The sequence below is a fragment of the Taudactylus pleione genome, unplaced genomic scaffold (assembly GCF_031769625.1).
Source record: "Taudactylus pleione unplaced genomic scaffold, aTauple2 ptg000113l, whole genome shotgun sequence".
NCBI lineage: Eukaryota > Metazoa > Chordata > Amphibia > Anura > Myobatrachidae > Taudactylus > Taudactylus pleione.
The window spans coordinates 7528329-7816686 of NW_028284515.1; the positions used below are offsets into that span (position 1 = coordinate 7528329).

A 288358-nucleotide genomic window follows, 5' to 3' on the forward strand; every position below is an offset into this window, starting at 1 on the left:
GTATTTCAAATATGGCGTTGGCCGCGAGCCAATCACAGCTCGCGCACCAGCAGCCAATCAGGAGCAGCCATTGAGGCCACTCCTGATTGGCCGCCGGTCCGCGAGCTGTAATGCTCGCGGATTGTGACATTTTTCAAATCCCGCCGGCAGCGCTGCGCTGTCTCTCCCAGGCTGCCGAAGCCTGATTCATATTATCTGCCCTGCTGTCACCAGGCCCCCGCTCTGTCCGGGCCCGGGACTCCAGGCCCGGCAGACCCCCCCTGATGGCGGCCCTGCCTCCCAGTATCAGTCAGTGAGGAGAGATGGAGACGTAGCTGACCGGGAGTGAAGATGTGCCTGCCCTGCACAGCACACTGCTGAAGAAGGATGCGACCACGGCTGGTCTGGCAGTGTAGGTGAAGGGGGAGGGCGGGCACCCAAGGTGGTCCGGGCCCCAAAGCAGCCGCACCCCCTGCACCTACACTAGCATCCATCTCTGAATCAGGCATTAGTTTTTAAGTGATAAAACTGGAAAATCTTCAATACATTGACTACAGGGACATATAAAGAAACTACACAGGAGTGGTCTCTATCACTCCAAACAATAATGTACAAGTAAAAAAGGTATAGTTCTTGCGCCAATAAGTCAGGCACTCCCAAAGCAATCCAGAGAGCATATAAAAGAGAAAAACATATAGCCCCACATAGTGAAACATTTAAAGATTATTTTATTTAATTCCAAAGTAAAAACAACTTAATCACAATCCACTTTATTTAAAAGGCAAATAAGGCTCCATCGTGCGCATGCGCGAGACCCGGATAGCGATGGGCAAACCATCGCTCCGGGTCTCGTACCAAAGGGGGCGTGCTGTTGATGTTGAGTGACAGCACGCCCCCTTTGGTGGGCGGGCCAGGGGCGTGGCTGCCCAGACGGAGGCGTTCCGATGGAAACGCCTACCGTCTGGGGCCGGCCTCACTGACATCACAAGTGATGTCAGTGGGAGTGCTTTCGGCTCTGGTAGAGCCGAAAACACTCTTGGGCTTGCGGCAACGAGACCCTACCACAAGGGTCTCGTCGCAGGCACGATGGTCGCGATGGCCGGTCGCTATAGCTGTGGGTGGTCACCCACAGCTATGCGAGCGGCCAGGAGGCCGTTCTGGAAAACCAGAGGGCTGGCCCTGATTCAGAGCGGGTTATGCTGTGTGTATACCTGCGTCTTACACATGGAACACAGAGAGGGGTCCATGTGTAAGACGCAGGTATACACACAGGTATATGCTGTGTGTGTACCTTCGTCTAAACATGGAACACAGGCCCTCATTCAGAGCCACTCGCAAACAGCAATACGCTCGTTGCGTTCCGATGTTGACTAACCGCGCATGCGTCGGTGTAACACTGCGCATGTGCGACCGGCAGATTGCGAGTTTTTTTGGTCTCGTTCGTCAAATAGCGTACAGGAAGTGACATGTCAAATGTGATTGACAGAACAGGGCGTTTTTGGGTGTTGACGGGGGTGGAGATGGAAAAACGCAGGCGTGGCGAGGCGTTTTTGGGGCGTACATACATTAGCAGATGCGAGCGTAAAATGTGTTCGGACCGACTCATACGTCACTGATGATCCTCTTTCCCTTCAAAATGCTCGCACAGCTTAGGGTCTGGATTATTCAACCACATTGGCGATGGCCTTCTCCTCCGTCCCGGGACTCCACGATGTTGTTGCGATTAATCGCGGGTGGTCAGAAAAGCAATTAGTGTTGGATTGAAAACCGGCTTGGTATGTGTTTTGAAATCAGTTTTTGGGGATAGCACAAAAGCGTACGCAGGTGGAAATCATAGCTGCTAATGTCAGGATGACACAATCAATTTGCGTACATTTGTGGGGGTTTATTTTGGCCTCAATTTGGTGGTTAGGGCCTATTGTAACAATAATGTCATCATGTTTTAATTTTCTCACCTTTTTATTTTTGCCTGTTGAATTTGCCTCGTTATGTGATTTTTTAAACGTTCCTTAAAGAGCCCTTTTTTTAAAAAAATTGTTTTGTTTTTTTTTGCAAGTTTTTGCCTTTTGGGCCAGGATTAAATGTAACCCATTTGTACAATAATGTCACAATACAATGTCAGATTTTTGGCGTAAATTTATTGGTCAAACCAAAACTAAAATAATAAAAAATTTGGGGACATCTTTTTTTGGCAAAGATCATTTCCAAAATCAAACAAATTGGCCCAACATAACTGTAGACATAAACGTACAACAAAAAATTAAAAACATTTCACAAGAAAGGAGAGGGAAGTTTTGACCAGAAAGGAATATGAGCCAAGCACAGAAGGAGTGTGGGAAAAGTCGCCATTGCTGTCACCGTTTTTTCACCCGTTTGGATGGGGGAGGGAGGGCGCCAGACCGGGTCCGGGATGTCATCGGGCTGGCCTGTCCAGAGGCAGATGTTGTGGCCTCTGGACTAGGCACAGGGCTAGACACATTTGGAGGATTGGCTGATGTTGTGCCAGAGGTGGAGGATCCTGATGTTCCGGCAGGAAGGGAGGTCGGCTCCACCATGTGCTGGCGAACGAGCTGCTCCAGGGCATTGGCGATGCGGATGTTGGCCCTGGTATTTTCCGCCAGGGCCTGACCAATGGTCACGTTGGCCGCAGCATTTTGCTCCAGGGCCTCAGCCACCCGTAGCAGACTGGCGTCAATCCTCTGCAGAATCTCCGTATGGAAATCCGATTTGAAATTGAGTTCTGTGAGGAGGGCCACTGCCTGCGAGGGGGATTGCCCTGGACTGGCTTCTGCAGGGTCCTCAGCCGGATGTACTGGTTCCTCCCCTGCAGAGCCAGCAGAAATTCGGCGGCCAAGGCTCCCCTCTGGAGCAGACTCATCCGCCTGTGTCTCTGTTAGGAAAAATGAGAAAAGACTCACATTAGAATCTACATATTGGCCCACTAACATTTCAGAGTTGGTGACATCAAAAGATTTACCTGGGACAACATGAGGAGCCGCAAAGTCTGGCATGTCCATATCCATGTTGGACACGCCAAACACCTCCACAGGCTGCACACACCCCTGTGCCAGCTCTTCTAAATCCGTCAACTCCAATGACACAGGGGTGGGACCCCCACCTGTCCCCCTTGCATGCCTAGCCCTGTCCGCGAGTTTTTGCTTTAGGCGATATTTGAAGTCGGCCCATCTGTGGGAAAAAATGGAAGCCATTATCCTTTTGTTTAAAATGGTGTTTGTTTTTAGGGGGGGCAAGTGTTTACTTACCGCCATTTGACATCCTTGGCTAGACGGACATAATCACCCACCCTATTGACAGCAACGGCTACCTCTTCCCACATTCTCCACTTCTGGCTTATACTCATATTCCTGTCTGCCTGTGGCAGGATGTCCACACACTTCTGAATCAAAACCTCCATCTCCTTTCTTGTGAAATGTGGCTGCCTTTTTTTTTTGGCAGCTTTGGCTGGAATACTGGGCCCAGCAGCCTCTTCCATGTCAGCCTCCTCACCTATTTGTGTAAATATTCAGATTTCTCAAATTCACAACTTGCCCAATCTTATGTTTCAAATTAATCATTGATACAAAATGCATGAAAGACTTACCGCCTGACTCTTGGCCATTGTTTCCCTGGTCTGTAGCCATGTCTGAGGTCCAAACAAGAAATACACCAGAATTTAAATGTGTTTTGGTGACGTATTTATACATGCGTCCTTATTTTGCGGCCGCATCATTGATTGTGCGTTCCTATGATCCCTCCTTAATTTGTGCGGGAAACGAAACACTATTTATGGCTTGGTGTGTCTCGAGTCGAGGTGGCGTTTTTGGATTGTTGGAGGTTACCTTGGTTGGAGTTTCTTGTTTGCGGATAAAGGAGTTGGCGTTTGGAGTTTATTTTGTTTGCTAGATTTGCGTTTTTATTTTCCGTTCTCTGTTTTGGTATATTTTTTTTTGGCCTCGTTTCTTGATTTGGTAAGTTTTGTGAAGTCTAACTTTGGTTCAATTGGTGTCTCATTGTGTTTCTTCTTGTTTTTAATTTTTGGATCCATAATTTCATATCTTTTAGCTTTTTTTTAATTTCTGACCCAAAGACCTTTTGATTTGGAATCTGATATATTTGCTCAAGGTAAGTCCATTTTTTATCTTGTATTTGCGAACTAATTAGCGCATTTTTACTACTTACTATTGTGACTTGTATTTGCTAACTAATTAGCGCATTTTTCTCAGTTTGTTTATTAACTTGTATTTGCGAACTAATTAGCGCATTTTTAAATGCTTATTAATCCTGTTAAATTTTTGGTGGTTGCCCATTGGCTTTTTTGGCTTACATTTCAACCCATTTTGATGTACTGTGTGCAATGTCGTTTTGCTCTTTGGCCAAATGTGTGTTTCGCATATTTTAAGTTTTGTCTATCACAAAATTTAGAAACATAAATGCACACACTAAAATTTTTCAAATTATTTTTTGGATTAATTTCAGTTTGGCCGTATCATGACAATACCCCGGCATGTAAGCAGCAATGGATGGTATCATCAAGCTAAGTTGTTCTTAATTTTCTTTTGGGGTGGGTCCAAAGCCTTACATTCCAATCTTGCCATTTCAGGTTGATCTTGGGCGGATTGTTCTGGCCATGCTCCCGGAAGCCGACCAACCTCAATCTCGTCCCAGGCGTAGGCATCGTAGGCGTGCAAGGCCCCAGATATTTCGAACACGTGTCACCCTTTTTGGAATGCCCGATGATGAGGTTTTAAGACGCTACCGTCTTCCTCCCAAAATCATCATAGACATTCTCTCATTAATAGAGAGTGATCTTGAGCGGCAAATTGACAGTCCAACAGCAATACCACCACTTACGCAATTTATGGCGGTGTTACATTTCTGTGCCTCAGGATCGTTTCAAACAACGGTGGGAATAGTGGCGGGCATCTCACAATCCTCCTTTTCCAGGATCCTGAGGGCAGTGATGGAGGCACTTTTCAAGCACCTCCATCATTTTATTAAAATGCCTTTGGATATGGGTGCCCTTAGTGTGGCCAAGGCCAATTTTTACCAAATAGCTGGCTTCCCACACATCATAGGGGTTGTGGATGGTACTCACATACCACTTCAGCCTCCAGCACGGCTGGAGGCAATATTTCGCAACCAAAAACACTATCACTCCCTGAATGTAATGGTGGTATGTGATGCCTCCCTCCAGATCCTGTCCCTGAATGCAAAATTACCAGGAAGTGCACATGACTCCTTCGTCATCCGGCAATCAGGGATATGGCACAAATTAACCAACCTACAAGCTGGTGATGCGTGGCTTCTGGGTAAGTGTAGACCTTTAGTACATAACAATGTTAAGCTTGATACACAGTGATCCTGATGTTGTCTATTCTTTTTCACAGGAGACAGTGGATACCCTTGCATGCCCTGGCTGCTCACTCCTTATTTGGCTCCCACACCAGGTCCACAAAGTGAGTTTAATACCGCACTTACAGCCACCAGGCAAGTGGTGGAGTGCTGTATCGGCCTTTTAAAAGGCCGATTCAGATGCCTCCACCGCTCTGGTGGCGAGCTCATGTATTTGCCGGATATGGTTTCGAAAATTGTGGTCCTGTGTGGGATCTTTCACAACATCGCCATAAGGAGTGGTGTTCCAATGCAACCAGAGGATGCCTTACCTGAGGATGGCCCCCCCGAGGTTGGTCGGAGGACAGTATGTGGGGGGGCCATACGCGATGATGTGGTGGCCCGATATTTTAGGTAATTATTGACCAAACAACAGTGTGTATACCCAATGTGTTACGGTTTTTTAGCGTTCATCTTTTTTTATATTAATTCTTGCACCATCTTCTGTTTGTTTGCATAATCTTTGGCACTCCCACGATGACTACTTCCTGCTACCCTTCAAAAACCTTTATGTGGAAACTTCGGGAATATATTCTGACACCAATATTGCAACGCCATATTTTTTAAATCATGTGGGCATGGACCTTCGTCAACCAGTTCTTGATTTGTTGTGTGTTTGTTTCGTGTTTTTGGTATGTGGTGTATTTCTGATTATCACTGTGTGTTTTGTTTGTGAGTGACCACTTTGTATTTTGATTTCTGTTGTGAATAAATATTTGGAGAGTGTAATTTGTTTCCTTTTTGGGCACGTTAGAAGCAAGTGTAAACAAACTCCCAAACGTTAATTTTACCTAAGGGGTAACCCAGTAATGAAGCAAGTGGAGCTAAAATGTAATATGTTTTCGGGGTACTAACCAACACAACAAGGAATCCTGTACAATCAGTTGCCTTCGTAAGATTGTCCTAAGCAGTTTGGCCACCAAATAGGAACCTGAAAAATGATGTAAACTATCATGTTGACCACCACAAAAAAGGAAAATGACATTGGTACTGGGAGGTGTTTCTTGTGCCTGTTTGCATTCAAAATACAACACACAATCTGTAGTGAGATTCTGTGGCAATCCTTGCTTGAAGAGTCTACTTATGTCAGTGTAAAGAATCTTGGATTTACTCCAAACGCATGAGACAGAGCTTGATTTAAAACTGATTTATTATGAAACAATTAGAAAATAAAAAAATAAAAAAACTAATTCCTAAGGAGGACCAACAGATGGTCAAGGCCCTGCATAAGCCCGGTGACCTGCTCCCGCATACGGCCCACACAATTAAATATTTGTTGCCGACGCCTCTGTTCCTCTGTGGGTGACAAAAGTTTGGGGATTAATAAATCGATAATGAAGCAACATTCTAAAAAAACACAAAACAAGAAAACCAAAACTTAAAAGCTTGTGGGCCAAAAAAACATTACACGGATAAAACCCAGAACCCCAAAATGTGTTAGGCCAAAAATACAAGGGCCCTAAAAAAAGGCACACAGGTGTGATATGTGTATGGTGACATCAGCAGGAACAGGTAAAGACAACCCCCAAAAATACCCTAAGGCGACAGAAAGCCAAAAAAAATGGGGACGACACATGATTACATACAAACAGTTTGTGGTGTCCAAAATAAAATTTCAAAACATACCGTTCTCCAAAACGCCAGAGCCAGAAGCCACTCCCTGGACCACCTCTGAGGTGGCTACATTCCCCAAACCTAGGGGCAAGGTGTTTGAGGAATCCTGGGAGGGGGTATTTGGAGGAGGGACGGATGGAGGAGAGGGGGAATTGGGCTGGAGGGGAAGTAGGCCTGAAATTTCGGCCACAGGGTCTGGGGAGGAGGGGGTAATTGACGAATTGGGGGTTGGAGAGAGGGGCCGGGACCGGCGTCTTGTCTGGCGATACCGCCGTAGTGTTTGCTGTGCCCCTAAAAAATGAAAAAAAAATTGTGGTTAGTTTCAACAGGAATCCAAAAAAAAAACAACAACAAAAAATGACTAAATAGGACAGACATGAAAACATGCACATGCAGATATGACTACAATGACTCAATAGGACAGACATGAAAACATGCACATGCAGATATGACTACAATGACTCAATAGGACAGACATGAAAACATGCACACGCAGTTAGGGCCCACAAGATAAACTTGAAAACCACAGTCCAGAACACTTACTTTCCGCAATCTGCATGCGAAAGCATCCCAGCAAGCGGGGCGTCCGCTGGTGCAGGTCCGACCATCTGCGCTCCAGCTGGCCAATATGTCGGCGTGAGCCGAAGGAGCGCAGGCGTCGACGTACCTCCGCATATGCGGAACGCTTTCGCCTATTGGAGATGGGTGGAGGCTGACTGGTGATCCGCCTGTCCATCACCTCCGTCAGCACCAGCAGTTCGCGCCTGGTGAATGCGGCGGATCTCATGATGGCAATGGTGTTTTTTTGGCAAAATATTTTTAATAAAGCACCCCAAAAAAATTTGATTGGCTAATGTATTTGGGAAATTAACAGGACAAATTCTATTGGTTAGTGTATGAGTCATGTGTTCGACAGGGCCACAAATCTCTTGAGAGTTATGATAGGCTTGATGCAGTGACATGCGTAAGCAAATTTAAATAAAGAAATGAACCACAGAAAAATTGTGGGGAGACAAACAAATAGAACAATTGTTTAATTGGGGCTAACATGTCTTTTGAACAATAAAAGCAAAGGTTTCAGCCGTTTCTGCGAGCAAATACAAAAACGGACAAGATTAAAGTTTATTGCATTGTGTTGAAAAAAAACAAACAATTAAGCTAATTGATACATTGATTGACATGATATGATTGAGGGAGGTAGGCAGAAAAAACGAGCAGGTCATCGGAATCTGACAGTCCCACTTCCGGTTTGTACTTGTGCGTGCGTTCCCTTCAAGCCATTTCGGGGATGTACGCTCGCTATTTGGCACGCTCGTTAGTTAGAGGAGTGGTCACCTGAGTTTGGAGCGGATTTTTAGCTGCGTACGAAAATACGAGCGAGTGCTTGAATTTAAATATTTTTTTACGTACGCCGAACGTACGTGCGCCCACTTGCGAGTGGGTCTGAATCAGGGCCACAGAGCGGGTACTGCTGTGTGTGTACCTGCATCTTACACATGGAACACAGGGCCTGATTCAGACCTGGTCGCAAGCGCTGAGCACTCGCAACCGGGTCGATGGTGGCCCAGAGCGCATGCGCACGACGGAGCCGGCCCCATCGTGCGTATGCGCGAGACCCAGATAGCGACGGGCAATCCGTTGCTCCGGGTCTCGTACCAAAGGGGGCGTGCTGTCGATGTTGAGTGACAGCACGCCCCCTTTGGTGGGAAGGCCGGGGGTGGTTGCCTAGATGGAGGCGTTCCCATGAGAACGCCTACCGTCTGGGGGCAGCCCCACTGACAAGTGATGTCAGTGGGAGAGCTTTCGGCTCTGTTAGAGCCGAAAGCTCTCTGGGGCTTGCGGCCACGAGACCCTACCACAAGGTCACCCACAGCTATGCGAGCGGCCAGAAGGCCGTTCTTGAAAAAAAAAAGACCGGCCCTGATTCAGAGCGAGCACTCTGTCAGAGCGTCCGGCACTGAATCAGGGCCACAGAGTGGATTATGCTGTGTGTGTACCTGCGTCTTACACATGGAACACAGAGCGGGTTATGCTGTGTGTGTACCTGCGTCTTACAGAGCGGGTTATGCTGTGTGTGTACCTGCGTCTTACACATGGAACACTGGGCCTGATTCAGAGCAGCTCGTTCGCTATGAGCGATGTTCGCACAACTGCGCATGCATATGGGTCGTAATGCGCATGCCCAAACCAGTCATTGCGGTCGGAAATCGAGCGCTCGCAAAACAGCGAGGGGCTGCTAATTTGATTGACAGAGTGTACCGTTTGTGGGTGGTAACAGGGGAAGGTGCTTGAAAACGGGGGAGTGGAGATCCGAACGCAGGCGTGCCTAACAGTAAAAAGGGTGTTTACTGGGAGTGCATAATTAGTAAAGGAGCGTCATCGACCACATCACTTGGTTGTCTTTTAGCCTGAACTGCTCGCAGTGATTGCGGTAGGAAAAACCTACCACAAGCACTGCGAGCAGTTCAGATGCCTTTCGATGTACCCGATTAATCTAATAAATACCGGAGATGACATGTGATTCGAACGGCAAAGGGGCGTCTTTACAAAATAGCGAGCGCATTTTTCGTTCGCTCGCTCAGACATAGAGGCGTCAACAAACTGCAAAGAGCGAGCGCTCAATTTAAATAGCCGGCCCCTTTTTTGGAACGACCGTCCGCAAATAGCGTCCGGCTCTAAATCAGGCCCACAGAGCGGGTTATGCTATGTGTGTACCTGCGTCTTACACATGGAACACAGAGAGGGTTATGCTGTGTATGTACCTTCGTCTTACACATGGAACACAGAGAGGGTTATGCTGTGTGTGTACCTGCGTCTTACACATGGAACACAGAGAGGGTTATGCTGTGTGTGTACCTGCGTCTTAGACATGGAACACAGGCCCTGATTCAGAGCCGGACGCTCTGACAGAGCACTCGCTCTGAATCAGGCCCGCCCCTCTTACTATTTGGAGCGGCCTCCTGGCCGCTCGCATAGCTGTGGGTGACCACCCACAGCTATAGCAAGCGGCCAAAAAGATGGTCACGATGGTCAAGACCATTGCGACCATCGGGCTTGCGATGAGACCCTTCGGTAGGGTCTCGCTGCCGCAAGCCCTAGAGTGCTTTTGGCTCTATCAGAGCCAAAAGCACTCCCACTGACATCACTAGTGATGTCAGTGGGGCCGGCCTCAGACGGTAGGCGTTCCCATCGGAACGCCTCCGTCTGGGCAGCCATGCTCCCGGCACGCCCACCTAAGGGGGCGTGCTGTCAATCAACATCGACAGCACGCCCCCTTTGGTGCGAGACCCATAACGACGGCTTGGCCGGCTCCCTCGTGCGCATGTGCTCTGGGCCAACATCGACCCGCTTGCGAGCACTCAGCGCTCGCGAGCGGGTCTGAATCAGGCCCACAGAGCGGGTTATGCTGTGTGTGTACCTGCGTCTTGCCCTCTGTTTTCTCAGGCAAGATCAGTCCTAGTTTCCCAGTGTTCCAGACTTTGTGGTGTGTAAAAGGGCCCCAGCACATGCAGGCCACATCAGTCATTGTGATGGCACAAATGGAGTAGTGCTGTAAAAAGACAAATGTTAGAACAGTGGACATCAGACCATCTCTTAATAAAATCTCACTCCTTTAGGTATTTGTAAGGTTGCGGCCTAGGATCGTCCGATACTCACCCCAGCGCCGGCTTCCCCTGATCACCCGTGTGGTCAGACGTCAGGTGCGGCAGAGGGTAACGCGCTGAGTATTATTCTTAGAGCCATGTAGACTTCATTGTGTTGCGCTGTGCCTTGGTTACTGTGGTTGCCGTCATGAACACAGCCATGACAGGTTACATCAGCTGACTACTTTGTACCATGGTAGCATGGTGGTGGTCAGCTGACACTGTCCACCAATAATCTGCTACTGCAGGGTATAAAGCCAGGCTCTGGACAACAGGAGTGTATTCTTGTAGTTACCCTGTTCCAGGTTCCCTCGTGATTACTGGTGATCCAAGTGCCGAATTTCTCTGCAAAAGTGCGACCCACATCTAGCGTGTGTGCAAACACAAAACAAGTACCAACTTTCTCTGCAACAGTGTGACCAACATCTAGCCTGTGTGCAAAACAAGTACCAACTTTCTCTGCAACAGTGCATCCAACATCTAGCCTGTGTGCAAAACAAGTGCCAACTTTCTGTACAACAGTGCGTCTAATATCTTGCCTGTGTGCGTTACAGTACCATCTCTCGACGCAGTATTGCGTCAAGGACCCCTCTGTGTATTAATTTCAAGTGCCTATCTCGACACAAGTTTGCATCCAGGATACCTTCCTGGTGTATATATTTTCGAGTGCCTGTCTCAATGCAGGTTTGCATCCAAAACCCCTTTCTGGAGAACAAGTTTACAAGAACCTTCCTTTGTCACAACAGTGCGTCCAGCATTCCAGTACAAGTATCTATCTTCCGTACTAGTACTTCTTCTAGAAGTATATTCCCCGGGCCATTGTTAATTTTACTCTATTCCCACGGTATCAGACACCAGTTCAAAGGACCGCGATCTGCCAGTTGGGTGCAGCTTAAACCCATATCCCGATTGGAGGGATCACTGGTGAACATCTCCCAGCTGGTTAGACTCCGCACCTTTGGACTGGTCTCGTTAACTTCTGACATCCGTGGATGTGAGATCTTATATTCAGGCCCCACGCCTCCGGTTTCTCCCTCAGCTTTCACCTCATCAACAGGGGAATTCTCCACAGCGACCGTGACAGTATTCCTCCAGCCCTCCACTTTTTTGCAATAAATAAATAAAGTTAGAAAAGGTTCACTGGCATGTGCACTGATTCTCTCCCTGTCACCTTGTCTCTCCCCTGTCCTGGAGTGCAACACAATTTATAGGCTCCTGGGCTGTTGTCACTCAATCCATCAGTGGCCTACCGTACTTGGTGCACTGTCTGTCCCAGGATGCTCACTATTACTTGTCACAATGCAGTTCATTGCACTTAGTGGTGACCACTACTAATGACTACAGTGTGGCTTTCCTACGCTCTGACCAATCAGAGTGAAGCTTCCCTGACAAGCAGCACAATCTGTGAGTTGCATTATGGTTCCATAAGGAGCATGATCTCTTTGCTTATTAGAGCTTTTGTGTTACCCGTGTATTTCAAGCAGAAAGCAAAGAGAAGATCATCCCACAGATTTAGGTGAGCCATAAAGTGGAGAATCATGGTGTGTGGTGAAGTTTTTATTTTTAACATAGTTTTTTTTTTTTGCAATTATACAGTATTATTTTATAGGCGCATTCTAGGTCCTGGTGGGCCCTGTATGCCAGGGCATGCTGGTGGTTGTAATTGTACAAGCACCAGCATACCCAAACAGTGTAGGCATGAAGGAACCTACTGGAACCTCTAGTTCATCAGCATAAAAACAATCACCTTTGTGCTTCAACATTTGTATTACCCCACCTGCACCGAACTACGAGTGTGTTATGAGACCTCGTGCAGGCTCGATTTATTCAGGTATTTCATCCGCATTCTAAACACACAAGGCTAGGGGACATGATGGCACTGCTATTTGTCCCCCCCAATTGTTCTGCTACTAGTCTAGGCTAACAGGTTTTTGAGGGTAAGGGGGCCTTTTTATTTTAATTTATTTATTTAATTCTTAAATCACTACAAAGATCTGTGTTGATGATCATCATTAACAACACCGGTTCAGTAAACTTCAGTTCACTTTGATTGGCTCATGGCGTCTATATTTGAAACAGCACTGTCTTTTGTTGCACTGCCTTCTCCTCCTGAATGTAATTTGTCCCTTCCATGTTGCGCTGTGTGCTGGTCATCCTCCCACCAGTTGAAAGGAAACAAGTACAATCGTAAGAGTAATGGGGAACATATATCTGGCAGCTATCGGGCAATTCGCTGTCCTGCCAATGCCTGGTTCGGGGGATCCAGAAAATCCAACATGTTGGATAATCTCGATTAGCCAATTATGACCCAAAAATGATCTGAACTGGCGTGTCGGGATTGTTAACATGTAATATATAGCTGATCCTCGGCGGATCAGATCGGCATCGGCAGAACAGGGAACAGTAGATGTGTATGGCCTGCATTAGATATCATTTTAGATGGTTTTAGGGCTTGGCATGGACTACAGAGGGAGTATATGAAATACATAATGGACATCAATGGTCGTGGAGGGCAGTGCATTTTGAATACTCGTCACTGCTTGGGGCTAGCTATGCACTGTGTAATAGACATGACAACTGCTCTGTATAGTATAATTAGACTTGTCATCTCATCCCTTTAATTCGGGACACATATGAATTACACAGATTCTGTGGCTGACTGACTTCAAGTCTCCATTTAGCCTGTTTTAATCATCCACAGAAACTGTGCAATTCAAGGGATGAATTAAAGGGATGAGATGGCAAGCCTAACTATAATGGACATCAGGAGGAGACAATTCATTACATAATTTAAGTCAGAGGGAGACTCTGCATATATAAACGGATATCAACAGAGGGATATCAAGTTTTATAATGTTCAGAGGGTTCTGCAAGATATGCATCCACTTCCACTATGACTTTTTCCACATTGTAGTTGCTACATTACTGATCCCTGTCCTTGCCTTTGTTTTATTTAAAACTGTCTCTATACGCAAAACACTTTTGTGCTGTGCACAAGGGAAACACAAACAACTCTAATCTGCTCCATTACTCGCAAAGTATAATAGTTCTCAGCTACATATTGCGCAGTGTAAAAATGTGTTGCACGTATGTAGATTAGCGTGATTCTGCTTCTTGTCCCTGCTTGAGCCTGGATAGGTGAGACAGGGTATAATGGGAAGGGGATCTACAGTAGGCTGAGTACAGTAAGGGCAAATACAAGCAGACCAGGACACACACACATATGCCTGGGAGATCCCCCATTATTCTTGTGTGGACTGAGGCAGATGCAAATAGCTTTAAAAAAATTAAACCATCTATAGCATTGCCAGCCTAGGGGACCAAAAATACATGAGGTCACCCTGGAAATGCCAATACTAGCACTAGACTGATGCAGTGGCGTCCCTCCCTCTGGTGACACCGGGTGTGGGTAGGGGGTCGGACGGGCTTGTAGTGCGTGTGGAAGGGGCGTGGCCCTGAGGGTTGGGGCGTGTCCTCGTGACCAGAACCCCTGTTTCAGTCATTCCGGAGGTCCCGGAGATGCGGACTTCCCCTGTGGAACCGTCTGTTTGCAGTGCCGGGTCCCTCAATGTGCCAGGAGCAGAGTGCAGCACGTAATCAGGGCCGGTGCAAGGTTCAGGGCGCCCTTTAGGCAAAGGTTCACAATGCCGCCTCTTTTCCCCCAAACCCTCCGCCCAGCTCACAGACACATACACAGTGCCCTAATAGTATTCTCATGATCTGAATTAAAGGGATAATTCCCCCTGCAGTCCCCCCAGTAGTAATGCCCTCGTAGTGCCCCCAGTTGTAATGCTCCCTGCAGTGCCCCCAGTAGTATTGCTCCCTGCAGTCCCCCCAGTAGTAATGCCCTCGTAGTGCCCCCAGTTGTAATGCTCCCTGCAGTGCTCCCAGTAGTATTGCTCCCTGCAGTCCCCCCAGTAGTAATGCCCTCGTAGTGCCCCCAGTAGTAATGCTCCCTGCAGTGGCCCCAGTAGTAATGCCCTTGTAGTGCCCCCAATAGTAATGCTCTGTGCAGTACCCCAGTAGTAATGCCCCTTGAAGTGCCCCCAGTAGTAAGGGCCCCTGTAGTGCCCCCAGTTGTAGTGCTCCCAATAGTGCCCCTATATGATGCCCCCAGTAGTAAGGCCCCTGCAGTGCCCCCTGTAGTAGCCCCCCCCCTCCCCACATACACACACAAAAATACTTACCTTAAACCTCGCTCCAGTGCCTGCTGCCGTTCCGCGCCCGCTCCTCGGAACTATGGGAGTGACGTCATGACGCCACTCCCACAGTGCACTGCGGGACCCGGAAGCTGGAGCCTGAGGAGGAGTCGGCACTTTGGTGTCACCCCTCGGCGGGTGACACCCGGGAACGGCCTGCACCCCCCTTGTGAAGCTGTACTGATGCCACAGTAGCAGAGAAACGCATGGCATGCAATAGTGCAAACCAGCCCATGGCTGTTCAGCACAGGACTGTTATGCATTTCTTTAAACAATAACAAAAGGACACATACTTTTCAGTCCACATCAAGACTCACAAACAGTATAGAATATATTTTGGAAAGTTTATTTGCAGCTGGAATAAATGTACAGGCTGAGTGTTAAAGCTTCTTGTTGGCAAACCCAAATTTCCTACCAACAAGACTCTATTTCATCAGCATGTGTGCAGTGCCAGTTAACACGGCTGTTGACGTACAAACCATTCAGATTGGCTCATAAAGCCACGCTGTCAGCACCAGCTTACAATAATAGCCTGAGCTGGCTTAGCAGACAAAAGGCACCATTTGCACTTATTAAGAACAAAAAATATATTTGCTGAAATTACATGAGCTCAATAAATACATAAAAAACAAGTGTACAGTTATGAGTTCTATCATCTAGAAAGCTTTGCACTTTTCTGGATTAAATGATTTTCTGTAATTGAAACACCATGTCTAAAATATATAAAGTTAATGCTATTAGCTGCATGCTTTCATCTCAAGGTATGACCACATAGCGGACCTGATTATGAGTTGGATGCATCAAAGGCCACCTACCTGTCTGGCCGCAGCAGCCTACTCACTGGGATATGCTAATGTGAATATCAGCCCATCTATTGGCCTGATTCTAAGTCAGATGCAAGGCCTCTCAGATTTCAGAATACTGCGCATGCGCCAAGGTAAGAAATCTATGACTGCGCATACTCTGGATAAGGCATCCGCACACGGATGACGTTCGCTAGTGCATATGGATTGAAATGGGCGTTTCCTGGCAGCAACCATGAAAATGCACAAAACTGTTCCATCTTGTGGGAGTGTCGTGGGAGTCAGATCTTTTGCAATGGGTGGGTGCAAATCCAAATAAAGATATGTTCTCATACACCTAGACTTAATACGCTACGTGGTGCGAGACGCCTGGCGCGAGTGAGCTGCGCAGAGCAGTGTTGCATGTTTTTCACTAGAAACCATATCAGCATGTCTCATCACCTTGATACATACAATACAAATTGACACATTAATAACAAGTGCTGATTAACTGCTACACCCTAAAGCTGGGTACACATCATACGATATATTGCCCTGATGCGGAACGTTACCATATATTGTACACATCGTACTGTATAGTGTATACGCTTGATTCATCATTCCCAGCCATTGTTCATTGAATCGTCCTATTGCATGTGCTGCATGTCAAGCGGGACAATTCACTGAACAGCTCAGTGTAGTTACATACAGCATGTAACGATACATTGCTCCGTCGTATGATGTATCGTAACATTGCTCGCCACATCACTGGGCTGCAATATCTGTATCCAGCTTTAAAACTAAGATATAGGGAACTAGATATAGGTACAGCACAAAAGACCTGCAGAATATATGTATACTATGAAGTACAAGCGGAATTATGATATACAGTCAGGTGCATAAATATTAGGACATTGACAGAATTTTCATATTTTGGCCTCTATTCACCACCACAATGGCTTTGAAATGAAACAAACAATATGTGCTTTAACTGCAGACTTTCAGATTTAATTTGAGGGTAATTACATCCAAATCAGGTGAACGGTGTAGGAATTACAACGGTTTCTATGTGTGCCTCCCACTTTTGAAGGGGCCAAAAGTAATGGGACTATCAACTCAAAAGCTATTTCATGGACAGGTGTGGGCTATTCCCTTGTTATTTCATTATCAATTAAGCAGGTAAAAGGTCTGGAGTTGATTCTAGGTGTGACATTTGCATTTGGAATCAGTTGCTGTCGACTCTCAATATGAGATCCAAAGAGCTGTCACTATCAGTGAAGCAAGCCATCATTAGGCTGAAAAATCAAAACAAACCCATTAGAGAGATAGCAAAAACATTAGGTGTGTCCAAATCAACTGTTTGGAACCTTCTTAAAAAGAAAGAACGCATCGGAGAGTTCAGCAACACCAAAAGACCTGGAAGACCACGGAAAACAACTGTGGTGGATGACAGAATAATTATTTCCCTGGTGAAGAAAAACCCCTTCACAACAGTTGGCCAAATCAAGAACATTCTCCAGGAGGTAGGTGTATATGTGTCAAAGTCAACAATCAAGTGAAGACTTCACAAGAGTGAATATAGAGGGTTCACCACAAGATGTAAACCATTGGTGAGCCTCAAAAACAGGAAGACCAGATTAGAGTTTGCCATACAACATCTAAAAAAGCCATTACAGTTCTGGAACAACATCCTATGGACAGATGAGACAAAGATCAATCTGTACCAGAGTGATGGGAAGAGAAGAGTATGGAGAAGGAAAGGAACTGCTCTTGATCCAAAACATACCACCTCATCAGTGAAGCTTGATGTTGGTAGTGTCATGGTGTGGGCATGTATGGCTGCCAATGGAACTGGTTTCCTTGTATTTATTGATGATGTGACTGCTGACAAATTCTAAGGATGACGCTATTTTACGTACGCAGTCATACAGTAAATAAAGACTCCAGACCTTGAACCTGTGGTTCCAAAGCACAAAGTATTATTCAAGTAAAAGTACAGTCAGTTACACGCTATGATCTAAGTACAATTTGGCACAAAGAAATTATACAGACCCAAGTACAGTTATACATACGCAAGCGCTCTGGACCAGATCCCGGCATCAGCAAGATAACCTCCATCAATCAGCAGTCAGCAAGAAGACTAGAAACCCAGGGTCAGAGCACACATATTTATACTCCCCCAGAAATAGACAACACAATAGAGGAGTTTGTTGCTGATCCCATTGGTTCCCAGTGCGGGTGCATTTGTTACAGGGCATTTAACAGGTTGGTTCAAATGGACACAGAACAGCCTCTAACAGCTTGTTGCCTCCTCTATTTCCCCTGCATGCACAAAAATAAATTTTGGTTCTTTATGTCTTTACGGTCCATAAGTTGCGAACGCATGTTCCGATCTTCACACCGTTGATACCGGGTAGCTGTGGATAAAGTGCGGATCGGTATAATATCAAACACGGCTTACTTATCATGTATTAAACCTTAGATACCAAAATAGTCTTTATTTCACAGCATTTGTAATAAATGAATAAAACTTGGGTCTTTTACTTTATAGCTATAGAACCTTTTGTGTAAGTGTGCATTATGTAAGTATTAGGGATATGGGAAAATACGCTAGTTAGGTTTATCTGACTTGGGGCAGATGTGCATGCATGCAGCTAATAAACAGCGTTCACATGCAGGATATTGTGCATTCGCTACTGAGCGTCATGTTAGCAGCTCAACTGTGCGTAATGTGCGGTGTTTATGCATGAGATTCTATCTATGATGGACTTAACATATACATATATATATATACATGTATATACATATATATACATATATATATATATATATACACATATATACATACACACACATATCTCATTCCTCACTCACAGTTTCAAACTGCAATGCAAATGTGTTACCCCCAGCTGTGAAGCCGGGGCCATTCTATCTGGGTGTGGGACTAAAACCTATTTAGGCTTCAGACAAATTCAATTGTGTAGATCAATGTCTGGGTTATATTACAATTGCCACAACTATACTTGTCTATATACAGGGATTCCCAATTTGTATGTAAAACACTCACAGTATTCTGGTGTATTGTCTATTCTATTTACATTTCTCAGGGGCTGTTTTTCTAGTTGTTTTTGGTAGATTATCAAAAACATTGCCATCTGTACTTAGCTTGTGAGTTGTAACTTAAAATGGCGCTGGTCGCAAAATGGCGTCTTGCAGATTCTTGTTTCTAAAATGGAGTCTAGCTGCCATTCGCAAGATGGCATCGCGCACGCTTATTTTTATGCTGATTCCGTCTCAGCCACTAATCCAGCTTCGACAGCTGTAATCCATGGACTTTGGAAAAAACAAAACGAGTTTACCGATTCACGCACTCAGTACACATACTGATACATCCCGAATGCCAGCTGATGGGACTGCACAGAGTTTGCAGTCCCGCCAGCCAATCAGTGGCCGCGCTAACTGTAGAGCGGCCGCTGATTGGCTCCGGCTACTGACAGTTCCCACGTGGAGACCAGCGCCAGGATATAGGTGAGTATGAAATCTTTTTTGCAGGGCCAGTCATTACGGATTCTACTGGAGAAGAGAACAGAAGCATCTGGTATAGGTAAGTATGTGTAAGTGGGTAGGTGTATGTAATAAAGTTATACTTGGCACGGTGTGTGTGTTTTGTCTTTATTTACCTATTTATTTTACAGTGGGGGTACAGGTGCCACCCGTCTGCTGGCACTTGTAGTTCCACAAGTGCCAAAGGGCAGGTATGCTGGCACCTGTAGTCCCACTGTAAAATACAATAGTTTACTTATATTTCCCCACTTTACTACCCCCGTACCCAACGATCCAGGGGTGCAGGGAAGAGCCCCGGGCTTCAGACCAAGCCTGGTGTCTCCGGGGGGGGGCTTTTTGGGGGGTCCCCACCTCCCCTGAGATCCCTGGCTTGGCCTGACCGGCTTGGGCTTATAATGCTTTGGCCCCGGAGCCCCAGTGAAAGGGTCTCCGGGTTGTGGCATTACAGCCTGGCCGTTTTGGGTCTGGTGCTGGTTTTAAATATAGGGGGGACCCTGCGCAATTTTTTCTTCCCTATATTTAAAACCAGGACTGGCCCTGCAGCCTGGTGTTGGTTTTTAAATTACAGTGGAACCCTACACATTTTGTTCCCCGTAATTTTAGAAACCAGGACTGGCTGGCAAGCCTGGGGCTGGTTAGGCTTTTTTGGGGGGACCCTATGTAATTTTGTTTCTGATATTTACATTTTTTTTCTATATTTACAGGCAGAAACATACATGGATCACAGGCAGGTGTATTTTTTTCACAAGTTTTAACAGGAAAGTTTGCCCATCTCATGAGAGTTTAGAAACTCTCTGCTTGGCAAATTCCAGAATGCTATCTTCACTAGTGAAAAGGTTCTCAAGTTTTGCAGATGATAAATTGAAAAGAGTTTACTAACTCTCCAGTATTTTCCCGTAGCAAAGGAGATCTCTCTCCAGAGTTTGACATTAGTAAATTTGAGAGTGGGAAAAAATGCCCAAACTCTCAGCTTAGTAAATTTACCCTTAGTCTGTACTGGAAGACTAGGACTCAAGTGATTTCCAAACAAAAACAAGTTTATTAAACTTCAACAGATATCTCTTGGAAACCCCCCAGAGAGTGTGAGACTGTAGATAGATGTAGAAACCACCTTTGGATAGTTCTCATGAGCCAACTAATAAAGATTGGCGAGTGATGTTAAGGGCCTGTCTACCACGCAATATCGACGTGACAAAATTTATCACCAATTGTGTATTGGATGGTGAAGTTCCCTTAGCAGACCAAGTAAACCAAGGTAACATTTCCCGCATTGTAACTCAATTGAGTATATATTTTCCAGTAGTAGTTAACTGGAACAAAATTTTCACCATAAAGCAAAAGGAGAGTGAATCTGCAGAAGATTATTGCGATCGGGCTCTACAGGCTATCACCCAGTACACTGGGTTAGAGGATATTAAAGATAGGACTCACCTCAGGGGAATGATAGTCACCATACTCATGGACGGTCTTAAAGAGAACCTAAAGACACGGGTTCAGACCTCACAGCCTGGCTGGAGGGAAGTCACAATAGATACCCTCATAGAATCTGCCATAGAACATGATAAAAACATCTCAAAGAAGAGAGAGACCCAGAGCGAAAAACTAATGGCTGTCAGTATTCAAGCTCTGGAAGGAGTGACGGTAACATCACAGCCAGCAGACACACCTGCACCCATACCCACACCTGCACCTGAACAGTTATACGTCCTCACTAATCCTACACCACAGCAAACACAGCCTTATCCCACTTATCCTACACAACCACAAGTCCCATAATACCCACAAGCTCTATACCTCCCACAATATCCTTTTCCTCAATACCCTTACCCATACCCACCACCTTTCTCTCCTGCTCAACCCACACAACAATCCTTCCCACGAAAGTGTTTTAATTGCAACCAGCCAGGACACATAAGTAAGAACTGCATGACAAAGAGGGTAGGACCCCCAAACCAGGCAGTACCTGGATATCCCCATAAGGGATATGCACAGAGACCAGCATATGTCCAACAGGCACCAGCTCCAATTGTGGCTGTTAATGCTCTATTGGAGAGTGAGAGCCAATGCTGGGAGTCGGGTCACACTTGTGATCTGCAGATAGACAGGTTGACGGGAAGTACTAGGGAAAAACTGGTAATGGTAATTGATGTAACTGATACCCAATCTCTGTTTTGCTTTCTGCCCTGTGCCCTAACACCCTGACTGTCAGTATTTTTCTTTTCCCACATAGGGGGAGGTGTACACTACACATGGACACGAGTGTCCCATGGGTTCATAGACAACCCCAGTATCTTCTCCCAGGCCTTATATGACTGTTTACAATCTTTTCAACCTGCCAATGGATCTGTTCTAATGTAAAATGTGGATGATTTATTGTTGTATTTAGGTCATGTTTAAATTATATTAAACTGTTGTGCTTTATCTCTCACACACAGGACACAAGGTTGCTAAGGACAAACGGCAGCCATACCAGGCTAAGGTCAAATACTCGGAATACTGCCCAACCCAGGGGCCCAGGCAATATTTAGAGGAGTAGATATTGATAACAGAATTTAAATTGCAGGAATTTGTGTACAAATACAGTATCCCTAGAATAATTGAATATAGGAGGGATACTCATTTCACAAGTAATGTCTTCTATAACCTGTGTAAGGTGATGGGTATTAATATCAAGATCATCCCAGACCATCTGTCTACCTGTCCCCCTTTGAGATACTGTTTAACAGGCAGCCTCATGTGAAAATATGATAATGAGGCTACTGTGCAGTGTCTCACAAAGATGAGTAAGAACAACTGAAATTGAAAATGTTATTAACTAACATGACTGAAGCAAACTCTCATGATGTTAAACCTGGAGAATTTGTTATGATCAGAATTTTTTTTAGCTCAGGTTGTTTGACTGATTGGTGGAAAGGTCCGTATCTGACGTTGTTGACAAAGTACCACATTCTCAAAGGGTGGCCGGGGAAGATACGTGGGTCCATTCCACTCACTACAGGGAGGTTAACCAACCGGTGGAGATACAAGGCAGAGACTAGGCCATTAACGTAGACCTGTCGATTGCGAGCTTGTGCCGGAAGGATTAAAAAGGTGACAGTGAGAAACCTGAGCTAAAAGTAAACTGTAGATCAGTGTCGCAGCAAGGGATTGTTCTGCTGTGTTCATTTTTGTATTCTTCTTCCAGAGTTTCCGTCATCTTGGTTTGTTTGGGGATACCCAGTTTCTGTGATGGAGGACCGATAGAGGAGATGGGAGCTGATGGCAGTGCCGATGGAGTGGAGTCAGGAGGAGTGCAATGCCAATTAGGGGAGTGTCAGACCAATCTTACTACTGTTATTGTTTAGAGAGCTATAATTCCGGATACTCAGGGACGGTGTGGAGGTTTATCGTCTGAAGATTCCTGTATTTGTGAGCTTTGTGGGTCCCTAGTTGATGAGAACTGTATTCAACGGTGCCAGCCTAAATATAAGCCGTACTGGGGTGGGTATCCTTTAGAGGATTATCATAGCATGGTAGGCAAAGTGTTAAATCAAACTGATTGCTGGGTGTGTTCACATGTGCCACAGGGACAGCATAACGTAGGGTTGGTGCCATTTCCGCTGAATATCACGGAAATTTTAGAATTACAAAAAGGGAAAACATTGGATGGAAAATTCCTCTCATCCAAACCACCTCATTTCAAACTCTATCAATTCCAAGTAGATAGATCACTTTTGTGTTTAAACATAACCAACCCCAATAAACCCGGGATTTGGGAAGTGACGGGGAATAATCAGACGATGACCTTCTCACAGAGAGCTGATAATGAGTCCATAAACCATGATCTGTTACGCTCAATTAAATCTAGTGGGAAACATTCTAGGTACCGGTACACATTGAGTTCCACCAAAGAAATTATTGGTAATGTACCAGATGGTTATTGTGCTAAAATAATACAACCAGAGACTTGCATGTACCAGATGGAAGACCCTGATATAGGATTGTTTGCAAGGGAAATGTGTTTAATGATAATGAAGCATACCATTCCTTATGTTCTCCCCGATAATGTATATTTTATATGTGGAAGAAAAGCGTATAAGTGGCTCTCCCCGAGTTCCGAAGGTTTGTGTTACCTGAGAAGAATAGTCCCAGAAGTTATGACCCTCACACATGTTGAAATGCTCGGTATCCATAAAAACACACCATCACCATATCTTCACACACAGTATGAACACAGAGGCAAACGAAATATGATACCTGGTGACGTGCATAAAGCCACTCAGTTCATTAGTGAGACAACTGGCTTCCAAGTTTTAGTTGCACTGGATCCCACCAGAATCACTTGGGGTACATTAAATTTTAGATATATTCAGGAACTTGCTAATTTAATAGATAATATCACCGAGATATATGATGACACATTCAGGTATACATGGAGAGAATTGCAAGCATACAAGAAAGAACTGGTGCAACACAGACTAGTGTTAAATTATTTAACTGCTGTAACTGGAAGGTATTGCGAAACTTTGGCCACCCAATTTGGAGTGAAGTGTTGCACCTATGTCACCAATGATACCAGCGACCCCAAAGAGGTGATAGACCGGAAGATGGACGAAATTCTGCAGCTAAAATGGGAGTTTCGTAAGAACCATAATGCTTCAGTGGCTGAAGTATGGGAGAAAATAGAAGGATGGGTCTCATGGTTGAACCCAGTGAAATGGTTCTCAGGCCTAGGGGAATGGGTCCAGGAAGTGATCACCAACATAGGCAAATTCTTGATCCTTATACTGATTGTCATCATAATAATTAGCCTAGGTGTCCGGTGTGTTCCTATTGTGTTGAAGTGTGGAAATTGTAAAAATAGAGTAAGACGAAAGAATGACATTATGATGGTGGTCAGTAATGGTAATATGAATACTGAGGTAAATATAGAACTGCATTACAACCCTGAACTAGGAAATACCATCATCTAATGAATTATATTTAGACGTGCATAGAATGTATTATTGAAATGTTACTTTTGAAACACCTCAGATAATGTAAAGTCTCAATTCCCTTCAAGACTGCCTTTATAGGACTGGTGCATCCCCACATCTTTCACATGACCTCCCAAGGTCCACAGTGTGCGTATAATCATTTTATGTTCCCTCCTAGAGACACATTATTGATGGATTAAGAACCACCTTGTGCCATCCCCTAATAACATTAAGTAATATATGTATGTATGCCTAAAATTAATTTTAACATCAGGATGTGATAGCATGTTGTTTGCTATCAAAGGGTGGACTGTCGAAGCTGGATTAGTGGCTGAGACGGAATCAGCGTAAAAATAAGCGTGCGCGATGCCATCTTGCGAATGGCAGCTAGACTCCATTTTAGAAACAAGAATCTGCAAGACGCCATTTTGCGACCAGTGCCATTTTAAATTACAACTCACAAGCTAAGTACAGATGGCAATGTTTTTGATAATCTACCAAAAACAACTAGAAAAACAGCCCCTGAGAAATGTAAATAGAATAGACAATACACCAGAATACTGTGAGTGTTTTACATACAAATTGGGAATCCCTGTATATAGACAAGTATAGTTGTGGCAATTGTAATATAACCCAGATATTCATCTACACAATTGAATTTGTCTGAATCCTAAACAGGTTTTAGTCCCACACCCAGATAGAATGGCCCCGGCTTCACAGCTGGGGGTAACACATTTGCATTGCAGTTTGAAACTGTGAGTGAGGAATGGGATATGTGTGTGTATGTATATATGTATATATATATATATATATATGTGTATATATATGTATATACATGTATATATATATATGTATATGTTAAGTCCATCATAGATAGAATCTCATGCATAAACACCGCACATTACACACAGTTGAGCTGCTAACATGACGCTCAGTAGCGAATGCACAATATCCTGTATGCGAACGCTGTTTATTAGCTGCATGCATGCACATCTGCCCCAAATCAGATAAACCTAACTAGCGTCTTTTTCCATATCCCTAATACTTACATAATGCACACTTACACAAAAGGTTCCATAGCTATAAAGTAAAAGACCCAAGTTTTATTCATTTATTACAAATGCTGTGAAATAAAGACTATTTTGGTATCTAAGGTTTAATACATGATAAGTAAGCCGTGTTTGATATTATACTGATCCGCACTTTATCCACAGCTTCCCAGTATCAACGGTGTTAAGATCGGAACATGCGTTCGCAACTTATGGACCGTAAAGACATAAAGAACCAAAATTTATTTTTGTGCATGCAGGGGAAATAGAGGAGGCAACAAGCTGTTAGAGGCTGTTCTGTGTCCATTTGAACCAACCTGTTAAAAGCCCTGTAACAAATGCACCCGCACTGGGAACCAATGGGATCAGCAACAAACTCCTCTATTGTGTTGTCTATTTCTGGGGGGGTATAAATATGTGTGCTCTGACCCTGGGTTTCTAGTCTTCTTGCTGATTGTTGATTGACGGAGGTTATCTTGCTGATGCCGGGATCTGGTCCAGAGCGCTTGCGTATGTATAACTGTACTTGGGTCTGTATAATTTCTTTGCGCTAAATTGTACTTAGATCATAGCATGTAACTGACTGTACTTTTACTTGAATAATACTTTGTGCTTTGGAACCACAGGTTCAAGGTCTGGAGTCTTTATTTACTGTATGACTGCGTATGCAAAATAGCGTCATCCTTAGATGTTTATAGGAAGGATATTAGAAGGTATAGGCAGGAGTGTATAGAGGTTAGAATCTAGAATCCTTACTGCAGAGACCAGCGCCAGGATATAGGTGAGTATGCAATCTTTTTTGCAGGGCCAGACGGTGTCTTTCCCACTATCCCTTCTAGGGCTGGATTGCCACCAGCAAGCTTCTGAAAAATCTGACCAGTGGTGCCTGCGCATGTGCGCATGACCCGCTCGCTCACTGCTCAGCATTCAGGGCAGAGGGAGTGAAAATTCTTTAACTTTTTTCTCTACCCCAGTGTATTTGGTTGGCTTGCTGCCTAACCCACCTGCTGTTTCTAGGTGGCAATCAAGTTTGCAGGTAATAGATACCTGCAAATTAGTGTTTTTGTATATACTGTATATTTCACACTGGTCGGAAACACTTTAAAATATATGGGCAATAAAAGTAGGGGTGTGCACCGGCCACTTTTCGTGTATTGTGTTTTGGTTTTGGATCTGGATCTTTCTTCGTGTTTTGGATCTGGATTGGTTTTGCCAAAACCATCCTTCCGTGTTTTGGGTTCTGGGTTTTGTGTTTTGGATCTGGATTTTTTTTAATAAAAACCATAAAAACAGCTAAAATCACAGAATTTGTGGGTTTTTCTGCTCCTATGCTATTATTAACCTCAATAACCTTAATTTCCACTCATTTCCAGTCTATTCTGAACACCTCACACCTCACAATAGTGTTTTTATGTCCAAAAGGTTGCACCGAGGTAGCTGGATGACTATGCTAAGCGACACGAGTGGGCGGCACAACCACATGGCCCATCTAGGAGTGACACTGGAGTGGCAGACAGGATGGCAGTTTGAAAAACTAGGCCCCAAACAATACATAATGCAAAGAAAAAAATGAGGTGCAAGAATGGAATTGTCCTTGGGCCCTCCCACCCACTCTTATGTTGTATAAACAGGACATGCACACTTTAACAAACCAATCATTTCAGCGCCAGGGTCTGCCACACGACTGTGGCTGAAATGATTGGTTCATTTGGGCCCCCACAAAACAAGCTGGCAATTAATCTGTCCCTGCACAAACTGGCTCTACGGAGGCAAGATGTCGTCCTCATCCTCCTCATCCACCGATTCCTCACCCTCTTCAGTATTGTGTACATCCTCATCCTCACAGAGTATTAATTTGTTCCCGCTGGAATCCACCACCACAGGTCCCTCTGTACGTTCTGGAGGCTGGTCTCCCTGGAAGAGTTGATAATTCATTTTTATGAACATCACCTTCTCCACATTTTGTGGAAGCAACCTCCTACGCCTTTCGCTGACAAGGTTTCCGGCTGCACTAAACACTCTTTCGGAGTACACACTGGAGGGGGGCAACTCAGGTAAAATAGAGCCAGTTTGTACAGGGGCCTCCAAATTGCCTCTTTTTTGCCAGTACAGGTACGGACTGTCTGACATGCCTACTTGGATGCTGTCACCGATGTAATATTTTAACAGACAGACGCATGCTTGTCGCTGCTGCTTTGAGGATGCAGGTGCGGCTACAGCCCACACAATTCACAAAGACAGAAAAAAAAGAAGAATTTTTTTATTGTTTGTGGTGCGCACTTTGAGGGTTACACCACCCTTTAACAGACAGACGCACGCTTGTCGCTGCTGCTTTGAGGATGCAGGTGTGGCTACTGCGCATACATTTCACACACAAACAGAAAAAAAGAAGATTATTTTATTTTGGTTGGAGCACACTTTGGGGTTCACCACCCTTTAACAGACAGACTCACGCTTGGCGCTGCTGCTTTGAGGATGCAGGTGCGGTTACTGCGCATACATTTCACACACAAACACAGAAAAAAAGAAGATTATTTTATTTTGTTGGAGCGCACTTTGGGGGTAACACCACCCTTTAACAGACAGACGCACGTTTGTCGCTGCTGCTTTGAGGACAGTATCATATGCAGTGACAGTAGATTTGTCTGAAATTGTTGGCACGTTCTTCAGTCTGGAGCAGATGTCCAAACCGGCCCTTGACTTATGACACAGGCGCACGGTTGGCGCTGCTCCTTTGTTGATGCACGTGCAGCCACAGTGCACACAAGTCACAAACACAGAAAATATTTTTTTATTTTGTTTGGAGTGTACTTTGGGGGTTACAGCACCCTTTAACGGACAAGCCAGCCGGCCCTTTACTTATGGGACACAGGCGCACGCTTGGCGCTGCTGCTTTGTTGATGCACGTGCAGCCACAGTGCACACAATTCACAAACACAGAAAATATTTTTTTATTTTGTTTGGAGTGCACTTTGGGGGTTACAGCACCCTTTAATGGTCAAGCCAGCCGGCCCTTTACTTATGACACAGGCGCACGCTTGGCGCTACTTTGTCGATGCACGTGCGGCTACAGCGCACACAATTCACAAACACAGAAAAATATTTATGTTTTTTGCACTTGGGGAGAGCACCCCTGATGGACAGAGCACCCCCTGGACAACACTACAGCACCCCTTTAGGACTGGGACACTACACAGGACTTTGGAGTGGACACAGCCCCTATGGACAACTGACTGCACAACACAGTCCAGCCAGCCCCTATGGACTTTGGAGGAGTGGACACAGCCCCTATGGACAACAGCAGCACAGCACAACACAGCCAGCCCCTATGGACTTTGGAGGAGTGGACACAGCCCCTATGGACAACAGCAGCACAGCACAACACAGCCAGCCCCTATGGACTTTGGAGGAGTGGACACAGCCCCTATGGACAACAGCAGCACAGCGCAGCACAGCACTGCACTACACTACACTACACAGCCAGCCCTAACTCCCACCCTCCCTATTCACTGTCCGAGTGAGAAAATGACGCCGACGCGGGTACCTTATATAGAATCCAAAACCGTGATGACGTTTTGCCTCGATTTCAGATCCGAGTCAGGCGGGAAAAGTCGTGCCTGACTCGGATCGGCCTCGGATCGGGGGGGCTCGGGGGGGTTCGGATTTCAGAAATCCGAACCCGCTCACCCCTACTATAAAGGCACAGAGGAAGTGATTCAGTAGTGGACGGAACTGCAAAGTTGCACGCAAGCAGCTCTGCAATTCCATCCTTGCAAATGTACAAATGCAGCAAGGGGTGTTTGAGATCTCCTGCTGCATTTGCACTTGAGATGGACAGAAATGCATGTGTGCGGCTAAGCAATTCCGCCCATGGCCAATATTCAATTAGAGGTAAAAAGCTGCTTCAGCGAAAAGTTTTCGCCAGTTTACTAACTAATACCCCCTAAAAAAAGCATGAAATTTTTGGGGTGAAAATGTAAAAAGTGTTTGAAAATGGGTTTTAAGTATTGGGTTGTGTATTTTGGGGTGCTGTATGGATGGGTCAGGTGTTTGTAGGATTGCAGGGGGCTGCAGCAGCAGTTTTTTTATAAAGTTTTTAAAAATGCACTTTAGTAACTCCAAAATATACTAGTACTCATTTAAACGGAATCGGTATGAAATACCGCCGGCCGCATGGCCGGCGGATTTGATTCCCGGCAGCGCCTGGCCGACCAAAGCAGAGTTCCCGGCAGCGGAAGCCGGACAGCGCTGGAAATACCGATTGTCGATATGTAAGTACTGCCTAAACTAACCTAACCCTCCTTAGGGGTGCCTAACCCTAACCTCCCCCCCAAGTGCCTAATCCTAATCCTCCCTCTAAGTGCCTAACCCTAAGTCCCCCCCGGGGGTGCCTAACTCTAACCCTCCCTCCCCCTAGCCTAACCCTAACCCTCCTGGGGGGTGCCTAACCCTAAGTTCCCCCCGGGTGCCCTAAACCTAACCCTCCCACCCGCGGCTGTCCACTCGCGGCGCCCGGCATCCCTTCGATCGGGATGCCGGGCGCCGGTCTCCCGGCGTCGGGGAAATGTCAGGTGTTTACATCTAGACGCCCGGCATTTCACCCTCGCCGGGATATGACAGTCAGGAAGTCAGCTGCCGGTATTAAGGCAGCCGACTTCCCGATTGTATACCATTTAAACGTACCCCCAATTTAACTACAGCAATTATTTTTCACCAAAGAAATTGCTTTATATAATTTTTTCAAACTAATGTAAAAGTGCACATAACAGCCATTTGACTCAATTTAGGAACCCAAAATACTTTTATTACAGCTATTAATACACTTCTAAATTGATTACCAGGGTCACTTATGCTTTTTTTGGGGTACAGACTGATTTCCCCCAAAAAATAAGTCCTTTTCGCTAGTTTCGCACATTCGCGTCTTCGCCTGTTTGAATAGCACGAAAAGCGGGAGCGTGCATTGTGAAAGTACACGATAACTTTACCTCAAAACAGGCGAATGAGGTGAAAACATCGCACTTATCGCGGATCTCGGCTTTTCGACGCTATTTGAGTCCGGCTCCATCTCTGAATCAGGCCCATAGTACAGAGCATTAGAGCCATGTTTTCAAAATGTTTGCAGGTGACACCCAAATTAACTAAAACAATGACATGCACAAAAAAAAAGGTATAATGTTACACACTGGTTTATAGATGCCAGTTATGTCAGGGGAAGTATTTTTCAGATCTGGAACATTATATTTTGTGGGACAACTATAATATTAATTGAAGATGCACAGTCATTTCAGCTACCGAAAGAATAGTTTATAGGTAGGGTGTGTTTAATTATAGTTTCATGCACAACAAACAGATACTAAACAGGAAAAACTAAAAGGGAGAGGGCAGTCGGAGAGGGTGTACCCAAAAACAAACACACTGCACAATACTATAGTATACAGTTTCAGATGTCACATCACCAACATGCCACATAATGACAAACCACAAAATTAGTGACAGTTACCAGCTGTCACTGGCCCTCATTCAGAGCCGCACGTTAACAACAGTACGCTCGTTGCGTTCCGATGTTGACTAACCGCGCATGCGTCGGTGTTACACTGCGCATGTACGTACGGCAGATTGCGTGCTTTTTTTCTCTCGTTCCTAAAATAGCGTACAGGAAGTGACATGTCAAATGTGATTGACAGAACAGGGCGTTTTTGGGTGTTGACGGGGGTGGAGATGAAAAAACGCAGGCGTGGCGAGGCGTTTTTGGGGCGTACATACATTAGCAGATGCGAACGTCAAATGTGTTCGGACCGTCTCATACGTCACTGGAACATCCGCTTTCCCTTCAAAATGCTCGCACAGCTTAGGGTCAGGATTACTCGACCACATTGGCGATGGCCTTCTCCTCCGTCCCGGGACTCCACGATGGTGCTGCGATTAATCGCGGCTGGTCAGTAAAGTAATTAGTGTTGGATTGAAAACCGGCTTGGTATGTGTTTGGAAAGCAGTTTATTGGGATAGCACAAAAGCGTACGCAGGTGGAAATCAGAGCTGCTAATGTCATGATTACACAATCAATTAGCGTACATTTTTGGTGTTTTATTTTGGCCACAATTTGTTGGTTATGGCCTATTGTAACAATAATGTCATCATGTTTTAATTAGCTCCCCTTTTTTTTGGTTTACTGTGGAATTTGCATCGCTATGTGATTTTTTAAACGTTCCTTAAAGAGGCCTTTTTTTTTTTTAAAGAGGGTCAGTTTTTGCCTTTAGGGCCAGGATTAAATGTAACCCATTTGGACAATAATGTCACAATACAATGTCAGTTTTTTGTTTTAAATTTATTGTTTAAACACAAACAAATTGGCCTAATATTTTGTTGCCTTTTTTTTGTGGCAAAGATATTTGTTAAAAAAACAAACAAACCCATAACTGGTAACATAAACGTAAATACCAAAATTAAAAACATTTCACAAGAAAGGAGAGGGAAGTTTTGACCAGAAAGGAATATGAGCCAAGCACAGAAGGAGTGTGGGAAAAGTCGCCATTGCTGTCACCGTTTTCTCGCCCGTTTGGCTGGGTGAGGGTGGGCGCCAGACCGGGTCCGGGATGCCATCGGGCTGGCCTGTCCAGAGGCAGATGTTGTGGCCTCTGGACTAGGCACAGGGCTAGGCACATTTGGAGGATTGGCTGATGTTGTGCCAGAGGTGGAGGATCCGGATGTTCCGGCAGGAAGGGAGGTCGGCTCCACCATGTGCTGGCGAACGAGCTGCTCCAGGGCATCGGCGATGCGGATGTTGGCCCTGGTATTTTCCGCCAGGGCCTGAGCAATGGTCACGTTGGCCGCAGCATTTTGCTCCAGGGCCTCAGCCACCCGTATAAGACTGGCGTCCATCCTCTGCAGAATCTCCGTATGGAAATCCGATTTAAAATTGAGTTCTGTGAGGAGGCCCACTGCCTGCGAGGGGGCACGCCCTGGACTGGCTTCTGCAGGGTCCTCAGCCGGATGTACTGGTTCCTCCCCTGCAGAGCCAGCAGAAATTCTGCGGCCAAGGCTCCCCTCTGGAGCAGACTCATCCGCCTCTGTCTCTGTTAGGAAAAATGCCAAAAGACTCACATTAGAATCTACATATTGGCACAATAGCATTTCAGAGTTGGTGACATCACAAGACTTACCTTGGCCAACATGAGGAGCCGCAAAGTCTGGCATGTCCGTATCCATGTTGGACACGCCAAACACCTCCACAGCCTGCACACACCCCTGTGCCAGCTCTTCTAAGTCTGTCAACTCCAATGACACAGGGGTGGGACCCCCACCTGTCCCCCTTGCATGCCTAGCCCTGTCGGCAAGTTTTTGCTTGAGACGATATTTGAAGTCTGCCCATCTGTGGAATGAAATTGGAACCATTATCCTTTTTTTTACAATGGGGTTTGTTTATAGGATGGGAAAGTGTTTACTTACCGCCGTTTGACATCCCGGGCTAGACGGACATAATCACCCACCCTATTGACAGCAACGGCGACCTCCTCCCACATTCTCCACTTCTGGCTTTGGCTCATATTCCTGGCTGCCTGGGGCAGGATGTCAACGCACTTCTGTATCAAAACCTCCATCTCCTTGCTTGTGAAATGTGGCTGCCTTTTTTTTTTGGCAGCTTTGGCGGGTTGACTGGGGCCAGCAGTCTCTTCCATGTCATCCTCCTCACCTATTTGGGTAAATATGCAGATTTAGCCACTTCACAACTTGCACAATATTATGTTTTAAAAGAATCATTGAGACAAAATGCATGAAGGCCTTACCGCCGGAATTTTGGCCATTGTTTCCCTGGTCTGAAGCCATGTCTCTGCTTCCAGAATGAAATCAACCAGAAATTAAATGTGATTTCGTGACGTATTTATACATGCGTCCTTAGTTTGCGGCCGCATCATTGATTGTGCGTCCCTATGATTCATCCTTAATTTGTGCGGGAAAATAAACACTATTTATGGCTTGGTGTGTGTGGAGTCGAGGTTGCGTTGTTGGATTGTTGGCGGTTAAGTTGGTTGGATTTTGTTGTTTGCGGTTGGAGGATTTGGCGGTGTTTGGATTTTTTTTGGTTTGCTACAGTTGTTTTGGTTTTCCGTTCGCATTTTTTTGGTTTATTTTTTGCCATCGTTTCCTGATTTGGTAAGTTTTGTGCAGTCTAATTTGTGGCCAATTGGTGTCTACTTCTGGTTTTTTGTTTGATATTTTTTTTTAACACTAATTTCATCTATTTTAGTTTGTTTTGGCTTTCGGACCCAAAGACCTTTTTGAGGGAAATCTTATATATTCGATTTTGGTAAGTCCATTATTTTTCTTGCATTTGCGAACTAATTAACGCATTTTTGACTGTTGGTGTAGTGACTTGCATTTGCGAACTAATGAACGCATTTTGGACTGTTGGTGTAGTGACTTGCATTTGCGAAATAATTAACGCATTTTTGACTGTTGGTGTAGTGACTTGCATTTGCGAACTAATTAACGCATTTTTGACTGTTGGTGTAGTGACTTGCATTTGCGAAATAATTAACGCATTTTTCGAGGCTTATTCATCATGTAAACCAGTTTTGCTTTTCCCTTTTCCATTTTTGGGGTCCATTTGACCCCTATTTGACGTACGGTGTGCAATGTCGTTTTCATCGATGGCCAAATGTGTGTTTCGCCTATTTTATGTGTTGGCTTGCACCAATTTGACAAACATAAAATCACCCTCTAAATTTTTGATGTCTCATTTTTGGCTTTTTTACAGTTTATACGTATCATGACAATACCCCGGCATGTAAGCAGCTATGGATGGTATCATAAAGCTAAGTTGTTTTATGTTACTTTTGGGGTGGCTCAAAAGCCTTACATTGTAAACTTTGAATTTCAGGTAGATCTGGGGCGAATTGTTCTGGCCCTGCTCCCGGAAGACGACCAACCTCAAACTCGTCCCAGGCGTAGGCATCGTAGGCATGCAAGGCCCCAGATATTTCGAACACGTGTCACCCTTTTTGGAATGCCCGATGATGAGGTTTTAAGACGCTACCGTCTACCTCCCAAAATCATCATAGACACTCTCTCATTAATAGAAAGTGATCTTGAGCGGCAAATTGACAGTCCAACAGCAATACCACCACTGACGCAATTTATGGCGGTGTTACATTTCTGTGCCTCAGGATCGTTTCAAACAACGGTGGGAATAGTGGCGGGCATCTCCCAATCCTCCTTTTCCCGGATCCTGAGGGCAGTGATGGAGGCACTTTTCAAGCACCTCCATCATTTTATTAAAATGCCTTTGGATATGGGTGCCCTTAGTGTGGGCAAGGCCAATTTTTACCAAATAGCTGGCTTCCCACACATCATAGGGGTTGTGGATGGTACTCACATACCACTTCAGCCTCCAGCACGGCTGGAGGCAATATTTAGAAACCGTAAACACTATCACTCCCTGAATGTAATGGTGGTATGTGATGCCTCCCTCCAGATCCTGTCCCTGAATGCTAAATTACCAGGAAGTGCTCATGACTCCTTCGTCATCCGGCAATCAGGGATATGGCAGAAATTAACCAACCTACAAGCTGGTGATGCGTGGCTTTTGGGTAAGTGGAGACCTTTAGTACATAACAATGTTAAGCTTGATACACAGTGTTCCTGATGTTGTCTATTTTTTTTCACAGGAGACAGTGGATACCCTTGCATGTCCTGGCTGCTCACTCCTTATTTGGCTCCCACACCAGGGCCACAAAGTGCATATAATTCCGCACTTACAGCCACCAGGCAAGTGGTGGAGCGCTGTATCGGCCTTTTAAAAGGCCGATTCAGATGCCTCCACCGCTCTGGTGGCGAGCTCATGTATGTGCCGGATATGGTGTCTAAAATTGTGGTCCTGTGTGGGATATTTCACAACATTGCCATAAGGAGTGGTGTCCCAATGCAGCCAGAGGATGCCTTACCTGAGGATGGCCCCCCCGAGGTTGGTCGGAGGTCAGTATGTGGGGGGGCCATACGCGATGATGTTGTTGCCAGATTTTTTAGGTAAGTTGTAACAAAACTACAGTGTTTATACCTAATGTGTTTGTGTTTGTTTGCGAACATCTAATTTTGTGTTTTTTTTCTCACCATCTTCTGTTTGTTCACATAATCTTTGGCACTCCAACGCTCACTACTTCCTGCTACCCTTACCAAACCTGGATCTGGTCCTTTTGGGCATATATTCTGGAACCCATATCGCAACGCCATGTTTGTGGAATCATGTTGGCATGGTCCTTCTTCAACCAGTTCTTGATTTTTTGTTTTTATTTAATTATTTCTGGGTATGTGTTGTATTTGAATTTATCACTGTGTTCTTTTTTTGGGAGTGACCACTTTGTTTTCTCTGTTATGTTGCGAATAAATGTTTGGAGAGTGAAATGGTCTTCCTTTTTTGGGACGTTAACAGCAAGTGTAACCAGGTTAACACAAGTTACATTTGACTAAGGGGTAATCCAGTACTGACGCCAGTTGAGCTAAACTGAAATGTTTTCAGCTTCCCAACCCACACCAAAAGGAAGCCTGGCCCAACCTTGGGATTTGTAAGATTGGCCTAAGCAGCTTGCGCACCAACTAGGAACCTGTAAAATGTAGAAATATGTAATTGACACTACACCCAAAAAGGGAAATGACATTGTTACTGTTATGTGTTTCTTGTGTCTGTTTGACATACAAAGACAAAACCCAATCTAACTTTTAAAAAAGGGAAATCCTTGCAGGAACAGTCTACTTATGTCAGGCTAAACTATCTTGGTTTTGGATTTAAAAAATGAGCCAGAACGTATATTTGTATGATAAAATTTATTTTGAAAAGTTAACAAAACTAAAAAAACTACTGGCGAAGGAGGCCAGACAGCCGGTCGAGGGCCACAAGAATGCCAATTACATGTTGGCGCATCTGGCCAACACTATCCGCCACCTCTTGCCGACGCCTCTGTTCCTCTGTGGGTGAGAAAAGTGTGTGGGTTAATACAACAATAGGGAATCCACATTAAAAAAACAAAAACACAACGAAATCACTCCTAAACCTAAAAAAAAATAAAAAAAGGGGGTGCTGCCAAAAATACAAGGCCTATGTACAAATTCCCACAGGTGTGATATGTGTATGTTGAAATCACCAGGAAGAGGTAAAGGCAAACTGCGAAATCACCAAAAGTCAAGCCACAAAAACACAAAGAAAGGCACGACACATGATTACATACAAACAGTTTGTGCTTTAAAAAAAAACAAAATAAAAACATACCGGGAGCCAAAACGGGAGCTCCGGAAATGCCTCCATGATCCTCCTCGGAGGATCCGTCATTCCCCAAAGAATGGGGAGGAGTTATGATGGACTCCGGGGAGGGGGTAATTGGAAGAGGGGTGGGTGGAGGAGAGGGGGAAGTGGGACGGAGGGGAAGGAGGCCCGACATTTCCGGGAGAGGGTCTGGGAAGGAGGGGGAGGAGTGGGGAATAGGGGAAAGATTTGGGGTGGAGTGTTGGCTGGGGGTTGGGGATAGTGGCCGGGAACGCCGTCTGGACGGACGGTGACGGCGGAGTCTTGGCTGTCCCCCTAAAATATGTCAAAGAAATTGCGGTTAGTTTATGGACAAATCCGGGGACCAAAACTAAAAAAAAAACACAACCCAAAAAATAAGCCAAATAGGAGTAGAATGAATAAATCAGAAATAGAGGGAAAACATGCACACGCAGATATGAGTACAAATAATAAATAGGACAGACAGGAAAACATGCACACGCAGATATGAGTACAAATAATAAATAGGACAGACAGGAAAACATGCACACGCAGATATGAGTACAAATAATAAATAGGACAGACAGGAAAACATGCACACGCAGTTTGCCCCACAAACACAAACATGAAAACCACAATACATAACACTTACTTTCCAGTATCTGCATGCGAAAGCATGCCAGCAAGCGGGGCGTTCGCCGTTGCAGGTCGGACCACCTGCGCTCCAGCTGCCCGATGTTGCGGCGTGAGCCGAAGGACCGCAGGCGGGACCGTGCCTCCGCATACGCGGAGCGCTTCTGCCGGTTGCTGATGGGTGGAGGCTGGCTGGTGATCCGGCGATCCATGACCTCCGTAAGCACCAGCAGCTCGCGCCTGGTGAATGCGGAGGCTCTCATGATGGCAATGGTGTTTTTCTTAAAAATCATTTTTGATAAAGTGTGTAAAAATTTTCTGATTGGCTAATGTATTTTGGAAATTAACAGGAGCAATTTTATTGGTTAGTGTATGAGTCATGTGTTCGACAGGGCCAGAAATCTCTGGAGAGTTATGATAGGCTTGATGCAGTGACATGCGTAAGCAAATTTAAATAAAGAAATGAACCCAGGGAAATATGCGGGGATCCACAGCAATAGAACAATTGTTTAATTGTGGTTCACATGTTTTTTGAACAATAAAAGCGAATGTTTCATCCGTACGTATTCTGCGGGTAAACACAAACACGGACAAGAGTAAAGTTTCTTGCATTGTGTTGAAAAAAAAAAAACAATTAAGCTAATTGATACATTGATTGGCATGATACGATTGATGGAGGTAGGCAGAATAAAGGAGCAGGTAATCGACATCTGACAAGGCCACTTCCTGTTTATACTTGTGCGTGCGTTCCTTTCAAGCCATTTCGGGGATGTACGCTCGCTATTTCGTACGCTCGTTAGTTAGAGGAGGGGTCGTCAGAGTTTAGGGAGGAATTTTAGATGCGAACGAAAATACGAGCGAGCCATTGAATTTAAATATTTTTGTACGTACGCCTAACGTACGTGCGCCCGCTTGCGAGTGGGTCTGAATGAGGGCCTCTAATTCCTGCTCCCTAGGCAACAGAAACAAAGGAGGTCCATGACCACACAGGGTAAACAGCAGATAGTAAAGTTAGGTACGGCTGTAACTATTGAACTATTGAACTAGTAGTAAATATCAATATATGATCAACTAAAGGGGTCCTTATATATGATATTCAATAGGGAAATTTTTAGCCTACTAGTGGTGCACCCCAGAGTTAAATATAGTTATCAAAACGTTATCCAAAAGAAGAGAAGGATCAAACAACTCTATTTGGGGGCACACTTAAAATAGAAACAGCAAAAACAGATATCAGTAGAAAAGAGAAATAGAGGTCAAAATTGTACATTTGCAGTACCAGTATAGATTCACATGATATCAGAGTATTCACGGTAAGAAAATATAAAACTTAACTTTTATTATAAATGCTAAAATATACATATATATGATACCTAGCAATATTAAATGACATACAAAATAATAATAAAGGAAACACTCATTTAGTGAAATGCTGTTAAGGACTGGTATTTCGCATTTGTCACCAGAGAAAATACTTATTGTAAACATCCACGCTCATATGGGCATTCAACAAGTATGGTGGACATAGTGAATGACAGGACTATTGCGTATTTTTATGCTCATGTAAGTATTCAATGCATAATGTGGACATTGCAAATCACAGAAAAATATTGATTCAACATTTTGTTATAATATCTGAAAAACCATCATGCACCATCAAAATAAATACATATCACTGATGATTATCATCACAAAAGGGTACACAAATCATCTGGATTCATCTTGTATCCACATTTCAGAGCCTGCCACCCAGATCAAAGGTGGTTTACCAAATAGTCGTTAATTTTTAACTGTGAATGATTATTTGGTAAACCACCTTTGATCTGGGTGGCAGGCTCTGAAATTGGATACAAGATGAATCCAGATGATTTGTGTACCCCTTTGTGATGATACTCTTGCAGCAGAGGCCGCGAGGAGGGGGGCGCAACATGCCCCCTGGCCAGATGACAGATGATGGTTGTTCAGTGTGTATGAACAACCATTATCTGCAGATACCGTATATACTCGAGTATAAGCCAAGTTTTTCAGCACATTTTTTGTGCTGAAAAAGCACCCCCTCGGCTTATACTCGAGTGATGCCCGCATGGTACGCAGCTGAGTAGCGTACCATGCGGGCCGCGGTGCAGACTGTGTCTCTGTGACACAGCTGCACTGCGGGAGCCATCTTCCGGCACCCGCAGTGGGTAATGGGAGAGACGTCGTCATAACGACGTCTCTCCCATAAGGCAAAGCGGCCTGAGGATCCAGTAGCAGCGTCGGGACCAGGAGCGGGGTTTCAGGTAAGTGTTTTTTATTTTTATTTTACATCTGTCTACTGGGGGCAGTACCAGGGGGGGGATTACTACTGGGGGCACTACCAGGGGAGGGTTAATACTACTGGGGGCACTACCAGGGGGGTATTACTACTGGGGGCACTACCAGGGGGTATTACTACTGGGGGCAGTACCAGGGGGGGATTACTACTGGGGCAGTACCAGGGGGGATTAATACTGGGGGCACTACCAGGGGGGTATTACTACTGGGGGCACTACCAGGGGGGGTATTACTACTGGGGGCACTGCCAGGGGGGTATTACTACTGGGGGCAGTACCAGGGGGGGATTAGTACTGGGGGCAGTACCAGGGGGGGGGATACTACTGTGGCAATACCGGGGGGGATTAATACTGGGGGCACTACCAGGGGGTGTATTACTACTGGGGGCACTACCAGGTGGGGTATTACTACTGGGGGCACTACCAAAGGGGGAATATTACTACTGGGGGCACTACCAGGGGCGTATTACTACTGGGGGCACTACCAGAGGGGGAGTATTATTACTGGGGGCAGTACCAGGGGAGGGATTACTACCAGTAGCTGCTGCATTTCCCACCCTAGGCTTATACTCGAGTCAATACGTTTTCCCAGTTTTTTGTGGAAAAATTAGGTACCTCGGCTTATATTCGGGTCGACTTATACTCGAGTATATACGGTATATCTGTAAGGTGTGTACCTGTCAGGATTCAGTCTGGGATCGGCTGTTACTTACCGCAGCGCCGGCTTCCTCTCACTAGCGTGTGCGGTGAAACGTCAGGTGCGGTGGGTGACATGCTGAATATTCTCCCCAGAACCCAGATGACTTCCATGCAATCCTCCATACCGGAGTTCCTGCGGTGGTAGTCATGGGCGCAGCAATGTAGTTTGAATCGCATGACAGTATCTCATCCAACAGTAGCCTTGTCTGTTCTCAGCTGACTTCCTCCTCCAATGCAATGGACAGCTACTTGGGGGTATAAAACAGGACTCCAGGTAACAGGAAGTTGCCTGATCAACTTTATATTTCCTTGATGGTTGCTGTTGCATCATTCCAGGTTCCACGAGCAATCTTCCAGTGATTATTCACAGTGTAAATTCACCAGTGTGTACTCAGTACCTCACCTGAGTACTGAATCCATGTGTCTCTTTCCAGTGTTCATCCTGCACTTGGATCTCCAGTCTGTTCTCAGAACGTCATCCAGAACAGATTTCTGGAGCACTACTCCGATGCTCGCCCTGCGTCAGGATCACCAGAGTGTACTCCGTACATCATCTGAGTACTGGATCCTAGTGTCTCATTTCAGTGTTCGTCCTGCACTTGGATCTCCAGTCTGTTCTCAGAACGTCATCCAGTACAGACTTCTGAAGCGCAACTCCAGCGCTCGTCCTGTATTTAGACCATCATAAGTGTACTCAGTACAACATCCGAGTACTGAATCCTAGTGACCTATTTCAGTGATTATTCTGCACTAGACCATCAGTTTGTACTCAGTGTGTCATCCTGTACTGTTTTCCAGTGCACTGCTCCAGAACTTATGCTGCGTCTCCATGACCATTGGGTACTCAGTACATCATCCTGCATCTAGATCTTCATTGTGTACTCAGTACATCATCCTGCGTCTAGATCTTCATTGTGCACTCAGTACATCATCCTGCATCTGGATCTCCATTGTACACTCCATACATCTTCCTGCGTCTGGATCACCACTATGTACTTACAGTAGTTCATCATCCTGTGTCTGGATCTCTATTGTTTACTTAGTACTTCATCCAAGTACTGGTTCCAGGTTAACTACTCCAAAGCTCATCCTGTGTCTGGTCCACCATTGTGTATTTAGTACATCATTACAGTACTGATTCATAGTATGTTCCTCCAGTGTTTTTCCTGTGTTGGGATCTCCCAGCTAGGCCCCCGATGCTTCTCTGCAACCAGATCTCCAGGGTATTATCAGAGCCTAATAGTACACCAACACTCAGTGATATTCTAAATGATCACTCCTGTGTTTTCCTTCCCTATTGTTTTTTTGTTTTCTGCTGGTAACGGATACCTGAACAAAGGGCTGCAACCTGCTTACTGGGTGCAGCTGAAGCCCACATCCCAATTGGAGGGGTCACTAGCGAAGACCCCCCAGTAGGTTAGACTCTGTGCCTTTGGTCAGGTCTAGTCAACATCCGGTACTAACTGTTTTCGAAGATTTATTCCCAGTCTCCTCAGTAGCTGCTCTCCACACCCTAGTTCTCCGACTTCTAACCCTCTGGGTGAGGGCCTCCAGTGTCTCACCGTGACAGTAACCAGCTTTTACAGTCCTTCCCCACCTGAGAACACAAGAAAGTTATCTCAGACTGAAAAGAATTGTAACTAAACCCATGCACCAGAGAAATGATGGTCTTGACAAAGTTTTCATCTATTTGGATCAAGCTGAGAACAAGTGAACAGCAAAATGCGCCTCAGTGGAGGTTGGGGTCTCGCCCAGTGCATGGACAAGACCTGGGATTGACAGAGGTTAAGTTTACTGCATGTTTCTTCTGTTGTTATCACCCACCTTTCACACACAGGTATCTCTCCATCCTTCACACTCTCGTCACGCGGCTACCTACGGTGACCCTGCCCTGTCGCCACACTTCCCAGATCTGCCAACTGACAGCAGATGTGAAACCTACAGATTTGACCTCATACACTGTGGCTTCAGTTGCGCCAAGCAGCACCTCTCTGCACCAGGACCCGGGCGAGTTGGCCGTGTTGAGCGTCTGTCTTGCTCAAATTGTGCATCTTATTCATAGAAATAAAACAACTAGAAATGACAAAACTGCTTTGCTAGATTGCACTAATAAATTTGATGTGTGACGTGCAACATTTGTACATCTGTGAAGGAATGAGTCTGAATCTATATAGGACGTGCTACGCTGCAGCTGCTGCGGATTTTTCTTACTCCAACTTCTGTTGTGCCGCCAAATTCTGTTGTGCTTTATCTGCAACGTTGTACGTGTTTAAAATGAATTTTTATTTCATTTAAAACTAATTCCTGTGTGGTTAAAGTCGCAACCCGGTATCCCAGTACCCTTTGAGTGGTGTTTCGCTGTCTGCAATGCGAATAATATACAACATCTAAAGAAAAAGATGGTACACTACACCTCTCAGGTCAGTTCAGTTGTGCCAGGCATCTCATGCCATATAACATGTGTGGGCACATCTGTATCTTCCTTTTGGTTTAGCTGCCCTGTTTCTTACCTCACCATTCACTGCAGAGGACAGTGGGGAAGCAGAAACAGGTCTGTTTTCTAAACCCTGAACTGTCTTTATACATTTATGTTATACATGTTGACATCTGTTACATATACTCACCTTACATGTTTGAGATCCAGTTACATATGCTCTCTCTAAAATTGAACCATTACAAGCTAATATTATTGAACTACTTGGATTAATATCAGATATTTATGCATGTATACAGGATGATTTGCAGAAAGGTTTACTATAACCTATAGGTGACCCCACCTGTCTTTTCTAAATCAATTGGTATCTACTAACCTGCATATGTGGATACTATACTGTTGGATACTTCCTCTTGAAATTGCAATATTGAGACTTTATATCACAATATGATTGTTTCAAATATACTTTCTTCCATTTCTGGAATGTAAAATGTTTTATTATCTGTATACTCTGAGGGGTAAATTTACTAAAATGAGAGTTTTTAGAAGCGGAGATGTGGCCCATAGCAACCAATCAGATTCTAGCTATTGTCTTCTAGAAGGTGCTAGTCAGATGTTAAGTAGAATCTGATTGGTTGCTATGGGCAACATCTCCACTTCTAAAAACTCTCACTTTAGTAAATTTACCCCTGAGAGTGATCTTCTTTATATACTTAATGATGGGTGTGACTAACCAATTGGTTATTACCTGTACTTATTGTATTTGGAACATGCATCCCTTTGATAACTTATTAATAAGGAATTAAAGGGTATATTTACTAAGGTGTGGGTTTATAGAAGTGGAGGTGTTGCCCATAGCAACCAATCTAGTGATGACATTTATTTTCTGCTATAATTGTTGAATATTACCGTACTATTTGATCATTACATTTCACTAATTTAACTTGTCATCCTTAGTACTGCTAATTTGAAAAGGTCAATTCCTGCTTACCTATAACATACACTATGTAGACAAAAGTGATTGGACACTGACAGCAATAGATCAATGAGATTTTATTGACGTCAGTACTTTGTAGGTCCACCACGTGTAGTGATTATTGCAGACATTCTTGTTGGCAAACTGTCCACAAGTTCCAGCAGGCGGTATGTTTTGCCATTTCAAGTACAGTGACCAACTGTAACACTAAAGAAGGTTGTGTCGGCCTAGAATGCACTTGTCGCTCCAATTTGTCCCAGAGGTTCTCAATGGGGTTAAGATCTGGACTCTGAGCTGGCCAGTCCATCCGGGTTACAGAATTTTCTGTATACCAGTCCAGCATCTCCCTGGAAACATGACAGGTGGCTTTGTCATCCTGATAAAAACATTTGTTGTTTACGAATTGTTCTTGTCGAAACCGCCACATTAGTGGCCATTTGGAACTTGTATGCAATGGTATGCATTGAATGCATTTTGCTTGCGCGGGGGTATCCAATCAATTTTGTCTACATAGTGACTGGTCTTTGATATTTCTTGCCTAAAAGAGTATACAGTTACAAATGAACTGTCTAGGCCAGAGTCCAAGCCCCCCATGTATCTCCCCTTTAAACCCAAAAGACTGCAGAAAAAGTAGCCAAATCGTTGGAACATGGCCAACAGGTATCCCGCATGGACGGGGGGTGAGGAGTTGACTGGACACCCGCTTGTGAGTAATATCTGTGACCGGATGACCTCACTTCTTTATCCGATCACTGGTTAGGCTTGATCCCCACTGGATCTTGGGGTATCAGGGATTCCCACTTATCGTCAGTAACTGCCTGTTACTGACTCCACCCACTGTGCAGTGGGCGTGTAACTTTGCTGCCACCACCAGGTCCTTTACTGGTCCTGGAACCGCTTACTGCTGTGTATGTGTTGGCGAGCTGCGGCCACACCTCCTGATTGGTGTCGGCTGATACCCACTGATCCCTCACAATAGACCTGGCTTTGCACGGTAGCTGGCAGAGGGTTTGAGCTACTGTAGGAGACGCTGGGCGCAATCCAGCACAGCCGGAGAACAGAATAGTATTTGGCGCAATTCTGTTGTCGCAGGATTCAGCTGCTGCCATTGTAAAGGCAAGATGTTTATTGCTCAGTTATCCTTAAAAAACTCTTCTCCTCAGCTAAAGGGGGGTCAGCATATATATGTTTCACAGCATACAATCCATCTTGATATTCGTAAAGATATACACACAGGCTCACAGGCCTTCTTTAATCCCACTCCACAGGGGGTAAATCCGCCCTGTGGTTTTTAACCAATCAACTGAAGTACATGTACCTATAACATTGGTCACTCGTCTGTGCCTGAGCCCACTCGCAGGGCTTAGCGATGCCCCAGGCTCCGTCCCAATGTGACTCAACTGTGTATCATTCCTGTTTATTAGAAGGATAAAGAATTTATTAGATCTACCAGCTAACTTTAATCCTGCCTGTACTGACCGGTCACTTATTTAAAAATGAGACAACATTCATTGTTATTATTGCATGCTGAATGGATACTTTTTTTGCTACAATAGATCGTGTCTTTCAAATGTATTCCTAAATTATTTTCTATGCAGTGTAACTACTTTGTTACTTATCCTATGTGTTTGACACATTCTGCTTAACTTTTTATTGATTGTTTTAATAAAACCTTATTTTGTTTTTTAAACTTATTGGCTGCTAAATAATAGGTGTACCAGCGCATTTGGGGTCCGATTGAGCACGGATTGCACGGCTGCGTTTGGACGCACCCACTAGCTGCGAAAATATGCTAATAAATGTAATCGCACAGCAACCACAGCACTATACCAAGACACCCATCACTGTATAAAGCCGCCCACTTCCCATGACATGCATCCGCAAGTCAATGCAAATATCAAGTAACATCAAGTGACATCGGAACCATTCGCACAGTTTTGGTCAGGGCCGGATTAAGGTCTATATATACATATATATATATATATATATATATATATATGTATATATATATATATATATATATATATATATATACATATATATTCATACACACACTGTGTGCCCCCCCAACCCCACAACCGGCCCACCAGCAACACCACACTTTAAGAAAAAAAAACATTAATTACCTCACCCTCCGGCCTGAGGCAATAACACAGCAGCAGCCAATGACTCGAGGCAGCACCTGTAGCTCCTGTCTCCGATTCACCTCTGCGGGCTCCAGACGCGCCTGTTGAGGGGGTGGGCTGGCGTAGGGCTGCGCAGCGTGACCTCTGACATCACGCCTGCATTGCTGTACAGCCCCACTGCACAGCCTGCCCACCGGCCGGAGCAGCATCGCGCTCTGAGCCCAAGTGCTCAGCAAGCGCTGGCCGGCTGAAGTGACGGAGGACCGCAGCGGAGACAGCTAAATGCTGTACTCCGCCAGTCTCAGTAGTAGTGGCAGGGGACAGAGTGTGGGGGCCCCCTATGTGTGGGGGCAGAGGGACAACCGCCCCTGTCGCCATGCCTATAATTCGGCCCTGGTTGTGTTTGACCTGACACTACCTCACAAATTGGTAAACTTCCTGTCACCATCTAGACCTTTGCCAGCGTATGCAATGACTGGGGCTTAATTATACATGCCCCTGTAACGGCGTTCAAATATACAGGCACGCCTGCGTTCTGCTGACCACCCCCCCTCTCCACCCCCAAACGGTCACTTCATGTCAATCACTCTGTGAAGACTCTGCGTGCTTACTGCGATCGCTTCACGATCGCAGCAGCTGGTACGCGCACTGCGATGCATACACAAGTGCAGAATGCAAACATTGGCTGGCTGCTTGCGAACGCAGCCGTGCGATCCGTGGTGAATCAGGCCCTTATAGGGGTATTCAATATGGGAGCGATAAGTCCGTTTTTGCGTTAATATCGGAGGTATGACATCATTATCGCAGGTTTTACTTTTATACTTTTATACCGTATTCAATTTCAGAGACTTATCGCAGTTTTGAAAAGTCTTTGATAAAAAACGGGGATAACTTTTCACCACTGTGGCGAAAAAAAGTGCAGAATTGGGGTTTAATGGTGCTGGTTTAAAAAAAATAGCCTGCACCCTTCAGAATGACCCCTTGAAACAAACAAAAAAAAAAAAAATCGGGACACCCCAAAAAAAGCACTTTGAATTTGGGGGCCCCCCCAAAAAAATGTTGGGGAACAAAGTTAAAAAATAGCAAACTTGACTCTGGGGGGGTCCCCAAGTATGCCCCAGGTGTTTTTTTCATTGCAGCTCCTTGCGCAAGTGGGTTTTTCACGATTTCTTCAAGTCTCTTTTGCAACTTTAAAATATGCTGACCCCCATTTTTAAGCTGGGCATAGTTATTTTTCCCCAAAAAAAAATCTAAATGCTCTTCTGCACCACTTTCTTCAAAGTCGCATGTATGCACTTGCCGCCGCTATTAGAAAACCCCGACTTCCTCAGGAGTTAAAAATGGGGGTACCCATAGTGATCCCCCATGTCTAGACATCATTAGGGGGGGTCCCTAGAATATTTCCCGAAAATTCCCGTTTTTGTTAACCTTTAAAAAAAAATTTAAAAAAATTTAGCAAAAAAATTACATAAGGTCCCCCCCCAAAAGCCAAACCAGCCCCAGGCTAGCCAGCCAGTGGTGGTTTCTAAAAATACGGGGAACAAAATGTGTAGGGTTCCACCGTATTTTAGAAACCAACACCAGGCTGCAGGGAGTAGTACTGGTTTTAAATATAGGGGGCAAAAACGACATGGGGTACCCCCTATATTTAAGACCAGCACCAGACCCAACCGACCGGGGTGCAATGCCACAACCCGGAGACCCAATCACCGGGGCTCCAGGTCCAAAGCATTACACCCCAAGTCGGTCAGCGCAAGCCGGTGATCTCGGGGGAGTCGGGGACCCCCCAAAAAAGGGTCCCCCCTCTCCCGAGCACCACAGGCTTATGCTGAAGCCTGGGGCTCATCCCCATACCCCTGGAGCGGTGGGTATGGGGGTAATAGGGGGGCCAAATAATGTAACACTATTGTACTTTACAGTGGAACTACAAGTGCCAGCATGCCTGCCATTTTGCACTTGTGGAACTACAAGTGCCAGCAGACATGCGGCACCTGTAATTTCACTGTAAAATAAATAGTTAAAAAAAGACAAAACACACACACCGTGCCCAGTATAAGTTTATTACACACACCTACCCATTCACACATACTTACCTATACCAGAAGTTTCTGTCCCCTTCTCCAGTAGAGATCCATGGTAGCTGGCCCTGCAAGAAAGATTTCATACTCACCTACATCCAGCGCTGGTCTCCGCAGTAATCCATGGGTGTTTTAAAACAAAAAAACGTGTTACCCGATCCACGCTACAAGCTATCTGTATGTGTGTTGTCACACATACAGATAGCTCCCGAATGGCCGCTGATGGCACCTCACAGGGCATTGCAGTCCTGAGAGCCAATCAGCGGCCGTGCTGACTGTAGCGCGGCCGCTGATAGGCTCCGGTAACTGACAGTTCCCACGTGGGTGAGTCGGTTGGGTCTGTTGCTGGTCTTAAATATAGGGGGTACCCCATGTCATTTTTGCCCCCTATATTTAAAACCAGCACTAGTCCCTGCAGCCTGGTGTTGGTTTCTAAAATACGGTGGAACCCTACACATTTTGTACCCCGTATTTTTAGAAACCACCACTGGCTGGCTTGGCTTTTGGGGGGGGACCTTATGTCATTTTTTTTAAAATTTTTTACTAATTTTTTTTACAGGTTAACTAAAACGGGAATTTTCGGGAAATATTCTAGAGACCCCCCTCAAGATGTCTAGACATGGGGGATCACTATGGGTACCCCCATTTTTAACTCCTGAAGGAAGTCAGGGTTTCTAATAGCCGCGGCAGGGAAAAACACCTTGCAAAGCTATTTAAAAAACCGACTTTCTTAAGCAGGTAAAAACGGGGTTACCCATAGTGATCCCCCATGTCAGGACATCTTTAGGGGGTCCCAGGCATATTTCCTGAAAATTTAATTTTTTTTCCTTAAATGGGCTCAAGGGTCATTTTTTGAAAAACAGGGATCATTTTTCTAAGCACTATAGCAAGTGAAAAAAAATGCAGAATAGGGGTTTGGGGGTGTAGGCTTATAAAAAATAGCCTGTAGTTTTGGGAATGTCCCCTTAAAAGGAAATGTAAAAAAAAAAATGTCCTACAAAAAATCGGGACACCCTTAAAAAAAATTAATTTGGGTTTAAAAAAAAATAGGGACACCCCAAAAAATTTATTTAAAAATTGGGGTGAAAAAAAAATGGGAAAAAATTGTATAACAATAGGGAAATAGGTTCAGGGCTATTCTGCAAGGATGCATCAGGTGTTTTGAAGAATAGAATTATAGCGGCAGGTGCACACATGCAGAATTTTTAAAAACTTACTTTAGGGACTTAAAAATATGCTAGTACCCATTTTCATGTACCCCAAATTTGATGGGACCACTTAAAAAAACGAAAAAAATAACCTAAGTGCTCTTCTGCAACACTTCTTCAATGTCGGGAAAAAAACACCTGCTGCGGCTATTTAAATCCCCGACTTTCATTTAAAGGCTAAAACAGGGGTACCCATAGTGATCCCCCATGTTTTTACAACTTTAGGGGGGTTTTACAAATTTTTTATGGAAAAAATTGTAACTTTACGCAAATCCAACTTCGGAGGTCCCCGTTTTCGATAATTTTATATTGAATACGGGGATAAGCGGGAGCGCGCCTGATACTTTAACGCAGGTAAAAACTCTGATATGAAATATTAACTTCGACAGTGAAGTTAACGTTTCATATTGAATACCCCTCTTAGTGGGAGATTTAATAAAGCTTGGAGAGAGATAACTTTGGAGATAAATAGCACCAACCAATCAGCTCTTAACTGTCACTTTACAGGCTGTGTTTGAAAAATGACAGTTGGGAGCTGATTGGTTGGTGCTATTTATCTCCAATTTTATCTCTCGCCAAGCTTTATTAAATCTCCCCCTTAATCTTTAGAATATTGGTTATTGTTGTGAGTTTAGCAATACTCATATTTTATCTGCAGCAGGTAGCCCTTAATCACAGGTGTGATTCTGGCACTTTTGAATCTCTTGATAACGACCCAAAACATACTGTACCTCCAGTTTTTGCAAAACAATGTCAACAGCTGCTGAAGAACATGGTTTGGCCACCCCAGAGTCCTGATTGCAATCCAATTGAGCTCCTTGGGATCATCTGGACAGGTATGTTGGAGGGGTTGGGTACGGGATGCCAGCGCTCAGGATCCCTGCGGTCAGAATCCCGATGCCAGCATCCCGACATGGTTAGGATACTGACACCTTCAGTTAAGTATCCTAACCCTACCCCTACTCCTAAACTTAATACTCCCACCCCACAGCCTAAACGTAACCCTCCCTCCTGCAGCCTAAATCTAACCCCCCAATCGCCCGCAGTCTAACCCTAACCCTCCCTCTAGTGCTTAACCCTAACTTCTATCCCTAACCCTCCCCCTAACCCAAATACTTACCACTGGGATGCCAGCGGTCAGGATGCTGGCAGCGGGATCCTGACTGGCATTCTGAGCACCGGAATCCCAACAGCCGGAATATGAACTACATCCCTGTTCGAGATGTGCAAGTAGCGAGTCAAAATCAACTTTGGCCGTTGCTACAAGACAAGTGGGCTGCAATCAGAGCTGAAACTTTAGACAGGTTGTCCAACAGAATGCCCCACGCTTGCACTGCTGTGATCGCTGCTAAGGGTGGATACTTTGATGAGAGAAAAATTTAAGGAAATCAAGACTCAATTATTTGTAAACAATGTGTGCAAAACATGTTTATTTGCCAAAATAAATATAAATTCATAACTTTCCGAAAAATGTAAGATTTGGGTGGTATATTGAACGGAATGAGCTGTTGTGTATGTTGAGATTGTGAACAACCTTCTAGAAAAGTATCACCAATAGGCTGCAACAGGTCACTCAAAATCCACTTTCTCATCTCTCATCTGGACTTCTTCCCTGACAACTGCGGTGCAGTGAGTGACAAGCACGTTGAGCGATTCCACCAAGACAATCAGCAATGGAGAGTAGATATCAGGGTAGGTGCAGTGGCATCCCTCCCCGTGGTGATACCCAGTGTTGATAGGGGAGGGTGTGGCAAAGGGGGCATGGCCTCGTGGCAGGAGGCATGGCATCACAGGCAAGGTCCCAGAGATGCGGACTTCCCCCAGGGACCAGCCTGTGTGCAGTGCCAGCTCCCTCACTGTGTCAGGAGCCGAGTTGCTACAGTGCAGCATCCGATTCCTGTCACTGAGGACTCTGCTCTTTGGTGTCACTCCTTGGATGACACCTAGGTGCGGCCCACACCCCACTTGTGACGCCACTGGATAGGTGGAAGGATTTTATGCTTGCTGACTACTGTTGGACAGTGACAAGAGATGCCTCAGAAGAGGAGTACAAGTGACAAGCAAAGAGGGGGAGCTCTCATGAATAGGCCACTATTCGGTTGCTGTATGTTGTTTAATTTTGTGTTCTTATTTGCAATTGATTGAATTGAACCAACTGTTATTTATATTGTATCATGAAAATATATTATTTTAAAATTGCTTTTCACTATGACTATATTACTAAAGTACATATAGCGCAAGTAATGTAGCTCAAAAACTAGAGCTAGTAAAGAGCTAATAAAAACATTCTGAAGTCATATTCATATTTCTTGACCTCAAATTAGTAAAATATGACTATTTATAGAAAGGAAACAAAATTAAAATATTTCTTTGTTGTACAGTGTAATCGGCCTTCAAAGCAGAATGGCCATCAGAACTGAGATGCTGGAAGCATTCTTACTGCATACGGGATCACAGCCCATAAAAATGGTCACTAGGGATCAAATTTTGTCAGGAGGTCCAAAATTGTTGTGCTTGGCCCTGTGTGCAGTCACTATTTATTGTAGATTTATAATCGTTTATACCATTCTACTGCTGTAGGGCTTTCCAAGCTTAGTGAAAAAATAAAAAAATTGTATAACCAACATGTGTTTTATTTATTTATTTATTTATTACTGTCAATTAAAAATTTTTGTAAATAACTAATGCTGGTTTACAATGGGTGTTTTCTCGCAATTACTGGCTGTTATACTGTGAATTCATGTTAGCTCCAATCACCAAAGCGACATGAAGGAACCTGCTATAGACAGCGTGTGAATTTTAAATATAATTAATGAGGTTTTTATCTCACTAATGAAAATGTACTGGTATGCCTGTCATTAGAGTGTTGTATTTCTCTGTGTGTATAATTATCCCCCTGAGAAATATATGTCCAACTGTAAATATTCATCTAGAAATACTGCTGTTCTCTCATTTGACAGGTGTGTATATTACGTTTCCATTAATAACTTACTGTATAAAACATAATTAGACACCTTTACACAAATAAACACTTCTGAACCATTCAGTATAAAGTAAGAAATTATATAAATTAGTTTAAGAGTTCACAGCCACAAAGGGCATTAGAACAAGTAAAAGTTAAGTATCCATAAATTCCAGATCAAACTTAGGGCATCTACTATTCACTTATGGCCATTTATAGTGCAGAAGGGCAGAATTTACACTCAAATTCCAGAAAATTAATGATGGTAATTCTGAAAATGTTCATTCTAACACAACGGGGTAAATTTACTAAATTCCGATTTTGATTTTTGAGTGATTTGGCATTCGATTTGCATTCGATTTACATTCGATTTTGCATTTGGGTATTTACTACAGGCCAAATAGAATGTAAAATCGTACTTAAGGCCGAATTTTACTCAAATTGCACTCAAATCGAACATCGGAAAAACATTGGTACTTTTGCATAGACCAACACACAATCTCTTATTTACTATTATTCAATTTGAAATCGAACACAAAATCGAACTTCAAATCCCCAAATGAATAAACCTGCTTCGTGCTTTCGATTTGAGCATGAGCAGGTCGGATTGACATAGATACATGCATACATCAGTGAGATGCATGCATGTATCTTACTGTAAAAAGCTTAGAGTTACATTTAAAAAAATTACGTGGGGTCCACCCCAAAACAGAACCAGTCCTGGACTTTTCATAGCCAGTCCTGGTTGTCTAAGTACAGGGGAAAAATTGCGTAGGATTCCCCTTGTACATAGCACAACCAGCACTGGGCTCTGATCCTGTCCTGGTTCTGGAATTACAGGGGAAAAAATTGTGTAGGGTCCACCTGTTAGCTCCAGAATCAGCACCAGATCCTTTGTAGCGGGGGGCTGATGCCACAGCCAGGGGAGTACAATCACCGAGCCCCCCAGCCGCAGCATCAGCCCTGACCGTTAGTCAGCCCAGGCCAGGGATCCCTGGGGAGTTGGGGACCCCCCCGAATAAAGGGGTCCCCCTCTCCAGGGCACCCCTAGCCTAGGCTGATAGCCCGGATCTATCCCTGCCACTACTGGGTTGTGGGTGGCGGGTTGATAGTGTAAAAATAGATAAGTGTAAACATTGTCTTTACAGTAGAACTGCAGGTCCCAGCAAGCCTCCCCTAGCATGCTGGTACTTGGGGAACCACAAATACCAGCATGCAGGGCATTAAGGGCCTGATGGTACCTGTAGTTCACCTGTAAAGATATGTTTAAATAAACACAAGACATACACCGTGAAATTAAAGGTTTAATACATACATACATACTCACCTACATTACCTGGAGTGGTCCTCTTCTCCCTGTAGGCATCCATGGTCTTCTTGAAATAAAAAAAATGATAAACCACGAACCACGCACTAACTAACAATCACATTGGTTGTTACTTCCCGTCTGAAGAGCTCAGACGCGACTTCTGCCTTTGTAGAGCCGTATCTGAGTGTTCATTGGCTGAGAGCGGTCAGCCCCTGCCTCTCTCAGCCAATGAACTGCTCCCTCCATTGAAGTCAATGGTGGGAAATGCAAAAAAAACTTTAGTTACCTTGCGGCTCTCCATTGACTTAAATGGAGGGAGCCGTTCATTGGCTGAGAGAGGTGGGGGCTGACCTCTCTCAGCCAATGAACGTTCAGATACGGTTCTATAAAGGCTAGAGCCACGTCTGAGTTCTTCATCTGGGAGATAACAACCATCGTGGTTGTTATCTGTTGCGTGGCTCGTGTTTGTTTTTTTATTTTAAGAAGAATGCCTACTTTGGACCGAAGAGGACCGATCCACACATAGGAGAAGGTGAGTATGTTTTTTTTTACCACAGGTACCCTATGGATAATCTACTGGAGAAGTGGACTGATGCTACAGGGATACATAGGTGAGTATGAGTACATGTGTGTGTGCATGTGTGTGTACATGTGTGAGTGCATGTATGTTTAATAAACTTATACTGTGTACGGTGTGTGTCCAGTGTTTTTTTAATATTGCTTTTGCAGTGGAACTACAGGTACCAGCGGGCCTGTAATGCCCCGAATGCTGGTACTTGTGGTTCTCCAAGTACCAGCGTGCAGGGAAGGCTTGCTGGGACCTGCAGTTCCACAGCAAAAGACAATATTTAAAAATATTTCAAATGCACTACGCTTAAACTATCAACCCACCACCCACCGCCCAGGGGTGGCGGGGATAGCCCCGGGCTATCAGCCTAGGCTAGGAGTGCCCTGGCCTGGGCTGACTAGCAGTCAGGACCAGCGCCATAGCTGGATGGCAGTGCGCCCTGTGCAGCACTGCCGCCCCTCTCGCTAAATCTCCGCTCCCTCCTCCCCCTGAGCGCCTACCTTTCCTTCCAGGGGGAGGAGGCCGGGCGGGATCCTGTGCCGACGTTGTTGTGCGCCGCACACCACTGCCGGAGGTCTCTCTTCCTGCAGACCTCCAGCACCGGGAAGTGTGTGGCCGGCGCCGCTGGAGGATTCCGTGCTGTGCGGAGGCACCGCGGCATCTATCCTCTTCTGTATGGAGAGCCTGGTGGCTGCCCAGCATCTCGGAGAGTGCTGGGCATGCCCAAAAAGTGACAAAAATGGGGGAAGCTGTGAGGCTCTGCCCCATTTTCATTGGCTCCGCACCTTTTCCAGAAGCCACGCTCCCTTTTCGGTGCGCCCTGTCCCTCTTTCCCATTTGGAAATGTTGGGAGGTATGCATCTATGAAACATTGCCACAAAGCAGTGCCAGAAATGAAAGGTAGTGCAAGATGGAATTGTCCTTGGGCTTTCCCACCCACCCAGTGGGGCAGAGCCCTGAGAGCATCGGTGCCCCCCCCATTTTTTAGATAGGGACATAAGATAGTGCACCTGAAAAAGGGCCATGGCCTCATGGGGAAGGGCTGTGGTAGATATAGGGGAGGCCAGGAGGTGCTGGGGATAAAAGAAGAGGAAGCCATAAGTGAGAATGATAATTACCAGGAAAATTGACAGGTCCAAACAGTGCCCCCTGCCCTGCGGTGCCCTGTGTCATGGCACAGGTGGCACTACCATAGTTATGGCCCTGCAGTGGGGTACAGCCAGCAGAGTCACAGTACTTGTATACAAAGTGGGCTACAGCCCAAGGAGTCACAGTGCTTGTATACACAGCGGGCTATGGCCCAAGGAGTAACAGTGCTTGTATACACAGAGGGCTATGGGCCAAGGAGTCACAGTGCTTGTATACACAGAGGGGTACAGCCCAAGGAGTCACAGTGCTTGTATACACAGAGGGGTACAGCCCAAGGAGTCTTAGTGCTTGTATACACAGAGGGCTATGGCTCAAGGAGTCACAATGCTTGTAAACACAGTGGGCTACGGAGCAAGGAGTCACAGGACCTCATTCAGAGTCGGTCATTGCGGCCGCACGGTCGTAAGGGAAAAGAGGCCGGATATGCAAATGATGCACTCGCAAGTTGCGTCCTTAAGATCGGATCGGTAGCTGGACAACCAAGGGGAGGAGGCGGCCGTAAGACAAAAAAATAAGCCCCCTTCTCGTACGCATTACACGTCATCTCCGGGCATATAAGGATTAATCAAGACCATCGGGAACCATCGGAACTGGTCGTAGAGCTTAAGGTTGACCATACCCTCTCTTAAGCACTACGATCATGTCAGTGTAAAAACCTCCCATGTCACGTGTGCTATGACACTACTTTGTTAATTATGCACTCCCATAAAATGCCGTTCGCATAATTAGGCACGCCTGCGTTCGGATCTCCACTCCCCCGTTTTCAAGCACCTTCCCCTGTTACCACCCACAAACGCCTCGTTCTGTCACTCAAACTACCAACCTGGCTGTGTTCAAGAAGAGAGAAATTTCTGATCGTAGCAGCTAGTTTGCGCATGCGCATTGCGAACTTTACGCATGCGCAGTTTAGCGAACATCGGTGGCGTACAACCGTGCGGCTGCAACGACCGACTCTGAATGAGGTCCACAGTACTTTTATACACAGAGCCATGAGTACAGCGCAGCATACGTTAGCATGCCTTGTACACACAGCCACTTGTGAGTCTGGACACAACCACTTTAATCAGCAGAGTATAGCGCAGCATACCTCAGCGTGCCGGGCAGTGTGCCCCCTATACACAGTCACTTAACAGCATAGCCACTTGTGAGTCTGGACACAGGCTACAACCACTTTAATCAGCATAGTTGCGCAGCATACTTCAGCGTGCAATGTGCCCCCTATAAAGTCACTTAACAGAACAGCCACTTGTGAGTCTGGACACAGGCTACAGCCACTTTCATCAGCAGAGTAGCGCAGCATACATCAGCGTGCAGTGTGCCCCCTACAGTCACTTTACCAGCACAGCCACTCTGGACACAGCCACTTTAACATATGCAGAGAGACATTGCAGAGCAGTGCGCAGCGTGCGAGTGAATAGCGAAATGGCGCCAAGTCCCGGTGGCAGCGCCTTATATAGAAACAAACTCTCACGAGAATCTGATGTCGGGAGGATAATGTTCGGCCTCAAAGTGGTATCCGAGTCAGGCGGGAACTCCTGAGTTTCGGGTGGATGCGGATCCCCGGTGTTTGGAGCGATTCGGATTCCACAGAATCCAAACCGCTCATCTCTATCTAGATGTAGGAGAGCGCTGGTAAAGCTGCACCTGCAGCAGGTTTTGTCCATCAGAACAGCCGTGCATAAACCTAGGGCCAGCTGTGTAGATCACAGACTGAAGGTAGAGAAAGAGTGCTGCTTGTAGTGTATATACAGCTAATATCAGCGGCAGAGAGATCTGTGTATGTATTCTGCGCTGGCAGCTGAACTCACCAGCAAGGGTACTTGAGGTGTGCTAATAACACCTGGGTATGGAATCGGTGGCTGTGCTCATGGCTGCCATCAGAAATTGTGGGGCAGAAAGCTCCATGTATATATAAGGTGCCTGACTGCCATGTGAGAGGTAATAGGTTTGAGTCCCGGGTAACATAGTATTTTGAAATTTGTGTGTTAAATAAAAGAGGATGTGACTGAAGGTGCTTGGGGAGGTGGCCAGATGGAGGGGAAGTTGGCCAGGGAGATGATAGTGGCGGGTAGAAGATGCTGGGGATAAAAGAAAAGGAAGTTAAAAGTGATTGTAAACAGAAAATTTTAAATTGACAGGCCCGAGCAGTTTCCCCTGCCCTGCAGATCCCTGTGTGGTAGCACGTGTCACCAGGGGCGTTTTAGGGGAGGAGGGGGCCCGTGTGCACTCCTCGTGCGGGGCCCCCTCCTCTCTCCCTGGTGGCTGGCAGCCGACTGACACGGCTGGCCAGCCACCGGAGCATTAGTAGACTCCAGGCACTAGAGTGTGCCCAGAGTCTACTGCGCATGCGCAGAACACCAGAAAATGGCCGCGGCAGCCATTTTTTCCGGTGTTCTGAGCAGCAGTGACACCCGACGCGGGACCTCGGACAGGTAAATTTTAAAAAAGTATGGGTGCAGTGTATGCAGTGCGGGGCCCCCCTGGACCCGGGGGGCCGTGTGCCCCGCACACACTGCACCCATTATAGATACGCCACTATGCCACCCTAGTTACGGCCCTGATTCTTAATATCACCATCGACAGCACGCCCCCTTTGGTGCGAGATGGCTTGGCCATCATTATTCGGGTCTCGCGCATGCGCACTTGGCAAACATCGACCCGCTTGCGAGCGCTCAGCGCTCGCGAGCGGGTCTGAATCAGGCCCTGAGTCTATGGAAATAGGGATCAATGTAGTTGGCCTATTATTAAAGTGGATGTTTACTGCCAAAGTAAATTCCTATGACTCAGTGGATTCACAAGGGGGGGTGCGGGGTGTGTGTGCTGCATCCGGATGTCACCCGCCGAGGGGTGACACCAAAGTGCCGACTTGGCTACTGACACAGAGGGAGTCGGCATTGCACATAGACTGGTGCCCGGAAGTGACTAACCTGGAGGTTTGGGAGGCTGTGCCCCTACCAACAAATCCATGCCCCCTACCCGTAAGGCCACGCCTCCTTTTTTTTGGTGCTCATCTTTGACACCCTCACTACAGCCATCTCCGCACCAGGGACCTCATTCAGAGCCGCTCGCAAAATGCGAGCGCTCGCTCTGAATGAGGGCGGCCGCTTCACATTTAAAATCTGGCCTCCTGGCCGCTCGCTAAGCTGTGGGTGACCAGGTTGATGGTCGCGATGGTCGAGACCATCGTGACCATCGGGGTGCGACGAGACCCTTGTGGTAGGGTCTCATCTGCCGCAAGCCCCAGTGAGCTTTTAGCTCTAATGGAGCGTACACACGGTCAGATTTGTCAGACTTGTCAGATTTGTCAGATGAACGACTGAACGATTAAACGATTTGAACGATTTGGACGATTTGACCAAAGTTTTGAACGATTTGAACGATTGAACGATTTTAAACTGCATTAAAATGAATGGAATCGTCCAAGTCTGACTGCAAACCCATCAGATGTCAGATATCGTTATCTGACAAACGGGAACGCGCATCGTTGATCGTCCATCGTTCAGGCATGTCAGATATGAACGATTTTTCATCAGATATGAACGACTGAACGATTTTTAAATCGTTATCGTCCATATCTGAAGAAAAAATCTGATCGTGTGTATGCACCATAATAGAGTCGGAAGCTCACCACTGACATCACGAGCGATGTCAGTGGGGCCGCCCCCAAACAGCAGGCGTTCCTTTGGGAACGTCTCCGTTTGGCCAGCCACCCCCCCACCACGCGTGCGCATGGCCTCAAAATCGACCCGCTTGCGAGTGGGTCTGAATGAGACCCCAGGTGTCACCATGTGCAGTGATGCTACTACTATGACTTGAATATTATTATATCACCTTATACTTTCCTGGAAAGAGAATATTGAGCTACATTTGTATTTGTTGTCCTGTCAGCAAATATGTTGTTGCTGTGTAAAAAGTAAATTGTCAATAAATATGTTACTTTGGGGCTGGCAACTTTTCCCTGGGTACATTTCTGCCAACTAGTCTAGAACATAGATATATGTCCAATATATTGGGACAAATGTAATAAGGTGAGAGTTTAGAAAATGTGAGAGCTAAGCAGTAAACTCTCACATTGGTGGAGTTTTATCTTCAAAATGGGAAACATATGATTGAGATTTAAATCGTGAGTTTTTTTAATCTGAAAAACATGTGCGTTTGCTCTGCTGCTTTGTTCTCGGACTCTATTACATTGACTGAGTTTAAAAAGTCTGAAAAAACTCACATTTTCTAAACTCTCACCCTATTACATTTGGCCCCTGGTTTTACGCCCCAAAACAGTTAATCAGCAGCAGTGTGATACCTGTACAGCAGCTCCCACCACGCTCATGCCAACCCCACCGCATTACCTCTGTCACCACCAATAAGCCCACCCTGCCCCATACTTGGCGGCTTGGCCACTGTTCTTCCTCTTTTTCTTCTCTCTGGCTCGTCTGTACTGATAGTGAATTCCAGTCAACATGTTGACAAGGTTGATAATCAAAATGTTGGCATGATGTGAATGTTTAGAATGTTGACAGATAACATACTGACGCCTACAATGTCGACGTCAACATAACGTCGACATGTTCGAAATTTCAACATTTTGAATGTCTGCGGTATTAATGTCAGCACATTCAATTAGGGTTAGGTTGCCATTAGGGTTAGGTTTCCGTTAGGGTTAGGCTACCATTAGGGTTAAGTTACCGTTAGGATTAGGCTACAGTTAGGTTACAAGTTGGTTTTAAGATAAAATATTACTATGCCAGTGTCAATGTTTTGGATGTCGACATGTAATTTGTCGACATTGTGAACATATAGACATGATGATTGTTGACCTTTTGATCATGTCAACAATATGGTGTCAACATATTGAATGTTAATAATCTGCTTGTCAGCATATTATACCCAACTCCTGATAGTGTTGCGACTCATGACATTGGAGGGAGCAGATAACATGGAGCCTGCAGGGACTAGGGACAGGCAGCTGTGTGACCCTCTTGGTCTTGTGCTGTAGGTGACAGCACTGGTCATACCACCCTCAGTACGGCTCTAATCAGAAGTTTACTCTTATTTATCCAAGTATAAAAGGGAAAAGGCAGAATATGATTTATGCACCGTTACTTATGTCTCAGTACTTCTGTATGTCTGCTGTATGGTAGTTGTGCACTGAGAATTCTAGTAGTGCAGGTTTTTCCATGGCTACTCTTATAAACTTGTTGTAAGGGCGACTGGGTAGGTTTTATACCTCACCATCTCTTCACAGCCCTGACAAAATGAGAGAGTTCTCAGACTCATCTCCTGCAGATTTCATGCCTTCTTTCTGAATATATGAGGCACTTCAATTTGGAGTGATGCTGGTAATGTTCCGTCATCCTCATTAAGGTGGCACATTGCAACTGCAACATCATCATTGTACACTGAAACTCCAATAGGCGTGCACAATAAAATTAGTAATGTTGGGCTAACGCAAGTATCACCAAAGCCATGGATCAAGAAATACATATGTTTTGTAGACAGTCAGTATGTCGACAGGAGAATGACTACACAGAACAATGGTGTGAGTCTGTTCAGCGCCTACCTACCACCCTTAGAGGGCGAGTGCAGGGATGGATTAAGGGCTGAATGGGTTTGGGGCTGAATATGTTCATGGGCCTATACTGAGAAGGGGAGGTGTGACCAGTGCTGTGTGGGTGTGGCCAGAGCCACGTGTGTGTATACACCTCCTACACTATCAGCCCCAATGTCTCGAAATACATAAAAATTATAAAAATTGCATAATTTTTGTGAGAAAACTAGAAATACATTCTTAATACCTGTGATGATGGGCTTATTTTTATGCAGAGGCCTGGAGCTGTAGTCCATCCGCCCAGGGGTGATTTATGAGAGGAGGGGGCCCATGTGCAACCTCAGTGTGGGCCCTCCCCCTTCCAGCAGTGCAGTAAACTCTGGTTTTGTGCCAGAGTCTACTACTGCGCATACGCAGGTTTCTGGGAATGAGGCATCTGCGCTATGTTCTTAGAGACATCTCTACTGTGCATGCACAAATCAGTCTGCTGCACCGACCAACGCAGGACACCGGAGAGGTATGTATAACAATCATATGGGTGCAAGGTGTGTGGTGTAGGCCACCCTGGACCCAGGGGCCCATGTGCACTACACCGCACACCCTGCACCCATAATAGATATGCCAATGCATCTGCCCCATTGTTAATCTGGCCCTGGGTGAGTGTATTACATCTCACCGGCCATCCAGCAGTGCCGGAACCAGTTCGCATTGGCTATGAGGAGTCCCGGTGGAAGAATCCTAGTTTTCCTGGCTGCAAACATTTATCCATCTTTCCCGGTGAAGCTCTTGGCGCAAGCAACCTTTTGTTCTTACAACACAGTTGTATGTTTAGTTAAAGCATTTTAATTAACTGTATCAGGATTATGGGGCTGATTCTGAGTCACCAACTCAACTTAGATTCTGAGCATCGAACTCATGATCAGGCCCTATAGATTTAAACATGATTGTAAAGCAACATGATAAGTGTTATAATGCTGACACGGTTAAAATGCTTTAACTAACATTACGACCATGTCGGCATTATGCCACCTGCAATTTTCCGTCAACATATTGACTGTTGACATAATGTGTACTTCACCACATCGCAACCCAACAATTACCATTCTACAGTGGGTGGACAAACAGATTTTGAAATCCATGTGTGTACATCTGTGTGCCTGTGCAGGGCCGTAACTAGGAGTGTGAGAGCGGTGCAGAGCCCTGCATCCGGAATCTCTGTAGCAGTACCACCCGGAGCACCTTTAGGACGCTTCAGACCTGCACACCCAGGGGCTGGCTGGCAACTTTTAGCCTGGGGGGCAAATGCATGCAGGCGGCCCTGGCAGAGGGGTAGCGTGTATCCAGGGTGCCCGAAGAACATGTGTGCTACGGCACCCCCCCCCTCAAGTGTTCCAGGGAGGAGGCGGGTCCATATGGGATTAATGTAAAGTAAAAATAAAGATTAGGAACAGCCCCGTCGTGGTGCCCATATGCAGTGCCCCCCTGTGCCCCAGGAGAGGATCCCCTTATGCAGGCCTCCAGTAGTGCCCCCAGTAGTGATCCCTCCTATGCAGTGACCCTTATACAGTGCCCCCAGTAGTGGTCTCCCCTGTGCAGTGCCCCTTGTGCCCCCAGTAGTAATCCCCTTATATAGTGCCCCCATTAGTGGTACCCCTATGCAGTGCTCCTTATATAGTGCCCCCAGTAGCAGTCCACACCCCATGCAGTGCCCCCAATAGTGGTAACCCTTATGCAGTGCCCCTTAAATAGTGGCCCCAGTTGTAGTCTCCCCCCTATGCAGTACCCCCAGTATTGCCCTTTTTATAGAGCCCCCAGCAGTGATCCCTCGATTCAGTGCCCCCAGTGGTAGTCCCCTCCCCCCTATGTAGTGCCCCTAGTAGTAGTCCCCTCCCCCGATGCAGTGCCCCTAGTAGTTGTCCCCTCCCTTGTAGTGCCCCTAGTAGTAGTCCCCCTTGTAATAGTAGTCCCCCCCTTGTAGTGCCCCCAGTTATAATCCCCAGTAGTGGCCCCCACTTGTAGTGCCCCCCCACTGTAGAGCCCCCAGTAGTGATCTCCCCCTTGTAGTACCCCCAGTAGTGGTCTCCCTCTTGTAGTGCCCTCAGTAGTAGTCCCTCCCTCTTGTAGTGCCCCCAGTCCAGTAGTGGTTCCCGCTTTGTAGTGCCACCAGTAGTCCCCCCCTTGTAGTTGCCCCCATTAGTAGTAGTCCCCCCCTTGCAGTGCCTCCAGTAATGGTTCCCCCCTTGTGGTGCCCCCAGTAGTGGTCTCCCCCCTTGTAGTGCAAAAAAAACCACTTACCTGAATCCCCGCTCCCACCGCCGCCATCCGCTCCTCCATCTGTCCTTCCTGGGCCGGGCTGCTCTGCATTATGGGAGAGACGTCATATGATGTCATGACACCTCTCCCATTGCCCACTGCGGGAGCCGGAAGATGGAGCGGCTCCTGCAGTGGGCGCAGCAGCAGCTGAGAGTTTGACAGACTCTCATTGGCTGCTGATCAAAACAAACACACAGCTGCCGGAGCCGGCGGCTGTGTGTTTGTCACTTGTGTAGCGCTGACCAAACTCCGTCCGGTCAGCGCTACACACACGGTGCAGTCTGTGTCACAGTGACACAGACTGCCCGCGGCCCGCAGCACATGGCACCCTGCCCCCCGGCCCAGCCCGCCACCGTGCACACCGCTGCCCTTACGGCCCCCCGGAGCTTCCTGAGGATGCTATGGGCATTGCTGTAATTTCTGGCAGTTGTGACCCCACCCCCTCCATATGACGCCACAGGAGGGGCGTGGCCTGCACCGATCGTCGGGACCAGTAGTTACCGCGCTGTGCCTGTGATAGGGTATTTAGATTGTACACTCCTCTGGGGCAGGGACTGATGCCACTAAATAATACATTCTTGTAGTACAGACTGTGGAATAGGTGAGTGCCAAATAAATAGAAACTGACACAAGTACTATTATTTACTTGAAGAAGTTGCCTTAAACAGAATATGTTTTAATAGCAGAAACACAACTTTTTCCTAAGCATAGACCAGCAGAATTGCTAATAACGTGTTTATTGGCAAACACAGATGAGCAGGAGGTAGGGGAACGTGAACATTGCTCTTTCTGGGGTCAAAGAAAGTGTTATTCGGGGTATCAGGTGTCTATTCCAACCTTTTCTCACAGGTATTTTACGCCTACCTAAATCTTTATAGAAACCATGGTGCGTATTGTGCTGTGACAGTAATTGTTTTTTTTTTCCTTGTACGTGATGTCTTTTATTCCACTTTACTTTTTATATACTGAATGTTGTAGCCAAGTTTTGCTGGGCTGGCTGAATACAGGCTCTCAGTTCAACAGCAGCAACACGCCCATGCCAGTTATTTTATGGTATGTGGCAGGGCCCGGCTATCTTTATCTTTTGTTTCATATCATTTTGCATAATTTGTATTGTGTCATGATCCCCTCAATGTACAGCACTGCATGATAATATGTCAGAACTTTATAAAGAGATTGATAAAAATAATAAGGCTTATGTGAAGTGAATGCATATCATGTGATAGAATAGAGTTATTATATATTTATGGAACCCATTATTAGTTTATGGACAAATGGCAATAACAAAAAAAAAGCTTAGAATACTAGCAGACATCTTTCTGTGATGTCATGGAAGAGGGGGGTTTGTGCAGAAAAGGACAGGGTTTAAAACGTGCTGGAGTGACTTAAAAAGAGATTCGTTCCCGGGGTAAGGGGAGGGGGGGGGGTCTACTTATGAATTATCAAAACCTTTTAGTCTTCCGAAGGCAGCAGGTTTCACACACAAATACATGCATGCTATTGCTGTTCCTGTGTTTTATATGCATTTCATTTTCGGAAATCTGGTTTGCATTTATATTTCTGTATGTCAGTTTGTTATCACTAAATTTTTCAATAAGCATTGTGCCACTTTTGTTATATTAATCCCCATTTAATAGAGATCTGTACACTTTGTGTTCATAAGTGTCAGATAAGCCTTAGCTTTTATAACACAACATGTATACAGGTAACTGTTTGTTTTACAGTAACTCTTAAATTGACTTCCGGCGAATGTCAGCTCTTGTACTAAATCTTAGTGGTGGCAGGACTTTTTGTATAATAGTGTGAAATATACAGAATATTTAGGCAATTTTAATAATTTTTAACAGATGGGCAGTGTCGTTGATTAACTCTTTCACATCCACAAGCGTGCCAATATTGGTCTTGTGAGTGTGACACATGCCTGTCACATAGTTGTCTTTATAATGGGTACAGGGTGTGCAGTATATCAGACAGAGCTGGTAGGTGATGCATTTAATTATAGTGTCGACATAATGATTTTTCATATATTTCACTTTATGTATTTAAACTGCAACACCATTAGATAAACCGCGCCTGCAAGGTGTTTTTTTGCCACGTCCATTTTGCCATTGCTGTGCGCTGGTAAAAAAGCCTGGGGCTACTTGATTGCATTTGTCCTCCAGGCTAAAAGTTGCCAGCCCGCCCCTGGCATGATCTGTACTACGTATGTGGAAATCGGTGTCCGCAACGACAGTCACAGTGCCCCCTATGCCGCAGCATGATTGACATGTTGCAGCCCTTACGGGGCAGGTGCTGCGTTCTTGAAAAATGGGGGCATGTCAGCCCCATTTTCAAAATGCTCCAGAGCCATGGTCTGCGTCTTGCGACGCAGATTACCTGGCCTCTGCAGTGCGATTACACTGGACATCCTGAGTAACCTGAGGCATGGGTTAAAGCGGGCTGGAATGGGGTGGAACTGAGTTCCGTCACCTCTAATGGTAGGTAGAACTAGTTCCAGCTCCACCACGTCCCTGCACAGAAGTGCCACAGACAGAGAGCCACTCTGTCTGGTGGTGGCCTCCAACCCCTCCTCAGTTTCTTTCTCCATGTTCCGCCTCCTCCTCCTCCCTCAGTCCACCCTTCCTGTCACTCACTTTGCGGGGCCAGCCTGCGTCTCGGTGGCTCCTTTTGCGGCATGGCTTATGTCACATGGGGCACCCAAGTGACATAGACTAGTTTGTGGGGACCCCATAAAAAAACTCAGAGGCACAGCAAAAAAATTATTAAGAGTTAAACTGATGATACAGTATAGACCTTTTCTTTTTAAGTGACCTAACATTGTAGTCTCAGCTGATGGCAGGAGTGCAAAAAAATCATCTAAAATGTATTTCACACTGTCATAGCCCCAAAAGCTTCTGGGGGCCTAGGCAGCCCCTGGCCCCCGGCCATTACAGTTTCCTATACACAACAGTGTGTGTGTATAGAACAGTTTTCACACTTGTTCTGGCTTCTCAGACTAGTTCCGCCTAGCGTGGTGGTGGTGGTGGGGGGGTGTAGGCCTTGGGGGAGATGAGTTCCACCACCTCTCCATGACCACTTTAAGCCCTGACCTGAGGGTTACTCAGATGTCCGATAATCACATAAGCGATCCCACTCTGCATCTCCGGATGCAGTAGCAGATCACAGAAGCCGGCAGGAGGTGATTATTTACACAAGACGCCTCCTACTGCTTTTGCATACCGTAGCACAGCCACTGAGTACAAATACGTAATGACTGTGCTACTACGTTTATCTCTGAATCAGGGCCATAGTTCATTAGCTATTTGTTATTATCTGTTTAGTGCAGGTTATACAATGAAAGCAAGTATCTGGCTGCCGGTCTACCTGTTCTAATCTGACCAGTTTAGCCTGCCTAGCCAGGTACTGATTTCCATTTTAGCAGGGGGACCCCATGCTGGTTATATATTTTACAGGTGGTGAGGATTTTTTTTTCTTTGGTATTATTTGCTTATTTACTAGCTGAGCTTTTCTCTTTCATTTAAATACTACAAATAAATTCTATACGCTGGTGCCCCCATTGAAATGAATGGGTAATTGAAATTAAATAAAATGATCCATTACGCTTGTGTCTGGATGTAAATGTATGCAATCACGGCTAGCACATATCAATGAAAATGGCTGCAGTTGTGTCAGTTTTTGTTTTTTATAATAATACTGATCATCTACATCCCTAGATATGGATTTAACCCCTTTTTTCGGTTTTATCCCTCAGGTATGTAACAGCACATACAGCCATCATTAACCTCTGCTACAACTGGACCTCATTTGAGTGCAAACTGTGCAGTTTCCAATGTACAGTGAATGCAACGGCAAATAACTACTATTACCTGTGTTTAATAGCTGAGTAATGAGGCAAATATTATGACTCTGAGCTAACCAGAATCTAATCAACATGTATGTTACTCTTTAATATCTTAAAAGTCACCCCATGGGTGATGAAACTACATGGTGGAAGATGCTATTATTTAATTTCTAAATGATACCCCTTTCACATCTGAATGCCAGGTCGCACCCGGGATTTTGTTCAGCCGGCCTGGGTTCTAGAGTTTGCCTTGCGGCTGAATGCTGCGACTCAGTTGGCATGCAGCTGATGGTGGTGATAAGGTAGTAGGGACAGGTAGGGTATACCGGCTACCAACTTCTGAATGGTACGCCATACTATCCACTGGATACTTGTCCACTACACTCAGACCCAGGGGAATCCAGATGACTGGTCGACATTAAAACATATGGACTTTCAGGAGGTCGACACATTCTGAATGTTGACTTTCATAATTCAACATAGTCATTAGGTCGACCACCAATATGTAGACATGTATTTAAATTCACATGGTTAAATGATTAACACATTCAAATTGTCGACATTTATATCGACACAACAATGTCAACATGATTTTTTTTTTTTTGATGATTTTAGTATTAGGTTTAGGGTTAAAGTTAGGCTTTTTGTTAAGTTTAAGGTTAAGTTTAGGATTAGGCTAAAAAAAATAAAAAAAATCATATGTCAGTATTTTGTGTCAACATGTTAAATGTCGACCTTTTGAATGTGTTGACCATTTAATCATGTTGACCTAAACACATTTCTGCATATTAATGGTTAACCTACTAGCCATCTACCTCTAATGACAGTTGACAATCAGAGACTGTCAACCTTCTGGTGTCGACCAATCATATCACACCTGACCCAGTGGCCCATGTGCACCGCACACCCTGCACCATTATAGATGCGCGAATGGCTAATTCTCAGGAGAATCTGTGCTATAAAACCCCCCCGAAAAATTAAGAGGCTCTATTACAGTTAAATGTATGTTCTTTTTTTGTATGATTATACATTTATGTACTGCACACAAACAACTCATACACATATTTATGTATGTGGACTTTGGCGTATCATTGATTTGTAATTTGTGATTAGACTGCTGCAGTAAAGAAGATTTCCATTTCAGTTTCAAAGGGGAATAACAGACAGGTTCTCAAACTCGGTCCTCAGGACCCCCAAACAGTGCATGTTTTACATGTCTCCACACTGAATCAAGTGGAATAATTAGCTCCACCTGTGGACCTTTTAAAATGTGTCATTGAGTAATGATTACATCTGTGCACCTGTTGGGTGACCTGCAAAACGTGAACCGAGTTTGAGAACCACTGGAGTAACACTTTCGTATTTGATTTGTATTTTGTAGTTTGTATTGGCAGGTGTGGGCTGGGGGCAGCATCCCCAACTCTATATTGGAAGTGGGTCTGTGTGATAGAACTTCTACCTAGACGAACCACTCCTAGTAGCTGTGTTTACATTGTAACTGCTATACATAGAAGCCGTGTTCCAGTGTATCCAGGAGAATTTGGAGTATGATTTAATTCCATAGCTTACAAGTGTCTGAACTCTATCACAGTTAAAAACTGCTACCCTCTTTGAGGGTACATGGTCAGATGATCCTGTTTATCTGACTGTTCATGTTTCTGCTCCATTTGGTTCTGCATCGACTTGTCCTGACTTTCCTTATTGTGATTATTGTGGCTTGTCCTCAGTCAGTCTAGCAAGACATGATATTTACCTGTAGACCCGGAAACTGAGTGTCAGGGGTTGGTTTTCTTGTGGACCCGGGGTGGATACAGGAGAGGACACAGAATAAGAACTGTAGAAAAACTTGGGTTGTTTAATGAATGGAATGGTAGACATGAATGAACCAAGTCCAGGGCAAAAGTGTAGATGGGTCAAAAAGTCCAGCAGCAAATAATAAAATCCAGAATGAAGGTAATAGGAGTGGAACAATAATGTTTAGGTATGTCCAGAGGGAAACAAACTGTAGACAGGGGTTGATGCGGTAAGAAGGTAGTCTGGCTGGTGAGTGGGATTACAACAGTAGCGGGAGGAGGAGTTGTTGGTAGGTGCTGGGAATCCTGAGGCTACCTGAAACCGGCAGGGAGCTAGGCAGAACCGAAGTCAGCTGCATAGAGGAGCTCAGATAAATGTGACCAGACCCGGCTGATACACATTGTACTGGCAAAGTAAGGAGGCTGTGAACTCCCTTAAATCCCAAACAGCAGAGCGTGATTGGCCGGACAGAACAGCTGACCTTTAGGGGATTGGTTCCCTAGGTCACATAGCCAAAAGCAAGATGGCGGCACCCATAGAACTGCAGCTTGGGAATGTTGTGCAACACTCCCATGCTGGCATGGCTTAGCAACAAGGAACCACCAGATGCACCCTGTGCCAGTCTCCAAATTCCAGCATCGCCACTGGAAGGCCCACGCCAGAGCGCCCTAACAGACAAAGACAATACCCCCCTCCTTTTGGGTGGCCTCAGGACACCTTCTGGGCTTGTTGGGATGGTCCCGGTGAAAACTGCGCACAAGAGCAGGAGCATGGACGTCATTTGCTCGGATCCAGCAGTGCTCCTCTGGGCCATAACCCCTCCAATCCAGAAGGTACTGCAAATGTCCGTGCCGAAAGTGAGAGTCCAGGACCGGGCTGACCTCAAACTCAACTCCCTTTTCAGTCTGGACCCTAGGAAAAGTAGGCAGGACCTTTAGGAATCTGTTGAGGATGAAAGGCTTGAGGAGAGAGATATGGAAGGTACTAGGGATTCGGAGATAGGAGGGAAGCAGCAGTCTGTAGGCCACGGGGTTGATCACCTCAATAATGGCAAAGGGTCTGATGAAGCGAGGTGCGAATTTCACGGAACACGAAGGTGAAGGTTACGGGTAGAAAGCCACACCTGGTCACCGACTAGCATTCTGGGAACCACCCTACGCTTCTTATCAGCTCCCTTCTTGTACCTGGAAGAAGCTTTCAGCAGGGCAGCATTGACCTGAGACCAAATGGATGCAAAATCCTGTATGGTGGAATTAACGGCTGGAACATCATAGACAGGCAGACTTTGGAATTCCAGAATTCTTGGGTGATGACCAAAAATAACAAAGAAAGGAGACTGAACGGAGGATGAATGGTATGAGGAACTGTGAGCAAACTCGGCCCACGGAAGGAACTCTGACCAGTTATCTTGTGATGATGACATTAATATGCGTAGGAATGTTTCAAGGTCCTGGTTCATCATCTCAGTGGAACCGTTGCTCTGAGGATGACAGGCCGTAGAAAATTTCAGCTTGATTTGCATGGTGGAACATAAAGCTCTCCAGAACTTTGCCACGAACTGTACCCCACGGTCAGACCCTATCTCTTGGGAGCCCATGCAAACGAAAGATGTGGAGTATGAAAAGATGAGCCAGCTCCAGAGCCGAAGGCAACTTCTTGAGTGATATATAATGGACCATTTTAGAGAACCGGTCAACCACCACCCAGATGGTGGTATACCCACTGGAAGGAGGCTAGTCCGTCACCAAATCCATGGATAGGTGAGACCAAGGACGTGAAGGAACCGGGAGGTATCAATTCTCCAGCAGGTGCTTGATGAGGAGTCTTGTGCTGGGCACACTGGGTACATGAAGCGATGAACTCTGCCACTTCAGATCTCATAGAGGCCACCAGTAGGAACGTTGCAAGAACTCCAGGGTCTTACGAGTGCCCGACAAAGCGAGATGAATGTGCCCAGGTTAGAAGCTGTTTTCGCAAATCAGGAGCTACATATGTTTTCCTGGTAGGAGGCTGCAATTTAACTGTGGCAAAAACTTTAGAATTCAGTATGGGGGTCTCCCGGAGTAGATCCAGATTATTGTCCGTTGGAAAGGAATGGGAGAGTGCGTCTGCTTTCTGGTTGAGGGATCCAGAATGATAGGTAAGGGTAAACTTGAAGCGGGTAAAGAAGATTGCCCAACGAGCCATGTGAGGGCTAACGCACTGTATGTTCTTCAGGAAGAGTAGATTCCAATGGTCCATGAAGACAATGAAGGGATGTTTGGCACCTTCTAATAAGTATCGCCACTCCTCAAGTGCTAATTTGACTACCAGCAACTCTTGCTCTCTGATGGCGTGGTTTCTCTCTGCAGGTGAAATTTCCTTTGAGAAAAACCCACATGGGTGGATCTTACCATCTTTGAATCTCTGGGAGAGAACAGCACCAACGGCCTCTGATGAGGCATTAACCTCTAAAAGAAATGGTCTGTCAATGTCAGGTTGTCTCGAAACTGAAGCGGATATAAAGGCTTGTTTTAGAAGCTGGAAGGCAGACTCAGCCTAGGGAGGCCATCAGGATGGATCAGCACTTTTGCGTGTCAAAGTGGTAATTGGGGCAACTAATGAGGAGAATCTCTTGAAGAAGTCTCGGTAATAGTTGGCAAACCCGAGGAGTCTCTGAATGGCTTCCAAGGAGGTAGGTCGGGACCAATCCAGGATTGCCTGGACCTTCTGCGGGTCCATCTCCAAACCAGAACCGGAAATAATGTATACCAAGAAAGGAATACTGGATACACTAAAGACACACTTCTCCAGTTTACAGTAAAGATGATTCTGTCTCAGTCACCACAAGACTTCTTTGACATGACTGTGATGTTCCTGAAGAGAGGATGAAAAAATTAAAATGTCATCCAGATAAACCACCACCGAAACATACAACAGATTTCTAAAAATCTTGTTCACGAACCATTGGAAAACGGCAGGTGCATTGCAGAGCCCGAAGGGCATAATTAGGTATTCAAACTGCCCATCACGCGTATTGAACGCGGTTTTCCATTCGTCTCCGGCCTGGATTCTAATAAGATTATAGGCTCCTCTCAAGTCTAATTTTGAAAAAATGGTGGATCCTTTAACTCTATCAAAGGGCTCAGTAATGAGAGATACAGGATATCTGTTCTTAATTGTAACATCATTCAGTCCTCTATAGTCAATGCAAGGTCTGAGAGACCCATCCTTCTTGGAAACAAAAAAGAATCCTGCGCCAGCAGGTGATGTAGAAAGTCTTATAAAGCCCTTTCTCAAGTTTTCTAAAATGTATTCTGACACAGTACTGGTCTCTGGTACCGATAAGGGATAGGTTCGCCCTCGTGGAGGAGTTTTACCCGGAATTAACTCAATAGGACAGTCCCAGTCCTGATGTGGAGGCAAAATATTGGGCTTTCTCTCAGAGAACACATCGGCGATTCCTGCGGATCGATACTCCGCAGGAATCCGCGACTCTTCAGAAATTTTTATCTCTCTCACAGGTCGAATCTTGGGTAGGCAAGACCTCCGACACTCCTCACTCCAGGACATTACTTGCATGGTATTCCAATTGATCCTTGGGTTATGTTTGTGAAGCCAGGGAAAGCCAAGTATAACGTCATGAGATGCTTTGGGTATAATCAGAAAGTGGATTTTCTCAGATTGTAAGGCTCCAATGCGAACCAATAGACGTAGAGACTTCCTGGTCACAACTCCATTAGAAATGGGTCCCCCATTGATGGAGGTCAAAGTGATGGGAAGACTTAAATTCTCACAGGGTACCTGAAGTTGATCAGCCATATGGGAGGTCAGGAAATTTTCTGCGGCACCAGAATCCAGAAGAGCTGACACAAAAACAGGACCATGTTTAAAGTCTATGGCTAAGGATAGCTCAGAGTCTTTTTTTCTTTAGGGGTCGGAAGTATTACTCCTAACTGAGTGTCCCCGGAGTTAGTTAGGAGCAGGTGTCTTCCGGCCTGCGGGTACAAGAAGCCACAAGATGTCCTGCTTCTCCACAGTACAAGCAGAGATCCTCTCTGCGATGCCTCAGGCATTCTTCTCTGGAGAGACAGGTACGATTTACCTGCATAGGCTCTTCATCGGTAGGTGCAGGAGGGATAGGAGCAGATAGGGTAGCCGGGTAAGACCTAGGATGGTCGGTTTTGAGCTTCTCAGCTTGACGTTCCCTAAAACGAAGATCGACTTTGTTACACAGGGAGATAAGATCATTTAAATTGGTAGGGCGGTCATGAGTGGCAAGGTCATCTTTAATACTATCAGAAAGTCTGTGCCAGAAGGCTGATGTTAGGACCTCCTCATTCCACATTAGCTCGGATGCTAATGTCTGAAATTGAATGACGTACTGGCTGACCAGATGAGTACCTTGATTCAAGCGCATAATAGCAGGTGCTGCAGAAGTAGTACTCCCTGGTTCATCAAATATCTTCCTAAAGGAGGTCAGAAACACTGAATAGTCGTCCAGAATGGGGTCCGAGCATTCCCAGAGCGGGGAAACCCAGTCCAAGGCTGGGCCAGATAACAAAGACACAATATATGTCACTTTAGTTTTAGAGGTAGGGAAGTTGGAGGGCTGTAGGTTGAAATGTACATCACACTGATTGATGAATCCACGGCATAGCTTGGTGTTACCATCAAATCTACTTGGGGTAAGTAGATGTAGATGAGGAACTGCTCCTGAAGCTGAAACCACTGATGTGGGTACTGATGTAACTGCAGGTGATCTAGTGAAGGTCAGTGAGACCTGCAGGGTATCTTGCCGGTGGGCTACTTCCAGTAGGAACTGGGCCATTTGCTACTGTAATGTCTCCATGTTATCCAGTTGGGTAGCTATATCCTGAACTGTTCTGGACTCCTGTCCATTGGCCGAATCCATTTGGCCAGTGCAAACTGTCAGGGGTTGGTTTCTTGTGGACCTGGGGTGGATACAGGAGGGGACACAGAAAACAGAACTGTAGAAAAACTTGTTTAATGAATGGAATGGTAGATATGAAAGAACCAAGTCCAGGGCAAAAGTCAAAGATTAAGTCCAGCAGCAAATAATAAAATCCGGAATGAAGGTAACAGGAGTGGAGCAATAATGTTTAGGCATGTCCAGAGTGGGATTACAATAGTAGTGGGAGGAGGAGTTGCTAGTAGGTGCTGGGAATCCTGAGGCTACCTGAAAACGGCAGGGAGCTAGGCAGAACCGAAGTCAGCTTCGTAGAGGAGCTCATATAAATGTGACCAAACTCGGCTGATACACGTCGCACTGGCAAAGTAAGGAAGCTGTGAACTCCCTTAAATCCCCAACAACAGAGCGTGATTGGCCGGCCAGAACAGTTGACCTTTAGGGGATTGGTTCCCTAGGTCACATAGCCGAAAGCAAGATGGCGGCGCCCATAGAACTGCAGCTTGGGAACGCTGTGCAACACTCCCATGCTGGCACGGCCTACCAACAAGGAACCACCAGATGCACCCTGTGCCAGTCTCCATACTCCAGCACTGCCACCGGAAGGCCCACGCCAGAGTGCCCTAACGGGCAAAGACCACAGACTTACCAGTAAGGAACCCCTGGACATGACAATGAGCTGTTCTGGACACACGTGCAGCGTTGTTTGCATCCAAAAGCCCAGCAACCAGTGGACACTAGGGAAGACCTCCTCCATATCACACACCAGCATTCACTCCAGAACATTCAAAAGAACATAAAACCTGCCATAACAATGCACCAGTGACCACCAGTCACCCCAGTCGAATAAGAGCTACAATGGTGACCACCAGTCACCGCATTAGGAACCACTACCACTAATCACACCAGAGTGATATAGCCCAAGCTATATGAAGGGGGTTCATAAAGAATTACCCTACTCCTCACAACACTGGGTCCTCATTATTAGTGGGAGTAAACCTGTCCACAACAGATATACTGTCAGGTTGAGGCCTAGGATCGGCCATTAATCACCTCAGTGCTGGCTTCCCCTGACCTCTCGAGCGGTCAGAAGCCAGGTGCAATGGCGTGTGATGTGCTGAGGATTATGCCTGGGGTCTGCTAAGACATGTGGTGTTCCATGATTTGGTTCCTGCGGTTGCCGTCATGGACTCTGCCATGACAGTCTACATCACCTTATTAGCCCTTTACCCAATGGTAGCATTGGTTGCTGTCAGCTGACACTATCCTCCAATGGACTGCTAACTTTGGATATGTAGCCGGGCTCTGGACAACAGGAAGTTGCATGTACAACGTTGTTACTTCCAGTGAATACTTGCTGTTGCAGCATTCCAGGTTCCAGGCTCCTTTCTTCTAGTGGTACATTCCTAGTATTATCCATGTCATCCGAGTACAATCTCCTAGTGTCATCCTCCTGTGCCAGTTCTGCATCTGGATCCACAGTGTGTGTACTCAGTACATCATCTGAGTACTATCTCCTAATATCGTTCTCCTGTGCTTTCCCTGCTATTGTGTTCTTCCATTTCCCACTCATGATGGATACCTGATCAAAGGGCTGTGACCTGCTTGCTGTGTGGGGTCACTGGTGGGTGGGGTCACTGGTGAACACTTCCCAGTAAGTTAGACTCCACCACGCCTTTGGTCAGGTTTAGCCAACATCCGATACTTGTGGATGAGGAAGGCATATTTCCAGGTCCCTCGCCTCCAGTTCTTTTCCCAACCTGGGACCCTGACTTCCAATCCCTCAGTAGAGGATCTCCATAGCCCAAACGTGACAGTTTGTACAGGCCATATGGAAGCCGCAGGATCTCAGGGTGCAATGGCATTACAAGATCTCGCCTCTCGCATGGAGAATCAAGAGGCATCACAACACCAGGTAGCTCAATATCTCCAGGAACTCTCCGGTCAATTACTCTTCATTCAGTTGACTCTGGGCACTATGCTTCCTAATCTCTCTGCATCTGCTCCTGTAAATCCTCCAGTAGCAGTCACTCAAAAGTCTCGTTTGTAGTTAGCCTCTCCTGAGCGCTCTGATGGAAACCCCAGACACTGCCAGGGCTTCATGAATCAGTGCGAGATACAGTTCGAGTGTCTGCCCCAGAATTTCCCCACTTTAAGGTAGAAGGTGGCATACATCATCTCCTTACTGTCTGGAACTGCCTTGGATTGGATCTCTACATTATGGGTGCGAGCTGACCCTCTAGTCTCTAATTACGAGAATTTTATTTGTTCTTTCAAGAGAATTTTCAATGAACCAAGCCGGACTGCTTCGGCCTCCTCTGATCTCCTTCGAGTTTGACAAGGGACATGTACAGTGGACTAGTACATGGTTCAATTCCAGACGATCCCTTCTGAGTTAAGATGGAACGATGAAGCGCTTAGGGCAGTATTTCTTCACGGATTGTCCAAAAGAATGAAGGATGAGTTAGCCTCCTGAAATATATTCCAGAGTCTCTACCTGAAGTAATCTCTTTATGTATCAAGATTGACTTACGTCACAGAGAATGGCAGGCTTGTAAAGGGCGAGAAGATCGTTTCAAGGATTGATTTGTACCACTTGCGCATTCTTCCTCTCCTGCACCAACTAAAGAGGAGTCTATGCAGGTGAACAGGTCTCGTTTAACTCCGGCTGAGCATACCCGCCATTTCTAGGACAAGCTTTGTCTCTACTGTGTGGCCCCTGATCATATTCTTAAAGTTTGTCCTCTTCTCTTGGTAAAAGAGACCCTAACTGGTTCCATGAGCATCCGGTTGGGGGTGTTAACTAAGTCTTCCCATTTGTTGGATAGTCTTCTACTAGTGTTTATTCATTTCAATACTTGAACCAAAAATATTAAAGCCTTGGTGGACTCTGGAGCCACTGGAAATTTTATTTCTGAGTCTCTGACATATGAACTGGAAATTCCGGTTCTTCCTCTCCCAAGCAAGCTGGCTCTTTCTGGAGTAGATGGCAATATTATCCTTGGAGACATAATTTCTTCTGTTACTCTACCTGTTTCACTTTGGGTAGGATGCCTACATCAAGAGGAGTTAGAATTCTTGGTTCTACCTAAAACTTCCCATGCTCTAGTGTTAGGTCTGCCTTGGCTTAAAACTCTCAACTCCACACTGAACTGGTCCACCATGCATGTGCTGGCTTGGGGATCCAATTGTTTTCACCAGTGTATTCCTCATGTAGTTCCAGTATGAACCCAATAAGTCTCTACCGGATGTTCTCCAACGCTTCCTACGTCTGATCAATTAATTTCTAAATCAGACTTTAGTTTGCCAAAACTATATCAAGATTTTAGATTGTAAGCTTGCAAGCAGGGCCCTCTTACCTCTATGTCTGTCTGTTATTACCCTGTTTTGTTCTATCAATGTTTCCAATTGTAAAGCGCAACGGAATATGCTGCGCTATATAAGAAACTGTTAATAAATAAAATAAATAAATAAGATTTTTCTGACATTTTTTGTGACCAAGCTGCAGACAAATTGCCTCCCCATCACCCTGGGGACTGCGGCATCAATCTGATCCCTGGAATGATGCCACCTTTTGGCCTTATCTACCCTTTTTCATTTCCAGAAACAGCTACTATGTCCGACTATATAACGGAGAATCTTGCCAAGGGTTTTATAAGACCATCTTCCTCTCCTGCTGGGGCCGGTTTCTTCTTTGTTGCGAAGATATATGGGGGTCTCAGGCCCTGCATAGACTACTGCAAGCTGAATCAAATCACCACAAAAAATAGATATCCTTTGAACTAATCTCGGAGCTCTTTGACAAAGTTTGTGGAACGTCCCTTTTCACTAAATTGGATCTCCTTGGAGCCTACAATTTGATCCGTATTAGAACAGGAGATGAGTGGAAAACCGCTTTTAGTACTCAAGACGGCCATTATGAGTACTTGGTGATGCCTTTTGGCTTGTGTAATGCGCCAGCATTATTTCAGTTACTTCTATTAAATCCTTAGAGATGTCCTTTGCAAATTTGTTGTAGTCTATCTGGATGACATTTTAATTTTCTCTGAGAACCTAGAGTTCCATCGCTTACATGTCATAGAGGTTTTGTCCCGTTTTCGAAACCATCATCTCTACGAGAAAATCTCTAAATGCCTTTTTGAACAGTCCTCTGTGCCATTTTTGGGGCACATCATATCGGAAAATTCCCTTCAAATTGATCCAGACAAGCTAAGAGCCATCCGAGACTGGCCTCAACCAAACTCCTTGAAAGCCATCCAATGGTTCGATGGCTTCTCTAATTATTATTAGAGATTAATTTTAAACTTTTCTACCATTGTTGCCCTCTTCACAGCTCTCACTAAGAAGGGTGCTAACCCGTCTCATTGGCCTCCTGCAGCAGTGGCTGCCTTCCAAACACTTAAAACAGCTTTTTCCACAGCTCCAATTCTTCGTCAGCCACAACTTGAGAATCCTGTTATGTTAGAAGTTGATGCCTCTTCAGTGGGAGTGGGAGCTGTACTGTCCCAAGTGGCTGAAGATGGAAGCAATCATCCTTGTGGTTTCTTTTCTCGTCAGTTTTCCACAGCCGAGAAGAATTATGCCATAGGGGATCAAGAATTGTTGGCTATGCGATTGGCACTAGAAGAATGGAGACACCTTTTGGAAGGTGCTAAGTTTCATATTACGCTCATCACTGATCACAATAATCCTCTATATCTCAAGACAGCTCATCGTTTGAATGCCAGACAAGCTCACTGGTCTCTTTTCTTCTCCAGGTTTGATTTCAAGGTCCATTGTCGTCCTGGCATTCAAAATAAAAAAGCTGATGCGCTCTCCCGGTCCATTCTGCCTCTGCAGGAAAAAGATCAACCTCAAATTCATCCTATTCTGGATCCTATTGTCTTTCCTCCAACCCAACTGCTGTCTCCCCCTCCTGGCAAGATCTTTGTAGCACCTCAGTTACGTAAGAACTTATTAACTTGGGCTCATGCCTTCTTGGTTGCTGGCCACTCGGCATCCTCAACTCTTTTAAGTTTTTACAGCAATCCTACTGGTGGCCCACTATGAAGGAAGACGTCCAGAAGTTTATTGTTTCTTGTGCCAAGTGTGCCCAGCATAAATACACTTGCAACAAAGTTATAGGCCCTTTGCATCCTCTGCCTATTCCTGATGCTCCTTGGACTCATCTGTCAATGGATTTTATTTCTGAGTTACCACCCTCTAAGGGACATAATATGATCTGGTTGGTAGTAGATCGATTTTCGAAGATGACCCATTTTATTCCCTTGGTTGGACTTCCTTCTGCACCACAGTTGGCCAAAATTTTATTTGTGACATATTTTGTCTCCATGGACTACCTAAGGAGATAGTGTCTGATTGAGGTGTGCAATTTATGGCCAAATTCTGGAGGGCTTTATGTCCCTCTTGTGGAATTAAACTGAAGTTTTCATCCGCCTATCACCCGCAGACAAATGGCAAAACAGAGAGGGTGAATCAGGAATTGGAGACGTCTATTAGGCTTTTCATGTTCTCATCTCAAGATGAATGGGTTAATTTATTACCCTGGGCAGAGTTCGCCCCCACAATTCTTCTACAAATTCTACTCCGTTTTTTGCAGTATATGTTCCAGATTTTCAAGATTTACCCCCCATGGAAGTACCTGCCGTCACAAATCTTGTACAATCATTTTCTGGTATATGGAAAGTCCTCTTTAAAAAAAAGTTTCTTAACGTTGTTAAGTTTCTTAGCGGATCTTAAACGTCTTGACGTTCCTCTTCTGAGAATTGGAGATAGGGTGTGGTTGTCAACCAAGAACATTTGGTTGAAGGTTTCAAGCATGAAATTTGCTCCACGCTTCACTAGACCATATCGCTTTCTTAAAGTCATCAATCTGGTGGTGTACAAACTAGAGCTACCTCCTCAGTTGAAAATTTCCAACACATTTCATGTTTCTCTTCTACGACCATTAATTCTTATCCAATTCCAGCATTCTCCACCCAAGACATCTCAAGTTCATACTCAATTGGGAGTCGAATTTGAAATAGAGAAGATCCTTGACTCTCGACACCGGTTGAATCATCTTCAGCATTTCATTGATTGGAAGGGATACGGACCTGAAGAACAGGCATGGATCAAGGTGTATGATGTCCATCCTCCACAGCTTGTTTGAGCTTTTCACAAAAAAATTCCTGATAAGCCTTGTAGGTGTCCGGAGTCCACCCTGAAAGGGGGGGTACTGTCAGGTTGCAGCCTAGGATCAGCTGTTACTCACCTGAGTGCCGGCTTCCCCTGACCTCTCGAGCGGTCAGACGCCAGGTGCAGCGATGAGTGACATGCTGAGGATTATGCCTGGGGTCTGCTAAGACATCATGTGCTTCTCTGTGATTTGGTTCCTGCGGTTGCCATAAAGGACGCAGCCATGACAGTCTACATCACTTGATTAGCCCTTTACCCAATGGTAGCATTGGTTGCTGTCAGCTGACACTATCCTCCAATGGACTGCTACCTTAGGGTATTTAGCAGGGCTCTGGACAACAGAAAGTTGCCTGTACAACATTGTTACTTCTAATTAATACTTGTTGTTGCAGTGTTCCAGGTTCCAAGCTCCTTTCTTCTAGTGATACCGTACATTTCTAGTGTTATCCATGGTGTGTGTACTCAGTACATCATCCAAGTACTATCTCCTAGTGTAAAACTCCTGTGCCAGTTCTGCATCTAGAACCACAGTGTGTGTATTCAGTACGTCATCTGAGTACCATCTCCTAAGTGTTATTCTCCTGTGCCAGTTCTGTGTCTGTATCCACAGTGTGTGTACTCAGTATGCCATCCAAGTACCATCTCCTCATTGTCATTCTCCTGTGCCCGGTCTGTGTCTAGATCCACAGTGTGTGTACTCAGTACATCATACGAGTACTATCTCCCAGTATTGTTCTCCTGTGCTTTCCCTGCGATTGTGTTCTTCTGTTTCCCACTTGTGCCGGATACCTGACCAAAGGGCCGCGACCTGCTTGCTGGGTGCAGCTTAAACCCAAATCCCAATTGGATGGGTCACCGGTGAACACCTCCCAGTAAGTTAGACTCCGTGCCTTTGGTCAGGACTAGCCAACATCCGGTACTTGTGGATGAGGAAGGCATCCAGGCCCCAAGCCTCCGGTTCCTTTCCCAACCTGGGACCCCGATTTCCAATTTCTCAGTAGAGGATCTCCATAGCCCAAACGTGAAAGATACAAGTTAAGGGTAATCCCATAAAGGAATCTACCTGAATAAGAGCACTGTGATTGTAAAGTATACTTACCGGCTTTTCAGAAATCCTTCCCGGGAGAAGCCCGGAGAGGAGAGCTGCTCTCAGCTCTGGAGGGCAGGCCCAGACTATAGCTGTCATTAGGACCACCCCCTTTACAGGAAAAGCCCGTGATTTGCGGACCCCAAAGAGGGGGCAGGGCTAAATGACGCAACTCCTGTCACTTAGCCACGCCCCCTCCCTACTGACCCACAAATTTCTCGTAAAATCTCCCCATCCTGCCCTCTTCACTAGGAAGTGGGTGGAATACGGGAGATCTGCTTCCTCTTTCGGGGGTGCGGGGAGTTACCTGAAAAAGCGGGAGCCTCCCGTGACTCCTGGAAGAGTAGGCAAGTATGCTCTAAAGCTGCGTGTAATCAATAATGATTATTTACCCGCTAACATTTTTGCATTGACTTGTTTAGTCCACATAACTACAACACTTGCTGCATACTACTTCCACCATCACACACACCTATGCACTCCACACTGCAGCGCTTTATCTCCCCCAATTAATAATATGGAAGGAAGGACACCTTTCCAGATACAGCAGCGCTACTCTAAGCCACGCAACAATTAGCACTCAATTTCCATTATCCTTAATCTGCCACTGTACCAGTCCTGCCACGTCGACCAATATTCGAGCCGCCAAAGCCTCAAGCATTCCCTGAAAACTCATCTCATCAGGCAGCTTTCAAAGTCCAGAATCATTGACAAAACCTCCATAGACAATTCCTCCCAACTAGCTCCCCTTTATATAGTCCACACAGGGGTGTATCTATAATGGGTGCAGGGTGTGCGGTGCTTCGAGGTCCCGCGTCTGGTCTCCCAGCGCTGCTCAAACACCGGAAAATGGGCACCACAGCCATTTTTTCGACATTTTGCGCTTGCGATGTGAGGAAATCGCCGGGAATATGGCACCGTGCCATTTCCCCCGCAATCTGCGCATGCACTATAGACTCTGAGTACACGCTAGTGCCAGAGTCTATTGATTCTGCGGAGGCCGGCCAGCCACGTCAGTCGGCTCCCACCCGCCAGAGTAAGAGGAGTGGGCCCGTTACGGGGGATGCACACAGGCCCCCTCCTCTCTAAATTCGCCCCTGAGTTTACACATGATTATTTATTACCAGTTGTTTATATAGCACACACATATTCCACAGCGCTTTTACAGAGAATATTTGGGATTCACATCAGTCCCTGCCCCAGTGGAGCTTATACTCTATGGGCCTGAGCCGGACAACCTTTAAGAGCGCTCGCTCTGAATCAGGGCGTTTTTTTGTTTTTTTTGTTAAGGCCTCCTGTGGGTGACCACCCACAGCTTTTGCGGGCGGCCAGGTGATGGTCGCGACCATCGCGACCATTGGGGCTTGCGACGAGACCCTTGTGGTAGGGTCTTGTCCATCACAAGCCTCAGAAAGCTCCCTGCTCTAACAGAGCAGGAAGCTCTCCACTGACATCACTGGTGATGTTAGTGGTGCCCCTCTCAAATGGCAGGCGTTCCTTCGGGAACGCCTCCATTTGTGTAGTCACCCCCCCGCCCCGCCTACAAAACGGGGCGAGCTGTCGATCAACATCGACAGCCTCCCCTTTTGTAGTGAGTTCCGGAGCGAGAGAATTTCTCTCTTGCTCTGGGGCTTGCGCATGTGCGCGGCACGCGCCGTGCGTGTGCAGTACCCCACCATCGACCTGCTTGCGAGCGCTAAGCGCTCGTGAGCAGGTCTGAATCAGGCCCTATATTCCCTACCATATGCACACACACATACATTGTCCCCCCCTCTTACATCACAGCAGCCCAGCACACACTGCTATATGCTGGGCTGCACTGGGAGACTGCTTGCGGCTGCTAAGAAGCAGCCACAGCAGTCTTCTTTGCCTGTGGGGGGAGCGATAAAGCTGATCGTGCCCCCCACTGGTTATGCGCCGGGCTGAGGGGGCTTATTGCGCCCCCCTCGCCAGCTCTCAGCGGTGCTGCAAAACTTTTTTTTTTAAACCTAAGGGGGCGTGGTCATGCCTCCCTTCATTAGACCATGCCCCCTTTTTACCGGGGCCCAGCGCGACTCTTGGCGGGCCTGGTAATGCCATATACCTGTGTTCCATCTTTTAGGCCTATGGGCCTGACACAGACCCGCTTGTTAAGAAGCGATCGCTCGTAGCTGGCCGATATTTGCAATCTGCGCATACGTATGTATCGCAATGCGCGTGCGCAAACCACTGCGAAACATCGGGAAGCGCTCGCTCGCCTAGCATAGACAGCCCAGCTGAATGAGTGACAGGTGAGGCCGTTTGTGGATGGTAACAGGGGCAGACCACTAGAAACGGGGGAGTGGAGGTACGAACGCAGGCGTGCCTGAGTGTTTCAATGCCGTTTCAGAGGCGTGCATAATTAACAGGCAGCGTCATAGTACTTGTCACCTGGTTGTATTTCACACTCAAATGATCGCAGTGCTTGTGGCAAGGTAAAGTCAACCTCAAGTGCTGCGAGAACATCCAATGGTGCTCGATCTACCAATGTTTTCATGCACTTCCAGGATATGACGTGCGTAAGTGGTCGTCTCATGAATGGCTGGTGGGCATCTGCATACACAAAGTGATCGCACGCCAAGACATAGTTGACGTGCTAATGCCTTGCTGGGCATGCACTAGATTTGCATACGCTGGGAGCGAGCGAAAGCATCTAGCGAGCGGGTCTGAATCAACCCCTACGTGCGATATGCAGAGTCGTAACTAGATTTTTTGGTGCCTTGAGCCAGAGAGAGCATTGCCCCCATTTTTTAAATAGGGACATAACATAGTGCAGGGCTAGGGAAGAGATAGGGGAGGCCAGGAGAATGCTGGGGATAAAATAAGAGGAAGATACAAGTGAGAATGGTAATAAACAAGAAAATTGACAGGCCCAAACAGCGCACCCTGCCCTACGGCGCCTTGTGCCATGGCACTGGTCGCACTACCCTAGGGACCTCATTCAGAGTCTCTCGCTAGATGCGATCGCTCGCCCCCAGCGTATGCAAATTTGTCATAGTGATGCCACGGGAAGCGATCGTTTGCCAAGGCATAAGCACGCCCACCGTGTCTTAGCGAGCGGCCAACGTACACCCAATCGCACAGGCAGAGCCGCCCACCAGCGCACGTCATCTCCAGGAAGTGTATTAAAACATTGGTACATCGAGGACAATCGGAAGTGATCGCAGCGCTTGTGGTTGCTTTACTCTACCTACAAGCACTGCGAGGACTTCAGTGTAACAAACAGGCATGTGACGTGTACTATGAAGCTGCTTGTTAATTATGCACGCCTCTAAAACGGCATTGAAACACTCAGGCATGCCTGCGTTCGCACCTCCACTCCCCCGTTATTAGTGTCCTGCCCCTGTTACCACCCACAAACAGCCTCTCCTGTCACTCATTTCACTGGGCTGTCTTTGCTGGGCGAGCGAGCGGCCTGCGATCGCACAGAGTAGTTTGCGCACGTGCAGAATGAAGCGTGCGCATGCGCGTATGCAAACCATCAGGCCGCTTGCGAGCACACAGCGCTAGCGAGAGACTCTGAATGAGGTCCCTGGTGATATGTGACTAATCTGGTACGGATGCCACCCCTATATTAATATAATTTTATAAAACAAACAGTAGTTGTACTTTTTATACTAGACTATGGTTGTTATTGTCATCCCTTACTGGCTATATCATTAATGGATGAGACCAGAGACTAAGGACCTCATTCAGAGTCGGTCGTAGTGGCCGCACGGTCGTACGCATCCGATGCTTTTCTTTCTGCGCCTGCGCACGGCTAGCTGTTTGCATGTGCGTACGAGCTCTACCGATGCAAAATAGTGTCGGCCGTAGGGCTTCCGAAACGGAAGTGGCTTGCGAAAGTTGATTGACAAGAAAGTCTGTTTGTGGGTGTATACGGGGGTGGTGGTCTGCAAACGGAGGCGTGCTTCAGCGTTTCCAGGCGTTTTAGGGGAGTGCATAAATTATCTGCTTCGTACGACCATGAATTGCGGATGCATGACAACGTCACTCTACGAACAGGATGATCGTCCAGGCTAAGGTAGGCAAGAAGCGTCCGTATGCCACAACAGTACAATCGATAATCCGATGTTACTTGTGATGTTTCTAATTGGAACCACACAAACCAAGGAGCTAAGGGCCTCATTCAGACCCACTCGCAAGCGGCTGTCCGCTCGCAAGTGGGTCGATGGTGCGCATGCGCCCGACGCGACGAGCGAAGGACTTTCCTTCGCTCGTTGTGTCTGATCAAAGGGGGCGTGCTGTCGATGTTGATTGACAGCACGCCCCCTTTGGTGGGCATGCCGGGGGCGTGCCTGCCAGACGGAGGCGTTCCCAAGGGAACGCCTACCGTCAGAAGTCGGCCCCACTGACATCACTAGTGATGTCAGTGGGAGTGATTTTGGCTCTGATAGAGCCAAAATCACTCCAGGGCTTGTGGTAAAAATCCCGACCACAGGCTTCTGGTCGCACTGGCGATGGTCGCGATGGTCAAGACCATCGCGACCATCATCCTGCACGCTCGTATGTGCTGTGGGTGGTGACCCACAGCTATACGAGCGTCCAGGAGGACGCTCCATTTTTATGGAGGACGGCCCTCATTCAGACCGAGCGCTCTGCTCAGAGCGTCCGGCTCTGAATGAGGGCCTAAGATTGGTGCATTGTACTATTAACACTGCTAATTACCTTGTAAATGATTTCACTTGCGTGTGCATTAGGGAATTCGTAACACAACTGTTTATTTGTGCTTTTTTAACTTATTTTTTTCAGGCATTTTTTAAAACATATAGCATTGTGTTTTGCGTAGCAGCCTTTTCAGATACCATACTTTTTAAACCATGTATACATTGATATAGTTAAATTTAGACATTTTGTTAATAAAATTTTTTATTTTTAGGAAATTAGCCTTTAATCACAATTTTAGTTACAATTGTTAGGGCAACATTTGCCTATAAATAAAAATAAAAAACACAATTCTAAAATTAAAATTAAAAAAAAAAAGAAGAGCTTGAGACATTGGTGACAAGAAATATGGGGACTGGACAAGAGGTGAGGGAGGAGATATCCAGGGCTACTTGCGTCGTTTGGGCCGGCTCGGAGGAAGAGGTAAGCTACGGACAGCCAACTGCCGTGTAACCCGTCGACTGGCCTGGCCAGAGGTAGATGGTATTTCCTCAGGCCTAGGCATAGGGCTCTCCATACTTGCGGGGGTGGCTGTTGGGCTGCCAGAGGTGGTGGTCCTGGGAGTAAGGGAGTCTCGCTCCATCATGGCAGGTGGGTTTGCATGCTCCTGGGTATTGGCCCAACGATCTATGGCCCCAGCAATGGTCTCCAGGGCCACCGCCACCCTCACCAGAGTGGTCTCCATCCTCAGAAGAACACATCTGTTCTCCTGAGTTTGGGAGACCAACCTGGTGAGGAGAGGCACTGCTCGTTCCGATGGTTGCCCGGGAGTAGACTCCACAGGGTCCCCAGATGGAGTACTTGGATCCTCCCCTGCAGAGTCTCCATCTGTGCTGGACCCAGACCTGACCTCAGGAGCAGGCACTACCTCCTCTGAGTCTGGAAATAAAAAAAAAAAACATTTGTATTTTTTATTAAAAAAAAAAGCATACACGTTTTAGCTTTATACTTTTTTGAGTCCAAAAAATATTTACATTCTTGCACATGTGGAGCATTGAAGTCGGCCATGTCAGAGTCCATAGTGGACACGCCGACTATCTCCTCATCCGTCACACATCTCTGAGCCAACGTCTCCAACCTCATCAAGGTCAGCTTCTCAGGGATGGGACCACCACCTGTCCCCGCAGCATGGTCCACCCTACTCTGTAGCTTCCTCTTCAGCTGGTATTTGAAATCAGTCCATCTGACAATGTGATTTGGCATTTTTTAAGGGTTAGTTTATTTAATTAAGATCTCGCTTTTGACTTCAGTACACTCACAATATAATTTTTTTTGATGACTTTCTGTGGGTTGTCCCCACAGCATTAACAGCCCTGGATATCTCCTCCGAAATCCTGTCTTTGTCTCCAGCCCCCATATTTCTTGGGGCATGGACAAGGTTATCCATTGTCATGGTCACCAATGTCTCAAGCTCTAGCCTTGAAAACGGTGGATTTCTGGGCCTTGGCCTGCTTGGCCCCGCCTCCTCCTCCTCTGGTGGTGGTAGTGGATTCCCAGCACCTACAATATTTTTTAATTTTGTTAATTTAAAAAATGCATTTGTGGAAGATATGAACTATTATTGTGTTTTTAAAAAAATGTGTTTAGCACTTACCTGGCTCATTTGTCCTCTGCCCACCATGCTCCTCGCTTGCCATTTTCAAAACTTATGAGAGAGCATGAAGAATAGTGCTTTTGATGACTATTTTATAGATGTGAGCGCATCCCTGGATTGGTTACCCGTGCATCCCTATTTGCCTACGTACAATGCACACCTTGCCTGCATTCTGTAATCACTGTGTGGGTTGTCCGAGATGTGAGCACATCCCTGGATTGGTTACCCGTGCATCCCTATTTGCCTACATACAATGCACACCTTGCCTGCATTCCGTAATCACTGCGTGGGTTGTCCGAGATGTGAGCGCATCCCTGGATTGGTTACCCGTGCATCCCTATTTGCCTACGTACAATGCACACCTTGCCTGCATTCCGTAATCACTGCGTGGGTTGTCCGAGATGTGAGTGCATCCCTGGATTGGTTACCCGTGCATCCCTATTTGCCTACGTACAATGCACACCTTGCCTGCATTATTCAATCATTGTGTTTTTTTTGGCCTTATTTAATGCCAAGCCAAATGTTCCCTTACTTGTGGGTTGTAGTTGGAGTGATTTGTGGTGCAGGAAGGGATTGCTAGTGTTTACAGTGTTTGGAGTTGTTTGAGTGGTGCTTGTGTATGTTGTTTGTGGTGCTTGTGTGTGTTGTTTGAGTGGTGCTTGTGTGTGTTGTTTGTTGTGCTTGTGTGTGTTGTTTGTGGTGCTTGTGTGTGTTGTTTGAGTGGTGCTTGTGTGTGTTGTTTGAGTGGTGCTTGTGTGTGTTGTTTGTGGTGCTTGTGTGTGTTGTTTGAGTGGCGCTTGTGTGTGTTGTTTGAGTGGTGCTTGTGTGTGTTGATTGTGTGGTGTTTTTTTTTTTACTTTTTTTTTTTGGGTGGTGGTTTTTTTTTTTTTGGTGTTCCTTTTTTTTCCATTTTTTTTGGGTGGTGGGTTTTTTATTTCTTTTTTTTGGGTGTTCCTTTTTTTTTATTTTTTTTGGGTGGTGGTTTTTTTTTGGGGGGGGTTCCATTTTTTTTGGGGGGGTGGGTTATTTTTAAATTTTTGTTTGTACATAAATTTAACAAACCCGGTTACTTTGTGTGTTTGGGTGGACATGTTTTTGAAGGTAAAAATAACAACATTCTTTGCAGACTCCAGTAAGTGTGCCAGCCTACTGCAAGCTGTTTTTTTTTGGGGGGGGGGGAATTTAAAACCAAAAAAAGGACATTCTTCAAAAATGTATTGTCATGTTCTATTGTTTTGTTTTAAGTGTTTAACAGTCCAGTTTGTACTGGATTCAGGTAAGTGTCTATTTTTTAAAAACTAAAAATGTTTAGTGTATTTAATAATGAAGTGTTTTATGCTGTCTTTTTTACATTTAATAATGCATTTGTGGTTTTTATTGCTAAAACAATAATTATGTTTTCAATTTTTAATATTGCCCAATTTCAAAGTTAAGGATTGTTTTAACAATAATAGTAGTAATAGATGTTTTTTTATTTCAAAATAATATTTTTTTCTTCCATAAAATAAAAACCCGTCCACAAACAACACCTGTAGGGGTTCCCGAAGATGGCACAGCCCGACCCTGTAAGAATATGCACCATTATTACTAAGCTAAGTATTTTTTGAAAAATATAGAAAATTCTTTCTCAACAACACTTTTCTTTTTAAATTCTAACTTTACAGAGCGATGTGGGCCAGCTAATAGTGGCCATGTTGCCCCCCACCAACCTTCCTCAGCCTCCTCCTGGGCGTAAGCATAGGAGGCATGCAAGGGCCAAGATATATAGAATACGTGTCACCCTTTTTGGAATGCCTGATGATTTGGTTGTAACCACCTGCCTCTAAATATCCTAGACACTCTTTCAATAATAAAGAATGATCTAGAAAGTTAGATTCACATTCCTACAGCAATCACACCACTTACACAGTTGTTGGCGGTGTTACATTTCTGCACCTCAGGGTCCTTCCAAACCACTGTGGGGCTGGTGGGTGGCCTCTCCCAGCCCTCATTTTCACGGATCCTGAGGCGTGTGCTCCATGCATTCTTCAATAATATAGCACATTTTATTAGTATGCCTTTGGATACGGAAGCCCTTGATGTGGTAAAGCAGAAGTTTTTTGAGATTGCAGGCTTTCCACACATCATAGGGGTAGTGGATGGCACTCACATAGCACTTCAGCCCCTTGCATGCAGGGAACAAATCTATAGGAACCGTAAACATTTCCATTCGCTAAATGTAATGGTGCTATGTGATGCCTCCCTCCAGATCCTCTCCCTGAATGCCAAATTTCCAGGCTGCAGCCATGATGCGTACGTGATCCAGCATTCAGGGATTTGGCCAAAATTATTAGCTATAGTAATAGTGTAAACATGTTTTCATTGACAGTTTATGGATCTTTTGGTGTCCCATTTCCATCAGGTGACAGTGGATATCCTTGCACGCCCTGGCTGCTGACTCCTTATTTGAATCCCACACCAGGGCCACAAACTCAATATAATGCCGCGTTTACTGCCACCAGGCAGGTGGTGGAGCGCTGTATCGGCCTTTTAAAGGGCCGGTTCCGGTGTCTTCATCACTCTGGTGGTGCACTCATGTACTCGCCGGATATGGTTTCTCGCATTGTGGTCCTGTGTGGCATTTTACACAACATTGCAATAAGGAGTCGAGTACCCATGCAGCCAGAGGATACCTTGCCAGAGGATGGCCCCCCGGAGGAAGGTGTTGTGATGCTGTCGGGGGGGCAGACACGATTCTGTGGTTTCAAGATTTTTTAGGTAATAATTTTTAACTTTATTTTTAATTTTACAGTTAGAGCAAATGTATTTTAAGGTGAACCTAATTTTTATTTATTTTTTCTCAAAAATCACAACACTTTCCGAAACTGAAAAAATAATGGAACCCATTGGCAATACCCTGTACTGTTTTTGGACAACTAACATAATTTTTCCGGATATACCACCACATGTTTAGTTAATTTTGATTATTTTTTTTTATTTTGTCTGTTAAAAAATAAATATTATGTTTGAGTTTTGCTTTCGTTGTTTATGTCTGACTAAGCAAGATATTTTATTTTAGAAAAACCTGAGGCCATTTTTTTGTGTGATTCTCTGATGAAATGCTTTTTACAATTAAAAGCATGTTGGCAACATGTTTGTTATTTAATAAATGTTTTACCAAAAAAAAAGGTTTGGTGTAAATGTATTTTGAAACCCATTTTGAGGTGGATAATGTAGGGCAACCCAAACAAAAAACAAAAAAAACATTACTGCAAATGTTCTTAAGGTTTACATAAACATTTTTGTATTAGTTACACTATGGAAAGGCACCCAGCTTTGGCCCTCATTCAGAGCCGGACGCTCTGAGCAGAGCGCACGCTCTGAATGAGGGCCGTCCTCCATAATTATGGAGCGTCCTCCTGGACGCTCATATAGCTGTGGGTCACCACCCACAGCCTATACGAGCGTGCAGGTTGATGGCCGTGATGGTCTTGACCATCGCGACCATCGCCACTGCGAGCCGGAGCCTGCGGTTGAGTTTCTCAACCGCAAGGCCCGGAGTGATTTTGGCTCTATCAGAGCCAAAATCACTCCCACTGACATCACTAGTGATGTCAGTGGGCCGGCTTCTGACGATAGGCGTTCCCTTGGGAACACCCCCGTCTGGCAGGCACGCCCCCGGCACGCCCACCAAAGGGGGCGTGCTGTCAATCAACATCGACAGCACGCCCCCTTTGATCAGACACAACGAGCGAAGTAAAGTCCTTCGCTCGTCGCGTCTGGCGCATGCGCACGACGGAGCTCCCGCCGTCGTGCGCATGCGCAGTGCACACCATCGACCCACTTGCGAGCGGACAGCTGCTTGCGAGTGGGTCTGAATCAGGCCCTTTGTTCACAAATTATTTGAAATGCAGAATTACACCATTTAATTTTTATGAAAAAAGAGGACAAATGTTTTTAGAAGATGGCCACTTGTTCTAGTGAGCTCCTCACGTATTCCCACAAGTATGTTGGTTAGATCTGTGGACAGAAAAATGTATTTGTAGGTTAAAAACATCTAAAAAATTACCCACATTTTAACATTAAACATTATTCAATGTCCCAAACAGTGGGTAGACACAATGATGTTATGATGTGTTCTAAAGTTTACTCCACACAACATTATTATTATGTCTAAACTTTTATGGTGTAAAAACACTTTGAAACCCTAACTATGTGGCATAATCAAAAATACCCTAGGATGATTTATAAACAACTGGGAGGTGTATTCTTAAGTCATGATGGCCATATCTTTAAAACACACTGCAAGTATTCACTTCTAGAATGTTCTTGATAATCCAAAACTACAATGTGTTTGTTTGCTATGGCTAACATCACTTTTCCTAATGAAGTTACATCTTAGTACATTTTAAACACAGTGTACACAACATTAACAAGGTTAGTCTGGTTCCTATCACCTTCCCAAGTTCTGTGACATGTTTTATTTAAATCTAAAATACAAATCCAAATGTAATCAATTTTTACACCAAAAAAAAGCATTTTGTAAACCCCAAAAGGCATACATTTTTGGCCACCCCAAAAAAAAAAAGGGCCCAGGCACAAAACATAACCACAAAATATTGAGTAACAGGATTACTGCGCAATGTAAAAATGAAAACAAACACACAGCCAAAATATAAAAAAAAAAAAACATGGATAACAACAACACTCCAAAAAAACAAAAACATAATATTAAAAAACACATACCATCAGAGCGTGGCAAGGAAGCACCCGATGGAGATGGTGCTGGAGATGGAGATGGGGAGAAAGTTGGAGTTGGTGGAATGGTGGGAGGGGAAATGGACTGGAAAAAATCCAAGGGAGGGGATATTTGGGTTGAGGACTCGGGCACGGGAGTGGTGATTTGGGATGAGTGGGCAGTGGAGGGAGGAATACTAGGGGAGTTTTGGAAGAGGGAGGGAGAGTTACTGGGGGAGTGTGGTGGGGAGGGAGGGCTGGGTTGAGTGGATGGGGAAGGTGAGGGGGAGGGCTGCAGGTTGGGACCTGCATTGCAGCCAAATCTGCGGGCCCTTCCCTGTCTCCGCTGTGTTTCTAAAATTTAAAGATATTAAAAAAATCGTAGTTTAGTTTTCACTTTCGGCTACACAATACAAGTACACTTTACACATTCAGGACAATAGGGACAACATACAGGAGGGTTTGTTTACATTTAAGAAAAGAATTGGAAAAGGAACAGACATTTTTAACAGTCCACTAATTTTAACATTTATACAAACGCATACTTCCGTCTGCGTAATCGCGCCCGCAAATTAGTCAAAAGGACTGGCGACCGGCGGCGCAAATCGGACCAGCGCCTCTCTAGTTGCGCTATATTGCGCCGAAATCCAGCACGGCGAAGGGCTCTCCTCACCTCCGCATAGGCCGCAGCGGTTGGAAATGGGAGGCTGGGCGTTTGTAAGCCGCCTGTCCAAAATGTTTACCAGGATGCTCAATTCCCGACGGGCAAAGGCCGCGGCTCTCATGATGGCAATGGCCGATTTTACAGAAAACATGAAATATACATGGGGTAAACTAAAGATGATTGGCTAAAATATTTACTCAGTTTCCTAAAAAAAAACACTATTGGACAATCCTTTAATCATGTGACCCGAAAAATAAGGTCAGATTTGATTGGTTAAAACACGCAGTGTGCAATTGCAAACATAAGAGTGCAAATGATCCTAAGGCAAAATGCACATGCATTTTTAAAGTAGGGGTGAGCGGGTTCGGATTTACTCGAATCTTTAAACGGCATTTTATTGGCTATCGCCTATCATGTGTTTTGGATAGCCAATATAATAAATCCGAATTTGCGGTAAAGTGGCGATAAGAACCGAGTAAATCCGAGTAAAACCGAGCCTGCACATCCCTATTTTAAAGTTAACACAATTAGCAACAGTACATTCACAGATAATAAACATTACTTTGTTTTGGAATTTAAAAAAAAAAACGAGAACGGGGAAAACCACCACAAAAAAAACAATAAAGTTTAAACACATTAAAAAAAACTGAATAAAAAGAACAGCAAGAGTTAAACACTCTTAATTAGATAATTGACAACAAGCTAATAACAAGCTGTTCGATAGTCCATGTAAACATGACATGTAACCATCAATACAACACATACGGCCGCAATCATCACAACATAATTTGTATACAGCGACTGACAGCGCCTGACTACGACTGTCTCGTTTGTTCGATCAGATCAGTCGGTAGCTAGAGGATTTGCAGTGCTAACAAATGGGCGTCACTTTGCTTACGATCGATCAGCCGTACGATCGGATTTTGCGGCCGTAGCCCGTACGACCGTGCGGCCGCTACAACCGACTCTGAATGAGGTCCTAAGGCCCTGATTCAGAGGCGCTCGCTATTTGTGAGCGCTCGCTCTGAATCAGGGCGGGACGTTTTTTTTTTACCCCGGCCTCCAGGCTGCTCGCTAAGCTGTGGGTGATCACCCACAGCTTTAGCGGGCGGCCTGTCGATGGTCGCAATTATCGCGACCATTGGGCTTTGCGACAAGACCCTTGTGGTAGGGTCTCGTCCACCACAAGCCCCAGTGAACTTCCTGCTCTAATAGAGTAGGAAGTTCACTACTGACATCACGTGTGATGTCAGTAGGGCCGCCCACAAACGGCAGGCGTTCCTTCGGGAATGCCTTCGTTTGTGCAGCCAACCCCCCGACCCGCCTACAAAACAGGGTGAGCTGTCGATCAACATCGACAGCCGCCCCGTCTTGTAGCGAGCCTCGGAGCGAGTGATTTTTCACTTGCTCCGAGGCTCGCGCACGCGCAGTGCGGAAGCCGCGTGTGCGCACTGCACGGCCATTGACCCGCTTGCGAGCGCTATGCGCTCGAGAGTGGGTCTGAATCAGGCCCTAAACCCGATAAAAAATAAAATTAAAATAAACCTTTATACACTTGCCGTCCATGATGCACATGTAAACATACTGTATGTGTGAGTGTCCATTATAGTGTGGGTGTTCCTGTATCTCTTCTGGGTGACTTGCGGTTGTGTGGTAGCATTTGATTCTCCGGACACCAGGGCTGGAATAATCGATTGGGCAGACATTATATTATTATTATGGGGATACAGGTGAACACAATAAGGAGAAATTGTCAGAGTTATGTGGAGGGATGATGAGATATAATTCTAAAATGAGTTTTAAGGGCACTTTGTAATCAACCAGTGGACCTGATTCAGACCCGCTCGCTAGATGTGATTGCTCGCACCCAGCGTATGCAAATTCGGCTAAGTGATGGCATGGCAGCGCTCGCTCGGAAAGGCATAAGCACGCCCACTTCATTTTGGCGAGCGATCACTTTGTGTCTATAGACGCCCTTTAGCTTATGTAGAGACGCCCACTAGCGCACGTCATCTCCAGGAAGTGTATTAAAACATTGGTAATTCGAGGACAATCGGAAGCGATCGCAGCGCTTGTGGTTGCCTTACCCTACCGCAAGCACTGCGAGGACTTCAGTGTAAAAAACACGCATGTGACTTGTACTATGACGCTGGCTGTTAATTATGCACGCCTCTGAAACGGCGTTGAAACACTCAGGCACGCCTGCGTTCGCACCTCCGCTCCCCCGTTATTAGAGTCCTGCCCCTGTTACCACCCACAAATGGCCTCTCCGGTCACTCATTACAATGGGCTGTCTTTGCTGGGCGAGCAAGCGGATTCCGTTCACTACGACATACTTGCCGACAATCAGCTCCAGCCTTCCGGGAGGGAGCTGATTGTCGGCTAACAGCGGGGGGCAGGGCTGGCCATTGGGGGCGGGGACGGCCACTTGGTATCACTTTGGGGCGGAGCCGGGTCCGCACAATCGGGTCATAGTGGCTCCGCCCCCTCTTCACAATGTCGTTATTTTCGGCATTGTGAAGCAGGGGGGGCAAGATGACGCGATTCAGCGCGAATTGCGTCACGCGCCCCCCCGCTGCGGGGGTTTCTAGTTTTTTCAGGGGCGAGGTTGGGAGGGACGGAGGCTTCCGGGAGGCTTGCCTGCCTTTCCGAGGGGCCGGGAGCGGCACCTGAAAATCGGGAGGCTCCCAGCCAAATCGGGAGGGTAGGCAAGCCTGCACTACGAGTAGTTCGCGCACGCACAGAACGAATCGTACGCATGCGTGGCCGCTTACCATCGGCCACGAACGAACGAGCGGACGCTTGCGAGCGGCTCTGAATGAGCTCCTTTGTGTACTGGCAGTATTAATCATCAACAATGTTCTGCACGTCCAATGGGACGATTCCACAGTGTTGTTACATGAAGCATATAACGATACATTGCATCGTCGTATGATGAATGGTGTAGTGTATGGCGAAGCGATATATCGTTACAACGCATCACTGTGTTGCGGGGTCGCACCATTATTGTGCAGTGTATGGCCATCTTAAAATTACTTTCCCTGCAATGATGCATTCCTCTGAAACAAAGGGACACAGCTGGCATTACTACAAATGCAGCCTTATGTCAGTATAGCTTTTACCGAATATAAATATATTTCAAACAAGGAAAAAAAAATGTAATACCAATCAATGTTCGAATCCAATGCACTTTTCACAAGAGATACTGTATAAATATAGTATTTTGTAATCAAACAGGTTTTCGCATAACTAAACAAGGAACAAATCCCAAGAGGTACAGTAAATGATAACAAAGCGATGGTTTGAAATATTAATAAGATAAAGCTGATTCATTGAAGTGCAATTCTGTTTGTCATCCAGTAGGTGTCATTTTTACTAATGGACACTAGGTGGCGCTAGCAATCCTGGCAGCGTCATGAGGAGACTTTCTAGGAGCAGCACTCTATGGTTGTACTGAAGGGAGAGCGAGCGCTGAAGGCTAAGGCCGCTCGTCGCTGGAGGACCCGAGCTTCCTCCGGGGGTGAGAAGGGATAAAATGGCCGTCGTGAGGCCACCCGGGTCTGTCTCCCGTCGCTGTATTCCATTGCGGACGGGGAGGTGAAAGCGGCCCGGAGGGGGGGGTAACCCAGCCTAGGAGACGGAGGACCATGGGCTCTCAGACGCTGCAAATCCTCCGGCAGGGAGTCTGGGCTTCCATCACCGGGGGCTGGTACTACGACCCCCACCAGAGCACCTTCGTCAACACCCTGCACCTCTACATCTGGCTCTTCCTGCTATGTTTCCCCTTCACCCTGTACATGGTGAGTGTGGCTCCAGCCTCCTCCATTTTGTTTGCTCTATAGGCCCTTCCTTATATTCCAGCCATCATCACCCTAAATGTGGCAATGCCAGGCTCTCTGTGTGATGGGGGTGTGGATCTCCAGGTTGGTCCTGGGTAGGGTAGGTGGACCTCCCAGGCTGGTTCTGGGTAGGATAGGGGGGCACTGCCAGGCTCTATTGGGACAGGGGTTCCCTGCCTGGCCCCATTGGGAGAGATGGGCGCTGTCAGACCCTGGACAGAGGGGGCTCACTGCCAAGCTATGTAGAGTGGAGGTTCTCGGGGTCGGGCATGCTAGGCTCTGTTGGCATGTAATTCCTTCAATACCTTAACAGGCTGTAACGCCGTCTGTCCTCCTAGGGCTCATGAAGTACAGAGAGCTCCTTTTTTGTTGATGCTAATGACACATTGGGGTAAATGTAGTAGCCCGTGACTTGCAGGCATTGGCTAGATCCAGGCGAGTCTGGATGTTATAAAGGAACCAATCATTTAAAAGGCAAAACCAACTTGGTTTTGCCTTTTAAATGATTGGTTCCTTTATAACAACATCCAGATTGCCTTTTTAAAACATCACCCAGACTCACCGGGATCTTGCTGATTCCTTCAAGTTGCGGGCTATTATATTTACCCCATTGTTACTATTGTCCCTGTGGACATAAGTGGGTTTTCCTGATTAACATTTGGACCAGCTCACTATATATCGCATACCGGCTCCAATAACAATACATACATACCTTACTGCCACTCACTGCCCTATTTGAACAACTAATAGTACAATTACTCGAATAAATACAGCTCAAATGTAATTTTAATTGTTTTAATTACTTAACATAAACATTTGACTAATATCCCTGCTGTTAGTTCCCCTTCAGCGCCAGTGATACTGTTTGTAATGGTTTGTATAAGCGGTTTATATACATAACGTAGCTGCAGCTCAACAATGATGGTACTATTGTTTCTTCTATGCTAGTTAAGTCTTTTGTTCACATCAATCTCAAGATGAAATTTATCACTAATAGGAATGTTGCAGTTTGATAGGGTAACACAAATGTATGTACCAATTTAATGCAAAATAGTGTAATTTGATGGTTGATATATATATCCAGTTTTCTCTGGGGTGTGAAATAAAGGGGGATATTAGCCTGTTTTAACTCAAAGCAAATTGCTTTGTTAGTACACTAATTTGTGTGTATTTGGTACAGTTTACAGTGAGATATAATCAGTAGCTTGAGAACAATTAAATGTTACCTTTTTTATGTTTTAATGCATTTTATGGGTTAAAGGCTACATCCTTTTTCTCTATTTAGACTCCTTTAGCTTTTGTATATGCTACAAAGCAGTAAATATTGATATGTCAAAAAAAAAAACTAATAATGCTTATTAGCCATAGTATGTGGAAATGTTTGCTATAATATCTGGTTGATTTTAAACATTTTGTTTATGACTTTAGATATTCACTTTAACAGAGTTCCTGTGTTTTCTACTTTTCTATTGGGGCACTGTATTCTGCCACAGCAACACCCCTTGATTAGGGATGCATTTACTAAACACCCCTTATTAGGCCTGCCAGTGTCTTTAGATTGTATGTCCTTAAATAACAAATCTCTTTAAATTAAGGTAATTTTACAGAATTGAAACTCCAAGAGTGATATTTTCATACCCGTCAGTGGGGACGATTCAGTTGTTTTACTGGCTCCGTCTGAGCACGATAGCAGTCAGCATTTCTGCTGGCACCCTCAGGAGGGTGCCAGCAAAAATGCGTGAGTAACCCTGGGTTAGGGTGCCCTAACCAGAACTTTAGATGGGTTTAGTCGTTTTACACAGCTAAACCCGGGTTAATAGGGTGTGAAGAGGACGATAATTAATAAGCGCCCAGAACAATCGACTTGCAAAACTGGGCGGTCATTAATTATCGCTGCCCACGCAGCATTTGAAGCGCCCCAGTGTGTAAGGTGTTCCTTTTTTTTTTTTTTTTATAATGTTAATTTACATCCGTTGTACTTTTAACTTTTGCAGACGGGATGCTGTCATGATGTGTCTAATTGTGCTGAAAGTTGTATGTCAAGAGCAAAAAGCTATTTTTTAAAAATTTATTATATGTAAACAGTTCAATTTGCTGTAACCTGTATATTGTTTAATACAACACTTCATCAATCTGTACTTGGGTATATTGAACAGACTTTCATAGAAATATGACACCATACAGCGAGCAACTCATGAATCTTTCTGAGCACACAGCTTCACTCATGTAAATATCAAAATTTTTTCTACCGTAGGAATCCATCAGGAACAAATGAACAATCATGCACTGCATATGGCAGTATGGCATCGTTAGCGATATCCCCAGATTGAGCTGCATGTACAGCCGACTGGGGATATCGATAACTACCCGCGGGAGCGCGCATCCTTGGCCGTTCAGACCATACACAATAGACGATATGAACGATATATCGTTCATATCGTTCTTTTATTGTCTAGTGTGTACGTGGCATAATATCCATTTTTGAGACTCCATGTACTCCTTATTAAGAATTGCTCTTTGTACCTGACAATCTTAACTGAGCTTGCAATCTTGAGCAAGGTTTGTCAGAATTACTCAATTACTCCCTTGCACAGTTAGGTGTGTCGTCATGATTGAATATTTTTTGTCAGTGCCATCTATAAGAATGGATGCTATTTATAGATATTGTGTAGATAAAATCTGTGATGTTTGTAACTAGAACTCATTGAAATACTGACATTTTTCTTCACAATTGTTTCAGAGGAGTGTGGGATAGAAGGTCAACATACATGCCTAACCCTACTGTCGACATTCTTAGAATGTTGTGATTTCACACGTCGACCGTTCAGGCGTCTATATTGTGAATGTGACTTGTCGACATTTCAACAATGTCGACATCATAATTGGCGACATTATGATTTTGATACTTTGTGGGCGAATCAAGTCAGCGCTATGATGAATAACCCTAGGAAGGAGTTTCCGGAACTATTCAACTGACTAAGCTGTTACGTTCTGCTTGCACCTTCCTGGGGTGGAAGCAGAAATTGGACAAGTGCCAGTCGCGATACTGTTTTTTGGCTTGGCGTGGCACGAACAGCATTGTAGCCGGCACTTTAGTCAGGTGCCGGTTACCAATACTGAACATCCAGCTTAAGGCGCAGTAACTGGCATTCTGAGACTTAAGTGGTTCTAGTCGGACGTAACAGCGCGGTCAATTGAATAGCTCTGAGAACTCCTTCCCAGGGCTATTCAACTTCACACTGAATTGAATCGCCCCTTATGATTGTCAACACTGTGAATGTCGACCTTATGACTGCATGCCCCCCAGGGCAGCTTATTTTGCATTGATGGAGTAAGAAACTAAGCATCTCTTAGCTCAGCAGAGATATTAGAATTGACCTGGCCACACAGCTGCACTTATGTACCTTGTGAATATGCAGTGTGATTTTTACCGTGCTGACCACATGCACAGCTCCGTGAACCCTACAGTAGGGTATGAAATTGAGAAAGCACCCAGGTGTCTTGATAAGATGAAAGGGGGAGGATATCATCATGCAAGTCTGAAACTACTTTCTAATTCCAAAGCCAAAGTGCACTTCAGAGATGGTAATTCATACACCTTTGTGTATATAGAATAAAATGCAGATATGTTCTCACTTGTATGCTTGCAGCATTTATCCATATTATGCCATGACTTTTCCAGATACAATAGAATGTGGGAATAAATATAACTTATAGGGGCAGGTTCAATTAGCCGCAGGGTTTACCGCGCCGGACCTATTCAATTAGCGGGGACTCCTCGCGCGCTTCCCCGCAGTCGGACTTTACCTCACAGCTCATGGAGGTGCGAGGTAAAAAACATCAAATCGGATGAGTCACGATTTTATGGCGTGGGAAAAAGGCTATTTAATTGAATAGCTTTTCTCTGTGCCGCAGAGATTTTAGCTGGCAATCGCGGGGCCACGTGGCTAATTGAATATGCCTATTTGTGTAGATAAAATGTTTTATCAAGTCATTCACTCATAAAAGAGCCAGTATTTGTCCATATACCAGGTGATAATTAAGCCATACATGACATCCAATCAGAATGAAACCCGGATGTTCAATAATGGGACATCAGAAAAAGACTTTCAGCAAGAATGCATAACTGCCTCACTGTCACTTTCTGCACGTTTCCATGCTCATTAGCAACTTTTTCTAGTTGAGTGACCTTTCTGCCGCGTCTGAACAACACGTGTAATGTGCCGTAATATGTGTTAAGGCTTTAAGGTCTGCACAGTGATGGAATCATTGGAATATGTCTAACCTAGGAATAGAATACTAAAAAGGGAAGAAACCACTGCCATAGAAAGCTTGTTGGGTTGTCACAGAAACAAAACGTGATGCTTTGTGCAATGCTGACCCAGTTAGAGCTTCTTCATGTGTATTGTAGATTTTACCTCGGTGACCTATTACTGGAGTGACCATAATTTATCTTCCCCTCCTCTGGCTGGGGTGTTCTAGGTGCAGCTAAGATCTGTGTGACTTCCCTTATCTCAGATGCTAGTTGGCTGCACCACGAGTGCCCTTTTATATAGATCTCCATTAGCCCAAAAGCCCATTCCTGGCTTGCAGAAGAATGAGCACCACAATAAGCCTTTGAACGTGGTCATATTTTGAGTCATCAGATTGTACACTTTTGCTTTTTTAATAAACTTACAACAGGTACAATAACTTTAGTAAAACCATGCAGGAACACTAGGACTATCCATAGCACATAAAATAAATTGATACCATTAGTAGGTTACTACTTCTATATGACTTTCCTATAAAGGTTTAAATAAGTTATGAGTGCCATTGATTTTCGTGACTGTTACTAACTCCTACTAATACCATATTTTTGTGGTCTTGTATTTATGATTTTCTCTCAATACAACTGCTTAGGGGCGTGGTCTAATATGAAGTGTGCGCTATTTATTTGTATATTCCATTGTGCTTTACAATTTGGAACACAGTAATACAAGAAGACTGGGTGTTAACCCAGATATAAGAGTATATTCTACCATTATGCTGATTTGAATGCATCAAGGTGGGTGAAGGGCACATATATAAAACATGTAAAGTATGTACTTAGTTGGGGCAGAGGGATAATCTGAAATGGAGTCTAGATCAGGCATGGGAAAATGTATTTTAAAGTTAGGAGCCATTAATTTGTAATTAGTAATTTAAAGAAAATATACACCATTTTTAAGGGTGGCGCAATGCACATGGGTAGACGTCTGTCAAATCACTGCACAGAGCAGTAGGACTTTACCAGTTGCCAGCGTGCATATTCTAATTGCAATGAAAACCCTTTATATATTTTATATTTTATAGCTTTATGCATTTCCAAGTGTTTGTCACAGTTAAGCACTGGAAAATGTTAAGGGTAGGTGCTATGACATGGCACATCAGATGACATTCAGTAAACTGTAATGCATTGTTTAGAGATGACATCTAGCTTTGCAAACTTATATCATGGTCTTGAGTATACTTCAGCAGTTGACTTAAGAAATCCTCCCAGAATGCAATGTGAGATCAATCAAGTGCTTGGGCCTTATTGGAGAGAGTTGTAGTATGTGTTCTAAAGATGCACAGTACATTTTTATGGTTTGCATTTGTTGGTGGGAAGGTTTGCTTTTCAGCTATAAGCTCTCATCTTTTCTATTTTGATAATGAAATGTTATGTTCAATTAGACCACATTGGAGATTAGTGTAGGGAACAAGTTTGCCCAAACTAGAAACATTGTTTGTGGATTTTCTTTATTTTTTTTACTTTTGTGCTATTGTTATATATTTTAGTGGTTTAATTGGCAGAAGATGTCAAATACAGCGAAACGAACAGTGGATGCTCTCTAGTTGTCCAAGACAGATGGTGGGGTGAAATTGAGCTGCATCAGCATGAATATAATAAGCAACTCTATATGCTTGCTCTGTGTATTTGTATGTTGCCTTTGGACATGAAACACTTAATATGCTTATGTGGCTATATAGACCACAAGCATTTTGAGCCAAGTACAAGCCTACATTAAGCTCCGAAAGGTCTGACTGACTCATAGAAGCTAACCATAAAATAAATGCTACAATGTGTGTTGCATTAAATATATCCATAAATCTGTGAAACAAAAATATTTTTTTCCTCCTGAAACTCCAGCGTTGTGTCTAGGTAACTGGTGAAAGCAGCACAGGTAATTGTGTTCTCTAAGCTCATTGCATACTGGATAGGCGCTTTCATTGAGTGGTCTGTAGGAGAGTTGCTTAATGTTTTGCATTAGAAATATTTTAAAACCATATTATGCCATAACATTTATAAATAAGGGCTCGGTATTCAATTGTTTCTCCCCCCAAAGCGCCCGACGGGAGCTATTTAATCAGCTGCCGGCGCACCATTTCAGCTCGTAACCCCCAGTGGGTGTGAGCTAAAATGGGCGAAAAGCGTCCTGTTTGGACACCCAAATGGCACTTTTTGCTATCGTGCCCACCCATTTGTTCGGGGGTAGCTGGTTTGTGGCTAAACCCAACCTCTAAGGGCGCTATCAGCGCGATAACTGGCATCAATTGAATAGCGCCCTGTGATCTCCTGTCACTTTAGATGGGAGATCGGGCACGCTAAAATAATTGAATACTGCCCTAAATGTTTCCTCTTGTCTCTAATCCCTCATTTAGTCTAGTGTTGTGGACATAGTATAAAGTGTATACAAAATTGAAGTTGTCACCTTGGTTTGTGCATCATTTTGCATCAGTCAGGAAATTTCTAGTGATTTGCTGCTGAAACACTGTTCAAAATAGTTGGGTCAATTTAGTTTCCACTTCTTAGCAAGCTCTATCTAACATAAAGAATGTTCATGTACTTTTCTACGCATGCTGTGGTGACTTCACCATGACTTGCCAGGAACATAACTGTAGATGTCCTGTCTTAAGCCGCGTATCCATTATGCGATTTTAATGAGCGATTGAGACATTGTAATCGTTCAATCACTCATTAATTGTGCACTATAATGTTGGAAACGACCAGCGATGTGCGCTCCCGCTGGTCGTTTCCAACATCCTCTACTTAACATCCCGGTCAATCTGCCGATAATGACAGACCATGTTCAGGCATGAGAGAGGGTGCCTACACTGAATGACATATCGTTCAGTGTAGGCACTACAGGGGATCAGGAACGACTGTACGATTACGATGTCTTAATCGTTTGGTCTTTCCATAGTCTGGTAGTGGATGCGCACTTTTAACCTTATTACAAAGCTTGTCAGGGCAAGTAGAAATTCTAAGTGTAATCTTTAGTGTTCCATTCTGTAGTTGGTAATCAACTTAGACATAAAACTACACAAACTCCAGATGCCCTTCATGATATGGTTACTAGAAAGTAATATATGACCCTGTTGGACGTTGTATAGCTGTTACATGAGACGATTTGCAATAATCTCTTAGCGGTCTCACCTTGTATGTGACTAACAAAAAAGTGTACCTGAGCAGACTATTGCTGGGAGAATAACTTCCCTGACATAGAGAAACACATTGTGGATGTACATGGAGTGCCAGATACCCTAGTGTGGTATAGGAAAATATAAATATCAGTAGTAGGGCAAGATGGGCATGATTTCTTATACACAGGCAGTGTATGTTTGGCACATCAGTAGTGACATTAAGGTGGTTTTGTTCAGGGCAATTCATTTTGCAAAGAGCAGTACATGGGTATAATGTGGGGTATGAAGTAATAAGTCCATTGTCCATCATGTACTAGTATTACTAATACTTAGTATTACCCTTACCAGTATATGTAGCTGTATGCCCAGCATCACAGCTGATAACACATTATGCTCACCACAAATGTGACAAATATACATTGCCATGTGCCTAATACCATTCTAGCCCTTTTTCTTTCTCTGCCTTATTCCCACCATAGCCCCCCTCTATTTGGTGGTGTTTAGACTATTATGGCACATCCTGATACTTTCCAGAACATATGTAGAGGAAGTTGTGATATTTAGTCCAGTTAAATTGCTGGTCTCCCATCCAAATGACAATGGAAGGGTTGTGTTGAAATTGTCATAAATACATGTAAAGTGTATATGTTGCAAATTTTCCAGTTAGTCATTTTGTGGAATCATAACCTATTCAATAGAAACAAAGCACACAATGTCACTTCCACTGTGTGTAGGAAGCAGGTATACTATTTAAAACAAGCTCTAATATGAAGACTTGCACCAATGTTCCTGTACCGTTTGTTGTCTTCAGAAGATGGCATTAGATTCACTTCTTCATAATGCTTATCGTAATTCCCTATTGTGTTCTATAAGTCATTCGATGTCTGGGGGTGCATAGAAAAAAAGGTAACTAGTAGTTCCTAATGCATATGTACCCTGAGTGGCCAAATTGTCATGACGGCCTGGTTAATACTTTATTGGGCCACCTTTTTCCTTAATATAACTGTTGGCTGTTTTGTGGGGAATATTAGCCCAAATTTAATGAATTGCATCTCCATAACATTGCCTCTACCTGTGCCTGAGCAGTTGTGGTGGTGCGAGCAGGATTCATGCTTTTGTGCCGTTGTCTTCATATCCTCACCCTACCATCTGCAAAGTGTAATTCAGTGGTTTCCAAATTCTGGGTCTCATTCAGACCCGCTCGCGAGCGCTGAGCGCCCGCAAGCGGGTCGATGTTTCCCAAATGCGCATGTGCACGACTGAGGCGCCTCCGTCGTGCGCATGCGCGAGACTCTAATAACGACGGGGTAGCCGTCGTTATGGGTCTCGCACCAAAGGGGGCGTGCTGTCAATGGTGATTGACAGCACACCCCCTTTGGTGGGCGTGGCTGCCCAGACGGAGGCGTTCCCATGGGAACGCCTACCGTCTGGGTCCGACTCCACTGACATCACTAGTGATGTCAGTGGGAGTGATTTTTGGCTCTGATAGAGCCAAAATCACTCCAGGGCTTGCGGCAACGAGACCCTACCGCAAGGGTCTCGTCGCAAGCCCGATGGTCATCATCATGGACGCTTGCATAAGCTGTGGGTGGTAACCCACAGCTATGCGAGCGTCCAAGAGGCCGCCTCGCAAAAAAAAAAACACGCCCTGATTCAGAGCGGGCGCTCGTTCAGAGCGTCTGGCTCTGAATCAGGCCCTCTGTCCTCAAGGTACCTTAACAGTACAGGTTTTAAGGATATACATGCTTGAGCACAAGTGGCCTAATCAGTACCTCAGTCAATTTGATTTAAGTATCCTTTAAGACCTGGACTCTTATGGTGCCTTGAGGACTGAGTTTGGGAACCCCTGGTGTAATTTGAAAACCTAATTTGTTAGACCACGTGACCCGTTTTCAATCATTTACTGTCCAGTTCTTGAACAAACTGGAGGCGTTTCATCCCATCTGCAGCAAATAGCGTATGTGCGGTACGATGCAATGTCTGGTGTACTGTTCATTGAGAGGCCACCTGAATTGGTCCCTCATTCAGATTATCTGTAATTTGATGAACTGTTTGTGGGACTGAAAGTTCTGCCCACCCTCTGTTCAGCACGAGCATACGGTAGTTTACGACCTCAGTCCTTGCAATCAGACTAAGTTTTTGTCTGCTGGCCCACTTTACACTTTAAAAGCTGCCGCCCTCAAACAAGTCACCAGTTCAGCCATTTTGCAAAAGCTCACACCACTGCTTCAAGTGGCTACAATTTCACATTCAATGTCAAACCCATTATTTCATGTGACACACTTCATTAGTCTCTGCATACCTCCGCTGTATGTATATATGTACAGTGCATCTAGAAAGTATTCACAACGCGTCACTTTTTCCACATTTTGTTATGTTACAGCCTTATTTCGAAATCGAATAAATTCATTTTTCTCCTCAATCTACACACAATAGCCCTGATTCAGAGCCGGACGCTCTGACAGAGCGCTTGCTCTGAATCAGGGGCGGGCTATGGTACCCTTGTGGCAGGGTCTCGTTGCCGCAAGCCCCAGAGAGATTTCGGCTCTCTAACAGCTGAAATCTCTCCCACTGACTCGTGATGTCAGTGGGGCCGCCCCCAAACGGAGGCGTTCACATGGGAACGCCTCCGTTTGGGCAGCCACCCCCCCGGCCCGCCCACCAAAGGGGGTGTGCTGTCACTCAACATCAACAGCACGCCCCCTTTGGTACGAGACTCGGAGCGACGGATTGCCCGTCGCTATACGGGTCTCGCGCATGCGCACGGCGGAGCCGGCTCCGTCGTGCGCATGCGCTCTGGGCCACCATTGACCCGGTTGCGAGCGCTCAGCGCTCGCGACCGGGTCTGAATCAGGCTCAATACCCCATAATAACGTGTAAAAAAGTTGTTTTGTTTGAGATTTTTTTCCAATTTAACTAAAAAAATAAAAACCTATGAAATCACATGTACATAAGTATTCACAGCCTTTGCTCAATACTTTGTTGATGCACCTTTTGGCAGCAATTACAGCCTCAAGTCTTTTTAATATGATGCCACAAGCTTGGCACACCTATCTTTGGGCAGTTTCGCCCATTCCTCTTTGCAGCACCTCTCAAGCTTCATCAGGTTGGATGGGAAGTGTCAATGCACAAACATTTTCAGATCTCTCCAGAGATGTTCAATCGGATTCAGGTCTGGGCTCTGGCTGGGCCACTTAAGGACATTCACAGAGTTGTCCTGAAGCCACTCCTTTGATATCTTGGCTGTGTGCTTAGGGTCATTGTCCTGCTGAAAGATGAACCGTCGCCACAGTCTATGGTCAAGAGCGCTTGGAGCAGGTTTTCATCCAGGATGTCTCTGTACATTGCTGCATTCATATTTCCCTCTATCCTGACTAGTCTCCCAATTTCTGCCACTGAAAAACATCCCCACAGCATGATGCTGCCACCACCTTGCTTCACTATAGGGATGGTATTGGATGGTATTGGCCTGGTGATGAACGGTGCCTGGTTTCCGCCAAACATAACGCTTGGCAATCACTCCAAAGAGTTCAGTCTTTGTCTCTCATGGTCTGAGAGTCCTTCAGGTGCATTTTGGCAAACTCCAGGTGGGCTGCCATGTGCTTTTTACTGAGGAGTGGCTTCCGTCTGGCCACTCTACCATACAGGCCTGATTGGTGGATTGCTGCAGAGATGGTTGTCCTTCTGGAAGGTTCTCCTCTCTCCACAGAGGAATGCTGTAGCTCTGCAAGAGTGACCATCGGGTTCTTGGTAACCTCCCTGACTAGGGCCCTTCTCCCCCGATCGCTCAGTTTAGACAGACAGCCAACTCTACGAAGAGTCCTGGTGGTTCCGCACTTTTCATGTACGGATGGTGGAGGCCACTGCACATTGGGACCTTCAAAGCAGCAGATCTTTTTCTGTACCCTTCCCCAGATTTGTGCCTCGAGACAATCCGGTCTCAGAGGTCTGCAGACAATTCCTTGGACTTCATGCTTGGTTTGTGCTCTTACATGCACTGTCACGTGTGGGACCTTATATAGACAGGTGTATGCCTTTCAAAATCATGTCCAATCAACTGAATTTACCACAGGTGAACTCCAATTAAGCTGTAGGAGAATCTCAAGGATGATCAGTGGAAACAGGATGCACTTGAGCTCAATTTTGAGCTTCATGGCAAAGGCTGTGAATACTTATGTACATGTGATTTCTTAGTGTTTTTTTTTTTTTTTTTTTACATTTGCAAAAATCTCAAACCTTTTTACACATTGTCATTATGGGGTATTGTGTGTAGAATTTTGAGGACCAACATTAATTTAATCCATTTTGAAATAAGGCTGTAACATGACAACAAAATGTGTAAAAAGAGACGCGCTGTGAATACTTTCCGGATGCACTGTATGTGTTACATACAGAAGTATTTCAAAGTACAATTTGTGACGACAATACTGCTAAGATACCATGACCATAAAATTGCAGTCCATGGCAATTGCTATAGCGTCATCCTGATTTTCCAGTATTTTAAAACAGTATGTCCCCAGTTCCACCCCCACTCGTGTATGTGGTATGTATTGTACAGAAACATATTTGACATTTTTCTGCTGTGGATAACCATAAAATAAAGATCAAACCAGGGATAGGCAATGTTTTTCTCATTGGGTGCCAGACGTTCAACGCTACAAGCCCAAAATAAAAACCTGAAGGGCCTATACCATTACATCATAAATCTTGATGAAAGTTATAGATGTGTACTAAAACTGTTAGCTTCTTCCCTGCTCGTTCTATTTTGAAACTAGTTTCTTGTGAGGGAAGAAGATGGAGCAGAAGGGAATAGCTTAACATGTAATAGGAGAGGGACAGACCCAGCAAGAGCCACTCAAAACATCCTTGAGTGCCCCTTTTGGTGCTAGTTCCCAGGGTTGCCTACTTCTGAGGCAAACTTTAGAACTTTCCTAAAGGGAATTTTTGGGATTTGTCTAGCAAAATATCAACAAGACAAGCCATGGATGGTAAGTGTTGTGTTTTTTTTTTTATTTTTTTATAAGGTTGTGCGGAAACAATGTTGCATAATCTTTTTGTACTGAAAATCAATTTATAGTTTGCAATAAGACCTGGAACATTATAAATGCCAGTTAAGGTCCCCGAGTAGGAGGTCCTCAATAATGTAGCCCACACATCTGTGATGGATTTCCCCAATTCCCTGTACTGCTGACATCGGGGAATTGGGTAAATCCGACATGTTGGACAGTATCTATTCCCTGAATCTGATCCGTAAATGGTCTGAATCGGCAAGTCGGTGATTTTTCACATATTGAATTTCCCTGATTCCTCGACTGATCGCCGATGATCCATGTTCGCGGATCAGTGTATTTGATCTGCGATGGGGAATTGCGGTGCTGATGTGTAGCCCACATAAGGCTGCTGTCTTTCCTACCTTCGGAAGTGGGCATTTTGGAAAGACTACCTAATGTCTTACCTACCAGAAAAGTCAAGAGCAGCCCTTTATGGAGAAACAAGGCATCTGCCTTCTGAATTTTTCATAGTGTTGAATGTTCCTGCGAGGAGCTCCTTTAATGGAATTGGTATGATATACCTCTGGCTGCATGGCCGGCGGTTCAAATCCAGACAGCGGAAGCCCGGCAGGGGTGAAGATCCCGAATGTCCAAAGGTAAGTATAAACTAACCTAATTCTACCCCCTAACCCTTCTTTTAGGGGTGCCTAACCCTAACCTCCCCCCCCAAGTGCCTAAACCCAAGTCTCCCGAGGGAGTGCCTAACCTTAACCTCCCCCTGGGGGTACCTAACCTAACCCCCCTGGCTGTCCGCGCCCGACTTACCTTTGATCGGTAAGCCGGGTGTCGGGCTCCCAGTGTAGGTCTAATGACAGGCGTCGGGATTTCGACGCCTGTCATTAGACACTTGCCGGGATTAGACAGTTGGGAAGCCGGCGATCGGGATTACGTCCGTCGGCTTCCCCCTTTAATATAGTTCAGGGCAACAGGGGTCTGTAGATTTTATACTGACGTAGGTGACCTGTAGATTATTGCAATTCTTCATTATGTACAATATTGTACATTCTAAGTGCTTGTTTCATTATACTTTTAAAAAGGAGAGAAAAACTGGTGTTCTCACATGAACTGGGGAATTTTTAAGATATTTTAACTTTAATCTCTCAAATATTTGGCAGCATAGTGATGTACTTGTTGATTAGCGTATGATTTATTCTAGTTTGGTACTGGCGTATTGCATTATTATTGCTCTTTCCTTAGCAAAGCAATTGACTATGAAAAATATTTTACTGTATGACTGGACAACATTTTTTTGGTATAATGTAAATATAGCTTGAAAAGGAATTATTTTGATAACATTTCTGACTGACTTACATTCTTCTTGTGGGTGGGGGAGTACATTTTGTTAGGGGTGGGATAGGTATGACTGGTTGTGATGAACAACCTATTTGACTGAAGCAGCAACCATTATGTCGAAGTTGAAAAGCTTGTTTCTTAAATGGACAGTTGAAAATGAACTGAAAAACATAATTTTTACCTTTCTTCCATTGTGCAGAACTTCAGCTAGAGGCCCTTGTGTGACGCTAAATCCATAGTAACGATGAACCCATATTTGGCCAGCCATCTGAGGTTATGCCCCGTTAAGGTGCATATTCTCTTATTCTTGTGTGTATACCAGATATCGACAACTGAAAGCAGGACTGTTAAAATGTCCTTTGTGTGACTGCCATTATACACTGGATAACACCACCAGAGAGGTATGGCAGCATAGTGTTTGTTTTCCTACCACCATTCCTCTGCTATTCTACCATGGTCAGCGTACACTAGCGCAGATCGGCTGAAGAATGCTCTAATTTGCTGTAGGGTAAAATGAGACCACAGCAGTGCTTCCCATTCCTTGTACAATGCAAGAAATAGCAAGGTAGCAGTAATACATTAGACTGTTGTGTGGGGGTTGGTAAATTTTTTTAGTTTTACTGATTTTTTTTTTTTTTTTTTTTTTGTCGGCAGGGAAGGATAGAGCCGTGCGATTTACATTGCACAGGTTAAAGGTAATCTATAGATAAAGTACAACTATGTAAATTGTTTCAGTTAGTCATCATAGTGTATATGTTCTGTAGTTACTTTTTATCTTGGCTATGGGGTTGATTCAATTGTGGGTGATGTCCGCGCATACACTTAAGGTGCCTACACACAGCGATGTGGTCTCAATCCGACCTGAGGCACGATTTCTCCTGAACTCTCCCCATGCAGCTTACCCGGCAGTTGTGGTCACGATTTGGAGTAAAAAATGTCCAATCTGATTTAAGATCTATCGTGCATCCAGTGCATTGTGTCCCAGATTAGCAAATCTGCCCTACAGCACGGCAGATCTGAAGATGCGATGTACGACGAGCGGGGACGCGCATAGTGATCATGAGTAGAAACTCACGATTTGGGCAGATTTTTGACGATTTTTCGTCAAAATCAGGCAAATCGTGAAAAAAATCGCCATGTGTAGGCACCTTTACAGTAGCACTGAGAAAGTGGATATTTGTACAGAGTCCCTGATTCAGAGCCAGTCGCTCCGACAGAGCGCTCGCTCAGAATCAGGACCAGTCTTTTTTTTTTTTTTTTTTTTTTAGAACTGCCCACAGCTATAGCGAGCGGCCAGCTAGATGGTCGCGATGGTCAAGACCATCGCGACCATCGGGCTTGTGACGAGACCCTTGTGGGTCTCGTTGCCGCAAGCCCCAGAGAGCTTTCGGCTCTAACAGAGCCGAAAGCTCTCCCACTGACATCACTTTCTCATGGAAACGCCTCCGTTTGGGTAGCCACCCCCCCGGCCCGCCCACCAAAGGGGGCGTGCTGTCACTCAACATCGACAGCACGCCCCCTTTGGTGCGAGTCCTGGAGCGACTGCTTGCCGGCTCTGTACTGCGCATGTGCTCTGGGCCACCATCGACCCAGTTGCGAGCGCTTAGCGCTTGCGACCAGGTCTGAATCAGGCCCAGAGTCCTATAGGGCTGCACACAAAAATCTGTAAGATTGGGGCAATTTTTATCTGCTGTTGCTATTTTCACTCTGTTACAATGGCAGCACATCGCGGGGCATTGCCCGCAATTGAATTGACCACTGTATGGTGAAGCTTGTGTAATGGCAAATGGAGAAGATAAACAATAGAGATCTCCATAGAGGGGAGCTGTGCATATTTTGAGATTTTTAATTTTGTTTTTGTATTAATCTGGATGTGAAGTTACATTTTCTAATACTGTGTAAGTTATGGCAACAAATTAATGCATGCAAGGGCAGTCAGATAGATAGTCTGGAGTGAAATGAGTATGTCGTGTTCTTGGGTTGTTTTAGTCCCCTTAGTCAACTTGTTGCTGCCTACAAACTGTACGATAAGCTGTCAGATTTTAGCGATAACGATCCTATCATTAAAATCTGCCAGTTTCTGGCCCCTGCAATCGATCATATGATGGTCGATGCACGGCCACGTATGGTCGTTATCAACCAACTACCGTCGATAACGACCAGGTTAGCCTGCTCCCTATGTCGTTATCGTTAAGGGGCTACTGCATGTGTTGGATGAACATCCAACACATGCAGGACGATCCGACAACGATCGTTGCTATCGTACCGTGTGCGCAGCATAAGTATAAAAAAAAGTGTCAATTTGGTATCACTGAAGGTAACTTGACATTGAGAGATATAGATAGATGGAGGGGGGGATATATATATATATATATATACACACATTCATTCATTCCTTCCAAATTCAGCCCAGCACTCCCCTCCAATATCCGCAGACAGCTTGCTCCTGGTGCCCTCCACTGGGGTACGAATCCCCAACAATACAGAAATGAAGAACTGGCGGCACTCAGGAGACTTGTAGAAATAGTGAAAAACTTTGTGCTTTTAATCAAAGTTTTTCACTATTTCTACAAGTCTCCTGAGTGCCGCCAGTTCTTCATTTATTTATATATATATATATATATATATATATATATATATATATAATATTTTCTACTCTTTTTGTTCTTTATGGTATAACGGAGGAATTCCAGTCAATTGAAGTTCACATTATACAAGTCTATTAAGTGGCCCATACACCTACACGACCAGCATAAGATCAGATTCATCATACGATTTCCCTGGAGCACCCTGGCAGTCCCGGCAGCATGTTTGTTGTTTTTCTTAGCACACGATCTGTCGTAAGATTGATCCTGTGTCTCACAGGCTCATTAGGGAAACGGTCATTGAAATTACTTGAATTTACACACGATGGATCGCATGAACAAAATAAATGGCACAATCTGTAAACGATACGATGGAGAAGATGTGCTGCACATCTGATCATAAGATCCGATTATAGGAACTGCAGAAGCGCGCATCGGATCGTATCTTTCTAAAAAAAAAAAAAAAAAAAAAATACACCATTTTCACAAGATCCATCTTATGACTCAGCGAAAATCGTGCAATCTGCCCGAAATTGTGCAGGTGTATGGGGGCCTTTAATCTTGTGGTTAGCAAAGTGCTGGATTTGTATCCTTTATATCTAAGGACCTTGTTCACTAGTTACTAAATCTTTGGCTGTATATCTGACTGTCAAATAGTATGCATTTTAGTGCACATTAACCACATGTCAGATAGGGATGTTGTTATGCGGCCGCCGGTCTCAATACCATCACCACGTCCTTGTTGGGGCGAACTGAAATGGTGTTGTCGGCGCCTGAACGGGTCAACAATTGAATTGCTCCGTCGGGCGCCTGACACTGGCTGGCTGAAATATTTGAATCACCCCCATAATGTTCATGTGCATTTTTCAATGCTACATACATTGCATACTGAATACTTGACTTGCTTTTATTTTTTGGTCACCTTTCAGAATGCAGTATGAGTAAATGATTACGCTTGTCTGCACCGGCCCTCACAGTAATGGAGTCCATGATACCATACGATCTGGTGCAATAAACACACCTATGCTACTTGTGTTCTGCAGGACTTTGAAGTGTACATTCTGACTTTAAATTATCACCGAGGGCAAAGGTGGTGGTTCCTCTGAATCAATCATTGTTGTGAAAGTTATCGGTTTTTCAGTTATTCTATTTAACCTTCGCTCTCGACCAAAGCTCAGCAGATACTTTAATATGTATCTTATCTTATGCTGTTTTAGTGATTGCCTCAGCACAGTTTTGAAAATTTATACTGGGTAAATTACAACTACTGCTCCCATCAGATGCTGTTTTAGTGATTGCCTCAGCACAGTTTTGAAAATTTATACTGGGTAAATTACAACTACTGCTCCCATCAGATGCTGTTTTAGTGATTGCCTCAGCACAGTTTTGAAAATTTATACTGGGCTGCATAGCCGGAGGCTGCCATACTCTGTGTTAAGATTCAAAGTGTTCTGATTATAAGTGTAAATACAATTTGATAACTAAGTCGGAGTTACGCTGGAGTTAAACTGGAGGAAAACGAAACTCAAAACCAGAACACTTTCTGAACAACAAGAAGCAACATACTTATGTGAATGAACAAAATCAACATCTTCTGCTGTATCCAGGCAACTACTTACTGCACTCACTGCTTGGACACTGCAAGTGCTCCCCTGTCTGTGTGCTGCTCTTGTTGATTGATCTTTGTTGATCAGAACACTTTGGACTGGATCAGCTCGGGTACATTGTAATTTTGTCCTCATTCATTTTGTATTGCCTTTTCCAATTGTGTCACATCTATCCACATTAATCATTTGTTTATAAACTAATTCCTGCACCCACTACTCACATACCTCTCCTTTATATATCACTTTTGGAGCTGCGCTCATACATTAGCAGCACTGTTCTTTACATGTATTTTTGAACATTTAACAACTTTAATCCACACTGACTCTATATCTCACTGTCTCTACATCACACAGCCTCCACATTACACTGTCTCTATATCACACTGACTCTATATCTCACAGCCTCCACTCCAGTTTACATCTCAATTATTACCTTGTCCACAGCATGAACACCCTTACTTCACACAACCCCCATATTCTATGTCCACATAATCCTCTACTTTATCCGTCCCTCTCTTCCCCCTCCTGTTTCCTCCACTTGCTGTTCTTCCTTTTTTTCTCTCATCAGTCTGCTTCCAACCCTCTGCTTCTTTCCCCCACTTCTCCTATACCTCCACTCTCAACCACCTCCCTCCATGGTCTTGTTACCCCACTACTAAGCCCCATTCCCTCCTCGTTCTGTCTGTCACCTCCAGGGCTGCCAAGAGAAATTCTGGGCCCGGGTACTGCAACATCCTGTGGGACCACATCATGTATGGCTGCACCCATTTGTGAGTGGGTCTAGCATGTGAGATGCACCCACTCACAGGAGCATGGCATAGCACCCAGCAGCTGGAACTAAAGTAGTCACTACTGTATTAGGATGGCGGGACAGTCCCATAATAGCTGCATTTCTTGTCAGGCTGTATATAGATGCTAAAATGTAACACACAAATTAAAGTGCTTCTACTTTACTTTGTACATCTCTCATGTAAATAACACAAACAATCTATTTTCTATCATAGAGATAGATGTATGAAGGACTTAATTTTTACATAACATCAGGTCGTCTTATACACACACATTCCGCAGCACATATCCTAACCCACTGCTCCATGCTCCTTCTTCACTATCTACCCCTCTGTGTCGCCCCTGTCTGTCTGCCCTTCCCCTTTAGAATGTAAGCTCTCACGAGCAGGGCCCTCATCCTCACGTGCTTCTCCTCCCCCTACTTATAGTATAATTTACTCCTAACTCCCTACAATGGCACCTACCACCTGGTTGCTCATGTCCTGCTGCTTGTGTTTTGCAGCTGAGTTTATAACCTTGTCCTTGTCCTGCATTGTTTTGTATTACTATTAACTGTTTTTCTTGTGTGCTCATTTATGTACTGTGTAAGGCGCTGCGGAACCTTTGTGGCGCCATATAAATAAAGGATAATAATAATAATAATAATAATCTTGAAAATCTCTATGCTATACCTTGTAGATGTCCATTTTGCTTGCAGCATTGTGTCAATTTTTTTTTTTTATACCTGCAATGAACGTTTCTCTTGCTACCGATTCCATTAATTTAACACGCCCGTGGGAATGACGAAGCATAGCTTGGAAGCTGTGTGATAATTACCTTTGTTACTGTCCTTTTATGCAGTTAGCTCTTTCTAGTTGCTCCTAAATGGTTGCAGAGTAATGGAGCATGACACCACTCCCTGTGATACTGCTTTTCCCTGCAGTCATGTAGCCATAATCCCTAGCTTTCTGTCAAGGCTCATACAGTCGTACTGGTACAAGATATGTCAGGCACAATCCCCCCTCTCACCTTTTTAATATAATTGAACAATCCCCCCTACCAGCACCTACATTGCAGTTCCTTGGCATTTCTTAGCACACAATTTTTCATGGCAACCTTAGATCAAAACTATATGCAAACAAACTTTAAGGTTTGATAAATTTACTATAGCTTGTAGTATGGAGAGCAGAAAGCCTCTCCTCTACACTGATTCTATAGCAGAACAGCTGCCTGTAGGTTGCAGCACTTGGCCTGTTACGCTCAGAACACAGTTTGTAAAGCATTAATATCTAGGGTTGCCATGTAAGTGGTATTCTCAGAAGAGTCAACTGGTGCAGTTGCAGTGATTATTTGCATGGAGTCACAAGGGAGAAACTCAGCCTGACCTTTTCCCCAAGCCTCTTTCTCCTTAGGTATCAATGTGGCTTTGTGGCACAGTTCTGTTACTCTTAATGGATGATGTTACATTTAGAGAACAATGTTGTAGCTCCTTCTTTTAGTACAAGTAATGCAGATCTGACTGTAGGCCATGTTCAACTGCTTGCAAAGCTCTATCTTTTGTATGTAAACAAGTATGAGATTTAAAGCGGTTTGCGATCTGCAGTCCTCTTTTGGCATTCTAACAGTGACTGTGCAGCACATAAACACAGAATACTGTGTTTTTCCTGTGATTTGAGAGTTGTCTCATCTAAAACACAACCCAGACCACACGACTGGAGCATTTCCTAGCAGTCTTATTAGCTGTTGCTATTGTTTTTGATTCCAGTTCATAACAGGTCATTGTTACATACAGTCGCCAGGAAGAATCTCAAAATAACACTTTGCGTGTGATTTTTGTTTTTGTGAGACATGTAGGTGGTTGTATATATTAAACAAAAGGACACATATAGCTGCAGAGTAGAACGTGCACCTGTTTGCGGAGCGTAACTTGTGTGAATTCACACTGCAAAATCAGGAGTGGGCAGGTACGGGTGATTCGTGTGCATTTAGGTCGCAGCTACACTTTCGGCCAAAGAGGTGGAACTTGGTTCTCATATAGCAAAGTTCGGAGAGGGTTTAAAATATACAATCCAAAAGAGAGGTGGTGGACATAAAAAAATTATGTTCACCAACGTATGGAGCGCACTAAGGAACTGAAATATCATCTACATTTCAAATATAAAAAATACCCAATATTTTACCCACACAAAAATAAACACAGCACAGTTAAAAACAAGCCATAACCAGCTGGGTTATACCCAACTATTGTGCTCTGCAGAAATGCTGGATGAAAGGATTACCTGTACTTATGTAATACACCCCTGCTGTAGGTGCAGTTACTATTTCATTAGGCCGTTGTCAGTCAGTGACACTCTGAAAACCAATCCCTGTATGGAATGATTTGGAGTATAATTCAAATTGTAATAAGCAGCCACTATTACCCAAAAGATATTCCCCTGAGGAATCTGTTGGTTCAAATGTGGTTAGCTCAAATAAGACCGATTTTCTTACTGTGCAGCAGAAAAGGTGATTGTGGTGACAATATCACCTGTCAGTCTATGCATTATTGGAAATCAGATGTGGGTCAGCATCGGATTGAGGGTCTCATTCAGACCCGTTCGCAAGCGGGTCGATGTTGGGCTCTGCGCACGCGCAGCGGCCGCAAGCCCCGGAGCGAGAGAAATTCTCACTACAAAAGGGGTGGCTATCGATGGTGATTGACAGCTCGCCCCGTTTTGTAGGCGTGGCGGGGGGGTGGCTTCACAAACTGAGGCGTTCCCAAACGAACGCCTGCCGTTTGTGGGCGGCCCCACTGACATCACCAGCATGAGTATTTAGAATCCTTAGTTGCTCAGTACATGTGTGGCTAACAATTATGATTTAAAATAAGGCATTGGGTATATCCAATTGTCTGCTAGATTTTGGTCGCAAAAAACTATGCAGGCCTTGCAAACAGTTTTGGATTACGGTGGATATGCATGGGTTTTTGCGGGAGAGGATTTTTTTTTTTTCAGGCAGCCTGCGGTTGGATGCCGAGGCTGTGTGGGTGGGGAGCAGGGGGGGGGGGGTGTGTGTTGTGTGTCTGGGGATCAGGGTTATAGGGGGTAGTGTGTGTGGGGAGTGGGTGCAGGGGTAGGGCAGTGTGTATGGGGAGGGGGGTGTAGGGTTAGTAGAGTAGTACCTGTCCTGTGCCCGGTCCATGGAAGCTGTCTGCAACACTGGAGAAGACTGAGGAGGAGGACAGCGCTGCAGAAGGTGAGTAAGCTAATTGGAAACTTCCAATTGCTTAAAGTCATTAGGGGAGTATCCAAAGGGCTCCAGAGCAGATGCCGACAACTTTTACCTTTTAAAAATATGGATTTTAGGAAAAAAATCTGGAGGTGCTCAAAAAAATGAAAACCCTGCACCCAATTGCATACCAAAAATCTTGCACCTGGTAATTGGATATGCCCCATTGTGTGCAGAAATGTCTGCAATTAAGGTCTAAAATATAAATCTGTAAAACTAAGTTAAGCGATAGACCTTTAGGCGCGCGAAGACACCTTCTGCCAAGCACGCTCGATTATTGCTATGTCCACTTTGATATTGCCTACAGTCATTTTATCTTACAATCATTAATGCTTGGTAAGATATACATGATTTCTATGGGAGCACACATTGTTCTATACTATGCAGTTTTCAACAGCTATGTTTACAAGGCCATAAAGTGATGTCTGGAAAACATACAGATGGATATGCCACAGAATACTGGGTTTATTTCAAGCCTACTTGTAACAACGTGGATGCACTTAGCAACTGGACCAATATGCAACCTATCCATTCAGTAGGAACGAATGTCATCCCTCTGGCATGAGAAAATGTCTAGTCGTTCTTATCTTGTATATAATGAGCTAATATAGCAGTCTGCGGGGCTATGCTGAACGCAGGTTCCCGATTATCATGAATCTGCGCGTGCATGAGACCCGTTTTGCGAATGTGTAGATCGAGCCCTGCATGATCGCACGCAACCCCTTCTATGCCTTTGTCTGATTGACAGGCAGAGGTATTTAAGGGGCGATGCAGGGGCGGCCGGCGTTCCTGGAAGCAGGGGCGAGTCTGCCCTGCTTTCCAGGAGCAGCAAGGCAAGGAGCTGCGTCCGCGGACGCAGTTTTCTGGCCTTGCAAGCCGGCCATCCTAAGTAAGCTGAGGCGTTATAGCATCCAATTCGATGGATTGGAATGATATTGCTGCTATATCGTTCAGTGTGTTGCTATATCAGCCAGTGCGTGCTCTCGTGGGATCCTTCATCGCTCCTCCATATCTGGTGATGCGATGTACGATGCTATGAGGGGGGTGCCGGCATATTGGGCGGTCAGGCAGCGGATCGCGTCATGTGGGGACTGCCCGATATGTCCGCCGTCGGAGCGGCCGTCGCATCGCAAGGTGCATATCGCACCGTGTATGGGGGGGCCTTTACTCAGCTGGCTGGCGGCCCAGTGGTTACCTCGGTCGCAGTGCTGGAATAGCAAATGCAGCAGGGGGTGTCATACACCTCCCTGCTGCATGTGGATATTTACAAGGACGGAATTGCAAAGCTGCTTGTGTGCAGCTTTGCAATTCCGTCCCAAGCTGAATCACCCCCAGTGTTGACAAGGCATGGTGGGTACATGTTCACCCTGTTCTAGTTTTCCATTATTTTATTATAGCTCAGTACACAGCAAGACACATTTTCTATTTAGGTGAGTTATGATTTAGTCTCTGAGAATGTCTGTCTCATACTGACTCATTTCCTTTTCCAGGCAAAAAAAAGAACAGTCTAACGAAATACTCCCTGTTAGTGGTTCTTAGAATGTGTGGTTTTGCATAACTTATTTTGTGTAAGTGTAAACGTCATTGTAAGTGGTTTCCTAGTGCTGTAGGGTAGTGGTTTCTGGACTTACAGGCCAGGCTGTTTTCACTGCACGCCTTACATTGTATGAATCTACTAACTAAACAGTAGTGGTTTTGTCATTGCTACTAGCTGCGGTTTCCCATAACACCTTTTCTTCTCAGGTGCAGTCTGTCATTTGCTATCAAAGGAAAGCGATGTGGAAAATTTTGAACTGTCATCACAACCATCTGTTAATGTGATATAACTATTTTGTTCCTTGAGTGCTAACACTAGGGAGCTGGCTGCAGACTAAGTGAAAGGTGACCTCTAAAAATTAAGCAAATGTATTAATTTGGAAATGAGGAGAATCCCTTGCTAGTCAAATATTATGGGAGTCTATTAAAAGCTGTACCAAAGAAGATTGTATGTTCAAATACATGTCTGTTTGCTAGCTTCTAAAGGCTTGAAGAGCGAGCAGTATTTATGCCTGATCAATTGTACCCAGAGCATGTTGTCACTGTCTGTTCTATACAGCAAAGTCATGTGAAATAGAGCATAAATAACGCACAATTCTATCCTTATTCTTGTTGCTGCGGACACTAGAAACCTGCACCTCCCCTTCACTAATCACATTTCTCACAGGAGTGTCCCTAGCACTAGAGACCTTGTACAACATCTCTAGATCAGCAGATCTCTGATTACTGGCTGGCATAAAAAATATTTGTCTGAACCCTTATTAACCATACTCCATTTGTATTTAGTGAGGCAAACTGCATTGTCCTTAATCTTTGGGGGTTTTAAGAAGTTTATAAAATATAGTAATGTCAGAAGGGCCATACAGCACAGGGATGACACAATGGTAGAATGTAGTGGGGGTAGAAGTCCCTACTGGCACCTCCTCCCCTCCATTTCATTCATTCGTTTTTATTTTTTTCCCCAGAAGTAATGTTTCGTGCGATGCCGTAACTTCCCGATCCGCCCCACTGCTGCCCGTGCTTTTTTTTTTTTTTTTTTTTCTTTTTATTCGTTGTCATCCACCCATGATCCTGTGGAGCTTACAGTTTATATTTACTATCCAATTAGACTGCTGGGAGCACTGAGGAAGTCCTGCATGTTATCTAGTCACTTACCCCATGATGTTGTGTTTAAAGCCATGTGCTTCCTCGCAACCATTAGCTATGTGTCTTGTCATTTTTTTTTTTTTTTCATTTTTTTTTATTCCTTGCGCTGATTTTGGTGATCTTTTTTTATGCTTTTTTTTTTTTTTATTGCTTTAACAGGTGACCCATTTAGAGCACTAATGGCTGTTCTCCAGTTGTCTATAGTTCCTTACCTGAGAAACTGTTTAATGGCAACCCTTCATACACAATTACTTCATAACTTGTTTAGTGGATTTGTTTGCTAAATTGCGGTTTAGTGGTGTAACTCACTATTTTTACTCAAATATGCCAATAGTTTAATCACTTCTTTGCTCTAAGGGTAAAAAAAAAAATCCAACTATATAAACTACAATTTATCCTAAATATGCATTGTATTACCTTTTTTCAATAGGTATTTCAATATTATTTTTTTTTAATCTCTAGCAATTAAACATCTCTCCTCCTGTGTATTATACCTGTAATACATTATCAGCTTGTGTCATTTTGCCTGCAAATACTCGGGTCATGAACATTCTAATTTGTCTGACATGAAGATAATTGTATCTATTTAATACTGAACTGTCATATAATCTTGTGACAGTGCTTGAAATAGAGTGTACTACTTGGTAGTAGTACTGGGTGTGGTATAGAAGATTGTATAGAGCAGAGATGGCGAACCTCAGGCCCGGGGGCCGTATAAGGCCTGGGGAATTATTTGGTCTGGCTCTCTGTGATTTTTTTTTTCTGCTAGCCTCATCTGACTAGCAGCGTGCCTAGAGTGGCACCCTGCAGCCAGAATCTATGCAGTAGTGCCGTCTGGAGCATCCTTAGGATGCTTCAGATGGTCACGCCACTGCCCTTACAGCTCCCCGAGGCATCCTCAGGGCATTGCTGTAATCACCGGTGATTGTGGCCCCGCCCCCTGTCATACGGAGGGGGTGTGGCCGGCACCGGGCCTGCAAATGTGATTATATATAAATTTTTTCCCCAACCCTGGTCTAGACACACTCAATAGATCGACAACAAATGGTCGACACGAAATGGTAAACACTTTTTTTTTTTTTTTTTTTTTAAATATATATTTATGCCTAATCTTCACCCTAACCCTCCCCTGGTGCCTAAACCTAACCATAGCACTCCCCCCTAGTGCCTTACCCTAACTGTCCCCTTCCGCAGCCTAACCCTAACCTTAATGTTGAAAACCCGTGTAAACCAGTTTTTTCGCCCTTTTGTTCCTGTCAACCATCTGGTGTCGACCTATTTTAGTGTCTATATTCCGGATACCGTAGTACTTGTACAATGTTGGGCACTATTCAATAATACCTAGTGAATATCTTATTAAACAGAAAATAGTAACACTTGGTAGTCTTCTGTCTGAGTTTAAATGTTGATTTTAAAATATAATTTATACCAAGTTGGTATATTAAAGCATCCAAGCTGCTTCCTTTTAATTAGGTGATGAATCCAAATTTTCATACGCCATTTTTTGGGCCTCAGAGGGGGCTATACAGTTGTTTTTGAAGGCGCGCAATTCAATTATTTTGGGCGCCCGTTAATTATCGCGCTTGTTGCACCCAATTACACTGGGTTTAGTTGCGTAAATCTGCTAAACCCATCTAAAGTCTTGTTAGAAATGTGCATCAGTTTGGACGTCTAAAGTCCTGGTTAGGGTGCCCAACCACGGACTCTTCGCACAATTCTGCTTTCCTCCTCAAGAGGGGCAAATAGAAATGCTGGTAGCTGTTTGCACCCATTGGGAGTAACCATGAAATTACTCAGTCAGGCGCCCAGCAGGGACAGCCACTGGCGCTAACAATTGGATCGCCCCAATGATTTATCATTCAGTCTGAATGATCACCAAATGCTAAGAGCAGATTGTCTAAATGGCCTGTTAGGCAAACCTCAAAATTGTAAGCGTTAAAATATACATCTAAAAAAGCAAATAAGGTAGTTTTGTTACATTGCTTTTATAGATTTGAGTTGAATGTTAACCTGAGCTTGAGTTTTCTATTTTGCTGTCTTTTTATATTTTGTACATGCAAACATTTTGTTTTTATATCGGGGGATGGAGAATCTCTAAACTAGGGGTGGCCAGACTTTTGGACTCTGATCTACTTTTAAAACTAAAAACCTCTTGTGATCTACGGAGCCCGAAAAAGGGGACGTGGTATGCAAAAAAGGGGGAGTGACCTCGCAGCAAGGGGTGTGGGGGTCTGTCCTGCCAAAATCACACGTAGTATACTCAATTCAAATTACGCCACACAGCAGCACAATCTTATTCACATTACACCACATACTAGTGTCCCTAATTCACGTTGAGACACTGTAGTGCCCCTTATATACAATGCCCGTAGTAGTGCTCCTTATACAACGACCCATTGCCCGTTATGCAGTTTCCCTTGTAGTTGTGCCTTCTGCAATGCCCCCTGTAGCTGTGCCATTTCTGAAATGCTCCATGTTGTGCCCCCTAAAGTAGTTGTGGCCATTATGCAATGCCCCCAGCAGGGTAAGGGTATGGATAGGGTTAGGCACTGGGGGGGAGGGTTAGGCACTAGGGTTAGGGTGAGAATTAGGGTTAAATTACAGAAAAAACCCCATGTCGACCATTTTTGTTTGCGACCCTTTGCACGGTCGACCTTTTGTACTAATCGACCTATTGCATGTTGACCATTTATTGACCTCTATTTTGTCAATATTTTATACCGCACCCTCCTAGAAAGCTTACCTCTTTAATTGACAACACCACATACTTAAACTAGACCATTATTTCTGACTAGCTATTATCCGCTTCTTCGCTCCCGAAGAAATTGCTTCTACTAACATTTTTTTTTTTTATTATTTGAAAAGTTCTAGTTGTATTGCTCTGTATAGGGGCCCTGTCGCAGGAGTGGCCCATCTGAACAGCAGCGCTATACAAACTGGTGGCAGCAGTGCCTTCACCAACCACTCATACCAATGTCACTGGGTGCTCTGTACACAGCCTACTATATAGCCTGTCTTATTCAAGTGAACGTGGACCCACATCACTTCTCCCCTCGCCCCTTACTGGACGCTAGCATGGTGCCACCTCCATCTCATGCATTCTTGATGTCAATAAATTTTGTTTGGTTATTGCTCAGCTTTAACTTGACAGATCGAGATGAAAAAAGTGCAGGTTATTTCTAGGAATATCCACTATGCCATGATGCAGTTTTCATGAAAATTGGTTCAAAAGTTTTTGCACTAACTTGGAACAAATGGGTAGACACAACGTTCTTATTATATTAGTTTAGATTACCACTCTACACAGTTCACCTACTTATCAGTGACATGCGTTGAGGTCAGTGGCTGGGGAGGCACACATGGAGATGGGTTTGTGTGCTGGGAGCCTTTCTCACCACCTACTCATTGTAACTCTCCCCTCACTACACTAGGCTTCAGTGTCCATTGATTCTCCTACCTGCATCACTGTCACTTCTCTTGCTGCTGCTGACTGAGCTCCGAGCTCTAAACACTGCAGTGCACTTCCTGGTCACATGACACATCCAAGGTGTCCATCAGTGCTCATGCTCAGAGGCATGCCTCTATTTGCTTTCTGTGCAGCTTACTGCCTATGCTGTGGCCCTGTCCCCAGCTCTGCAAGCGATGTCTGACTATACAGAAGCGAGGCTGAGCTGTTGCTGCCTCATTTCTCATCTTCTGCAGTCCCAGGGGGATCCACAAACCTGGGGATTATAAACTATAAAAATGATTACAATAAACAAAGATGTTTATAAGTTATACATATCTTTGTAGTATTCTAATCATTTTTATATCCAATCTCAGGAGTATGACTAGGGAGGATCTGCCTCCCCTGCTTACCCAGACTGTGGGTCCCTGCTACTTATCTCTGTAATCAAACCACCTACTAGCCCCGACTGAACAATGCTTTGTGTGTGGGTCATATAGCCTCAGTACTTCTACCCATTACAGTCTGTGGCAGTTAACCTCATATTTCAAACTATTTTTTCTGTTAATTAGAACATTATGAGCAGGATCAATTCAGTTTTTTTTCTGTATTAATAGTGTCTTGGTAATGCAGTTTAATCCCAATTGTAAAGAACTCTATTACGATGGCATCACTGCCCTTTATCAAATACTGTTGCATATTCTTTGAGTTTGCAGGACGAGGCTCACAAAAGTTGTGGTTTTCCTGTTTAATTAGTCAAAATAAATGATCAACTTTCATGGTAGAAGCACAACTTCACTATATGGGTGGCAATTCATTAATTTTAAACGCGATTATTTATTTTGGGCGACTGATGGAGCAATTCAATTGTTGCGGATGCAGACATTTCTGCTTGCAGCCTCCCAAGGTGGCGAGCAGAAATTTGCGTTAAGTCTGCAATTTGGATGCCCCAAGCCGTAAGTTTAGAAGGGATTAATTGCTTTGCGCAGCTAAACCTGATACTTCTGGGTGCGCACACACGGCACTCGTGTCCTCACTGAGGAGCAATTGCTTCTGTTGGCTGCCCTGATGTAATGGGCGCCCTTAACTAATTGAATGAACCCATATGTTCTGTATTGTTTTTGTCATTTGATATTTCCCGTACAGGTTGGCTTTGCTGGTATTTGTAGTGTCATTTAAAGAAAATATTTATATACATTTAACATATATATATATTTTTTTTCTTCTATCTCGATCAGGCACTTCCCTCCTCTCTGGTGATTGTAGCCGTGTACTGCCCAGTGGTAGCAGCAGTTTTCATAGTTTTAAAGCTGGTGAACTACCGGTTGCACAGGGCTTTGGATGAAGGAGAAATTGTAGAGAGGAGTGCCAGTGAGCTGACGGAGAGGGTGGTAAAGGCCGAACGCAGTGACAGCTCAGCCAGAAGAGAGGACAGCAATGGACCCGGGTAAGAGGAAACTGTATGCAGTGACCAAAACTCATCTTACCAGATGACCTAGTCGGGGCATCGCCATTTCTGTGTAGGCGTAACTTGTAGTAATATGTACATGTGTGATTCAAGCTGCCATGCTAATAGAATCTTTAGTGAGTCTAGAAGTTTCTTAATTTGTTTCCTTATCCATAGTTAACAGAACTATGGCATTTCAGAGTATCTTCAACATGTACAACATTCCTATCTAAATCCTAGTTTCATTGGCAACCTATATAGATGTAGGTAGATAAAATGCATGAAATGTTTCCAACAAATGAATAACTAAGACGCCTAAAATTACATTTTAGGTTGTTTTTTTTTTTTAAATTTATCTTCTTTGTGAAAAGTGAAAGAAACAGACCTGAAATAGTTATTCTAAAATCAATATGTGTGTGTGCATAAGTACGCACGCACATGTTTTCTACTATTCTGCACTTATAGGCCTGCTGTGGAGTGTCGGTTTGGGGTTTCAGCTTATTTGTGTTCTATACATCAAGCGTGTGTTGTGCCCTGCATACGATTTCTTTTGCAATGTAATGGGCCTTTAGGCGTAGCTAATGTAAGGACATTAAGTAGACACAGGAGATGTCAGGCTTAAGGACTTTGTGAATATGTAGTATGAGAGCCAGATCTGCTTTATATACAGTACCTTCACTTTCTGGATACATTTTTAGCTGGAGGCTTCTGGTTGTGTAGCAGGTTATGTAGTGAAAGGAGGTGGTTTCCTTTGGAAAGGATAAAGTGACACCACTGAATATGGTTTTATTTTTATTTATTTTTATGCTGATATGGTGTTCAATGTAGTGTAAAGGGTTCCTTAAACTAAAGCTCCTGTATGGGTAACCAATACTGTGTGTACAAAATGACAACTGTTAATTTGTTATCATATACTCTGCTAAAGGGTAGCATAGTGGGAAATTCACAGGTCCTAGATCAGTGTTGGCTGACCTTGACACTCCAGCTGTTGTGGAACTATATATCCCAGCATGCCCTGCCACAGTTTTAGCATGCCCTAATAGCAAAACTGTAGCAGTGCATGCTGGGTTATGTAGTTCCATAACAGCTGGAGTGTCAAGGTTAGCCAACACTGTCCTAGATCATACTCTATGGCTAAGAGATCACTTGAGAAGATTTTGATGGCAGTGATCATGTTTTGAGTGTTAATACTTTAGTTTACTTTGCAGGTTCAGATTGGGCAGTGTTGGCACAATGACACTGTAATACCCTTGTGTGATAAGGGTGCAAATGTTGTGATGTAGGTACAGGTTGGAGTTACTTTAGTATGGTAGTCTTCCTTTGGCAGCAGCTTTTCCCTATAACCTACCACGGCAGAGAGGCAAGGTTTCCCCGAGGTAGTCACAGAGAGGCAGACAGGGCTTTGCATAAAAATAGTAAAACAGTTTATTCCATAACCTGGAATAGGTATTGGTTATGGTAAGGAAGAGGGAGAATGGATTCAGCTAATTTAAACGCACCCAATCTAAAGAAATCAGACAGTGGGCAGAATTCAATTGATTCCTGCCCCCATCGCGCCCGACTGAGCTATTCAATTCTTGCTCCTGTCGGGCATGATCAGCTGCCAGCGCTACATTTCAGCTCGCCGCCCCAGGGGGATGAGAGCTGAAATGTGCGAAAAGTGACATGTTTGGGCGCCCAAACATCACTTTTCGCGATCGCGCCCAACACTTTGGTCGGGTTTAGCTGCTTTACGCGGCTAAACCCGACCACTTTGGCCGCGATCAGCACGAAAATCGGGAACAATTGCATAGCGGCCCGCGATCTCCTGTCACTTTAGACGGGAGATGCGGGCCGCGAAAACAATTTTTTTCCGGCCACTATATACACAATTAATGTCATCACACATATGCAAAATATATAACAACATTTTAGCTTATTACTATGTCACTAAAATAAACCAATATAATCAATATATGCACACACATTACTAAAGTCCAAGATAACTTTGGTGTGGCCAAGATTACTAAAGAGGTCTCTGGTGTGGCCAAGATTACTAAAGAGGGCTAATGGTGCACGTTGGGGCCCAATTATCTTGTGAAGCTGGGGGAATCAGGATGTAAAACTCCTTTTTAGCAATGAACAAAATATTTCAACACTTGTATTAAAGAAGGTTGTATCCGACAAACTGGAACGTCTTCCTATGGAAGCTGCTGTATAGGTATTGCATCTATAGGATAATGTCCTGTGTAGTGGAGCAGATTTCTAAATATATATTTACTTAAAGTGTTTCTCACCCAGCCCAATTGACGTTGCTTAGGCAGTGTTCCCTCAGCAAATCAGCACAGGTATAAAGTCTTTCAACTCTATAGTCGACACTTGCCGTGCGCTCTCTTGGCTGGGGGTGACAGCGGGATCACGATTTTACACCTGACAGTTCTTTTACTGCTGTGTCTCTCCCTTCTGCTTATGCTCATCTCTGCTCCATGGTGTCATCAGCTTTCCACTCACACCTCCAACTGTCACTCCTCAAACTGCTTTTTAAAAAAAAAAAAAAATGTAAGTAAACTTTATTCAAAATGGCACTGACCGCTATGCCCTTTTCCAGGATGGTCTTGTTTTATGGGATATCACAACATGTCTGTATAATGTATTCACGTTAGTCTGGCTGTTTAATCATTCCCTTGATTTGCTAATCTTTTTGCTTTGTGTCCGTCAGTGACCCAGGTGGGGGCATTGAGATGTCGGAGTTTGTAAGAGAAGCCACTCCTCCTGTTGGCTGCAGCTCGCGTAATTCCTATTCTGGGTTGGACCCAAGTAATCAGGTAAAAACTTTATTACCAGACAAATCTATTTGTTCTAAAATTTGTAGGAGTCTTAACAGCAGGATGATTACTAGATCTGTTACCACAGGGTGTTTCACTCACTATTGGCCCCCCAATTTTTTCTCATAAATTTTTAAAGTATTTGACGTAATTTAGTGAAAATAATGTTCCAGTTGTTTCTAGTTTTTTTTTTTTTTTTTTCCGCCAGATACTGAATGGTGAATTTTGCCGGCAGTTTCTGACCTGCAAACTGATAAATTGTCTTTGGCGTGCCTTTATCGACTCAGATGAATGTAGACGCCACCGTACACAACACCACTGTCAGGTGCTGGAATACCTAATGACTAGTAGTGGTGGCTCTAGAGGTGGGGCTACAGCACAGTCCAAAATTCAAATAGGGAAACCTCAGCAACTGCCATCCTCACTGGCTTCCGTATTTGAAATTTGGACTGCGCTGCTGACTAGGGAGGTGAACAGCTGGCCTGAGTGCTAATGGTGAACACTTTCAATACTTTTCCTTGTGTTTCTCATAGACCAGGGTATGTATGCATACCTCCCAACATGACCCTCTCCAGGAGGGACACAATACTCTGGTCCTGGACTTCCCTGGTAAGAGGCGGGGCTGCAGCGCAGTTCAAAATTCAAATAGGGGAGTCGCACCCACTGTCATTTCACACGCTGCCAAACATCACTGGCTGCGACTCACTGGCAGTTGGTGTGACTCCCCTATTTGAATTTTGGACTGTACTGTAGCCCCACCTCTGGAGCCTCCACCAGTCATAACTTACCAGGGAAGTCCAGGACCAGAGCATTGTGTCCCTCCTGGAGAGGGTCATGTTGGGAGGTGACTAAATTACATCAGTTACAAAAACTTTGCGGCTAACAGCAGGTGAGACACCCTGTAGCTCAGCGTATTAATGTGACTGAACAGATATCTTTGTATGCATTTAGATTTACAGCATGTCTTCTTTATTAGCAGCAGTTATTTACAATATTTGGACTTTGGATTGTATGAACTTTATTGTGAGCAGATTTTTATTTATTTTTTTTAACATCAATTTGGGAACTGCAATTTATATTCCTCTGTCCAATGTAGCATTACTACAGTTCCTCATATGTGAAAGTGTAACAAGCTGTTCCTCTTATACGTTCTGTGTAGTAATTGCCTGGAATGAGGCTTCACAAACCAAAGAAATGTATTATCTTTTTATATTTGTTTAGTACTAAGTAAGTTTGGCTTAATATAAAGTTTGTGTCTTCTGCTCCCCTTCTGCACAGGTTGGGATGTCTAGATACGGCGCTGCATCAACAAGTAAAGGTACGATTTACCTCTTTTTTAAATATTGGGGTTTGTTTTTTTTTCATATTAATTTTTTTAACAGGAATACTAGTTGGGATTAGAAATGTTGGTTTTCTGTTCGCACAGTTGACAAATACTCAAATAGCGACTACTGCTGGCAGAGTCTGGATGATCGCACCTACAAATGTATAGCATCCTGTTGATTCTGATAGTGTCCCTTCATGTGAAAGTGCTTCTTTATCCGGCAGTTATAACATAACCTATGAACATAAAGAGGAAGCTGCTCAAAACATTTTGACAATAGTCTTCAGATGCATGAAACAGAGTGGTCATACTAAACAAAAAAATAAAGGGGCTTGTCCCCCAGCACACTAAATTGTACCTGCAACAATAAATAAACTATATGGTAATAGAAATTCAGAGATTTGTTGCATGCATGTGCAAATACATGGTAAGCCACCAGGCCGACTTATCTGATAACTGCCGGTCCCTACACTGCATAACCGTACCCACTCTGGGCCATGTAAAAGTCTGTTGTAAGGCCGCATTATAAAGGTACATACAGAAATACATCCAAATCGAGAGCCAGCTTACCTGGGACATTAGCACTGTAAGAACCAGCATGCTCTTCAAATGCTGGTTCCATCTATGCATCTCAAAACAGCAAAAATAACACAGTGGAAGCTGCTCAAATGTTTTGAGAGGCATAGATGGAACCAGCATTTGGAGGGCATGCTGGTTCTTACAGTGCTAATTTGATGTCTCAGGGGTGATTCCCATGTAAGCTGGGTCTCAGTTCTTTGATATTAAAAAGGCCATGTGCTAAATTCACTAACTGGTGGTTTTCTGGTGGTGTTACTTTTCCGTTGGTTTTGCAACTCGCAGATTTACTAAGGTCAAAATCGCTGAAAAGCCACACTTTAGCATAGACTATTATGCGCCATCAATGTTTTAGGCCATGCAAAGTATAGAATGTAATGGAAACCCCTGATTTATCATGCAATGGTTTTAAAAATCGCACAGTAAACCATCCCAGAATCTAATGACTAGGCACAGACCGATGTGATTGCTTTAAACAGGTAAATGAATTGATTTTGACAGGCAAGATTGAAAGACCGGGCGATCATCCAATTGGACTGTGAAGGATTATGATTCCTCTCACCAGACATCACGGGACTCCGAAATGAACAAACAAAATATAAAAAAAAACATAAATTAAAACGGACACACAATCGCACCACACTCACACAAACAAAAAAACACAGGGATATAATAAAAAAAAAAAGCTAGCCTATAAGGAACATACACCTCAGTCAACACATATACAGAGCAAAAAACAAGACTACTTTTAAATAAAACCTCCCCATAATTACCAATTATTTTATATCCGTCTCCTACTACTTTTTTCTTATTCCAAAATGTAGTAAATTAATTTTTGTCCTCCAAATTCTACACACAATACCTCATAATGACAACGTGTAAAAATTTTTTTGTAGATTTCTGCTAATTTAATAATAGAAAAAAAACCTAAGATATCACATGTACATAAGTATTCACAGCCTTTGCTCAATACTTTGTTGATTCACCTTTGGCAGCAATTACAGCCTCAAGTCTTTTTGAATATGATGCCACAAGCTTGACACACCTATCTTTGGGCAGTTTCACCCATTCCTCTTTTCAGTACCGCAGTACCTCTCAAGCTCCATCAGGTTGGATGGGAAGCGTCAGTGCACAGCTATCTTCAGATCTATCCAGATATGTTCAATCGGATTCAAGTCTGGGCTCTGGCTGGGCCACTCAAGGACATTCAGAGTTGTCCTGAAGACACTCCTTTGGCTGTGTGCTACGGGTAGTTGTCCTGCTGAAAGATAAACCGTTGCCCCAGTCTGAGGTCAAGAGCGCTCTGGAGCAGGTTTTCATCCAGGATGTCTCTGTACATGGCTGCATTCATCTTTCCCTCTATCCTGACTAGTCTTCCAGTTCCTGCTGCTGAAAAACATCCCCACAGCATGATGCTGCCACCACCATGCTTCACTGTAGGGATGGTATTGGCCTGGTGATGAGTGGTGCCTGGTTTCCTCCAAACAGAACGCCTGGCATTCATGCCGAAGAGTTCAATCATTGTCTCCTCAGGCCAGAGAATTTTGTTTCTCATGGTCTGAGAGTCCTTCGAGTGCATTTTGGCAAACTCCAGGCGGGCTGCCATGTGCTTTTTACTAAGGAGTGGCTTCCGTCTGGCCACTCTACCATACAGGCCTGATTGGTGGATTGCTGCAGAGATGGTTGTCCTTCTGGAAGGTTCTCCTCTCTCCACAAAGGAATGCTGTAGCTCTGACGAGTGACCATCGGGTTCTTGGTCACCTCCCTGACTAGGGCCCTTCTCCCCCAATCGCTCAGTTTAAACAGCCGCCCAACTCTAGGAAGAGTCCTGGTGGTTCCGAACTTCTTCCATTTACGGATAATGGAGGCCACTGTGCTCATTGGGACCTTCAAAGCAGCAGATATTTTTCTGTACCCTTCCCCAGATTTGTGTCTCGAGACAATCCTGTCTCAGAGGTCTACAGACAATTCCTTGGACTTCATGCTTGGTTTGGGCTCTGACATGCATTGTCAAGTGTGGGACTTTTTATAATTTTATATAGACAGGTGTATGCCTTTCAAAATCATGTCCAATCAACTGAATTTACCACAGGTGAACTCCAATTAAGCTGTAGGAGCATCTCAAGGATGATCAGTGGAAACAGGATGCACCTGAGCTCAATTTTGAGCTTCATGGCAAAGGCTGTGAATACTTATGTACATGCGATTTCTTAGTAGTTTATTTTTTTTTTTATTTTTTTTTTAAATTAGCAAAAATCTCAATGTTTTACAGGATGTCATTATGGGGTATTGTGTGTGTGTGTGAATTTTGAGGACAAAAATGAATTTATTCCATTTTGAAATAAGGCTGTAACATAACAAAATGTGGAAAAAGTGAAGCGTTGTGAATACTTCCCGAATGCACTGCAAATGGCAATTTCAATAACAAATAAAAGAGCACCGTTAAATGAATGAGTTGAATAGTGCCTAATACACAGCGGTTTGGATAGAAACTGCCGCCATATAGAACACAACATGGCTGGTTGTCACATCTAATCCAACAGAGGATTAGGTTTACACATCAAAAAAAGCCCTTTAGTTAAAACTAGCTATTAAAAACCGCCATCAATACGCAGCTGCTTCCGGCGGTTTTAAACTACACCAAAACTGCCGCATAGTAAATTTAACCCCATGTGCACATTGAAGGCTGGAGGTGTGCTGTACACAATGCACAAAACCGTAAGAGGTTTAGGTCTTCTATTCAGTTAATTACCGTATTGCTGTTGCTAAACTAACTATACCTAATTTCCCTGCCTGGGCACCTTTACCTTGAGTTGAAACAGTCCATGGAGGAAATATAATTAACTGTGATTTGCCAGAATTGCAGATTTTGTGATATTGGCCAGGAGATTTCAAGCAGCATTTATTTATTTTTTAAATACTCCTCACATACTTCCATTTATGTTGTGTGTGGCACAAAACATTACTCTTGCTGCCAGGGTTGAGTCATTGGGCCTCATTCAGAGAAGTATGCGAATAGCATTGCATCTGTGGACGCAGCTGCTATTCAAAAGTATGGAAATGTCGCAGCCGCCGGAAGATGTATTGAGATGTCCACCTGCGACTCTGCGAATCCAGGCATCTGCGTACATAGACACACAGTGATAGCAAAATATGCGTTATAGCGTGTACTCGCACTACAGGCAGTGAGTGACTGTTTTTAAAATATTAGCGGGTCCTGCGGGAAGCGCGGTGTGCGCGCCACAGTAGCTGACCCAATGACATCCTCAGCATCCCCTCGAGTCCCCAACCGATCACCGCTGGCATCAGCGTCTCCTCATTCAATCGCCTCCTGAGACCTCGTGATGCCGCCGGGCGCTCTCTCCTCCTGGATCTCTTTGTGCTCAACTGAAGAAATGGAATATAGTGGGGATGTGGAGTGCACCATTTGCAGGGTGCAGGTAAAGGATGCTTGCCTGCGCTGCCAAATTTAGAACAGGCCGCGTAGTGCTGTTCTAATACAAATGTATTTGTTTCTTTGATCACTGAGGAATTTTAAAAGCAGTGGGGGAAAATAAGTGGTGGGTATACCAAACTAGTGTATACCACCCCACTTCGAGCACTAAAGTCCTAAAAAGATTATCCACTCAGGAGGAGTCACGTTGAATTCTATGGGGATGCAATCATGAAATGCTAAGGTCTGGGCCATCTCCTGAACATGAGCCTGCAGCAAGGCTGGGGAGAGTCCATCTCGATCAGCAGGCTGCCCAAGGATGAATGTCACCTGCCTGTTTATGAGAAGGACACCCATCACTGCTGTCTACCCTTGCTCCCTCATTGCCCTCCAGCACTTTGGCAACTGCTCTCTGCACTTACCCCTCCCTAGCCTTACTCCCCTTTAGGGACTTGCAGTCAGGGGAGGTAGAGCCTCCCCTGTCATACTCCCTCCCCTATAATACTCCATGTCATGCTCCAGAGTTTTGGTATAAAACTGTTTTTATACATGTGTGCCTCCACAGCCATTGACCTCACCGCACGTCACTGCTCCCCTCTTCCCCAACTTCTCCCCTGCCTTTACCCCAACTCTACCTTGACAGCTGCTTGCCCTTAACCCCCTTTACCCCAACTGCTGCCTGCCCTCATCCCCCATTAATATGTGATGGGACCCAGAAACAGTGCAGTAGGACCCCAATTTTTTAAAGTGAGGGGGTACCTGGGACCCACCCACTTTTGTCGCTCAGCAAGATCACTGTACCCAGCATCCATTACAGATCATTCGTTTGTTGCAGTCCTGCGTACAGGATCGCAGTCACAGGTAGCGACATGCCTGCATTTTTTACGTAACTCTGTTACCTCACCCAAATGCTGCCGGCCTGTCAATCATACCGAGCGTACTAGGTGGCAGCGGGCGACTACGGTAAAGCAGTTTTACACATGTGCATTGAGAATAAAGCCATGGGCCCTGATTCAGAGCCGGACGCTCTGACAGAGCGCTCGCTCTGAATCAGGGCCGGGCTATTTTTTATTTTTTTTAGAACGGCCTCCTGGCTGTGACCACCCACAGCTATAGCGAGCGGCCAGGAAGATGGTCGCGATGGTCAAGACCATCGCGACCATCGGGCTTGCGACGAGACCCTTGTGGTAGGGTCTCGTTGCCGCAAGCCCCAGAGAGATTTCGGCTCTAACAGAGCCGAAATCTCTCCCACTGACATCACTCATGTCAGTGGGGCCGCCCCCAAACGGAGGCGTTCACATGGGAACGCCTCCGTTTGGGCAGCCACTCCCCCGGCCCGCCCACCAAAGGAGGCGTGCTGTCACGCTCTGGGCCACCATCGACCCGGTTGCGAGTGCTCAGCGCTTGCGACCGGGTCTGAATCAGGCCCACGGTACGATCTGTACCACCAACGACTTGAAAGATATCGTTCAAACACTTCTTTCAGTGAGTCATCCTGCCCCATCTCTTAACAGAGGAAGTTGACTATATCGTCCAAGTTGGCCTGCATGCATGGACGATTAAATATATCGTTATCGTTTATGTGGGAACTTGCATCGTTGGTCGATCGTTCACTGCTTAAAAATGAACGATTTATCGTTGAACGATATTATTGTTCATGAAAATCGTCCCGTGTGTGCAGCATTAGATGTATGTGTAGTTTACTGATCGCTGAAATGCAAAAACGGCAGCGTAGCATACCTCTCTGAATCAGGCCGATTGTCTTTGCTGACTGACCAAGGAACTAGTTTGATCTCTATTTGCAGTCAGTGTGTCTGAGGTCTTTTTTTGTGTGTGGATTGGGACAGGTCGATGTTGGCCCAGTGCGCATGCGCACGACTGAGGCGGCTCCGTTGTGCGCATGTGCGAGACCCGGATTGCGACGGGCAAGCCGTCGCTCCGGGTCTCGCTACAAAGGGGGCGTGCTGTCTATGGTGAGTGACAGCAAGCCCCCTTTGGTGGGCGTGCCTGACCACGACTACCGTGATGTCAGTGAGGCCTGATAGAGCCGAAAGCACTCCAGGGCTTGCGGCAACGAGACCCTACCACAAGGGTCTCGTCGCAAGCCCGATGGTCGCGATGGTCTTGACCATCGCGACCATCTTCCTGGCAGCTCGCTATAGCTGTGGGTGGTCACCCACAGCTATACGAGCGGCCAGGAGGCCGCTCAAAAAATGAAGGACGGCCCTGATTTAGAGCGAGCGCACTGTCAGAGCGTTCAGCTCTGAATCAGGGCCAGAGTCCTCTGTTGTCCTCTTTGTGATGGTATTGTAAAAAAAAAAAAAAATTAATTTTGATTACCCTGTGCTTGTTGCCTAGGCGATATCGCCAGATCGTAGTGAATTAAGAGGCTGAATATTCAGCCCCAAAAAATAATTGCATCCAGCATGTTGGTATTGAGTCCACTAGAAAAACATTTATCGCTAACTAGTTGCTCTCTTAGTTCATTTCTACAAATGTGATCTGTGTCAATGGCCCTGAAATCCTCACAGCAAGTTCCTGGTATGTTTGCACATGTGAGTGATGTATGGTATGCTGATCTAGTGACCAGGGGCATGGATCACATTAGTATGACTCTTCTTGTCTCTGCAGGGGATACAGATGCTGCAAAGACCTCAGATGATATCAGTCTGAGCCTTGGCCAGAGCTATAGTTTGTGCAAAGAAGGAAGTGAAGACCAAGGTAAAACGAAACAGTCCTTGTATTAAAGACTCCCTGGCTGTTGCGGTTTTGTTTCCACCTTTGGTTGGACTTCTACAGCTTGTTGCATGCTAAAATGCTCATTTTGTACTAGCTTTCAAGAGTAGCCCTCTCGTCCTAGGCAACCATCGGCCCCTAAGTATGGCTGATCCACAGCTGCCATGATGTTTAGCAAATTGAGCATCCTGGTGGATATAACTCCACAACAGCTGGAACACCAATGCCCTGCTTCACCCTGCCGTAGCCTTTAGGCAATTGAATGCTGCAAATATAGAAGCCTGGCGAATAGGCCTTTCTCGCTTCTAACAGTACATTGAATGCATTGGTCTTACACATTGCTTCTATAGCTGCGTAGTATACAGTTATTTTGAATGTCTTGCTGCATGAATATTTTATTTCTTAGTGTCAATAGATTTTGCTTCTTTCCTCTGCAAAATACACTGCACAGATTGTACAAATTCTTGTGTTATGGGACTTTTTGCTTTGCGCCCCCCCCCCCCCCCCCCCCCCCCAAAAAAAGAGGAGCTCATAAACTTTTATATACCTACCTACTATTTTAATGCATTTTGTGATTGTATGTTGATCATATCTGCAGTGCAAACCATGTGAAAGACAACACAATGTTACTTCATTCTGCTGTGACATGTGCACATGTTGTTCATCTGAATGCTTACAGCTGTGGAATGCCCCATTCTAAAATGACCTTGAACCAAATTTTTATTTTGCAATAGGCAAAACCGCGAGTCTCAAGAGAAGCAAAGTACAAATATTTGCAAAACAAACACATCACATGCTAATTCATTTTGTGGTTATAGTATTCTGTCCATAATACTAAAGTACCTCCATGGTCACTAGAGGGCGGCATAAGCATCTAAATGTGTCAGCTTTAGTTTGGCTCATGGTACAAACTTATAGCAACATCTGGAATACGTAAGGTTATTGAGATAAACTAAGTAAAAACTCAATTATATGGTAATTTATTTCAGACAATATTGAAATCCTAATTGATTTTGATTGGGTGGAAAAAGTACAGTAGGCCCCTGCTTCTCGGCGTTCCGCTAATCCATCTCTTCTCGTTGTGCAATATGTTCTTTATTTTCGCTGCATGTCTCGTTACTTCAGCATCTTTTCTGCGTTACGGGTGGACGTTGAATAAGGGTGCTATTACAGTACAGCACTTTACAGAATTGCAATGGCATCTGTTGGAGATAATTTGTGTATACGTATATACCACTTAAGATAAGCAATGTGTACACTCTATTCATTTTATTAGTGTAAGTTTATCTGCAATTGAAAATTGCAATCTACCGTTTCTCAGCGGGAGTCTGGAACTTAGCTTGCTGAATGCGTGGGGCATCCTGTGCATTGGTCTCTAATGCAAATAATTAATATAACTCACTGCTGAACACAGAAGGCATAAACAGTTTGGGTTTTATATCTGAAAACAATTTAAAACAATGTTTCTTAATTTATGTGCCTACTTCTAACTCATCCACTAATAGTATTGTACAGTCATTATGGGTTTGTCGTCTTTGTACAATATTAAACTAATTGGCTATATTGGGGCTTTCAGTGTTTACACTAGTAAAATATTCTGAAGCCATTTAGGTATGCTGACAGTTTGTCGACATTCAGCCGGTTGACATTCAGAATGTCAACAGCCAAACTGTTGACATTATTAGTTTACCTGTGGTTAGCTTTTGGCTTAGAGTAAAAGTGAACGGGAAATCCCAGTATCGACTTTGTGTGTCGACATTGTAAATGTTGACAAAATATACCACACTTTTTTTTTTTTTTTTTAATTATTTTGAATTTTATCATATCAAGGTTACTTTTCTTTTTAGTTGGTTTAATCTCTGCAGTCTGTTTGTGTATGTATATATAATACCCATAGATTTAGAATTGAGGTCTGGTTGGGTTTGTTAGGAATATTTAAATTTACATCTGTTTGCCATTTAGAGATTTTTATATTGATCATATCTGTTCTATTTATGTCCTGGTGTCCAGTATCGTATGATCATAATGAATATCAGTTGTACGGTACTTACTGCTGTAGTATGTAAGTGTCTGCTATTTCTGCTGGGTCAGATTTGTCCTGTTCAAATTTTAATTGTCTAGAATGGTCTAATGGTATAAAGGTTTGTCAAACTGACCAACCAAGGTCTTACTGCGTGTGGCCAGTTTGAAAAGAAGGTAAGTTAGGATGACTGATTCCGGTAACCTCTCCTAGGGCCTGATTCAGAGATGCACGCCAATCCCGTCGCGACCATGGTTCTTTACACAGTGGATTTGCAAAAATGCTAATGACTCTGCCGCCGTCTTTTGCCCACCTCCGGCGTCTCACATCTTCCTCTTCCGTACAACAGTGGAAACATCGGTCGCTCATCAAACCTCTGAGCAAACCTATGCTATCTCAGAATGAGCATCTCGCCTAGGGCGCAGGGGTCTCTCCAGCTGCAAATGAATTTGCAGGGGCCTATTAGAGCACGCCCAGAAAACTGTCCCAAGACACGTCTGCATTTTTTACCTCCCTCCCTCCCCCCAAAATCACTTTGCCTATAAATTCTCTGTGACCTCCACTGCCTCCGACAGACACTGCGTTCATCTCTGAATCAGGCCTATAATACATTATTCTTTTATCTCTATTTTGACCTGTATTGTTATCTTTTTATTTATAAAGCAACAAACCGGCTCCACAACACCATACAACACAGGACGTAAGCACAAGATGTTATAAACCAGGACCTAATTTAACATATATACATGATTACATGAGTGCCGTACTCAGATTACATACAGTAATTACATGTAAAATCCAAATATGGTTCTTAAAATATATCTTAATGTGTGGTCAAATTCTAGTTTAAAATTGCTGTTTGCTTAACTCTTTTTAATATTTCTTCTACAGATTTGACTGTGGATCATAAGCTGTTCCGTCTGGTCTCCAATGACTCCTTTGTCTCCATCCAGCCTTCAATATCGTCTGGAGGCAAGGACCTAAATAGGGACTTCAGTGACAAAGGTTCAATTGCAACACATAGTCACCATCACCATGTGGATCTATCACTGTCTAATGCCTGTGACACAGAAATGGCTTCACTCGTTCCATTGCATTCGCACTCATACAGGAAAGACCATAGACCAAGAGGTGTCCCAAGGACTTCAAGCTCTGCTGTTGCTTTTCCAGACACTTCCCTCACAGACTTTACACTCTATCAACAAAGGCGCGGGCTGGATCCTGTTAGTGAACTTGAAGCTTCCAAACCACATTCTGGGTCCAAAGATTCTCTCGTAGATAATGCTTGTGCTTCAGGGATTTTTCAGTTAGACTGTCTCAAAAGCAAAGGAGCCCAGCAGCTTTCAAGGAATGATAGTGTGAAACATATGAAGTCTGACAAAAGCATGGATAGTTTAAGGAGCCTTAGCACGAGGAGCAGTGGCTCCACAGAAAGCTACTGCAGTGGGACAGACCGGGACACAAACAGCACCATTAGCAGCTACAAAAGTGAACAGACAAGTTCAACTCATGTGGAGAGTATCTTATCTGAACACGAGGATGCGAGTGGTGTAAAGAGAGGCCTTTGTAGTGACCCAGAGGAGGAGCATAGTTCAGCTACTGATAAAAGGACTAGTAGTGTTCGGACCGCTGTAGAAAGAAATTCAGCTCAGAAAACCAAGGATGCTAACACATCTGACGATGTACAAAGTCCAAGGGGACTTAGCTCGTCGGCATCTGAAGAAGCAAACAAGAACCCCCATGCAAATGAACTAACTGCGCAAGCTGACTGGTTACCTGGAAAGCTTTCAGTAAGTCATGACGACCCGGGTGAGAAACCAGTGATTTTAGTAGATTTAAGATCCTTTAAAGAAACGGGTATTAAGCATCGGGATAGCGACGTACGACCCAAATCATCCAGTTTAATACACAGGACATCCTCTTCTCATAAATCGTGTAGGAGGCGGACAGGTAAAAAAAGAGCCAGCAGTTTTGACGCCAGTAGACACAAAGAATACGTCTCGTTTCAAGGCATAGCTGATACCAAACCTCACAGCACTGGGTTTTGTCATGACGAGGATTCTAGCGACCAAAGCGACTTGAGCAGGACCTCAAGTGTGCAGTCGGCCCATCGTTTCAGCAGCGATAGCTCTTCCAGCACTACTTCTCATTCATGCCAGTCTCCTGAGGCCAGATACACTGCTCTAAGAACAAAATATCACATCAAAGAGAGAGGAGCAGAAACACATCGAACTCGCTTAGGTTGTGAAGGAACTAGTAAGAAGCGTTCAAACCGCAGAACTTCCAGTGGAAGTGGCACAAAAAGCCGTGGCAGGGTGTTAAGCCTGGACAGTGGCACTGTAGTTAGCTTGGGCGATCCTAACAGACTGGCAGCCCCTGAAAGTATCAAACCATTAACCACTTCAAAGTCCGATCTAGAGGCCAAAGAGGGGGAAGTTCTAGATCAGCTGTCATTACTAGGGCGGGCTTCACAGTTAGAATCTGTAACACGTTCAAGGAATAGTTTACCCAGCCAGGTTACATTTCAAGATGTAGAAGAGAGAGAATCCGCTGTTGGAGGTATGTAACAAATTGTAATTTATTAAGGTTTTTTAGTGTATCTGCTTTATCCAGACGCATGAGCATAAAAGTTGTTAGTGCATTAGTTTTTTATGTCCCTTACTAGGCAGAGCTAATCACCTGGGCAGCATTTTCAATTTCTGGTAATGTTAAAAAGCATGAGGACATTTATTAAGATTATATCCGCTATTCATCTGATGCAGGATGCAATATCTGCTGGTAGCAAAACTTTCAGACTTCTTTAAAATCATTTGAGCCTACTATAATTAATAAAAAAAAGGAGTTTGTTTTCTACATTGCACTTATGTGATATTCTTTAATCATGATGTGTTGCAGGTTTCTCGAGGGAAAACTTCTTTTGTGCTTGCATAATTATGCATGGATTTAGATGTTGTTTTGCCTGCATGCTCCATAATCTGCTGGGTTTTTTCCCCGCTCTCGCTTTCAGAACACACATACTAATTTGGAAGATGTCGGGAGTAGATTTAACGGAAGTTTTGCCCTTGCAGCAGGCACAGTTAGTCATACTGCCACAGAGTAGTGCGTGTGAAATATATGCGCTAAACTTCAGCTTTATACCCATTGCTCAGCTAAAAGCGAGATGTCGTGCAACAGTTTTAAAATGGAATGGACGTTCCTTCAAGTAACAAGAAGCCAACTGGAGATCAGGCAAATCACAGGACTTGTGAGCTGCGCCTTTCCCAGTTTTTAGATCAGGAATGTCATTTTCTCTGTATTCATTTGAACGTCCAGTGAACGGTTGGATGACCTGCTTGAGGAAAAAAGCAAATGCTACATTTTTAGCGAATTGTTAAATGAACAAACAGCATATCTGCAAGCTGTGCATATAAACGCTCTTCTAATCCCTGCTCGTCGAGCAGTGTTTGCTAGGTCTTTCTATAACCTGCCCCGGAAATGCATGGCACTTTCAGAAAAATCTGTAACACATTTAAAGGTAGACACAATGTTCCTGATTTTTGCTTTGAAATGTGTTTTATTTGTTTATATGGCACCAACATAATCTTGAATTCTGACTTCATTCCTGTCTCTGGTCGCATGCGTGGTCTGTGTCCTAACTCAGTCGTGTTTGTCACTGTTTGCTATCTTTTGATTTTTGTGTACTTCAAAAGGCTTCAATGTGATTGATCTAATTCCTCAGGGTGTGTGATATGTCCCAAGTGTCGTGTATGCTGCAGTTTGACATGTTGTGTATTACTTGTTTAATTTGCTGTTTGCATACCTGATTTCCTGTCTTCTAGACCAGTAAACGTAATATTAAATATTCAGCCAACTTGCCTTTCACGTATAATGCTTTATGTTAACATTGCATTTTTGTCCTATGGATTTCACTTCAGAATTCATGTAATCCTTGAAATTCTTCCATTTTTTTCCCCCATATCTATCGGCTCTGATGCCAGCTTTTTTCCAGTATTTATTTCAAAATATAACAGCCAATGCAATGTCTGACCTATTGCTCTGTTGTCCCAGATCTATGCTAGTGTGTAAGGAATTGGTTGTGCACGACCCGCTTTCACTGTCTGAAAACGTCTTTAACCCTGCATCAGCGCACCTCTGGGACTCCCAGGTTCGGGCGCAGTGCGCCTGACAGGCACCTGTTATAAAATCGTCATTAGCACCTAATTAACTAAATTCGAACGCTCTTAAAGTGATCAGTGACCTTCGTTAGGATGTACAAAGAGAGAATATATGGAAATCAGATTTACAAAACCACATTTATTAACCTTAAAGCAAGTAAAACAACAAATACTAAATTTTAAGAGGCGCAGTGTACCTAAGAGGCCACCCTGGGCAAACCTACGTATTCCCGCAAAATACCCACAACCTTGGTAATTTTCCTTCATAAAATGAGCAAAATACACAATTGTGAGAAAATAAAAAATACGTACCTTCTAAACTTGGACGAGTTCGGGCGCAATGAGCCTGAGAGGCCAGGAAGGGCACTACTGCACTCCACGCAGGCGGCGGGAATACTGACTAGGGGGTTTCAAACAGCACCTAGAGATAGGAAGGTACTAGGTGAGGCAGGCACCAGTGCCCCCTTGCGGCGGAGAGGTGAGTGAGAACATCTTTGTGGCGCCTGTCAGGCCAGCTGCGCCTGACGCAGGGTTAAAGGACATCCAAACCTATTCTTGCTTTAGAAACCTCCTAGTACTTTGTAAAGGGCTGCTTTTATAAATAGAACTTTCTCATTTTATATTTTATTGGAAAGCATTCTGTAATTTCTTTCATATATTAATTTGGTCACTGGGTGGTTTTGTTTTCCCGAAGAAAATGTGATCTTGTATTCTGCATGCCAGATTTTCTATGATGATGATTTATGCTTACATGAGTTGCTGATAATCAAAATACTTAAATTACCTTAAAATACTACTAGGTGTGTACGAGTGTCTGCCTATGTTCTGCTAAGTAGGGTCCATGTTCATGAGAAAATTTGTAGGTGCTAATACGCGCAGACAGACCTACACAGACATATATTAGCAAATTAAATTTGTTTAGGGATGCACTAAAAGTGGCAGCATGCAAGAGTCCTGCTGTCAGAATCATCAGCATCTGCAGGACTCTATTCAACAAGGGGACATTTTCATGGGCAATAGTCTCAGACTGAAAGTTTGCATTTCAAGGCAGTGTAAATGTATGCGTTCCGTAACCTTGCACACTCCTTTCTAACACACACTATTTGATGGCTACAAACCACTTTGGAGGTTTAAGAGCACACAATGGACCCAATGAAGAGTTGACCATAACGCGGCTGCAGATGCTCCCTCTTTGCTTTCATAGGGGGTGGGGGGGAGGGAAAGCATATATTTTCACCCATGTACTGGGTTTATGAATTTTTGTAGGCTGACTGACCTTTTCTGAATAGTTTGTGCAAAAGATGTCTGAAGACAGCTTTATTTACTCTACCGGCCAGCTCTGCACAGCCCGCAGTTGTGCTGACACTGCCTTGTTGAACTTTCCTTATGAGAGAACACCCCTTATAGCCCAGTTATGATCACAGTCCCACCTGAGACTGAGGAGGCGTGTCATTTACTTGGCCCTCTTCCTGCCTATAGATTGGCTACAACGCTCTCCACACGACTTCTGGGGAAACCTAGAACAACCAGGCGTGATCCCGGCAATATGTTGGTATAAGCATGCACTTTTTACACTGTTTATATAATCTTATTTAATGCATGTTTTGATAAATATGGAAATTACCAGGGAAACAGTCATTTACCTACATATGCACAGATAAAATCCTACAACCAAATGGGGACTGTAAATGAATTTGTAATTATATGTAGGTTATAGATATATACTGTGCTTCTCAAAGCAGTATGTATTAGTTTGTGTACACAAATTATAAACTTAATTCGCACACCTGGTAGCCATTATAATCACTCATATATGCAGAATACATAGACTGATATGTTAATGTCTGATTAATTGGGATAATTGTATGGTGTGGCACAGAGCAGTCCCTTCAAGTGCTCTAATGCCAGATGGCTCCTGGGAATATGTTAGTTGTATTTCAGTTTGTGCACAATAAAGCTATAAGCACTTGTTCTATTAGGCTTTTGTTTGCTTTCCTTTTCACCTATCCAACAGCCTCTATCATGTCTCTGGAAGTTTTCATTAAAGAGTTACTACTTTCTATTTTCATTGGAAAGAACTCCAATTCTTTACCTATCATTTTCAGTTTCCTCATTCAGGGGCTGATGAAAAGTTGAACATATGCCTGTTAGAGGGGCGTATCTTGGGTGTTTTCATACTGCGTACGTTTCGGATTTGAGAGCATGCAAGTATGGAATACTCTCATTAGGATCATACACTTACCACTGAAGAGACGTAATGTGACATTCTCACATAAGTGAAGTTCAGTGAGGGAGTGTTGACAGAACTGTGGACTGTGCAGAGTTGGAAATAAGCCTTAATACGTGTTTTCCAGGCATCTCTTTTTGCACCTTGTAAAGGGCAGGTGAAAGTACTTACTGATGAGGATCACTGGTAACAAAGCCAAGCGTACTGGTCGGAAGATGGTGCACCTCAAGATCCCAAAACTTTGTATTTGGGCGAATGTATGCCTTTTTCCTCGTGCATGCACTGTTGGTACACATACACACAGTTTCTCCCCACACTGCGTCAGGCAGATTCTGTGCAGTGATGCCCTTTTGTGGTCAATTCAAGGGTGGAGAATAGTTTTACTGATCGGCCCAACCAAGTTGCCTTACCCCTGGAATCTTTTGAGTTCTGGATTCTATGCGGCATCGGCAGTTACACAAAGTATAGATTGACTGTATTTTAATTTGTACACTTGGCACAAACACAAAGGGGGCGATTCAATTGTTATAGACCTCCCCTGCTGGGCATCTATACGAATAGGCGCCAAATACAGCAATTCAATTGTTTCTCCGTTCAGACTCCTAAAGCTGCTGGGGGACACATTCCTTCTCGTAGCCTGCTGAGGTGTGAGAAGAAATGTCTAAAGTCCATTTTTCTGGGGTGCTTTGATGGCTGTTTGGGCTCCCTAACCACTTCTTTCAATGGGTTTAGCCGCTGTGCGTGGTCAAACCCGGTGCTTGTGGCCACGATAACTACTACTGGGCACCTGAACGGGGAAACAATTGAATTGCTCTATTTTTAGTTACTATTTAATGTAGCCAGTCTATGAATTAGGTCAAGATTACCAGCAGACCCTTGTTCACTACTGTTTCCCAATCCTTTTTTTTTTTTTCTCTGCACACTGTTCTCTTTATAACCACCACAACAGAGCTGATACTCCTCATGGCCAATGTGACTTAATGGCCTTACTACTCTGGCCATTACATATTGCAGGGAAGTTATTCTATTCATGTACAACATTAGTGGACTCTCTCACTCTTGGGGTATAGGGATTTCCTCTTGGTCAGTACTCATCTGTTACGTACTCTTCCCACTGTGTTGTAGCCGGGTTGCTGACAGCACCAGGCTCCTTATATCTGGACATGGAATTGCTTGTGCCACCAGTCTCCTGTACCGGCACTTGGAGCGGCTTGTTCCACCAGTCTCCTATATTGGCACCTGGAATGGCTTTGTTCTGGGTATGTGTGGTCCTGCTGCTGCAACACCACCTGCTTGGTTTGTGCGAATTCCCCACTAGCCTTTTACTATGGCCCAGTGCTGCGTTTAGAAGCTGGCAAAGGGCTTGCATTTGGCAACACTGGGCTCAACCGCAGGACAGCCTAAGAATTAAATAGCGGTTTGCCTTATTCTTGTGGTCACAGGATACAAGCAATTTCTAGCAGCTTGAAGCAAGAATATGTTTATTCCAGTAAAATGTCTTTAAAAGACGCTGAGCCTGATTCACTATGGATCCCTTTCAGGCTTATACGCATGCAACTGCGTTGCTAATATCAGCAGTTATTTAAATGTTTGCATTGCGATCGCAGGTTGACATAAGGACGCCCACTTCTCCTTACTCACATCCGTATACTTTAATAGAGAAACAATTAGTAACATTGGACAGTTAGGGAAGCCCAGACCTTACTCAGGAATTGCTTACTTCAGCACACGCAATGAGACCTCAGGTGGCATCTGGTATCGCAGTGGCTAATTTATGCACGCCCATGCATTGGCGTTGAAATGCACTGGCACGCCTGCGTTCACCCGACCCCCCCCTCGTCACTACCCCCAAAACGGCACTTCTTGTGAATCACTCTGCCATGGGTCTGCGTATCCTCTGCAATTGCAGTCCCGAGCGCAGTGGCTAGTTCGTATGCGATGCGTACGCAACAATCAGCCGATTGCATGCGTATAAGCAACTGCATTCCTTGTTGAATCAGACCTGTATCCCTAGGGAAAGTTACTAGGAATATCCACACACAAGATGTTCAAAAGTAAAATGTAATGCTATTCTCAAGATGGTCAAGAGAATGCACAAAAATAAGGCTCAGTTAGCTCCTTTTATTCAATTTCAGTATACATTACAGCAAGGTGTAATTCAGCCCCGTGTTCTTTTAGCCAATTCAAAGGGATGCATGAACTGTGCACAAGTATCCTCATTGGGTGGATTAATCGTGTAAGCAGTGGTCAGAGTTGAGTGTTCTCCTGTCTGTGCATTAGGATGCCTGGTGAGAGAGCACAATTCTTGGCCACTTGAAGTCTAGAAAGTGGGGCTGTCCTCAGTCTACCTAAAAACAATACTTCCAGGAGAACTGCTTTAGGCTGCTCCCTTTGCCCTACATGCTGCCTCCAGATTCTAGGCAGCAAGACTCTTGGGCTGCAGTATTCTTGCTCCCAAGGCAGGAACCATCAGGGCTCCGGTGTAGCAGTTAGTTGGCTGCACTGTCTGCTCTTTCACCACCTTCTGAATTAATCCAAACTCGGGAGGCTGCTTGCAAAGTTCACTGTTCTGGACCTGGGGGCTGCTGCTACAGCCTCCCCACTGGACCACCAAGGATAAGACATACTTAACTTCGATTTCATGCAATATATTCAAAATAAATACCAAGCATTTAATTTACAATGTGCCTGGGTTTTTTACTATTGCACTGCAACCCAAGGATCTGGCTTTCCTGATTGTAGTGTTCAAAACATTTAAATACAGATAGCTATAGATATAATATACACACAGCTTTTTAATTTTTTTATTTTACAACAGTATCACCCTGTGGCCAGTACATCACATTAGTCCTGGCGCAAAGTGCTGGGACTGGTGCATCAGGTGCTCTGCGGCACAGAGTTCCTTACGCCCACCACTGGGTGGAAGCTATCCGTGCTCTGTAGACTAGGACCTAAATTTCCCGGCCTGGAGTGCCTTCACATGTTTACAATTCAATGCAGCAACTGCTGGGTGTAATATAGTGCTGTGGCATATAGTTTTAAAGATTTGTACAGTTTTGAATGGGGTGCATAGCACCTATAATTGGAAATGGTGCTGCAGCATGGAGCATTAACACTCTCCGTGCCATAGCAGCCTTCTTATCCTCATGCAGTGGGTCCGTAGCTGCAGCTAGTCTTGTAAATCAGAGCAACAAACACAGGGCCTGTATCAGCAAGGAACGCACTGATGCAGATGCACGCAGTCTGTCGATTATTTAGCTTTGCGTAGGCATTTGCAGAGGCTGCGCAAACCCAGAGCAGAGTGATTGACAGGAAGTGCCATTTCTGGGTAGTAACGGGGGGTGGTCGGGCATACGCAGGCCTACCTGTGCGTTTGGATGGAGTTTCAGGGGCATGCATAATTAAGCCTTTGTGGCAGTGGACACAGCCTGAGGTCTAATTGCACACTGGAAGTCTTGCGATGTCTGTAGGAGGGTCAGAACAACCACTATTGTGCTTATGGGTCCGATGGTTCTCGATGTTACTGATGTTTCCGCTGTCTTTCCAGGTATAGAGGACACAAGTAAAGGAAAATGGGTGGTATTATGTAGTGCTGGGCGTCTACTTGTTCTGCTGCGACTACCGTGCGTGTGCATTCATTAGCATATTCCCGCAGCGACCGATTGCGTGCGTCCGCATCTGTCCGTTCCTTTGTGAATCAGGCCCACAATCCTTATCTGGGAGACACCTCTTATAGGAGACTGTGCTGTCTGCTGGGGAAATTGAAACGGAGAATAGTCTTAGTAAATAATTTTGCAAAGAACCACATTGACAGCTCTCATAGTTTTGTATTCTATTGTGTTTGCTAAAAGCAAACAGCAATAAAAGCCATGGTCTAAACTCATTGTTGTCGCTGCTTTTTCATAGGATTCTAGTATCCAGTGTTTTGCCACCATTAAGGTTGTGGGGTGCGTGGCCCACAGTAAGATGTAAAACCACTGATTGGTGCTTACCCTACAGCCATGGCCAAAAGTTAAGTTTTGAGAATGACACAAGTATTGGTTTTCACAAACTTTGCTGCTTCAGTGTTTTTAGGCCAGGGCCGGATTAAGGTGTGAGGGGAGCCCTGGGGCAACAACTTTATGTGGGCCCCTATCAATATAATTGTATATATTTATATATACACAGGGCTGGCTCTAAGGGTGTTCAACATGAGTGGTCGAACAGGGGCGCCACCCTTAGAGGGCGCACCCTTCTCCAGCATCCCGATTTCGGCAGGACAGTACTGTCCCGCTGTTCCACACGCGGGCCGAAGTGGTCTGCAGGTGGCCAAATTGGGGGGTTGGGGACCCCCCACCGCCGCGGCGGTGCCGGGACCTCAGAGACTGAATGGATGCTGTGCACATGTGCGTGGCATCCATTCAGTGCCGAGAGATGGCTGGGGGAGGCCGCCAGCCTGACGTTGTTTGGATAACATGTAAGGAGGCGTGGACTATGGAAATTAGGCCACGCCCCCAATTTTGGTCGCACATCGCTTGCGATAAAGACTGCACAGCACTCTGCCGGCACAGGGCGCTATTAGCCCTGGAGCTGGCACTGTATATATACACATACATGCACATACACCACACACACACACATTTATACACTTACACATACATTCACACAGAAAAACACTTGTATACACCACACATGCATGTGTCACATACATTACTTACATACATACACACGCACACACGCACACACACACACACACACCTTGCACCATCTGCACTGCATGTTGTGGATGGGGAGGAAACCTGGCAGGAAGGCACCGTTAAGCTCCGCCCCCTCTCTGCTTTGGCCGCGATTCGCGGGTCAATCGGAAAGGGCGGAGCCAAACGACACAATTGTAATAGAATTGCATCATGCTGGCTCCGCCTCCAGACGATTGACCCGCGAATCGCGACATTTTGCCGCAAGGTGGGTGGGGCTTAATAACGGTGCCTGCTCTTGTGCTGCTGTGTGGGGGCCCCTTAGGTGTGAGAGCCCCAGGACTGTTGCCTCTCCAGGCCCCCCCCCCTCTATAATCCGGCCCTGTTTTAGACCCACAAATTCTGACAAACTCCAAACATTGATTAGGCAAGAATGGGCGGCCATCAGTCAGTATGTGGCCCAGAAGTTGATTGACAGCATGACATGGCGAATTGCAGAGGTCTTGAAACAGAAGAGCCAACACTGCAAGCATTGACTCTTTGCATAAACTTTATGTAATTGTCAATAAAAGCCTTTTTCACTTATGAAATGCTTATTTATTTATTACCAATTTTACTTCAGTATACCATAGTAACATCTGACAAAAAGGTCTAAAAACACTGAAGCAGCAAACTTTGTGAAAACCAATACTTTTCTCAAAACTTTTGGCCATGGCTGTAGTCTGCCACTCAAGAGAGAGAACGTACTAACCATTCAGCTTCTAACGGACATGCTGTGTTTGATAGGAGTTGATTGGTTGGTACTTAATCTCTCACCACTTTGTCTCTCCAAGGTTTGATACTTCTCTTCTAAAAAACAAAACAAAAAAAAACAAGTGTAGAGAAGCCCATCAAGCAGTTCTGGATACATGCACTTTTTTCAAAGACGGTTCTATTTAAGTCGTCCTGCTTGTATCTCACGGCTACAAAAATAACTTCCCTAATTTTTTGCAGAACAGGATAATTAACAAAAAAAATTTTATATCCTCTTTTAGGGCTAAACAATAAGCAAAGCAACCTTGCAATAAGGTGTAATACAGCTACAGTGACCATTACATTTTTAGTATTAATCGCAGAATTAAAAGCGTGTTCACCCCTATCTGCATTATTGCTCTTTTCACATGTTATTAAACACATGAAATAACACAGATTATGACTTTATTCCCACAATTGCTTTCTAAAACCTTATAGTTGAATTGACAATGTTAAAACACAGCACACCCTACTTCTCAAGCAGTAAATGTGTGCGATTTAAAAATTAAGAACAGTGCATCGCTAAATCATGTGTTAGATTCAGGTTTGTGCCCATTTTCTCAGCACATATGTCAACACTTAGAATCTGTGGAGTGGATATCACAGCTTTCAGGCCTTTCCACCATGCAAACATGTCCTGGAATCATCCACCTTTTGTGACCAATTTAAGCAGAAAAGACTGGCACTGAGCTTACCCTGTAGGAGTGTTCGATCAGACACATAATGGTATGAAGCCCTTCATAATTAAGAGGCAATTGCTCGGGTATAGCCAGGGTCTAGCGTATTTGTAATCCACCACGTTTTTTTTTTTTTTTTTTTTTTATATGGTGTAAAAGTTCAGTTTCATTACCAGTGCAGAATTGTACTGTTTTCAAATTTGTTTTTCGATATTACCCTATTTGTATTTTTTTTTTTTTGGCATCTTGCAATTTGTAATTGTGAGTTAGCCAGCAGCCAGATCTCTTCCCTTTTATATTTCCCCCACCCCTGTAGAGAGATTACTTTGGACGTGATCATTGAGCAGGTGTATAATCTGGTAACTGCCACACCACACTGAGGGCCTGATGCTGAGTCTGCTGCAATGCTAATGTTCTCGCAAATGGTTAATGTTTATCTACTGCGCATCCATCTAAGTAGCTGGAAAGTTGCACATCGTATGCATACCACGGTGTGTATGTACAGTCGCAGTAGTGATTGAGACACGTGCTTTCAGAAATGTGCTGGGAGGTGGCTATTTTGATGCATTGAGATGTACAGTCTTATGGATGTGTTATGGCCGTGTTTCATAACCGGTTGCAAACTTATTTGCTTAATCACTTTCATTGGAGGCTATTTCTACTTCAGGGTCCATAGGGGGTCCACAGGGTTGACCTTGGGGGTATAGCTGGATCTGGATCCACGGGCACCACGCAGTTAAAGCTTTGCTGCTCCCAGGATGCACTTGGGTCCGTCCTCCTCTATACCCCGCCCCGGCCACAGGCACCTCAGTTTTAGTTGGTGCCCGGCCGGAGTCGGGTCACCCTGTCGCAGTGGGGCTGCAGGAGCAGCCCCTAAAGCTTTATTTTAAAAGAGAAATTTTTTATTTTTTTCTACTTTTTTTACACTGTTAGAGCGGCAGCATCAGACTGTCCTTTAGGACGTCCACGCTGCCGCTCCTTCTCCCCGCTGGCGCCGCGACGCCAGTACAGCTCTGGGGATCGCGGCGGGACCCCAGAGCCTGTACTAGCCGGGCTCTGGGGACTCCCTTGACTGCTGCCAGACGCGACGGGGATCAGGTAAGACGCGGGTCGCCGCGTGCGGCGGCCCGCGGATACTTCAATGCAGTCAGGAGCCTCCGGTCTCTGGGGACAGACCGGAGGCGCTAGCGGCGGTGGCGGGCTCCCCCTCAATTGAGGAATACCCCGCGTGTCCGCTAGACCACCAGGGTATCAGGCTGGTAGCGGGACCGGCAACCCGGGGGTTAATTGCTAGCCAGGGGAGGCAGCCTTCCCTGTCTAGCGGCTCCTCCCCTCAGCTCAGCGCGCCTTTCAACTAGGAGTCTGGCGTCGCTGAGCTGCTCTTATCTCTCGGCCACTCCTCCTCTGAGGTCTCCGGCGGCCATCTTTACTGGCACATCGCAGACTCCCAGGCGGTATCAAGTGGACCGGTCCCCCTGTGTACCTCTCCCCTGATAAAGGACAGTGTACACAGCGCTATAGCCCTCCCAGACACTGAATCTGGGCGGTTGATTGTAGCGGAAGGTGCAGTGAGTATAACTTTTCTGCATTGTATGTGACTATTGCTAGTGCTGCCTGTCTGTGACTTATTCTCCTTACTGTCAGCTTATAACTATCCCTTTCCTTCTCCTACGGCCCGGCAGGTGTGTGGGGGAAGGGCGTTTTTCTGAGACCCTCACTTATATAAAACACGTATTTGTGGGGTCAGTCACATACTGTTGTGTGCTACACAGTACCATATCTGGGCTGTTGTGTCACATACTGGTGAGTGCGCGGGTGTTAAAACCGTAATTCCTCTGGTGATACCTATTTCTTGTGATTTACGGTATCATGTCTGATGAGGAGACTGAGCGCTCTGTGGCTCCTGTGCTATTTTCCTGCAGACGTTGTGCTGCTGGAGTTGATGGGGAGGACTTATCTCAGGATGGTCTGTGCGGGCGGTGCCAGCTGGTACCGGACCCCTCCAACCCCCCTGTATCACAGGACCCTCCTTGGGCGATGTTTTCACAGGTGCTGGCGTCTATTGCGGACCGGTTATCGGTCCCATCAGCGGTCCCTTCTAGGGCGTTACCGCAGCCCACCATCCCCCATTCCCCGAGGGTTCCACACGTTGCGGTCTTCCCCCGGGGCCCAGACTGTGGGTCCTTACTCGGGACTGCCTGTGTATGTGCAGTCTTCCCCAGGGACGCGTCAGTCTGTAGTGCCTTTGCAGAGTTTTGCTCCGACGGCTCCTCCGCCTTGGGTGGATGTTCTATCCAGCTCCGTACAGAGTCTGGCGGCTTCATCCTCGGCGTTTCAGTCCATGTTGCAAGGTGATGTGCCACCAAGGGTGTCTAAACGTCCGGTTGTGAGTTCACTAGCTGCGCAGTTGTCGGACTCGGAAGTGTCCTCAGATGATGGAGAAATCCATGAGGACTCTGACTCTGATGTCATGGGGCAGGAGGTGGAAGCTAAGTCCTCCATTAATGTTCCAGCCTTAGTTAGGGCGGTGCGGGCTATCCTACATGTTGAGGATGATGCGCCGGCTCCTAGGTCGAAGTTTCCTAATTTTAAAAAGGCCAAGGTGACCTCAACTGTGTTCCCCCTGTCTGATCAATTATCGGATCATATGGCGGCGGCCTGGCAATTACCTAGTAAGAGGTTCCATCCACAGAAGAGGTTGGCGGCGAACTATCCTTTTCCTGAAGCTCATTGCAGGAAATGGGAAACTCCGCCGGCGGTGGATTCCCACGTTACCCGCTTGATCAAAAGCGCGACGCTGCCATTGCCGTCTATCTCCTCTTTGAAGGATCCCACGGACAGGAAGGTGGAGACTTGTTTAAAGTCCATTTATTCTCTTTCCGGGGCAGTGGCTCGCCCGTCCATGGCTATCTCCTGGGTGGCTAAAGCCATTGAGGCATGGGCCAATGCCTTGGAGGATACCTTTCCTGATGAGGCTCCGGATATCCAGAGAGCGTTAGTGGGACAGATGCGGGATGCAGCTTCCTATATTGGGGAAGCGTCTTTGGATGCCAGCCTGCTCACTTCTAGGGTGTCGGCTGCAGCGGTGTCTGCTCGGCGCTCCCTGTGGCTGAGGTCCTGGAGGGCTGATGCAGATTCAAAAAAGGGTCTGGAGGCCTTGCCTTTTAATGGTGATTTACTATTTGGTCCGGATTTGGACAGAATAGTGGATACTTTGGCTAAGTCCAAGTCGGCTTTTCTCCCTTCGGCCTCTGCGCCGGCTAAAGTGAGGAGCTCTGCCTTTCGGTCCTTTCGGGTTCAGGGTAAGGCCAAGGGCCAGTCCTTCCCGAGACATTCGGCGACCAAGGCCGCACCCAAGCCCAAGAAGCAGGCATGGAGTGCTCGGCGCCCTTCTTCCAAGCAGGAGGATAAGCCTGCTGCCTGATGGGACGGGCCTCTCTCTGGGGGACCCCAGAGTTGGAGGCCGACTTCTCCAATTCGCCCAGTGTTGGCACAATACCACCACGGATGCCTGGGTTCGAGAAGTAGTCTCTCAGGGGTACGCCCTGTCTTTTCGGTTCAGGCCGCCCCACCAGTTTTTCTGTACGAGTCCTTCTCTGGACAAGACCAAAGCTGGTCAGATTCAGGTAGCTATAGAATCCTTGCTACAAGCAGGGGTCATTGTTCCCGTTCCGCAGTCTCAGCGCGGGACGGGGTACTATTCTACTCTGTTTCTGGTACAGAAACCCAATGGTTCTCATCGCCCTATCCTGAATTTGAAGTCTCTGAACAGATACCTCAGAGTTCCCAGGTTCAGGATGGAAACGTTACGTTCCATCATTCTGGCGATGGAACCCGGGGATTATATGGTCTCCCTCGATATCCAGGACGCCTATCTCCATGTGCCCATAGCACCGGCACATCAGCGGTATCTGAGGTTTGCTATCCTGAACCATCACTACCAATTTCGGGCGTTGCCTTTTGGCCTTTCCACGGCTCCGAGGGTGTTCACCAAGGTGATGGCGGTTATGGCTGCCCACCTTCGGGGTCAGGGTCTACGTCTGTTGCCGTACCTGGACGATCTTCTGCTGCTGGCGAGCTCCCCGGAGGTGCTTCTTCGACATCTCCACCTGACCATTGCTTGTCTTCAAGCACACGGGTGGTTGATAAACTGGAAGAAGTCCTCCCTGATTCCATCACAGCGGATGGCTCATTTGGGAGCCCTGCTGGATTCTCGTCAGCAGCGGATTTTCCTGACTCCAGAGAAGGTCTCCTCCCTGCAGCTGCGGATACACAGTTGCCTGAGCAGTTGCCGCCTGTCGGTCCATTCAGCTATGAGAGTTCTGGGGTCCATGGTGTCGACATTCGACATGGTGGAATTTGCCCAGTTCCATTCCCGGCCCCTGCAGGGGCTGATTCTATCGGAATGGAACGGGTTACCTCACCGGATCCGCTCTCAGATGCTGGTGTTGTCCGCGGAGGTTCGGCAGTCTTTGGCTTGGTGGCTTCAGACGGCGCATCTGGTCGAGGGGCGCCCCTTTTGGATCCCGGACTGGGTCCTACTCACGACGGATGCCAGTCTTCGGGGTTGGGGGGCAGTGACCGGCTCATTATCGCTTCAGGGTCGTTGGTCCGCGGAAGAAGCACTTCTCCCCATCAACATCCTGGAACTGCGGGCTGTGTACAGGGCCCTGCAGTCGTCCGGCCCCGCTCTTCACGGAAGGGCGGTTCAGGTGCAGTCCGACAACGCCACCACGGTGGCGTACATCAACCACCAAGGGGGAACTCGCAGTCGGGCAGCAATGTCGGAGGTGTCTCGCATTCTTGCTTGGGCGGAGTGTCACGTTCCAGCGATCTCGGCAGTCTTCATTCCCGGAGTCCTCAATTGGGAGGCGGACTTCCTCAGCCGTCACGATGTGCATCCCGGGGAATGGTCGCTTCACCCAGAGGTGTTTCAGCTACTCGTGGACAGGTGGGGGCTGCCGGAGCTGGACTTGATGGCCTCCCGTCACAATCACAAGTTGCCCGTTTACGGGTCAAGGACAAGAGACGCAGGCGCCTGTCTGGTAGACGCTCTGTCGGTGAAATGGACGTTTCACCTGGCGTATCTGTTTCCTCCGATATCCTTACTTCCTCGGGTTCTGCGGAAATTCAAGCAGGACGGCGGCACGCTCGTGCTGGTGGCTCCGGCGTGGCCCAGACGTCCTTGGTACTCCGATCTGAGGTGCCTCTCCATCGACGCTCCGTACCTTCTTCCTCAGCGTCGGGACCTGTTGTCTCAGGGGCCCTGCCTTTACCCGGATCTGGGTCGGCTGTCTTTGACGGCGTGGCTCTTGAGACAGCCGTCTTGAGGTCTAGGGGTTTCTCCAGTTCAGTGATTGGTACCATGCTTAGGGCACGCAAGCCTGCTTCCGCGCGGATTTACCACAGGGTGTGGCGCACTTATTTTCAGTGGTGTGAATCCAGAAACTATGATCCGCAGGTGTTCCGGGTTTCCAGAATCTTGGAATTTCTTCAATCGGGTTTGGACCTCGGCTTACGCCTGGCCTCTCTGAAGGTTCATGTGTCTGCTTTGTCCGTGTGGTTTCAGCAACGGATTGCTACACTGCCAGATGTTTACACCTTTTTCCAAGGTGTTCTCAGGATCCAGCCTCCCTTCGTGCCTCCGGTGGCTCCGTGGGACTTGACGGTGGTACTGAGGGTCTTGCAGGGTCCTCCTTTTGAGCCGCTTGAGTCGGTGGAGCTCAAGTGGCTGACGTTTAAGACCATTTTTCTCCTGGCAATTGCTTCTGCCAGGAGGGTTTCAGAATTGGGGGCGCTTTCCTGTCGCCCTCCTTTTCTGATTTTTCACCAGGACAGGGCAGTGCTCCGCACGCGTCCTGAGTTTTTGCCCAAAGTGGTTTCAAAGTTCCACATTAATCAGGAACTTGTTGTGCCAGCTTTTCAGTCACCTGATCTTTCTGCTGGTGAGGCTTCCTTGGATGTGGTCCGGGCACTTAGAATCTATGTGGACCGGACTGCTTCGGTTAGGAAGTCGGATTCTTTGTTTGTCCTCTTCGGTTTTCACAAGAGGGGTTGGCCTGCCAACAAGCAAACGTTAGCCCGTTGGCTTCGTTCAGTTATTTGTGAGGCTTATGCGCAGGAGGGTTTACCTGTGCCAGCCTCTGTTAAGGCTCATTCCACTCGTTCTGTGGGTCCCTCTTGGGCTGCTAGACGTGGCGCCTCCGCTGTTCAGCTGTGTAAGGCGGCTACTTGGTCTTCAATTCAGACGTTTTTGAGGTTTTATGCGTTTGACACCTTCGCCTCTCAGGATGCATCCTTTGGGCGCCGGGTACTCCTTTCAGCACAGGAGCGTCCCCGCCCTTAGTTGAACTGCTTTGGGACATCCCCAAGGTCAACCCTGTGGACCCCCTATGGACCCTGAAGTAGAAAACAAGAGATATGGTAAGAACTTACCTTTGTTATCTCTGTTTCTACGAAGTCCATAGGGTCCACAGGGCGCCCGCCCTGACGCACCTGGCTTCAAATGGGCTGTGTGGCTGGTCACCGGTTTTCCGTCTCCCATTTCTGTGAGTATGGTTTCTTGTGTGTTCCAGTCTTCCTTCTCTCTGTTTAGTCTCCTCCTCCGGCCTTAGCTGCTTACCAACTGAGGTGCCTGTGGCCGGGGCGGGGTATAGAGGAGGACGGACCCAAGTGCATCCTGGGAGCAGCAAAGCTTTAACTGCGTGGTGCCCGTGGATCCAGATCCAGCTATACCCCCAAGGTCAACCCTGTGGACCCTATGGACTTCGTAGAAACAGAGATAACAAAGGTAAGTTCTTACCATATCTCTTGTTTTTCTGATGGAGAATATGCACCTGGCATGGGGCAGGTGCTAGTTTCAATGCTGCATCCCACTTTAACATATCATATCGCATGTAGATACACCGGCGGTCGCACACAGAATATAGGCATCCCGCATATTATCTGTTTGTAGGTCCTATTGCGGATCTATCATTGCGAATATGCAAGCAAAGGGTATCAATTCTGTTAGCAATGCAGGTCCTGGGATCAATGGTATCCACTTTCGACATGGTGCGCTATGCTCAGTTCCATTCCAGGCCTATTCAAAGATTGATTCTCTCCAGGTGCAATGGACTGCATCATCTGATAAGGTCTCAGGGGATTCTTCTCACTCCAGAGGTTCGTCACTCTCTCCTGTGATGGCTGAGAAAGAATCATCTAAACAAAGGGCACCCGTTCTGGATTCCAAATGGGTGCTTCTCACCACGGATGCCAGCCTTTGCGGAAGGGGTTCAGTGACAGGTTGTCACACCTTTCAGGGAAGATGGACAAATCAAAAAAGTAATCTGCCAGTAAACATTCTGGAACTGCGAGCAGTATACAGAGCTCTGGTCATGGCACAGGTCCAGATCCAGTCCAACAATGCGACTAGAGTGGCCTACCTCAATCATCAGCGAGGGACAGGAAGTTATGCAGCCATGAAGGAAGTAACAAAACTTCTGATTTGGGCAGAACATCATCTTCCGGCCATCTCTGCAATATTCATACCGGGAGAACTCAATTGGGAAGCAGACTTCCTAAGTCGCCAGGACATGCGTGCCGGAGAGTGGTCTCTCCATCTGGGAGTGTTTCAGCTCCTGGTAAACAAATGGGATCTACCAGAGAGAGATCTCATTGCATCATGCCACAACCACAAGGTCCCCAGGTCCGGGTCCAGAGACCGATTAGCAGCCTTCGCACTGGCAATAAGATGGGACTTCAAGCTGGCACATCTCTTTCCTCCAATTTCTCTACTTCCAAGAGTTCTCAGAAAATTCAAGCACGAAGGCGGAACAGTAATACTGGTGGCTTCGGCTTGGCCCAGACATCATTGGGTCACCGACATATAGAATCTGTCCATACAGTCCATTTCCTCTTCCTCTATGGCAGTATCTACTAACGCAGGGTACCTGCCAACATCTGGACTTGCCTCGCCTGGCTTTAACGTTGCGGCTCTTGAATCTTCGAAGATCGAAAGGTTTTTCCAGTTCTTTAATTCAAATGATTAGGGCATGGAAACCTGCCCTCATCTATTACAGAGTTTGGTTTTCTTTAGGTCAATGGTGTTCCTGTAGGAATTATGATCATAAGATATTCAGGATTTCCAGGGTACTGGCTTTTCTTCAGGCAGGATTAGACAAGGTCTACGTCTAGCCACTTTGAGAGTGCAGGTTTCTGCACTGTCATCTGGTATTGAAGCAATCTTCTTCTGGAACCAGACTGTCAGAATTTTTTTCCAAGGAGTTATGCGAGTTCAGCCTCCTTTTTGTTCCACTGGTAGCACCGTGGGATTTGTCTTTTTTTGGTTCTTAAGGGACTACAAACTTCCCCGTTTGAACCTTTGGACTCTGTGGATTTGAAATGGTTAACCGCAAAGACACTTTTTCTTCTTGCTGTTTGTTTAGCTCGCAGAGTCTCTGATTAGTCAGCGCTCTCTTGTCGCTCCCCATTTTTGGTTTATCACCAGGATAAAGCTGTTCTTCGTACAAGTTTGGGTTAACTTCCTAAGGTAGTGTCCCATTTTCATGTGAAGAAATTGTTGTTCCAGCTTTTCAAGCTCCAGACCTTTCTGTAGGTGAAGCCCCTGTATGAAGTTTGTGCTCTCCGTATTTATGTGGAGCGTACAAACTGTTAGAAAATCAGATGCTCTTTTTGTATTATATGGTTTTCACAAACGAGAATGGCCAGCTAATAAGCAGACTCTGGCGAGATGGCTACGCATGGCTGTCTCTCAGGTGTACACACAGGCTGATCTCCCTGTCCCAAGCACGGTGACAGCACATTCTTCTTTGGTCTGTAGGGCCATCTTGGGCAATTAGCCGTGGTGCCTCTGCTGAACATTTGTGCAAGGCGGCCACGTGGTCTTTGGACGACGCGTTCTCCTCCTTTCTGCTCAGGAGCATCCCCAACTCTAGGGGAACTGCTTTAGGATATCCCCATGGTATCGCTGTGGATCCCTATGGACCCTGAAGAAGAAATAGTTATGGTAGACTTGCCTAGATAACTTTTTTTTTTTTTTTTCCAAGGTCCACGGGGCTCCCACCCTGATGCACCTGGCTTGATTGGGTTATATTCTTTCGGTCACAGATTCCCTCATCTAATGTAAGTGTGTTTCTGGTGTAACATTGTTCTCCTTCTCATCTTTTACTTCTCCTGCCTTGAGGCTTGTTAACTAAACTCAAGTCCTATGGCTAGGGGCGGGGTATATATATGGGGAAGGACCCGGAGCATTCTGGGAGCAGAAGCTTTAACTGTTTGCTGCCTGGTCTTCCAACCATAATATCCCCATGGTATTCCTATGGACCTCGAAGAAAAGGAGTTATCTAGGCAAGTCTACCATAACTCTAATTTTTGTGAAAACTCAGCCCACATATTTCAGGTGGCCATGCAAGGGCTGATTCAGCCATTTGGCCCAAGTGCCAGAATTGGTTACCAATTTGGATACACATGTAGCTAACCAACTAAATAAAAACCTATGGGCATTCAGATTGGGCAAGAGCTCTTATTGCGTTCAGCAGATGACCGGATTGATGGGCACACCTGAAAAGGCGCAATTTAATTTCAATCTAAATATTTTAGTTAAGTCAAGTTGCCGTTACTGCTACATGTATGACCGTGTTATGGTGCATACACACGGTCAGATTTTTCCTTCAGATATGAACGATAACTATTTAAAAATCGTTCAGTCGTTAATATCTGAAGGAAAATCGTTCATATCTGACATGCCTGAACGATGGACGATCAACGATACGCATTCCCGATGGTCAGATAACGATTTCTGACATCTGATGTGTTTGCAGTCAAACTTGGACGATTCCATTCATTTTAATGCAGTCAAAAATCGTTCAATCGTTCATCTGACAAGTCTGACAAATCTGACCGTGTGTATGCACCATTAGTCTAAATGTAATATTTTTTTTTTTTCCTCCTTCTTTAATGCACTTTCTGTTATACATTTTCACTTTATAAAGAAAACACTGGGTACTCCGATACCTCATCATGGCCGCTCACAGGCATTGCAAAACTGATTTTAAATAAAATTTCCACCAAAATGAATTGATGTAAGACATTGTAATGTAAAATGCTAATACTTCTGGGCATTGTAATTTTCATGCAGATTTGTTGATAGAGAGCATTTTGTTAACTAAAATTTCCTTATTTTGTTTATTGCGATTCAACATAATCCGCTTGGGTAGAGTGAAGATTCCTGCTACAAAATGTATTATGACTTGAGAGAAGTAAATTAATCTCCAGTAAGTAGACAAGATAAATGGTTTAAATAAAAACAAACTGGGAAACCCACATCCTTTCTAGTTGGGTACCAGAATAAAAGAACCCCAGGTATAGATAAACAATATTACCTTGTTAAGTATGCAGGTTCTCCTATTTCTACCAGTTTATGTAACTGATGCATTGAATGAAAAATTAAAACAAGATCATGTAGTCTTTTGAGTGAATGGAAGTTGTATGGTTCGGAGCCCTAGATTCATAGCCAGAATATTTATTGCAGTTGTGGTGTTTTTAAAAAAAAAAAATTTTACATTTTGACCTGAAGTCTCTGTCTTGCTGCCGCAGCCCGTACCAGCGAGGAGACTGTATCATTTCGGCGTGAACGCAGCACATTTAGGCGCCAGGCCGTACGGCGCCGGCACAATGCAGGGAGCAATCCCACCCCTCCCGCATCGCTCATCGGATCACCCCTCAGGTACGGTATTACAAGCTCCACTGTACTGCATGTCGCAGTCTTACAACCACTTTCCCTGAGCTTCTACTTCCACCTTTACCCTATCTCTGTTACCCTAATACTTTGAACCCTAATACCTTTCTCTGTTGACTGTCTCTGCATGACACTGAGCATGTGAGCTGCATGAGTCTGTTGTAATACAGCTGTTCAATACTGATAAAGGAAGTTTAAATCCCCTTTTAAGATTTGTAAATGTAATTCCCATACAATTCCCCACATGTTTATAGTTGTGTGTATACTTTATTATGCTAAATGACATGAATTTATTTGGTCATCTGGGCTAAGCATTTGTAAATATATGAAGCACTTATTTACGCAGCTTTAGAATACAAATATATTGTTTTCTACATGGAAATACTTTTTAAAAAGATTAAGGCTATGTACACATCAGAACGTGTTTGCCAGCCGACGGCCGACATTGCAGTCGCCCGTAGACCCTGAACAATATTGCGCGGTATATAGTTCAGTGACCACTTCCAGAAGCATGGGGTCGTACACAATATCTTCTGATCTGCCGCGCAGCACAACCGATCAGAAGATGTCTTTTTACGAACCTCGGGAGCGCGCAATCATGCGTACACTATGTGTGATCCACACGATATGTCATTCCAATTTGCCTTTACTCTAGTGTGTACCCAGCCTCAGTCTTTAGCCTCTGATTCATCCAGTGTGTAGAATTAGATTGTGTGCAAAACTGAGTTGGTGTTCGTATTCGTATCTAGTATTGCATACTTTGCAGTTTTGCCATTGTAAAATTATTCCTGTTGTGGCAAAATATTAAGCGGACCCCCACACATTCTCTCTGCAATGTGATAAAGTTGCTGCCTTCTATGGTCCGGAAACAGAATTTGTGCAGCATATCCTAAATATTTATTATAAGGCTTTATTTGGTCTGAGTGTGTGTTTTTGTGTGTGTGTGAAATAGATCATTTTTATCCATGCTGCTTGGTCCTAAAGGGGAAATTTTAATTAAGGTAAAATGCTAAACTAATATTGCAACAAAATAATACACCTACAGCTCAAGCACTTAACATATATTTTAAAAAGAAATAAAAAATAAAAATGGAAAAAGCAGTTCACCGGACAAACCTATGCACAGTATTTTATTTTTTATACACTATACAATGAGATACCTTTTTAAATTATCCTTTTGTAAAAAAAAACATTTGACTCCATCCACCTATTGTTCCAGGGCAGATTAATGGGATTTAATTCAACGCAAATTGAATAGCGCCGAGAGGGAGCTCTCGGAGCTATTCAATTCAGAGTGCTGCTAAGCCCGACTAAGAATTTCTTCTTGCATCCTTCCTTGGGTGCAGGCTACAGGCGCGATGCTGTTTTCTGCCCTTAGTGCCAGTGAAACAACATTGCGCCAGGCAGTTCAGACGGAGAATTCTGGTTCTGGAGATTAAACACCATGTTTAAGGCGCGAGGGGCAGGAGAATGGGCAATCTACGACAAAACAGCGTGCTGAATTGAATAGGTCCGGGAGCTCTTTCCCGGCGCTATTTAATTCGTGTTGAATTGAATCGAGCCCATTGCGTGTAAGGAAGTTGTCCTGCTGAACTGGATTCACCATCTCCCTGTATGGTGGGAAACACAGTAATGTCTGATATGTCAAGTTGCACCCTTTAAAATTAACAAGTACCAAATAGAATTTAATGTCATGCACTTCACAATGCGTAAGACTTTCTGTATGGAAATGTATTGAGTCATACCATGATTAGAACTTGATAGAAAATGTATTGTTGACACAGATAACTTTTTGTTTTCACAACCTGTAGCGGTGTTAGGCTGATTGTGCCATTCTCACCTTACCATTCTTTTAACTTTTCCAAAGGGAAACTACATGAAGCCTCTCATAGCTACGACTGTAAGCTACAGTGACCACGCAAGTAGTTTTATCAATCAGCAATGTGGTTATATGCTAACTTATTCTCAATCTGCAACCACCTTAATCACTGTTAAACAATAGTTAACACCCTCCCAGCCACAGAATGTACTTTTTCAGAAATAAATTATTTTACAATACAATTAGTGTTTGTAGTGGTTAGATGTAGTACTCTGCCACCATCTGTTGTGGTTAGTGCTGCTCTTATGTCCAAAATCATTCATTGGTCACCTTTGTGAATTCTTTTACACTGTATTTGTGCTGTCCACTGCTTACCCCATTGCCTTCTGTGGCTCACTTAAGTCAGGCATCTGCATTTAGGACTCTCGCTAGAAAAAGGGTGGTATACAGAAACCAGCCAGGGATTGATTAAGGAATAGTTAAGATATGCAGCTTTGAACCTCATTAGAAATGTCCGCCATATTTAATAGAGGACTACTACTTTTTTCAGGCGGCCATATAATGTTTTTGTATTAAAGTGATCATTTCTCTCCGTCTGTGTCTCTCTCCCTCTCTGTGTCTCTCTCCCTCTCTGTGTCTCTCTCCCTCTCTGTGTCTCTCTCCCTCTCTGTGTCTCTCTCCCTCTCTGTGTCTCTCTCCCTCTCTGTGTCTCTCTCCCTCTCTGTGTCTCTCTCCCTCTCTGTGTCTCTCTCCCTCTCTGTGTCTCTCTCCCTCTCTGTGTCTCTCTCCCTCTCTGTGTCTCTCTCCCTCTCTGTGTCTCTCTCCCTCCCTCTCTGTGTCTCTCTCTTTCCTACCCCCCCCCCCCCCCCCTGTCAGTATATGCACATGCAGTAATCAAAATAATGAATTAGTTTGGATTCATTCACACCCATGCACTGGGAAAATGGGTAGAAACGCATGAAAACTAGTTCTAGTAACACATTTTAGCTTAATATGCTTTCCTTGCAGTGATGTACATGACCAATAGTTTGTGACACGTTACTTTTTAAATGTGGTGTTAAAATTTTAGAGCACATTTGATTGCAACAGCACTATTGACTGTTTGGCCTGTTCTAAAGAGATTTTTATGCGTTTAGCCTGTGTAGCACGAAAAAAACAAATGTAGATCAGTTTCAGCAATTCCTAATAGTTTGACTTTGTCTTAAGCAAATGTGCAGTTAGGGAGTTTTCACATAGATCTTGATTCATTGCCCCCTTTAATGTCTTCCCAATACCTGTTTTTTTGTAGCCTTCAAGATGGTCATCAAGGCCAGCAGCCATCAACCCAGGTCAAAGTCCAGTCCCGCCCCCCTTCCCAGGCTGCAGTGCTCAGCGCTAGCGCCTCCTTGCTGGTGAGAAATGGGAGTGTCCACTTAGAAGCATCACATGACAATGCATCTGCCGTAGGCAATAGCAGTTTGCACGATGAACTTGGTATGCAGGCCTTATGTAACCTTGGTGACATGGAAGTTTTAATGCAGCACATTTTGGGTAATGATGCAGTTCACTTCTATTTTTATTTCAGAACCGTGTTAATGTGGAGATGTTCTAGCTAATAACGTTTTTATTGTCCCTTTTTTTTTTTTTCCCCTGTTCATTGTTTGTTTTATTTATTTTAATATTTGTTTTTATTTAATTATCTCTCTCCTGACAGCTTCCAGGACGTAATTCCATCACTGCTAACATATACATATTTTTGGTTATCTATATGTGATTGGTGCTCAGACATAAATTTCAGTAATTAGATGTGTGGGTTTTTTTACCAACTGAATGAGAATTCTGCTTTTTATTTATAGGATTTCTGTCAATTATCACCTGTATATATTAGACCTTAGTATAAATGAAAATAAGTGTATACATGTTTTAGCTTTCTATTATTTTAGAGTGCTTTTCAGTTATATGGTTTGGAATATTTAAGCTTTTTACGCTGAAACCAAACCTGTTTTATAATGCAACTTTATATGTCCTATAATGAGTGAGGTTATATCCAGAAGTGCAATGGCTAATTGTAACATACATTCTAGTTGTATGTATGTAAATGTTTGCATATACATGTATCTATGTATGTGTGTATGTATATTAGTGTGTTTCGTACATGCTTACATACACACTTTTAAATTTTTGCTTTTTTTAAATGAGCACTTTCTTGCTTTTTCTTTGTATATAATGTGACAGTTGTCCTACGGCTGTTCTTAAGGTTTCATTTTATTTTTTGCCTTGCTAACTATGTTGGTGCCATATAAATTGTATTGCTTTCCTTGTATATTTCATTTTAATACTGACTTGTTACTTTATATGGTAAGGTTTACTGTAAAATCAAACTTAAAGGGCCTATCCATTAGCAGATCTTTCTGAAAGACCAAAGATTTATCTTTTGAAAATTCCTGGGGCTGCTGTGACAGATATCTGTGATGTACATGACCGATTTTTTCAAACGACGAACGATATTGCATGACATCATTCAGGGAGTGGATTTTATTTTTTTGTTTCTATTCATTTTCATTAAAAAAATCATTTGTTCGTTTACCGCGACAGATATTTCTAATATCTGTCAGCGATAAATGATTGACCAACATGTCGGAGAGACAAAAGACCAATTTTGTCGGCCGCGGGAGTGCGCATTTTTATCGTTGAGTGCCTATCCATTAGCAGATAAATTGAACGATAAATCGTTCAAATTTATCTGCTACTGGATAGGCCCCTTTTAGTTTTTTTTTTTTTTATGCATCACTTGCATGAATTTACACAACTGGGAAGCCAGTTTGATGAATAAGTAAAGTATATATGTCAATGTGTGTACTGCTCTGTTCACACAGAACCTTTAAATAGGCATGCTAACCAATATGTCCTTTTAGCATCTGATCTGTTATTTTATCGATTAATATTTCAGTGGGAAAGTTCAAGCTGTCACTTTATTTGGCAATAAAATAACTGGTAATTATTGTAAAACACAAAAACGCTCTTCGGATTATCCTGTCACGCCTTGTTCCTATGCTATCCATACATTTCTGTATAGCAAAGTTCCAAATACACTTTTTTTTTTTTTGTTTTCCCACCGTACAAATAAAAATAAACAAAGGGGGTGATTCAATTAAACATAGTGACCGCTATGTGCTATTCCACAATGGCACATTGCAGCAAGCAACATATCTATTTAATGCTAATATGTGCGCAGCTGAGCACCGCTGTGATGTTTGTGGGTACGTCCTGCTGATTTGAATTGGCTTCAATGCTCGCAAAAGGTCTTCATTCTTAGCCACATGTTGGCGTGCACATGTTGCGTTGTAGAGGCGGTCATGTGATGGTCAGTGCCAACATTCACGGAAATGCTGCTTATGAGTTCACTATTTCCTAATGAAACATTTACATTCTTATGATTGTTAGCTCATTCCTCAGAATGGCTGTATTTATTATGTGAACGTGATTATAATGATATATTGATGAGTTTCCAGTGATGAGATTGAACCCATATTGCACTGCTCTTTTGTTTTTCTTTCCAGCTTTAGCGTTACCTGCCAGTCCTCTACTGATATTTTGTCTTGTCATATTTTCTTTTCTTACAATAAGCTGAAAGTTTATGAATTGTTGTTTTTTGTTTTTTTTTGTTGTTTATATGCTCTTGTAGTTTTTCATTTTTTTTTTCCTCTTCTACTAATGAGTGTTTAGCGTTCATAATGTTACTGAAGGTTCCCACACGTCCAACGTCATTCTTCACGATACCGCCCTATTAAATGAGATCATTACATTATTGCTACGTGTGTAGTGCATAAAAAGCTTAAATATAAAATATTTGATTGCTCAGTTATTGGACATTGTTGTAACTGCCGACTGAGAGATCATAAATTGAATGAATATGCTTATTGTTTATCATACTTGTATTGTTTTTGTATAAACCATTCAATTAATTATTTTTTTTTTTTTTTCAAATAATCTATTTAAAGTTCTTAGAATAATTGTATGTGTGAGAACCTTAATAGTTTTATCTTTAAATGCTAACATCTAGTGAAAAACTTGCAAACAGACAAGGTTTGATGACCAAATAACCTGTATAATGTAGTTGTGCGAGATCATTTAACCAGCTTCGTGCACTTTTTTGTTTTTTTGTTTTGTTTCTCCACCCCCTCCAGGTAAATTCACCCCATCTCTCTATGAAACTGGTGGCTGTGATATGTCACTAGTAAACTTTGAGCCTGCTGCACGGAGAACATCCAATAACCTCTGGTTGGTGTTGCCATCTCTGCCTTGTACATTTTCATTACACCCATTAAAATAATTCATTAAAAGTACAATTGTTGAATTTAATTAACTTTATTTATTTTTTTTATTGGAAAGTGTAGTTTATTTCCCCTTGGAACTAATTAGAATTGCGTTGTAGCAGTAATCACTTTTCCAAGTCTCTAAAGTGGAATATAGTACTCTGTGGTGCAATTCCATAAATGTTTTGTTATTCAATAAGGACCATTAGTATTGCAAACCATAGGTATGTTCCAGGTGTACATTATACTTGCATTCTTATTCTTTGTGCTGTGAGCTAGAATAATCCTAAACTTTTTTATAGTAGGACCAATCAAGATCATTACCCCAATCATCTGAATTGATTCTACCACCTGTACTATCTTCCATGATGACTTTGATCATGTCTCGCTTGCATGCTCAAGAGTTTAACTCTGGAGTAATTCTGATTTGCTGCCAGACTGTGTATCATTAATGGCTGTGACACTTCTACCACACCGGTTGCATCCCTTATTTAAGTCTGGAGCATTACGGGATATGTACAGCAGGTCTGAGTCCAGGAAAAAAAGGCAAAACAGAATGGCCTAAAATTGTGACAGTTAGGTGCCATATGCACAGGGTGGTCTTCTTCCCCTTTTCAGAGCCGTCTATAGCTTGACACCAAATTTGGTAGGGAGACTACTTAGGACATTGGAAGCAGGATTCTGCTGAAAAGTTGCCGATAGGGGGAATATGGTGCTGTACAATGTGAAAACAGCATGAAAATGGATAGACAAATGTTTTGTGGCTGTGTTATCATTAATGGAACACAAAGATAATCGTTCAATACGGTTTAGTCTTGCTGTTCATTTGAATGTACATTTTCATGCTCTTTTCACATTGGTGACTTTATGAAATAAATTTATTATTTTCACATAATTCGGCTTCCCGTGTCTTAGTCTCCACCGATTAGATCAAGCTACAGACAGCTCTGAATATGGAAAGTATAATTATGGTCACACTGAATATAAATCGTCATTTTGATTTCCCGGCCTATTGCTTGGTCAGACCATCGCTTTGGCCTGCACGGTCATACCTTCTAAAGAGGAAGCATTCATCAAAACTAGGATGAATAATTTTTTCAGTCTTGGTATTTGTAAGCTCCTAATATATGCAAGCACATGGAACGTGTGCTACAAATGAGCTCTTTATAATCACGGATCATTGTCTTTTCTAAATGTTTTTTCCATGTTAAAACATGCGCAAAACATACATGATTGTATAGCAACACCTTTCTGTACATGTAATATTCCACACTTTGCAGGGGGTCCTGTTTTGTCCAAGTACTAGTCATGTCAGTTGACTGGATGTGATTTCCATTAAATTGAATTATCACATGGTACATCAAAATACCTTTAGGGCTTGTGTTCTCCAGTGTCTGCAATATATAAATCGGAAGCCAATTGCCATTGTTGCAATCACAGCATGGTAAATGTGGCTTGAAAAGAATTAGAAAAATAATTTTTACTGTTTTTGAGAAATGGATCATCATCAATCTATACTGATTTTCTAAGCCAATAAATGACAATGAATGCAATTAACTAGAAAAGAGGTACAAATTGGGAGAAACACGATGAGTACTGACAATCATTTCCTCATGTGAATTAGTGTTGACTGCATTTAGCCTATTTCAAGCTATATACAGGAGTGATTTCAATAAACATACCTGGGCTGCGAGCTTGTAAATAGTGATGAATATACTGTTTTTGTTAAATTTATATTTTTGCTTTAAAACAAAGCTGTCCTAATCAACATTAGATTTAAATGGGCTGCTGTGTTTTTTTTTTTGTTACAGCGACACAGATTCCCATGTATCAAGTTCTACCTCAGTACGATTCTACCCACATGATCTAGTAAGATTCTTTCATTCCCTTTTTATCTGATTCAAAGCTATTTAACTGTTCATAAACATGATAAAGTAATATATATTTAGATTTGCAATGAGGTTTTATGAGTATGGATGAGCAGCTGAGAGAGAGAAAGTAACCCAACAACTTCATTTTCCAACTTTCATTCATCTTCAGATTGCTGCAAAAAGTTTTTTTTGTTTATTTTTATTTGTTTTACTGAATAACTTTTTTTTTTTTTTTTCTATTTCTCCTTCCTTTACTTCTGATTGTAGTTTGTGCATAATGTGTCTCCGTCTGATTCTCTGGTAGCTCTCTCTCCCCCAGATCCGATTAAACAGGCTGCTGACCATAGATACAGACTTGTTAGAGCAGCAAGATATTGACTTAAGCCCTGACCTGCAGGACCAGATGCAGCCCCAGGAGCAGGCATCCCACAAAGTGAAACACTACTACCGCTTCTGGATTCTACCCAAGCTCTGGGTTGGCATCAACTTTGACAGGCTGACACTCTTGGCCTTGTTCGACAGGTAAGGAGAACAAACATCCTATGTGTTAATTCTTATTGGTTTTAAATTTTATAGTCCTGTTTATTACATAGTTATGTAGTCCTTGAGGGCCAGCATTAGTAGCGTGCTTCCCAGAAACAACATGAGTATTATAATAAACTTTATAGAAGGCCTTATGTGCAAATCCATTTTAGAATCTCCTACTAGTGACTTTAGAAAATGGGTTCTGCACCCCTTGTAAGCTTAACACTTCTCTATGAGATTTCGGAATCTGTTTGCACGCGCCACGAGATGACACAACACTTGTGTGTACGAGCATGTATGCTGACATTAAAAGCAATTGGTGCCAATGTTTCATTGGTTTAAATGCTTTGTACTAAAAATTGCTTGTAATCAGCAGTGGCTCCTGCCCTCTTACCTGAGGGGGGGCTGCCGCTGGCTGGTCCGGCCTGCGCAATAGAGCAGGCAGTGTCGCTATGCGTGTGCATAACACTGGCTTCTGGGGGCTGCATTGACTGCAGCCCAGAGAAGCTGTGTAGGGCCGGAAGGCAGAGCAGCTGATCGCAGCCCGGACTGGCAAATCCCAGGGGGAGGAGACACCTCCCCCTGGGGATGCCTGTCCTGTGCTTGACTGGCAGGTGGTGCTTCCAAAGGGAAGCCACTGCTAGTCAGTGTAGCCAGTGCAGTCACAGACTTGACTAGCTCACTGAAGTGGCTGATTTTTCTGGGGTAGCTACAGCCCCTAGGTAAAATCCGCCACTGCTTGTAATGTTTGTTTCTTCAGGTTCCATAGGGATCCACAGGGATAACATGGGGATAATGTGGTTGGAGTGATCCAGGCACCAAACCGTTAAAGCTTTCAGCTCCCAGGAGCCATCTTGGGTGTCAGGTAATAAAGCAGTTTGTGGATCGTATGGCTACTCCCACACTGCCTCCTTGTATGGGGTACCCACAGCATGCTATGTTTGCACCTCCTATACATCCTTCCTGGATGGATGCTTATGCCCACTCGGGTCAGTCAGCTTTTGCGAGCGGACTGGTAGTCACTAAGGAGCCTAAACGGAAGTTTGATTTTTATCTGGTCTACTCAGCATATGGATTCAGACGCATCGTACGGGTTCTTCTATGGGGTCTAGCTCAGCAGAGGAGGACCATCCTTCTACAGTGGATGTTCCTTCTTTGGTGAGGGCGGTCAAATCAATCCTAGATATACAGGATGATGAACCAGCTCCTAGTAAGAAGGCTCCAGTGTTTAAACACCAGAAGGTGGTAAATGCTGAGTTTCGTAGATCCAAGCTGCTCACTGAACTTATGGAAGAGGCATGAGATAACCCGGATAAACTGTTTTATACTACTAAAAATTTGCACTGTTGTATACTTTCCTAGCTTCTGAATGTACGCAGTGGGAAATCCCTCCTACTGTGGATGCTCATGTGACACACACTTAGTCAGGAATGCTACGTTGCCTATTACGTCAGCATCTTCTTTTAAGGAACCTGCAGATGGGAAAATTAAAGCATGTCTTAAGGCAATAATTTCATCATCTGGAGCTGTTACAGCTATGGCTGGGGTTTGGGTAGCCAAAGCGATTGAAGAATGGATGGGGGCATTTGAGGATTCTCTAACAGATGTTACCAGCTGCAATAAATGCGGGACTCTTAGCTTCTAAAGCATCAGCAGCCTAAGTGGTGGCTCGTAGGGTCCTTTTGGTTAAGGTCCTGGATAGCTGATACAGGGTCAAAGAAGACTCTGGAATCCTTACCTTTCTATGGAAATATCCTTTTTGTGGCAGAGTTAGATATTTAATACCTACTCTGGCAGCTTAGAAATCTGCAGGTCTGCTATCTACTGCTACATTAAAGTCTGCAGTTTTCTTTTTGGCCCCAGGGACGAGCAAAGGAACAGTCTTCTTCCAGGCAGTCTAGTTTTCGCAGGACAACCAGGCGACAAACTAAGAGGTCTGAGCCAGCCAGACATCCAGCTCCTGAGCTGGACGACAAACCTTCTGCCTAATGGGGCGAGTCTCCTTCTGGGGGATACCAGGGTGGGAGGCCGACTAGTTCAATTTGCAGATTACTGGCTTCAAATAACAGATGCCTCGGTCCTAGAAGTGGTCTCTCAGGGGTATGTCCTCACGGTCAGGAGGCATACTCCCCAGACGTTTTGTACAAATCCCCCATCAGATGCAATCAAGGCCTTGGCTCTTCTGGAGGCCATTTACTCCCTGCTGCAGGCCATTTACTCCCTGCTGCAGATGATCCCAGTTCCTGTGTTTCAGCAAGGAAGGGGTTATTATTCCAATCTATTTTTGGTTCAGAAACCGAATGGGTCTCATCGCCCTACTTCAAATCTAAAAACACTCAACAATTTTATCCTTGTACCCAAGTTCCGTATGGAAACTCTTCGGCCAATTATTTTGGCAATGGAGCCTGGGGATTTTATGGTTTCCCTGGACATTCAGGATGCGTATCTGCATTTGCCTATTACGCCATCCCACCAACAATTTCAACGGTTTGCTGTCCTGCAACAACATTACCAATTTCAGGCACTAACCTTTTGGTCTATCAACGGCCCCTCGGGTCTTTACCAAAATAATGGCGGTTATGACTGCCTGCCTCATGGGATCAGAGTACTACCATATCTGGATGACGACCTGATATTGACAGTCTCCAGCTGTTTTACAGCGCCATCTGAAAAATTGACCATTGCCTGCCTACAGAAGCACGGCTGGATTATCAATTTTAAGAAATCCTTTGTCCAACACAGCAGATGGTACATCTGGGGGCATTTCTGGATTCTCAGGCACAAAGGGTATTTCTGCCAGAGGACAAGATTGTGGCCCTATGATTGTGAATACGCAAGCGATGGGTATCCAGTCTATCAGCGATGCAGGTCCTGGAGTCGATGGTATCCACCTTCGACATGGTGGGATATGCTCAGTTCCATTCCAGGCCCCTGCAAAAATTGATTCTCTCCAGGTGGAACGGACAGTATCATCTAATAAGGTCCTCTCCCCTCCTCCCCCCACCCAAAAGGATCATCTGAACAAAGATTGCCCATTCTGGATTCCAAATCCGGTGCTTGTCGCCGCGGACGCCAGTCTTCACGGGTGGTATGCAGTGACAGTTCATCACACCTTTCAGGAAAGATGGACATATCAGGAAAGTCATCTGCCCATAAACATTCTGGAGCTTCGGGCGGTAGACGAAGCACTCGGGGCAGGCCGGTCTAGATCCAGTCCGACAACACGACCACAGTAGCCTAGCTCAATCATCAGGGAGGCATGCAAAGTCATGACGGAAGTGACAAACATTCTGATTTGGCCAGAACGTCGTCTTCCGGTGATCTCTGCAGTATTCGTCCCGGGAGTTCTCAATTAGGTAGCAAACTTCCTAAGTCGCCAGGAAATACACGCCGTAGAGTGGTCTCTCCACTCAGGGGGTTTTCAACTCCTGGTGTACAAATGGAGTCTACCAGACATAGACCTCATGGCATCATGTCACAACCACAAGATTCCCAGGAACGGGTCCAGGAAAAGATATCCCTCAGCAGCCTTCGTGGACACACTAGCAGTAAGATGGGACTGCAAGCTGGCATATATATCTTTTCTCAGATTTCCCTCCTCCCAAGGGTTCTCAGGAAATTCAAGAAGGAAGGTGGAACAGTAATACTAGTGGCTCCTGCTTGGCCCAGGTGTCATTGGTTCACCGACATACAGAATCTGTCCATACAGTCCGTATCCTCTTCCTCTATGGCCGGATCTTTTCGCGCAGGGTCCCTGCCTGCATCCAGAATTACCTTGCTTGTCTTTGACGGTGTGCCTTTTGAGTCTTCCATCTTAAGAGCTAAGGGTTTCTTCAGCTCTGTGATTCAAACGATGCTTAGGGTACAAAAGCCTTCCTCTGCCCGCATCTATTACAGAGTTTGGCATCTTTTGGTCAGTGGTGTTCCCAAAGAAAATATGACGCTAAGGTGTTTAGGGTTTCCCAGGTACTGGCTTTTCTCCAGGCTGGATTGGACCTTGGTCTCCACCTGGCCACTTTTGAGAATATAAGTTTCTGCACTGTCTGTCTGGTTCCAGAGAAAGATTGCTTCTTTACCAGATGTTAGAATTATTTTTCAGGGGGTTCTCCGAGTTCAGCATCCTTTTGTCCCACCGGTAGCACCGTGGGATTTGTCTTTGGTTCTCAAGCTCCCACATTTGAACCTTTGGACTGTGTCTTCGCTATTAACCATTTCAAATTTACACTCTTTCTGTAGGTGAAGCCTCCCTGGATGTAGTTCGTGCTCTCCATCTATGCGGAGTGTACAAACACTTTTAGAAAATCAGATATTCTATTTGTGTTTTATATGGTTTTTCACAAACTAGGATGGCCAGCTAACAAACACTCTGGCTAGATGGTTACATATGACTACACAGGCTGATCTCCCTGATCATGGTGTTTAGTCGTGGTGCCTCTGTTGAGCAGTTGTGCAATGCAACCACATGGTCTTCTGTTCACACTTTTCTCAGGTTCTACACCTTTGATACTTTTGCTTCTCGGGAGGCTTCTTTTGGGCGACTAATTCTCCTTTCTGCTCAGGAGTGCCCCCACCCTTAGGGGGAACTGCTCACTGATTCATTCATCTTGTATGAGTGTTTCTGGTGTATATAATTGTTCTTCCTTCTCCTCTTTCCTTCTCCTGTCTTGGGCTTGTTTAAAAAAATTAATGCCTGGGGCGGGGTATATGTGGAGGAGGACCAGAGGCCTCCTGGGAGCTGAAAGCTTTAACTGTTTGGTGCCTGGATAACTCCAACCACATTATCCCCATTGTATCCCTGTGGACCTCCAAGAAAGTGAACAATGGTAAGTCTACCATAACTCTCATTTTTTTTTTTAAATGTTTGTTGGGATGAGGCTTAATACACAGTACATTGGTTTAGACATTGTAATGTGTTTAACGCTGTTAATTTATTTCAGAAATAGAGAGATCCTAGAAAATGTGCTTTCAATCATACTTGCAATTCTGGTTGCCTTTCTGGGCTCCGTTCTTCTCACAGAAGGATTCTTTAAAGATATCTGGGTCTTCCAGTTTTGTCTTGTTATCGCCAGCTGTCAGTACTCTCTCCTTAAGGTAAGTGGTGGGTTTTTTTTTTCCCACTTTCCGGTTACCAGTTGTGTGTTTCTGGCATCTGGGCATGCTTCAGTTCCATTCTTGCAAGTGTTTACAGGATCACACTTGCTACCTGATTTGGCCCAAATTTTTGCAAATATTTCTATTTAATTTCTCATGGATGATATGCCCATTATTCAACATGTATTAAAGATTTTCTGTAGGGATCAGTTATGTCTATAATAACATTTTGAAGTGTTTTGTGCAATATACACAGCTGGGGCTTGGGCAATAAGCCTTTAAAGTGTCACTTTATGATAATTTTTTTACATGCCAGTGAATAACTTTTAGAATGATTTCATCACTGTAGTGATGAAACAATTCTTTCATGATCATTGTTATACTTGGTGTAACACCGGTTAGTCAGCAGAATGGAGTAAGAAATAATGAATATCCAAGTGTTCTCTCTTCTGCTTTTTGCAACCAATCAAGTTTCCTATTTCCCTAGTGATTTTTTTTTATGCCGCCTTCATAGCATTTGTTTAAATATTAGTCCTCACTGCTTAAATCACCCATACTAACTTTCTCTAACCGTTACATAGTATATATGGAAAAAGACACTGGGCCATAATCAAGTTCAACTCTTCATAAAATTCACTAAATCAATTTGAACTGAGTCGAGCCCCTTGTCTGTGTGGAAATCTAATGAGGGTTTATATTCCTGCATATTTACATCCTGGCTTAAGATCAGTTGATTTTTCAGCCATATACTGTAGCACAACAGCTCTACTATTGAACAGATTGTCCTAAAAATCATGTAATGTATGTTGCTGTGTACATTTTTTCTTATGAATGTAATGTTCAGTATTTTGTACTTCTAACTTGGATGTGTGCGTGCATCTGTCACTGCGTTTAGTGTTAAATAACTTCAACTCTTTTTGTGTTTCAGAGTGTTCAACCTGACTCTTCTTCCCCTAGACATGTAAGTATCTGTGCTATGAAGCATTTAAACTTGTGTTAATGAGTCTGAGGGCCGGATTCAGTTAGTCATGGTAACCGTGGTCTGAGTTGTCAGCAGGTGATATTTAAATACAGCTCCTGATCAGCTCGCAGGCAGCATTTAATGCGGGTCAGAAACCTCCATTCGAACCCTGGAATCAGTGGATGTCAAATGGCTCACTGTGAAGACTTTCTTCTGGCTATAGCGTCTGCCCGTAGGGTATCGGATTTAGGGGCGCTTTCATGTCGCTCCATTTTAATATTTTATCAGGACAGGGCTGTTCTTCGAACACACCCAGGCTTCTTTCTCAAGGTAATTTCTCGCTTCGACCTCAATTAGGAAATTGTGGTTCTGGCCTTTAATTCACCAGACCTTTCAGCAGGTGAGGCCTCTTTGGATGTGTTCTGTGCTCTAAAGCTCTACATGGACCGTACTACTTCCATCAGGAAATCGGACTCACTCTTTGTCCTATATGGATTCCATAAGAAGGGATGGCCAGCTAACAAAAAGACTCTGCCAAGATTGGTTTGCATGACTATCTCACAGGCTTACACGGAGACTGACCTTCCTGTGCCGACTAGAATCTCTCTACGTGCTCTGTGGGTCCCTCATGGGCAGCCCGGTGTGGCGCCTTAGCTGAACATCTATGCAAGGTGGCCACCTTGTCTTCTGGCCACACCTTTCTTAGGTTGTATGCCTTTGATAAATTTGCCTCTCAGGAAGCTTTCTTCGGGTGTTTGGTTCTCCTATCAGCTCAGGAGCATTCCCGCCCTTGAACAACTGCTTTGGGACATCCCCAATGTCTCCCTGTGGAGCCCTATGATTCCTCAGTGTACCAGTCTTCCTTCTCTCCTGTCCTGCTCCTGCCTTGGACTTGTTAACAAAACTGAAGTGCCCTCAGGCTGTGGGGCAGGTTATAGGGGGAAGGACCGGAGCATCCTGGGATTGAAAAGCTTTGCTGTTGGTGTCCGGTCCTCCAGATCCCACCTACACCCCAATGTCTCCCTATGGACCTTGAAGAAGAAATCCAGAGTAAGTGCCCTTTATCTCTGGTGCCTCCGACGTGTTAACCCATAGCTCCCCGTACTTATCCTGGAAAATATTGGTAAACGTACGTTCGCTGCAATTTTACTGTGCGAGTAAAAGGGGTTGTAATTGAATAGCCTTGGTTGTAAAAGCCTACCGCCCTATTCCTCGCACGATAAATTACCGTGCCTAATTAAATCCGCCCCTGAATGTTTTGGTAAAGTGGTGTGTTTAGCAATATTTTTCAGTGTGTATTTTCTATGAAGAGAATAGTGTATGTAACAAACTTTTTATTGCAGGGCCATAACCGTATCATAGCCTATAGTCGGCCTGTTTACTTCTGTGCCTGTTGTGGCCTTATTTGGTTACTAGACTATGGAAGCAAAAACCTGTCTGCCACCAAATACAAATTATATGGAATGGCCTTCACCAATCCTCTGCTTCTCATCTCAGCCAGGGACTTAATCATTGGTATGTATAGCTTTTTAATAAGTACAATTCCTTGTTATAGCCTCCATCACAATACTTATCGAACTCTATATGCCTTACTAATGTTATATGGACTGTTCAAGAAGGGGAAAAGTGTAGTTGTGCTAAAGGATGGTTGATGAGCAAATAAGTGTCTTTGTAACCAGGAAAACTGTTAGTCATTAGTTATTGGCAGGATAACACAGAGCCAGGGGCATTCAACATGCAGCCCTCCAGCTGCTGGTGAACTAAATATCTCAGCATGCCCTGCCACAGTTTTAGCATGCCCTAATTACAAAACTGTGAAAGGACAGGTGGGGAAGTGTAGTTCCACAGAAGCTGGAGGGAGCCGCATGTTGAATAACCCTGACATAGAGGATTCCAATCTACAGCAAAACCAGTGTTTCAGAAGAAAATCTGCCTCAGAACCAGAAACCGTAAAATATCATCTCCCTGAGGGGGGGAGATGTACTAAGCCTTGGAGAGTGATAAAGTGGAGAGAGAGAGTACCAGCTAGTCAGCTCCTAACTGCTATGTTACAGGCTTGTGTTTGAAAAATGGCAGGAGCTGATTGGTTGGTAGCTTATCTCCATCACTTTATCACTTTCCAAGACTTAGTACACCAGCCCTGTGACAGTGTGTACATCTAAAGGCTCATACACAGTAGACTATATGCTCCATGATGATATCGTCTAGTGTTTGGCCTTGAACTCCTGGGCAAACTATTTCAGCATACACACTGAACGCTATCATTCAGAGACGTCATGCTGCCACATCCCCGAACTTGCACACCGCCAATCTGACAATATAGTATAATTCTGCAAGTTCAGGCGATGGAAGATATTGTTAATGATCCGTGGGAGTGCGCATCGTTAACGATATTGTGCATACACACTGGACGATCTTGAACGATCTAGTTATCGTCCTTATCGTTCACTTTATCTTCTAGTGTGTATGCCTCTTAGGAGCACTTACCGTATATACTCGAGTATAAGCCGAGTTTTTCAGCACTTTTTTTGTGCTGAAAAAGCACCCCCTCGGCTTATACTCGAGTCATGCCCGCATGGTACGCAGCTGAGTAGCGTACCATGCGGGCCGCGGTGCAGACTGGTTCTCTGTGACACAGCTGCACCGCGGAGTTCGGTCAGCACTACACACTGCCAAACACACAGCCACCGGAGCCGGTAGCGGTGTGTTTGTTGTAATCAGCAGCCGATGAGAGTCTGTCAGACTCATCGGCTGCTGCTGCTCCCACTGCGGGAGCCATCTTCCGGCTCCCGCAGTGGGTAATGGGAGAGACGTCGTCATGACGTCTCTCTCATAATGCAAAGCGGCCGGAGGAGCCAGGAGCGGGGTTTCAGGTAAGTGGTTTATTTTTTTTATATTACATCTCTCTCTACTGGGGGGGCTACTACTGGGGGCAGTACCAGGGGGGGATTAATACTGGGGGCACTACCAGGGGGGGATATTGCTACTGGGGCCACTACCAGGGGGGGATATTGCTACTGGGGGCACTACCAGGGGGGGATATTGCTACTGGGGGCACTACCAGGGGGGGATATTGCTACTGGGGGCACTACCAGGGGGGGATATTGCTACTGGGGGCACTACCAGGGGGGGATATTGCTACTGGGGGCACTACCAGGGGGGGATATTGCTACTGGGGGCACTACCAGGGGGGGATATTGCTACTGGGGGCACTACCAGGGGGGGATATTGCTACTGGGGGCACTACCGGGGGGGGATATTGCTACTGGGGGCACTACCAGGGGGGGGGGATTGCTACTGGGGGCACTACCAGGGGGGGGGGATTAATACTGGGGGCACTACCAGGGGGGGGGGATCAATACTGGGGGCACTACCATAGGGGGAATATTACTACTGGGGGCACTGCCAGGGCAGGGATTACTACCAGTAGCTGCTGCATTTCCCACCCTAGGCTTATACTCGAGTATATACGGTATATGCTAGATGTATGTGAAATAAACGTCACAAGAAGAGGGGCATTGGAAGGCTTTGCATCAATCCTTCATTGTGCAGTGTGAGAATCTATCCTATGGGTACTAATAAGAAGAAACCAAATCCACTATTGTGTACTCTAGTGAGATTGTTGAAAATTACTATAAGAGCTACTCTTACATAGAGGAGGAGAGAGCCTTAATTTTCAAGTAGTGATTACATTAAATAGTCAGTAACAATTTGGTTATGTGCTCAGTCAGGATACCCAAATTAGCTTTCTATTTGGAGATCCATGGTTCAAAGAAACAATGATAAAATAATGATGCAATTCTTACAGCATATACAAACTGTAATGGAGAATGCCCTTCTGATATCACAAATGTCAAATCACATTGAAGATTCCAAGAGTGTACAATCCTCATGTCACCACAGCCACCACTTCTATGCGTTTCACAAGTACGGATGTGCCCACATTTATCTATTCTCCATGCACTACAAGTCACGTTAAACATATCACGTGAGTGCCCTGTGACTCTGTAGTGCCGAGCGTCTTTTCGTGCGACACTTCACCTTCAAATGCGTCTTTTTTGCACAGCAAAGCGAATGGGATGCACAAACTTCTGGTTAAAATGATATGCAGCATGCCTATACTGTATGTTGTGTGCAACTGCATGTATACCTGCATGCAAAATGCTACGTTGGTGTCAGCGCGCTGTGACACAGTAATGTAGCATTTAGCATGCAGATACACCCGCAGTTACACGCAGAATATAGGCATGCCACATATCATTTTAAGCATAAGAAGCTGCTTGTGTGTCCCACTCTCATCACTCTGCAAATAAGACACATTTGAAGGCAAAAAGTCACACAAAAAGACTACCGGGTCTCGCAACGGCATAGCTCGACTAGAAGGGCTGTTTAATGCGCAAGGAGGCTAGATGTATGTGGACACATCTGTAACGACATCCATAGGAAAGTGGTATTGCTGAAAACTGGTCATAGTCTTATACTGTCTGATTGGAGTCATTTTAATATTTTTGATGCATTTTTTCATATAAAAAATTCATGGATTTTGTCTAAAATTTTAAAAACTAAAATACATTTGACCTTTTCTAAAACTGAATACATATTTAGCTTTACATCAAAATGAAGCTACAAAGAAGTAATACATGGCTGAAATCAATTTTTTATCTCTGCCATTTAATGAACCTTGGTTCCTGTTTGGGAGTGACATATGAGTCAGAGTACTGACATACAGCCTTATTGATTAATATCTCAGGCCGGAGCTCAGTGTTGGACTGGGAAATGAAGGGTCCACCAGGTGGATGCAGTGATAGGCGGCCATGCTTAGGGTGTGGCCAGCCTCCAGAGGGGATGTGGCCAGCTTCCACAATGGCTTGGCTAACCATTAGAGAGGGCATGGTCTGGGCCCCTTTAAACATATATTTAGTAAAAACTGCTAGTACTTGCAAGATAATGTACCAGATTAATAACACCAATGCATTGTAGAAAATTCACCTTAGTCCTGTGCAGTATAATGTAACGAATTATACATTATACTGTACATATAAGTGCACAGTCTTGAACCTGATCCCTAGAGAAAGGGGTGGCCCCCAGGCAGTGGGGCTGACCGGGGCTTTCCCCTGTACCCCTGTGGGCCAGTCCGACCCTGCCGGAGCTCAAGCCATTGGCGTCTCTATAGTTTGAAGTAAATACTGTGAGTGCAGACTACACAATATTTCATAGTGATATATAATGGTAGATGCTGATTATTTCACTTTCATTGGGTGGAGATATGGTAGCACATAGCCTAATTGCACAAGTGTAGACTAGCTCTTGAAATGAAATAGCAATACTCTTAATTGTTTTACAGTGAAACAACATTCAGCTATTAAAAGAGTACAGCAATTTATTGTTTACAGCCGAGGTTCCCAAACTCTGTACTCAAGGCACCCTAAAGGTCTAGGTTTTAAGGATATCCATGGTTGAGCACAGATGGTTACATTAAATTTACTGAGGTACTGATAAGGCCACTTGTGCTTAAGCATGAATATCCTTAAAACCTGTACTGTTAAGGTGCCTTGAGGACAGAGTTTGGAAACCACTGAATTAGTCTTTATTATTGATGCATGAAAAGCTACAGATATTTTATCTGCATCTGGACATTTGTGAAAAGTATGAAACCATGAAATTCATTGAGACTCTGCTAGCGCCGGACATCTTTTTTGCACGTTTTTTTTTTGCCGAATATGCTTCTAAGTCGCACCTGGACTCGGACGCACGAGCAGACTCTGCAGATTAATTTGATTTGCGACCCTTGTATATTTGTGTGCGACTGAGTCCCTGAATCTGTATACGAAGTGTTACAATCTAGTGGCCGCAGCTTTTTTTTCATTCAGAGTTCCGTTGTGGTTCATATATAGACTCTGCTGATTAATTTGATATGGGACACTTGTATATCTGTGTGCACCAGTCTGCTGGTGTGTCCTAGTCGCATAGCAGTGTGACTTAGACGCAATTTCGACAACAAATGTCGCCCGACGCTAGCAGAGCAGCATGGCACCTGGTGGCTCACTCACACCAGGCAAGGTGCGCTGCATGGCGTATTGAGGCTAGATGTATGAGAACACCTCTGTAACCTAGTCATGTAATTTTTTTTTTTTAAAGGGAGGTTATTATCCATGCAGCTTAAAAGAAGGGGGTGGCTTATTTTGGATAGACATCTCAAAAGTTGAAACACTACTTCAATATAAGTTAACAATTTTACCTTCACTAGGATGTTCCTTGTTTTAGGGATCCCTTAAGATATTAGAGCTTCCACAAAAGGAGGAATTGATTAGAAGCATATGGTGCCTGCAGTCCTTATTTCCATGTTGGTTCAGGTCAGCTATGGCTTGGAATGTTAGCTGCAATAGTGACGTGATTTTCATTTTATGCTGTGTCATGATTAAAACTCTCCAGTGCTTTGACCCTTGGTAATACTGTGAGTTCAGGTACAGAGAAGGATCCTCACGAGGAGCTGAAATATGAGTCTACATTATTCATTTAGTGTTTTGCTGGCCATGAAGATGTAACTCCACACATGGAAAGCAACTTACACAGATTTAATTGCATTTCTATTTGACCATTCAATTTACCAATATTAATAGTCATTGTTCTTCTGTTTTCACAGTGTTCACACTCTGTTTCCCAGTTGTGTTTTTTATCGGTCTCCTGCCTCAGGTGAACACATTCGTCATGTACCTGTGTGAACAAGTGGATATACATGTGTTTGGTGGAAATGGTGAGTGCTCCTTTCTGCACCAACTTTTAAACGTAACCTTCGTTTCAATCCAAGGCTTCACACGTGCTGCTTTCTTCTCACTCCTCCACAATGTTCTAATGCTGGGGTGGGCAATAAGCGGCCCTCCAGCTATTGAACTACAATTCCCATCATGCCTTGCAACAGTTTTTAGAATGGCCAAGTAGCACAACTGTGGTAAAGCATGCTGGGATGTGTAGGTCTTCTACAGCTGGGGGGCCGCTTATTGACCGCCCCTATTCTAATGCGTATTAGTGGCATAATGCAGGTATGGATGTGTAAGGTCTTGTGTCTGTTTGGAAATGTTTCATTTTCAGATTCCATGGCAGCCCTTATTAATGGGTTAAATCTTCTTCCACATGAGACAGGAAGGGTTCACGCCCCCGGAAGTATATCACTGGACTCTTCCCTAACTTCCTCGTCTTTGCACCAGATGGTCTGGACTGGGTGGATCCCGTTGTAGCTACCTTCGAGGTGACCCATTGAGTGAGTGGGGCAAATGCCAGGATGTGCCTTTCTTTACTATGTGTAGTAGACATGGTGCAGAGTTAAGGAAACAGACATGGGAAGCGTAACAAGGGTGCTTGCAGATAACGCGGCATGCAGTTTGCGGCCGCTGACTTCACATAAGATTCCATGACTTTAGCAGCAGAGTGCATGTTTCCTGCATTGCATCCAGAAGACTGTTAATTAGCCAGCGGGTGCAGACACTAAATAACATCTGTTGTCCGTTAAAATAAAGATCCGATTTTCCTTTGGCACGTTCTTTAAGGCTGCAGTTGAAGGAAGCAAGGGCATATTATCCTGATCGACCGTGCACAAGACCGTATCTGACAAATATTTGTCGACGTCTTGGGATCTCATCCGGTTGGTGCCAATCAATGATTTCTACTGCTAATGTTTCTCAAGATTTTCTTCAGGAAGGTCTGCAAAAGGGGTCTAGCCCTTCGCGCACTAAAATCAGTGTCCGCTTCAAATGTACTTTTGTGAAAATTTAATTATTCCCTGAGTTGCTCAGGAGATTTTATTTTCCAAGCGGCTAAAAGAATTTGCCTATACCTAAAATGATAGCGCCAGAGGATCCCCACCTGGAGCTGACGGAAGACTCTTTTTTTTTTTTTTTTTTTTAAAGCCTTGCAAGAGGTTGCTCCTTAGGCACTTACACCTAATTTTCGTTTCTACTTGTTATAACATTGGCAAAAAAAATACAGAAGATCCAGGCCTTGTGTCACACAGAACTGTATTTAAACATCTATTCGGATAGAGGGGTGTTAAGGACAGATCCTCAATTTCTTGTTAAGTCTTTTAAAGATTAGATATAGATCAGGAAATTGTTTTGCCAGCTTTGTGCCCTCAGTCTACAAACCAATAAGAGTAGAGGTTTCACTCTTGTAAGAATACTCTCCATCGCTCTTGCCAAAACAATTTTGGAAAACAGATCATCTCTTTATTCTTCCAGAGCATCCGTGAAGAGGGTAGGCTCCTACAGAAAGTATTCTCGCAAAGTGTATAAGAGATGTGATTGCTCAAGCTTATAAGAGGAAAGACATGGAAGTTTTAATTAAGGCCGTTGGGTCATATAGCACAGACCTCTTCGAAGGACTTATGAAAGGCTACAGTTGGCCGTCTTTACACATGTTCTCCACTCTCTTTGATTTAATTCATTCTGGAGATACTCAATTTGGAAAGAAAATACTTCGTTATGGAGCAATAATGTGTTAAACATATTTATTTCAGTGCTTGATTGGTTCACATGACCTCCGCCCCACCTCTCTCCCTCCATATTAACTGCTTTGGTACACTCTATTAGTAATGGTTGCTATGAAGTTGGGAAAATATAAGCAAATTATGTTCTTTTCTTACCTGATTTCATTTCTTTGAAAAAATTCCATGGCAGTCCAATATATCCATCCCTTGTATGTGTGTATATATTTATTGGAACCAGCTTGGAAAGTCTCTTAAAACAAGGGAGGGTAGTGAGGAGTCCAGAGATGTGCTGTGTAGAGGGCGTAAACCTCTTTCCTGTCTATCTCATGTGGATGATGATGATTTAACCATTAGTAATGGCTGCCATGGAGTTCTTTGAGGTAAGAGCATTAGTCTCAAGAAAGCCTAGCTAATATCTAACCTAAAGATGGCCTCTACATTTGTTTACATAAAGCGATCAAGGTGGTTAGTGGCAAGACCCACATTTTTCTTCTTTCATTGTAGAAGCAGAATTTCATGTTTGAGACCTCATGTTATGACGTTAGACATATATGAATTGGATGACCCGTACTTCCCTACAGTCATTATATAAGTTGGTGGAATTCCATTACAGGACCCTGATTAGTACTTTTATTTTCCAGCTACCACCAGCCTGCTTGCAGCACTTTACAGCTTTATTCGTAGCATTGTGGCGGTAGCTTTACTCTATGGATTGTGTTATGGTGCTCTTAAGGTAAGTTATTGCACGGTCATTCATGAAATGTAGCATGCAATAGAAGGCAATCTATGTATTAAGCGATTATAGCTTAACATAACCAATGGAAATAGTGTTGTCCCAGCTTCTATAGTCTAGAAGGCTGCTGTCTGTGTTTTTGTTTTTTTCCCCTTGTATACTGGAATTTAGTGCTGCGGGCCTATGGGAATTAAGGCAAAATACTTGGGATCTTTTTGTGTGTTTTTTATTTTTAGCCCAGTGGCATTAAGATTTCCGTATTTGTGTAGGACTCCTGGCAATTCACATGACACTTGACAGGGATGTTGAATCTTGGTGCATTGTAGCTGCTGTTTTAAGAATCTAGCGCAAAATATTCATATGCAGAGATTCTAACTTCCATAAAAATTTACTGGACCAGAACTAATCTGTATCAGTATTTAGTATTTGTTTTTAATGTTACAGAGGTGTCAATTCTCTAAAAAGGAGAATGCTTTTTGGTCTGTCTGACCTTGTGGTGCAGCCTCAAATGTTATAAGATCCTTTGCACACCTAATGAGTAGAAATAACAGTGATTGATAAGATGCAGAAATCTGAATCCAATCTGTGTCCCGTTCCACCTCTGATGATGATTCTTAAGGTGCGTACACACTAGACGATATGCTCCCTGAGCGATATCGTCTAGTGTGTCCCTGGCAGGGTGTGCTCAATGTCGTTCATGACATCGAGCACACCCGCTGAACGATATCATTAACGATATCATTCAGCGCCGGACTCTCTCTCCTATTCCCCAACATGCAGCAACCTGTCAATATTGTCAGGTTGGCCTGCATGTTTGCTCGATGAACGATAATGACGAACGAGCTGCGAGAATGCGCATCGTTCGTCGTTCATCGTTATCGTTCATTTAGGTAAAAAAATGTATGATAAAGTTAACGATATCGTTATTATTCAGTCGTCCACTTTAATCGCACGTGTATACGCACCTTTAGACTATTGTATTTTTTATTTTTTTATTTTTTTATTTTTCATGTTGGTTAGGTATATTCTTATGTCACCAACATCTTAAAATGTGCTCACCCTGGCATGAGTTTCCTAGTTAAATGCCGGTATTAAACATCATGCCTAAAACTACAATAAGAATTTATGGCGTGTGTTTCAGTTGAGACAATAAGACCTTTATAGTGTACCCTCTTTCATTGTTGTTTTCCTGTCTTCAGGATCCTTGGGATGCTCCACATGTTCCTGTTTTGTTCTCCATTTTCTGTGGTGTGTTAGTGGCAGTTTCTTACCATCTCAGCAGACAGAGCAGTGATCCCTCTGTCCTCATGTAAGTTATTTAATGGAACGTTTGGATTAAGCACAGCTCAGCAGTGTATCCCTGTGCTAATATTTATACTGTGTCTGTGCATACATTTCCTGTGGAGATAAATAATCCTCCACTACAAAACACACCTCTGCGTGAACACCCATGTATTTAGCAAAATGCGGCTGTACCAAGAATTATAGAGTAAAACGATTAAGTAAAGAAAATCCTGGATTGTGAAACACAATGTGAATAGTAACAAATCATAAACAGATTGTACTTTTGTAGGCAAATATAGGATTTTTGCACTTTTGTTAAATCCTTTTACCATAGTTTACTAGGAGAAAGTGAAACCATGGCGCATAAATGTGCCGATGGGAGCTTGTATAAAAATAAACTAGTCCAAGCTCTTCCCCCTTCTGTCGCCCCCTGTTGGGTAGGCAGTACAGTAGTGTACTGGACAGGAATATACAACTAAGTGAGAGGAAGGAGAGGCCAAAACATAAAAATGTTTTAACTACTACAACATGTCCATTATGAACAACACCATAACGCAAAGAGAGGGAGGTCCAGTATATTCCAGTGGACTGAGAACAGCATTTATCGGGATGTAGTTATGTGACCCAGCAGAATGCCGGCTAGGGATTTATGATGGACATTGAAATACCGACGCCTATCATCCCGGGCCGCCATCCTGAACGAATGAAAGTCCGGGGCACCCTTAGTGTTAGCTGCGGGAGAGGGGGGGATTAGGATTAAGGAGTCTAGCGGGGTTAGGTTTGGGGGGGTCATCTAGGGCTAGGCACTCCTAGGGGGGAGGGTTAGGCACTAAGGGGGAAGGTAGGGTTAGGCACCACTAAGGGAGGGTTGGGGGAGGGGAGACGGGGGAGGTTAGGGTGCTTACCTGCCCCTGAAGGGATCTTGATCCTGTCGGGAATCCGCTGTCGGCATTTCAATCCCATTTAACAGAAGTAGAAACGTCTTTTCTCTTACAATTATTTGGGATTAATAAGGCGGAAACACTGGAATAATGGGGACGTATAAAAGCATTCCCTAAGGGTGGGAGTGCACAAAAATGGCCGACTGCACAACTTTTTGTCTAAAGGAAGCATCTTATAATGCAAAATCCTTAGCATATATAAACTTTGGAATATGTGGACAAAGGACCAGGTAGCACCCCTGCAAGCTATGCGACGGAGACCCTGGGCCACACCTCTGAAGGTTCTCGCTGACCTAGTGGAGTGCTTAGTTACATTATCTGTAATTGGAAGACCTGCACCAATGTAATACTGCTAAAGTACAGCAGTAATACATATTGCAGTTGGTTTCGTTGCATCGTATAGAACGCAGATTATCCTTTTTCATTGCCTGCAATTCTGTTTAAGTAAAGTGCCTTAACCGCATCAAGAAGTTAAAGACTATCATTAGGAGTTCCTATAGAAACGTTCTAGGGTTTAAACTGTCCTGATTTTAAATAAGTTTTAACTTTGGTTGAAAAGACAGCTTTGTTTGAAGCAAAGCCCTATCCTGTAAAACAATATAAAGAGATCTACAAGAAAGCTACCAATTCTAAAACTGCTGTATTCCAACAAATACATTTAAGGCCTAAAGATTCAAAAGGAGGTTTTTTTGTACCACAGTCAAGACAATGTCAGGGACCTCAAAGCTAGTTGTGACAAATGGAACGTACAGCAGGTGAGACTGAATGACCTTGCATTCAGGAGTTTTGCATTGACTGATTGCAGTTGGGACTGCTGAGTGGAACTTCTTGAAGCAGGTGACTGCAGTACCGACTGCTGTAACTGTATCGGTAATACTGCGGGTGGCCTGAAAAGGGGCAGGAGCAGAGTGTAACTGCGCAGGTGATGTTGGGTTGTCGCTTGCTGGCGATAGTTTTTCCAATGATGGCGACGGTCCAGCGATAAGTTCGATACTTTTTGCTATGTGCATCTGCTGTCTGCTTTTATCTGCACACATGGAGTCGCAAACTATCAATGGTATCCCGATGGTGATTAGATGCAGTTGACCATTGTTTCATTTCTCCATGCATGCCCTTTTAACACACAATGCAGTCCCCCTTAGACACTGTGGGTCTAGCAGAAAATGCAATCTAAAGTTGCACCAATTTACTTAAAAATCCCAGGTAGGAGTTCAGTGTAGACTTTACTAGTATGGGTGACTGATTCCTATCCTGCTCTGAACAACCATGCGTATACGGTTTAATACGTTCAGATTGCATATTATACATGTCTGCAAACTCGTTTTTCGGTCGAAATAATAGGATAGTTCTCCCGAAAATGCATAGGAGCCGCGATTAGCTCACGTACCTATGTGTTTTCGGCTTTTTTTTTTTTTTTTTTGTGAAAAAAAAACTGCATTTATCGTGGATTATTTTTTGGGACACATCAGGTCCCGAAAAACCCTGACAAGTGCCGCCCTATGCCCGAATTTGGGGCTTATTGGATAGCCCGGGGCGAGGTAATTAGCAGCGTTAATTTACTGCGGCTAATTAGGTACCCCCTTCAATTGGTATCTTGTGAACAGCTTAAAAGCATTTTTAAAGCTAATCATAGCTTTATTTAGTTAGCATAATTGGTAGAAAGTGAGTCTGTATGTTTTGAAACATGAAAGGGGGGGAAAAAAACGGCCTTGAAACTGCTGGCGAGGGAGAGGCCTCCTGAACCATTGGTTGTCGCTTGAATGGACTAATATTGATAGTTGGTTGAATGGGAATGTTCTCATATGCAACAAGACATTTCTTATATGAAATTGTGCTTTAAAATGTCCCGATGATCATCCTGTCCTTACAACTTCTGGGTTTCGCCTCTCGTTCCAGGAAGACCAATACCTATGTACTACTCAGGCAGGGATAGAAAACGCCATGATTTCTAGCAATTACTATTGAGTATTTCACATAAATTCAGTTGTGTTTCCTCTTCAGCTCACTGGTGCAATCAAAACTCTTTCCAAACAATGAGGATAAAAATCCAGAGGACCCTCTGTCTGAGGTGAAAGACCCTCTTCCTGAGAAGCTGAGAAATTCTGTTGTAAGTGTGGTTTTAACCTTTTTCAACTGAAGTAGTAATTAATATATCTTTAGTCAATCTTGCAGGTGTCCCTGAGTAACCAGTTTTTTTGTCACAAAATGCAAGGCCTTTGGCTGGCAGTATAATTTATTTACATTAATGTGTGTCTAGTACCATGTGATTATTACCCCTCTCTAATGTAGGTGCCCCTTAATTGTTGAAAGCCAGGTTGTGGGATTCTGCAGTGTAGCATTTTTATATCTGATGACACTGATCACCAAATATTAACTTCTTTTAGGGTGCTTAGTTTGGAAGAGGGGGATCCCCTTTGTCAAACAAGGCTGACCCGTCTCTCTAGTGCCGGGGTGGATGCGATTACAGGGACTTAAAGTTCCTCTACCCATTATCTGACCTTACTATTTAGTTATTTTCATTTAAATGAACATTAGTGTACATGCGTTTCAACATCATTACTCTGAGAGTTCCTCAATGACTCCCCACCTGTGGTTAATACAGGAGAAGCAGAAGTTGTTGTTTTTATTGGGGCAATTTACTGTCAGGGATAGGTTGGACATGTCACCTGCAGCTTTTATGGTGCATGCAGATGGCGAGTCCCACTCATCCAAAGCAAAAGGGTTAAAGCCTGCCGCAAGATTGCCTTTTACAAAATTGGGTCTTACTACATTTGAAACAAGCAGTGTTGTATATGATTTGTCTTTACCACTAGGTGTAAAACATCTATATAAAATTACATTACTCTAATTTCTGTTTCAGATTTTTGTTTGACATTTACAAGTGGCATGTTTCTTTGTAAGGTTATAACTCTCAATATGTACAGTACTCTGATTTCAGGCATTGAGTCTACTATTTACTGTTTTGTAGAATGAAAGATTGCAGTCTGACCTGGTTGTCTGTGTCGTGATAGCGGTTTTATATTTTGCAATTCATGTCAGCACTGTGTTTACAGCATTACAGGTAATATATTTGTTGTTTTTCACTTCATTGGCTACTAGCTCCCCATTGTTCAGTAATTCTGTATGGATTTATTTGCAAATGCCATCCTTTGAATAACATAAAGTGGGTTAGCAATGTACTTCTAAACAGTGATCGATACATGCATAGCCAAGGGATTGCCTCTACTGAGTACACTTTTGCAGTGTGAAAGCTCTTAATGCCAAATGTTTTCAGGAAGTTCAGAGCCTTTTCCTAGTGGATGTTTTAGAGTTAGCTGGGTTAGCACTCAAACTAATTTTGTAGTGTGGATTTGTTAGAACAAGTGCAATGCATTAAGTAGTATTGGTGATCTTATAAAGTGGGGTTTGTCATTCAGGCAGATTTTTTTCCACTGCATAGTGGCATTTTTCAATTTCATGAGTTCTCACACTTTTTTGTTTTCCAGCCTGTTCTGAGCTATGTTCTCTATGCAGTAGTTGGTTCAGTTGGATTCCTAACACACTATGTTCTGCCACAAGTACGTAAGCAGCTTCCCTGGCACTGCTTCTCTCACCCGCTGCTAAAAACAAAGGAATATTATCAGTTTGAAGTTCGAAGTAAGAAAATTTAACTTTTTTTTTTTTTTTCTTAAATATGCGTCTTAAACACTTTTTAAAGTGCTAAAATGCCGTGCTTCAAGAATGTTTAAGAACCTGTAAGTTACAATGGGACAGAGACTAAGAAAAATAAAATTTCTCTCGTAGCGCTATATAAATAAAAATAGTACTACAATATATGGTACTTGAATCCACTTAAAGGGTGTGATGTTTTTAATTGCATGTTCAAATACTTGTTTATGGTATACTTCATTTGTCCTTATATTTGTTAAACTCTTGTACAATTACAATGCCTACAATTCATACTGGGATTTCATTATGATTTGATGGTTAACTGGAAAGTCCACTATTTGTTTTTTATATATAAAAAAAAATAATAATAAAAAAAAAAAAATATATATATATATATATATATATATTTTTAATATTATATTCTCTATCTCACTATTGTATTTTTTAGTGTCTATTTTTTAGAGTGGAAATTAGGCGAGGCATTTTCAAAAGAAGTGGAAACTTAATTTTATTTGCATGGATTTTTCTTTTTCATTGTATAGAACAATGTAACTTTCTTTAGCAGTTAATAAAAAATACTTTAAATTTCACAGTGGAAAATGAAATGCTGTGTGAGCGTTGCAATCACATTATCAATGCATTGTTTTCCTGTAGCTGGAATTACTGCAAGTAGTAACGTATCTGAGTGGTCAGTGGTCTGAGTTTGACTTTTGTCTTTTGCAAGATGCTGCTCACATGATGTGGTTCGAGAAGGCTCACGTCTGGCTGCTTTTTGTAGAGAAAAATGTTATTTACCCACTAATTGTTCTCAATGAGCTCAGTAATGGTGCCAAGGAAATAGGCAGCCCTAAAAGACTGGGTGCAGAGTAAGTATGTTATACATATTACTACATATATCTAAATATGTTATATTTTTTTTTGTTGTGCTACACTTTTTCCCAAATCTCCTCTGTATTATATTTAATGTAGACTGTTGCTACACATTTTGACCTGTCAGTTTAGCACATCCAGATACCAACAATTTAGGCTTCTCTAAATATAACCTGATGAAAACACACACATGCTGCTTCGGGTTGGGTACAGGATGCCGGCGCTCGGGATCCTGGCGGTCAGAATCCTGCCGATGGCGCCCCGACAGGGTTAGGATACTGACACCTGTCTGCAGGTATCCTAACCCTACCCCTAAACTTGACCCTTCCTCTCCGCAGCCTTAACCTAACCCTCTCCCTAGCCCCAGTACTTACTGTCGGGATTCTGGGGCCGGCTCCCTGGCAGCTGAAAATTAAACATCCAGCTGCTTCATTCTCAAGGTGACTGGGTTTACTGTCTTTCCCGATTTTAACAATTCAAATATGAACGGGTTTTTATTTTACAAATTTATTTTATGGCTCAGACATTGAAGATTTGATGAAACTTGTCTAATGCTGGGTACACACTGGCCGATATATTGGGCGATCAATTGATCTGCCAATATATATCGTGCCCCCGTCGGCCAGTGTGTACAGACGATATGTCTGTGAACGACGTTGTTCAGACAAATCGCACTGGCTGTGCTGCACAGCAGATTAACAGATATGTTTGCAGACATATCTGTCCATCAGCAAGTGTGTACGGGCGAGAGTCTCCTATGCCAAAGGGGGGGGAGCGGTCACTCTGATCGCGCCCCCCTTTGGCTGTGCGCCGGGCTGAGGGGCAAACAGTGCCCCCCTACCCAGCGCGCAGCAAATGGTTTTTTTTTTTCGATGGGGGCGTGGTCACAAGTGCCGCATTTAGGCTACGCCGCCTACCCGCCCCGTCCCGACCCACTGCAGCATGCAGGTGAAGGTCGTTCAGTGTGTATGAACGACATCATCTGCAGATCACTCGATCTGCAGATATATCGCTATAGTGTGTACCCACCTTAAGACAACCAAATTGGCAGCTATCTCTACATATGGCTGCCTTCCAGTCAGTGTCTATCATTGTTGACCAAAAGACTGAATATTGCACGTAGTCCAGTGCTGATCATCTGTACACCCACGTACAGTGTCCTTATACTATCAGGAAATGTGGCGGTGATGTAGCCATGGATAGAATCATAATATTTGCCATGTCATTAAATGCTGACTCCACTTGGGGTTTTTTGTTTATTATTTTTATAGTTTGCCTGTTGCTATGAGAGCCTCCTTGCTTTTAAACATTTGGGAAAATATATGTGGTTATAAAACAGTTATGCATTCACCCCATAAATCTAAATGAAGCTCCCGTTTCTACATGTTTGCTAGTATTTTACTTAACACTGTAACTTTTGTTGACAGAGTTGGTGCATTGTTAATCACCATTGCTGGTATGAAGCTGCTAAGGTCGTCTTACAGTAGTCCCACCTGCCAATATGCCACATTCATCTTCACTGTGCTCTTCTTTACGTTTGACTATAAGGATTTCTCAGAGAAACTACTGCTAGACCTCTTCTTTATGTCCATACTCTTCAGCAAGGTATTGTTTACACAACTAAGAGGTCTGAACTTCATAATGCACATTTTTTTTTCTCCCACTTTTACATATTTTGCTAGATTTTTTTTTTTTTTACTTGTGATCTAAACATTCAGCTCCTTATAAGCAACTGGGAGTCCTTCTACATAATACAGGGACATAAGGTAGCCCAAATAATAAATGCATACCTGAAAACAAAGGGTAGTGAGGGGGGAGTCCTATAGGTCACAGCTGAGACCACAGGAGCAAGTGTGAGTCAGACAGAAGATTGGGACAGCTCTAATAAAGAGATGGGTGAGCTCTAATAAAGAGATGGGATTTAATAGTGTGTTTAATGATTTGTTGGAATGCTGGAGAGTCTGCTTGGGCGTGATGCTCAATTCCATAATTGAGTGTTTGCATATGAGAAAAATTGTAGACGGAGGGCTAAGAGATACAAGACGCAAACAGATCTAAGGGGCGAGTGGGAGAGTTGTCTTGTATAACATTGGAGATGTATGAATAGGGGGGATTGCGAGGGGTGTAGGTAACCATGAGTATTTTGAATTTGTTTCAGGAGGACATTATCCAATAGCCAAACTAATTATCTAATTTGGGAATTAAGAATTAAAAAAAACAAAAATGAATAAGTCAGAGTAACTGAGAATTTAATCAAACGATAGAAGTGTTAACTTTTACTCTTACACCTTATTAATTGATCATTTACTTAGGAGGCATAATCCACTATTAGCTATTGGTGTAAACACCGAGCTGTAATCTTTTGAGATTTAATGTTTGTTTACTTGTAAAGAGAGCTCTTTGATGAGGCCCCTTTAAAGTGAGCAAAATAAAGCATTGTTTTTGGTTCTTTAGAATTTAAATTATACATTTTAGAACATTACTATGCAGGGGATGTCTGACTTAAAATCATCAATTTCTAATACATTTTTAACTTCTATTTTCTGTTTCAGCTTTGGGAGCTTTTTTACAAGTTACGCTTTGTCTACACATACATTGCTCCATGGCAGATCACATGGGGATCAGCATTCCATGCCTTTGCCCAGCCGTTTGCCGTACCTCGTATCTTTTTATAACAAAATGGCCAATGCTTGAGCGCTGCTCTCAGTGGCGCATATTGGCATAAAAATCTTTTAACCACTTGCAGGGCACTTTGCCTCTGCTCAGGCCCCCTGGGAGTGATGATGTGATCTATGACCGTCGATGTTACTCCCAAAATCTCTCCCCAGAATGCCGTGAGTGCGGCACTACAGGGTACATGTGTACATAAAAAAATAAAATGATGCACAGTGGCATATGGGGTGGCTGGTGCTAAACAGTGGGGGCCCATTGTCATAGTTTGTAAGTGTGGAGGCTTTGCCACAGGGTTCTATGGGGATAGATTACCACTATGGGGGTGATGATGCTAGTGATATCCACGGGGGGGCTATTTCTGAAGGGGGGTGATTTTATTATGGGGGCTTATGGACACGTGGGTTTGTGGAGGTGAAAAACACACTTTTTTTTTTTTGTACAGTTTCATATAACCTGTTTGTCAAACAATTAATTTTTCATATTTGCTGTACAGAACTGTATAAGATGTCTTTATTTTACACCATTGGTTCCCAAACTCTGTCCTCAAGACACCCTAACAGTCCAGGTTTTAAGAATATCCTTGATTAAGCACAGATGGTTAAATTGAATTGACTCGTCTGTAAAACCTGGGCTGTTGGGGTTCCTTGAGGTGTCAGTAGATTAGTCAGACATACTTTTGTTAGTCTAGACCACAGGTTCTCAAACTTGGTCCTCAGGACCCCAAACAGTGCATGTTTTCTAGTTTTCCTCACAGAATCGCAAGTGAAATAATTAGCTCCACCTGTGGATCTTTTAAAATGTCAGTGAGTAATGAATATACCTGTGCACCTGCTGGGTGACCTGCAAAATGTTAACTGTGTGGGGTCCTGAGGATCGAGTGTGAGAACCACTGGTCTAGACTCCACTAGACAAATGAACACCAATCATTCTGGTTGCTATGGGTTAAAACCATAAAAATGGTATTTGTTAGTTTAAAAAATTTTTTTTTTGTAAATAGGCTACTGTGGCATACTGTGTAAAACAGCTTGGTTTGTTTGCTCAGATTGCTTTTACTGATTGACCCTGTGTAAGATCTGCTTATTTCTGTGACTGCCATGATCTGTCACATTACTCATGGTGATGTGAGCAGGTACTTTGGGAATCCCCACTCACCTCTGATTTCATTGTGACATACTTGACTGTACTGGGTAATTGTCATTGCTTAGTGACGGGAAGCTTGTTGGGGGAACCTGGGGTCACCCTACATCAGGGATATTCAACATGCGGACCTTCAGCTGCCATGGAACTACACATTCCAGCGTTCCATGCCACAGTATTGCTAATAGGGCATGCTAAAACTGGAGTTCCACAGCAACTGGAGGGCTGCGTGTTGAATACCCCTGCCCTACATCCTTCTGACTTTGCTAATGGAAGCTTGGCTGGGCTAGCTATTTGGCTCTCATAAATGGACAATCTCCTATTGGAGTAAGGCCGTCATTTTAACAAGTGAGCTGGTTCAGACTCTCAGGACAGCTCATTGTACTTAGTTGATGGGGACTTTATGGGCTGCAAGGCATGGTGTGTCTGCTGAACACCTGTGTGCAGCAACTACCTGGTGGTATGAACACATCTTTAAGTTCTACAAGTTTGATACCTTTGCACCCAGAGGTGAAAGTTTTGGATATGTGGAGCTGCACACTACCTCATAGCATCCCCTCCGTTCAGGACAACTGGGTCACAGAGAAAGTAGAATTTGTAGTTAAGGTTAAATCCCTTTCTATCATTTCATGAGGGACACTGGAGTCCCTCCCAATGCTCTTTATGGTCTCTTGTTCTCCTGTTATGTTTCTGTTTCTTGTCCTTTTGTTAATGATCACATGATGAGTGTTCTCTCTACTTTAGTGTACTCCGTCTCTGTTTTGGGATTTGTGCAGGCAGCCAGGACATGGGGGGGGGGGGGGGGGGGGGGTGAGCAGACTCCTCACACCACTAGCTATACCGCAGTGTTCCAGTTTTCCCCATGGAATCGAAGAACAGAGGGCCTTATTCTTATTCTGACCCGCTCGCGAGCGCTGTACGCTCGCAAGCGGGTCGATGGTGCCTGCATGCGTATGACGGAGGGAGCTCCATCATGCGCGAGACCCAGTGTGCGATGGGGAATCCGTCGCTCGGGGTCTCGCACCAAAGGGGGCGTGCTGTTGATGGTGAGTGACAGCACGCCCCCTTTGGTGGGCGTGCCTGGGGCGTGGCTGCCAGCGGAGGTGTTCCCATGGGAACGCCTACCGTCTGGGTCCGGCCCCACTGACATCACTAGTGATGTCAGTGGGAGTGAATTTGGCTCTGTTAGAGCCAAAATCACTCCAGGGCTTGCGGCAGCGAGACCCTACCGCAGGGTCTCGTCGCAAGCCCGATGGTCTTGACCATCGCGACCATTATCATGGACGCTCGCATAAGCTGTGGGTGGTAACCCACAGCTATGCCAGCGTCCAAGAGACCGCTCCAAGAAGAGGTAGGAGGGCCCTGATTTAGAGCGAGCGCTCTGGTCAGAGCGTCCGGCTCTGAATCAGGCCAAGAGTTTTAACTTTTTGTTGATTGGCAGCAATGAAACCACTATAGTGCACATATCGTGTTTTCCCCTTAACACTCATGATCTTCAGATTCTGCAATGCTGTTTGTCCAGGCAATTGTATCTGCTTTATTTTCAACACCTCTCAACCCATTCCTGGGGAGTGCAATATTCATCACGTCATATGTGAGACCTGTCAAGTTCTGGGAGAGAGACTACAAGTAAGTGATGTAGAGAAGACCAGGATTGTTTGGTTGTAGTATTGTATTCATCCTTGTCATAAGGGATTTCTGTGACTTATCAAGCTAAACGTCTGCATGATGTACTGTTGGTGGGGAATAAATATAATGTGCTGATTAATTTGATATGTATATAGATAACCATAATTATTGCTTAAAAACAAAATAATAAGCAACTCCTTGTATAGAGTGAAATAGGTGGGTATTACATAGATATACCAACATGGTCATGTATGAACTAAAAAAAAGTCTGGTGAAGGTTGGTACTTAGCTAAATAGTATTGTCTTAATTTATTGAGATTTCCTCTAGTTGACCTGGGAGTATTTTAGGTGGAATTGGGTTAATAAGGCTTTTATAGTAAATAATACTGACCACAATTTAAAATAAAAATGTATATACCCCCATACACGCTTTTGTGAAATTAACAGAAATGTTCCAACAGCATTGGTTAACTAATGATGTATTATTTTTATTAACACGCTGTATAGTGTCCATCTTGTACAGGACTTTGTCGTCATTAGTTGGATACCCTATCTTTTCTTTTATAACTGGTCTCTTTCTGTATTGCAGTACAAAACGTGTGGATCACTCAAATACAAGGCTGGCCTCTCAACTTGACCGAAATCCAGGTGAGCAATTATCTTTGAGAACCACTGCTCTAGAGAAATTCATAAGTAATAACAAACTTTATCCTCAGGACCCCACACAGTTCACGTTTTCCAGATCACCCAGCAGCTGCACAGGTGTAGTCATTACTCACTGACACATTTTAAAAGATCCACAGGTGGAGCTAATTTCACTTGTGATTTTGTGAGACCTGGAAAACATGCACTGTTTGGGTTCCTGACCGAGTTTGAGAACCTATGCTCTAGAGCAGGGGTCTTCAAACTTGGCCCTCCAGATGCTGTGGAACTACACATCCCAGCATGCACGGCACATAGTTTTAGCATGCTGTTATATCAAAAAGGTGGCAGTGCATGCTGGGATGTGTAGTTCCACAGCAGCTGGAGGGCCAAGTTTGAAGACCCCTGCTCTAGAGGATTGAATTACTGTGATTTATCATTTTTTTTTTTTATTATTTTTTTACAAATGTGTGTTTTATTGACTCATAAGCAGTTTTAACACAATCTATACAAATCATAATATCAATTGGATAAGGACAAATAAAGAGCACGAGTTTATCAAGTGTATTCATCACAATTAACAAATGACAAGACAATATATTAATAAACCATTTCACTTAATGCAAAAAAAATTGCTAGGTAAAAAACAGAAAATAAAGCATAAAAACAGTAGTGCGGTGTGGAGTAGGGAACCCCCTGCTTTGATATAGGAGGGTCATTATCTATGACGTGTAATAAGTACCATGAAGTGGATTAAAAACATTGGGTGAGTGTTGGTTGAGTCTGCAACGGGAGTATATTTATATAGCTTTCCCAGGCAGAGGACTCCACCCAATCTATTCTAAACAAATAAAATAGTTTTTCCTTAAATAAAGAGAAAGGGGACATCCCCGGCTGAATCCGTGTCTGCAGTATAGTCTCTTTAGCAGCCGCACTCAGAGCTAACAAGAGTTTACGACTCCCAGGAGACACCCTCTGACGCTAAGGCAGAATCCCTAGTATAGCCCATTCAGGAGAGAAGGGAACAAAATTTACCAAATGCTCCAAAGCGAACCTGCAAATCCGGAGCCAAAAAGCTCTAACCAGAGGTCAAGACCATAGACAGTGGTATAGCTCTGCATTATCTTCCCCACAACGAGGACAACTATGGGAATGGGAAGAACCCATTAAAAAAAACCTTGATGTGGGCTAATATATGTCATATGGAAGACATTTAAAAATCACTCTCTATAAGAGCTCATGGGAAGGAGACGACAGACGTCATCAAGGGACTTGAGCAACTGGTCGACTGTTAAATTCAGAAAATGATGTAGCCACTGCGGTAGACCGGACTGAAGTTTAGTATCTAAATGATCACATAGAAAAGAATAGTGAAGGGGAATAGCTTTATAATTAGTCGTGGCACAAGACAAGTGTCCAGGGGATTATCCCAGTCTGACGCAACTTGACTAATGTAATGAAGAACCTGAAAATAAGCAAAGGGGTAGGGAGCTAAGATCTCATATATCTATCCACCGCCTGACGGAATGTGAAGGGACGTTTATTAGGTTTGTCAATCAAACAACCAATAGAGCTAATACCCTTCTCTGACCATAAAAGAAAAGGATTAGAGGCCAATCTCCATCGCAAGTGCTGATTGCGTAACAAAGGGAAAGAAATCGTATTGAAAGCATTCAACCCAGCTTTATATATCGCAATATGTACTACATTCTGCCCGTGTTCCAGAGGAGGAGATTCTCCCTTAACTACAGATTTCTGCATCCTGAAGATAAAGAAAAGAACTGGAGGCCAATCTTCCCAGAAATTGGCCTCCAGTACTGTATCAGTGTAGACACTAGAATCCTGCAGCCAAGCACGAAGGTGATGTAACAAGGCTGCATGATTATAATAGGTAATATTAGGAGAATTGATTCCCGCCATGCGTTCTTGGTGGTTGTAAACGAATTAGACTAATTTTATGCCTCTTATTTTTCCAAATGAAATTACTAAAGGTCGTGTTGAGTTTTTTTTTGTGTCTGCCACAGTGAGTAGCAGAGGGAGATATTGAAGTAAATGCATTCATTTGGGAAAAGAGACCATTCTAAGTAGGCTAGCCCTTCCCAAATGGGAGAGCTGGAGACGACGCCACCCATCAAGATCCCACGTCAAGGACGTTAAGGCCTTGGAAATATTCAATGAGTATAGAGAAGAGGGGTTCTTGGTAATCTGCACTCCCAAATAGGTAAAGCTTCTCCTCTCCCTCTCAAAAGGAGTTGTAGAATGCCAACTAGGGTGAATGAAGCCCAATTTCAAATAAAAAGCAACTGATTTTTCTGAATTAACCTGTAGGCCAGATATCGCTTCAAAGTACTTAAGCAAAGACATAGCATGTTGCAAAGAAGATGGGAGGTGGTAAAGATCAATTACGGCATTTGCTGATATTTTAATCTCTCTACTACCTATTTTATTACCATGAATTAGCAGGGATTGTTGGATTAGGCGGAGCAGAGGGTCCAAAGATAAATTAAACAATAATGGTGACAAGGGGCACCCCTGGCGAGTACCTTTACTCATGGTGCTATCACCTCCCCTCAGTGCATTCAATAAGAGACGTGAGTGGAGAAGTATAAAAATAACGTATCAAGCCTATAAAATCCTGACCAAAAGCACGGCGAGACAAAATTTCATACAGGTGCGGCCAAAGGATGGTATCAAAGACTTATGGGAAATCGAGACTGAGAAGCATGATGGAAGAGGAGGGATCCTGTTTAGTAGTTATAGTAGCAGCAGTGGCAGAACGGATGCCTCTGACCAAATGTCGGCCTTTGACAAAGCCTAACTGCTGTGGTGTAAGTATGTCTGGGAGAATAGATTGTAATCTGTTGGCCATTATTTTAGCTAATATCTTGAAATCCAAATTAAGCAGGGTGATTGTACTGTAAGAGGCCACCAATTAGGGATCTTTATTGGGCTTAGGCAAAAAATAGTATGTGCATTATTAAACTATGGATAAGATGGGGAACTTCTATGAATTGAACGATAAAGGTCTAATAAAATGGCGTTTAATTATGGCATAAGAGTTTGTAAACTCTCTAGTAAAGCCGTCTGGGCCCAGGGGCCTTTATTGGGATGAAGGACAGAGATGGTGTCAGTTAGTTCTTGCATAGAAATATCTTCATCTAAAGGATCTCTCTGGGCTTGAGATAATTTGGGGAGACTGGCTTCATCCTAGAGACTACTCTGGAGGGCAGGATCCACTGACCTGGCCCTATATAAATGTTCATAATATCGTAAGCATACCAGTGATCGGGTCCCTAAGAGTATGTATATAGCTCAGTTTCCTTCAACCGCTTGGCATATTGGCCAACAACTTGCCCGGCTTATTCCCCCAGCGAAAATATTTATTTTTAATAAGGTCTAATTTAGATTGGGACAGAAGGAACGTTTTTAACAAGCGATGGGCCTGCTTATAAAGGTCAAAGGAGTCGTCACAGGGTTGAGCAACATAATGACTAAAAGCAGAGGCCATAGCTTCACGTAAGGACTCATAGCGAGCCCTCTCTTCCCTCCGCTTTTTGGAAATATAGTTAATTAAGTCCCCGCATCACCACCTTGGACGTCTCCCAAAAATGGACTGGATCGTCCCAATGTTGTATGTTCTCATTTAAAAATGTGTTCCATGTCGGAGAATGGAGCTAGAGGGATATGCTAATAGGGGTGTGGTCAGAAATTACGATATCACCCTGGGTCGCATCCTGTACAAAAGAGAAGAGTCTGCCACTAAAATATAATCAGTACGAGATAACAAGCGATGGACTGCAGAAGGTGTGTAGGATCAGTCAGTAGGATTAAATAAACGCCAAGGGTCAACTAAGCCATGAAGAGATTTCAATCTGGAAATATGATTTATCCTGTTTATTCCTTCAGTTCATCTTGTTGGGTTTTTTTTTTTTTTTTTTTTTTTTTTTAAATCCAATAGAGCACTGTCCAATATTTCTGTAATAAATTATTTTTTGTTTGTTTTTTTTTGCTGGTGTTTGTTTTTTTTTTTTCTTCTTGCTGCATTTCAGGCCCAACTAGTACGAAGCCTTATGTAATAATGATACAATCATAATATTGAGCCATATACTATTTCATTATTACGATAAAAAAATAAACCGTGAATAACATCAACAGTACAGTTCCTGCAAAGATGCTGCTGTTCAGTTTATCTAGGAGACGCGCATGCTTATAGCTCCTCTATCATGGACAGATGTACAGTTTTATTGTATTTTCTATACTTACTATTGGATATATCTTGAAAATGTAATCCGCTACACATACCAAATAAGGAAATAGGCCATTTATTCCAGCATACATATTAGAAGTGCAGTAGCTAACTCTTGCAGGAGAATTATGTTCATTGAATGGTCTATTAAGGATGAAAGCAGAAATACTGATGCGTATATAGTATATACCACATGTTGTGTAATATTGTGTAATCTGCTCTATTTTCATTGGCTAAACATGGCTACATGTGAAACATGCATTCTGACAAATAACTGTTTTCCATTGAATGAGCGGGTGCACGTACAATAGTCAAAACCGGTCTTTGTTTTCTTTGTTCAGGCTCAGACGATAACAACCTTAATTCAATTTTTTATGAGCACCTGACACGCTCACTGCAGCACAGTCTTTGTGGGGATCTCCTGCTCGGTCGGTGGAGCAACTACAACACCGGAGACTGTTTTATCCTTGCTTCCGATTATCTCAATGCCCTGGTACACCTTATTGAAATTGGGAATGGACTTGTCACCTTTCAGCTCAGGGGCTTGGAATTCAGAGGTGAGTTTTTGCCATTCTCCCTCACATCTTAGCCATCACCAGCATTTACAACTGGCAAACAAGAGTCTGTACTTGAAATATGATATTTTATTTTTTTATATATATGGTCTCGCAAACCCTCTTGAGCACCATTCACCTTTGGTGTAGAAACCTGAACATTAAATTCTCTCAGGTGAAGAATATGTTGCAGACCACTACCAATAGCTAGGTGTGGATGCGTCTCCTTTTACAGTTATCCTTTAATATCTTCCCTGTCTTGGAAGTAGGTGGCCAAACAATATTTTTTTTAAATGGGTATATTGTGACCTGCAGACCACAGTAAGAGATTGTTGTACTTTAGTTCTACCTTGTACCCAGCCTTCTGCATAATTTTCTCAGAAATATAAAACCGTTATAGATTTAGAAAGGTAGTGGGAAATTCGAGTATTACACACATAGGACAGGGTTAGTGAGTAGATCTTACTGAACTACCATCTCCGTTCAGCTGCTAGACTCGGTGAGTTCAGTTTTCATTGTTGCTGTTGTGTTTTTTTGGTGATCTCCATGGGCTCCTTGGTACTTGGGGATGGACCAACTGTTCTGGGTTCACCAAAGAGCATGGTGCCAATATAATATACTGCACACAGAGCTAAATTGAACTGGTCTTTAACCGCAAGAGTGCCATTGCTGGACAGCAGCCTTCTGTTGAACAGGGTTGTAGATCAGCTCATCATAGTCATCATCGTTTGTTTATAGGGCGCCAAGGATTCTGTTGCGAGGGACAGTCTAACAGATATGAATGGAATTATTCCTATAACTTGAATATAATAAACATAACGGATAAGCGAATACAATGCAGGATAATAATGCATTTATGGATAGTGCAGTGCTAGCAGTAACAGCTAGCACGATAATAGAACTAATTCCATGCATGTGGATGAACAAAACCGTTGAAGATTCAGCATGACCTGACCTCAGAAGTGTATGAGGTATGCAGACATGCATGAGACACACAGGTTAGAGAGGAGTCCTGCCTGTGAGAGTTTATAATCTACAGGCTAATATAAATGATGGACAGTTAATCTTTCATTTCTCCACTTTTCATTGGCTCCCACACACAGTAACCAGTGGTGGTTTTAATATTGATGGGCAATAATAATTCTACTTTTCAGTAGCCACACCCACTTTCCCCATTAGGAACTACAATTGTTATTTAGCTACCTGTATGCATTACCTATTCCCCTGCTCTGACTGTAGCAGGGCCATACGCTACAGATGTGTCCACTTACATCTTGCTTTCTTGTGAGTGAATCAGCCCTTCTAGTTGCGCCATCCTGTGGCGTGACTCTGTAGCACCAAGCGACTTTCTGTGCGACTTTTCACTGTCATGCATCTTATATGCAAGCTGTGACACTGTAACGTATCATTGCTCATATCATTTTAATCAGACACTGCTTGTGCATCCTATTCGCATTGCTTTGCGAATAAGACTCATTTGAAGGTAAAACATTGCACAGAAAGACTCTGCATTACCGAGTTGCACGAAGCTCACACATTCTGTTTAACGTCACGTTAAACATAACGTGTGAGCTCTATGCAACTCTGTAGCGCACGCCGGTAAGGTGCATGTGGACACATCTATAGCTTCTTATTTGTCTATATGTTATGATCCCCTCGCTGTGCATATCTGAATAATCTTTTTGAGCTTTATAAATAAGGGGTAATTAGATGTATAGGGCAGCTTTTTTTCTTTTCAAGTTTGCCTGTTTATATATTTAACATATGTGGCCTATAGTGATGTGATGGTCATGCTTAAGGCCCTATCGCATTATCTACATAATGAGGGGTTCCTGACTATAGATAGACAGTAATTAGTTAGGCAATGTCTAGATAGACACCAGATGTTAGTTAATAGTCAAATAAGGATAAAAGTTTGATAGACAAAAGTCACACACTAAAGTTAGACAGGGTCAAAAGATCGACACGAAAATGGTCTACACAGTTTTTTTTGTTTTTGTTTTTCTTAAGGGCTAGCCAAATACTCCCACGGTTAGGGTTAGGCACCTGGAGGGAGGGTTAGGGTTAGGCACCAAAGGGGAGGGTTAGGGTGAAGATTAGGGCTAAAAAAACAAAAAATAATTGTCGACCATTTTTGTGTAGACCATTTTTGTGTCCATTTTCATGTCGACCTTTTGTACCTGTCAAACTTTTTATATGTCTAACTTTAATGTATCTAACTTTTTTCCCTGTCTAACTATTGACTGTCTAACTATTGACTGTCTAACTATTGACTGTCTAACTATTGACTGTCTAACTATTGACTGTCTAACTATTGACTGTCTAACTATTGACTGTCTAACTATTGACTGTCTAACTATTGACTGTCTAACTATTGACTGTCTAACTATTGACTGTCTAACTATTGACTGTCTAACTATTGACTGTCTAACTATTGACTGTCTAACATCTGGTGTCTATCTAGACATTGTCTAACTAATTACTGTCTACTCTCTATCTCAAAAGGAGTATTATGAATTGATGTAGAACTTTGGAGTGTACCCTGTTATAGAAAGAAATGTGCCAGCCATTAGAATAATTGATGAGATTTTTTTCATTATACAAACCATGCTTTGCTTTTAGAACATATTAATGATGGACTTCATTCTATCACTCCCAAATTTTAGGCACATATTGCCAGCAACGTGAGGTAGAGGCCATCACTGAGGGGGTTGAGGAGGATGAAGGGTTTTGTTGCTGTGAACCTGGACATGTTCCCCACATGCTGTCTTTTAATGCTGCCTTTGGACAACGTTGGCTGGCATGGGAAGTTTTGGTGACCAAGTATGTCCTAGAGGGCTACAGCATCACCGACAACAGTGCAGCCTCCATGCTTCAAGTGTTTGACCTGCGCAGAATTCTAACCACATACTATGTTAAGGTACGAAACGGAAGCACAGTTGTTTTGGTAGGTTTTGTACTGAGATGATAAAGTGAACAAAAGAGCTCATTCAGATGCGTGCGCTTGCACGATGCGTATGCAAATTTGGAAAGGCGATCGCAAGGCATTAACACGCCCACTATGTCTTGCCGTGCAATCGCTCTGTGTATGCAGACGCCCACCAGCCTGTCTTAAGACGCCCATTTGCGCATGTCATCTCCAGGAAGTATATGCAACCATCGGGTAACATCGGATGCTATCGCAGCGCTTGTGGCTGATCATACCCTACCGCAAGCACTGCGAGCACTTCAGTGTATAAACCAGCCAGGTGACGTGTACTATGACGCTGCCTCTTAATTATGCACACCTCCTAAATGGCATTAAGACACTCATGCACGCCTGAGTTGGCACCTCCACTCCCCTGTTTTTAATGGCCAGCCCCTGTCACCACCCACAAACTGCTTTTCCTGTCACTAACTCTGCTGGGCGGTCTATGCAATGCAAGCGAACGCTTCCCGATCTCTCGCTCTGGTTCGCGCACTATGCCGGCGCACAATGCGACTATCTGCTAGCTACGAGCGATCGCATCCTAGTGAGCGGCTCTGAATCAGATCGAGTGACCATGCTATTTCTGTGTGACTTGAACTAGCCTCTAATATGGAACACATTGAGAGATATATATATGTGTGTGTGTATATATATGCGTGTGTGTATATGTGTGTGTGTGTATATATGTGTGTGTATATATATATATATATATATATATATATATGTATGTATGTATATATATATATATATATGTGTGTGTGTGTATATATATTTAATTATTTAGTGGCAGGGAATTGTAGTGCAAGCATCTTTGACATGCAAAGCTTCATGAGCAGATATTGCAGGACAACACTTTGTGAATGATAAATGATTAGACAGTTGTGTGACCGTTATAAGGCAGCACATTTATTTCCTCCATTTGGACATTCCTCCTGGTTTTTTTTTTTTTCATTTTGCTTAAAGAAGTTCCCTTAATGCTTTAAGCATTGAGGGAACAGGTATTTTGTATATCAAACACATTTGGGTTAGTTCTTAAGTGGTAAACCATGAATGGGCTTTGTTTTCTGCCTTCACACAGGGAACAGAATGGTTACTGCTGACATCACTGTTTCTTGTGGTCCAGTTACTGCTTCCTGGTCAGGTTTTGAGCCTGACTGGTTGAGCGCTAATGTGTTGATCCTATGCAGACAACTAATACTGTTATGCTTTTACCACACTGGTTTGACACCATACGACCTGATTTGGAGTTGCACACAACAGCGTCTATTGGCGGTCGCCTGTCTGCGCCTCTTATGCAAATGCCGCTACATTGTGTACATTCATGCGGCTGAATGCGCAAGTTCTTAGACACCTAATTTTTGCGTTCCTACAATATGTAATACAGATGGGGGCGTCCTTATACGCCATCTGTGGCACCATTGAAACTTTCAACAGCCCTATGGCAGGTGCAGTTTCTCTTTCTGACATGGCCGCCTATGCCTGCGGCTGATTGTCTGTGAATTGAGCCGCTGGCAACTACACACCCGCGACACTCACATAGTACACCCGCTGAACGGATCAATTTTGCGTGCATTTCTAGCGTGAGGTAGATATTAAAGGTAAGTGTGTCCAGGGTTCTGGCTTCCACAAGGTCAGCTGAAGCATTGTGAATATACTGTGCTGATTAGTACCAATTCATAAAAACGTTTCCATAAATGACAATTTGAATGGTGAGCACACACAAGGTGGCGATCCTTCCAATAATCACACTATTTGCATTTCTCCAGGATGGAAAGGGCTACGTTACAGTGATGATAAAGAAACATCTGTCTAAATGATTGTGTGTTCATTGTCTCGCTCTCCATGTCTTTGTGCTAGGGCATTATCTACTATGTGACGACATCTGCGAAACTAGAGGAGTGGTTGGCCAACGAGACTATGCAGGAAGGCCTCCGACCGTGTTTTGATCACTGTTACGTGGATGTGGATCCTACATTCAATCCAAATATCGATGAAGACTATGACCTCCGCTTGGCTGGTATTTCACGGGAGAGCTTCTGTGTGAGCTACCTGAACTGGATCAAGTACTGTTCCTCCAGGAGAGAGAAGGTGAATAGAAAGCATTTTTCTTACACAAAGCAGTATTTTGTGTCTAATCAAGTACTGCTTAATTCTGTGGGAAATGGTGCTGGCCAGTTTACTCAATCTCAAGGGCAGGCAACCGTCTGATCTGCATGTGCTGAGTTCCTGCTCCCAGCATGCTGTGCAGTTTCCAGTCATTTTACTCGTGGCTTATACAGTCGGGGCAACCTCCGCGTCTTCCCAATTTAGTGTGCAGCTTTTTTGTAGTGATTCCAATATAAGGATAATGCAGTACTCAAATCTGTACAATATTGTGTAGATTCTGGCTTACATAATGTGTAAATGAAAATTTGCTGGACCCTTTTTCCCTTTTTTTTTTTTTTTAGCCCCTGGAAGCAGATAAGGATTCTGCCTTAGTGACCCTTTGTTATGGACTTTGCATTTTGGGGAGAAGAGCTCTTGGCACAGCTTCCCATCACATGTCCAGGTCAGTTGCGTTTTGCTGAGTTGACTTCAGTTATGATGGCCTACGTATTATGCTGCAAGTATATGATTATTACTATATATATTATTCACTGTATGCCATACTTCCTAGTGATTAAAAGAGGGTGCCATGTCTATTATATTGGGTAATTCTGTGTTTCTCTTGTCCATTGGAGAAAACTTAAACTATGAGGTATGGAGATTTGTGCAGGAGCTGAGTGGGTCAGTGAGTCAGATTTCCTTCCCTTCTGCATCCCCTATCCAGAAGAAAGACCATTTTTTTCCAAAGTGCCCATAAAAGGGTGCTATTATCTATTCTACCTAGGCAGTATCCTTTTTTTTTTTTTTAATTTCCTTTTTTATTTTACTTTATATACTATAATATCGCAGCAAGTGACAGCCACATTGCTGTCCAGCAGTTTTGCACACTGAGTGCTAGGAGGAGCTGTAGGGGTGGTGACCACGGAATACATGAGGACGCAGTACAGCTTTTACCATCTATACTCGTACTGGCAGGATATAGCCTCCAGGCCTGTACTTTTGGACTGATGCGCAAGTACAGGATTTGAATTCTGTTAGTGGAGACAGCAAAGGGGGGTGGGGGGGATATTCTTAAACTTCATACACCCCTTTTGGTGTGCTTATCCTCTCATAGGAAAAGTTGCTGAGGTCCTGTTGGCTTTAAGCGAGCTTACCTATGTCTCCTAGCCAAGGGAAGTAATAGCGTGGGATTTTTTCCTGTTAATTTATATCTTCTAATTCTGTGGTATTTTGACGTGATTGTAGTTTACTCTTAGTAGGATGTTGAAAAGCCCAGTGCGCACATGTTAAGCAAGTTATACTGTATGTTGAGGGATCGGTGTGTGTTTATTAAACAGATGCATCTTGGTTTGATGTACTTTAGATTAAATAATGTGGTGGACAGTCTTTTCTGTGAGCCGTTAAGGAGTCAGACAGGAGCGAGTGAATGAGTGTTAGTGTGCCACACTAGTGCAGTTTTAAGTAAGCAGCATAAAAGAACTGTACCAAATTAAGGTGTGTGTGTGTGTATATACAGATGTGTCCCTGCACATGTTTTCCGCAGTCGTGCAAAATAGCCACTCTCGGCGGGCCAGGTTCTGTGCGACTCTAACGCCAGACGGCTTTTTTATTTTTTTTATTTTTTAATACTTCAGGATCCACAGGGATACCATGGGGATATTATGGATGGAGACCAGGCACCAAACAGTTAAAGCTTCAGCTCCCAGGATACCTTGAGTCCTCCATGTATACCCCACCCCTAGCCATAGGACTGCAGTTCGTTTGGTGCGGCAGGATCAAGACGCACCTTTGTAACAGAGGCTGCGCTGGCAGTCCTAATCTTTTATTTTATGAGGCGTGTATTAAAGTGATTTTTTTCATCTGGAGCGGTTACTCGTGGAGCTATATGGGCTGGAGCCTGGGTAACCAAAGCAGTTGAAGAATGGATGGTAACGTTGGAAAATTCTTTACCAAATGCTACAAGAGAACAGATGTGTATATCGTATACGGGAAGCAGCTTCCTATCTGGGAGAAACTGCTGTAGATGCTGGAATTATGCAGCTTCCATAGTGGCACCCAGGGCCCTTTGGTTAAGATCCTGGAAAGCTGACTTCTTCAGTTTGTGGATTGTTGGCATCAAACAACAGATGCCTGGGTTCAAGAAGTGGCCTCTCAGGGGTATGCCCTCACTTTCAAGAGGTATCCTCCCCAGAAGTTTTTTTTGCACAGATCCCCCATCAGATGCGGTCAAGGCCTTGGCCTTGCAGGAAGCCATTCACTCCCTGCTGCAGGTGGGGGTAATAGTCCCGGTTCCTGTGTTGCAACAGGGAAGGGGTTATTATTCCAATCTATTTTCTGGTTGAGAAACCGAATGGGGTTTATCGCCCTATACTAAATCTGAAGACCCTTAACAGGTTTATCCATGTACCCAAGTTTCGTATGGAAACTTTCTGATCAATTATTTTGACAATGAGCTGGGGGATTACATGGTTTCTCTGGACATTCAGGATGCATAACTGCATGTTCCTATTATACCATCCCGCCAGCAAATTTTACAGTTTGCTGTCCTTCAGCAGCATTACCAATTTCAGGCGCTACCCTTTGGCCTATCTACGACTCCCCGGGTTTTTACCAAAATAATGGCAGTCATTACGGCCTATCGCAGGCGTCAGAATTCTGCCATATCTGGATGACCTGATAATGGCACAGACTCCGGTTGTTTTACAAAACCATCTTCAACTAAACATAGCCTGATTACAAAAGCACGGCTGGGTCATTAATTGGAGGAAATAATCTTTTTTTTTCAAACACAGTGGATGGTACATCTGGGAGCTCTTCTGGTTTCTCGGGCACAGACAGTGTTTCTGCTAGAGGACAAGATTGTGGCCCTTCGAAAGCGAAGGGTACCCATTCTGCTAGCAATGCAGGTCCTGGGATCAATGGTATCCACCTTCGACAAGGTCGGGTATGCTCTGTTCCATTCTAGGCCTCTGAAAAGATTGATTCTCTCCAAGTGGAACAGACCATATCATTGAATAAAGTCCCAGAGGAGCCTTCTTACTCCAGAGGTTTGTCACTTCCTCTTGTGGATGAGAGATGATCATCTGAACAAAATGCACCCATGCTGGATTCCAAATTGGGTGCTGCTCACCACAGACGCCAGTCTTCGCGGATGGGGAGCAGTGACAGGTCATCACACTTTTCAGGGAAGATGGACAAATTGGGAAAGTCATCTGCCAATAAACATTCTAGAACTGCGAGCAGTATACAAAGCACTTATCGGGCACAGGACCTACTTCAGGGCAAGCCGGTCCAGACCCAGTCCAACAATGCGATAACAGTGGCCTACCTCAATCATCAGGGAGGCCCAATAAGTTATGCAGCCATGAAAGAGGTGACAAGGGTTCTTATTTAGGCAGAACGTCATTTTCCGGCCATCTCGGCAATATTCATACCGGGAGAACCCAATTGGGAAGCAGACTTCCTAAATCGCCAGGACATACACGCTGGAGAGTAGTCTGTCCATCCGGGAGTGTTTCAGCATCTGGTAAACCAAATGGGGTCTGCCAGAAATGGATCTCATGGCGTCACGTCACAACCACAAAGTCCCCAGGTACGGGTCCTGGTCCAGAGACCCATCAGCAGCCTTTGTGGACACACTGTTGGCAGTAAGATGGGACTTCAGGCTGGCATCCTTATTTTTTTTTTTTTTTCCCCCCCTCTGATTTCCCTCCTCCCAAGAGTTCTCAGGAAATTCAAGCGGGAAGGCGGAACAGTAATACTCAAAAGAGATCTTATCTGGTTTCACTGGTCTAATCTGCGATAAATTGCTAACAACCAATAGGTACCCTTAACCTATTAGAGATGATCAGTTAGACAAATAGAGGTGTACCAACCTAGGTGAAATAAATATATTCCAGAAATGCACAGTGATGGGTAGATGGGTTTTGGTATTCTGCAGTAAATATGATCCAATTACCCAGGTGTATATAAAAAGGTGTTTACTTGAAAATATCACAAATACAATAAAATCTAGCACAGGCAAAGTCGTATGGATAATCGCTAGTCATCTCCAATATACATTGTTAAATCTGTGAATCTTGCATCAACTGTATTGAGCATATGCAATGAACAGTAACAGTATGTACAGTGAAGTTTTAGCATCAATAGTCAGATTATCCACTGTATACAATTCAATTATTGTAACATTCTGAAGTAGTAATTGCCAATTCATAATTGTGCTACAATAGTGCCATAAAGCTACATTACTTAGCATTATTATCTAACCTGAGATGCATCTAAATGGTGAGCATGTACTTAACCTTCTGTGGGATTGGGATTACTCAATACTTTCCTTTTTTAAATCTGACACACAGAAGAACTAATTTGGAGATATTACATACTTGTGTGGAAAAAGTACTCCGCCTAAGGGATTGTATTTTTTTTCCCTCTCCCTGTTGAGATCTATTTTTGCTGAATAGAGAATATTGCAACAATTGCAGAGTGGAAACCACCTTGATTAAAGGACCTGGGCAGCATTGATTAATTCAAATAAAAAATAAAATCTTTGTGTGTGTGTGGAGATATAGATATAGAGATATATATAGATCTAGAGATAGAGATATATGTAGAGATATAGATATAGAGATAGATATATATATATAGATATAGAGATAGAGATATATATAGAGAGATAGAGATATATATAGAGAGATAGAGATATATATAGAGAGATAGAGATATATATAGAGAGATAGAGATATATATAGAGAGATAGAGATATATATAGAGAGATAGAGATATAGATATAGATATAGAGATATAGATATAGAGATATATATATAGATATAGAGATATATATATAGATATAGAGATATATATATAGATATAGAGATATAGATATAGAGATATATATATAGATATACAGATATATATATATATAGAGAGAGAGAGAGAGAGATATATCTATATCTCTATATATATAGAGTTAGAGATATAGAGAGAGAGATATATATATATATATATATATATATATATAGAGATATATATATATATATAGATATATATAGATATATATAGATATAGAGATATATTTAGAGATAGATATAGATATAGAGATATATATATATATATATAGAGAGATATATAGAGATATATATAGCGATAGAGAAATATATAGAGATAGAGAAATATATATATATATATATATATATATATATAGATAGATAGATAGATATATTTATGCTGCAAGGGTTCCGCAGCGCCTTAGAGTACATTAACAAATGAGAAAACTTGCAAAACTGTGACTTGCAGTACAATACAGAGTAAGAACATAGTTCATGAACATTGTTGCAGCGATCACAACACTCAACACTTGGTTGCTGATGACCTGCTGCTTTTTTAAGTGCCCTTGTGGAGGGTTTTGAGTAGATCATCGTATTAGTGAGGGAAGGAAAAGCACATAAGGGAAGAGGGCGTATGTATATATGTGTGTGTGTGTATGTATGTATATATGTGTGTGTATATATATATATATATATATATATATATATATATATATATATATATATATATATATATATATATATATATATATATATATATATATATATATATTTATATATATATATATATATTATATAATGTATGTATGTACCAGTCAAAAGTTTGGACACAACTTCTCATTCAATGGTTTTTGGTTATTTAAATCATTCTCAACATAGTCGATTAATACTGAAGACATCAAAACTATGAAATAACACATATGGAATTGTGTTGAAAACAAAAGTGTTAAGCAAATCAAAATGTTTTTTATATTTTAGATTCCTCAAAGTAGCCCCCTTTTGCTTGGATGACAGCTTTGCACACTCTTGGCATTTTCTCAATCAGCTTCATGAGGTAGTCTCCTGGAATGATTTTGAATTAACAGGTGTACCTTGTCAAGAGTCAATCTGTGGAATTACTTGCCTCCTTAATTTGTTTGAGACAATCAGTTGTGTTGTGAAGAGGTAAGGTTAGTACACAGTGCACACCACTATTTGACTACTGTTGTAATCCATATTCTGGCACCAACCACTCAACTCGGTAAAGAGAAACGACAGTCCATCATTACTTTAAGACATGAAGGTCAGTTGATACGGAAAGTTTCAAGAACTTAGAATGTATCTTCAAGTGCAGTTACAAACACCTTCAAACGCTATGATGAAACTGGCTCTCATGAGGACCGACCCAGGAAAGGAAGACAAAGAGTTACCTCTGCTGCAGAGGATAAGTTCATTAGAGTTACCAGCCTCAAAAACCGCTACTTAACAGCACCTCAGATTAGAGACCACATAAAGTCTTCGCACTGTTCAAGTAGAAGACAAATCTCAACATCAACTGTTCAGAGGAGACTGCGTGAATCAGGCCTTCATGGTCGTATTGCTGCGAAGAAGCCACTACTGAGGATGAACAACAAGAAGAAAATTGTTTGTTTGGGCCAAGAAACACAAGGAATGGACATCAGACCAAAGTACAGATTTCTACTGGTCTAATGAGTCCAAATTTGAGATTTTTGGTTCCAACCGCCGTGTCTTTCTGAGATGCAGAGAAGGTGAATGGATGGTTTCTGCATGTGTGGTTCCCACTCTGAAGCACAGAAGAGGAGGTGTGATGGTGTGCTTTGCTGGTGACACTGTTGGTGCTTTATTAAAAATTCAAGGCACACTTAACCAGCATGGCTACCACAGCATTCTGCAGCGCCATGCCATCCCATCTGGTTTGGGACCATCCTTTGTTTTTCAACAAGACAATGACCCCAAACACACCTCCAGGCTATGTAAGGGCTACTTGATCAAGAAGGAAAGTGACAGAGTGCTGCGTCAGACGACCTGGCCTCCACAATCACCCGACCTAAACCCAAATGAGCTGGTTTGGGATGAGTTGGACCGCTGAGTGAAGGAAAAGCAGCCAACAAGTGCTCAGCACCTCTGGGAACGCCTTCAAGACTGTTGGAAAACCATTCCAGGAGACTACCTCATGAAGCTGATTGAGAGAATGCCAAGAGTGTGCAAAGCTGTCATCCAAGCAAAAGGGGGCTACTTTGAGGAATGTAAAATCAAAAACATTTTGATTTGTTTAACACTTTTTTGCTTTTTTGTTTACAACATTCTTTGTGCTCTTTCATAGTTTTGAGGTCTTCAGTATTAATCCATTACGTTGAAAATAATTTAAATAACCAAAAACCATTGAATGTATGTGTGTGTATGTATATATGTATGTGTGTGTATATATATATATATATATATATATATATATATATATATATATATATATATATAATATTTTGTGTGTGTAATTTTTTTTTATTTGATTTTTTTCTCAGGTGTTTTTTTTTTTTTTTTGTCAGCATGCAAGTTAAGTATTCTTTTAGAACTACTTTCAGATATTAAAGTAATACACAATTATTATTGCTAATTCCCAAACAATTGAAAGGTTACAGTCTATTTATTATTGGCTGAGAATGCCTCTGGGGAAATAAGAGTTTCATAGTGTGACTTTTTTAAGCAAAGAACCAAGCAATTGTTTTTCTATATCTGCCAAACTAAAACCAAAATTAAATACAAGACTTGGTCTTATCAAAGGAAAGAGAAATTTATGTGAATGTCTGGAATTATTGGTTACAGTAAAATGTTAAATTTAATACTGGCTACTGAAATTGTTACATTAAACGGATAGGCCTGTGCAACCTACAGGATACTGTTTTGTCTGTATCCACATAACTGCATTGTGATAACTGTTTTGCTTTCTTATTTTCAGTAACTTGGAGTCTTTCCTGTATGGTCTACATGCCTTGTTCAAGGGAGATTTTCGCATTTCCTCCATTCGTGACGAATGGATCTTTGCAGATATGGAGTTGCTTAGAAAGGTTGTAGTCCCTGGGATCCGCATGTCACTTAAACTTCACCAGGTTAGTGTATTTAATTATTTTCCTTTTCTTCCTTGTAACAAATAATGAAAATATTCATGTGAAGCATTACAATCTGCCCACTTACTACAAGGAGTTTTAATATTTTTTAGCTCTGAGATGGCAAAATGTGCACTACAGAGGTTACATGAATGTTTCGTTTCTGCATTTCCAGCAATTTAAAATAACCCATGAATGACATTTCAAAAAATGTGTGTGGAGGGAGGGGGAGGGGAGGTGTAGTTTACCTCCAGCACAGCAAGGTATTTTTGTGAATCAAGTAGGCAACTGCTCATCACATCTGGATTTACGGAAACAAGGCAGTGCTTTGTGATCAGTAATATACCTAAGCAAAACTTGTGATCTTTATTCTAGGACCACTTCACCTCTCCCGATGAGTATGACGACCCTGCAGTGTTGTATGAAGCCATCATGTCTCATGAGCAGAATTTAGTAATTGCCCATGAGGGTGATCCAGCATGGAGGAGCGCAGTTCTTTCAAACTCTCCCTCGCTGCTCGCTTTGCGGCATGTCATGGATGACGGAACCAATGAATATAAGATCATCATGTTAAATAAGCGCTATCTTAGTTTCCGAGTCATTAAGGTGATACTTTTAACCTTTCGTTGTTCATTTTTGTATACGGTTTTTGAGCCTTTACTAGTAAGACTTGGCAATATTTGTGTATTCGCCCTATGCAATGAAGCAAAGCAGTTGTAAAATCTAAAAGTAAAAAAATGTAGTTTGGCTAGTACTTCTCTTTTTACAAGTAAATACAGATTACTGGCATCCATACCAGTTCAAATGGCATATTAACATTATAAATTATATACTATAAATATTGTGCTGCTATAAATATTGTATGAAAGTAATAGGCCCATTCAGTGATCTCTGATCACAATATAGTGACTTTTTTTGTTTTAATCCCAAGTCCTGTCTTCCTGATAGGTAAACAAAGAGTGTGTTCGTGGGTTGTGGGCAGGACAGCAGCAAGAACTGGTTTTCCTTCGGAACCGCAACCCGGAGAGAGGAAGCATTCAGAATGCTAAACAGGCTCTCAGGAACATGATCAATTCATCTTGTGACCAGCCTATTGGGTATCCCATCTACGTATCACCACTAACCACCTCCTACTCGGACAGCCATGACCAGCTGAAGGAAATTCTTGGGGGGCCAATAAGTGTGGCAAATATCAGGAACTTTATTGTATCTACATGGCACAGGTAAAGGAGGGGGCATAATCTAGAGATAAGTGTGTATGTATACACTTGTCGAATAGTTGTATTCATTGATCAACCCGTAAGATCGAAGGATAGGAGTGAATTGCACAATAAAATGAAAGCAGCAGATCGCAGTGATGTCCTGCCGTCGTGTGAACATAGGAACAAAAGGTTTTGAGTTGGTTTATCTCTTGATGCCGTGTTTTTCAGGTTAAGGAAAGGTTGTGGTGCAGGATGTAATAGTGGCGGAAACATTGAGGATTCTGGCACTGGAGGCGGGACCTCCATAAATAGTAACAACCCTTCAAATGCAAATGATGCTCAAGTCGCTCTATCGCAAGGGGGCATTCCAGGAGGAACCGGACATGTACAGACTTCTCGCCTCCAACCTCCAGGAGTTCCCCATTTATCAACACTAGGTGAGGCTGAGCTGGTGCCCTCACAGTGTTATGTGAACACACCATGCGGGAAATTTTAACAGTAATAATTTAAAACCGTGGTTCTCAAACTCTGTCTTCATGACCCCACACAGTTCATGTTCTCCAGGTTACCTAGCAGGTGCACAGGTGTAGGTGTACTCATTACTCACTGGCACTTTTTAAAAGACGCACAGGTGGAGCTAATTATTTCACTTGTGACTGTGAGGAGACCTGGAAAATATGCACTGTTTGGGGTCATGAGGACAGAGTTTGAGAACCTGTGATTTAAAAGGTTAAAACCAGGTTGGTTTTGCCTTCTAAATTATTGCCGCTTTAAAAATGATACTATTACACCCCCCCCTCGGTATGTGAACACCATAATTCATGATTTCTGGCATCAACAATTTTCAGTTGTCAGAGGGACAATTTAGGCAGACTAAAGTGATTTCTATTGAAGAGAGCATTGTACTTATCTAGCTCCTAATAATGGAAGACCTTCATGTCAAAATGGCACCTGTGTTCTCCCCATCCCATTGTCCATGACTGAAGAGTTTGCTAGTGTAAAATATGCTTTAGATGTTATTTTAATGATGCTGTTCTGCTTCGGAGCAGCAGGTTAATTCTTTATACGCCTCAAAACCAATGTTTGAATAAAGTATTTAGCCATGGCTTTGCCAGTTAGATTATTTTTAGATGAAAATTATAATCATCAATTTAATTTTTCCCATTATGAAGTGGGTTTTCCTCTGACAGAGTAAAATAATTGTGTGTTAGCTTTGTGCTACCGTATTTTAGTAGAAACGGATACTCTGGTATGGATTACCTCATTAACTTGCAGAAAACTTTCAAATATTTTTTCTTGGACAAAAAAAATTTAATTCTAATTGTTAATCATTTCTTTTAGGAACCAGCCACAGTTCCCACTCCATGCAGTCAAGCCTTGTCAGACATTCCCCTGCCCGTGGTTCTGTAGCCAGTCAATCATCTTACTGCTACAATAGCCGTCACTCGTCACTTCGGACTTCTACTACAGGTTTTGTGCCTTGTCGGCGCTCCTCTACCAGCCAGATCTCTCTCCGCAATCTCCCCACATCCATCCAGTCCCGTCTGTCTATGGTAAATCAAGCAGACCCTGCAATTCAGTCTGTTGTGATTGGACTTCCTTCCTCCAGCAGCTCGAGCCAGAGTATACCTGCATGCAAGCGGCACACTTTAGTTGGCTTTTTGGGAACTGAAGGAGGGAATAACCTCATTGAAACACAGTCTTGCGGCAATTCAAGTCCAGCAACACATTCAAGAGCCAAAAAAGATGATGTTGTTTATAGAGTACAGGTTAGATCGCTTTGTATTTAGCCTCTAACTATTCTGTACTGGCACTGTCCTTTATTTGTACGGGCAGTGTATCTGTCGTAAATATATTCTTTTGCAATAACCTATAGATCCTGATGCATGCTTTTTCATAACATGAGTTGTTTACTACACCAGGTTTTACGTAAAATATATATACACACACACACACACACACACACACACACACACACACACACACTAAATGAAGCCTACATAGTTTAATCCTTCCTCTACTTGGAAAAGTCTATTCACGTTGAATGTTTTGGTTTCTGTAGATTGTGGATCCAAGCCAGGTGCTTGAAGGAGTTAATATATCCAAAAGAAGAGAGTTGCAATGGCCAGATGAGCTAGTTCGGCTGAAAGCTGGGAAAAATAGCTGGAAAGACTGGAGCCCTCAGGAAGGCATGGAAGGCCATGTAGGTTTCGCTGATTACTATTAAATATCTCCAAGGGAGAATTTTTTATTTTATTTTTTTTGTTTTCTTTGTTTACCCTTTGTCATTACATTGACTGACCAATGATGGATCTGTGAGGACAATTTAAATTAATAAAGTTGGTTCTTTTTCGTTTATTATGATCATAGTTGATTATGGAAGTTATTGCTCCTCAGTTTAATTACTGTTTCACATATCATGGGTTGGAAGATGAGTATAACTCAAGGTCGTCTCAGGTGTGGCATATCCTTGCACTGCTGATTTAATAAACTGGGATTACTTCCGGTCTGAGCTGTTGGTCATACATTACTAGGCCACAAGTTGGGTATTTTCCAACTGAAGCATCACCTTTAATTTTGCTGTAAAATAGCCATATGTAGGGAGACTGTTATGAGTGTGCAGTGCGTTTGGTATACTGGCACGAACATTGAGATGTCGCACCATCCTTCCACAAAAGGTGAAGATGGAAGCTGAACAAAGGAGTGCTGCAAGTGTCAGATGTTACAAATACATTTACCATAATTACATAGGAATTGTCATCACTTAGCAAACATATAAAGTTTTTAAATTTGTGCTATTTCCTGTACCCAAGTATTTTTCAAAAATGAGATCTTTAATTTAACATTACGTTACCAGTTCAGGTTGAAAAAGAGAAAGTAAAGGCAATGTATACTAAATAAAGCTGCAATTGCAGTTTGCCCTGTAATGGGTTAAAGCCATTTTATTACAAATTACTTTTTTTTTTTTTTTTTTCTCCCCCCCTTAAATGACCTTTAATTTATTTTTTTTAATTTTTTTTTCTAATTTTGGTATGTTTTACACATCTCATGTCAAAAGGACCAAATGAAATGTAAGTAACTTAACATGAAAGATGTCTAATTCTAGTCTTTCTCTTTGATCTGTTCTCCCCCCCTCTCTCTCTTGTGTCGGTTTCTACAGGTAATTCACCGCTGGGTGCCTTGCAGCAGAGACCCATGTAATAGGTCCCACATTGACAAAACTATCCTGCTGATTAAGATTGAGGACAAATATGTTGCTGTGATTGAAACTGGGGTGCTTGAGCTTGGGGCCGAAGTGTGAGCCTGCGGTTCAATCATCTTTTGAAGCTTTCAGTGAGGAGTGAACTTTTAACTCTGTTTGGGGACAGAGAGTTCGAGATGGATAAGGGCTCAAATGCAGCCCATACATGTAAAATTATTTTTTTGGTTTTATTTTAATCATCCACGGATGCTCACCTGCATAAAGGATATAAACAAAAAAAAAAAAAAATAAGACCATTAATTTATATGTATAAAGAAATAATGCTATGCATTTCATATGCTTTAAGTCTGAAACTATTGTATTTCTCCGTTCAAAATATGGTCTTCATATTTTTCTAATTTATTTGCCAAAAAATTGCTTTGTCTCACATTGTAGCATACTGTATTTTTTTTTTATTGCAGTACTTTTTTTTTTTTTTTTTTTTTCTTCAGCCGTGCAAATAGTCAGTTTTTCTGCGAACTGTAAATGTTTATATACCACAGAAGATTGCTTTCTTCATTTTTGTTTTGGGTTTGACTTTTTTTTTTTTTTCTTTTTTCCCCCCTCCTGCGGCAACTTTATTTTTATTGAGGAAACTGCACTAAACCATATTTCTTACAACAATGCACTAAGAAAAAAAAGTCTGATATTGGTCAGAGTGTTTATTGATAAATATATATAGATATATAAATATACAGAAACAAATATCATAATTTAAATTGATTTTATTAAGGAAAAAATCCATTTTGGCTCCTGTCCCTTCCTTGTCCTATGAAAAACATTTACAAGAATCTTGCCATTGGATTACACTCCAGTGTACTGAAGCCATGCTTTCAATTTACTAATCAAAAACAAACAAAAAACAAGGTATTCTGAGGGAAGGAAAAACCCCATTAATAACCATTCTAGAATATGATTATTATATATTGCAATGTGCTATCGTCTTATGCCACTTTTGTAAAGTGTGAAAATGAAATACAAATATTGCAATATTTGGCAGAGATCGAACCCATTGTTGGGCGGTTTGAGCCTTACGGAAATGCAGAATTTCACAGGAGGTATACATTGGATATATTTGGATTGTTCTGTATACCCATCATACGTAAATGTCTGACTAAGACAGCTAAGAGCGTTATTTGCATTTAAATGTCAATTGGTGATGCTGCGTACATAGGCCATCACCAAAATCTATCTGGCTAGCAGGTTGCCTAATGTAATGTAAGAAGCATCCTACATCCCTATTCGGTCGGTCAGTGAAACCAATAAAACCTAGATAACTGGCTGCAGATTAGAAGTCAGTGAGCTTGTTTTATAGAGGCAGTGAAAGTCACGTTCTGGTTAAACAGGGCTACTTCTCATTGCTTGTGAGGAAAGAATGAATGGCTGCAATCTTTAATCTGGGACATCTTGCGTAATTATCAAATCCTATCCAAATATTTTTACTTTTCTGTTTTTTTTTCCTCCCTGTATAATCCTAAAAGTTTTCAGTATTTAAAACTGTGAAACTGAATTATACATACCTGTTGTTAAATATGTTGGTTTATTAGATTGAAATTTTCCATGCGTTTTCTGGGTGTGAAGAATATCTTGTATCTGTGTGTTTGTAATAAGATCATTATCCACCTCAATCTTTCTATATATAAAGTTATGCTTTTATTTGGTTTTGGTGGTCTCTGGGAAACTTGTGGCCAAGACCCTGCAAGAGCAGCCAATTTTAATATGAATGTTCTGTTAGGACATTGCCTTTACTTTCCTTCCCTTTTTTTTTTTTTTTTTTTTTTTTTTTTGTAAATCCTGGATATAGAATTTATTTAAGATTTCTTTTTGTATTGGTTAGGTATAGAAGCTCAGGAAAAAGCTGTGTGTATTTCACATTTTGCAATATGTTTCTTGTGCTGTGTAGAAAGTTGGGCACTGTGCCTAACATTGGAATGTTATCCATTGATTACAAAATAACGTAATTTAAAAAAAAAAAAAAAAAAATTACAAAATGTGACCATGAGTTAACTTTTTTTTTTTTCTTCATTTGATGCCAGTGTTCATTGTCTTAATTATACAAATTAAAAATTTTGAGTTTGTTAAACTCAAGTGCTTTGGAAACAGAATATCAACACAAAGTTAGTCTCCAAAATGTTTATGTAAACTCAGTTGTCAAATGAAAAGGTGCCTCGACCGCATACATGTACTAAAGGCACCAATATGCTTAAGTTTGCAGTCAGCCAGTTGGTTTGGAACACGTGACCTCAATGGGATACTATAGCTGCCTCCACTGTGAATAGATGGTTACAATTTACGGTGTATATAGTCATTAAACAAGCTCATAAAAATGATCAGTTACTCATGACTTGTCTCATTTACATGGTACCGTCATTTATCGTAGGTCATCAGTTAAGTCACGTCTCCTCTCTGAGGCAACATCCAGTCCTTGTCGATGTAGGTTTGTTTTAGAAGTCACGTATTGGTCGAAATCCCTACAGATGTTATATTAAACAGATGAACATTTTCAGAGAGATTTACTTGCTTTGCCAGGGTAAAATTAAACCTGTATTGATATAAATTTATTAAGTAACTTATGTAAGATGAAAGAATACTGAGCTTGGCTAAAGACTTAAACCACCCACCCACCCCTAATAACAATTATCCACTGTGACCAATTTTTATTGCAAGTGTTACTTGATCTACCGGCATACAATTAACATTCTAGAAGTGTTTTATAATAATTTTTCTGTGTTTAATAACTTAACCAATAGTCATGAGACCGTATCTTAATCACTAGGATTCAGTGAAACTTTGTGGGTGGAACAAATTTAAATGAAAATGTAGCCAAACCACTCACTATGAACCAATTTTTTCTGGGTTGGAATAATACTTGAGAATGAAGTCTGTCGGTGAGGTAGAAACCAAGGATTAAATGTATAGGCTTTTCCCTCATACTGGCTGCTTCATTATCATTGGTTTAGCGCACTACACTGTGTGTTTGTGTGTATATGTATATATTTGCATTACGCACATACAATTTTATACATATTTTATAAATCTTTGACTATAATGTTGGTATATCTGGTAATATTCATTGCAGAGATCATAGCAACACAGATCACAACCGGACACTATCAAGAACTACCGTTGCTTTGCTTACTATGTCATTGTTGAGCATATGTCATCATTTATTTACCATTAGTAAATGACAATATTTTTGGAGGTTACTCTGCAGAAGAGAAACGTCTGCTGGAACAGATCATTGTGGATGTCCTTTAATGCATAGACTCCTATGGGTGGCCAATCGGAGCACCAATCATGCATCACTTCTATCAGTCAGGGCAATGAATTACTGATTGTGTTTTGTTTTTTTAATTATTTTGGAGTAGTCTAGGGGGATAATGAAAATAAAGAAGCCCTTGCTCTGCCCATGTCTGTCTTCTGAAATTAGAGAAGGCCTGAATTATATAGACTGTATGCAATCCATATTTGTGATCTGAACGTTTCATACTAGCAGGTTAATCTTCTGAAGATCAAATCTGTATACACGTTATTCAATGTAAAGTAAGATGTTCACAATTCCTTTTCATCCATCTGGGGGATACCACTAACTATGTATAGTGATCTTTGGAGTCTGGCACTAACTAACTAAAGGTCCCCATACATCAGCAATTGATTGCAGCAATCGTGCAATTTACAATCGATTGTGTAAAAAATTCTTTCCCTTTTTCAATCGATGTGCAATTTGCACAATTGCTGTAATCAATTGCTGATGTATGGGGGCCTTAAGACTGGCTCCCACCCCCTATATAACCCCTCCCCTTCCACTAGAACATCAGTCTTGTTTTTAGTGCCTTGGAGTAAGGCACGACATAGGCCCTAGCTTTTTTATAGTTAGGTTTAATTTCTTTATTTTTCTGTTTTGGTTTGGGTGCTTAGTTCCTGGCAACAAGCACTAGCAGAGTGGGTTAGGTAGAAATAGATGTTTGTGTGAACCCTGTATCCCACTCTAAAGACTGCCTTTGGGAGAGTCACCAAACTACATAGTCCCTGGGACTTTCTCCATACCAGACACAAATATGAGGGGACCGCTGGCAAAAAGGTAAGCTTGATACATTTTTCACATGTAAAAAGCCTTATTTGCTGCATTACTGCTTCCAGGCATGCCACTTTAGCAGAGTGCCCAGGCATGTTACTACTCACGCGGCAGCAGCGGTTACAGAATAGAGCATGCTGCCGACTTTCTGGAGAGGGCGGCTCTTCGGCCACGCTCCCATGACCTGACGGCGCTGCAGGTGCGCCGCCTATAATGACATCACTAAGCCGCTGTACATCAGGCAAGCGCTGTGGAACTCCGGAGGGAGACACCGGTGGCTAGGGAACACCTATGATCAGAGCGCATGTGGAGCAAACTTCATTGCAGCATTTCACCTACTAGTTGTATCAGTATAATGCTTTTTCCATTAACTCTAGTCTACACAAACCCTTGAGAAAGGAGAGGACAGTGTAGGATGTTTTATTTTTTTTTCAGCAGATCTGGGAAGTAATCTGCTTTTAAGATTCTAATTATTTCGAAAATGTATTCTTTGCAGCAAACTTTCTTGGGGGTGGGAGTGAAGTATGGAGAAATAAAGTTGTTAGTTTGCCCTTGTTTTTAGGTAGAATCTGTTCAGTTGTAAGGGTTACTCTACTAGATGCAGCTTAAATTGCTGAGAACACAAACGCATACTTTCAGATTCGTAAGCATTGGCGTTAACTAACCTTTGGACAACATTGTTGGTGTAGTGGTTAGCATTACTACTTTCACTGTGTTATCTGTGGAGTTTATATGTTCTCTGAGTGCTGTGGTTTGGTTTCTTCCACAAGCTAAACGCCTACTGGTAGGTTAATTGGATTCTGACCATAAAATTAACCCTAGTTTATGTGTATCCATGTTGATATACTATATTTGGTGCACAAATTGAAATATCCTCTGTAAAGTGTAGTGGAATGATTGATTCTACATTTTTAAAACTCCCTGATTTTGCAGATCGTGATCATATTTTGCTCGTGATCAAAATATGATCCAAACCAGACGTCTGTGGATTGGCGAATTGCTCCAATCAATCGTAGATGTAAGGGGGCCTTTACTCTCCTAAGTTTTTTTTTGTTTTTGTTTTTTTGCGCGAGCATCTTTTTTGGAGTAGAGTTCCACTACTTTTAACTTCAATTGAATCCATTTAATATATAAATAATTTGTGCATGGTCCTTTTGATCTGCTTGCTACTGTAGCCAATTTATACACAAGACCATGCTACAAAGAGGAGCACGTTAAGGTCTGGGAGATGTTCAGTACACTGGTAAATGCACAGGACTCCAGTTTGCCGAAAATGTATGCAGGATTAAACTAATTTTCTTCAGGGTCCATAGGGCTACAAAGGGAGACAGAGGGGTGTAGGTGGTACTTGGAGGGCCGGAATACCAACAGCAAAGCTTTTTCCTATCCCAGGATACTCCAGCTCTTCCCCCTATACCACAGCTTGAAGGCAACTCAGTTTTGTTGGTGTCCGGCAGGAGCTGGCTCACCATTACAACAGTGGGGCTGCTGTAAAGCAGTCCAAGCTTTTATTTTTAGGATTTATTTATTATTGCATTTTTCACAGAGCAAGCAGCACAAAGACCATCCTATGGATGTCTGCACTGCCTCTCCATCACCTCTCCGCAGCGCCTCGGCTAAGTCGGCGGGGCTCCAGGGGGACTTAGCTAGCAGGGTTCCTTGGACCCCAGACTGCAACCGGGACTCAAGGGGGACAGGAAAGGCAGGTTCTCACTTGCGGGGACAGACCTGCAGCTATGTGCAGTCTTACCTCCAGTCTCAGGAGACAGACTGGAGGCGCTGATTTGGACATCTGTTCGTCCGGTACTCCACTTGACCACCAGGGCATAACTATTGGCGCAGGGGACAGAAAAAGGCAAGGGACCAGGTGGTTGATGTCAACATAGGGGAGAAGGCACTCTACCTGCAGCCCCTCACCCTCCGCCCCTTCAGACTCATGGCAACCATTTTCTGCTATAGCCTCAGGTCTGCAGGAATGCTGGGTCCGGTCTCCCTGTATACCTCTCCCAGGAGCCAGGTTATACAGCGCTATTTCCTACCAGCCACTGCGGTCTGTGTAGTTGATTTTGGTGCCCACTGCACTTATATTGTATACTCTGCATTGTATGTGACTTGTGCTACCGCTGCTGTCTGTTTCTTTTTTCTCAAACTCAGCTTATACCTTTCCTTGTCTTTCATTATAACCCTGGAATACTGAGGTATAGGGGCTTCATTGTACCTCACATCTCCCTATATTTGTGAGGGCTATCACTATATATCGGTGTTGCGCACTACACTGTGCCATATTGCACATATCTGGGTTGCTCACTGCACTGTGCCATATTGTGTGCTAAGCAGGCTTAGCTTCCGAGGATCTCATTTGAAATGGTCTTTGTGCATCATGTTATACGGCACCTGGTCCATCAGCCCCTTGCGTCCTCTCCTTAGGACCCCCCCTCTCTGCTTTTTCACAGGTGTTGGCAAAAATTGCGGCCCACCTAGAGGTTCCTTTCCTGCGGTAGCTCCCCCTATGGGGTGGCCACAGCAGATACTCCCTACGGAATCGGTATATCCTGGCTTCTGCATGGCCGGGAGTTCGATTCCCGGCAGCGGCAGCCCGACAAAACAGCAGAGCCTGGCAGCGGAAGCCCGACAGTGCTGGAAATCCCAATCATGGTAAGGTATCAACTAATCTAACCTAACCCCTCTAACTCTCCTTAGGGGTGCCTAACCCTAACCTCCCCCCCATGCCTATCCCTAATCCCCCCCCTTCCCCGCTGCCTAAACCTAAGTCCCCCGGGGGGTGCCTAACCCTAAGACCCCCTAGTCTAACTCCTCGGGGGTTGCCTAACCCTGTCGTGTGGCTGTCCGCTTGTGACGCCCGGCAACCCTTCGATCGGGATGCGGGTCTCCCGGCATGGGGGAAATGACAGGCTACGGCCTGGGTGGCAAAAGCCATTGAGAGTTGGGAAGAAGCCCTAGAAGATGTTTCCCTCAGCTTTGAGGGAACAGCTGTCCTACATATCTCACATTAGAGATGCAGCCTCCTATTTAGGTGAAGTGGCTTTGGATATTGGTCTAGCTTCCAAGGCATGTGGTACTTCCATGGTAGCCAGCCATATTGTTTGGCTTCGCTCATGGAAGGCAGATTGGACGCTAAAAAGGCATTGGAGTCTGTCTTATTCTGGTGAGATCTTATTTGGCCAAGAATTGGACAAGATTGTGACTACCTTGGCAGCTTACAAGACTGTTCTTGCCCTCTGCATCTACAACGAAGCCTTGGATGTCATCCTTTCTGTCCTTTCATCCTCAAGGAAAAGCTAGTCCTTTCCAAGGCAGTCAGCATCCACTAAGGACTCCAAGCCCAGGACTAAACAGGCCAGGGCTACTAGACATCCAGCTACCAAATCTGAGAACAAGCTTTCAGCCTGACTGGGTGGACCTCTCCCTGGGGGCTCCCAGGGTGGGAGGCTGACTACTTCAGTTCACCCAGTTCTGGCATCAAGGCCACCTCAGATGCCTGGATAAAAGAAGTGGTCTCATGGATATGCCCTCTCATTCCTGAGGTGGCCTGCAGCCAGCAATTTTTTTTTTTTTTTTTTTTTTTTTACACAGGAACTCATCAGACCCAAGCAAAGCCCTGCTACTCCAGAAGGCGATTCAGCCCTTACCCCCTAGAGCAGTAATTATTCCGGTCCCCTCCTCACAGTGAGGGAAGGGCTATTCTACCCTTTTCTTGGTTCAGAAGCCCAATGGGTCTCATCGGTCTATCCTCAACCTCAAGTCTCTGAACAAGATGACCAGGGTGGCTAGGTTTCGTATGGAAACCCTACGCTCTATTGTCCTAGCTATGGAGCCTGGGGACTTTATGGTGTGTCTGGACATTTAAGACTCTTATCTACATGTACCTATAGCGCCTTCTCATCAGCAGTATCTCCGGTTTGCTATACTACAGCAACATTACCAGTTTCAAGCTCTGCCTTTTGGGCTTTCTACAGCTCCTCAGGTTTTCACCATAACTATCCAGACTTATTACCCTCATTTTAATAACACTACCAAGATCATGGCAGAGTCTGGTGATGGCCTTGAGGGCTAGTTTGCCTGGACTAGTGGTGGCCTGTGGGGTAAGTTTTTGATGCAGCCTTTGGACTGTGTAGCAGTCTGGAGGGCTAGTTGTGGCCTGGGGGCCAAAGATGAGATGCAGCCTTTGGGCTGGTGAAGCAGTCTTGAGGCATGGGGGCTAAAGATGAGATGCAGCCTTTGTGCTGATGAGACTCAGGAAAGGAATGCAGCAGAGAACGTAGTGCTGCTACCAGTGTTGCTGAGATGACACTGGCAAAGGTGTGCTGGATTGCGCACCTGAAATGCAGAGCTTGCTACCAGTGTCGCTGGGATGACACTGGTGATGGTGTGCTAGATTGCGCACCTGGACTGCAGAACTGCAACTAGCGCCGCCGACACAACCTGCTGGATGGTGACGGGCACTTTTGTAAGTAGGAAGCACTCTGTGTTGCCCAGATGGTACAAGCAACTCGTGCGGACGGATTACAGGTGGAGCCACCTGGATGGAACAAACTGCACACACTGAGCACAGCAAGACTGACTCTGAACTCAACTGACAAGCAGGATACAGGAAACCGGAAGTACTTCTATCACTTGCATGGAATGCAGGGCTGGCTGGGTTTTAACAGGAACAGGCCCCAAGCAGCAAGCCTTCCTTAATGATGCAGTTGTGCTGAGCACAAACGGGAGAATTAGTGTGCACCTGACATAGCACACAGACAGGCAGTAATTAATGCAATGCCTCAGGCAGGAGCTGCATACACACCTAAAGATTTTCTGTGCAATCATCCAACTAGTTGATTGGTTGGAATGAAAATCTGGTAAGGTATGAAAGCAAATGACAATCAGCAATTTGCTCCCAAACTGCGGAAAATGGACAAAAACTGTTTGAACAAATTGTTTAGATCAAACATTTAACAAACTTGTCTGAATTACCATTTTCATCTGTTTTCTGGCATGTAGGAGCAAATGACTGATAATCAGTTACTCCCATATGTTACCAGATTTTTATTCCAACCAGTCAACTAGTTGAATGGTTGGACAGAAAATCTTTACGTGTGTATGCAGCTTTAGATCTTCTTAACCGCAGATCCTGACAGGTGGCCTATCTTTGTTGTCTAGGGATCAGACTGCACCCATGCTTGGACGATCTCTTGCTCTTAGCAAGCTCCCCAGAAATTCTTCACCGCCATCTACAAGTAACCATTGTCTTTATACAAATGCACAGTTGGCTGATCAACTGGAAAAAGTCTTCCCTGACTACTCAACGAATGGTACATCTGGGAGCCCTCCTGACTCTCAGGTTCAGATAATCTTCCTGACAGCATTCAAAATCTCTGCATTACAGCGCAGATTTCTTCACAGTGGCCGAGTGTCAATTCGCTCTGCAATGCAGACCTTGGGGTCCATGGTGTCTACTTTCGACATGGAATTCGCTCATTTTCACTCCAGGCCCCTATAACACCTGATCCTATCCAGGTGGAACGGACTGCCCCATCTGCTCAGAACCCAGACCATGGGGCCTCTCTTCGGGAGGTTCACCTGTCCCTCTCCTGGTGGCTACAGACGTCCCACTTAAACAGGGGTCGCCCCTTTTGGATTCTGGACTGGGCACTCCTCACCATGGACACAAGCCTCCGTGGGTGGGGCGCAGTGACCAGCCAGCACTCTTTCCAAGGATGCTGGATTCGAACTGAGGCGGTCTTACCAATCAACATCCTAGAACTCTGAGTCATTTATAAAGCCCTTACTGTGGCTCAAGATCATCTTCAGGGCAGACCAGTACAAGTACAGTCCGACAACTCCACAGCAGTGGCCTACCTCAATCACCAAGGAGGCAGTCAGTCAGCAATGGCAGAATTGTACCGCATTCTCACATGGGCCGAATGCCATCTCCCAGCCATCTCTGCAGTGTTCATCTTGGGGAAATGGGAAGCTGATTTCCTCAGCCGACACGATGTGCATGCAGGGGAGTGGTCTCTACATCCAGAAGTCTTTTCAGCTCCTAGTTGACAAATGGGGTCTACTGGGCGTGGCCCACATGGCTTCACAACATAACCACAAACTTCCAGTGTACGGGGCCAGGACGAGGGACCCTGACACAGCCTTCATGGACATATTATCTGTGAGGTGGGACCTTCCATTTGGCATACCTCTTTCCTTCTGCCGCGGGTGCTTCAGAAGTTCAAGCAAGAGGGGAGATGGTCCAGTTTGTAGCTCCGGCTTGGCACTCCAACCTTCAAAGTCTCTCCATACACGTTCCTTTCTAACTACCTCTGCTACCAGACCTGTTGTCTCATGGTCCCTGTTTATAACCAGACCTGGTTTGTCTGTCTTTAACGGCTTGGCTCTTGAGCCAGCCTTCCTAAGGTCTAAAGGGTTTTCTAAATATGTGGTCCAGACCATGGTCAGAGCGTGTAAACCGGCCTCTGCTAGGATTTATCAGTGTGGGGCATATTTCCAGTGGTGTGCTACTAGAAACTATGACCCTTAGGTTTTTAGGGTTTCTACAATCCTTGCTATCAGGCTGGATTGGATCTCTGACTCTGCCTAGCCTCTCTGAAAGTACACTTCTCTGCTCTGTCCATCTGGTTCCAGTGCAGAATTGCTCTTCTACCGGGTGTTCTACGTATACAACCTCCCTTTGTCCCTCCTGTAGCTCTGTGGGATTTGTCAGTGGTTCTCCACTTACTTCGGGAATCTCCATTCAAACCCCTGGATTCAGTAGATGTCAAATGGCTCACTGCAACGACTGTTTCTTCTGGCTATAGCATTTGCACGTAGGGTATCCGACTTAGGGGCGCTTTCATGTCGTTAATCTTTCATCGGGACAGGACTGTTCTTAGAATGCGCCCGGGCTTCCTTTCCAAAGTGATTTCTCATTTCCACATTAATGAGGAAATTGTGCTTCTGGCCTTTCAATCACCATACCTCTTGGCAGGTGAGGCAGTGCTCTGAAGATCTACGTGGACCGTACTAGTTCCATCAGGGAATAGGACTCCCTCTTTAATGAGGAAATTTATGGTAAAACTTATCCTTTGTTAACTTTCTTCGAAGTCCATAGGGTCCACAGGGCACCCGCCCTGCCGCACCTGACTTCTATGGGTTTCTTCTCTAGTGTGATTCTTCATTGTACCAGTCTTCCTTCTATCCTGCTCCTGCCTTGGGCTTGTTAACAAAACTGATTTGCTTACAGGCTATGGGCGGGTTATAGGGGGAAGGACCGGTGCATCTTGGGATAGGAAAAAGTTTTGCTGTTGGTGTCCGGTCCAAGTACCACCTACACCCCATTGTTTCCCTGTGGACCCTGTGGACTTTGAAGAAAGAGTGTTAACAAGGGTAAGTTTTACCATAACTCCATTTTTTTATGAAACCACTTTTGCTGAAAGATTGAGCGAGAGGTGTGCGCTTAATGCAGAAAATAACATTTGTTATACACACAAATTAGGTGACTCAACTGATTTTTCCAGCATCGACAGATTACGCTATGTATCATTGTTTTCATTAGCTTATCCAGAAAGTTTTTTTATAAATCTTTGTGAGTACAAACAAGCTTTATTGAGATACTGTTCCAACAGATAGAAACATTTTCTCTTGTGGGTTGTTCTCATATAGATACAGTGTATACACACAGTATATATGGTATGATACATTTTTTTAAATATTCAAACTAAGGTAGGATGTTACTATTAAATCTGCCAAGGGAAACATTGATGATCAGTAGATTTCTTCATACAGGGTTTCTGCCAGCAAAGTACAAACTACAAAGCTACAATTATGGTTTACGTCTGTCGCAGTTCTTTGAAACTATCTGTAAATATTAATTTGTATAATTCTCGAGGACTACATAATAAAATTTTCTATTTCACTTGTAGTATTGTCTTAATTGTATTCATTTGTACTCTCTCACATTACTGCTCAGACCTCAGTTGCATAGACTGTGTGTATTCCAAGTAGCACACACATTCTGTGAATCAGCTTCACCATTTCGTGAGTGACCGCAATCTCACTCCGTGAGTACTGAATCTGCATTTAACCACAGGGTGTGATGGCATACCATATCTGTATTGCGCAAGTAACACCTCCACTAAGGCCGTCAGTCTTAATGTTCAGAATTTCATTGCCATTTTAAGTCTGAGTGGCAGAAATTCAATAGGTTTTGTGAAATTTCAGATCATGTTTAAGAAGCCTTTAATGGGACATGTGAAACCGTAAGGTTTTTTTGTCTATGGAATTTCATTGCTTTTTTTTTTATATATATTTTATTAACCATCATGAACGGGAGCAGCAAACCAGGCTACCTGCAGGGTAGCACTGTTGGTGGATTGGACAGCACACGGGGGTGCAGAGGGAAAGATGTCTGAGGGGGAAGGCTGCAGGCATGCGGGGCAGTGCACAGGGGAAGCAGCAGTGGCAGCATCGGCGGACAGAAAGGCTCACTGGCACTTATGGTCCCAGCCCTGAACTGCTTCTTAAGGCCTCTACAAACGGAATGATTTGCTCACAATGCAATATTTTGAACGATATCCCTTGAACACTCCAGGATACGATATGGAGCTTAAACAGCACATTTTGACTTAAGAACTATCATGCAAGATCTAAAGATAGCCGACTGCATACATTGATCAGTGAGATCCATTATGCAGGCATCTGTGTAAAATGATTCAGAGATGCATGCACGGATCAGTGCGATCCGTGTGGCTTGCATCTGAAATTAAAAAAAAATTAAGACACAGATGCATGGACGGATCAGTGAGATCCGTCCATGCATCTATGATAAAAATATTGAAAATTATTATTTTTTTTCTTAAAAAGCGTGCCCCCTCCCTCTCCCCAAATGAACGACCAGCCCTGGGCGCTGGATGTGCTAAATACATGGGACAAATGACGTGGGGGTCCCCCGTATGAGGAACAACCAGCACTGGGCTTTTTCAGAACCAGTCCTGGTGCCAAAATACAGGGGACAAACGACGTAGGGGGTCCCCTGTATTCAGCACAACCAGCACTGGGCTCTTAGCCAGTCCTGGTTCTGGAAATACAGGGAAACAAATGTGTAGGGTCCCCCTGCATTATCCAGAACCAGCACTGGACTTTCTAGTGGGGGTGGGGGGTAATGCCACAGCCAGGGGAGACCATTCACCAGATCCCCCAGCCAAAGCAGCATCCCTGACTGCTAGTCAGCCCAGGCCGGGGATCCCTGGGAAGTTGTGGTTCCCCCTCTACAGGGCACCCCAGGCCTGCACTGATAGATTGGGACTTTCCCCAGCTCCCCTGGCCGGTGGGTGCCGGGTTGATAGTGTAGTGTGTATGTACAAGTTAAAATATTGTCTCTTGCAGTAGGACTACAAGTCCCAACAAGCATCCCCCTCATGCTGGTACTTGGAGAAGTCTGGGTCTGCATTGGGGGGGGGCACCTCACCAAAAAACTGTGTACCCAGCGATGCAGCGGTTGGCACACATTACGTGATCCGGTGCCTGACCACCTGATATGTCGGGCACCGGCTCCATTCACCTGCCTGGGGTCGGCGGCTGGACCATTCCATTGGCCCTACATGCAGGCCGACAGGACAACCTGCGGGAGCACGCATGGTCTGAGGTAGTGGGTACACATTTGCTGATGCTCTCACCCTGGTAAAGGCTGGATACTGGGTCTGCTGCTATGGGTTATGTAGGGGATCCTCTGCCCCTATAAGTTAACAACTAAAAAGAAAAAACTTGGAAATGAATCCCAGCGCATAACCAACAGTATGCCATGGTAACAGAAAGATCATATCAAATGGTGAATGGTGGGATAAATAAATAATAATAGGAGGACAATTTAAATATGATAAAAAAAATTGTGGATTTATTAATGGTCAGGGAATTAAAAAAAACATGCAATAAGATGTTCTAAAATTTGTTCATCAATACACACAAAATTGCAAGAAGTTTTAAAAGACTGGATAAAATCAATAAAAAGTCCCAATGTAAAGTGCAATGGCAAGGTGCAAATGTATGGTATAAATCCCAAAAATATGCAAGAGGGAAAAATCCAAAAATAAGTAGTCTCTAGTGCAGTTGATCATCCTTTAATGGAGACCTAGATACATTTCATTACCTCATTGGGAGGATTTATGAAGAGTATACCTTTCAAATCCACAGGGGAAAAGAGAGGGGTTTTGCCGGCAAAAAGGGGATGGGTGCTCAGTGTCTGGGTGCCAAGACAGTGAACCCGCAGTGCTAGCAACCTTGTCATTGCACTTTGCATTGGGACTTTTTATTAATTTCATCCAGTATATATTTTTTTTTTTTTCACTTTCCTTTCTTTTTATTTCTTTATGGTATACCATTCTTTTAAACTTATTGTAATTTTGGGTGTATTGATGAGCAATTTATGAACATCTTCAATTGTTCTCCTACTTATCCCACCGTTCACCATTTGATATTATCTTTGTTACCATCTCATACTGTTGGTTATGCGCTGGGATTCACTTTGTTTTTTTCTTTTTAGTTGTCCACCATTAGGTGAAGCCAAACTGTTGTGAGTAATGGAAGCAGACATGGAATGACCATGGGGTAGACAGGGACCACCAGCAACAGGTAGTCTGCTCCCCTTTGTGCCCATCTGTAGGTGAGAGAGCCTAGGTTGATCTAGCTGTGCACTAGCTGTTGGTATTTCCCAGGCAGCAACATGGTACCAGTGTCCCCTGCCTGCTTAAGAGTATTTTTGGTCACTTACCATTGAATCCTTTTCTCTTATCACCACTATCTACATGTGGGTCTATTACAGTAAACCATTAATGTAATAGCATGTACATACATAAGCTGATTATTGTTATAGTTGGTGTGTGCCAGAAAATGTATGTATTGGTTTCAGAAGGAAAACTTAGTCAGGTCTCAAAGTCCATTGACTGCTGCCTTCAAATTGGCTATGTGGAACTGCTTGTGTTTTCTCTAACTACTTTTATCTTCTGTCTGGTTGCAATAACAAAATCCATGTACTTATCACAGCCCTTCTTTCTTCAGATGCCCCAGAAAGGGAAGGATTAAATTATACAGTTTGACGCATTGTTGTTTGTTTTGTTTTTGTTGCCTAATAATTTGGTAATTATTTTGGTCTTTTGTTTAACATTTATTAAAATTGTTTTTATTATTTAAGCTCCTTGGGTTTACTGTATCCAATTTGTATATCCATTTGGCCTCCCGTTGTAGCAGAGAACTCTCTATTGCCCCCTCTGGTCAATTTGGGGACATCCTCAATTATAATGCTCTCCTAGAAAAGTAACACGTGGTTACCCCGCTTGGCGGCAAATTATCTTTTTCTGTTTCTGAGGATGAAAATGTGTCAACAATAAAGACTGGTTTCCTCCTATAATTACTTTTGTTCTTACAGGGTCTATTGGTACTGTCCCCAGTTAACCATCTATACCAGGCCTGGCCGACCTGTGGCTCTCCAGCTGTTGTGAAAATACAAGTCCCAGCATGCCCTGCAACTGTTTTAGCATTCCCTAATCACAAAACTGTGGCAGGGCATGCTGGGACTTGTAGTTTCACAACAGCTGGGGAGCCACAGGCCTGATCTGTACTCTGTAAATCTAAACTGTAAAAGAGCATACAGTTTGTTACATTTAAATGCAGCTAATTCATTCCTGTAGCGATCTACGCGGGATGATTGGAGTCATCTGATTCTAAATAAAAAAAATCAGTCTCATTACTTTACACAGGACTTGAAAATTTTTTTTCCCTCCACATTCAATACATCTTTTGCAGCGTTTCACCAACGATACAATGACGTGCTGTAGACTGTTCTGTGACATCACTGTTAGTGCGGCAGCTCACTTTATCATCTGTTGAGAACTTCTTTCCGCGTAGTTGGTTTTTCAATGTTGGGAATGCCCAGAAATCACAGGGCGCTAAGTCTGGGCTATATGGAGGGTGTGCCAGTGCTGTCCCATTCATTTCAGTCAGTGCTGCCAATGCAACAGCAGTAACATGTGGTCGGACAATGTCTTGGAGCAATAACCACTGTTTCTTCAGCAAATGTGGTCTTTTCTTACTCATAGCTCCCCGCCAATGGGTTTTCAGGACGTATGCATAGTAGTCACCATTATTTGTCTGTCTACGGGGAACTCAGTGCTGTAGGATCATACCATGCACATCAAAGAACAACAGAAGCCTGACTTTGTCATTCCTTTGGCGTGTAAAGTATTTTTGGGCGGAGGTGAGTTTGTCTCTTTCCATAAACTGGACTGTTTGGATTCCTGATTATATTGAAGAATCCACAATTTATTACACGATGTCAGGGAATCTGGTATCCTCTCCCACTTTCGACTGTGTTCTTGCACGATTCAACTTGTTGTTGCATCTGCTCTTCTGTGAGATTTCTGGGTACCCACCTCACACACACACACGCGCGCGCGCGCACACCTACACAATGCATTATCAGGTCACAATATGCTGAACCCATTCGAATGAGATGCCAAGTGAAGCCAAAAGATTGCGTAAAGTTAGCCTATCATTTTGGAACATCTCTGCAGCTTTAACAATGTTGACATCTGGACGGTCTCTCAGAACGCGCTTCATCAGTCACTCACGTAATAACCCTCTTTTGAAGTGCTTCCACCACCAAAATACTGCAGCACGGCTAATTGTTTCTCCACCGTATACTTGCCAACCTTTTGAGTTTCATTTCTGCTTTTTCCAAGTTTAACACATAATGTAATCACACATCTCTGATGTAATATCACAGACACATAATCCTTATCCGCCATGACGAAACATACGAAGATCTTCTGTCTCATCACGTTTCAATCAGCTCTTGTATATATTGGTGCTTGGAGGACAAATTGTATAAATGGTTGGATAAACTACTACTACAGGTGTAACAGATGCCCTCACTTCAGGTAATTCCACTGTCTGTCCTTGCTCAACTCTGATTCCACCAGTAAAATGAGGTACAGGAAACAGCGGCCGCTCTACAGTTAGCGGCCACTGATTGGCTGCTGGCTCCTGACAGTTCCCACATGTTCTGAGCAGTCAGGAGCCGGTTAGCGGTTTATGTGGTCACGCATACATTGTTAATGTAAGTGTATGGTCCGGGTGCCAGTTTTTTAATTTTTTTTATTTTGCCAAGACCCAGGGATGCTACGGAGACGGCTGCAAGAATGTAGGCAAGTATAGGATCTTTTTTTTTTCACAGGTACTCCCATTGTATTTCTACTTGGAGAAGTGGACTGATTGTCGGGCAGCAGATAAGTATGTGTGAGTGGGGTAGGTAGGTGTACGTAATAGTTATACTTTCTACGGGGTGTGGGGTGGTTTGTTTGGTTTTTTTTAACAGTGGGGCTACGGGTGCCGATGTCTGCTGGCACTTATAGTTCCACAAGTACCAAAGGGCAGGCATGGTGGCACCTGTAGTTCCATGGCAAAAAAGAATCATTTCTCACTATTAACACTATTGCCCCAGTAGTCACAGCCCAGGGGTCCGGGAAGAGCCCCCGGCTTCAGACTAAGCTTGGGTGAGGGGGGGGGCCTTTATTGGGGTGGGATCCCCACCTCCCTGGTTTGGGGTGATAATGCTTTGGCCGGGATGACCCTTTTCACATTTAACCATTTACACAGTGTTTCCATGCAGAAACATACACAAATCACACTGAACTGTGTATGTTTCTGCCAAACTCGCAGATCAGGAGGTGGTCTATTTGAAACTTCAATTTAGTGGCGAGTTTACTACAGTTACACCTGAGATTGTAATCTCGTTTATTAGCAAATTCTCAAGTTGTATCTTTTCATGTAAAGTACTTCCGAGTTTGGCCGATGGTGAGTTTATTCGAGTTTGCAATATCACCCAAGTTTTTCAGTGAAAAGAGAGTAACCTCATTCGAGTTTGTCATTAGTAAATTTGCAAGTTGAAAAAAAAAAAAAAATGCTTAAACTCACCCGAGATTGCAATCTCGACCAAACTCGAATCTTAGTAAATTTACCCCTTATAGGGGTATTCAATATGGGAGCGATAACATAGTTTTTGCGTTAATATCGCACTTATGACATCATTATCGCAGGTTTTAGTTTTACACCGTATTCAATTTCAAAGACTTATCGCAGTTTTGAAAAGTCTTTGATAAAAAACGGTGATAACTTTTCTACATTGAATAGGTGTCGAAAAAAAGTGCAGAATTGGGGTTTAGGGGTGCAGGCTTAAAAAAAATAGCCTGCACCCCTGGGAATGACATTTAAAAAAGAACTGTCAAACAAAGAGTTTTTTTTAAAAATTGGGACACCCCAAAAAATTAATTAAAAAATTTTGGGTGAAAAAAAAAAATGGGGAAAAAAATGTTTAACAATAGGGAAATAGGTTCAGGGCTATTCTGCAAGTATGCGGCAGGTGTTTTCTAGAATAGATTTATAGCGGCAGGTGCACAAATGCAGAATTTTTAAAAACTTACTTTAGGGACATCAAAATATGCTAGTACCCATTTTCATGTACCCCAAATTTGATGGGACCACTTAAAAAAACGAAAAAAAAAAAAACCTAACTGCTCTTCTGCATCACTTCTTCAATGTCGGGAAAAAACACCTGCTGCGGCTATTTAAATCCCCGACTTTCATTTAAAGGCTAAAACGGGGGTACCCATAGTGATCCCCCATGTTTTTACAGCTTTAGGGGGGGGTCTTACAATTTTTTTTAAGGAAAAATTCGTAACTTTACGCAAATCCAACTTCGGAGGCTCCCGTTTTCGTTAATTTTATATTGAATACGGGGCTAAGCGGGCGCGCACCCGATACTTTAACACAGGTAAAAACTCCGATATGAAACGTTAACTTCGACAGTGAAGTTAACGTTTCATATTGAATACCCCTCTTAGAGTCCTATCAACAGCTTACTTTTTTTTTCTTTATCACATGTAATAAATCTGTTGGAATTACTACACTAAGACACAATGGGTGGAATTCAATTCTCTCCAGCCCCTATCGCGCCCGACGGAGCTATTCTATTCTTGCTCCTGTCGGGCGCGATCAGCTGCCAGCGCTACATTTCAGCTCGCAGCCCCTGGGGGATGAGAGCTGAAATGTGCGAAAAGTGACATGTTTGGGCGCCCAAACATCACTTTTCACGATCGCGCCCAGCACTTTGGTCGGGTTTAGCTGCTTTACGCGGCTATACCTGACCTCTATGGGCACGATCAGCATGAAATTCTGGCACAATTGAATAGCGGCCCGCGATCTCCTGTCACTTTAGACGGGAGATGCGGGCCGCGAAATCAATTGAATTCCGCCCAATGATATAAATGCATAAAATAGCCATTAGGTGCTGACCAAACAATCAGACAGAGAAAAGATCATGCATATAAAACACTTGTGACTCTAAACTTAAATTGGATAGAAATAAACTGTTACTATCCTACAAGAGAGGCCCCAATTTTAGAAATACATTTATTGAGACATTGTGGTTGCTCCAGTCCAAATTAGGGTGTTTTAGGTGGGCAGGGTGTTTGACATGTCGACTAATGCTCTCAGGATCTTGCTTCCACCACCAACATAGTGGAAAAAAATGTGAAATCAAGCATAGATTTCCATGCACAGTGGAATATGTGATATATACGGTGAAGTGGCCTTATGTATATAGGAAAAACTGTCCATTTAAAAACTAAATGGCTAATCATAGGTCAACAATTAGAGTGGCTTTGACAACTGGACAATCTGACAAACCAATGGCAAAACATCTTTTAGAAAAAAGAAAAACAAACACACATTGACCACTTTGAAGAGCATTATTGGTCATGTCCCTAAGTTGACCAGAGAGGCGATGGAGGAAGAGCTCTGCTACAAAGGGAGGCCAAATGGATATACAAACTGGATACAGTGGGGGGCGTAGTGCCGGGCGCCCAACGGTGCAATTCAATTGTTGCTCCGTTAGGGTGCGAATAGCCGCCAGCATTTCTGTTCGCCCCCTCTTGCAACGTTGGCCACCCATTATTTACTGCAACATTAAAAAAAAAAAAAAAGCGAATCACCCCCAGTAAGCCCAAGGGGCTTAAATGGAAACAATTCTATTAAATAATTTTTATGTTAGTTGTTTTAACAATTACATAAAGTAGGTCAGTTTAATTAAATCAGTTTAGGCAGTATATGGAATTTTGTGTTTTTAATTGTAAACTTTCCTTATATAAAACAAATGCTATACATATGATGTGATATGTTTTAAATGTGAATGAGCCAGTCTTTTTACTATTTGGATCATTCTTAGGGGGAAGCAGCGTTCTTTTATACGTCATGCCAGACATCTAGCATTAACATAGGTATGAGAACATAAAATAAACTTTACACTAGGTGGTGCTATAGAGTTGAAAAATAAATATACATTTATATCTCCCATTGTTATTTTCAACACATTGTTTCAGGCCCAAATCAATGCTCTATACTAATATTATAAGAACGTTGTGCATGTCTGTTCCAAGTTGGTGCAAAACCTACTGAACCAATTTTTCAGGGTAAAAAAAAAATCCACCATTGTGTAGTGAAGACTCCTAGAAATAACCTGCACTTTGTTTCATCTTGATCCAGAAAGTTAAAGTTGAGCAATAACAAAAACAACTGCTTCTGTCTATGCCCCAGCTAAGAAGTGGGGAGGAGACAACTGCAGGGACCAGAGCAGGTTCCTCACACCATTCCTGCACAGAAGTTTGCCAGTGTCAGGACCAATCAGAGAGGTGGGGTTGGAGAACATGTGACACATGCTCCCCCTTTCCTGCCCAGCAGAGTCTGCCAGTGCTACGAGCAAAAGTAGGTGGACAGTGTCTACCTATTTCAGTAAAACCGTTCAGTTGGGGTGTAACTTTCCCACTACACTGAAACAGTAGTCGTCCAACTAGTTGGCAGAAATCAAACATGTTTGATCGCTGCCCTTAGTTGAACTGACCATTTTTAGATGTGTCTGAGCTTGTGAAAGCAATTGGAGGCTTATTTTTTTCTCCCGAACATAAAATGACTAGCGTTCAACTGAGCCAACTAACTATTGGCTGCTTTGTACAATAGTCCTTCCACGTATGGCCAGCTTTATGGTACTTACACTCTCAGCATGTCCTAACATACAGCTTTTTTTTTTTTCATAAAATACTATTTGGATATTGTTAGCCTTTACAAGGTGAGAGAGGTAGTGGGTTCAGTTCAGAGAATAAGCGAGACAGTAAATTACTGATGTAACTTCCTAAACCTGTGTTGCATGTTGTGTCATCCATGGTTTATGTAGGCAAATGCTAACAACTATATATCATATAATAACTACAGTATTTGCGTTTAAATCCATGATACATGGCAATTTTCATTAATTTCAACAACATATGCAAAAGCTTTCAGATTGATCACTGTAGGCTTGAATTACTTGACACAGCTATATCTAAACTCAGCCCAACATATTATACTGTACAGTGCATTAGTCTGCCAATGTAAATCTATTCCTAAAGCAATATGCTGCTATGTTTTGATCCAGATTAAACAGAGGAAAAAAAGACAATCTCTATCTGGAAGTGTTGTTCTTACTGATTGCAAAAAGGTGGATTGCTTACGTTTTCTGTCCAAGGGTTGATGCCATACATGCAATTAAAAATAATTGGTTCAACTATTAATGGTACAGTATAGTAGTAATAGCTGATGAATATGTGCCAAAGGTCATGGGATAGGTGCCTAGTATGGTGTTTTACACTGTAGCCCAGCAAAGTGCAGCAACTTGACGTGGCATCGATTCCACAAGTGGACTGAAGACCTCTGGAGAACCGGTGACCCATGCCATCTGAATAGCTTCCCAGAACTCCCTGATATTTGTTGGTGCAGGATCTTGGGGCTGAATGGACATCTCCATCATGTTCATGTCGGGTGAATGTGGTGGCCACACCATTCGTTGGAACTTTCCAGAATGTTCCTTGAACCAATTCTGGACAACTTGGGACCGAAGACATGGTGCGTTATCCTGCTCAAATATTCTACTGTTGTGGGGGTACAGGGTCATCAAGCAATGCAATGGAGCAGTTACCGGTCAATGACGTGCTCAGGTGGCTCATGGGGTCTGAGCCACACCAAAACACTGCCGTTAGCCCAAAACAACTATAACCATGACTCATCAAACAATGCCACATGTTGCCAGTCCTTAAGGGTACATTTAGCGATTTCACAAGCTCAGGTGAGGCGCTGTGTCCGTTGTAGTGTTAACATGGGCACTCTGGTGTGTCTTCTCCCATATCCCATGGAAGCTAAAGAACACTGCACTGACCTGCTGTATATGCATCTGGTAATTCCTGCATTGTACGTGGATATGATTTGAGCCAATGTCAGTTGTCTGTTACCACGGACAATTCAGGTCAGACTACGCTGGTCACCATAATTAAGCACCCGTGGTAGGCCACGGGTGCTTACCCGTGACACTGTAGATCAAGAAATGTTGAATGTCTGTGCAACTTCCCTGTTATGCGATGGGCCGAACATACACATCTACAAAAGCAGTTTTAACTTGTACTTCTGTTAGACCTATAACACCATTGGAGTCTATTCTCTTGTATTATATGTTTCCCGAGTATATGGACAACTATCCAGTCCCCTACACTGGTTCCCTTTACTGTCTTTTTTTCAAATCCTTATATGGTAAAGAAATCTTGATGCACAACTATATGCTACTTCTATCATGAGTAGGGGTACGCCCACTTAACTGAAACTGACGAAGACGGTAGTAATCTTCCCATGATTTATTTGAGAACATACTACACATTTTATTTTTTTAATTTTTTTTAGAACAAGACCACAAACGAAGAAAAGTAGACCGTGTTTGTATCGGGATCAAGTGGAAAGCATCAGAGACAAATCTGGTGTTCTTGAGATAAGTTATCCGTATCTCAGACTATTTACTAATTGTGGACTTCTACCAACAGGGCCGGATTAAGGTCTGTGTGGGTTCCTATTAAATTTGGACGAACTAGGGGTATACGCAATGGGGACTTTTATGCAGAGCCCACAGTAGTGTCAGTACCCACAGTAGTGGTGCCCCCTATGCAATACCCCCATTAGTAGTGCCCCCTGTACTCATGTCCACAGTAATCATGCCCCCAGTAGTAATGCTCCCTGTAGTAGTGCCCCAGAAGTAATACCCCAAGTGGTAGAGCCCCCAATAGTAATGTCCCCAGTAGTAGTGCCCCCAATAGTAATGCCCGAGTAGTCATGCCCCCTGTGGTAGTGTCCCCAATAGTAATGTAGTAGAGCCCTCTCTATAAATGCTCCCAGTAGTAATGCCCCTGAATTAGTGCCCCCAATAGTAATGCTCCCTCTGTAGTAGTGCCCTAGTAGTAATGCCCTGCCTCCAAGTAGTAATGTCCCCCGAGTATTGCTCCCAGTAGTAAAGCACCAAAAACTAATACTTCCCTTAAGCCCCGCTCCCGTTTGATTCTGGTCCGCTCAGCTGCTCCTCTGCACTATGGGAGAGTTGCCATGACGTCTCTCCCATAGTGCACTGCGGGAGTCGGAGCTCAGAAGTGAGCTCCAGCCTAGGGCTGCCGCTGGTTACAATATCTCAGCGGGCGCTCGGCAAATAGATACTCCCTGCTGCACCAGGCTAAGGTGGGCCGGAGGAGACGAAACTGGTTCCGTCTCCTCCGGCCCACTTTAACCCCAATGGGTGTGGGGGCCCAGGGACGACCGCCCCTGTCACCCCCCCTCCCCCGTTAATCCGACCCTGTCTACCAACCACTTAAGAATACTTGTTATAGAATATATTTATAAGGTTACAGTGAGCGCTATATTTTGGCTTTGTATGTAATTGCTCTGCATCCTCATTCTTCATTACTGATGTGGCTGCCCCTATCCTCCCAGGAACTCAGGCAAAGTCCTGAAGAAGTGCTGCATCACAGCAGCATTTTCTTCCACAGATTAACATCATCAACACAATTGTCCTCCCCACAATATCGAAAAAACCATTGACCTCGAAACATCAATGTTTTCTAAATATCAATGGCTGCTAGACTATCCTAGTCTGGCCACTAACTGGCCTGGGGATGAGGGTACACACTCCCGAGCAGACCTAGGCAAAATGTTGGTTTGGGCCCCCTTCCCACCTGCAGAGCTTGCTGTGGGATGTGCTCCTCTCACTAAATTCTATCAACTACGACCATTCATAATGCCTTTGAACTATTTGCAGTGCAGCATGTGTGTTTTCATATGTGGCTTAAAAGACTGATCACAAAACGTGTTTCTGACTGTGCAGCCTATGATGCTGTAATATGCATTTATGATCTGTTCTGATATGGGTGTTTTATTTATTTTCCTTCTGTAATTTGAATAAAAAGTGAAAAGGTCCTATACCCTGGCTTTGTTTCACTTTCGTAACCAGCCAAATATTTGCTTTATCCCATAGTCAGACGTGGCCACACCAAAAGAAGAAAGTTGTCCCCTCGCCACGCTTCGGGCTCAGTGGCTCGCTACACTCGCCACAATCTTATATTCCCCCTCTGTGCCCACGTGGATGGTAGGGAATGATGTTGGACAGTAACTGATGACGTCAGGGTCAATCTACAGAAGGGGATCTAGCTGTAACCATTTTGTCTAATCCAAGCATGTCAAACTCAAAATCCCAACCGGACCAAATATTCAAGGTCTAAGAGTGTGAGGGCCGCAAGGAAAAAAAAAAAGTCTTCTATTCAGTTTTGAAAGGTTTATTATTAAGAAAAACCAACATAAAGTTTAAGCAAAGAGATGTCAAGATTTGGGAAGAAAACAGTAACTTTAATGTTTTCTTCCTGATATTTGACATCTTTTTGCTGTCACCAATTTTCCAATTTCATGGAGAAATCTTATTGAATGTGATAACTTTTAATACTGAACCAAGATGAAAGACTGTCAATCTGGACCTAGCAGGACACTTGTTTCCTTTCATTAATGAGAATAATTGCTCACACTGGCAGGTGCTTCCAAACATGGAAATAATTTCACATGCGAACTTGCGAGTTTCTTCAAATCGCGCAGGCAAATACTTAGGTACACCAACTTCGTTGAATTTGAGATTCAAATTTGAATCGCATTTACTTCCATTTGCATCCATAGCCTCACACACACATGCTGCCCCCAAATCTGAGAGGTAGGCAGCAGCTGTGTGACTGCACAGACAGTGGCACTTATCAGAGCATGGCAGCACCAGGCAGTACTTACAGTAATATTATGAGTGACTCCAGTCTCCGCTGCAGCGCTTGTCCTGTCCTGTGGGTGGGCTGAGCTTGTTTCACAGGCGCCTGTATAGAGCTCTGGGTGTGCAAAAGAGATTCAGCTGGCAGCGCTGTGGAAGGCCTTGTCGCATCTCTAGCTGGCAGCGCGTTACTGCCAGAAGGTGGGTTTGCAGGACCACATGCCTTGTGGTGTGTGGCGTCTCTCATCGGCGACGTGTTACTGCCAGAAGGTGGGATTCTGGGAGTGCAGGTCTTGTGGGGTGTGGCGATACTCCTCGGCAGCTCAGCGCATCATCACATGACACTGTCATGTGTATTTGGGCCCACACTGTCGAGCTGCATAAAATGTGCATTTGGGCCACATGTTTGACATTTCTGGTCTGAGACTTACTAACTAACTTTACTTCCCTCCCCCTGTATGTGTCTCTCCTTCCCCCATTTCCCCTCTCATTCCATTCGGCTATACATTCCCTGACTCTATAACCCCTTCTATACATGCTCTTAGTCCCTGCTTGGGGATAATATAATCATATTGCAGGTTCTTGACTTTTATATGCATAGTGGCTTGTGCCAATTGTAGGTTAAAATGTATATATAACTTGGTATTTTGTATTGTACACCACTGTCCTCTACTGGTTAGATTTGTTAGTGCAGTATCTTAAGGGGGGCATCCACTACACGATTTTAGCAGGCGATTGAACGTTAACGACGTCGTTATCGTTCAATCGTTTAAAAATTGTTTATAAATCGTGCAGTGTTTGGTCGTCAACGATACGCGCTCCCGCTGATCGTTTGAATGTCTCGTCAGTCATGCAGGTCAATTTCACTTGATCTATACAAATCGTTTGCAAATTATTCAGACTGAAAGATAAAATTTCAAGGGAAAAAATCAAGGGAAAATCGTTTAGAGATTGGACAGGTAGTAGATCGTCTAGTGGATGTGCCCCTTTAGATATACAGTACAATCATTGTTATCTACCGTAGCTGAGACTCATTTTATAGTGGTCTTTGCTACTGTAACTTTGAGATAATGGTACAGAGTTTGTTTCTACTTATCCTTAGTGGTGTAATAATTCTGATGTTACCCCTTATCGTTCTTGTATTGCAGTGATTTTCAACTCTAGGCACACCACGCAAGATTTTAAAATTGCCAAGGCACACCATCCGGCGATATGGCATGCACAACCTATGAAAAAACATATAGCCATGGCCAAAAGTTTTGAGAATGACACAAGTATTGGTATTCACAAAGTTTACTGCTTCAGTGTTTTTAGACTGTTTTTTTGTCAGATGTTACTGTGGTATACTGAAGTAAAATTACAGCATTTTATAAGTGTCAAAGGCTTTTATTGACAATTACATTAAGTTTATGCAAAGAGTCAATATTTGCAGTGTTGACCCTTCTTTTTCAAGACCTCTGCAAATCGCCCTGGCCTGCTGTCAATCAACTTCTGGGCCACATACTGACTGATGGCCACCTATTCTTGCCTAATCAATGCTTGGAGTTTGTCAGAATTTGTGGGTTTTGTTTGTATACTCGCATCTTGAGGATTGACCACAAGTTCTCAATGGGATTAATGTCTGGCGAGTTTCCTGGCCATGGACCAAAAATTTCGATGTTCTGTTCCCCAAGCCACTTAGTTATCACTTTTGTCTTATGGCAAGGTGTTCCATCATGCTGAAAAAGGCATTGTTCTCACCAAACTGTTCTTGGATGGTTGGGATAAGTTGCTCTTGGAGGATGTTTTGGTACCATTCTTTATTCATGGCTGTGTTCTTAGGCAAAATTGTGCCCACCCATAATGGTCTCAGGATGCATGACACTTGACTGATTGTAGCTCTCCCCTTCTTTTTCTCTGGACAAGCGTTTCTCCAGATGCCCCAAACAATCTGAAAGTGGATTCATCAGAGAAAATAACCTTGCCCCAGTCCTCAGCAGTCCAATCCCTGTACCTTTTGCAGAATATCAGTCTGTCCCTGAAGTTTTTCCTGGAAAGAACTGGCTTCTTTGCTGCCCTTCTTGACACCAGGCCATCCTCCAAAAGTCTTCGTCCTGCGTCATGCCAACAGTAAAGCATCCTGAGACCATTCATGTGTGGGGTTACTTCTCAGCCAAGGGAGTGGGATCACTCACAAGTTTGCCTAAGAACACAGCCATGAATAAAGAATGGTACCAAAACATCCTCCAAGAGCAACTTCTCCCAACCATCCAAGAACAGTTTGGTGATGAACAGTGCCTTTTCCAGCATGATGGAGCACCTTGCTATAAGGCAACAGTGATAACTAAGTGGCTCAGGGAACAAAACATCTAAATTTTGAGTCCATGGCCAGGAAACTGCCCAGACCTTAACCCCATTGAGAACTTGTGGTCAATCCTCTCCGACAACCAGACCCACCCGAACTTTGAGATCCGGGCTGAGATCTGAACGTGGCTTGAGGTTTCCCACATAACTCGGATCTCAAAACGAGGCAAAACGTCATCCTCCCGCTGTTGGGTTCTTGCGGGTTTTGGATTATATAAAGGTCCCTGCGATCAGCGCCATTTTCATTCCAGCTGTGGAGAGAAAAGCTAGCAGACGTAGTCAGTCACTGTCAGTCACTAAGTGTGTGTGTGTGTGTCCAGTCAGGGTCTTGGGCTGAAAGCTGCTGCTGTGTTGTCCATAAAGGGGCTTAGGCTGCAGCATATAAAGGGGGGCTTCCATCAGTGGGTGCTGCAGCTGCTGTCACTTGTCCTGTCAATTAACTGTAGGCTGCTGCTGTGTTGTTGTCCTGTCCATCAGTCTAGGGCTGCAGTCCATAAAGAGGTGCTGTGTTGTCCACAGTGGGTGCTTTGTCAATTAGTGGTGCTCTTCCCCAGTGTAATAGCTGCACTATTATTGTATTGTGACACTGCCGCAGTTACTGTCCACGTATTTGTGACTCTGCAGGTGGTCCATCAGCACTCGACAGTGGTGCTTTGTTGTCCATAAAGAAGGGGTGCTGTCTGTGGTGTTCCATCAAGGGGCTGCTGGCTCATTCAGGGGTGCTCTTCCCCAGTGTCAATAAAAATAAAAGTTATTTTTTTGTGTGTGTGTGCGTTAGCAACTTAGCTGCGCTATTATTGTTTGGTGACACTGCCGGCCAGACCACAGTTTATTGTCCACGTATTGTGACACTATAAGTCGTAGCGCAGTGTGTTATTCCTATTCATAAAAAATATTGTGACACTAAGTGGTAGCTCAGTGTTTTACTCATAAAACATCTTGTGACACTGTAAGTGGTAGCACAGTCTAATATTCAACTTTTCACTTCTTTCCTCAATCATGAATAAATGAGAAGTATACACACCGACTACAAGACCACAACAAAGTGCTAAATAACACGTGTTATATATAAAACATAATGATTTCACTGTAAGTGGCAGCGCAGTGTGTTCTTTTCTTATTCATAAAAAATCTTGTGATACTGTAAGTGGTATCACAGTGTGTTATTCTTTTCTTGTTCATAAATAATCTTGTGACACTAAGTGGTATCGCAGTGTGTTCTTTTCTTATTCATAAATAATCTTGTGACACTGTAGGTCATTGATGCCGCAGTGTAATATTTAAAATTGTTACAAATTGATGTGTGTGCTGTACCCCACTTCATTCATGTTTGTTGATATGGAGAACGATCAGTTGAGAGGAGAGCAGGAACCACATACTAGTGCTGGAGCTGCTGCCAGTGCCACCAGTCATGATGATACTAGTCCATCTACATCATCTACTAAAGTCGATGCCCAAGGGCACACAGAACTGAAGTTAGGGCATCTAAAATCAAGAACCAATCTTTTACAGTGGTAAAGAAAAAAATCAAAGGGAAAGTTAGCTGCAGAAAGACATAAAATTGCCAATATGTCCTTCACCACATGAAGCGGCAAGGAAAGGTTAAGGTCTTGGCCTTTATTTATGACTGGTGGTTCTGCCTCTTATGATGATTTAAGCACAAGTGAACATGTTGACATAGGAATCGAGTATGCTTCTGTGGAACTGCACCAGGATGAGCAGGATATTTTTGTAGCTGACGTTAATAAGGATGTTGTTGATGAGGATGTTGTTTGTATAAATTAGGCACCAGTGGAAGAAACAGGTATTGTCCATGATAAGGAAGAGCCCATTGTCATGCCTGGTCACAAGACAAAAAAAATCCACTTTTTATGTGTGGAATTATTTCTTCCCAAATCAGGACAACAATTGTCAAGTTATCTGTACCCTTTGTAAAGCAAGAGTAAGTAGAGGTAGGAACCTTAACTATCTGGGAATCACTTCCCTGTTACGTCATCTGCAGCGCATCCATCCAAAAAGTTTTTGTCTTTTGTGTCTGCATCACCTGTGGATCTTTTGGGAAAGTTTAGTTTTTCTCGGCAGATACACTTGCTGGAGAAACTGAAGGAGAAGCCATCATCTCTGCATAATGTGCCACTTGAGCTGACAATTTGCTTGCCAACAGCACTTTGCATCTCTTCAGATCTGTGTCCACTGGGAAGAAGGGCACAACATACGACTTAAACTTTATATCTTAAATCTTGCGTTTGCTCTGTTCAGCTTGTCCACATATCTGTGGTTAAGTGGACAGTGGGTACAACAGCATTTTGGAGGCCACTAATTATTTTTTTTTTTTATATCCCTGTACAGGTTGAGAATGGCTTTTAAAGTGGAACTTTGATGGGATTTGGTAGAGGGGACACAGGACCTCAATTTACTGTCTAAAACCCACTGTATTATTGGCAGATATTGGACGCACATCTAATACCAGCATAGATGTTATGGCATCAGTGATCCACTATGCAACTGGGTGACTGCTGTCATACTTGCTCCCCCTTGCAAAAGATTGTTTAACATTCAATTTTTTTTAAGTACTACTAGTAGTCTTCCTGGTCCCCTTCTGGTTTGAAAATCCCCTCCCAGGAGCAGCAGGCATAGCGCTCAAGGATTCTTCTGGGGCAAGTACTGATGTGAAGGATTTAAATATTTTTTTGTAAATGCCTTCCCTCCTCTCTCATAAATTTGTTCCAGAATCAAAAAATGAAATTAAATATACTACTAATCAAATATTCCTGTCCCTGCCTTCAACTACATACATACTCCAACTCCCTCAAACCTCTTGAATAATAAAAACATTTGTTTCCTGATGTGCCATGTTGGAAGTTGAACTGCCACTGCTGCTGCAATCTTTGACATGTGGTTTCTGAATGCCAAAATTGTCCAGAAATATATTTGAATAATATTTGTATTGTTCAATACAGGCAGAGAATACACTTCTCTAAATATTACATATATAAATAAATTATACAATGACATGGTATAGAAAAACATAAAAAATAGTGAATGTGCAATGCAATATCAAATAAATAATCCACATAACAATCAGCAACATAGAGAGTTAGTATATGAATAGTATTAGAGTCCTCATTTCGCTGAAGCTTTAAAATTCTAAGTAACTCACAAAACATCCTCATTTCTCATATTAGGAATATCTAACAATACTATTTATATTTAGAATGGCGGATGTCCCTTTTCAAGTATCTCCATGTTATACCAATTAGTCAGATTTACTATTTTACGGATCTTTTCCTTGGTAAATGCTGGTAGAGTGTTTGATATATGGTAGCCATATCTCAAAAAAAAATTGTGCTCTGGTCTCTATTTCGAGCGAAGTCTTTACCCAATCCATCTGATATAAATACATTAATCGCGGTAACAAAAGTGTTAGAGATATTTGGTTGGAATCAATCCACTGCGATAAGATCGCTTATTTTTGCTACTACTGCTGTTCTAGCTAGCAGTAATCTGTTTCCTTTAGATTATTTTGAGTGGTTCATGTGAGGATAAAGATTCCATAAGGCCCATATCATTGATATCTTGAGAGATATGCAATGTGTTATTTATGTAAGACTGCACCTCCATCCAAAATGCCTGATGCCCCTTTAATTTAAAAAATATAAAAAATATATATTCTGAACCACCAAGTTGATTTTGTGGGCAAAACATGGGACAAATTGTTCACCCATGCTCTCCAATCCTCCCTCATAAATTTGCTTCGGAATCAAAAAATTAAATTCAATTTACTACCAATCAACCCTGCCTGTCCCTGCCTTCAACGACATATTCCAACTCCCTCAGGCCTCTTGATTAATGAAAACATATGTTTCCTTATGTGCCATGTTGGAAGTTGAACTGGCAAGTGTTTGTGCCGCCCACTGCTGCCACTTAGCTTAGTCAGCCAGCTAGCTTGGTGCAAATTTTGGGCCTAAAACGGATGAAAACAATATTGTGAGCTGTGAGGTGGTCAAAATTGACTGGAAACGTTAATCATACTGTAGGAACAAAAAAAAACAATTGATGTAATATTAGCAGTTTTTATCAATTTTAAAAAAAAAATACAGATCCAAAACACGCAAGGGGCAGTTATTGCAAAACCAAATCCAGATCCAAAACACGAGGAGATACAGATCCAAAACCAAAACACGGGGGTCAGCGCACATCCATAAAAGTAAGTTATCACTTAGAAGCACAAAATATTAAATGTTAATACAGTTTTAATATATTAAATACATACATCAAAATATCACACACATAAAAATATTAAGAACATTCAAGGTGGAGCTACAAATCCCTAAGCAGCTCTGTTTTGTATGAAATGGGAGCAATTAGGTTTTGCCGCAAATTCAATTAGTGGATTCCATCTTAATTAAACCTCACTCAGGGCCTATTCTGCTTGGATCGCAAGTCTGCATTTGCATGCACCCGGCTGATGTTTGCACTGTGCGCATGCGTATAAGTCGCAGTGTGCATGCGAGAACCGGTCGCAGAGATCATGATTGCAAACGCAGCAGCTACGCAGATCCATCCCGAACTGATTGACAGGAAGTGCCATTTGTGGGTGGAGAGTAGGGGTGGTCGTAGAAATGCAGGCGTGCCAGTGCGTTTGAACGCCGTTACTGGGACGTGCATAATTAAGCCCCTACAATGGCATAAGCAGCCTGAGCTCAAAACACCGACAGGAAGTTTAGCAATTTCTGAGACAGGTCAGCTCAACCAGAACTGTGCGCATGGGTCCGATGTTTTAGCTGACTTGCGGATGTATGTAATGGGAAGTGGGCGGCTTAATACAGTGGTGGGCATCTTGGTATAATGCTGTGATCGCACTGCAATCGCATTAGTTTGCATAATTTTGCAGTGAGCAGGTGCGTGCGATTGCGATCCATGCTGAATGGTGTCCTCAGGTTGGTGATGTTACTCTATAAATAAATATCAGATTCTTGTTGTGCAGAATTAATGGTCCACTTATATCCAGTATAGTCTTTCAAATATTCAGCAGGCACCATCCATATATAGCATATTTACTTTTGGTAAGCCAGTCCTCACTGCACCATATTGAACCTTCCCCTCTTTTTGTAGAAAGATTTAAGGGGGAGATGTATTAACGGCAAAATGCGGTAAAACCCCCGAAAATGCAGTTTTCGGGGGTTTTACCGCATTCCCCGTATGTATTAAGCAGCAGAATGCGCTGCATTCTGCTGCTTCGCGTCGCTAGGTAACGCCACCTTCAAGTGGCGTTACCCAATAGAAGCCTATGGGCTTCTTAGCGCGACGCTCGGGGCTGGGAGGGATCCGATCGGATCCCTCCCATGAGCCCCCGCGGGCCGCGTCCTTCTGCGCATGCGCAGAAGGACTTCTGGGTGTTCAACCCGGAAGTCCCTCTGCCCGGCAGCATCGCAAAGGACAGCTCTCATCGAGATATTAAGTAGGACCGTAACTAAGGTGGTGCGGCTGGTGCCACCACGCAGAGCGCAACAGCCCTGAGGGCGGAAACAGCCGCCGACTGCAGTCTCTCCGCTGGGCGCCACACCGCTGGGTGCCCGATGCGTGGCGCCCAGCTCTACACTGTAGTGACAGCAACCAGCAGCCTCCACCCAGCAATTCACTCCACCTCCCAACAAGTCTTTTGGGATGGGAGAGACTTCATGACATCTCTCCTCCTAGGCTCCCACAGTGAGGAGCTGTTGGGTGAGGGTCACTGGGTCAGGTGCACTGTGCAGTAGGCGGTGGTGCGGTATCGTGTATGGTACCTTCAGATCCGGTCACAGTGAGTGAGTGACAGCCAGGGCCGGCAGTGGAGGCGGCCAGCACCAGGTCCCAGTGAGTGACAGGTCAGTTCTTAGCCTCTTTAGCCAGCTGTGCAGAAGAGAGTGAGCAAGGTGCCAGGGCAGAGGGAAGGGGTCCATGAGAGAGCGTAGAGAGAGAGAGAAAAACAAGGTGCCATAGAGAAGAGAACGGTTCCCGAGAGCGGGCAAGGTGCTAGGGTGCTATTTTGCCTAAGGCCCTGTGGGGTCTTAGGGCCTGATTCAGTAGCAGGTGCAGGGGCGTATTTATAATGGGTGCAGGGTGTGCGGGGCACAAGGCCCCTGGGTCCAGTAGACTTAGACTAGTTCCAGGAGTCTACTGCTGCTGTCAGTCGCAGGTGGCATCAGGGAGAGAGGAGGGTGCCCCAGACGGGGAATGCACATGGGCCCCCTCCTCTCTTAGTGCGCCCCTGGCATGGAGCCACGAGCAATAACAAAGTGGGTGGAGGCGGTTCCTTCCCATCATCACCCATGGCTCCTCCTCTTTGCCTCCACTGAGCTGAGTCCCATGCTGGCCCTGATGTCAGCTAGCCCGGATGGCATGAATTGCCCTCACCAGCAACAAAGCACAGCATAGTACTCACAGATAGGCTTTCCAAGTGTCTCTGAGCAAACTCTCTGTCTGCTCTCCCAGGTGAGACCATCAGCCCTAAACACACTAGGCTTATATTGGCCACTCTCAGGTGGAAAACTAACAAGCCTGATACCAGGCTGCGAGAACCAAAACCTGGAGTGGCCGTGGGTGGAGCCCTCCCTCTCCTCTCACCCACAACCCCCAAACCGGCTTTTCAAAAAGCCGAAACTCAAGCCTGCTACACTGCAGACTTTCTCCTGGGGATTTTAAACACATAGGACAGGAATCTGGGATAAATGTCCCAGCCACAGACCACTTTACCAGTGATCCTATCACAGTATATTTAATGTTATTTCCTTTTATTGCTGTCTTCATTCATGCCAGTCCTTTTGTATTGTTTATTCTAAAACTGCACATTTGTCTTGTCTGAAATGTGTTCTGTTGTTATTTTGGGTGTAAAAAATTCCAAAAATAAAATAATTAAAAAACCCTGCAAAGGACAGCTCTTCAAATAAGAGCTGGGTCGGACTGGACCACAGGGTTACGGGGAAATCTCCGGTAGTCCCCACTGCCTATGGGCCCACCCCCCTTTTCTAGGTGTTAGGTTCCAGACCTCAAATTATAGATTGTTACTCTATTAGACAGTAAGTTACCTGGAGGAGCAGGACCACTGATCAACATGGGGGCTTGGTTCCCTTCTAATGGTTAGGCAATCATCTGTGGTTGCTTTCCACAACCCCTCTGGTGGATGACCGCACCCTTTAAGCATGGGCCCCTACCACTGCATTCCCCAAGGTGGGCCCTTCATGCACTTCTGTTAAGCACGCAGCTAACAGGCAGCTCTATTGTATTGTATACTACTGAAAACACACACTTGCAATATGATTGCATACACCATCGATAAATATCATTCTGTCACACACGTTTGTTTGAAACAAACTGACTGGTGTCCATGCAATACCCAGCGTGTTTGATACGGGGCCAGACACGATTCTTAGTAAATATACCCCTATGTATTTATATACAGTATACGTTAATATGGGGCGTGAGGCTGTATTTTGCCTAAGGCCCTGTGGGGTCTTATGGCCTGATTCAGTAGCAGGCGCAGGGGCGTATTTATAATGGGTGCAAGGTGTGCGGGGCACACGGCCCCTGGGTCCAGTAGACTTTCCTGGAGTCTACTGCTGCTGTCAGTCGCAGGTGGCATCAGGGAGAGAGGAGGGTGCCCCAGACGGGGAATGCACATGGGCCCCCTCCTCTCTTAGTGCGCCCCTGGCATGGAGCCACGAGCAATAACAAAGTGGGAGGAGGCGGTTCTTCCCATCATCACCCATGGCTCCTCCTCTTTGCCTCCACTGAGCTGAGTCCCATGCTGGCCCTGATGTCAGCTAGCCCGGATGGCATGAATTGAGCATCAGTCACACAGGAGGAGAGATCACGGTGGCTGTTTCCCTGCTGCTGAGGGGAGGCCTGAGCCGGGTGCTGTGTTGAGAGCTTGGTTGGTGGCACCCAGGACTGGGAGGAGCCAGAGCGGTGAGACTGGTGCAAATTATCAGTGACTGCACTGGTTATGTGTGAGTTCTCTGACTGCAATATGCTATCCAGCCATTTCAGCTGACCACCAAGCTGCTGGATCATTCCAGTTTCCATCTGGTGGTGGATCAATTATTGTGCGCTCCCATCCATATCTGACTCTGTGTGCGCTCACACACATCAGCCTGGGGGTGTACAGATGTGTTACATACACCTTTTCTCACATTGCTCCAAATAGCTCCATTGGACGTACTACAGACTTTGCCATATAACTGCTCCAAACATCTTTTTCTTTTACTATGGATCTTATTCGCATACCAATTCCTGTGTGACCAAAGTATTCATCTAGTGTCCCTGGTATACTGTGAGCGAATCTGTAGGCCGCTACACTGCGACTATGACACAGAATTTAGGAAAAAGTATTAATCGCTATCCATGGCAGATTCATTCGAGTTGCGGCAAGCGTCTCATGCTATACAGTATGTTGCAAAAATGCTATGTGAATGAGGACACAGAGGTCATCTGTATCTGTACACTTAGGGCCTGATTCAGACCCTCTCGCTAAGATGTGATCGCTCGCACGATGTGTATGAAAATTGCGTAGGCGCACAGCAATGCATTAGCACGCCCAGTATTTCATATAGAGCGATCACATAGTGTATGTAGACACCCATCAGCCTGTTTTAAGATTCCCACTTGTGCACGTCATGTCCAGGAAGTGTATGCAACCATCGGTACATCGGGTAACATCAGATGCTATCGCAGCGCTTTAGGTTGACCACTTCAGTGTATAAACAAGCCAGGTGACGTGTACTATGATGCTGTCTTTTTATTATGCACACCTCTAACACGCCGTTGAGATGCTCAGGCACGCCTGCGTTTGCACCTCCACTGCCCCGTTTTTAATGGCCAGCACGTTACCACCTACCAAACGGCTTCTCCTGTCACTCACTCTGCTGGGCTGTCTATGTGCAGCGAGCGAATGCATTGTGAACTTTCGCTAAGGTATGCGCATGCACACTGCATACCATCGGCAGCAGCAACAGTATGCATCTTAGCGAGCGGGTCTGAATCAGGCCCTCAGGCCTCTTACTAGCTGCTTTTATCTCTTTTTCTGCCACACATGGGGCCTATTCATCATCACTTAATTTTTACATAAGCAGCTTAAAATTAACATTTTCACCTGCAATTGTAAAAATTAAGTTATCGAGCCATTCATCACGAAGGTAAAGCAGGAGATATCACAGATATATCTCCTACTTACCTTTCTCTAGCAGATTGGCCCGCTATCCCCATACACTAGTATCACAGATATCTCCTGCTTACCTTTCTCTAGCGGATTGGCCCGCTGTCCCCATACACTAGTATCACAGATATCTCCTGCTTACCTTTCTCTAGCGGATTGGCCCGCTGTCCCCATACACTAGTATCACAGATATCTCCTGCTTACCTTTCTCTAGCGGATTGACCCGCTGTCCCCATACACTAGTATCACAGATATCTCCTGCTTACCTTTCTCTAGCGGATTGACCCGCTGTCCCCATACATTAGTATCACAGATATCTCCTGCTTACCTTTCTCTAGCGGATTGGCCCGCTGTCTCCATACACTAGTATCACAGATATCTCCTGCTTACCTTTCTCTTGCGGATTGGCCCGCTGTCCCCATATACTAGCACGGGGACAGAACTCATCAAGCACCGAAGATATTATATTTTCGGAGCTTGAGTGCGGTTAGTTAGAATGTTAATTATCAGACCCCAATAATTAACATAATGAACACTACCCTAAGGGGTAAATTTACTAAATGTTGATTTAGCTAGATTTAAAACACAGATGGGCTTTCCAAACGCATATTTTGCATATTTATCATCCGTAGGGTTTCATCTTCAATTGGAAGTTGAAACCCTACGGATAATAAATATGCAGATTTTGCATTTAAAAAGCCCATCTGTGCTGCCGGCCTAGTCTATTATACAGGTCATAGAACTCTGCGGTGACCTCTGATATCTATAGTAATGTAAGGTAGGGGGGTATATTGCACCTTATGATACACAAGATTTAATTACATTTTGTAAGAAATAGAACTTGTGGACAGTATTAGCAACTTGTAACGGTTTTATGTTAATCAATACCAATAAATGTATAACACTATGGGCAGTTAGATCATTTTTGCGTCACAATTTCCAAATGGTAAATTGCGTTAACTAAATAAACACGATTGCTTGTAAATACAGATTTGTAAAAATTGCAAGATGCGTGTCGGTCTGTGTCATTGTGTCATGCATACATCACATTCACTTACTTTTTGTTGTTATAAATTGGTTTATTGCTAATTATATACAAATGTTTTTCTTTCTCCTGGTTTTCCTTCTCTATTTTAATTTCTGATGACAGCACTGTAGGCAGGAGTTAGTTTTGCTCCTACTCATGTCTTGCTCTCTGCAGAGAGTCCATATATAAATAGAGCATGGGGGTTCACCATCGATCTTCCTCTTCCACCATCAATAGTCTTGCTGCACGCGCTCTCATATGTCAGCATACAGCTTCTCCCAGTATGTATCAATCGTTTTTGCCCAGTTGTTTCTTTATTAGCGCCACCCATGTTCGGGGAGTTGCGGCGCCAGGGGCCATCCATTTTCTGGCTATTATCACCTGTTAAAATAAGCAATGTATCCAGAAATAGATGTGGATTCCGATTATCCATGACAGAACGCTGACCAGCATATAAAGATATGGGTCATCAGCATTATTACAGCCAATGATGTTTCCTTCACCGTTGTTAAAACTTTCTTCCACAGGCTCCTCCGGCTCTTCCTCACGTATACTGGGAAGATTTTCTTCCACAGGCTCCTCCGGCTCTTCCTCTTCAGGTATACTGGGAAGATTTGGCCTAAATGCATAGCTCTTGTATTTGTACATCCTACGTTTGCTATACATTGGTGGGGTGGTGATGATTTTTTCAAGGAAATCTTCTTCCTCTTCCAACGAGAGATCCATGGATTGGACATTGGAGCAGATGTCAGGATTCTGAGCTACAGCAGACGCAGCATAATCCCCATCATCATCATCATCGCCTCTACAGCATTTGCTTCCGCAACATCCCATTTTGCAATGGAAACTTCTTACCACCAGCTCCCTTCAAGAAGTGAGCACCAATCCAAACAGCTCAGTGTATATGATCCATATGTGACCTCATAATGGCCAGACTTGGTAATACATTGTGACATCACCAGTCTGTGTAATCAGCAGAAGCAGCACCTATCATACCTATGTGACTTTTTCTTGGTATCCATGAGTTGTAATAAAAAATACTGTCCCCAGTTATTTCCAGCCAGAGTTGACCAGTGACAATATCAGCACCATTAGTCAGTGCTGCCTATGCTTACTTATCAATCTGCCTCCCTTGGAGATAGAAGTAAAACAAGCTGAGCTCCACAGTGATGCTGAATGTACCCATATACAAATATATCGTGAGATGAGAGGGCCGAACTGACACTGATGCGTTGCTTTATTTTAAATAGTTTTTGTTATAGGAATAATAAATATAACAAAACTTTTACAATGTCAAGAAAATCATGGAAAGCATGAGATAGCACTGATCTTTTCAATTTAGTTTGAGTGTCGTGGGCGTGTAGACCGACTTCCTTGCTGGTGTGTAAGAACAGTGGCCTGGATAAGCTTCCACATGCAGTCACACGGATATTTAGTATACATGAGCGGATTCTCGCATTACCATAATGTAGTAAGCAGACAGCTGTAAAAGTGACCAGCGATACGTCTCTCTCTCAGAATCAGCCTTGCCACACCTCTCTGTTCATTGGGTACACCCACTTTGGCAGATGGTCACACCCCCTCAGCGGGCCCCTATCACTGCATTCCCCTGGTAGGCCCTTCATGCTCCAGTGCACAGTCCATCAATGCATAGGTGGAGGGTTTGCCTGTATCCAGGCCTGAAGGACACACAGTCACGGCGATCATTACATGTTTTCTCCTATCTCTGGTCAATTTCACAGAGGAATGAAGAATGCCCAATATTGCCCCTGCTTGGAAAGTGGGGGCATAGAAAACTAAATGGGTAGAGTTATAGAGGTAAATTTGCCTCCAGAAATGTATAAAAGAAGGACATTCCCACATGCAGTGCACAGGAGGCAGTGCTTGGAGGTTCACATTTTGAACAAGCAGGACTGAGAGCCCAGTAGCGGGGAGGGGACAGGTAGCCCCTATGGTATATATTAATAAACATTGCCCTATAAGAACTAACAGTAAGCATTTTGCAGGAGTAGGATAGTGTCATAAACAACTGGTCAATGGAAAGAGTAGGATTTTTTTTATGACCTACGGAGGTACTGGTCATGTATGGAAATGTCCCTGTCTCTCACCAGAGGTTTACACACAAGGGAATAAAGGCTGTTATACCAATCAGATAAGGAAAAGTCAGTAATAACTGAGTGTACTTGGTGCCCAGCAGAGACCAGCCAATTGTAGCCTGGGGGTGGGGGACTCTTAGCATTGGCCCAGGAGGAATGGACAATCTATAGAAGTTGATTTCTGGTATAGAACAAAGGGGCTAACTGTGTCTTGGGAGTTAAAATTCCCATTTTGTCTGGCCCATATTGTATGTGAGGCTAATCTTTAGAGTTTGTGTGGACATCAGACATTTTGGGTCCTCCCCAAAGCCTTACGTTCCCCCTCTCACATTATTTTGGGATATCTATGTGATTATACACTCAATGAAAATAGAGATGAGTGGTTCGGTTTTGGCTCAGATCTGCCCGCCAAGTTTAGATTTTAGAACAAGGCAAAACGTCATCTTTCATGGACAAAGATGATGTTTTTCCTCATTTTGAGATGCGAACTTGGTGGGAAGATCCAAGCCAAATCCAAATCGCTCAATAAAACTGACTTGTATAAGTTGAGTTATTATTATTATTATTATTATTATTATTATTATTATTAATAAATTATGTGGAGACCCACCCGCCCCATTGTTATTCTGACCCTGATCATAAATCGATAGTCCATGTTCCTGATTGGATGGAAATGGATCGCAATAGTTGCCGCCATTGATACTACGGTATCAGCATCATAGCACCCTTTGTGTATGGGCTGCAACTAAGCAGAGGGGTCAACAGTTCTGGTGACACCCGGTACACACTCCATATCCCCCTAGTGCAGCAGAGACTCTGTGTTGCCGTAGATTTACTCTTTTGCTTTGGAGTTTACTTTGTTGGCCTATTGACCCTGGGCTGGATGTTCCCTGGCCCTTGGCTACATGGGTATTGTTGCACCTTATTTATCTGGGTGGTGAATTAGGTAGTTAAGTACAGTTGGGGTGGGGCTTAGTTTTGGGATCCAGATATGACATAAGTTGGGGGTTTAGTCATATAGGGTGGGGGGAAATGGGGTCCGGGTGTTCTTATAGTTGCTGCCTAAGCTGTAGAGCCACTGGCTGATGTGCATATTTTTTATTTGTGTTTTATGCTTGTTTGTCAGGTTTGGACCACTTTACAAACATTTCTTTGAGGTGAGTCTATGTGACCGGGTCTGCTATTGGGAATTGTAGCCAGTGGCATAACTTGGGTCTTCGGAGCCCAGGATAAATTTAAAATTGGCGGCGGCTCCCCCACCCCCCCTCACCACAGAGAAAAAGTTGTGTTGCGCGCCTCTGGCGTGCAGAAAAAATGGGCGTGGTCAGAAAAGGGGCGTGGTTCCTGAGAATGGGGCGGGGCAACATGACATGCCACCAATTTCTTGTCAGTCTGGGAACATTCCTTTCTATTCCATATGCACCTTACCTATACGGTGGTTTCTCACAATGTGCAACCTCTGAAGAAATACATCCTCCCTAGGACAATGGTGTCTTCAGTCGGTATTCACTATTCATGTAGGTCACATCGTCCAGAAGATGCCTGTTTGTGTAGGAGTATTAACAAGGTCATCATCATATGATAGCTGTTCAACCAGACTCGTTCCCCGTGTAACTTCCTTCCCCCTGCATCTCTCAGTCACACCATCATCTCACTGCATCATCTCTTAGCCACACCATCATCTCCCTCCCTGTGTTGTCTCTTCTTAGTCACACCATCTCCTCCCCCCACTTCATCTCTCAGCACACCATCACTGCCCCCCCTGCATCAACTCTTCGCACACCACCCCTCCTTCGTCAACTCTCAGCACACCATCACCCCCCCGTGTCAACTCTCTGCACACCATCACCTCCCCCCGTGTGAACTCTCTGCACACCATCACCCCCCTGCGTCAACTCTCATCACACCATCACCTTCCCCCCTGTGTTGTCTCTCAATACACAGACACACACTGATACATATACATACACACACACTGACACAGATACACACACACCTTTCACACAAATGCAGCCAGCCAAGTAAAAACATCACTGACATCAATTGAAAGTCACCCCCCCTCGCGGCAGTCCGACCCCCCCTTACCTGGCTGGTCCGAAGCGGATAGAGCGCCGGGGAAGAAGAATCACCCTATCGCAGGCACCTCCAGCGGCAGCTCTCAGTATAGAGAGAATTCGAAGACTGCCTGGGAGGGGCTGCGTGCTTCTGCTGCAGCTCCCCCTACAGTCCTTCAGCAGCACCAACAGGCACACATGCCTGTTTGTTCAATATTCAGTCCGGGAGCAATGGAGATACCGGGGGGGTCATTGGGCTGGGGGTCACGGTGTCCTGACCAGCGGTGCCCCCCTCTGCTGGGCCTGCCACGGCGCCATGGGCACGTGCCCTGCTCGCCCTGCCCTGGTTGCGCCACTGATTGTGGCCTTTCCTATTTTGTTTACCCTTATTTTCATAAAGAGCTATATTGACCCTCTTTGTAGGCTGGAATTTCTCCTTACTTTGCTGGTACCTATTGCTCCTGTTAATTTTATTTCTCATTGCGAGGGCCTGGAAAGCTCCTTCAGCCACCCGTCTCGTCGATATTATCCTGTTAGGGGTTTTTGTATTTGTGGACTACCTGTACAGTATATTATAAAGCTGTTACCTGCTCGTTTTTGACCTTGTTCTATCCTTTATTTTTTGTTTTCTTTCATATATTCTGTACTTATCCTTCACCACATTAAACCACTCACTGGATATGCTTTCAACTTTTTCATATTGTCTTTTTGTATTGTCTTTGATATTGTACGTATATTTAATGTTATTTCCTTTTATTGCTGTCTTCATTCATGCCAGTCCTTTTGTATTGTTTACTCTAAAACTGCACATTTGTCTTGTCTGAAATGTGTTCTGTTGTTATTTTGGGTGTAAAAAATTCCAAAAATAAAATAATTAAAAAACTCTGCAAAGGACAGCTCTTCAAATAAGAGCTGGGTCGGACTGGACCACAGGGTTACGGGGAAATCCCCGGTAGTCCCCACTGCCTATGGGCCCACAACCCTTTTCTAGGTGTTTGGTTCCAGACCTCAAATTATAGATTGTTACTCTATTAGACAGTAAGTTATCTGGAGGAGCAGGACCACTGATCAACATGGGGGCTTGGTTCCCTTCTAATGGTTAGGCAATCATCTGTGGTTGCTTTCCACAACCCCTCTGGTGGATGACCGCACCCTTTAAGCATGGGCCCCTACCACTGCATTCCCCAAGGTGGGCCCTTCATGCACTTCTGTTAAGCACGCAGCTAACAGGCAGCTCTATTGTATTCAGTCCAAATACTACTGAATACACACACTTGCAATATGATTGCATACACCATCGATAAATATCATTCTGTCACACACGTTTGTTTGAAACAAACTCACTGGTGTCCATGCAATACCCAAAGTGTTTGATACGGGGCCAGACACGATTCTTAGTAAATATACCCCTATGTATTTATATACAGTATACGTTAATATGGGGCGTGAGGCTGTATTTTGCCTAAGGCCCTGTGGGGTCTTAGGGCCTGATTCAGTAGCAGGCGCAGGGACGTATTTATAATGGGTGCAGGGTGTGCGGGGAACACGGCCCCTGTGTCCAGTAGACTTTCCCGGAGTCAACTGCTGCTGTCAGTCGCAGGTGGCATCAGGGAGAGAGGAGGGTGCCCCAGACGGGGAATGCACATGGGCCCCCTCCTCTCTTAGTGCGCCCCTGGCATGGAGCCACGAGCAATAACAAAGTGGGAGGAGGCGGTTCCTTCCCATCATCACCCATGGCTCCTCCTCTTTGCCTCCACTGAGCTGAGTCCCATGCTGGCCCTGATGTCAGCTAGCCCGGATGGCATGAATTGAGCATCTGTCACACAGGAGGAGAGATCACGGTGGCTGTTTCCCTGCTGCTGAGGGGAGGCCTGAGCCGGGTGCTGTGTTGAGAGCTTGGTTGGTGGCACCCAGGACTGGGAGGAGCCAGAGCGGTGAGTCTGGTGCAAATTATCAGTGACTGCAGTGGTTATGTGTGAGTTCTCTGACTGCACTATGCTATCCAGCCATTTCAGCTGACCACCAAGCTGCTGGATCATTCCAGTTTCCTTCTGGTGGTGGATCAATTATTGTGCGCTCCCATCCATATCTGACTCTGTGTGCGCTCACACACACCAGCCTGGGGGTGTACAGATGTGTTACATACACCTTTTCTCACATTGCTCCAAATAGCTCCATTGGACGTACTACAGACTTTGACATTTAGCTGCTCCAAACATCTTTTTCTTTTACTATGGATCTTATTTGCATACCAATTCCTGTGTGACCAAAGTATTCATCTAGTGTCCCTGGTATACTGTGAGCGAATCTGTAGGTCGCTACACTGCGACTATGACACAGAATTTAGGAAAAAGTATTAATCGCTATCCATGGCAGATTCATCCGAGTTGCGGCAAGCGTCTCATGCTATACAGTATGTTGCAAAAATGCTATGTGAATGAGGACACAGAGGTCATCTGTATCTGTACACTTAGGGCCTGATTCAGACCCTCTCGCTAAGATGTGATCGCTAGCACGATGTGTTTGCAAATTGCGTAGGCAGTGCAACCGCACAGCAATGCATTAGCACGCCCAGTATTTCTTATAGAGCGATCACATAGTGTATGTAGACACCCATCAGCCTGTTTTAAGATGCCCACTTGTGCACGTCATGTCCAGGAAGTGTATGCAACCATCGGTACATCGGGTAACATCAGATGCTATCGCAGCGCTTTAGGTTGACCACTTCAGTGTATAAACAAGCCAGGTGACGTGTACTATGATGCTGTCTTTTTATTATGCACACCTCTAACACGCCGTTGAGATGCTCAGGCACGCCTGCGTTTGCACCTCCACTGCCCCGTTTTTAATGGCCAGCACGTTACCACCTACCAAACGGCTTCTCCTGTCACTCACTCTGCTGGGCTGTCTATGTGCAGCGAGCGAATGCATTGTGAACTTTCGCTAAGGTATGCGCATGCACACTGCATACCATCGGCAGGAGCAAAAGTATGCATCTTAGCGAGCGGGTCTGAATCAGGCCCTCAGGCCTCTTACTAGCTGCTTTTATATCTTTTTCTGCCACACATGGGGCCTATTCATCATCACTTAATTTTTACATAAGCAGCTTAAAATTAACATTTTCACCTGCAATTGTAAAAATGAAGTTATCGAGCCATTCATCACGAAGGTAAAGCAGGAGATATCACAGATATATCTCCTACTTACCTTTCTCTAGCGGATTGGCCCGCTGTCCCCATACACTAGTATCACAGATATCTCCTGCTTACCTTTCTCTAGCGGATTGGCCCGCCGTCCCCATACACTAGTATCACAGATATATCTCCTACTTACCTTTCTCTAGCGGATTGGCCCGCTGTCCCCATACACTAGTATCACAGATATCTCCTGCTCACTTTTCTCTAGCGGATTGGCCCGCCGTCCCCATACACTAGTATCACAGATATATCTCCTACTTACCTTTCTCTAGCGGATTGGCCCGCTGTCCCCATACATTAGTATCACAGATATCTCCTGCTCACTTTTCTCTAGCGGATTGGCCCGCTGTCCCCATACACTAGTATCACAGATATCTCCTGCTCACTTTTCTCTAGCGGATTGGCCCGCCGTCCCCATACACTAGTATCACAGATATCTCCTGCTTACCTTTCTCTAGCGGATTGGCCCGCTGTCCCCATACACTAGTATCATAGATATCTCCTACTTAATTTTCCCTCGAGGAAAGGCCCGCTGTCCCCATACACTAGTATCATAGATATCTCCTGCTTACCTTTCTCTTTCGGATTGGCCCGCTGTCCCCATATACTAGCACGGGGACAGAACTCATCAAGCACCGAAGATATTATATTTTCGGAGCTTGAGTGCGGCGAGTTAGAATGCTAATTATCAGACCCCAATAATTAACATAATGAACATTACCCTAAGGGGTAAATTTACTAAATGTTGATTTAGCTAGATTTAAAACACAGATGGGCTTTCCAAACGCTTATTGTGCATATTTATTATCCGTAGGGTTTCATCTTCCATTGGAAGTTGAAACCCTACGGATGATAAATATGGAGATTTTGCATTTAAAAAGCCCATCTGTGTTGATGAGTGACCATATAGATGTACAGTGCTGCCGGCCTAGTCTATTATACAGGTCATAGAACTCTGCGGTAACCTCTGATATCTATAGTAATGTAAGGTAGGGGGGTATATTGCACCTTATGATACACAAGATTTAATTACATTTTGTAAGAAATAGAACTTGTGGACAGTATTAGCAACTTATAATGGTTTTATGTTAATCAATACCAATAAATGTATAACACTATGGGCAGTTAGATCATTTTTGCATCACAATTTCCAAACGGCAAAATGCGTTAACTAAATAAACACGATTGCTTGTAAATACAGATTTCCAAAATTGCAAGATGCATGTCTGTCTGTGTCATTGTGTCATGCATACATCACATTCACTTACTTTTTGTTGTTATAAATTGGTTTATTGCTAATTATATACAAATGTTTTTCTTTCTCCTGGTTTTCCTTCTCTATTTTAATTTCTGATGACAGCACTGTAGGCAGGAGTTAGTTTTGCTCCTACTCATGTCTTTCTCTCTGCAGAGAGTCCATATAAAAATAGAGCATGGGGGTTCACCATCGATCTTCCTCTTCCACCATCAATAGTCTTGCTGCACGCGCTCTCATATGTCAGCATACAGCTTCTTCCAGTATGTATCAATCGTTTTTGCCCAGTTGTTTCTTTATTAGCGCCACCCATGTTCGGGGAGTTGCGGCGCCAGGGGCCATCCATTTTCTGGCTATTATCACCTGTTAATATAAGCAATGTATCCAGAAATAGATGTGGATTCCGATTATCCATGACAGAACGCTGACCAGCATATAAAGATATGGGTCATCAGCATTATTACAGCCAATGATGTTTTCTTCACCGTTGTTAAAACTTTCTTCCACAGGCTCCTCCGGCTCTTCCTCCTCTCGTATACTGGGAAGATTTTCTTCCACAGGCTCCTCCGGCTCTTCCTCTTCAGGTATACTGGGAAGATTTGGCCTAAATGCATAGCTCTTGTATTTGTACATCCTACGTTTGCTATACATTGGTGGGGTGGTGATGATTTTTTCAAGGATATCTGCTTCCTCTTCCAACGAGAGATCCATGGATTGGACATTGGAGCAGATGTCAGGATTCTGAGCTACAGCAGACGCAGCATAATCCCCATCATCATCGCCTCTACAGCATTTGCTTCCGCAACATCCCATTTTGCAATGGAAACTTCTTACCACCAGCTCCCTTCAAGAAGTGAGCACCAATCCAAACAGCTCAGTGTATATGATCCATATGTGACCTCATAATGGCCAGACTTGGTAATACATTGTGACATCACCAGTCTGTGTAATCAGCAGAAGCAGCACCTATCATACCTATGTGACTTTTTCTTGGTATCCATGAGTTGTAATAAAAAAATACTGTCCCCAGTTATTTCCAGCCAGAGTTGACCAGTGACAAAATCAGCACCATTAGTCAGTGCTGCCTATGCTTACTTATCAATCTGCCTCCCTTGGAGATAGAAGTAAAACAAGCTGAGCTCCACAGTGATGCTGAATGTACCCATATACACATATATCGTGAGATGAGAGGGCCGAACTGACACTGATGCGTTGCTTTATTTTAAATAGTTTTTGTTATAGGAATAATAAATATAACAAAACGTTTACAATGTCAAGAAAATCATGGAAAGCATGAGATAGCACTGATCTTTTCAATTTAGTTTGAGTGTCGTGGGCGTGTAGACCGACTTCCTTGCTGGTGTGTAAGAACAGTGGCCTGGATAAGCTTCCACATGCAGTCACACGGATATTTAGTATACATGAGCGGATTCTCGCATTACCATAATGTAGTAAGCAGACAGCTGTAAAAGTGACCAGCGATACGTCTCTCTCTCAGAATCAGCCTTGCCACACCTCTCTGTTCATTGGGTACACCCACTTTGGCAGATGGTCACACCCCCTCAGCGGGCCCCTATCACTACATTCCCCTGGTAGGCCCTTCATGCTCCAGAGCACAGTACTTCAATGCATAGGTGGAGGGTTTGCCTGTATCCAGGCCTGAAGGACACACAGTCACGGCGATCATTACATGTTTTCTCCTATCTCTGGTCAATTTCAAAGAGGAATGAAGAATGCCCAATATTGCCCCTGCTGGGAAAGTGGGGGCATAGAAAACTAAATGGGTAGAGTTATAGAGGTAAATTTGCCTCCAGAAATGTATAACAGAAGGACATTCCCACATGCAATGCACAGGAGGCAGTGCTTGGAGGTTCACATTTTGAACAAGCAGGACTGAGAGCCCAGTAGCGGGGAGGGGACAGGTAGCACCTATGGTATATATTAATAAACATTGCCCTATAAGAACTAACAGTAAGCATTTTGCAGGAGTAGGATAGTGTCATAAACAACTGGTCAATGGAAAGAGTAGGATTTTTTTTATGACCTACGGAGGTACTGGTCATGTATGGAAATGTCCCTGTCTCTCACCAGAGGCTTACACACAAGGGAATCAAGGCTGTTATACCAATCAGATAAGGAAAAGTCAGTAATAACTGAGTGTACTTGGTGCCCAGCAGAGACCAGCCAATTGTAGCCTGGGGGTGGAGGACTCTTAGCATTGGCCCTGGAGGAATGGACAATCTATAGAAGGTGATTTCTGGTATAGAACAAAGGGGCTAACTGTGTCTTGGGAGTTAAAATTCCCATTTTGTCTGGCCCATATTGTATGTGAGGCTAATCTTTAGAGTTTGTGTGGACATCAGACATTTTGGGTCCTCCCCAAAGCCTTACGTTCCCCCTCTCACATTATTTTGGGATATCTATGTCATTATACACTCAATGAAAATAGAGATGAGCGGTTCGGTTTTGGCTCAGATCTGCCCGCCAAGTTCAGATTTTAGAACAAGGCAAAACGTCATCTTTCATGGACAAAGATGATGTTTTTCCTCATTTTGAGATGCGAACTTGGTGGGAAGATCCAAGACAAATCCAAATCGCTCAATAAAACTGACTTGTGTAAGTTGAGTTATTATTATTATTATTAATAAATTATGTGGAGACCCACCCGCCCCATTGTTATTCTGACCCTGATCATAAATCGATAGTCCATGTTCCTGATTGGATGGAAATGGATCGCAATAGTTGCCGCCATTGATACTATGGTATCAGCATCATAGCACCCTTTGTGTATGGGCTGCAACTAAGCAGAGGGGTCAGCAGTTCTGGTGACACCCGGTACACACTCCATATCCCCCTAGTGCAGCAGAGACTCTGTGTTGCCGTAGATTTACTCTTTTGCTTTGGAGTTTACTTTGTTGGCCTATTGACCCTGGGCTGGATGTTCCCTGGCCCTTGTCTACATGGGTTATGTTGCACCTCATTTATCTGGGTGGGGAATTAGGTAGTTAAGTACAGTTGGGGTGGGGCTTAGTTTGGGGATCCAGATATGACATAAGTTGGGGGTTTAGTCATATAGGGTGGGGGGAAATGGGGGCCGGGTGTTCTTATAGTTGCTGCCTAAGCTGTAGAGCCACTGGCTGATGTGCATATTATTTATTTCTGTTTTATGCTTGTTTGTCAGGTTTGGACCACTTTACAAACATTTCTTTGAGTTGAGTCTATGTGACCGGGTCTGGTATTGGGAATTGTAGCCAGTGGCATAACTTGGGTCTTCGGAGCCCAGGATAAATTTAAGATTGGCGGCGGCTCCCCCACCCCCCCCTCACCACAGTGAACAAGTTGTGTTGCGCGCCTTTAGCGCGCTGAAAAAAATGGGCGTGGTCAGAAAAGGGGCATGGTTCCTGAGAATGGGGCGGGGCAACATGACATGCCACCAATTTCTTGTCAGTCTGGGAACATTCCTTTCTATTCCATATGCACCTTACCTATACGGCGGGACGAGGGGGGTTTACACGTGCGCTCCAGTATGTGGATACATGCTGCGAGGGGAGGAAAAAAGGGGGGGGGGGTTTGTGGGAGAAATGTATGTATATATGATGGTGGGGTGAGGGGTGAGAGGAACGGGGTGGGGGGGGGAAAAGGGGGGGGAGGTGACAGGGGAGGGTAGGTGGGAAAGCGGAATATGGGTGGTTATGTAGTATCAATAGATGGTGTGTATTGGTGTTTGTCTACTGTGTGGGTGTTGTTGGTGTGTAATGAAAAGCCAGACACTTGAGATCGAATCCAACCTGTTTATTGGTGAGTCACAGTGCTCCCCAGGCGGTATCGTGAATGAGATTGGGGTTGAGTGGCGGGTTAAGTGATTTCCTGGTCAGGGAGTTGGTGAGCCCTTTTAGGGGGCTCCTTTCCGTGCGGCCCTTACTTCTGCACGTCCCCTCTGCTGGACCTATGGTCACAGTCTTAGAGGACCAGGATAGTGATGATGTCTATGATAAAGTCCCGTGAAGTGGCAGTGGCGGCGTCCCGCACTGATGTTGTAGTTACCTACCGGTAGGTTGCAGTCTCTAGTCCTTGTACAGATGTCGTGTACTCCGGTATCGGTCTCACTGCATCATCTCTTAGCCACACCATCATCTCCCTCCCTGTGTTGTCTCTTCTTAGTCACACCATCTCCCCCCCCCCCGCTTCATCTCTCAGCACACCATCACTGCCCCCCCTGCATCAACTCTTCGCACACCACCGCTCCTTCGTCAACTCTCTGCACACCATCACCCCCCCCTGTGTCAACTCTCTGCACACCATCACCCCCCTGCGTCAACTCTCATCACACCATCACCTTCCCCCCTGTGTTGTCTCTCAATACACAGACACACACTGACACATATACATACACACAGACTGACAGACACACACACTGACACAGATACACACAAACCTTTCACACAAATTCAGCCAGCCAAGTAAAAACATCACTGACATCAATAGAAAGTCACCCCCCCTTGCGGCAGTCCGACCCCCCCTTACCTGGCTGGTCCGAAGCGGAGAGAGCGCCGGGGAAGAAGAATCACCCTGTCACAGGCACCTCCAGCGGCAGCTCTCAGTATAGAGAGAATTCAAAGACTGCCTGGGAGGGGCTGCGTGCTTCTGCTGCAGCTCCCCCTACAGTCCTTCAGGAGCACCAACAGGCACACATGCCTGTTTGTTCAATATTCAGTCAGGGAGCAATGGAGATGCCGGGGGGGTCATTGGGCTGGGGGTCACGGTGTCGTGACCAGCGGGACCCCCCTCTGCTGGGCCTGCCGCGGCGCCATGGGCACGTGCCCTGCTCGCCCTGCCCTGGTTACGCCACTGATTGTGGCCTTTCCTATTTTGTTTATCCTTATTTTCATAAAGAGCTATATTGACCCTCTTTGTAGGCTGGAATTTCTCCTTACTTTGCTGGTACCTATTGCTCCTGTTATTTTTATTTCTCATTGCGAGGGCCTGGAAAGCTCCTTCAGCCACCCGTCTCGTCGATATTATCCTGTTAGGGGTTTTTGTATCTGTCGACTACCTGTACAGTATATTATAAAGCTGTTACCTGCTCGTTTTTGACCTTGTTCTATCCTTCATTTTTTGTTTTCTTTCATATATTCTGTACTTATCCTTCACCACACTAAACCACTCACTGGATATGCTTTAAACTTTTTCATATTGTCTTTTTGTATTGTCTTTGATATTGTACGTATATTTAATGTTATTTCTGTTGTTATTTTGGGTGTAAAAAATTCCAATAATAAAATAATTAAAAAACCCTGCAAAGGACAGCTCTTCAAATAAGAGCTGGGTCGGACTGGACCACAGGGTTACGGGGAAATCCCCGGTAGTCCCCACTGCCTATGGGCCCACCCCCTTTTCTAGGTGTTAGGTTCCAGACCTCAAATTATAGATTGTTACTCTATTAGACAGTAAGTTACCTGGAGGAGCAGGACCACTGATCAACATGGAGGCTTGGTTCCCTTCTAATGGTTAGGCAATCATCTGTGGTTGCTTTCCTCAACCCCTCTGGTGGATGACCGCACCCTTTGAGCATGGGCCCCTACCACTGCATTCCCCAAGGTGGGCCCTTCATGCACTTCTGTTAAGCACGCAGCTAACAGGCAGCTCTATTGTATTCAGTCCAAATACTACTGAATACACACACTTGCAATATGATTGCATACACCATCGATAAATATCATTCTGTCACACACGTTTGTTTGAAACAAACTCACTGGTGTCCATGCAATACCCAGCGTGTTTGATACGGGGCCAGACACGATTCTTAGTAAATATACCCCTATGTATTTATATACAGTATACGTTAATATGGGGCGTGAGGCTGTATTTTGCCTAAGGCCCTGTGGGGTCTTAGGGCCTGATTCAGTAGCAGGCGCAGGGGCGTATTTATAATGGGTGCAGGGTGTGCGGGGCACACGGTCCCTGGGTCCAGTAGACTTTCCCGGAGTCTACTGCTGCTGTCAGTCGCAGGTGGCATCAGGGAGAGAGGAGGGTGCCCCAGACGGGGAATGCACATGGGCCCCCTCCTCTCTTAGTGCGCCCCTGGCATGGAGCCACGAGCAATAACAAAGTGGGAGGAGGCGGTTCCTTCCCATCATCACCCATGGCTCCTCCTCTTTGCCTCCACTGAGCTGAGTCCCATGCTGGCCCTGATGTCAGCTAGCCCGGATGGCATGAATTGAGCATCAGTCACACAGGAGGAGAGATCACGGTGGCTGTTTCCCTGCTGCTGAGGGGAGGCCTGAGCCGGGTGCTGTGTTGAGAGCTTGGTTGGTGGCAACCAGTACTGGGAGGAGCCAGAGCGGTGAGTCTGGTGCAAATTATCAGTGACTGCAGTGGTTATGTGTGAGTTCTCTGACTGCACTATGCTATCCAGCCATTTCAGCTGACCACCAAGCTGCTGGATCATTCCAGTTTCCATCTGGTGGTGGATCAATTATTGTGTGCTCCCATCCATATCTGACTCTGTGTGCGCTCACACACACCAGCCTGGGGGTGTACAGATGTGTTACATACACCTTTTCTCACATTGCTCCAAATAGCTCCATGGGACGTACTACAGACTTTGCCATTTAGCTGCTCCAAACATCTTTTTCTTTTACTATGGATCTTATTCGCATACCAATTCCTGTGTGACCAAAGTATTCATCTAGTGTCCCTGGTATACTGTGAGCGAATCTGTAGGTCGCTACACTGCGACTATGACACAGAATTTAGGAAAAAGTATTAATCGCTATCCATGGCAGATTCATCCGAGTTGCGGCAAGCGTCTCATGCTATACAGTATGTTGCAAAAATACTATGTGAATGAGGACACAGAGGTCATCTGTATCTGTACACTTAGGGCCTGATTCAGACCCTCTCGCTAAGATGTGATCGCTAGCACGATGTGTTTGCAAATTGCGTAGGCAGTGCAACCGCACAGCAATGCATTAGCACGCCCAGTATTTCTTATAGAGCGATCACATAGTGTATGTAGACACCCATCAGCCTGTTTTAAGATGCCCACTTGTGCACGTCATGTCCAGGAAGTGTATGCAACATTGGTACATCGGGTAACATCAGATGCTATCGCAGCGCTTTAGGTTGACCACTTCAGTGTATAAACAAGCCAGGTGACGTGTACTATGATGCTGTCTTTTTACTATGCACACCTCTAACACGCCGTTGAGATGCTCAGGCACGCCTGCGTTTGCACCTCCACTGCCCCGTTTTTAATGGCCAGCACGTTACCACCTACCAAACGGCTTCTCCTGTCACTCACTCTGCTGGGCTGTCTATGTGCAGCGAGCGAATGCATTGTGAACTTTCGCTAAGGTATGCGCATGCACACTGCATACCATCGGCAGCAGCAAAAGTAGGCATCTTAGCGAGCGGGTCTGAATCAAGCCCTCAGGCCTCTTACTAGCTGCTTTTATCTCTTTTTCTGCCACACATGGGGCCTATTCATCATCACTTAATTTTTACATAAGCAGCTTAAAATTAACATTTTCACCTGCAATTGTAAAAATGAAGTTATCGAGCCATTCATCACGAAGGTAAAGCAGGAGATATCACAGATATATCTCCTACTTACCTTTCTCTAGCGGATTGGCCCGCTGTTCCCATACACTAGTATCACAGATATCTCCTGCTTACCTTTCTCTAGCGGATTGGCCCGCTGTCCCCATACACTAGTATCACAGATATCTCCTGCTCACTTTTCTCTAGCGGATTGGCCCGCCGTCCCCATACACTAGTATCACAGATATCTCCTGCTTACCTTTCTCTAGCGGATTGGCCCGCTGTCCCCATACACTAGTATCATAGATATCTCCTACTTAATTTTCCCTCGAGGAAAGGCCCGCTGTCTCCATACACTAGTAACACAGAAATCTCCTGCTTACCTTTCTCTTGCGGATTGGCCCGCTGTCCCCATATACTAGCACGGGGACAGAACTCATCAAGCACCGAAGATATTATATTTTCGGAGCTTGAGTGCGGCGAGTTAGAATGTTAATTATCAGACCCCAATAATTAACATAATGAACATTACCCTAAGGGGTAAATTTACTAAATGTTGATTTAGCTAGATTTAAAACACAGATGGGCATTCCAAACGCATATTTTGCATATTTATCATCCGCATGGTTTCATCTTCAATTGGAAGTTGAAACCCTACGGATGATAAATATGCAGATTTTGCATTTAAAAAGCCCATCTGTGTTGATGAGTGACCATATAGATGTACAGTGCTGCCGGCCTAGTCTATTATACAGGTCATAGAACTCTGCGGTGACCTCTGATATCTATAGTAATGTAAGGTAGGGGGGTATATTGCACCTTATGATACACAAGATTTAATTACATTTTGTAAGAAATAGAACTTGTGGACAGTATTAGCAACTTATAACGGTTTTATGTTAATCAATACCAATAAATGTATAACACTATGGGCAGTTAGATCATTTTTGCGTCACAATTTCCAAACGGTAAAATGCGTTAACTAAATAAACACGATTGCTTGTAAATACAGATTTGCAAAAATTGCAAGATGCGTGTCGGTCTGTGTCATTGTGTCATGCATACATCACATTCGCTTACTTTTTGTTGTTATAAATTGGTTTATTGCTAATTATATACAAATGTTTTTCTTTCTCCTGGTTTTCCTTCTCTATTTTAATTTCTGATGACAGCACTGTAGGCAGGAGTTAGTTTTGCTCCTACTCATGTCTTGCTCTCTGCAGAGAGTCCATATATAAATAGAGCATGGGGGTTCACCATCGATCTTCCTCTTCCACCATCAATAGACTTGCTGCACGCGCTCTCATATGTCAGCATACAGCTTCTCCCAGTATGTATCAATCGTTTTTGCCTAGTTGTTTCTTTATTAGCGCCACCCATGTTCGGGGAGTAGCGGCGCCAGGGGCCATCCATTTTCTGGCTATTATCACCTGTTAAAATAAGCAATGAATCCAGAAATAGATGTGGATTCCGATTATCCATGACAGAACGCTGACCAGCATATAAAGATATGGGTCATCAGCATTATTACAGCCAATGATGTTTCCTTCACCGTTGTTAAAACTTTCTTCCACAGGCTCCTCCGGCTCTTCCTCCTCACGTATACTGGGAAGATTTTCTTCCACAGGCTCCTCCGGCTCTTCCTCTTCAGGTATACTGGGAAGATTTGGCCTAAATGCATAGCTCTTGTATTTGTACATCTTACGTTTGCTATACATTGGTGGGGTGGTGATGATTTTTTCAAGGATATCTGCTTCCTCTTCCAACGAGAGATCCATGGATTGGACATTGGAGCAGATGTCAGGATTCTGAGCTACAGCAGACGCAGCATAATCCCCATCATCATCATCGCCTCTACAGCATTTGCTTCCGCAACATCCCATTTTGCAATGGAAACTTCTTACCACCAGCTCCCTTCAAGAAGTGAGCACCAATCCAAACAGCTCAGTGTATATGATCCATATGTGACCTCATAATGGCCAGACTTGGTAATACATTGTGACATCACCAGTCTGTGTAATCAGCAGAAGCAGCACCTATCATACCTATGTGACTTTTTCTTGGTATCCATGAGTTGTAATAAAAAATACTGTCCCCAGTTATTTCCAGCCAGAGTTGACCAGTGACAAAATCAGCACCATTAGTCAGTGCTGCCTATGCTTACTTATCAATCTGCCTCCCTTGGAGATAGAAGTAAATCAAACTGAGCTCCACAGTGATGCTGAATGTACCCATATACAAATATATCGTGAGATGAGAGGGCCGAACTGACACTGATGCGTTGCTTTATTTTAAATAGTTTTTGTTATAGGAATAATAAATATAACAAAACTTTTACAATGTCAAGAAAATCATGGAAAGCATGAGATAGCACTGATCTTTTCAAATTAGTTTGAGTGTTGTGGGCGTGTAGACCGACTTCCTTGCTGGTGTGTAAGAACAGTGGCCTGGTTAAGCTTCCACATGCAGTCACGTGGATATTTAGTATACATGAGCGGATTCTCGCATTACCATAATGTAGTAAGCAGACAGCTGTAAAAGTGACCAGCGATACGTCTCTCTCTCAGAATCAGCCTTGCCACACCTCCCTGTTCATTGGCAGATGGTCACACCCCCTCAGCGGGCCCCTATCACTGCATTCCCCTGGTAGCCCTTCATGCTCCAGTGCACAGTCCATCAATGCATAGGTGGAGGGTTTGCCTGTATCCAGGCCTGAAGGACACACAGTCACGGCGATCATTACATGTTTTCTCCTATCTCTGGTCAATTTCAAAGAGGAATGAAGAATGCCCAATATTGCCCCTGCTGGGAAAGTGGGGGCATAGAAAACTAAATGGGTAGAGTTATAGAGGTAAATTTGCCTCCAGAAATGTATAACAGAAGGACATTCCCACATGCAGTGCACAGGAGGTAGTGCTTGGAGGTTCACATTTTGAACAAGCAGGACTGAGAGCCCAGTAGCGGGGAGGGGACAGGTAGCCCCTATGGTATATATTAATAAACATTGCCCTATAAGGATAACAGTAAGCATTTTGCAGGAGTAGGATAGTGTCATAAACAACTGGTCAATGGAAAGAGTAGGATTTTTTTTTTATGACCTACGGAGGTACTGGTCATGTATGGAAATGTCCCTGTCTCTCACCAGAGGTTTACACACAAGGGAATCAAGGCTGTTATACCAATCAGATAAGGAAAAATCAGTAATAACTGAGTGTACTTGGTGCCCAGCAGAGACCAGCCAATTGTAGCCTGGGGGTGGGGGACTCTTAGCATTGGCCCAGGAGGAATGGATAATCTATAGAAGGTGATTTCTGGTATAGAACACAGGGGCTAACTGTGTCTTGGGAGTTAAAATTCCCATTTTGTCTGGCCCATATTGTATGTGAGGCTAATCTTTAGAGTTTGTGTGGACATCAGACATTTTGGGTCCTCCGAAAAAGCCTTACGTTCCCCCTCTCACATTATTTTGGGATATCTATGTGATTATACACTCAATGAAAATAGAGATGAGCGGTTCGGTTTTGGCTCAGATCTGCCCGCCAAGTTCAGATTTTAGAACAAGGCAAAACGTCATCTTTCATGGACAAAGATGTTGTTTTTCCTCATTTTGAGATGCGAACTTGGTGGGAAGATCCAAGCCAAATCCAAATCGCTCAATAAAACTGACTTGTGTTAATTGAGTTATTATTATTATTAATAAATTATGTGGAGACCCACCCGCCCCATTGTTATTCTGACCCTGATCATAAATCGATAGTCCATGTTCCTGATTGGATGGAAATGGATCGCAATAGTTGCCGCCATTGATACTACGGTATCAGCATCATAGCACCCTTTGTGTATGGGCTGCAACTAAGCAGAGGGGTCAGCAGTTCTGGTGACACCCGGTACACACTCCATATCCCCCTAGCGCAGCAGAGACTCTGTGTTGCCGTAGATTTACTCTTTTGCTTTGGAGTTTTCTTTGTTGGCCTATTGACCCTGGGCTGGATGTGCCCTGGCCCTTGGGTATTGTTGCACCTCATTTATCTGGGTGTGGAATTAGGTAGTTAAGTACAGTTGGGGTGGGGCTTAGTTTGGGGATCCAGATATGACATAAGTTGGGGGTTTAGTCATATAGGGTGGGGGGAAATGGGGGCCGGGTGCTCTTATAGTTGCTGCCTAAGCTGTAGAGCCACTGGCTGATGTGCATATTATTTATTTCTGTTTTATGCATGTTTGTCTGGATTGGACCACTTTACAAACATTTCTTTGAGGTGAGTCTATGTGGCGTGGTCAGAAAAGGGGCGTGGTTCCTGAGAATGGGGCGGGCCAACATGACATGCCACCAATTTCTTGTAAGTCTGGGAACATTCCTTTCTATTCCATATGCACCTTATCTATACGGTGGTTTCTCACAATGTGCAACCTCTGAAGAAATACATCCTCCCTGGGACAATGGCGTCTTCAGTCGGTATTCACTATTCATGTAGGTCACATCGTCCAGAAGATGCCTGTTTGTGTAGGAGTATTAACAAGGTCATCATCATACGATAGCGGTTCAAAAAGACTCATTCCCCGTGTAACTTCCTTCCCCCTGCATCTCTCAGTCACACCATCATCTCACTGCATCATCTCTTAGCCACACCATCATCTCCCTCCCTGTGTTGTCTCTTCTTAGTCACACCATCTCCTCCCCCCCGCTTCATCTCTCAGCACACCATCACTGCCCCCCTGCATCAACTCTCAGCACACCACCCTTCCTTCATCAACTCTCAGCACACCATCACCCCCCCGTGTCAACTCTCTGCACACCATCACCCCCCCTGTGTCAACTCTCTGCACACCATCACCCCCCTGCGTCAACTCTCATCACACCATCACCTTCCCCCTGTGTTGTCTCTCAATACACAGACACACACTGACACATATACATACACACAGACTGACAGACACACACACTGACACAGATACACACACACCTTTCACACAAATGCAGCCAGCCAAGTAAAAACATCACTGACATCCATTGAAAGTCACCCCCCTCGCGGCAGTCCGACCCCCCCTTACCTGGCTGGTCCGAAGCGGAGAGAGCTCCGGGGAAGAAGAATCACCCTGTCACAGGCACCTCCAGCGGCAGCTCTCAGTATAGAGAGAATTCGAAGACTGTCTGGGAGGGGCTGCGTGCTTCTGCTGCAGCTCCCCCTACAGTCCTTCAGCAGCATCAACAGGCACACATGCCTGTTTGTTCTATATTCAGTCTGGGAGCAATGGAGATGCCGGGGGGGTCATTGGGCTGGGGGTCATGGTGTCCAGACCAGCAGGGCCCCCCTCTGCTGGGCCTGCCACGGCGCCATGGGCACGTGCTCTGCTCGCCCTGCCCTGGTTACGCCACTGATTGTGGCCTTTCCTATTTTGTTTATCCTTATTTTCATAAAGAGCTATATTGACCCTCTTTGTAGGCTGGAATTTCTCCTTACTTTGCTGGTACCTATTGCTCCTGTTATTTTTATTTCTCATTGCGAGGGCCTGGAAAGCTCCTTCAGCCACCCGTCTCGTCGATATTATCCTGTTAGGGGTTTTTGTATCTGTGGACTACCTGTACAGTATATTATAAAGCTGTTACCTGCTCGTTTTTGACCTTGTTCTATCCTTAATTTTTTGTTTTCTTTCATATATTCTGTACTTATCCTTCACCACACTAAACCACTCACTGGATATGTTTTAAAGTTTTTCATATTGTCTTTTTGTATTGTCTTTGATATTGTACGTATATTTAATCTTATTTACTTTTATTGCTGTCTTCATTCATGCCAGTCCTTTTGTATTGTTTATTCTAAAACTGCACATTTGTCTTGTCTGAAATGTGTTCTGTTGTTATTTTGGGTGTAAAAAATTCCAAAAATAAAATAATTAAAAAACCCTGCAAAGGACAGCTCTTCAAATAAGAGCTGGGTCGGACTGGACCACAGGGTTACGGGGAAATCCCCGGTAGTCCCCACTGCCTATGGGCCCACCCCCTTTTTCTAGGTGTTAGGTTCCAGACCTCAAATTATCGATTGTTACTCTATTAGACAGTAAGTTACCTGGAGGAGCAGGACCACTGATCAACATGGGGGCTTGGTTCCCTTCTAATGGTTAGGCAATCATCTGTGGTTGCTTTCCACAACCCCTCTGGTGGATGACCGCACCCTTTAAGCATGGGCCCCTACCACTGCATTCCCCAAGGTGGGCCCTTCATGCACTTCTGTTAAGCACGCAGCTAACAGGCAGCTCTATTGTATTCAGTCCAAATACTACTGAATACACACACTTGCAATATGATTGCATACACCATCGATAAATATCATTCTGTCATTGAAACAAACTCACTGGTGTCCATGCAATACCCAGCGTGTTTGATACGGGGCCAGACACGATTCTTAGTAAATATACCCCTATGTATTTATATACAGTATACGTTAATATGGGGCGTGAGGCTGTATTTTGCCTAAGGCCTGTGGGGTCTTAGGGCCTGATTCAGGAGCAGGCGCAGGGGCGTATTAATAATGTGTGAAGGGTGTGCGGGGCACACGGCCCCTGGGTCCAGTAGACTTTCCCAGAGTCTACTGCTGCTGTCAGTCGCAGGTGGCATCAGGGAGAGAGGAGGGTGCCCCAGACGGGGAATGCACATGGGCCCCCTCCTCTCTTAGTGCGCCCCTGGCATGGAGCCACGAGCAATAACAAAGTGGGAGGAGGCGGTTCCTTCCCATCATCACCCATGGCTCCTCCTCTTTGCCTCCACTGAGCTGAGTCCCATGCTGGCCCTGATGTCAGCTAGCCCGGATGGCATGAATTGAGCATCAGTCACACAGGAGGAGAGATCACGGTGGCTGTTTCCCTGCTGCTGAGGGGAGGCCTGAGCCGGGTGCTGTGTTGAGAGCTTGGTTGGTGGCACCCAGGACTGGGAGGAGCCAGAGCGGTGAGTCTGGTGCAAATTATCAGTGACTGCAGTGGTTCTGTGTAAGTTCTCTGACTGCACTATGCTATCCAGCCATTTCAGCTGACCACCAAGCTGCTGGATCATTCCAGTTTCCATCTGGTGGTGGATCAATTATTGTGCGCTCCCATCCATATCTGACTCTGTGTGCACTCACACACACCAGCCTGGGGGTGTACAGATGTGTTACATACACCTTTTCTCACATTGCTCCAAATAGCTCCATTGGACGTACTACAGACTTTGACATTTAGCTGCTCCAAACATCTTTTTCTTTTACTATGGATCTTATTTGCATACCAATTCCTGTGTGACCAAAGTATTCATCTAGTGTCCCTGGTATACTGTGAGCGAATCTGTAGGTCGCTACACTGCGACTATGACACAGAATTTAGGAAAAAGTATTAATCGCTATCCATGGCAGATTCATCCGAGTTGCGGCAAGCGTCTCATGCTATACAGTATGTTGCAAAAATGCTATGTGAATGAGGACACAGAGGTCATCTGTATCTGTACACTTAGGGCCTGATTCAGACCCTCTCGCTAAGATGTGATCGCTAGCACAATGTGTTTGCAAATTGCGTAGGCAGTGCAACCGCACAGCAATGCATTAGCACGCCCAGTATTTCTTATAGAGCGATCACATAGTGTATGTAGACACCCATCAGCCTGTTTTAAGATGCCCACTTGTGCACGTCATGTCCAGGAAGTGTATGCAACCATCGGTACATCGGGTAACATCAGATGCTATCGCAGCGCTTTAGGTTGACCACTTCAGTGTATAAACAAGCCACGTGACGTGTACTATGATGCTGTCTTTTTATTATGCACACCTCTAACACACCGTTGAGATGCTCAGGCACGCCTGCGTTTGCACCTCCACTGCCCCGTTTTTAATGGCCAGCACGTTACCACCTACCAAACGGCTTCTCCTGTCACTCACTCTGCTGGGCTGTCTATGTGCAGCGAGCGAATGCATTGTGAACTTTCGCTAAGGTATGCGCATGCACACTGCCTACCATCGGCAGCAGCAAAAGTATGCATCTTAGCGAGCGGGTCTGAATCAGGCCCTCAGGCCTCTTACTAGCTGCTTTTATCTCTTTTCTGCCACACATGGGGCTTATTCATCATCACTTAATTTTTACATAAGCAGCTTAAAATTAACATTTTCACCTGCAATTGTAAAAATGAAGTTATCGAGCCATTCATCACGAAGGTAAAGCAGGAGATATCACAGATATATCTCCTACTTACCTTTCTCTAGCGGATTGGCCCGCTGTCCCCATACACTAGTATCACAGATATCTCCTGCTTACCTTTCTCTAGCGGATTGGCCCGCCGTCCCCATACACTAGTATCACAGATATCTCCTGCTTACCTTTCTCTAGCGGATTGGCCCGCTGTCCCCATACACTAGTATCATAGATATCTCCTGCTTACCTTTCTCTTGCGGATTGGCCCGCTGTCCCCATATACTAGCACGGGGACAGAACTCATCAAGCACCGAAGATATTATATTTTCGGAGCTTGAGTGCGGCGAGTTAGAATGTTAATTATCAGACCCCAATAAATAACATAATGAACATTACCCTAAGGGGTAAATTTACTAAATGTTGATTTAGCTAGATTTAAAACACAGATGGGCTTTCCAAACGCATATTTTGCATATTTATCATCCGTAGGGTTTCATCTTCAATTGGAAGTTGAAACCCTACGGATGATAAATATGCAGATTTTGCATTTAAAAAGCCCATCTGTGCTGCCGGCCTAGTCTATTATACAGGTCATAGAACTCTGCGGTGACCTCTGATATCTATAGTAATGTAACGTAGGGGGGTATATTGCACCTTATGATACACAAGATTTAATTACATTTTGTAAGAAATAGTACTTGTGGACAGTATTACCAACTTATAATGGTTTTATGTTAATCAATACCAATAAATGTATAACACTATGGGCAGTTAGATCATTTTTGCGTCACAATTTCCAATCGGTAAAATGCGTTAACTAAATAAACACGATTGCTTGTAAATACAGATTTGCAAAAATTGCAAGATGCGTGTCGGTCTGTGTCATTGTGTCATGCATACATCACATTCACTTACTTTTTGTTGTTATAAATTGGTTTATTGCTAATTATATACAAATGTTTTTCTTTCTCCTGGTTTTCCTTCTCTATTTTAATTTCTGATGACAGCACTGTAGGCAGGAGTTAGTTTTGCTCCTACTCATGTCTTGCTCTCTGCAGAGAGTCCATATATAAATAGAGCATGGGGGTTCACCATCGATCTTCCTCTTCCACCATCAATAGTCTTGCTGCACGCGCTCTCATATGTCAGCATACAGCTTCTCCCAGTATGTATCAATCATTTTTGCCCAGTTGTTTCTTTATTAGCGCCACCCATGTTCGGGGAGTAGCGGCGCCAGGGGCCATCCATTTTCTGGCTATTATCACCTGTTAAAATAAGCAATGTATCCAGAAATAGATGTGGATTCCGATTATCCATGACAGAACACTGACCAGCATATAAAGATATGGGTCATCAGCATTATTACAGCCAATGATGTTTCCTTCACCGTTGTTAAAACTTTCTTCCACAGGCTCCTCCTGCTCTTCCTCCTCACGTATACTGGGAAGAATTTCTTCCACAGGCTCCTCCGGATCTTCCTCTTCAGGTATACTGGGAAGATTTGGCCTAAATGCATAGCTCTTGTATTTGTACATCCTACGTTTGCTATACATTGGTGGGGTGGTGATGATTTTTTCAAGGATATCTGCTTCCTCTTCCAACGAGAGATCCATGGATTGGACATTGGAGCAGATGTCAGGATTCTGAGCTACAGCAGACGCAGCATAATCCCCATCATCATCATCATCATCATCATCGCCTCTACAGCATTTGCTTCCGCAACATCCCATTTTGCAATGGAAACTTCTTACCACCAGCTCCCTTCAAGAAGTGAGCACCAATCCAAACAGCTCAGTGTATATGATCCATATGTGACCTCATAATGGCCAGACTTGATAATACATTGTGACATCACCAGTCTGTGTAATCAGCAGAAGCAGCACCTATCATACCTATGTGACTTTTTCTTGGTATCCATGAGTTGTAATAAAAAAATACTGTCCCCAGTTATTTCCAGCCAGAGTTGACCAGTGACAAAATCAGCACCATTAGTCAGTGCTGCCTATGCTTACTTATCAATCTGCCTCCCTTGGAGATAGAAGTAATACAAGCTGAGCTCCACAGTGATGCTGAATGTACCCATATACACATATATCGTGAGATGAGAGGGCCGAACTGACACTGATGCGTTGCTTTATTTTAAATAGTTTTTGTTATAGGAATAATAAATATAACAAAACTTTTACAATGTCAAGAAAATCATGGAAAGCATGAGATAGCACTGATCTTTTCAATTTAGTTTGAGTGTCGTGGGCGTGTAGACCGACTTCCTTGCTGGTGTGTAAGAACAGTGGCCTGGATAAGCTTCCACATGCAGTCACACGGATATTTAGTATACATGAGCGGATTCTCGCATTACCATAATGTAGTAAGCAGACAGCTGTAAAAGTGACCAGCGATACGTCTCTCTCTCAGAATCAGCCTTGCCACACCTCTCTGTTCATTGGGTACACCCACTTTGGCAGATGGTCACACCCCCTCAGCGGGCCCCTATCACTACATTCCCCAGGTAGGCCCTTCATGCTCCAGTGTACAGTCCATCAATGCATAGGTGGAGGGTTTGCCTGTATCCAGGCCTGAAGGACACACAGTCACGGCGATCATTACATGTTTTCTCCTATCTCTGGTCAATTTCAAAGAGGAATGAAGAATGCCCAATATTGCCCCTGCTGGGAAAGTGGGGGCATAGAAAACTAAATGGGTAGAGTTATAGAGGTAAATTTGCCTCCAGAAATGTATAACAGAAGGACATTCCCACATGCAGTGCACAGGAGGCAGTGCTTGGAGGTTCACATTTTGAACAAGCAGGACTGAGAGCCCAGTAGCGGGGAGGGGACAGGTAGCCCCTATGGTATATATTAATAAACATTGCCCTATAAGAACTAACAGTAAGCATTTTGCAGGAGTAGGATAGTGTCATAAACAACTGGTCAATGGAAAGAGTAGGATTTTTTTTTTATGACCTACGGAGGTACTGGTCATGTATGGAAATGTCCCTGTCTCTCACCAGAGGCTTACACACAAGGGAATAAAGGCTGTTATACCAATCAGATAAGGAAAAGTCAGAAACAACTGAGTGTACTTGGTGCCCAGCAGAGACCAGCCAATTGTAGCCTGGGGGTGGGGGACTCTTAGCATTGGCCCAGGAGGAATGGACAATCTATAGAAGGTGATTTCTGGTATAGAACAAAGGGGCTAACTGTGTCTTGGGAGTTAAAATTCCCATTTTGTCTGGCCCATATTGTATGTGAGGCTAATCTTTAGAGTTTGTGTGGACATCAGACATTTTGGGTCCTCCCCAAAGCCTTACGTTCCCCCTCTCACATTATTTTGGGATATCTATGTGATTATACACTCAATGAAAATAGAGATGAGCGGTTCGGTTTTGGCTCAGATCTGCCCGCCAAGTTCAGATTTTAGAACAAGGCAAAACGTCATCTTTCATGGACAAAGATGATGTTTCTCCTCATTTTGAGATGCGAACTTGGTGGGAAGATCCAAGCCAAATCCAAATCGCTCAATAAAACTGACTTGTGTAAGTTGAGTTATTATTATTATTATTATTAATAAATAATGTGGAGACCCACCCGCCCCATTGTTATTCTGACCCTGATCATAAATCGATAGTCCATGTTTCTGATTGGATGGAAATGGATCGCAATAGTTGCCGCCATTGATACTATGGTATCAGCATCATAGCACCCTTTGTGTATGGGCTGCAACTAAGCAGAGGGGTCAGCAGTTCTGGTGACACCCGGTACACACTCCATATCCCCCTAGCGCAGCAGAGACTCTGTGTTGCCGTAGATTTACTCTTTTGCTTTGGAGTTTACTTTGTTGGCCTATTGACCCTGGGCTGGATGTTCCCTGGCCCTTGGCTACATGGGTATTGTTGCACCTCATTTATCTGGGTGGGGAATTAGGTAGTTAAGTACAGTTGGGGTGGGGCTTAGTTCGGGGATCCAGATATGACATAAGTTGGGGGTTTAGTCATATAGGGTGGGGGGAAATGGGGGCCGGGTGTTCTTATAGTTGCTGCCTAAGCTGTATAGCCGCTGGCTGATGTGCATATTATTTATTTCTGTTTTATGCTTGTTTGTCAGGTTTGGACCACTTTACAAACATTTCTTTGAGGTGAGTCTATGTGACCGGGTCTGGTATTGGGAATTGTAGCCAGTGTTATAACTTGGGTCTTCGGAGCCCAGGATAAATTTAAAATTGGCAGCAGCCCTCCCACCCCCCCTCACCACAGAGAAAAAGTTGTGTTGCGCGCCAGTGGCGCGCAGAAAAAAATGGGCGTGGTCAGAAAAGGGGCGTGGTTCCTGAGAATGGGGCGGGCCAACATGACATGCCACCAATTTCTTGTCAGTCTGGGAACATTCCTTTCTATTCCATATGAACCTTACCTATACGGTGGTTTCTCACAATGTGCAACCTCTGAAGAAATACATCCTCCCTGGGACAATGGCGTCTTCAGTCGGTATTCACTATTCATGTAGGTCACATCGTCCAGAAGATGCCTGTTTGTGTAGGAGTATTAACAAGGTCATCATCATATGATAGCGGTTCAACCAGACTCGTTCCCCGTGTAACTTCCTTCCCCCTGCGTCTCTCAGTCACACCATCATCTCACTGCATCATCTCTTAGCCACACCATCATCTCCGTCCATGTGTTGTCTCTTCTTAGTCACACCATCTCCTCCCCCCCGCTTCATCTCTCAGCACACCATCACTGCCCCCCTTGCATCAACTCTTCGCACACCACTCCTCCTGCGTCAACTCTCAGCACACCATCACCCCCCCGTGTCAACTCTCTGCACACCATCCATCCCCCCTGTGTCAACTCTCGGCACACCATCTCCCCCCTGCGTCAACTCTCATCACACCATCACCTTCCCCCCTGTGTTGTCTCTCAATACACAGATACACACTGACACATATACATACACACAGACTGACAGACACACACACTGACACAGATACACACACACCTTTCACACAAATGCAGCCAGCCAAGTAAAAACTAGAGATGAGCGGTTCGGATTCTGTGGAATCCGAACCGCTCCGAACATTGGGGATCCGAGTCCACCCGAACCCTGTTCGGGTGTTCACCGCCTGACTCGGATCCCCGTTCGGGGCCGAACGGCGGCCGCCTGATGTCGGACCGAACGGCGGCCGCCTGATGTCGGATTCTCACTAGAGAATCCAACATCAGGGCTCCTATTGTGTAGGGCAGAGCGCAGTGATAGCGCTCTGCCTACACAGACACAGACACACAGCCGCCAGCGGCAGCTGTGTGTTTGTCACAGCAGCCAATGAGAGTCACACAGACTCTCATTGGCTGCTGTACGGAGGGAGCCGGCTGGAGCTCACACATGAGCTCCGTTTTCCGGCTCCCTCCGCAGCGTGTGACAGCAGAGCGGACGGCGCGGGAGCGGGGAATCAGGTAAGATTTATTTATTTATTTATTTTACTTGTCAAAGGTCCGGGGGCGCTACTGGGGGGGTCTGCTACTGGGGGGGGCTATACTACTGGGGGGGTCTGCTACTGGGGGGGCTATACTACTGGGGGGGTCTGCTACTGGGGGTCCATACTACTGAGGGGCCTGCTACTGGGGGGGGGTCTGCTACTGGGGGGGGTCTGCTACTGGGCGTCCAT

At 44.1% G+C, this 288358-nt stretch overlaps 1 protein-coding gene across 6 annotated transcripts; it reads left to right on the top strand.

Moving 5' to 3' along the window:
• The first annotated feature begins 95667 nt into the window (after positions 1 to 95667).
• PCNX1 (pecanex 1) lies at positions 95668 to 222919 on the top strand. 6 transcript variants are annotated; one of them, XM_088471221.1, is made up of 36 exons: positions 95668 to 96008; positions 125409 to 125617; positions 128316 to 128421; positions 129700 to 129739; positions 136386 to 136475; positions 139402 to 141069; positions 161630 to 161759; positions 164879 to 165120; positions 167757 to 167850; positions 169697 to 169754; positions 170061 to 170278; positions 175219 to 175372; positions 176301 to 176333; positions 177677 to 177848; positions 182977 to 183087; positions 185454 to 185545; positions 186745 to 186854; positions 189772 to 189877; positions 190739 to 190831; positions 191256 to 191406; positions 192143 to 192284; positions 193716 to 193893; positions 194841 to 194949; positions 197598 to 197727; positions 198317 to 198375; positions 202957 to 203172; positions 205836 to 206089; positions 207995 to 208225; positions 208585 to 208685; positions 215999 to 216149; positions 216522 to 216752; positions 217095 to 217369; positions 217577 to 217785; positions 218690 to 219117; positions 219411 to 219551; positions 220509 to 222919. In XM_088471221.1, exons 1-36 carry the CDS (start codon positions 95856 to 95858, stop codon positions 220647 to 220649), a joined length of 7026 nt encoding a protein of 2341 aa, XP_088327347.1. In that variant the 5' UTR covers positions 95668 to 95855; the 3' UTR covers positions 220650 to 222919. The 6 variants fall into 6 exon arrangements, with proteins under 6 accessions (XP_088327347.1, XP_088327348.1, XP_088327349.1 ...); XM_088471222.1 differs by having other exon boundaries at positions 170076 to 170278; XM_088471223.1 differs by having other exon boundaries at positions 164879 to 165063.
• The last annotated feature ends 65439 nt before the right edge of the window (positions 222920 to 288358 follow it).

What these genes read in the sequence shown, in the direction of transcription:
- PCNX1 (XM_088471221.1), top strand. Translation starts at nt 95,856, where the DNA reads ATGGGCTCTCAGACGCTGCAAATCCTCCGGCAGGGAGTCTGGGCTTCC. An exon ending in TCAACTTGACCGAAATCCAG is followed by an intron (nt 198,376 to 202,956) that starts GTGAGCAATTAT and finishes TTCTTTGTTCAG; the next exon opens with GCTCAGACGATAACAACCTT. An exon ending in TCCCCATTTATCAACACTAG is followed by an intron (nt 217,786 to 218,689) that starts GTGAGGCTGAGC and finishes CATTTCTTTTAG; the next exon opens with GAACCAGCCACAGTTCCCAC.